The sequence below is a fragment of the Eschscholzia californica genome, unplaced genomic scaffold (assembly GCF_041429995.1).
Source record: "Eschscholzia californica isolate CP2 unplaced genomic scaffold, dmEscCali1.0.p SCAF_2, whole genome shotgun sequence".
Taxonomy (NCBI): domain Eukaryota; kingdom Viridiplantae; phylum Streptophyta; class Magnoliopsida; order Ranunculales; family Papaveraceae; genus Eschscholzia; species Eschscholzia californica.
In genome coordinates this window covers 52004907-52224694 of record NW_028238309.1, presented here as the reverse complement: position 1 = coordinate 52224694, position 219788 = coordinate 52004907, and the positions used below count along the sequence as shown (strand labels likewise).

At 36.1% G+C, this 219788-nt stretch overlaps 18 protein-coding genes, 1 long non-coding RNA gene and 3 pseudogenes across 36 annotated transcripts; 13 read left to right on the top strand and 9 right to left on the bottom strand.

Annotated features, from left to right (window-relative positions):
- The first annotated feature begins 6820 nt into the window (after positions 1-6820).
- Positions 6821-13552, top strand: LOC147558885 (protein argonaute 4A-like). Of its 4 annotated transcripts, none has more exons than XM_086660613.1 (24): positions 6821-6927; positions 8137-8505; positions 8607-8812; positions 8890-9114; positions 9198-9334; positions 9419-9516; positions 9594-9691; positions 9788-9944; positions 10041-10157; positions 10249-10356; positions 10488-10550; positions 10628-10741; positions 10846-11011; positions 11101-11213; positions 11300-11434; positions 11537-11667; positions 11796-11861; positions 12063-12126; positions 12243-12354; positions 12452-12525; positions 12653-12747; positions 12858-12889; positions 12992-13194; positions 13287-13552. In XM_086660613.1, exons 2-23 carry the CDS (start codon positions 8146-8148, stop codon positions 13165-13167), a joined length of 2847 nt encoding a protein of 948 aa, XP_086516739.1. In that variant the 5' UTR covers positions 6821-6927; positions 8137-8145; the 3' UTR covers positions 13168-13194; positions 13287-13552. The 4 variants fall into 4 exon arrangements, with proteins under 4 accessions (XP_086516739.1, XP_086516740.1, XP_086516737.1 ...); XM_086660614.1 differs by having other exon boundaries at positions 6821-6966; XM_086660611.1 differs by having other exon boundaries at positions 12992-13552.
- Positions 13553-14180: 628 nt separating this feature from the next.
- Positions 14181-21012, bottom strand: LOC147558884 (la-related protein 1A-like). Its single transcript, XM_086660615.1, has 14 exons — positions 19866-21012; positions 18873-19156; positions 17821-18346; positions 17489-17693; positions 17226-17316; positions 17071-17142; positions 16410-16951; positions 16092-16164; positions 15895-15965; positions 15379-15442; positions 15026-15171; positions 14771-14878; positions 14445-14681; positions 14181-14313 (listed from the first exon to the last, which is right to left on the bottom strand). Exons 3-13 carry the CDS (start codon positions 18299-18301, stop codon positions 14489-14491), a joined length of 2046 nt encoding a protein of 681 aa, XP_086516741.1. The 5' UTR covers positions 18302-18346; positions 18873-19156; positions 19866-21012; the 3' UTR covers positions 14181-14313; positions 14445-14488.
- Positions 19982-21600, top strand: LOC147558883 (geranylgeranyl diphosphate reductase, chloroplastic-like). The gene has a single exon (XM_086660616.1). It carries the CDS (start codon positions 20044-20046, stop codon positions 21409-21411), a length of 1368 nt encoding a protein of 455 aa, XP_086516742.1. The 5' UTR covers positions 19982-20043; the 3' UTR covers positions 21412-21600.
- A 1214-nt stretch (positions 21601-22814) lies between these two features.
- On the top strand, positions 22815-27434 carry LOC147558882 (EAP30/Vps36 family protein). 2 transcript variants are annotated; one of them, XM_086660602.1, is made up of 9 exons: positions 22815-23527; positions 24085-24285; positions 25371-25464; positions 25559-25616; positions 25801-25870; positions 26139-26274; positions 26374-26458; positions 26932-26985; positions 27122-27434. In XM_086660602.1, exons 1-9 carry the CDS (start codon positions 22901-22903, stop codon positions 27123-27125), a joined length of 1329 nt encoding a protein of 442 aa, XP_086516728.1. In that variant the 5' UTR covers positions 22815-22900; the 3' UTR covers positions 27126-27434. The 2 variants fall into 2 exon arrangements, with proteins under 2 accessions (XP_086516728.1, XP_086516727.1); XM_086660601.1 differs by having other exon boundaries at positions 26932-27015.
- Positions 27435-37552: 10118 nt separating this feature from the next.
- On the top strand, positions 37553-46378 carry LOC147558880 (protein DETOXIFICATION 21-like; annotated as a pseudogene).
- LOC147558881 (uncharacterized) lies at positions 43433-45639 on the top strand. Its single transcript, XR_015233544.1, has 2 exons — positions 43433-43741; positions 44961-45639. It is a non-coding gene; the product is annotated as an uncharacterized LOC147558881 (long non-coding RNA).
- Positions 46379-62470: 16092 nt separating the features above from the next.
- Positions 62471-62866, bottom strand: LOC147558879 (uncharacterized). Its single transcript, XM_086659119.1, has one exon. It carries the CDS (start codon positions 62864-62866, stop codon positions 62471-62473), a length of 396 nt encoding a protein of 131 aa, XP_086515245.1.
- Positions 62867-67753: 4887 nt separating this feature from the next.
- On the top strand, positions 67754-84009 carry LOC147558878 (protein DETOXIFICATION 21-like). Its single transcript, XM_086657674.1, has 9 exons — positions 67754-69197; positions 71820-72108; positions 74756-75297; positions 76564-76650; positions 77574-77630; positions 82289-82527; positions 83287-83405; positions 83486-83572; positions 83651-84009. Exons 2-9 carry the CDS (start codon positions 71857-71859, stop codon positions 83729-83731), a joined length of 1464 nt encoding a protein of 487 aa, XP_086513800.1. The 5' UTR covers positions 67754-69197; positions 71820-71856; the 3' UTR covers positions 83732-84009.
- A 7651-nt stretch (positions 84010-91660) lies between these two features.
- LOC147558877 (protein DETOXIFICATION 21-like) lies at positions 91661-97361 on the top strand. 2 transcript variants are annotated; one of them, XM_086660597.1, is made up of 9 exons: positions 91661-92035; positions 92878-93161; positions 93715-94256; positions 94949-95035; positions 95145-95201; positions 95361-95599; positions 96050-96168; positions 96271-96357; positions 97130-97361. In XM_086660597.1, the coding sequence occupies exons 2-9, from the start codon at positions 92910-92912 to the stop codon at positions 97208-97210; spliced, it is 1464 nt and encodes a 487-aa protein (XP_086516723.1). In that variant the 5' UTR covers positions 91661-92035; positions 92878-92909; the 3' UTR covers positions 97211-97361. The 2 variants fall into 2 exon arrangements, with proteins under 2 accessions (XP_086516723.1, XP_086516724.1); XM_086660598.1 differs by having other exon boundaries at positions 91897-92035; positions 92878-93198; positions 93467-94256.
- Positions 97362-100724: 3363 nt separating this feature from the next.
- Positions 100725-104996, top strand: LOC147558876 (protein DETOXIFICATION 21-like). 2 transcript variants are annotated; one of them, XM_086660599.1, is made up of 9 exons: positions 100725-100994; positions 101625-101908; positions 102015-102556; positions 103233-103319; positions 103420-103476; positions 103657-103895; positions 104291-104409; positions 104516-104602; positions 104735-104996. In XM_086660599.1, the coding sequence occupies exons 2-9, from the start codon at positions 101657-101659 to the stop codon at positions 104813-104815; spliced, it is 1464 nt and encodes a 487-aa protein (XP_086516725.1). In that variant the 5' UTR covers positions 100725-100994; positions 101625-101656; the 3' UTR covers positions 104816-104996. The 2 variants fall into 2 exon arrangements, with proteins under 2 accessions (XP_086516725.1, XP_086516726.1); XM_086660600.1 differs by having other exon boundaries at positions 100989-101127; positions 101179-101908.
- Positions 104997-105101: 105 nt separating this feature from the next.
- LOC147558875 (GDSL esterase/lipase At1g71250-like) lies at positions 105102-107182 on the bottom strand. Its single transcript, XM_086660603.1, has 4 exons — positions 106745-107182; positions 106108-106469; positions 105687-105993; positions 105102-105527 (listed from the first exon to the last, which is right to left on the bottom strand). Exons 1-4 carry the CDS (start codon positions 107019-107021, stop codon positions 105283-105285), a joined length of 1191 nt encoding a protein of 396 aa, XP_086516729.1. The 5' UTR covers positions 107022-107182; the 3' UTR covers positions 105102-105282.
- LOC147558873 (uncharacterized) lies at positions 106802-121205 on the bottom strand. 6 transcript variants are annotated; one of them, XM_086660607.1, is made up of 11 exons: positions 120869-121205; positions 119206-119375; positions 119018-119120; positions 118203-118309; positions 117698-117766; positions 115429-115544; positions 115292-115346; positions 114800-114920; positions 114489-114631; positions 114296-114397; positions 106802-107600 (listed from the first exon to the last, which is right to left on the bottom strand). In XM_086660607.1, exons 2-10 carry the CDS (start codon positions 119344-119346, stop codon positions 114296-114298), a joined length of 957 nt encoding a protein of 318 aa, XP_086516733.1. In that variant the 5' UTR covers positions 119347-119375; positions 120869-121205; the 3' UTR covers positions 106802-107600. The 6 variants fall into 6 exon arrangements, with proteins under 6 accessions (XP_086516733.1, XP_086516732.1, XP_086516731.1 ...); XM_086660606.1 differs by lacking the exon at positions 106802-107600 and adding an exon at positions 109514-109801; XM_086660605.1 differs by lacking the exon at positions 106802-107600 and adding an exon at positions 112140-113037.
- LOC147558874 (uncharacterized) lies at positions 110115-113370 on the top strand. Its single transcript, XM_086660610.1, has 7 exons — positions 110115-110318; positions 110451-110533; positions 110662-110670; positions 110792-110880; positions 110993-111117; positions 111283-111359; positions 112240-113370. The coding sequence occupies exons 1-7, from the start codon at positions 110137-110139 to the stop codon at positions 113043-113045; spliced, it is 1371 nt and encodes a 456-aa protein (XP_086516736.1). The 5' UTR covers positions 110115-110136; the 3' UTR covers positions 113046-113370.
- An 8330-nt stretch (positions 121206-129535) lies between the features above and the next one.
- Positions 129536-131806, bottom strand: LOC147558872 (F-box family protein). The gene is given in 5 exon segments (XM_086660595.1): positions 129536-129923; positions 130648-130799; positions 130923-131085; positions 131271-131432; positions 131434-131806. Coding segments are annotated over 4 exon segments (726 nt in total). The 5' UTR covers positions 131691-131806; the 3' UTR covers positions 129536-129923; positions 130648-130655.
- Positions 131807-132044: 238 nt separating this feature from the next.
- LOC147558871 (pentatricopeptide repeat-containing protein At5g48910 pseudogene) lies at positions 132045-134081 on the bottom strand (annotated as a pseudogene). The gene has a single exon (XR_015234457.1). The product of XR_015234457.1 is annotated as a pentatricopeptide repeat-containing protein At5g48910 pseudogene (transcript).
- Positions 134082-142145: 8064 nt separating this feature from the next.
- Positions 142146-151494, top strand: LOC147558870 (putative apyrase 6). Its single transcript, XM_086660594.1, has 8 exons — positions 142146-143188; positions 144005-144117; positions 144784-144891; positions 146855-146900; positions 147950-148123; positions 149734-149831; positions 150389-150585; positions 151055-151494. The coding sequence occupies exons 1-8, from the start codon at positions 142570-142572 to the stop codon at positions 151326-151328; spliced, it is 1629 nt and encodes a 542-aa protein (XP_086516720.1). The 5' UTR covers positions 142146-142569; the 3' UTR covers positions 151329-151494.
- Positions 151495-168119: 16625 nt separating this feature from the next.
- LOC147558869 (transcription factor MYB60-like) lies at positions 168120-170118 on the top strand. The gene is made up of 3 exons (XM_086660593.1): positions 168120-168503; positions 168684-168813; positions 169013-170118. The coding sequence occupies exons 1-3, from the start codon at positions 168371-168373 to the stop codon at positions 169833-169835; spliced, it is 1086 nt and encodes a 361-aa protein (XP_086516719.1). The 5' UTR covers positions 168120-168370; the 3' UTR covers positions 169836-170118.
- A 17082-nt stretch (positions 170119-187200) lies between these two features.
- CDC45 (cell division cycle 45) lies at positions 187201-189597 on the bottom strand. Its single transcript, XM_086660592.1, has one exon. The coding sequence runs from the start codon at positions 189056-189058 to the stop codon at positions 187280-187282; it is 1779 nt and encodes a 592-aa protein (XP_086516718.1). The 5' UTR covers positions 189059-189597; the 3' UTR covers positions 187201-187279.
- Positions 189598-192115: 2518 nt separating this feature from the next.
- Positions 192116-196388, bottom strand: LOC147558867 (chromosome-associated kinesin). Its single transcript, XM_086660591.1, has 8 exons — positions 195948-196388; positions 195211-195277; positions 194663-194740; positions 193691-193743; positions 193128-193264; positions 192890-192954; positions 192716-192774; positions 192116-192540 (listed from the first exon to the last, which is right to left on the bottom strand). Exons 1-8 carry the CDS (start codon positions 196188-196190, stop codon positions 192451-192453), a joined length of 792 nt encoding a protein of 263 aa, XP_086516717.1. The 5' UTR covers positions 196191-196388; the 3' UTR covers positions 192116-192450.
- A 3128-nt stretch (positions 196389-199516) lies between these two features.
- On the top strand, positions 199517-204235 carry LOC147558866 (uncharacterized). 2 transcript variants are annotated; one of them, XM_086660590.1, is made up of 6 exons: positions 199517-199776; positions 200368-200858; positions 200959-201152; positions 202093-202405; positions 203043-203141; positions 203770-204235. In XM_086660590.1, the coding sequence occupies exons 2-6, from the start codon at positions 200763-200765 to the stop codon at positions 203773-203775; spliced, it is 708 nt and encodes a 235-aa protein (XP_086516716.1). In that variant the 5' UTR covers positions 199517-199776; positions 200368-200762; the 3' UTR covers positions 203776-204235. The 2 variants fall into 2 exon arrangements, with proteins under 2 accessions (XP_086516716.1, XP_086516715.1); XM_086660589.1 differs by having other exon boundaries at positions 203043-203145.
- A 5060-nt stretch (positions 204236-209295) lies between these two features.
- On the top strand, positions 209296-211503 carry LOC147558865 (E3 ubiquitin-protein ligase SIRP1 pseudogene; annotated as a pseudogene). 4 transcript variants are annotated; one of them, XR_015234453.1, is made up of 3 exons: positions 209296-209419; positions 209671-209718; positions 210179-211503. The product of XR_015234453.1 is annotated as an E3 ubiquitin-protein ligase SIRP1 pseudogene, transcript variant X1 (transcript). The 4 variants fall into 4 exon arrangements; XR_015234455.1 differs by having other exon boundaries at positions 210173-211503; XR_015234454.1 differs by having other exon boundaries at positions 209355-209464.
- Positions 211504-212328: 825 nt separating this feature from the next.
- LOC147558864 (uncharacterized) lies at positions 212329-215222 on the bottom strand. The gene is made up of 6 exons (XM_086660587.1): positions 214936-215222; positions 214788-214838; positions 214459-214510; positions 213652-213710; positions 213282-213327; positions 212329-212738 (listed from the first exon to the last, which is right to left on the bottom strand). The coding sequence occupies exons 1-6, from the start codon at positions 215002-215004 to the stop codon at positions 212584-212586; spliced, it is 432 nt and encodes a 143-aa protein (XP_086516713.1). The 5' UTR covers positions 215005-215222; the 3' UTR covers positions 212329-212583.
- Between the last annotated feature and the right edge of the window lie 4566 nt (positions 215223-219788).

Sequence of the window (219788 nt, the reverse complement as noted above, 5' to 3'; positions counted from 1 at the left end):
GAATGCTTCAGTCGTCTCTACCGTAGTTGCTGTAGCTTTAGGATTATAAACTTTTAACCAAAGGTGCAAACTAATCAAACACCAATTAAACATTTCTAACTAAGTAATATACATTGAAGTTGAAATTTAAAAAATGGAATAAAAAAAATAATCTTAGAAACTTGAATGATACATTTAATTAACAAATTTATCTCATATTTGCTAAAGAATCAGAACCATACATGCCCTCACCTTGATGCATCTGAACCCTGAAACCAGAAACCAAATTTAGAAAAAAAAAAAACAAACAAACACCAATAAGTAATCACCAAGAAAAGAAGTATGTCATACCAGTTTTTTGGAGTTGTTCAAACAATGAAGATCTTGGGAATTTCGAACCAAGCAATGAAACATGTATGGCAAAAGAAGAAGATTGGGTAAAAAGCAATTGTCTTAGGATTAAATTTTGTAACCGAAGGAGGATAAGTGGGTAAAAAAATCTATACCTTCAATCGAGGGAGAGAGAGAGAGAGACTGATAGAAGATGATGAGAATGAGGGGAGAGAAGAAACTTTTAGACAAATTAAGAGTGATTCGATTTGGCGTTTGGTATTAGCGTAGAAGAACCACTCTCTTAGGTAATCATTCTCAATTGGTAACTGATATCTTAAAATTTCAACAATAAAAAGAAAACTGATATCTTAAAGGCCAATACTAAATATCAGCATTTAAGAGGGCGACCATGATTTGAGACGTTGGTGTATCCAAAGGCCAGGGTTTGAGATGAAAATTCAACTACGTTTTTATATAGATTAGAAGGCCCCCATTCATCCTCTTGTTTACTTTATTAAGTGGGTGAACAGATTTCGTTTTTTTAAGGTAGGTAATTGATCTAACGTCTAAGATTTGATGAAAATCTCAACGGACGACCGGATTTGTCTCTCGACTTGTCCCAGTCAGCACAAAACATTGTATTTTGTTTTATAGATTTGACAGGAACTCCCTAAAAAAAGTAGATGAAACAATAGCACATAAAAAACTAGAAAGAAAACAATAATAGAGAACGAGGAAGAGAAAATGCTTGTGTGTGTTTAAAACAAAAGATAAACCCAGTTATGTAGTCTTAAGGGCACCATAACCTTAAAATCCAAAGATGTTGACAAGTGACAATGGTTACAAAACTACGATTTAGGATCTCAACTCAATGTAATTCCTATAGATTACACATCTAACAGTTAAAAATTGTAATTCTCCATGGCAGAGCTAAAAATCGAGATACTTATGAATCATTAACTAAATAATTCTACCGAACTACCAAAGTTCTTGATTGAAATCATGAATAAGGCCAAAGGCCAACTCGAAAGTTTTCTCACCAAAGTTTCAATAAAAGGTGGATCGTGTGAAGAATATGATTGAGATGTATATAAAAGCTCTTAATAAATATTATATTCGTAGAAATTAGTTGTCGACCAAATAACAGAATTTATAATTTTACTGAAAAATTAATCGCAACCAAACATAAAAATTTTCATTTCTAACATAATATATTTCATGGAAGGCTTTCCATGGAAATTGAATTGGAATTATTTCTACGATATCAAAGGCACCCTAAATATATCACCGATGGGTTTTCATTTTTAAATGACAATTTCTTTTGGGGAAATAGGCAAAATTAACCCTCTAAATATACCTAAAATTCATATGCCTTTATTGGCCACCGCTTTGGGGAACAAAAAAATACTAGTGTATAAAATTATGATTGAGTTTCCTTCATTCTCTCTCCAACCCGACAGTGGTCGTCGACAAACTACTATTACCAAACTTAAAAAAAAATTGAATCTTTCTCTTTTCTGTTCGTCTCGCCACCATCACCACCATTATTTCTTTATCTTCCTTCCTCTCCCTCTTTCCCTCTTTCTCTCACATCCTTTTTTTAGATGTTCCGGCGAAAAATTAATAAGAAAAGCGAACGAAACATTGGTCTTAGAATAATAGTTCAAATGTAAAAATTGGAATCCCTAAGGTTTTGAATGGAGCTGAGAAGAATGTTTATCCATCAATTGAGAAAAACTTAGTGATTCAGTTGTAACTTATTATGGAAGCCCAACACGGACCAGTGACGGATCCAAGATTTAATTTCAGGGGATGCTAACTTAAAAGACCTAAAAGATTTTCACAAAGTTAAATTTATGCAAGGTAAATTCTCCAAAAAAGTAAAATAGTAACATTACTTAGTAACAAAATATTTTTCAAACAAGTTTTATAACTAAAGTACTTTTAATGATATCAATCAATAAAGTGTTCTTAGAGTCGTGATTGCTGATTTCGAGTTTGTGATAAACATTGATGGCATCAAGTAGTGATGATATTAACGAAGGAGGAGAGAGTGGGGGATCTTAGAACTACACAAGAGAGAGAGGGATGAAGAACATAACTTTTCCTCTTTTCCTTTGTTGCATTTCTATAATATCTTTTTGTTTTGCTATCAAAAGCGAAAAATACAAGAATTAGCTCATATCTACTTAGATAAGAGTATAATGAACAAAAAGAAGCGGAAGGGGAGACTGAAAACTAGGTCTAAGACAACAATGTACAACAATGGAACCATTTGGTTGAAGGCATTAGTGCATGACTATGTTAAAACAAAAACAATCAGGTTGCTAAATGCCAGCAGTGGCGTGGCTGAGAATTCGGGGGCCCGGTGCGAAAAAAAAATTAGGGGCCCTTTCTCCTATAACATTAAAGCATAAATTTCTATTTCAAATGTAATACATTTAGCAAAAATCAAAATGGACGAAGTTAGAACTTTTTTTCTTTCTTCACATGAATCTAAGTTGTGTATTTTCTGTTTCAAAAAATTTATTTAAGCAAGAACCACAAGCATCGAAGTAAACTTATTCCATGAATGAAACAACAAGTATTACACTTCGCAATTAGTCTTTAACTATACAAACTAACCTAAATTTATTTGAACAAAACAAAACTAACCTAAATCTACTTGATTATCTATTATAGTTGTTGTTGTTACTCCTAATAGTTCGAGATAACAAAGAGTCGAGAAAATAAACTAAAAAAAAAAAAGACCTTGAGAGTTTTAAACTTGTGACCTCATGCTTATTTTGTAAGTTGTTTACCAACTAAGCTACACATCTTTTTTTGAATCACTTTACATTGTTTAGCTATTAGACTTGTTTGCAATTTAGGGCCACCTCGGACAAAGTAAAAATGTGTAGTTTGAGGGGGGCCGGTGCGACCGCGCCGCTGGCACCCCCTCAAACACGCCCTTGATGCCCAGAGCTAACTCTAAAGGATCTAGATAGGGTTGAGGGGAGACTATAGCTCCTCCTTACCCCTATGTGGATCCGCCACTAATGAGGCTGTTGAGACGGACCGTCCTGGAGACGCGACCGTTTAATAGAGATCGGGTCTTCATTCGTGATTTCGTACTGTTAACCTTAGCTTTTTGGCTCAAGGGGGAATGAGATCTAGAGGTTATGATGAACACTTTCCCCGTCACAAATGGAGGTGGTGAAGGAAGAGAAAGAAAATACTCCAAAATAAAGGCCGCGACTTTGGGGAATAAAGAAAATTCTCCGGGGAATAAATTCTCGAGGGAATCAGGTTTTTTTGAAAATTCTCCGGGGAATAAATTTTTATGGGGAATACAAAATACATTTTTTTGAAAATTCTCCTCCATCTCATCTGTTCTCTCTGCCACTTCATTTTCTCGACACCTCATCATCTTCTCCGGCGAAAGTCGTCGGCCGGCGACCTTCAAACATTTAAAAAAAAAAAAAAAAACTTTTTTTTTTTAATTTTCTCTCTCCTCTCTCTCTCTCTCTAATTTTTTTTTTCTTTTTTCTCTCTCTAGAACAGATCTAGAGAGAGAAAAGGTCTGTTCGTGTCCAATACTGCTCCATTAATGGAAGCTTCAACTTTAGTCCATCAATTCCCCCCGTATAGAAATAGAAGGAAGTAAAGAAGAAAGAAAAGAGTACAACAAGACAACCCCATCTAATCTCTGATAGAAAAGAGAAAAAAGGACTTATAATAACTAAACCCAACTTTTACAATAATGATCTATATATATAGATAGATAGAAAGAGAATGATTGAAACATACCCATTGCCCAAATCATCCACCTGATACAGAAATTAATCAAAACCCATCTACCCAACCTCATATTTCAATCAATCACCACATCCAAATCCTAAACTTAATTAAAAAAAACTCATCCATGAGAAGATGAAAAATGTTGTGGAGCACAGGAGCAGGAAGAACATGTTGTTGTTGTTGAAGTTGTGGGAGATGAAGTTGGTGATGAATTTGATTCAAAACATGATTCTGATTTTGAACATGACCTTGATTCTGAACTTGATGATTTTGTTGAGTAATAAATGGATGAAGTAATAATTTATCAGAAGTCCATCTTTTAGAAGGTTTCTCTCTGTAAACAACAACCTAAAAAACTCTTAAATTCTTTTGAAGAAGAAGAAGAAGGAGCTTCAGGTGGTGGCGAAATACAAATTGCAGACATTAAACTAGCCCAATCAGCTCCTCTACTAACATTAAATGGAGATCTACCCATATAAAATTCTAAAATACTAACCCCAAAACTCCATATATATATCTACAGACCTTCAGATCTAGAGAGAGAAAAGAAAAAAAAAATTTAGAGAGAGAGAGAGGAGAGAAAAAGTTAATTAAAATTTTTTTTTTTTGTGTAAAGGTCGCCGGTCGGAAAATTGGCCGGCCGGCAACTTTCGCCGGAAAAGATGATGAGGTGTCAAGAAGATGCAGTGGGAGAGAGAGGTGATGAGATGGAGGAACCTTTTTTATAACATCTTCTAAAATTAGAAGCCCCTTAGCAATAAAAAGAAACATAAAAAGTCAATTTTATTTGACTAGTTTTAAGAAAAGTTTTTATTCCCCGCAGAGTTTTCTTTATTCCCCAAAACCGCGGCCAAAATAAATAGTGGTGGTGATGTTGGGCGGAGTTGGTATTGAAAGATGAAGAAAGAAGACGTTTATTTTCTTTTAAAATTTTGTATTCTAGACTTTTTTTTTTTTTTTTTTCGTTTGTACAAAATTGTCCGGCTTTATTTAGGAAGGACAATTTTATTTCTTTTTTTTTGTTGGAGAAGAAGATTAGATGAACCGTTTAAATGGTATGAATCCCACTCCCCAGGCAGTTCTCCCAATCACCCCTTATGGTCCCTCCTCCTTTACCAACCCAAACTTTCCATTTGCAATAAGAAAATACTAACCCCAAACTTTCCAAACCTCGTTTGGTGTTACCATAAAAACAGAAATAAATGCGTCCAAAATTGTATTTCGAGATCTTTTGAAATCCAGGCTATTTTAGTAACTTCAAATAACTTTCCTCTTCCACTTCTCACAAAACGGTTGAAGAAATTGTACTATCATGTATCATCGGTCCATCTTTATCAGTATACACCTAACACGTGTAATACATCAGCAATACCTTTCACTAAAATGGTTGTAAGACAGGATATAGCATATCATTTCACTAAAATTATTTCGTTGGTTCTGTTAAGATGGTAAAAAAATATACGGAGGTTATTTCTCTTATGATCCCTTTATTTTGTGGTGAATCTTATGCTTAACCCCTATGTTTTGCAAAATGGCTATTTAACCATTTTTTTCTTTTCTGTTATGGTCCTTCAGTTAGCTTTTGACTTATAAGTAATTGCCCCTCTATGAGTTTTTTTTCCTTCTCTAGTTTTCTTCACCGTTTCTCCTTTACACTTTCATCATTTTTGAACTCAGAAAATACGAAAAATTTCAATTTTCTCTCTACACGTTCCCTCTCATCTTCTCCATCCTCCTCATAATCTATTATTCTTTTTAAACTCTGTAAAAAATGCCCTCTTTATCTCCGCGACTCCTTCTTTTGCATATTCGACTAAGGGACTCTTTCTCAAAAATTATATCACGATTGGAGGGGGAATCTTCCGTTCATTATGCGAAAAAGGAATCAACCTCGTTCATCGAACAAAAGGGGTTTCCTTTCATAGTAAAAGGGGAATCACCCCCTTCGTTTGACTGAGCGGGAATTAATTTCATTCCTAAGGTAACAATCTTCCTTTCATTATTTAAGAGGGATATAGTGCTTACGTTCGATGAATTGAGAATCTACCCCATTCACTAAACAAAAGATTTCACTTTCATTTGTTAAGGAAAACTCACCCTCTTCGTGAAATAAAGTGGGAATCAACCCTCTTCACTGATATGGAAGGGTTTCCATTTCATTAATCAAGGGATTTTGAATTGGTGAGATTTGAGATAAGAGATAACTAATTTTTTTTTTTGGAATTTGAGAGAAGAGAATGGGAGATGGGAGACGAAGATGATGATAATAGAGAAATGAGAGAGTATTGAAAGCATTTTTTTCCCTGAATTCCTCGATGTCATAGTCAAAGATGGCGGTGAAAATGCTTAAGCTGATGAAAAAAGTGGGAGAGAGAAATTGTGGAGAGGACAAGATAACGAGAGAAAATTAGACAAGTTTAATGTTTGAAAGTGAAAAATAAACTACAAATCTTTGTTTCAAAAAATAAAAACGGGGACCATATAAGCATTTCGTAAAACATAAGAGCCATGCCGAAACAAATCATAAACTATGGGGGCTATATGTAAGATAACTGAAAAGATAACGTCAAATATGGTATAGATGATGTTATATCAATCAACAAAGGGTATTATTGGTATAAAAAAGTTTGGTGGCGTTCGAGGTTAGACATGGGTATGGGCTTCCATAGTCACGCCCGGGTTTTGACGGAGCGAGTATATATAGCTGACGGATTCCACTATAGGAAACAGTTGTGAAAAAAATTTACCAAAACAAAGCTAGAGAGAGAAAGAGAGTGGAGAAGAAGAGAAAGAGGGGTTTTCTAGGGTTTCGTTTTCACGGTTGAAGCTACGAAGGTAAATTTTTAGGGTTTTGCTCTCATCTTACTGAAGAATGTGAGTTTTGAAGTTGTTTATGTGCGATTCTTTTGATTTTTCTTTCATCATCGAAGCTTTTTGAAAGAAATTTTGTTAACTTTTTCAGAGATTTCTGTTTTTAGTTTGTTTCATGCAGATCTTGTTGTTCATCTCATTTACTTTCTGTGTGTTTAGAGACTTGTACTGCATTTAGATGTATATCATAATTCTGGTTTGCTTACTTCATTTAAAGCGAGAGGAATATTTGCTTGCGATTATGGTTTAAGGCTGACTTTCTGACGTTTTTCTGTTGATTTTCTCGGTAATACTCATGAGTATGAAGAAGTTCAAAAGGATTTTAGCCTTTTCTTAAGATTTTGACTGAAGGCTTACAGATCCTTCATGATTTCTCACTGTACTTGTGATTTTAGTAGTTCTGTGTTTTGAATCTCTTAATGCATTTGCATGTTTTCCTTCGTCATGGTTTATCTTCTAGAAAATGTGAGGGAATCTCCTTTTCAGTACTTTCTGTAGTGAATAGTTAGCAAATCAAACTTTCTACTACTGTTTTTGTCATCTAGAGCATAAACTAAGTTTTTCTTTTTGTTTTGTTTTCAGGTCATTTAGGTTTATTCTGTCTCTGCGTTCTTTGTTTCTTTTAGAATTTTTTTTGATGTCTGGATGAGTAGAAATTTGTTGCATGCGACTATTTAGTTTTCCTTTTTTTTTTTTTCTGTCGAATCTTGAAGTAAAACCCTAGTTGATCTCTCTCTGTATCAAGTATTTTGTCACTGATAATTTTTTTGATTTTTTTTTGTCATTTTAGTGTGTGATCTGTTTTGATAAAGCTTTTGTAGTTACTAGTATGTTGGTGATGGATTCACAATAGCTCTTATTTGGCTTTATAGGAGTTATTTTATGGTTACTCATCTTAGTTCTGCTGTAATTTTGCATGTATACAGAGAGAAGGAAAGTCAAAGACTTCACTATTTGTATGAAACTAAGTCGGGTTTTGTGTACTTTGATTATTGTCAAGAGTTCTTGTGTCTTGTAGATTCAGCACTGTCTTTTCTATGGAGAAAAAAAATTAAGGGCTTAGCTTTGGTTTTGGTTTTTAATGTTAATTGTGTTTGCCTACCATTATGATCAGTATCTGCTTCTGTTGTGCTTTATATTGTTCTAATACAACGTTGTTGTATCTGTTGTAAGATTTAGGAGATGGGGTCTTCTGAGCCAGAAGTAACTGATCCCTCGGAGTCCCTTCCACCACCTCCTCCAATACCTGCAAATGTAGTTCCAATTAAAGTTGAAGGTGAAAATGGCTCAAACGGCGCGAATGGGGCAAATGGCTCAAACGGTGCGAATGGGGAAAATGGCGCAAATGGCGTGAATGGGGAAAATGGTGCTAATGGGGCAAATGGTGGTGCGAATGCTGAACTTGTTAAGAAAGTTGTAAAGCCCAAACGTGTTCCAATGGCTAGATCTGGAACTGGACGTAAAGGTCAATCAATTCAGCTGCTGACTAATCATTTTAAAGTTGGTGTTAGCAACCTCGAAGGGCACTTTTACCACTACAGTGTATGTATATGTGCAAGCATGACTGTTGACATCTAATTTGGATACTCTTGATAGTGAAAGATTATGTATATTGACATTGTTAAGCTTGTCCCGTTGACCAGGTTGCCCTGTCATATGAAGATGGTCGACCAGTGGAGGCAAAAGGTATTGGTAGAAAAGTGATCGATAGAGTTCATGCCACTTATGATACTGAGTTAGCGGGGAAAGATTTTGCATATGATGGGGAAAAAAGCCTCTTCACCGTGGGACCCCTTCCACGGAACAAACTTGAGTTCACTATTGTGCTGGAAGAGATGTCATCAAATAGGTAGGCTTGTGTAAGTGTGGAATTATATGAAAACCACATCATTCTGGTATTAATTTAAAATGTGTTGTTGTGTCTAGAAATGCTGGAAACGGGAGCCCAGGTGGCAATGACAGTCCAAATGAAGCTGATCGGAAGAGATCCAGGCGTCCTTACCAATCAAAAACATTTAAGGTGGAGATCAGTTTTGCTGCTAAAATCCCAATGCAGGCCATTTCAAATGCATTACGGGGTCAAGAATCAGAAAACTCGCAAGAAGCTTTGAGGGTTCTAGATATAGTCTTAAGACAACATGCAGCCAAACAGTGAGCTAAAACTTTTGTTTAATTTTTTGTCTGTGGAGGTTGATTGTTTCGTGTTCTCAATCTGAAGTTTTCTTTCTTTGCAGGGGATGCCTACTAGTACGACAATCATTCTTTCACAATGAACCACGAAACTTTGCAGATGTAGGTGGTGGAGTTCTGGGGTGTAGAGGGTTTCATTCAAGTTTTAGAACTACTCAGGGTGGACTGTCACTGAACATTGGTAGGTTTTATTGTTCTTGATGCTGGTTGTTATATTTAGCAATCTTCATGCCTCTTGTCTCAATCGTGTTCTTATCAATTGCAGATGTGTCAACTACAATGATAATACAGCCTGGTCCAGTTATTGACTTTTTACTTGCCAACCAAAATGCGAGGGACCCTCGAGAGATTAAATGGGACAAGGTAAAACAACATCTATTTTCTAATGTCTTTCTGATTTAAGTGAATTTATCTCATTAAATATCACTTCACCTTATCAGGCGAAGAGAATGCTGAAAAACTTGAGGATAAAGGCAAGTCCCTCTAACACGGAGTACAAAATTACGGGGTTGAGCGAGCTGCCTTGTAGTGAACAACTGTATGTTTCTGAGTTACCTTTCTGCTGTTATGCTTGCCATCTTTGATTATTTTCTATATACTTGTAATGTTTACTTCGACGTCTATAATATCATAGGTTCACTTTAAAGCAGAAAGGAGAGGGAGATGATACAATTGAAATTACGGTTTATGACTATTTTGTTAACCATCGTCATATTGAATTACGATATTCTGGTGACATGCCTTGCATCAATGTGGGAAAACCGAAGCGCCCAACATACTTGCCACTAGAGGTAAAATGGATGCTTTAATTATGTCAATATGCTTTTTTAGTTTTCAGTCTTACTTTATGTATGCTATTAAATGACAATGGTCGTCTTTGTTATTAGCTTTGTTCCTTGGTTTCCTTGCAACGCTATACAAAATCGTTATCCACTCTTCAAAGAGCTTCACTTGTGGAGAAATCTAGGCAAAAACCCCAAGAAAGGATGAAGGTTTTGAGTGATGTAAGTTTCCTTGACCTAGTGTTTTTGCTCCTCTTGTGATTATGGATTATTTTCAAGTGCTGAATCTCTTTTATAATCTGTCTAAATGCAGGCATTGAAAATCAACAACTATGATGCCGACCCAATGTTACGTACTTGTGGTGTCAAGATTAACTCTAATTTTACACAAATTGAAGGGCGTGTTCTTTCTGCCCCCAAGGTAAAGTCATACTTCAAGATTTGAATGTTCTTATTTTCTCGCATGGCTTCTGTATCTTTTGATTCTTTGCTGGTTTAGTTTTAATTTAGAAGTTTTGCTAATTTTGTTCATGTGTTTGTCATTTGAATCAGTTGAAAGTGGGCAACGGAGAGGATTTCTTTCCTCGAAACGGGAGGTGGAATTTCAACAATAAGGTGCTCTGTTCTATCCCCTAAAGTTTAACCTGTTTTGTAAATGGCTCTCCTGACAATGAGGTACAATGCTTTTCCAGAAACTTGTGGAACCTACTAGGATTGAACGTTGGGTTGTTGTGAACTTCTCCGCTCGTTGTGATACAAGGAGTCTTGTTCAGAATCTAATCAAATGTGGACAGCAGAAAGGGATTGTAAGACTTTTTTTATCTTTTTTATCTTTTTTTTTTATTTTTTATTTTACATTCCTGAATTACAAGTCTTTTTTTTTGTCTGATCTTGTGGTATTATCTTGTAGCTCATAGATGCTCCATTTGATGTATTCGAAGAAAATCCTCAAGCAAGGCGAAACCCTCCCAATGTTCGTGTTGAACTTATGTTTGAGCAAATGAAGGCGAAACTTCCTGGTGCCCCACAGTTCATCTTGTGTGTTCTCGCAGAGAGGAAAAACTCAGATGTCTACGGTTAGCAGTCGTTTAATTCCAAAATTAATCATCTTCCTCTTTCTTCTACACGTGTAACTAACTTGTGGATGATCTTATTGTTTTTCCAGGTCCATGGAAGAGGAAAAATCTGACTGAATTTGGAGTCGTCACTCAATGCATTGCACCAACTAGAGTGAACGATCAGTATGTAACCAATGTTCTGTTGAAGATCAATGCAAAGGTGAGCTGTTAAGGAAATATGCTCGTTTTGGTTATTATCATATAATTTCTGTTTTTTTGTTAACGTTTCTCTGTTTTATGTCTTAGCTTGGCGGCATGAATTCCTTATTATCTGTTGAGCAAACTCCATCTTCTCTGGTTGCGAAGGCTCCCACCATAATCCTCGGAATGGACGTATCTCATGGTTCTCCTGGCCAGACTGACGTGCCATCCATTGCTGCGGTAAAAAAACTCTTTATTTACAACTCTTGCTTTCATATCTCTCCTGCTTATCGCGGTAGTACATTTGTAATGGAGGGTGATCTTTTGAAAATAATACTTCAGGTTGTTAGCTCAAGGCAGTGGCCATTGATTTCTCGTTATCGAGCATCAGTAAGGACACAGTCTCCTAAGGTTGAAATGATAGATTCTCTCTTCAAAAAAGTGTCAGATACCGAGGATGAAGGCATAGTTCGGTATGTTTACTTCATTTCCTTCAATGACTTGTACGAACGAGTCTTTTGTTTCCTCCATGTGGTGTTGTTTGATAATATTTAGAAGGCTTAAGTTCTTTGTGACTGAAGAACTGGTTGTTTTTTTTCAGAGAGCTACTACTAGATTTCTATCTGAGTTCAGGTAAAAGGAAGCCCGATCAAATCATTATTTTCAGGTACGTTGGTTGGAATTAAGGTGATTATAGAAAATGAAGTTAAATTGTGTATCTTCAGAATAACAAGAATCTTATGTATGTAATTTGCTTATCCTGTCATTTTCATTTTAATTATCATCATAGTCTATATGAATATTATTTTTGGTTTCTCTTTCCCCTCTCCTGTGTGGTGGTTTCTCATGGTTATTGCATTTGTTTCAGGGATGGGGTCAGTGAGTCCCAGTTTAATCAAGTCCTAAACATCGAACTGGACCAAATCATTGAGGTTCGTGTTCTGCAACTGACTCTTTGTAGTGCTTCTGAGAAATTATTGCTCTGCTTGGTTGTTTCTGAACAGGTTAAATATTTATTGACGTATATACTTTTTGACCGTCACTACAGGCCTGCAAATTCCTCGATGAGAAGTGGAATCCCAAATTCACTGTGATTGTTGCCCAGAAAAACCATCACACTAAGTTCTTCCAACCTGGGTCCCCTGATAATGTTCCACCAGGTTAGTTTACTAATGAGCTCTAGCAAAAGATGGAAGTACCTTCTAACTAATGTCAACAGTTAATTTAACTTCTGTGTTTTACATTTCACATTTGTAGGCACGGTTATTGACAACAAAGTTTGTCACCCTAGAAACAACGATTTCTACATTTGCTCTCATGCAGGGATGATTGTGAGTCTTGACATGAAAATTTTCTTTAGTTTCATTCTCTATCTTTACATTAGTCGATCTATCTGAACTACTACTTATCCAAATTACTTATGTTCTCTATTGGTTTTGTTTTTTCTTGGTTCTACAGGGAACTACTAGACCCACTCACTACCATGTTTTGTTAGATGAGATTGGTTTTTCAGCTGATGACCTTCAGGAACTTGTGCACTCTCTATCCTATGTGTAAGTAGATCTTATATTTCATTTTTTAGGCTACTACATCTATAAAATGAAAGAAGTGGGTTGTTTCCGTCTGTAATTTACTCATGGAACTATTTCAAATTTTTCTACAGGTATCAAAGGAGTACTACAGCAATATCCGTAGGTAAGAATTTAGGCACCCTATGCTATTTATTGTCTCTGGGAACTTTCTTCTACCCAAGATATAGCGTCCTGTTGTATTAATGTGTGTTTTTTATTGGTGCAGTTGCTCCTGTATGCTATGCACACCTTGCAGCATCTCAGATGTTACAGTTTCTGAAAGCGGAAGATATGTCAGAAACATCTTCAAGCCATGGAGGGGCTACATCTGCAGCAGGAGTACCAATCCCCGAGCTTCCTAAACTCCATCCGAATGTCAGCAGTTCCATGTTCTTTTGTTAAAAGCTCGGTATAAAGAAAGGTCATGTGGTAAGTCTTTTTTGTAAAGAAAATGATGAATACTTTTTTCCAGACTGGAGGTGGTTCTTCTAATCTCCTTTTGACACGAACTAAACTTCTAGGAGGTGGTGGTGATGTAAATATCTGCTGCAAGTAGAATGCGTTTTGTGCAGCTGTCTTTAGCTATTTAGGTACCTATCTCAGGGGTGTAGTGGAAACCTCTGAAAGACTTATGTCCGAAGCAGTTTGTTTAGGGGGCGGGGTGTGGTAGTGTTTTAAATTTTCTTGTGTTTGGTCTATGATGACATTCACGGCCTTATCTGGGATTTATTATGCTTGAACATCTTTATTATGCTTTTATGAAATATATGAGTGTTTAGAACTCTAATCCTGTTCAAGCTTTCTGATGTGTCTTCTTTTTAAAGATTATTTGGTTGTCTCCTACGATTTCAATTTTAATGTCAAAAAGTGTTGGTAGATCAGTTATTATTCACCTACTTTTAACAACTTTTTTTTGTTAAGAGGACTTTTAACAACTTTTTTTGATTGATGGATGACTGAAGTTGGGTTTTACAACTCATTCATCATTTATCTTACAAATAACCAAGTGTTAAAACACTAAGAATGAAGAGCCCAAACACTACGAGGGCTTTTCATATATTTTCTGTCTCACCAAAGACTTTCGATGGAGAGACCCAAGCACTTCATTTGTGAAAATGGGGCCAATGTCAAGGAAATAGGGCATAAATGAGCTCGCTTGTGCAAAGATTCTTGAGAATACCGTTTTACATATCAGTGGTCGTGTTTTACTAGTTCGAAAATATTTAAACATCATCAAATCATAGGCCTGAGCAAAAAACAACTATTGACCCAACTAAAAGCAAGGGCGAGTTCTTGAGTGGGAAAACTTGAATATTCTTGTTGAGTACTCTTGCAAGTTCTTAAGTCCTAGAACTTTGAATATTCTTGTTGAGTAATCTAAGGAGCATACATGACGAAAAAACCGAGTAGAAGACTTCACGTAAACATGCAGAGTTGCTAGCTCCACGATGCATTTGCATTATCATTTTTGGTAGGTATTAGCATATAAGAAGAAACGTCTAAAAGAACAAACCCAACAGTGATCATCCAGACAGACTCTTGCAAACTCTTTTCAGTTCCAGCATACATGCCAGATATCCTTTAGAACATGCCAGGGGAGCACAACAATAGAGGGTAAGAAAAATTGAAGAATACAAACTTGTTAGGGCCAGAAATGGACCAACTAAACAACATCCCACGTGTAAAATTTGTGTATGGAAGTTCCCCTTTTGTCATATGTAGCTCAATGAGAAGTTAGATCTAGCTTTAGCGGCAAGTTTGATTCTTTTCCTCGCCCCGTGTCCTGACACGCTACAGCCACCTTTTGTTGCAGTGAAGTCACTAATCGAACGGAATTTTGTTTCAGCCACCTCTTCAATTCTGGGTGTTTCTTCAAAGGCTCCATATGTCGTACCTTACGATAATGGTGGAAAGCCCTGTCATGTATTAGCAATAACTATATATAAGACCAAGAAGGGTTTTACATCTGTTTGAACAAAATGGATAAGGAAAGAAAAAGCTGTACCAGTATTTTTCGATGCCATAAACATTACCCTTATTGTAGAATTCAAGGGCAAGTTTTTCAAAATCTACATAAAGTTGTTCTATGAATTGCTCCTGCTGTAGGCCGTACCTTGAAAAAGACGAAAAGGAGAGACCAAAACGAACGTCAAGAGAGAGTTTTTAACAAATTCGAACAGAAGCTGGTTCGAGAAATGTTCAAAACCCAAATACTTCAAATTTAGGCGTGAAAATGAACCGAGTAAGAGATAGGAGGTACCTGTAAAAGCTGAACAGACATTCTAATCCATAATAATGGTTAGAAGCTGCATCTTCCAAAGCTAATTCCTGGAACTCTTTGTACACAGAAGGATCAAATCGGCCTCTCAGATAAAAAGACCAAAACCGGTACAATGCATTCATTTCCTGTGTATGGAAACAAAAATCACATGTTCTTAATTTAATGAAGAAATGTGTCGTGAAGAATCCATAGATTTGCATATAACAATGGCTAGTGTGGTTACACTTCCCAAAATAATGTGCAAAGACCTTGGAAAATCAGTGTCTAATTTAGTGTATTTCAGCTTGATGAAAGAAATATTCAAATGGTTAAAGAATAGGCAAGTGTTCTACCTCACTGCAACCAATTCCCGACTTCTTGCGGTCATCTAGGCATCCTTTGCGGTGCTTCGAGTACCTAAACGAACACAGAGAAAGAGTCAACTTTCATGATAACATTTAACATCCAATTGTATATATATTTGATATAGTATTCGGAAAATGAGTAACAATGACACAAAGTGCCCGAAAAATGCTTGGACTTGATATCGAGATTAAAGGATTCAATTGGCAGAATTGGTTCATTTCCATGATAATGATTGAGCTGATAAGGATGTCATTATGCCCAATAATTTAACTATAAACTCAACTACTCTTCGATGGGGGTTAGCAGTTCCAGGAAGGGGAGCTAGTTCGATGTCAAGATGATCCACATCATAAGTCCGGAACTCATCCCCATTCTGGTACTCTTGTAAAGAACTGAATACAAAATTATGACCCGTATCCGCATTATGGAAGAAAGACAGATGATAACATTGTAGATAGTATGATACTGTATCAAGAACTAAGAGAAAATTAGGGACTCATTACATCTGCTGCATGAAGCTGGTTTCTTCTAGAAGGCGACGGCGTGGGTGCTGAGTTCGCTCATGTATCTCTTGCTGTTAATGAAGCATAAGTTAAACCTTTTGCAAGAAATAATCTCTACATCTACTTCTCTCTTTTTCTTGGTTTATTATCAAAAAGGGAACAATGTTGAACTGGTTTAATCCATTTCAGGGCCTCACCCAGGAACTAGTTGGTATTAGGCTGTGCAGATCCTGATCATGATGCTTCATGCCCTCGTCCTCGTCTTCAATCCTTAGGAATAAGAAGATGAAGAAGCGGAGTTAGCAACCATGCCTCAAAAGTAAAGCTAAAATACTAACTGGCCAACAATCTATTCGCAAGACAACCCACTACTCATACTTATGGTATAATCGATAAAGTCAACAAAGCCCACCGAAAGGTTTTCACTGGCCAACAATTTGTGCTCTCACCAAAGGGTTCCACATCGAAATTTAGCTAGTAGTGAATGTCAAGCAACAGGAGAAGCGCATTTCTACCTTAAACTAGACGATGTCTGATTCTTCTGGGTTGCTGTTTCTTCTGACTCCAGCTTATCATTAGTGCATGTAAAATCTCTGATAGGATTTCTGATTCTTCTGATTCTTTCGGGGTGCTTAACTGAATAATCTGATAGGAAAAGTCTCACTCTCTCAATTTCAGGACTAAAACTACTTTCAGGAACTGCAGTCTCTCTTGAGCGTTCCGAACTGCAGTTATCAACCTGCGGCTGTGACACACAATCTAATTTCCTGGATGATTCCGTTTCACCGTCATGCATATTCTTATTATTGCATTCTAAACTTCTCGTTATATTTGGAAAATCTTTCTTTGCAGGTATTTCTTTAGCCAGGCTTTGATTGTTCACTGTAATTTCTGCAGGTCCATCAGAGACGTCTTTTATATTACTGCTGTGTTCAATATTCTTGCTCGCCAGAGAAGAATTATCGTTGGCATGATCTATTGGAGTCTGTGTTGATGTATCTCGTCCAGAGGCTGGAAGCCATTTAGACCAGTGATCACGTTTCCGTACCTTGTCACCCTAACAAAAAACACAATTCGAAGATCACTAGAGCAGATTAGATATACAACCGAGCAATTACATATTTTATAGCAAAAAAGTAAAAAACCAAAATGGTTCATAAAGTAGATATGTCCTACCTGCACTTCCACAACATGCGAATTAGGCAGCACAGCCAAAATGGAGGGTATATCCGTAGTCATCTTCTTAATCTGCAGCTCTTGTATATCGAAGATCAGATAGGCTCAAATAGTAAATGTTTGGCAAATGATAGAAAGCATTTTTCTGAACTTACTTTATTAAAATCAGCAATTATAGATATCGAAACCCACCCTTGATCGTCCATCAAAGAACGCAAGTGATGGTCACTCTGCAAATTTTCATCACTACCGACAGAGAAGAATATTAATAATCTGGGTGATAAGAGGGAATAAAGTATAACTTGATTGAAGTTAAACAACTGCTTTTTAGCTTTAGATATGCACACATAGAGGCTTTTCAAGGAAAACAAAATTAACCCTTTATTTGATTATGTAAAAGCATTTTAAGACAAGTCACCTGAAGTAATAGTCAATTTGCTTCACTATATTAACTCCCATAACATGCGTCTCTGATGTGGTTGCTGGAACTTCAGTGGCTGCCGAAACCTCAGTGGTTGTCGGAACCTCAGTGGTTGTCGGAACCTCGTTGGTTGCTGGAACCTCAGTGGTTGCCGTGGTGGGGTTTTGTTGAGGCATAGGAACATAGTATGCAGGAACATAACCTGTACGAACAACTTTTAGACATTTTCAGCCAATAGGAAAGAAAACAGAAAACGGTAACTAGCAGGTGCAACTCATGATTTAAGAGGAGTAAAGATAATGAATTCAAAAGCCGATTCAAGAGGCTACCTGCAAACACGGGTCTAGTATATCCACTAGGGATACATAAAACTGGAGATCCCGCATAAGGTGTTGGTGCAACACCTCCTTGAATGTTAGAAGGATATTGATGATGCGATGTATGATAAAAGTGATTTCCGGGTTCTTGTACTTGCCCATAAAAAGAATTGCCGGCATAAGCGTTGGGATCTCCTTGCTCATAAGCAAAATTGGCGGCATAGGCGTTTGGATCTCCTTGTACTGGAAGCGGGAAGCCTGTGTTTTGTTCAATTCCACCACCATAAACAGGAACTGTAGAAGCAGCCGACGTATGAGGCTGTATGTATGAAAAGGTTCCAGGGTAAGGCTGGTAACCGTAATCAGCATCTGGAATATATTGCGGGCTATAAGCAGGTGGAAGAGGCTCATGATAAGGTAAATGTGTTCGATATGGAGCTCTGCCTTCCGGAGGATGTCGGTGCCTAGTGCTTGATCTCCAACGACGATACATCAGATGCTTACGAAAAAAGGTAGATTTTCGTGACCTCGTAGATGCCTGAAGAGACGAACAAACTATAACTCTTCAACAACGAAATCGACTCATACAAGGAAAACAAAGTCTTGCACTTCTAAGCAAGCAATGAATCAACGAAAGGGTGAGTCCTTGAAATCATACACAATCCCTCACTCATCTTGGAGCATAATATAATAAAGCAATTTTAGATAAGAAACAAATAATCGTAATTGTCGATAAACGTTAAAGATTGCATCTTTTCTTTATTTAACTACTAAACTGCTTCTTATCAACACAATAATCATAAAACAATCATCATAACCACATTTTCAGAGACATTAACCCAAGAACAACTTAAGATTATAAAAAATACATATAATGTGTCTGTTTGATTTGTATCCCTCTAAGTTTCCAACAAAATGCTTCAAGTAAAGAAGAAGTTATTTGCAAAATTGGGTTTTAACCCTGATTAGAAATATTTAGGGTTTTCAAGCTTCAAAATTCTTTCAGACCCATGACTGTTCAAGAGAAAGAAAGAGAAATAAGTAAAAGGTTTTCATTAACATACCTGAAAATGAGCAGTTTGAGGAGCTAGCAGAATCAACAAGAATGGGTAGTTGTGATGAAACAGAGCTTAGTAGAATTTTTAGTCCTTACTTGGTGTTTCAGCAAAGATTAGAGGAGTTCCATTTTCATCATCAAGAACTGTTTTTTTTCATGCTGATTTTCATCATTTCCATTCCTCAAACTACCCTTTTCATTTCTTGCCACTATCTACTCAAATTCTTGTCAGTAGAAGAAAACTCTGATGGATTCTTGGGTTGGGAGGTTGAAGAAGACAATGTGATAATACTGTAAAAGTATGAAAAGAAACCCAATTAGAGAGAAATTATACTTGGGTTTCAGAAATTAAATTGGGGTTTTAACTTGTAATAGTTCTTTCTTGGGAAATACTGATGATCATCTCTGGTTACAGTTAGAGGGTTTTTCTTTTCTGTTTGGAACTTTGGTTGGTTGAAGAAAGAAAGCAACTGAAATGTCGTTAAAATGGTAACTGCCAAGTCTTAGACATTAGGAGTAGAGTTAAGGGGTGTTTGGAACAAAAAAAAAAAAAAAAAACAAAGTCTGATACCCATTGAGTTGAAGTCTAAAAAATATCAATAATATTTTATATGATAAGTCTGAAACCCATGAGTAGGCAAACCAAATTTTATATGATAGGTTATATTTTGTTTAGTTAAAAATTAAAAATTTATACTTTGTGTCTGATAAAAAATGTAAAATTTGTGTTTTTTTAGTTTAAAACATATAATATCTTTTATAACTTTTTTGCAAGGTGTTGCAAACGTTTTCCAAGTTGTTCAAAATTACGTAAACACCTGCTGAGTTGAAGTCTAAAAAAAATCATGTAATTCTTTTTCATCAAAACAAAATTTTTTATAAAATTTTAACCAATTTTTTTAAATAAATATCCACGAATTGTCCTCTCTCGTGTCTATAGAAAATACAAACATCCACGAATTTTTATTTCAATTCATATGAACCAAGGATGTCCCCATACCTTCTCACAGATGGAACTGGGACAGGCATCTTTCACTCTGTCACTGCCTCGGTGCTCGGAAACCTTAAAATAATCCAACCTTCTCCTCATTCACCACCTTTTCTCCTTCCTCATATCAAAACCCTAATTACAATTATAATCTCATCAAAATCTCTCTCTCTCACTCTCCCCTTCAGCCATGACATTATCAACAACCACAACTCAGATCCACCACCTTCTTCCTCACTCCTCCCCCAGAACTTCTTCATCATCATTTTCACTTAAACCCAGAAGGCCATTCATCATCTCCTGCAACTCCAACCCTCACATTCACGGCCGCAAGCTTCGTGTCGCCGTCATTGGTGGTGGCCCAGCTGGTTCCTCAGCCGCCGAAGCTCTTTCCTCTAACGGAATCGAAACTTTCCTAATCGAACGTTCCCCTTCCGGCGCTAAACCTTGCGGTGGCGCCATCCCTCTCTGCATGCTCGATGAATTCTCCATTCCTCTCGATCTCATCGATCGGAAAGTCACTCAGATGAAAATCATCTCCCCTTCAAATCTCACCGTAGATTTCGGTAAAACCCTAAAACCTCATGAATACATAGCTATGCTTCGTCGTGAAGTTCTCGATTCGTTTCTTCGATCTAGAGCTCAATCCAACGGTACAAATATAATCACAGCTCTTTTCACGCGTCTCGATGTTCCTTCCTCACCGAACGCTCCATACATCGTGCACTACAATATCAACGGATCACGTCAATCCCTAGCCGTTGATGCTGTGATTGGAGCAGATGGAGCTAATTCTCGAGTTGCTAAATCAATCGACGCTGGAGATTACGACTACGCCATCGCGTTTCAAGAGAGAATTCGATTACCTGATGAGAAAATGAAATACTACGAAAAACTCGCCGAGATGTATGTGGGAAACGATATCTCACCCGATTTTTACGGATGGGTTTTTCCGAAATGTGATCACGTGGCAGTGGGAACTGGTACGGTGTGTTCGAAGCAAGATATTAAGTTGTATCAAAGCGGGATTAGAGAGAGAGTTAAAGAAAAGATCAAGGGTGGAAAAGTAATCAAAGTGGAGGCCCACCCGATTCCGGAACACCCGCGTCCTAGACGAGTCAGAGGACGAGTCGCCCTGGTTGGTGACTCAGCTGGGTACGTGACGAAATGTTCAGGGGAAGGAATTTATTTTGCAGCAAAATCAGGGAGGATGTGTGGGGAAGCAATCGTACGGGCATCAATGAAAGGAGAAAGGATGATCAACGAAGAGGATTTAAAGAGGGAGTATTTGAAAAAATGGGATGGGCAGTATATTAACACGTTTAGGTTTTTGGATTTATTGCAAAGGGTGTTTTATGGGAATAATGCAGCAAGGGAGTGTTTGGTAGAGTTGTGTGGGAATGAATATGTACAAAGGATGACATTTGAGAGTTATTTGTATAAGAGGTTGGCAGAGGGAGATCGTTGGGAAGATTTGAAGATGGTGGTTAGTACAATGGGGAGTTTGATTAGGTCTAAGATTATTGGGAGAGAAGTGGAGGGTCTAAGTAGGGGTTGAATATGATTTTGAGATCATTTTGTTAGTGTAGTTTGTGTTGTAATTTGTTTGTTTTTATCAAACATCACCTAATGTTGTAGTAAAATTTCAGTTTACTAAGGCAATGTTTGGCAAGTGTAGTCACGAAAAGTAACTATACGTAACGGTATTTCAGGTAATCTTAATATGATAGTGTTCGGTTTGATCATGTATTTGATAGACTGATTTTTTTCATAGATTATTTGATTGAGAATTCCAACAAATAAGAGATCACAAACTTGTCCACCTCGAACTCTGAAATTCCTCGCTTTAAAGCAAAATCAAGCTTCAATAGAAGTGAGTTTCTTGATTTATTATTGCCTACCTAACACAACATAGAATGCAATTCCCATGACTGCATTCTGATAAGTACATTCCGTAGTCACAAAGTAAGAAACGATCTAATAATCTTATAATGAAGATTTATTTTTTATGAAAATTTATTTTTTTATGAAATCCTTTTGTTTTAAATTTTATGTTTGAGGGAGAGAGGTAACCTAGAATTTCTTTTAGTTTGGATTTGAATAAAAAGAAGTTTTAGAGGACATTCATCAATTGAGGTTCTTTTATAGTGAGAAATGAAAGAAGATGAAAAGTTAGAGAGGGAGAAAGATAAGGACTAATTAAGGACTGTAGAGGTGTACTCGAGTCGAGCCGAGTAGTAAGATGTTCAAGCTCGGTTCGTGTATTTGACTGTAGAGCTCGAGCTTGTTCGAGTAATTGTCCGCTTGTTCGAGTAATTGTCCACTTGTTCAAGCTCGGTTCATATAAGTTTGAAAGTGCTCAATTACTCGCATTCTTTTAAACTCGTTTACAAAAAATACTTCAAATGAAAACTTTCTAAATTATCAAAATACTTCAATGATCATTTGTCATATACAATAATAATGATTAATGATTCATATTCCGATAATTTTTTAATGGTTGATATTTTATGTACAAGTTTAAATACTAATACGTAATTATGTACTACAATACTATAAGAGTATGTTAAACGAGCTGTTCGTGAGTAGCTCGTGATACACTAAAGAATGATCAAGCTCGGCTCGTTTACATAAACGAGCATGATTTTGGGCTCGTGTTAAGCTCGTGCTCGTTAATATTCGAGTCGAGCACGAGCAATAGTCGAGCCGAGCTCGGCTTGTGTACACCCCTATTAAAGAGGGACTAAAAGAGAAATTAAGAAGGAAAGATAAGGGGACTATCTCGACATTTTTCACATTTTTTAGGGGGCCATGCGAGAATCCGGTCACACTTTAGAAGGCCAATCGGCAAGTAACCCTTATCATTATCGAGTTCATTGGCAGCAAATAGACAATTCAATCATATTTGGGGGGCCAAACAAGAATTAACCCTAAAACGAAAGATACCGGCGTACCGACGCCATTTTCACCGTTTACTTTCCGCGCGTAAAATTTTTAGAGAGAGAGAGAAACTCTCATTTTCATTCTCTCCCCCGATCTGCAAACTAATGGCCGGAAATTGGTACCCGACGGCACAGTTAACGAGTAGCGGACGTCCTATCCTTCATCCTGGAGAAATCGAAAGCTCTCTTCTCTCATCTGTAGATCTCGAATCCGAAGAAAACCCTAATTTCCCTCTCTTAAAATCCGGAACTTTAATCCTTACAACTCATCGTCTTATATGGATTGATGAATCAAGTAATTCCATTAGTTCACGAACACCAACAGCTTCATCAGTCCCACTTGGTGCGATTACTCACATTTTTCCACCTAAGAAATCCATCAAAAGCATGTTTGCTAGCCCTAGAATTCGAATTCAAGTTTCAGTTTCAACTAATGGTAGAATTGAAGAGAGAGGATCAAAATCAATAGTGATAACACTTGTTGTTAGAGGAGCAAAATCGGATCCTGATTCTTTCTATAGTAAATTATGGGAGGCTTGGAGGGGAAGAGCGTGGGAGGTTTCGGTTTCCGAGAGCTCTAATTCTGAGGAAATGAAGGGTTTTGGATCGGTAGAGAGTTCAAGTGGGTTGAGAATGGCTGGAGTTTCAGGGATTCTGAGGAAGGAGCAAGAAACTTGGGAGAATACAGATAAAAGCTTGCAAGATGCTTTCCAGGACTTGAATGCTCTCATGGTAAATAGAAATGCTTTATCTGAAATCAATTCATGTTTATGTTTGTTTTGAGTTATTTTTGCAATTTGAATTAAAATGAATTGAATCGGATAGTTGGTTTGAAGTTTAATGAAGGTTTCATTAAAATGGGTGAGGGGTTGAACTCTTGAAATATAACACCCCAACCACATCCAACATCAACTAGGCTCATCAAAGCTACCATGGCTAAAGCTCGGCCCGTTTTACAGATAGGTCCGTCCATATCAAGTACTAAAATGATGAAAAGTTAGTGAAATTCGGGGATTCAAGCACAATAGAAGATACTGAGTTACAATATTGTTGTTTTGAAACCAAACCACGTATAACGATGTCGAAAATAATCTATTAGTGAAAGTATTGAAGAGTAGTCTAATGGAGGAGACTGACACAGGAAGAAACGTACAGAGATATCTGGGTTTGATGTTCTTATACAGTAGTATGTCATACCAACGTAAATAATGGGGTTTCCCACCTTCTGTTCTCGTGTTTCTGTAAGCTTTCACTTCTCTAAATTCATGATCATGTCTTTTGATTTACAGAGTAAGGCTAAAGAAATGGTGATGCTGGCAGAGAAGATGAGGTTGAAGCTTTTATCTGGCCCAACTGGTCAAGCAGGTACAGGTGATGAGGAGATGGGCTCTAAGCAAGATATGCAAGATTGGCTTTTGAGTGTGGGTATAGCGTCGCCAGTTACGAAAGAGTCTGCTGGTGCTCTATACCATCAACAATTATCTCGCCAGGTATCTTTTTCCTGTCCTAAAATCAATTCGAAGTATGATGTATAGGTAGTCTGAGCTTAAGGAGAGTGATCAAGCATAATGTTGCATGTAACCCCCACATCTAGGAGTACCAGAAATTTGAGTGCTTCAGTCTGAAAATCCAAGTAAACCACTGAGCCTATCCTCATTTTTATTGTTAACTTTTTGATGAGGCATCGCTGTCAAAGATTCCTACAATTGATAATTTGGCCAAGAGAGATTTAGTGATAATTAATAAGTTTATCCTGTGCAAGCATGACATGGAGTTAGTCAACCATCTTCTTCTGAATTAGCCGGTTACTTCGGCAGTGTGCGGTTTCTTTTAAGTTCTTATAACACCCCTTGGGTACATGCACATTTGGTGGAAGATTCACTATTACAAAAAAAAGATTCACTATTACAATGGGCTCGTGTGAGTTGTGGAGTAGCATTCCTCACGCTATCTTTTGGCTATTTGGAACACAAGGAATACAGCTACACTCAAGAACTAAAGACCAAGGAGAATATAGTTCATTTGCTGCAAATTTATTTCTTTTGCTTGGTAAAGGGGGGTCGAATGAGCGGAGCATTTGACGATGACAAATTTGACAACTTCTTGGGAGGCTTTGATATTTTCCATGCAGCTCTGATTTTTTGACAGAGTGTTGTTTCTTTTGTAATATCTCGGGTTGCTCAATATTTCTTTTTTGGGATCTCTAGGCCGTCTCTTGGAAGCCTGGACTCTTCGCCTTTGCGGAGAACCTTTTGTACATATTCTTTTTCTTTCATATATTCATTCAAAGTTAAAAATGTATCCTCATTTCTAGTGTCTGCATGACAAAGCTATGCTTCGTATCATCACACTTAATGTATCTCTTTGAGTTGTGATTACCAAATACTCTGTTGCCAACAGCATAAATGATAACAAGCATTCATGAGTAAATCTGCGTCCCATGAAGAGTAATAGAAGCCCTTTAAAAAAATCCATCAAAATAAGCATACCATTCATCTTCTATTAGCGCAGTTGTTTTTCCAACTCCACAGTTGTTTATGATTCGTCATTTTTATCTTGTTTCCTTCATTTCCAGTTGGCAGATTTTGTGAAGGTACCACTAGACAGAGCAGGAGGAATGATTGCTTTAATAGATGTGTACTGTCTCTTCAATCGAGCTCGGGGAACAGGTATTCGATGTGTATATATATATATATATATGTTTTGATCCGTTCTGGTTTCCATAAAACTACTGATAGCTTTTGTTATATTGACCGTAAACAGAATTGATCTCACCAGAGGATTTGTTACAAGCGTGTGCAATTTGGGAGAAATTTGATGTGTACGAACAACCGAACCTTCAATCTTTTCAGGTTCCAACGTGGCCATCTTCTATAGGGGTTATATTTGTAGGGAATGCTGATGATACATCATACATATATGTCAAGGGTCAAAGTTGGCATGTTGTCTCTATTTGTGTTTTAACTTTCTCTATCAAGTTATTTATTGTGCTCTTCTCTCAACAGCCCGGTTATGCTTCGAAAGTTTGATAGTGGAGTCATGGTTATCCAGAATAAGTCTCACAGTGATGAAGAGGTAAGACAATCTTATTTAAAGGTTTATCTGTGTTGATCTCCTTGTTGTTGCAATATAATAGAAACAACTAAATTTCTTGGTTAAAACTGGTAAATACATTTTCGAAAATAATAGAGCAGTGAAAGTAAGAAGTAGGAGCTCCTAGTTCCTAACATAACATTTATGTTTCTCTTGCTTTAGCGTTTCTATCTGTTGCTGAAACGGGCAGGTTTAGTTCGTGACTTATTGCGGCAAGATTTTATCCTTAAGATTTTTTTTCCTGATGCAGGTGTTTGCAAGAATTAAGGCCCTTGTAATGAAACCTGATGCCCTCCGATCGGGCGTAAGTCCAAGTGACGCTGCAATGACACTAGGAATTGCTCCAGCATTGGCCAAAGAGCATCTCCTAACAGCTGAAAACAAAGGTGGGGTTTTAAGATTACCTTATAGAGTTTTTTTTCGATATTGCCTTCACTCATATCTTATTTATCATGGTGATTCTTTTTTTGTTTGGCTATTTGCAGGTTTACTTTGCAGGGATATCAGTTCAGAGGGCTTTCGGTTTTATATTAATCTCTTCAAAGAAATTGATCTAGATGACACCCATTTGTGAGTAGTTTCCTTGGCTTCATTTCTTTTGGTTATTTACAAATTAATCTAGTAGACTGCCTTGCACTTCTTCGCCATACTAACCACACTTTAATCTTTCCAATTGAATTATAATTGAAATGGTTAGTTTGATTCTTATTTCTAATTTCTTATCACATCGGAAGTTACCATACTGATGAATATTCAACTGATGAAATGGTTAGTTTGATCCCTTTTCCGTAGTTTCTGTAGGAAACAAGGTATGCTTAGAGAGACAAAGACTTGTTTTATAGTCTAAATACAACTTTATTACACATAAATTAAATTTGATTTCAGATTAACAAAGAAAGTAAATGGAACTCAGCAAAATAGCAGCAACTCCTTCCAATTCTGTATTATGAATCAGTATCTTGTGCTTTGATTGTATTGATTGAAATGTTCAGATTAAGTTGCTCTTGTTTATTTGAAAACTAAGGTGAAAACTAATCATGCAGGGTGAAAGATCATGGGATTTACAACAACTGGGTTTCTGCCGTCTCAGTTTCTGGGTAAAGAGAAGATTCCCCAATCAATTTAAGGTTTTATTCTTATGTCAACTTTAAGAGAGAAATTCAAAAGCAGTGGCCTACTTCATGGTTAGTAGTTGGTAAGCTGAAAATAAGAGCGTGTTTGTTTCTTTCGCAGGTAAGCCGAAGACCCATCCTTGAAACTGTCCTATTGCTTCAGTTTCTCGAATCACCATGGGGTATCCTTCAAATTTTATAGAGAGAAACTATAAATTTCTTGTGTTCCCTCTGTTGTGCTTAAACTGGGTCAAAATATGAATGAATCTCATTATTTGAAAATTGCGAGAAACGGATAGAGTTAATTATGCAAATTAGATAGTTTGATTGTCATCATTTAGGATGAACTTATATAGCAATAATGTATCACTTCCAAAACTACATTCATACCTCAAAAGTTTTCACTCAAATGAGAAGGTTGTTGCTTCATCAAATCTGTGTTTAATGTGATGATCTTAGTAGTATCTGTTAAAATTTCATCTAAAGTGTAACTACGTTTTAAAGTTAGTCTAGTAGTTAGGTCCGAGTAACTTCTAGGAATTTTATTAGTTTATTTTTTGTTTTTTAAGTCGAATGTCTGATTTTGTTTTAGTTTTCCCTATTTTCTAAAATCATGTACTCAATTTATTAATTACTTTTAATAGTTAAATTAGTATAATATTAAATTGTAGTATGATACATGAAGATTGAAACTTAGGGCTCGAATGAGGCAATGTTGTCTCGGAGAAATGAATTCTAAAAAAACACACTAAAAGCATTAGAGATGGACCTGAAGACTAAAGAACCTCATTTGTATTTGGGAGGGTTCAATTTTGGAGGTGATGGTAATACGGTCCATCTCGCATGCACCTCAGTCTTGAGGAAGAACTACTAAGAGAACGGAAAAAAATAATGCAATGGGTGCCAGCGGTTCTGAAAGACTTCTTTGGAAGAGCATCGCCATGAACATGAAAAGAAATGGAGTGGCGATCATTTTTTGTTGTCTAAATCTCATCTATCAGAGTTTAGTTAGTCTAAACCTCTCTTTCTCCCTCTCTATTATCTGGACCTCAATCAACTGCATTACAACTGACTGGATGGCGGAGTGAATAGGCTAAATATAAGGACTAGAAACAGATTATTCAAAATGTGAAAATTTGACAATTACTCGGTTATTTGGCCTGACGTGGCTGCCACGTTAGATATTGGGCTGAAGTCGGCCGACAATGTGGGTCCGAATAGCATTTCTCGTCGTGATTTTGTCCATGTCTGGACTTCAAGTTGTGAGTCTAAGCAACGTTCGGGGAATATCATCGGGCCATTTCGGGCAATATCATCGGCCCACGTTCGGGCAATACTGCATAGGCTAATTATAAACCAAGGATCCTATACAATTGTAATCCCACTATTCCTCGTACCCAACTTATCTGATGTATCTAGTATAATAGATAGGTTATACACTGAGCCTTGTCTCTTTTTTGTTCTCAACACAACCCTAGCTGATTGAGACTAGCGGTCTGAGGATCTCGACCTATCTCAGACCTGGGTAGGTTTTCTTAAGGACGTTAGGATCTCGACCTATCTCAGGCCTGGGTAGGTTTTCTTAAGGCCAACGTCCTGACATTTTAAGGTGGACGGAGATGATCCAAAAAATGGTCAGTAGTTGATTACGGTCAATAAGTTATTAAAGGACCAAAAGCTCAACGAGCCCACCCGTATCAAGTCAATAAGGAGGTTGAATCTGAAAGAAGTATGCCGCTCAAGCCCAGAACTAGGGGGGTCAGTACTATTGTCTTAGGCGCCTAAGACAATTGTACCAACCCCCTACTTCTGGAGTCGATGCGACTGTTGACTTGATGCGAGAAGACTAGGGAGTTCTGCGGAAGTAGGGTTGATGCTTCAATTCCGAATCGTGGGAGGGGAGGGGGGGGGGGGGGAGTCGGGGGGTTGAAGCGTGTCTAATGCTTACGGACTTAATCCTGAAATCCTGCTCATGCTCTTGAGAACCTGATGAGAAAACCTGCAACGAGTTCTGAAACATCTCCGACGCCCAAGACAGTCAGATTGTCCTTTTTAGTTAAAATGTTGAGTACCGAAGGACATTAGATTTAACTTACCCACTTCGAGCTGATTGAGTGCCTTTTTATAGGCTGCTTTAGACCGACTGTTGATAGACAGTGAGATTGAGGCGGTTGGGATCCACCGTTCGGGATTTAGACTACTCTTCGGTAGTTAGGAAATTTAGGGTTTCCTGTTTGTTTATATCTGGTATCTTGGATATTTAGAAGTTCCTATGTTCAAGGATCCTTCAGTGATATCTGAGCGAGTTGATAGATTCTATAGGTGATGTTACCTCCTTCGAGACTCTCGAAGCCCAAGTAAGTTAAATACTTGAGATCTTGGCCGTCTGAGATCTTTGGAAAGATTCGAGATTAAGTAGGCAAGCGAGTGGCGCACTTCTGCCTTCCCATATCCAGGGCTTAAGGCATCGACCTTGCTTACGCCGACCCTCAGCTCTTCAAACGAATCCCAAGGCAACCCTGGTTGTATTTGAGGCACGACAGGCTAGAGCTCCTAAGATGATCTTGCCGACCACCAGATTTTAGGCTTAGGTGGCATACCTCTTTGGGCTCAGCGGTCCTGTCGCTTTGAGACGGGTTGACCCGTTTGAATTTTGGTATTTTCTTGACTTATTGACGATAGTTAACAGATGACCATTTTATGTATTATCAGTCTTAATCGTGAAATCTTATCAAAGATCCCAGTCGGCGAGGATCGGTGAGGATTTTGAGTATTTATTAAGCTTGAGCTCCGAGAGTCTCGCAAAGAAGAAACTTCTCCTACATAATCTATAAAATCGGAAATACGATCTATCAAGTATCCTTAAATAAGGTAACTTCTATAAACTAAAGATACGAGATGATCCCAAAGAGGAATCTTAATATTATCTAACCACGAAATGGTAGTTCAAATACAACACAATGGATCTCAGCTGCCTGATCAACATCGCCTATAAATAGTCGGTCAAAGAAGCCTATAAAAGGTGATCAATTCGTCTCGAAGCAGACACAACTAATAAAACCTCAATCTACGAGTAAGTCCTAAATCCATAAACTCAGGTTCACTCAATACTCAATTATTTAATTTCAAAGACAATTTGACTGTCTTGAGCGTTAGAAAGATTTCTGAGTTCCTTGGAGGTTTCGCCCCCAGACCGTGAGGAGCATAACATGATTCAATATAACAGTCTCAACACCTTGACTGATTCCAGGAAGACAAATTTTGACATCAGCAGATGGGGTCGCACCCTCGCAGTCGCAGGTAGTCTGGTGAAAAAGCAAACCACAACTGACAACTCAGAACCAAAATTAATCTAGGGGAGTAAGGGTTAGACTACTTGGGACGAACATGACTGTATTTGATCCCTTTTGAAACAATTTTTATTCTTTTGCAACTTGTTGCAACCCTTTTGCGTACTAGTTGCAAACCTGTTACGTCAATTGCATACGAAAGGTTTTTTTTAGTTTACTACCTCTACACTAATCGGTAATTGAGTTTACTCCCCTCAATAATAGACAAATGACTTATTACAATAGTTAAAAACAGTAAGACAATGTTTGGCGTGTAAAAAAAAGAATATGACTACCAAGAATTATGATCGGGCAATGTGATTTTAGTAATAACAGTACCTTACTTTAGTGTTAAGTGTAGTCAAGAATATGAATCGTAAAGACTTATTTTGTTCGTAGATTATTCAACTTATGATTTCGATTTCTTCACGCCAAACAAGACCCTAGTATTCTGGCTAAAATAGTAAGTCTAAGGGGTAAATTCAATTATCAATTATTGAGGGGGATAAACTCAATTAGCAATTAGTGTTGAGAGAGTAAAATAAAAAAATTCCATTACGAAAATATCTAAAGAGCTAAAAGAGTAGAAAATAGTTCACCGTAACAAAAATTTATAGGAAATTTTGAACAAAAATTTCCTGTTTCAGAAAGTATTCACTGATTGGAAAAATTTGATTCATAATAGTCTATAAACTGTGGTAATTACTTTTTCTGAGATTAATGGAGATCACACACATTTTTCTTATTGTAAGTATCCAATATATTTATTTAAATAGAAAATTGATTATTTGCTGGATGTCATCGTGCCCAGATCCAAATCAGGCCCAAACTTGTATAAGACCGATAATTTAATTACATTCTCACTCAAATTGACTATAAGTTTTGTTGAAAAATAATGTCTTTAGGATGAGAACTTTATCTTTGAAATATATACTTTTATTTCTCAAAGATAATTACAAACACTTTGCTTTATAGACTTATGACTCACAACTCAAACACTCTTTTTAACTACACCCACGCTCACTCTTTATATACTCTCACTTATACACAACCTCTCAAGTTGCTTGATCTTATGATGATCAAATGAGAAGGGTTACATAGGTATTTATACTAGTCCTAGGATATTTCTAGAGTATGTAAGATACTTTCTAGAAGCTTCTCTAGAAAGTTGTAGAACCATTATTCTAGAAGTAGTTTTCTAGAATACACTAATAAAATAATAATCTAGATACTAGATATTTTTATAGTTAAGGATAATTCTAGAGAAAGAATTCTCTAGAAAGAACCTTCTAGAAGATGAAGGAGAGTTTGATGGTGATACTTTCAACACTCCCCCTCAACATCAACTCTCCTGGCTTTGCTCAGCTCTTGAAGTCATACCAAGCTTCTTTCGAAAATCGCCAAGCTTTGCAACGCCTAGTCCTTTCGTGAATATATCTGCTACCTGGTTCTCTGTATTGATTGCTCTCATCTCTATCTCACCTTGAAGTACCTTCTCTCTAATAAAGTGATAGTGTACCTCCACATGTTTAGTTCTTGCATGGAATACTGGATTTTCAGCTAGGCGTACCGCTGACTGATTATCACAGTATAATGTCACTGCAGAATCTGCAATCTGATGTAAATCTCTCATTAGCTGCATCAGCCATGTGCTTTCTTGAGCTGCCATAGTTACTGCTCTATATTCTGCCTCTGTGGTTGACAGAGATACAGTTGGTTGCCTTTTGCTGCACCAAGATATGGCTCCTGAACTAAGGCTAAATGTATATCCTGTAGTTGACCTTCGTGTGTCATGATCTCCTGCATAATCTGCATCGCAATAGCCAACTACTTTACAAGCTTCACCTTTCTTGTATAAAATACCGTAGTCAATAGTACCCTTCACGTATCTCAAAATTCTTTTCACTGCTTCCAAGTGAGGCTTCTTTGGGTCCTGCATAAACCGACTTGCGACTCCGACAGAAAATGCTATATCAGGTCGTGTCAGTGTCAGGTATATTAAACTTCCTACCAAGTCGGTACATTGTTGTGTCATTGAGGTCCTTGCCTTCTTTTGCACACAACTTAGTATTAGGCTCCAACGGTGTTGAGATAGGCTTGCAATCTTGCATTCCATACTTTTGTAGTAAATCCTTGGCGTACTTGTGTTGACAGACAAATATGCCATGGTTAGTTCGATCTACCTCAAGCCCAAGAAAGTGTTTCAATTCTCCAAGCTCCTTCATCTGAAATCTTACTGATAAGTTTTCTCTTGTTTGATGGATTTCTTCTTTGTCGTCTCCTGTGATGATTAAATCATCTACATAGACTAGTATAATTGTTAGTCTTCCTTCTCGTACTTTTATGAACAAGCTTGAATCAGCATGTGTAACCGAATATCCACTTTGAACTAAGAACTCTGCTATTTTGCCATACCAAGCTCTCGGGGCTTGTTTCAATCCATATAATGCCTTCTTCAGCTTGCAAACATAGGCTGGTTGGGCTTTGCTCTCAAATCCCCTTGGTTGCTCCATGTATATCTCTTTGTCTAATTCTCCGTGAAGGAACGCATTTTTGACGTCTATCTGCCACATCTTCCAGGACTTACTTGCTGCTAGTGCTATTAGGACTCTTATGGTTGTCATCTTAGACACTGGACTAAATGTCTCATCATAGTCTAGTCCGTATTGTTGTGAGAATCCCCGAGCTACCAGTCTAGCCTTATATCTATCAATAGATCCATCAGGACGAGTTTTTACCTTATAAACCCATTTGCAAGATATTGGGTTCACATCCTTTGGCTTAGGAACTAGCTCCCAGGTTTGATTTTGCTTCAGTGCAGAAATTTCTTCTTCTATTGCTTTCTGCCACTCGACCCTTTGTGAAGCTTCTTCATAACACGTCGGTTCTATGTCCTCGGCTAAATTTGCATTATGATACTTAGGGTTAGGTTTTCTTTGCCTGGTTGACCTTCTAAGTGTTGTCTCTGCTTCTTTATTTTGTTGATTTGTTTGCCTTTCTTCTGAAGTCTCTGAGTGTACCCCAGTTTTCCGTGGACTATGTAATCTTTCTCGACTAAGTTCAACGTCTCTAATTTCTTCTAGAGGACTTAGTTCCTCCTCCTCCTCAAGTTGTACTTCCTTTTGTTTATCTTCTCCTAACTTTTATTGGAGCTTTTCTTCTAAGCTCTCGGAGTCTGGAAGCACCACCTGTTGTGTCGTCCACCAACTTGCAGCTTCATCAAATACTACATTTCTTGATGTATGACAACGACCAGTCGTAGGATCGCAACATTTCCATCCTTTTCTTTCATTATCATATCCTACGAAGATACATCGTATTGCTTTCTTATCGAACTTGCTACGTAGATGATCAGGTATAAACACGTAGCACACACATCCAAAAACTCTAAAGTGACTTACTGCAGGCTTAGCTTTCCACAACTTCTGATAAGGTGATACAAACCCTAACTTTGCTTGTGGAAGTCTATTTATTATATCTGCAGTTGTTTTCATGCACTCTGCCCAAAAACGACTAGGAACATTTTTGGCATGTAACATGCTTCGACATATTTCTGCAAGATGCCTATTTTTTCTCTCAGCCACACCATTTTGTTGTGGGGTATTTGAGCAAGTTAGTTGTCTTCGAATGTGGCATTCTTTAAGGTAGTTTGAGAACTCTTCGGAGGTATACTCTCCCCCATTATCTGTGCGTAAGCACTTGATTTTCTTTCCTACTTCGTTTTCAATATTTTCTCGAAACTCCTTAAATATGCCGAAGACATCAGACTTATTTTTTAAGAAATATACCCATACATACCTTGAGTAATCGTCGATGAAGGTCACCATGTATTGTTTCCCACTGATGGATGCTTGCTTCACTTTTCCAAACACATCTGAATGAACTAGCTCCAGAGGCTCCTTAGCCCTGAACTTTGATTCTTTGTATGGTAGTTGATGTGCTTTACCATATTGGCACCCCGCACAGATGGTATCTCCTCGAATATCTAATTGTGGGAGACCTTTCAACATTGATTTTTCCATCATTATCTTCAGCTTTTGATAGCTCACATGTCCTAATCGTGCATGCCATAAGTCTGCAGTCTCATTCTTTCGTGTCTTATCTACGTATGCTGATTCTGCTGAGAATACGTAAATAGATTCTAGTCGTTGCCCCTTCATTATTGGTGTCCCTGAAATTTTAAGGTCGTGATATACCTTTACATCTTCAGGACCAAACAATACATAGTTACCTGATGATGTCATTTGTGACACTGATACTAAGTTCTTCTTCATTCCTGGAACATGGAAGACGTTTTGTAACTGCACTTGTTGAGGACTGAGACGAGAACTTACTATTGACTTTCCTACATGTGCAATTGGCAATCTTGAGTTACTGGCTGTAAGTACCACTCTACCTCCTGTGTACTCACACATATTTGACAGCTTCTTCTTGTCACCGGTCATATGATTGGAGCACCCAGAATCAACGATCCAATCTTCATCATAATTTACTCTTTTAGGGTCAGATGCTGCAACTACTGCTAGTTCTTCTTCATTTGTACTTGGATTTATCTTCTCTCCAACACTCGATTCTTGGGCGGACCCAGTTACTGCCACAGTAGCATGGAAGTCCCATTCATCTTCACTACTATCTTTTTGACCACTCGAAGTTACTACATTGCCTTCGAATGGTTTCTTTTTGTACCAACAGTCTCTAGCAAAATGACCCTTTTTTCCGCAATTGAAACATTCATGGTTGCGTCTTTGATCTCCCTTAGTAGACTGATATTTTTCCTTGGGAATTTGAGTTCCCTTTGATCTTAAACTCGTATCATGTGACTTCTCTGTCTTTCTTTCATATTTTGTAAAGTTTTTCCTTCCATATTTTCCTTTACTCTTGTTGTTGAAGAGTGCCTCCTCTTCATTCCTTGATGAGACTCCAAATTCTTGTTTGGACAATGTCTCTTCTTCAGCTAATAGGTTCTCTAACTCTAGTAGAGATGGTTGAGTGGCCCAGCCACGAACTGCTGTGATTATTTGCTTGTATTCAGGTTTCAAACCCCGAACAATCAATCTTTTCATCCGATCTTCGCCGATTTTTGCCTTCGGATCTAACTCATTAATCTCTCGACAAATATTTTTTATTTTAAGAAAATATTGATTGATCGACATTTTGCCTTGCGTCGTACTCATCAACTCATTTTCTAAGAGTTGGAGACGAGCTAAGTTAGTTTTAGAGAAAAGGGATGCAAACCTGTCCCATGCTGCCTTTGGTGTATCCGCGTCTTCAATATGCTCAAGTAGTTAATCCTCGATTGTAGTCTTCAGCACATATAATGCTTTTCCAGCTTTGATTCGCCATTTTCTAAGTTCATTAACATTATCTTTTGGTGGAGTAGTTTCGATACCACCAACCACCTCCCACAAGTCTTGTCCTTCCAAGTAAGACTTGATACGTGTCTGCCAATATCTGTAGTTACTGTTGTTGAGTTTAGTGAGTCCACCAGTTGAGCTAGCAAGATCCGCCATTGCTTTGATGATGCAAAGTTACCAAACTTGGTCCCAGACCAATTTTCTTCACAGTCCCAAACTGTTCTCCAAATGTTGAATAACACTTAGCGAGCCTTAATGGATAAAGAACGATCCTTGATCGTCTAGCTCTGATACCAGATTGTTGAAGAATAATGTCTTTAGGATGAGAACTTTATCTTTGAAATATATACTTTTATTTCTCAAAGATAATTACAAACACTTTGCTTTTATAGACTTATGACTCACAACTCAAACACTCTTTTTAACTACACCCACACTCACTCTTTATATACTCTCACTTATACACAACCTCTCAAGTTGCTTGATCTTATGATGATCAAATGAGAAGGGTTACATAGGTATTTATACTAGTCCTAGGATATTTCTAGAGTATGTAAGATACTTTCTAGAAGCTTCTCTAGAAAGTTGTAGAACCATTATTCTAGAAGTAGTTTTCTAGAATACACTAATAAAATAATAATCTAGATACTAGATATTTTTATAGTTAAGGATAATTCTAGAGAAAGAGTTCTCTAGAAAGAACCTTCTAGAAGATGAAGGAGAGTTTGATGGTGATACTTTCAACAAGTTTCCCCTAATAGAATATGAATTCAAATCAGATTTCGAATCTCAATATCTATTGATACACCTAACTTTATCTAACTAAAAAAATTATTTTTGTTTATTTAAATCTATTATGCCTATAATGTTTAACCAACAATTGTTAATACATGGTTATAGGCTTGTAGCCCAGTTGAATGTGTATCTCGCTAAAATACCTAGACCTCGTAGATTCGAATCACGGCGGTTGCATTGTTGTCTCTAAACTTGTCATATCTATTTTATAGGTGTATGTGTTGCATTTAAGTATATGTAGAGTTCCTCGTGGCTTTTATTAGGGTTTGTGATCATGGTTTCTAAGAACTGTTTAATGGCGTTCAAACTATTTCTTTGTGGGCAGTTTATGAAATTTTCTATCCACTCGATACATTAATGCCATATTTCGTATCCCTTCATATGATGAATGTATGAATTAAAAACAAAATAAAATAAAATATAAGTAGACTCACGTTTACTTACAAGTTACAAGCGGAGCACCATGACACAACGATACTAATAGTAAATGATATCACGTTTAGATCACTACTCAATATTTAATTATAAATTACTTGTCAAATGGTCCAATTCGCAATTGCATATTTCACACCCATTATGTTTTTTCTTATATATATACGAGAGGGGGTGGTGTGTGCCCTCTCTAGTTTTTTTCCGTCACAGACAGAGGGTCGTCGACTTCTCCCATTCATTCTCTTTCCTTCTCCTCTTGTCTTTTTATAAGGACAGTCTAGAAATTGAAATACAGAGACGTTTTCAACAATTACTCTCAAGTCACATCTTCACACCAAAACAATTGATGAATATTTTTGGGCAGCAAAAGAATGGCACAAGATTCCTAAGACTTTGAATAGACAAAGCCGAGTATATCCATTTGTAGGAAGATATAGAGGAGCTCACGAGAATTAGAGACAATATATTGTTTTTTCGTAACTAATAATAATAATCCGTGGGTGCGCAATTTTCTTGTTTTTTCCTCTATTATTTGCTTTCTTCTCTGTTCGTCTTGTTTCGTCTTGTTTCGTTGGGTAATTGGTTTGGTTATTTTAATAGGGTGAAGACAATATTTTTGAAAATCGATCAAAAATTAAGAAAATGAGTTCTATAAAAGAGAAGCTGTTGGGAGGGAAAAGAGAAAAAGATGAGAAATTGAGGGAGAAGGTGTTGGACGAGTCGAGAAAACTTTGGATCGTATCTGGACCCTCTATTTTTGCAAGAGTTTCAAGCATTGGGATTTATATGATCAGCCAAGCTTTCATTGGACATATCTATTCCAAAGATTTAGCTGCTTATTCTCTTGTTATCACTGTTCTCATGAGATTTGCTATTGGCATTCAGGTACATCTGCCTCTTATTTTAACATTCATGTTGTTTTCTTTTGTTAAAAAGACAACTTGTTTTTTTTAACTTTCTAGGCCCAAATAAATTTTCAAATATTCATGAAAGACATTTTAAATACACTCTCTTTTTCAAAGTCGAAAATACCCTTTGTTTAACGAAAAATATCAGGAAACTCATAGACAATAAACATGAAGTTTTTTCAATGAGAGGGAAAACGAGCCAAGAAAAATTGCGCGATTTCGCGAGGGAACATTGGACGTTTATCAAATCATCAATCCATTTTAGGTTTAGGTGATTGAATATCTTTATTTGTTGTTTGAAGATGATTTTGAGGGATTTGAGTTAACTTTCGGTGAATAAATCTATAGAGAGAGAGAGAGTTTGAATTTCCTGTGTATGCTACTAGTTTATTTGAACATCAAGCATTATGCATAAGTTGTTGTTCGATTTGTATGGTAGTTGTGGAAGTATAGTTGATGCAAGGAATGTCTTTGATAAAATGCTTGAAAGAGTTGGTTATACAAGATTTGGATTGGATGAAATAGCTGAAAAGTTGCTTGATGAAGTGCATGTGAGAAATATTTCTTCTTATACAATCATGATAGGGGCTTATGCTCAAATTGATATGAAACCTTTGGAAGTTTGCAAGACACTGCAAGTTGTTTGATGAAATGCCAATGAGGAATGTTTTTTTTGGCAATCATGATAGTTGCTTATGTTCAAATTGAGAATTCCATGATTCCTTTGGAAGTTCGCAAGGTGTTTGCAAGAAATATTCAGAGCAATAATAGAATGTAATTTTAGGAGCTTGAAATTTATTTGTTAACCATTGTTGACCTTCTTTTTACGACGGTTCGGGAGCGGAGCCCCTGTTTTTCTGTAAAATTTTAAAGCAATTAACAGAATAAAAAAAAATATAACTTTAAGTTAGAAACATTTAAGCATTATGTAATTGTTCTTGGAACTCTTTTAAATCAATTCAAAAAATAATTTGCAAACCTTTTACAAGGCACTACAAGGCCATTGCAAGACTCTGCAAGGTGTTTGCGAGGCATTGCAAGGTGTTTGCATGACATTGCAAGGTGTTTGCACGACATTGCAAGGTGTTTGTAAGACACTCAATTGAGTTGCAAGGCAGTGCAAGGTGTTTGCATACTGAATAAATAACATATATGAGAACAAATTATCATAAGGAAATCACCTTCCATATCACATTCATTGATCAAAATATTCACAAACACATTCATTCATTTATCAAAATATTCACAAGAAAAAACAAATTAAAAAGTCTTGTTTCGACTTAGACCAACATTATTTATCATTTGAAATCACTTGAGCAACTATCTCTCAACTAAGTTTCCTCATTTATTGTGGTTCCACCTCTATTTCTTGAATATCCTCGCCTTTTGTAATATTCAAAATGAATAGGCATATGTAAAATGCACAATAAACTCTGCAAAGAAAAAGACAAGTCATTTACCTGATGCAAATTGATTCCAAAAATATTTTGCAAATGAGTTGCAAGGCACTGCAAGGTGTTTGCAAGGCGGTGAAAGGTGTTTACAAGACACTACAAGGTGTTTGCAAGGCGGTGATTTAGATCTTATACGCAAGAATCAAATAGATACATTCATCATGGACATGTCTCTTGGATTTGTAGGACCACAACTCTTCAAAAAGTGTGGCATTAGTTGATTACAATTGATCTTGGTCGACTGCGATGTGAGGTGTCAGATCTTAGCTCCAAAACGCGGAGGGAACCTGATCCCCTGGAGTAGTCTTGAAACGACCCAAAAGAAGAGGCCAAATGGTCGCCAGATGGAGTTTTGGGGTTATCTCACTCCATGCTCGACAGGGTAGAGCTCGAGCTGTCGGCTACCGTAGATTCGACGCTCCTGGTGGGCGTCCCACCAAGATCCCGAAGGATGCAATGTGCGATTGTTAGATCAAGGGCTTTGGCGCGGGTAAAATGCAAGCCGTCGTCCGATCTGGACGTGCTCCTTTTGCCCAAATGACTTCCAAATTAACATTTCTTTATTGTCGTTTAATCCCTAAATAAACCAGTCTTCGTCCAAACTTCAGACTTGAGTATCTCATTCATTCAAAACTGGATTAGACTGATTCTTGGCTCTAAGTTTAAGAGCTTAGTGAGACGAACTATTGGCGTGTTCCTTTTCCAAGTTTGACGAGTCAGATCGAGCCAAAATCGACTCCGATTCTAACAGTTTGTGTACCACAACTGTATCACCAACAACAATTAAAGGTGCCGACACATCCCCTTCGAGCATTGGCACTGAGAACTGCTACTTATTGAATTATATTATGTACAAAGGGATTAAGTATATCAAAACTATGAAAGTTAGAGGGACATATTAAGTAGAAATTTGAAATAAGTAGCATGAACCCTTTTTCATATATAGATCCATTATACAATTTGGTAGTACAAGTAGTCTTTTTTCCTTGCATCGGATTAGATTCTTAAGAAGTCTCGTACATATAAGAAAATAACTCGTGTATTCTATGTAATTACTAATATCTATTGTAGGTAAATGATGGGAAGATCTATAGGCACCATTGAAATGGTATAACTAATAACAGAAAAGTATTATTCTTGTATCGTGTGCAGTTGGGAATGGCAAGTGCATTGGAAACTCTATGTGGGCAAGCATATGGAGCACAACAATACCATATGTTAGGAATATATCTTCAAAGATCTTGGGTTGTTCTGATCATTACTTCTCTCTTCCTTTTACCTATTTTCCTCCTCACAGCCCCAATACTTAAACTTCTAGGTCAAGAAGACGAGATCGCAAACGTTGCGGGTGTGATCGCACTATGGATGATTCCAGTTTTGTTCTCCTCCGTTGCATCACTCACTTGCCAAATGTATCTACAAGCTCAAAGCAAGAGCATGATCATTTCATACCTGGCAGCAGCTTCACTTTGCATTCATCTTTTACTTTCATGGGTCTTCATTATTAAGTTCAACTGGGGGCTTAGTGGTGCAATGGGTTCCATGATCATAGCTAATTGGATACCAAATTTGGGTCAGATATTGTTTGTTATATGTGGTGGTTGTCCTGAGACATGGACTGGTTTTTCACTCCTTGCTTTTAAGGATCTTTGGCCTGTTATTAAGCTTTCTCTATCTTCTGGTGCCATGGTATGGTAAGCTCCTTCTCCGTTTACTTGTGAATAGAATAATCCCACATTGGTTGTGAAGAGGCGGGCGGTGAGGTAACAAGTGCAAGGGAAAGTCTCAATTCTTGAACTAGGTTTTGGATGGAGAGAGGCCTAAGACCACCCAACACTAGTACGTACCCATGCTATAATTGATCTTAGCCCAAACTGTCTATTGAGGGAAAACTTATCGGTACAACGCAACAACAAGCACCCATAAAACAAGGGAACAACAAAGTGTAAATTTATAAGTGTGAGGGAAATCATCACCTCTACCCAACAACAAGCACCCAAATTAAGTATTTTTGGGTGCTTGTTGTTGGGTAGAAGGGGTGAGTACATATAAAATTTTCCAATAAAAATTCTAATTTGAAAAACCCTCTTTATGTTCTCATGGGAGTTTCATAAAGAAAATGTCTTTTAGAAGATGTTGAGTTGTTAATCTGATATAGATATTGTTATGATCAAACAGTTTGGAACTATGGTACAAGTCAATATTGGTTCTTTTTAACCGGAAACATGAAGAATGCTGAAGTAGCTATTAATGCCCTAGCCATATGGTGCCTACTTAAATCTTCTTCACCTTACGTTTCGTTTGTTTTGTTGGTTACTTCTCTAGATATCTTCATACTAATTCTTTAAGTACATGTTGATTACAGTCTTAACATCAATGGGTGGGAGACCATGATATCTCTTGGCTTCTTAACAGCAACAAGGTATCATCGATATTTTTTTCTTTTCATTTTGAAATGGCACATTGTCTTTAACAATGACCAAATCCCTTGTGATTCAAGAATCCAACCCTGCTCTTTGCAGTAGAGAGATATATTTACGGAAAACCAAAGTTCTGATCTTTTTGTTTCCAAACAAAGAGAAAAACTTACAGTACCGTTAAAAATGATGCAGTGTAAGAGTAGGGAACGAGCTTGAAAGAGGAAACGCGAAAGCCGCAACATTTGCAATATTAGTGTCAGTGTTTACATCATTAGCAATTGGGGTCATTTTATTTATGTTCTTTTTGTTTGCAAAAGGAAAAGTTGCTTACATATTTACAAATAGTAAAGAGGTGGTTGCAACAGTTGGAGAACTTGCTCCTTTACTTGCATGTTCTATACTTCTCAGCAGTGTTCAGCCTGTCCTCTCAGGTCATTTTATTACTCTTTGTTTTGTCTTCTTAATTTACCTTTTTTTCTCATATTCAAAGTTCAATTTTTTTATAATCAATCAACCAAGATTACTATTTCATGACATCATGTCATTAGAATCATCTGTAAATTACATATTGGAGGAGGTGCGAATATCAGAACCATTGGGCTAAAGGCCTATGCGCGAGCATAAACATCATGTGTTTTTTTGCTTATTAATTTACAGGAGCTGCTGTTGGGGCAGGATGGCAAAGTATAGTAGCTTATGTTGACATAGCTTGCTATTACTTGATTGGAATTCATCTTGGTATCATCCTTGGTTACATCATTAATTTCCAAGTCACTGTGAGCCTCATACTCAACTCATCTTAATTTGCATCTTAATTTGATATTGTTCTTATTAAAATATTTCAAAGTAGTTGATTGACATTTTCATTGGTTTGTGATTTTTGCAGGGTATTTGGATTGGAATGTTAATCGGTACCGCTGTTCAAACCCTCGTACTTGTAATTATTACGTGGAGAACCGACTGGGATAACCAGGTAATAACTAAATAAATTCATATTCTTATATCATTTTTATTTTGTGATCTTATAATGTGTAGGTCTAATATGCATGCTATAATATGTTGCATTGAAAAATGATTCTTCGAAAAACTATTTGATAGTTGATGGGTTATGCATAGGGAAAATGACTTGTTGGGGTGAAAATATTATTAAAATAACTGAAAAAGCCTAAGAGCATCTCCAATGCAAAACTCAAAAAAATCTCTATTCATCCTATGTGTCAAGTTCCAATTGAGATTCTCACTCCTAGATGGAGTCAATAAAGATCCTCAAATTGTTTGTGTCTCCAATGTAAAACTCTAAACTTATCTTATTTACTTATGTGTCATGGTTATTTTTGTAAATAAATAATTAGTTATTTTAGAAAATATAGAAGACTCGATTTCTATTGGTTGAAAATCAAATATTGATGAGGTGGACAATTAGAGATATCTCAAGAGGACACTCGAGAAATAGAGTGTCCTCTTGAGATATCTCTATTCCACCCTCGACACGTCATCTTAGAGATCCAGATAAAGTGTTGCATTGGAGATGGTTTTTAAGGAAAAACTCTAAAAATCCTAAGTGGCACTCGGAGTTTCTAAGATTGAGTGTTGCATTGGAGATGCTCTAAGTTATTTTTTATTAAGTAGAAGTTACTAAAAATTTATATGTAATAATAGGTAAAGTTTGAAATAATATTGATAATTATTAATAAGGTCACTTTCTTTTATTTTCATTCCCAAAATAACCTCACCCTCTAAAATAATTCTCTCTCTAAAAAAATCAGAAATTTAGTTTCTTCTTCTTCCTCTTTCTCCGATTCTTCTGCGGTTCTTCTTCATCGATGCATCTTGTTCTTCTAGATTCGAAAAAACTTAAGTTCAGGTTCGTTTCTAATGTTGATGATACAAACCCTAGAAAAACGAAGCCCAAAATTTGGTGACGAACAAGGGCTATGTACATGAAAGTTTGTGGGAAGCTAAATTTAGCTTCTTTTGGTGTTCAAATCTATGCCTAGCCTATGAAAACTGGATTAGATGATACAGTTTATATAGCTACAACTCTTCCAGGTATGTACATGAAAGTTAATCTTTTAAAGAATGGTCAAAGTTAATCTTTTAAAGAATGGTCTTAAGTTGCTTGATAAAATGCCTGAAAGAAATGTTTCTTCTGTTAATGTTGTAATTTCTGGGTTATCACAAAATGGGTGTTGTAGAGATGCTTTCTTAGTGTTTAAGTACTTAGGAGTTGTAGGGTTTCGACCAAATTCGTTTGCGTTAGCTAGTGTTTTACCCGCTTGTGAAAGCGTATCGGCGGGGTGCAATTACATGGGTTTGTGGTGAAATTGGGAGTTGAGATGAATATTTATATTGCTACGTCTGTACTTACAATGTACTTGAATTTAGGAATTGGTTTCATCTCTGAGAGTAATCGAGCTGATTGGAGATAAGAGTGTAGTGAGCTATAACGCCTTGATTTCAGGGCTTCTGCAAAATGGGTTGCCTCGTTCGATATTGAATTTGTTTAAGGAAATGAGAGAGTGCTTGGATGAAACAAACCTACTTTAGTAACATGGGTTTCGGCTGTAACTTGATAGAAACCGGAACCCCGTACTTATGACAAACACTGCCAAGTTTTAAGTTATTTCCCCTTAGTCATGCGTGTTTAGGTGTATAACGAATCTTTCATTAGTTTTCTGAATTTAGGATGTATTCCTTTCATTTATTAAGTACTAGTTTAGTTGTTTTGAGTTTAATTTGTGGAGAAACTTATCAAACTCACTGGTCCTGTTTTACGTACTTGTTTACTAAGATTATGATGCAACATGGTGATATGAACAATTTCGAACATGTAAAATGTACAGATTTGCTAGATAAAATAACCCATTATATTCAGTTTGTAAAATGATTTTTAAATTATTGTTGAATCAAATTTGAGTAGTTTATTAGCCAGAAGCTTGGTATATAGTTATTCATTTGTTTAAAAGAGAGTGAGAACATCCATAAGAGAGCGAGAATCATGCCCTTCGGAGATCCCATGCTTGCTAATGTGCCTATTTAGAGCTGATATAAATATAATTGGGTTATTAGTTAAAAAAACTTCAGTGTTCTTCTATATGTGATATTTTAGGGGGAGTTTTCTATTTATTATATTCAACTTCTTGCATAGGTTCAGCAATTGATGGATGTTGTTTTGAGATTGAAATACTTCCTCTGTCTCTCTTGACATGGTTACAAATAGTTATATGTACATTTATAGTTCTTTTGTCCTTGTTGGGTGGGTATGTAGGATGCCTTGAAGTGGGTGACAGATCAGCCTGCGTGGAGCATATCAGAAGGAAGAGACCACATACTTCCAATTCATCATCCTTGGTCTTTCAAATCTGTTCGCAGAGTTATGAAGAAGGCAATTTGGAATACAAAGCTATGGGAAGTGTAATTTATCTGATAAAGCTATTGATTTGTTTCATAAGATCCCTTCTTTCAATTGCACTCGTACATTACAATCTTTTAGTTTCCTGCTTCAATGTTTTAGTTGAGAACAATCGACCAAAAGATGCTAAAGAGATGTTTAATCGATGTCGAAAAATGGGGTTTCGTCCGAATCAATTACTTATAATATAATCATCAAAGGGTATTTGAAGATTTACGCAGATATGTTGAAGACATGTACTAAACTGAATGAAGTTACGTGACATATTTTAGCTAACAATCCGTTGGCATCTTAAGGGGTGGATGGGCTTGCTGCAACTTCCACAAAAATCAAAAGTGACATCCAAATAGGCCAGAAGATTCGATAACCTTTCTAGGTTCATATTTACTTGCTGAAACACTAATTGAAAGCAGGGACCCGGTGTTTGGTGAACGTTGTGTATACGAGAAACCGATAGCCACCAATGAACAAACTTAATAGACATGTACATAAAACATTTACATTTTATATAATGAATGATGAAATCAATTTCAAACTCAAGATTTCACAGGCACATACTCTTAGTGTATATTCTCGATTTGCAAATCGAGTTTGCAAGATATGCAACTCAAGATGATATTCTGCAAAGCTTTGCAAACACAATTTGCAGTTTACATTAAGCAAACACACGTTTGCAGATCAGATTGTTGCAAACACACGTTTGCAGATCAGATTGTTGCAAGCACGTTTGCAGAACAGATTGTTGCAAGCACGTTTGCAGAACAGATTTTTGCAAACACGTTTGCATAACAGATTTTTGCAAACACGTTTGCATAACAGATTTTAGCAAACACGTTTGCATAACAGAATGTTGCAAACACGTTTGCATAAAAACGTAAAGGAAAAAAACGCCGTTTTTTTCTGGGTTTTTTTTTTCGAAAAAAATATTGAAAGTGGATCTTGTTAGAAAGCTAATGAAAAATCATTTCTAAATATATAATTTTTATTGAAATCCGACATCTCAAACAAAAGTTATATCGATTTAAAGTTTAAAGAAAAATAAAAGAATTTAGCTACACAAAAAGACAAAAAGGGGTATTTTAGTATTTGCACACTTTTTGACCTAAATAATAATTTTCAAATGTTTTGTGCTTTTCTACTCATTTTCAATATTATTTTGACCTTTTTAGAAATTACCTCTTATGCATATACAGGTCCTTTTGGCCCGACAACGAATGAGCAGGTGGGCAGTGCCTATACGTGAAGAACCCGAGCACAAATCGCTACGTGGCTGACTATATGACAAATAACACCTCCAAATCTCAACTACGTTTAATAGATGTAAAGATTTTTATTTTAAAAATAAAAGTAGATCTTCAAATCACTCTTCTTTTTTTTTTATGAGAATTCGACTACGGTCTACGTTAGTCGTTACAAGGCATAGATGCATCATGGAGATGTAATGAGCACGATAACCGCCTAATTTAAACTGAGAATGAAAGAGGCCTAAAGCCCGACAAATTATTACATTATTATAGCCTAAATTACATAGGATAAATCTTGATGGTAACTGCTTCCAGCGAGACTCGATCCCGCGACCTCATGGTCTTAAGAGGGGTGTCCATCCGTTACACTAAAGGGTGGTGGACTCAAATCACTCTTCTTAAATTTAGTTATATTGTTTAAAACTAAAAGCATATTTCCATCTATTCAAATTAAAATATTTTAATCATAAGATAAATTGAACATAAAAAGTATTCAACACAACAATTAAACAACAACTTATTGAAAAGAAGGCCTCCGCCTTCTTAGTACGTTTAATAGAAAAATAAATTATACAATTTTCATAGTTTTTCCGTTGGAAAAAATATATTTGATACAAAAATTCTTGTCTGTTAAAAAGCCAAATCAGAGTAGAAACTCAATTTCATTCAATTAATCAATTAATTACAATCGAGTAATCTGAGTCTTTTATACTCAGTTAAGTCAACAGTTATAGAGAGAAAATAACAGAAAAAATTGTTACTTTCTTAACAAACATTTCTGTTATGAAAACGGTTACACGCACCACTACTGTCTAGGGGTGGGAATCAGACGGGTTCGGTCGGGCTCGGGCATAATAGAGCCGGGCTCGGGCAGATCGAGCACTCCATTGCCTAGTCCGCTACTAGTTGCCGGGCGGATCGGGCCGGACAGTTTCAACCAATTCAGGGTCCGTAGCCCGCCTGCCCGAGCGGGCTCCATCGGACTCGGGTCGGACGGGCTCGGGTTATTTTAAGATTCTTTTTTTTTAATAATTAACCTAACTATTTCTGAAACCCCTAGATTATTATTATTATTTTTGAATCAAATAACTTCATTAATAGCAAAAGCTAAAGAGTACAATACGAAAAAACCCTAGATTATTATAGGGTCTAAATAAACCCCTAATTTCCAAATTTATGAAAACCTAGAGGATTGGATCATTTATATGTCACAAGGTCTATAAACAAATCAAGATCTAAACCAAGATCTAAACTAAGATCTAAATTGAGATCTAGTCGCAATCGATCATGGGTCTTCTCAACCCATTATAAAATAATACATCAACAACCAAGATCTTTAGTTCAACAAAAAAAACAACCAAGATCTAAACCAATGATAAAGTTAATGTCATTTACAACTATATTGTTCTTCAAAAAAATTAACAAAAAATATGTACATTCTTCATCAACAGAGTTTTGTTTTCAGCAAACCAAAAGAGTTAATGTCTTCATCAACCAAAAGAGTTCAATGTTTTCATCAACCAAAAGATTTTAGATCATATTTTTCTCACCTTTCTGAAACAGATCTATAAACAAACTCCAATCTGTCAACATCATTACAAAAAAATTACATCAAATTTCCTTCACCTTTGAGGGAGACCATACAACCAACTGAACATTACTGTAGATCCAAACAATATCGAATCATACCAAAGAGAAGATGTCACAAGGTTATACAACCTAAAGAGTTCGTTAGTATTATACTAACCATTTACAAAGAAAAGGAAGTTGAGAGAGACCGGAGATGCTATTTGCGAGATCAGTATGCTTCGAACTTAAGTTTACAGTAGTTGATTAGATGAGAAGGTGTAATGGGCTAATGGTGTTTAGGGTTTAACGGAGTATTCTCTGAGATTTGATGGGAAGGGGAGAGAGACTAGACAGAGGAGGCGACAAGGTGTGTAGTGGGATTGAAATTAGGGTTTTTATGGGGTTAAAGGGGCGTCTTAGGGTTTGTACTAGACGCCCCTTCTGATCCAACGACTGAGGTATGTCCTGAAGAGACGCGATACCTTGGGCGTTGGATCTTAAGATACCTACCGGGTTTTTAATCAGGCGGACATTAGGACGGGTATCAGACGGGTTTATCGGGCCGGGACTCGGATTTGAGCCCCTGTCCGAGTCCCGCCCCATATAGCCCGAACCATCGGGCCGGATATGCCCGACTCGGGTTCCTTCCGGTCTTCGGGTGTAAACGGTCCGGGCGAAACGGGCCGGTCTCGGGTTTCCGGACCATTTTCACACCCCTACTACTGTCTACTGATAGTTATTTTGCATAAGAGAGGGGCTAAAAGCACCCGCCTAAAGTGCTGTTGGCACCCGTATTGCACATGGGACATCTCCCAGTTTGTGCTAGGTGCCAACAGCAGTTTGGGCGGGTGCTTGCGTAAAACTACTGATAGTTATTTTGTATCGCCCGTAAACATAATTGATTTCACCAGAAGAATTGTTACAAGTTTGTGCAATTTGGGAAAAATTTGATGTGTATGCACAACGGAACCTTCAATTTTTTCCGCTCTTAACATGGCCATCTTCTATAGGTTTTCTTTCGTAGGGAATACACATCGTACGTATCTGTTAAAATTTCATTTAAAGTGCAACTACGTTTTAAAGTTTGTCTAGTCGACAGGGCCAGCCCAAGTATACCGGAGGCCCCAAGCGAAATAAAAAATTGGGGCCCCATAGGCCATACAATGGATATTAGAAAAAAATTAAATAAAATTTAAACAATGCAAAAAGTAGGAATCGAACACCTTATATCCAACATCTAAACTCTTTATCACTAAGCTACGCCTTAAATTATGTTCGAAATTGGTCTAAAGTATAATCAGTTTATCGAAAGTTACATATGAAATAGGAAATATGAGGCCCTTGATTATTTGGGGCCTAAAGCGACCGCTTTGGTGACTTTAGTCACAAGGTGCCACTGCTAGTCGTTAGGTACGAGTAACCAGGGGCGGATTTAGAGGGTTGCCATATATGCCATGGACAACCCTCAAATCCAAAAGCAAACTTGGTTCAGTGGTAAGGGTGCCGAAATTTATGCGACAGGTCCGGGGTTCGAAACCCATGTGCTACACTTAAAGTCACTTTTTCCTCTTCTATTTTTTTCTCTCTAATTTTCCCCCCACAACCCTACTTATCCCCAGACCCCAAAACCCTACGTATTCCCTCTATTTCTTTCTAAAACAAATTAAACCCTCTATTGTTTCTCCCTCTCCAAAATCTCTATATCCCTCCCAAAATTGTCTCTCTCTCTCCAAATATCATCTCCATCTGACCATTTCCTTCTCCAAATTGTCACAGGTAATAATATTTTGTATTTTCTCAAACAATTAAATTCGATCTCCAAAATAGGAATAATTGTTTTGATAGTTGTTTGAATTAGAATTCTCCAATTCGAATTTAGAGTTGAATAATTAAATAGTTGAGAAAAGGAATTGAAGAATTTCGAATTGAATAATTAAATAATTCAGGTTCTTATATTGTTTGTTTGTCATAGATTTTGTAATGAAAGAGTTGAGGGTGATCGATTTACACTGCAAAATGTTGAGTTGTTGAATTGTTTGGCATGTTCTAATCCTTATTCTTCATTTCAAGATTTTAACCTTCATTCACTTTTGGGGTTGGCAAAATTCTACCCAAATGACTTTAAGGATGTTAGTGATAAGGAGTTATCTACTCAACTTGAGACTTACACTGAGTGTGTCAAGACGGACGATAATTTTTCGAACTTGAAAGGTATTTTAGATCTATGTAGGACTCGTTTGTACAAAAGAACCACAAGACATTTGGATAGGTGTACACTCTTCTGTAGCTAGTTTTGTCATTACTGGTGGCTGCCGCAAGTCTTGAACGAGTATTTTCTGTTATGAAATATGTGAAGAATGAGTTGAGAAATCGAATGTCTAACCCATAGCTTAATGATTGTTTAGTGACATTTGTGGAGAAAGATGTGTTTGCTACAATCGTCGATCAAGATATTATCAAGCGCTTTCGAGGAATGAGTAAAAGGAGAATGAATTTACGCTTGGACTAGAAAGAGATTTTTATTTTGAGTTGTAATTAAAACATTAGAATATTTGATTATGTAATACTCGGAATTTTTATTTGTTTTTCGTTCTATAATATTTTCGGCATACCTTGAGTTTTAATCCTGGATCCGCCCCTGCGAGTAACTCCTAGGAATTTTATTAGTTTATTTTTTGTTTCATTTTCTTTTTTCTTAATCTGAAAGCCTGTTTAGTTTTAATTTTCCCTACTTTCAAAAATCATGTACTCAATTTATTGATTACTTTTAACAGTTACATTAGTTTAATTTTAAGTTGTAGGATGATTCATGAAGATTGAAACTTAGGGCTCAAATGAGGCAACGTGGCCTTGCATAAATGAATTCGAGAAAAAACACGTGAAAAGCAGTAAAGATAGATCGGAAACATTTGTGTTTGGGAGGGTTTAATTTTTGAGGTGATGGTGATACGGTCTATCTCGCATGCGCCATAAAATAACATACATGGTTCGGGAAGAACTACGAAGAGAATGGAAAAAAGATAACCCAATGGGTGCCAGGAGTTCTGAGCAGACGTCTATGAAAGCATGGGCAGAGCGAGGATTTTAAGTGACCCCTGGCTAGCCTAAACTGGATTCCGACCCTTTAAACTTGAGTAGCGGAGAGCAACTGCATCTATTGTTACACCACTATTTTGCGTCTTAGTTCCAACCTCCTTAGAAACAATTTTGAAATAATATCTATTGATTGTGTAACATGTGCATCTTTTAGCGCATGAAAGTGGACCTGCCGTAAGTATGTCAAGTCTTTCAGGATATGAATGCTTTGACCGCTTCAACCTATCAAGATAATCCTTAAACCAATCAAGAAACTCTTCTTTGTGCTTACTTTAAATTGTTCGGGCCGACATTTTTTTGGCTAACCATATTCAGATTAGACTTGTGAAGACTGCAGTTAAAAATTTAAAAATACATCATAAACATATAGTATAATTGTCGAAGATAACAAAATCTTAGATCACCATAATAACGGACACACTTTAATTACGGGCTTCTATGGCTGCCCCTATAGTAAAAATAAACTGAAACCTTGGAAAACGTTGAAAAACTTGAATATAGATAATGACATCCCCTGGTCTGTCATCGGAGATCTTAACTCTATTCTAGACATGAATGACAAGTTAGGGGGATCCTATGTATCCACTTCCCACATGTCCAGTCTTCTCTCTATCATCAATAACCTTGAGCTCATGGACATGGGTTTTAAAGGTTGTCCCTATACGTGGAGTAATAAACAATATGGGGATCATCTTATTCAAGAGAGATTAGACAGAGCGCTTGTCAACATTCATTGGTTGACAAAATTTAAGAACTCTAGCTTATCTCACCTTGAAATGGTTGGGTCTGATCATCTCCCTATCCTTCTTGAGGATAACAATGATATGATTCAGAAGCCTAAACCGTTCAAATTCCTTCGAACTTGGATGTCTCATCCGGAATGTCATGATTTCATTGCCGGTAAATGGAACACCAATAACAATATTCAACATGAACTTAAAAACTTAAGTAAGCATCTCACTAATTGGAATAAAAATGTTTTTGGGAACATAGAGAGAAATATAAACGATATTACTAATAGGCTACAGGTTAGTAGCAATAAAGCGGAGATAGCTAGGCTAAATGATCAACTTAATAATTTGTATCTTTATCAAGAGAGTCTGTGGAAAGAGAAATCTAGAAATGACTTTCTTTCAGTAGGAGACAAGAACACTAAATACTTTCACTCGCAAGCTATTCAACGGAACCGGAACAACAAGATCAGGGCTATTAAGGATAATAATGGTGATTGGCACGAAGATCCTATTAGCATTCAGTCGGTCTTCACGGATCACCTTCTTAGTATTAACACCTCCGATAATACTATTACGTCACCCAACATCCTTAATCTTTTTAACCAATCCATTACACCCCAACAGAATGAGCTTTTAACAGCTTTTCCTGATGAGGAGGAAATAAATAATGCCATCAAGAATCTGAAGAAAGAGGCGGCCCCAGGTCCAGATGGCTACCCCCCTTTTTTCTTCCAGACTAACTGGGACACTGTTAGGTCAGATATTAATCAGCTGGTTCATAATTTTTTCCTCTCGTCCACTTTACCCCCCGAATCGAACCATACTCACATTTGTCTTATCCCGAAAACTTCTGCCCCCATGACTCCAGCGGATTATAGACCTATTAGCCTCCTTAATACTACCTATAAAATTATTACGAAGATCTTAGCGGATAGATTTAAAGTCACCCTTAATGATATCATTAATCCCCTCCAAGCAGCTTATGTCCCGGGTAGGCAGATTTCAGACAACATAGTCATAGGTCAGGAGATAATTCACTCCATGAAGAAAATGAAGGGAGCGACAGGTTACTTTGGTTTAAAGCTAGATATGTCCAAAGCCTTTGATAGGATAGAATGGAATTTCCTTATAGACATCATGAGAAAGCTAGGTTATGCCGAGCATTGGATAAATATGATTCATAGTTGCATCTCTACTGCTTCCATGTCAGTGCTCATTAATGGTCGCCCTGGACCTATTTTCTACCCTTCCAGGGGCATTAGGCAGGGTGATCCCCTCTCCCCTTTCCTCTTCACTCTCGCCATGGAGGGTCTTAGTAGACTGATCATAGCAGACGTCGGAGCAGATACCTTTATGGGTTTTCCGGCTAACAATTCTAGCTTTATGATTTCGCATCTCCTCTTTGCGGATGACTGTATTATTTTCGGTCGTAACTCTATAGATAATATTCATATCCTCAAACAAATTCTTAAAACTTTTAGCGAGTCTTCTGGCCAAATGATCAATTATAAGAAATCCAATATTTTCTACTCAAAAAATTCTCATCCGAAATTTAAGCGTCTTATCATGCGCTCGCTGAAAGTTAAAAATGCTTCTGCGTCGGATAAATACTTAGGGGCGCAGTTGTTCATTGGCGCAAATAAGACTAGAGCGTTCAATGACATTCTTATTCAGATCAAAACCAAATTAGAGAAGTGGAATCACTCATTCCTTTCTCAAGCTGGACGCACGATTGTTATCTCAACAATCGTGGCGGCCGTACCCCGATACCAAATGCAATGCTTTGCCATTCCTAAAGGCATATGCAAAAGCATTTCGACTTTGCAGAAGTCGTTCTGGTGGGGTAAGTCCAAAGGAATTTGTACGAAATCATGGTCCTCCATTTGTAAGCCAAAAGCTCTGGGAGGTTTGGGTATACATATTCCGGAACTCGACAATAAAGCTATGCTTAGCAAGCTCGCTTGGAGGATGAAAGCGGAGCCCGATGCTTTTTGGGTAAGATTCCTTAAAGCCAAATATTTCCCTAATAATGAGAACCCAGGTCCAGTTAAGCCACATCACTCTTGGATGTGGAAGAATATCAGGAAGCAATTACTTCAGATTGAAGATTATATTGCTTGGGAGGTTCACAATGGAGAGAAAAATCAATATTTGGACTGATAGATGGATTCCAGACATCCATACTCCTCCTACTCAGAGTTTTGACCCTTCGGTGTCTAAGGTCGCCCAATTGATTAGTAATAATGAGTGGAATGAAGAAGCTCTAAACAACTACTTTGATACTAACACTAAAAACCTTATTAAATCCATCCCCATTGATGTGTCGGGGATAGACCAAAGAATTTGGACGCTTACAAAATCAGGAAAATTTACAGTTAAATCCATGTATAAATACCTTTGCACTAGTATGAATTCCCCCCATCCACTAAACCCTAATTGGAAATTTATCTGGTCTCTCCCAACTATTCCCAGAATCAAAAACTTCATTTGGAAAATCTGTACGAAATCTCTGCCAGTGAGGGATAGAATCGGTAAATATATTAATAATATTTTGATCTGTCCAAACTGCATTGAAATTGAAACTATCGAGCATGCCCTTCTCCACTGTACTCTTGCTAGGAATATCTGGTTCTACTTCAATATTATATCTGAGAATATTATGAATGTTGCAGAATGGATTTTCTCATGGGAGAACACCCCCCCTTTCAAAGAACCGTCGTATCAAAATCTGCTTGCCACTATTCTGTGGATAATCTGGAAAATTAGATGTGATCACTGTTTTCAATATGAAATTAATTCTCTTCCTATTATTATCAATATGATTCTAGCTTTTCCAAAAAATACTTATACCACTCCTAGCATCAAAAACCAAGTGCAAGGAAAATGGAACCCGCCTGAACCAAATTGGCTGAAAATTAATGTTGATGCTTCATTTACCAATGTGAATGAAATTACAGGTATTAGTCTTATTATCCATGACTCTGATTCTAAATTTTTAGAAGCTCATACGAACGTTACGAGAAGTAGAAATAGTGAAGAAGGAGAGGCTTTGGCTATCCTAACCGGCCTGGAATGGGCGGTAGAACATGATTATAATTACATTATTATTGAAAGTGATAATATCAATATCATTCAGAATATTCAGAACCCGAAGCATGAAGTTCAATGGCAGTCCAGAATTCATTTGCGGAAAATTAAAGAGATTAAACGTCATATCCATAAGGTGAAATTCAGTTACACTTGTCGTAGATTCAACTCCCCAGCGGATAAACTTGCTAAATGGGCCAGAAAGAAGAAAAAATCGAAGACTTGGAGCAGAATTCCTTACTTTATGTTTTCCTTGTATTGTAATGACACTTTATTAGCTTAATAAAGTTGTATCTCTTAACAAAAAAAAAAAAAAAAAAAAAAAAACAAACATCATCGTCATTTGACAAAATATATTGGTACACTTGCTTGTTGCTTCATTTCAGAATAGAGAAAGTACTTCTGATCCTGAAAATGATTCATTACTGAAATACTCAAGAATTAGTACCAATGTGTCAAGTGAACAACAGCACTTAGCCAAGCCTTATAGGATGTGGCCACCAAATATCAATTCTCTCCAAAATTTACACATAATCAATTTTTAAATCCGCATAGAACACTAAAAATACTTACTCAATTATCTATCCCTTTACCGAAAATTTGAAACCACAAAGTTCAAATTCAAGGAACATTAACATTATTGTTAAGAAACCCATCTCAAAAGAAACAAAAAAAATGAGAGACTAGAGACTAGACAGAGAGAGAGATTACTTGAGAAGGAGCAGCGCAAGTGATTTTCTTGATAAAAGGAAACACAAGAACCTAACAAAGAAACTAAGTATGAACAGATTAACTCATAAATAATCAAATGTTAATATAAAGATTAACCCAATAAACCCTTTAAGCTAAAACTGATTTGAAACTAGGTTAGGAACTTACAAAATCGATTTGAAACTAGGTTAGGAAATTACAAAATCGATTTGCAACTAGGTTAAGAATTGATAAATCCTAATTAGGTTTAATCTATGTTGCACATGAAACTAGGTTAAGATTACATTAGGACCCAGGGGCGGCCTTGACTTTTCGGTGGCTCGAAGCGAGGTCTGAAAATGTGGCCATTTCTATCGAATTGTAGAACGTATAAATGTATTTACATGGAAACAACAAGTACCGCAAAATATTTTCATCATATTTATATAACAAAATAATTTTTTTTGACAATTACAATCACTGAAATAATAGGTCGAATATAAGACTTAATCAACTTCAACTTAGAAAAACTTCTTTCTGCAGAGGCAACAATAACTGGTATCATTAACATAATTCTATAAGAAACCCATGTGTTCGGTTAACAACCTTTCATATCTTTCAAAAAATCTAGCACTTCAGTTGGTCTTTTGATCTCATTTGGTAAAAGACGCTTCAACACTTGCAGTTCAGAAAATAAGTCTAGTCCGCTTATGTCATATGACTCATTATGCTTGAAAAAGGTTTCAAGACGAGCACATGAGTATCTCAAATCACCATCATCTTGGGAGTTTGACTTTTTTAACTCAAACAGAAAACTAAATATTTCTTTATATTTCTAGTTTGCTCGAATCTGCTCGTAAATGAAGAAAGAGTCTGATCTAATATGCATATATAATAATTAACTCTAAATGCTTCTTCAGGTGACATTGATGGATCTTCATACGCATTCTCGTCAAACTGTTTCTTTCTTCGAATAATATGTTTTTTCCAAAATGTTGTTTCAACTCCCATTTTAATGGCAATCTCTTTAGCTTCAACCATGCCTTCTTCAAATCTCACTTCTCTATAATCTTCAAGATAACGAATGAGTCCATTCAATTTCTCTAATGCAACATCAATATCTATATCTTCAGTTCGAAGTGTTTTGTTAACAGAGTTTATCGCAAACAATATATTATGCCAAATAATCATGCTCAAAAGGAATTCAAAATTTTCAAAGTCTTGTTTTAATATATTTTCGGCATCATAAACTGTTTTTGAATCATCACTTGTCTCCACCAATTCTTCTAAAGCTTTTCGTAATTGTGGAGCTTGAAACCTAATGTCTTGGTGGCCCTTTTTACTTCACATTTTTTAAATGAATTAAGCTTCTCGTAATCATTACTTGTCTCCACCAGTTTTTGAATCAACACTTTGTACTCTACTTTCCCATAAAACAAACAAACAGTTGGGCCCATCATTCATTTAACGATCATCAAATTTGGTGGCCCTTTTTACTTAATATTTTTTAAATAGGGGCCTTATAATTTTCTTAGAGAGTTGGACTTCTCATATATTTCTTACAGAAATTAATGTCTCGGTGACCCCTAAAAGTCGGTGGCCCGAAGCGACGCTTTGTTCGCTTTGGCTCAGGGCCACCTCTATTAGGACCCCCTCTTTGAACAACCCTAAACTTCCTTCACAAAACCTTAAATCTTCCATTACCGACCAATACCATAACTTACAACCTCAAGAAGAATGGGAACGAGAGAAAGAGAGTATGCAGATAGAGAATATTAGTTTTTTAGGGTTTTCAAATTATCTTCGAACTTGTAAAATCCTCCATTACAGGAGACTCAATTCGAACTTCTTGCTAATATAAAGACTTACTGAGAGAGCAATTCAAGTAATGAAGAAAAGAAATAATAGAAAGAGAGAGTCTAACAAGACTTACTAGTTAAGAGACTAAATGGAAGAGGGAAGGAAAAGATGGGGATGTGGGTACCTCTTCCTTGCAGCAAGTTGGAGCAAAAAATGTGGGAGAGAAATGTTAAGTTAAGGCAATTGTTTTTGTTTGGGAAATTTAGGAAAGTGGCGGATTTTGGGAAATTTTTGCGGGAATGTTTTTCCCACTAACGACGGAATTCATTTCCCGTGCCGTCAGAAAAAATAATCGCCGACGTTTTTCTAAACCGTTGCTAATAATTCCATCAACAAAACACTTTTTGTTGCTTTTCTCTCGGTACTCCGTCATTAAAATTCGTTTCCCCCATGGATCTTTGGGTAACAATTACGAATTACCGACGGTTTTCACAAAACCGTCAGCAATAGTAGGAAATAACGATGGTCTTTGAAAAAAAACGTCGGTAAACTTCCGGTGCTAATGCCCCTCTTTTTTTAGTCATAATATGATACATATACATATTTATATATATATATATATATATAATATTAACAAAAATGTTATCGGGTCGATGAGCCTTTAAACGTTTAACCAATCAGGCCACAACACAAGTAGGACCAAACTGAGCCTGGTGGGAAAAAAGTTGGCCCAACCTGGGCCAGGCAAACTCTACAAGAAGACATTCCTCTTCTATTATTATTATTATTGTGAAGAGGTAAATCACTTCTTGAATTAAGTTTGAATACTTGAATGAGAGAGAGATAGAAATCATGTGGGGGAGAGAGAGAGAGAGAGATGAGAAAATATTTCTCTATGTGTTTATTTATGAAGTATACATGGGTATTTATAGGTTTACATGTAGCTATCAACTAAGTAAAAATTACATAAAATCTAATCAAATCCTATCTATGCTTTATCACATAAAATAAAAACTTTCCATTATGAAACCCTAAACCTAATCTGGCCAGTTTGTATACTCGGTTGCGGGTCTCATGGCTTCGTTCGGCTGGGCCTTATGGCTTCATTTGGTTGGGCCTGGTGGTGTACCTTAATACTGTCCCTCAAGTTGGAGCAGGAAGGGATGTGATGCCCAACTTGCCAATAATCTTTTTGAACGCATCTGCGCCGAGTGGCTTTGTACAAATATCTGCAAGTTGTTCAGAAGTTGGTGTGCCCGAACGAAGTGACAATCAATCTCAATATGCTTTATTCGTTCCTGGAAAACTGGATTATCAGCAATATGTAGAGCAGCTTTGTTATCGCAGTGAACCGTCATTGAAGAGGAGTGTTCAATGCCAAAATCTCAAAGTAGATACTTTAACCATTGAAGTTCACTAGTTAAGTGTGCCAAAGCACGATATTTTGCTTCAGCAGATGATTTAGCAATAGGGGCTGATCTTGGACTTCCAAGACAGTGGGTTGGACCCTAACATGGTAAAATAACCTGTAGTAGAGCGACGAGTGGAAGGACATCCAACCCAGTTAGAGTCACAGTGACCAGCGATCTGGAGAGAACTCGTTGTCGATAGGAAAATACCATTGCCTATAGACCCTTTGAGATAACGTAAAACTCGATGTGAAGCATCTAGGTGACTGATGCTCGGTTTTTGTAGAAATTGTCTAAGATTATTCACTGCATAACTTATGTCAGGACGAGTCACAGTGAGATAGAGAAGACGACCAATCAATCGTCTGTAAACAGTGGGACCTGGAAGAGGGATCGCCATCGAAAGGATTAAGGTGAATTTATTTGTTCCATTGGAAACGAAGAGGGCCGTCAGACCGACAGACCAGAGTCTGTAATAATATCGAGGGCATATTTTCTTTGACATAAAAATGCCTTTAGAAGATCGAGAAACTTCGATTCCTAAGAAATACTGAAGACGACCTAAATCTTTTAAACAAAAGATGTTGTGGAGAAAGGACTTGAGTTTAGAAATGTCTGATTCATCATTTTCTGTGATGACTATATCGTCTACATAGACTAAAACTAGAGACTAGTAGAAGAAGTGCATAAAGAAAATAAAGATTATTCTATATCGTCTACATAGACTAAGCGACTGTGTGAATCCTTTTTTAATGAGGATGGAAGAAAATTTAGAAAATCATTGGCGAGAAGCCTGTTTGAGTCCATAAAGGCACTTTTGTAGACGACATACTTTAGACTCCCCCTATTTTGAAAAATCGGGAGGTAGTTTCATAAATACTTCTTCATTGAGGTCTCCTTGGAGAAATGCCTTATTTACGTCCAATTGATGAGTGGACCAATTTTTAACGACCAAGATGGAAAGGAGGACATAGACAGTAACTAATTTTGCTACAGGGGCAAAAAGTGTCATGAAAGTCAATGCCCTCAATCTGAGTATATCATTTGGCAACGAGGCGAGCCTTATAACGTTCGATGGAACCATCGACTTTGAATTTGATCTTATAGACCTATTTAAAACCTATCGCCCTTTTGCCAGAAGGGAGATTTGTAATGGTCCAGGTATTATTGGATTCAAGAGCATCAATTTCTTTCTCCATTGCTTCACGCCAATGAGGCGATTTAATAGCCTGGGAGAAGGAAATAGGCTCGACTGTCGATATCACAGAATTGATGAAAATTCGATGTGATGATGAGAGATTATCAAAAGAAAGATAATCGGGGAGTGGATATTGCACGGCGGTGGAAGAAGGATATGTGTTGGAAATGTAATCGTTGAGGCAAGAAGGCGGACAACGATTTCGCTGTGGCCGAGGAGGAGTGGAGGCAAGATCGTCTGGTGGTGCCTCCAGGGAAATCGGTGAGGAGTTGGGAGATTCTGAAGTAGGCTCATGCCTGATAGAATAACGCCTGGAGAGGAAGCCTGAGTGGAGGTGCCTATAGCGTCAGGAGTGAGAATCTGCAGATTCAAGGCGCTTATAGCATTAGGGGAAGTGGTCCTCTAGACCGCGATTTTGGTAGCAGCAAGAGAATGTTGCTAGCCCGCGGTGCCGGAAAGGGCAGGAGAAGCCTGCTGGCCCGTGGTACCTTTAGCAGTAGGGAAAGTGCCCGTAAAGCCTGGTGGTGTAGCCGATGCAGGGGTTTTAGCCGAGAAAGGTGTAAAGAGAAAAGTTCCGTCATCTGAAATTGATAAAAATGGACGTGTGATGGGATTACGTGTATCGATGGGATTGGATAATGCAATAGGAAACTTATCCTCATGGAATAAAACATCACGGGAAGTAATAATCTTGCGAGATGAAAGATCATAGACACGGTAACCCTTTTGGCTGAAAGGGTAGCCGACAAAGTTCCCGGAGATGCACTTCTTGGTCTTAACGAGTGGGCGTCGAGTATAACATAAACAACCAAAGACTCGGAGATGAGAAAAAAAGGTGGAGACCTAATAGTTTTTCATGGGGGATAGGCCTTTTAAAGTATGTGTGGGAAGTTTATTTATAAGATAAACTGTCGTTAGAACACATTCACCCCAGAAAGAAAGTTGAAGGTGAGCTTGTAGTCGAAGGGAACGTGCGACTTCAAGAATATTCCGATGTTTTCGTTCGAGTATACCATTCTGTTGTGGAGTATGAGGACACTAGTCTGGTGAATGATTCCATTATCGTGGAACCAAGTCTAAAGATCTTTGTTTAGAAATTCGGTACCATTATCAGATCGAAAAGTTTGAATAGTCGGAACCGGATAATACCTTGCCCCGTATGAATCTGACAAAGATGTATGAAATTGAGTGGAGACAAATTTGGAAAAATTTGTCATAAACCGGAAAGTATCCGATTTATTTGACATTAAGAAGATCCAAGTAGAACGAGTAAAATCGTCGACTATGGTTAAAAAATATCGACAACCTGAGTGGGTGGTGATCGAGAAGGGTCCCTATAAGTCCGCATGAAGAAGTTCAGAAGGACGAGAAGTAGATGTTGTACTTATTGAAAAAGGTAAACATGAAAATTTAGATAAATGACAAATTTCTCACGGAATTTTATTAAAAGTAATAAACTTCATACATGGAGTTTTTGAAACTAAAAACTAGAAACTAGAAATCGAAGGATGTCCGAGGCGCCAATGCCATATATCGAAAAAACTATTAATAAGCTTAATACTAGAAACGGAAAAAGAACAAATCCTAAGATCTGTGCGAAGGAAGTAAAGTCCGTCATGCTGATCACCAAGTCCAGTCCTCGTTTTCGCCAATGGGGCCTGAAAGACACAAGAAGCGAAATCAAATGTTACAAGATATCGAAGAGAATTAGTTATTTGGGAAACAAATATTAAATTTATTTGAAAATCCGGAATATGCAAGACATTCTGAAGAAGAGATTGTTTATTGAAATAAATGGTACCAATATGAGGAACTTTGATACGAGAGCCGTTAGGTAAACGAACGAAAAAGTTCGGAGGAACGATAACATAATGAGGAAATCGGGATAAAGAACAACATATGGGTTTGGCAGCACCCGAATCAATCACCCATGGAGAAGAAAAAAAGTTAATACCTGCAAGATGGACGCCTGGTACGGTTCGGTTGAGCTGCTGGTTGGTGGTGCCTCTAGCAGTTTGTTGCTGGTCCAAGAGGCTTAAAAACCCTTGGTGTTGGTCTTGAGGCAGCGAGGTCGCTAAAGGCACCCTGGTCTGAGCGTTATCGGTTCTAACAGCAGTCGAGAGGTTCCCTTGCGTTCTTGCGGGTCAACGTCGAGCTCCCGGTCCTGGATATCCGTGGAGCTGATAACATTGGGCCATCACATGACCGTGTTGGTGAAAGTAGTCACAAAACGGTCTTGGTCGCTTTGACCGAGGTCGATATGTTTTGTCCGACCGAATGGAGTTATTGTTGGATTGACGAACAATGAGGGCAGCAACTTCGGGTTGATTCGTGGTGGCCGCCATGATGTTTTGTTGGATCTCTTTTTGTTTAACAAGTGAGTGAATCTTCAAGATTGAAGGAAAGCGATCCATTAGTAAAATTTAACTTCGAATTGCCGAAAAATGGTCATGAAGTCCTTGAAGGAATTTCATAGCTCGTTCTTGGTTAGAACGATAAATAATTGACTTCCCATGTCCATAAATACACGAGGCAACAGCTAAAAGAGATTGGTGTTCATGTTGAAGAGACTTAAGAATCTATCATAAAGGTTGCGCCAAATATCGGCTGCATTATCAATATAGAGAACAGAAGACCGAATGTGTGAAGCAACGGAGTTGATTATCCAACTGCCGACAAGATCATTACACCTTTCCCATGAGTATAATTCAGAAGCAGAAGAGGGTTTGAGAATAACACCATCAACAAACCCTAACTTATCTTTAGCCCAAAGTGTCATCTTCATAGATCTTGACCGTGAGGCATAGTTATATCCGGTTAACAAGGGAGTTATGAGAACCGCAACAGGTGAATCAGAGTGATGAACATCAAACACCAGATTAGGTGGTGAACGAGGAATATAATCAGCAAAGGAAGCATCAGTAGGAATAGACATGACGAAAGAAGTTGGTATTAAAAAAAAAAATTCGAACTTGGCTATTATACCATGTGAAGAGGTAAATCACCTCTTGAATTAAGTTTGAATACTTGAATGAGAGAGAGGAAGATGTGGGAGAGAGAGAGAGAGATGAGAAAATATTTCTCTGTGTGTTTATTCATGAAGTATACATGGGTATTTATAGGTTTACATGTTATCAATAAGTACAGATTACATAAAATCTAATCAAATCCTATTTATGCTTTATCACATAAAATAACAATTTTCCATTATGAAACCCAAAACCTAATCTGGCCGGTTTGTGTACTCGGTTGCGGGCCTCATGGCTTCATTCGGTTGGGCCTGGTGGTGTGCCTTAATTATTATTATTATTATTATTATTTGATGCAGGCGCATAGGCGTGTGGGCCCACGTCCACGCGTGCCCACACCCTATTAAGTCATAATAGTAGTTTATTTAGTAGAAGAGAAGTTACTTTAATTTGATATTTCTTTATTTTAAAGTTTCTATGTTTGAGTAGTTTATTATTTTAGGAATCCTAGTTTGAGTCTATCTAGGAAGGTTTATTATCTTATAAAAGGGGATCTAGTCTATGTTATTATTCACCTTGAAGAGAAAAACAATTGAAGTTATTAAGAATTTAAGTTTAGTTTATCGTTTCTTACAGTTTTCTTTAATTATTCTTAGTTTATTTTATTGTTCTTTAATTATTCCGTTGCGTCTACATCAAGTGGTATCAGAGCCAAATTTTTTTTTTAACCAATCACAATGGTTAATCCTACCATTCCTACTCCAACAATCAAAGAGAAGACACCAACTTTTGCCTCCGAATGGGACAACATCAACAAGCATCATTATCACTTCCAACCACAACACCAACTTCAAATTCCATACTTGGTCAACCTAACACGACCCCATTCCCGATTCACATCAACCCTACATCACCACTATCACCGGTTTTCCCACTCATAAACCCCACAACACCACCTTTCTCTTTCAACGAACAACTAACATCGAACAAACCCGAATCATTCTCCCATTATTCCACTACCAACACAAGTACCACCCAACCATACCCTTTTCAAACACCAAGGCAATACTATTCACCGAACACCACCCCACTCGAAACCCAAACCCAAAGCCACCGAACCGAACCCTCACGGCCCATCATGGATACACCTATTCGCCAACACTCTCGTGCCGTCTCACCACATCTCACGCCCAACCGAGGAACACCCCCTCCTCACCACCAAACCGATCATCACCAACCCTCCCATCAACACGAACCGGAAACCGTCAACCACCCAACCCATTATTTTACCAAGAGCTACAATCCTAACCGAACCCGTCTACCCGAACCAGTACCGAACAGACCCACTCCAAACCGAGACATAGGGTTTCCATTACTCAATAACCAAAACCGAGAAGACCAATTTGAGGCCGACTACAACCCTTACCATCATGAAGCCCGTCAACCCAACTGATCCAACTATTATGAACCAACTAGATTCAAAAACCGACCAACCTTTACGGAACCACACCATAACGGTTCCATGCAACGTAACCGTTATATTCGTCCCCGTTCCAAGTATAACGATCCGGATGACTATCACCTAGAGGATGATCACGATTCTCCACCACCTTCTTCTATGTACCGTATCCGTATGGACGTCCAGGCTTATGACGGTTCCATCAACATTGAAAACTTTTTGGATTATATAGCTCGAATGGAAATCTTCTTTGATGTTATGCAGGTTTACGGACAAGAACAGGTTAGATGTGTCACTGGCTATCTTTCAAAAACAGCGTTAACATGGTGGAAACAAGAATCTGAACAACGACGGTTATCTAATCTTCCTCCCATATCCTCGTGGTCTGAACTTAAACCACTTATGATGGCCCGTTTCCTCCCTCCCGATTATGAAAATCAGTTATGTCTGGAATATCTTCGTTGTCGTCAAGGACGACGTTCAGTGGAGGAATATGCCTCCGAATTTCAGCGTTTAAGTACTCGGCTTAATCTACCCGATACTGAATCCATGAAATTGGAAAAATTTAAGGATGGTCTTCGAGGTGACATTAAGGATCTTGTCAACCTCCGTCCTTTCTCTTCCGTATCGGAATGTATTAGTCTGGCTCGATCTTTTGAATCGGATTCTAGATCAATTTTTAGGGGAAACTACAATCGTCCTAATTATATTCGACAACCTACTGATGATACTGATCTTTCGAAACAAATGGACGACGGAGCTAAGATTATTCCTGAAAATCCTTACAAAAAACAACCTCCAGGTAAGTGTTATCGTTGCTTTGAGACAGGTCACTATTCTAATAATTGCCCATTACGTGGTAAGGCAAATTTAGTGGAAAAACAGGATTACTTGGATGAGGAGGCCGATCATGTCCATATTGACCCGGATTCAGGTGACCGTGTTCTGTTAGTAACTCGTCGGGTACTTTTTACTCCTCTTGAACATGATCTTTCTCAACGGAAAAATTTATTTGTTACACGAGGAACGGTGTTGAACAAAGTTTGTACGATTGTTATTGATAATGGGTGTGTGGAAAATTTGATTTCTTCCAAACTTGTGGCTTACTTGGGTATTCCTACTATCCCTAAACCACACCCTTATCATACTGCTTGGATTCAATCCGGTACTGCAACCCGTGTTGATCGAATGTGTACTTTTTCCCTCTTTTGGCTCTTTCTATTTATCTGACATTACTTGTGATGTTACCGATATGGATCTTTGTCATATTATTTTGGGACGTCCTTGGCAGTCGGATGTGGATTCTATTTACAAGGGCCGTTTGAACGTTTATGAATTTCCATGGATGAAGAAGATTATCACATTGTTACCGATTACGAAAGGATCTGATGAGCTTGCTTCCATCATACAATCGGTTCGGGACGAACCTTCTGGGGAATAGGGTGCTGATGCAGGCGCATAGGCGTGTGGGCCCACGTCCACGCGTGCCCACACCCTATTAAGTCATAATAGTAGTTTATTTAGTAGAAGAGAAGTTACTTTAATTTGATATTTCTTTATTTTAAAGTTTCTATGTTTGAATAGTTTATTATTTTAGGAATCCTAGTTTGAGTCTATCTAGGAAGGTTTATTATCTTATAAAAGGGGATCTAGTCTATGTTATTATTCACCTTGAAGAGAAAAACAATTGAAGTTATTAAGAATTTAAGTTTAGTTTATCGTTTCTTACAGTTTTCTTTAATTATTCTTAGTTTATTTTATTGTTCTTTAATTATTCCGCTGCGTCTACATCATTATTATTATTATTATTATTATTATTATTATTATTATTATTATTATTATTATTATTATTATTATTATTATTATTATTATTTCTTTCAAAACTAATAATAAAAATAATAGGGTGGCTGCATATTTTATTTGTTTTCTCCTCTATTCTTTGTTTATTTTTTTTTTGAATTGTTCAACGTGCCCCGAACCCTTGACCTCTAAGGTGGAAGATTATACCTCTTACCACTCCAACCAAGGGTTGTTGGCCTATTCTTTGTTTATTTGCTTTCCTCTCATTTAAAACTTTATACTTGAAATTAAGAATTTATAGTTGAAAATTGAAATCAAAAGTCCGCCCACTTACATCACACACATACATAATTTGGATTTGGGAGCCCTATTGGGAGCCCGACGTTGGAGTTGGAAAATTTTAGGAGCTCTCAACTAAGGGTGGGAATCGGGCCGGGCCGGTCGATGTCGGACTCTAACTTCATCGGATCGGTTGACTCGGACATAACATGTTGGTGACCACTCATTTATTCGGGCGGCCTCGGACTGTCACTTTCAAGAATTATTTGTCCATTGACCGTCCAAGACCGTTTATTATATCAGACCAGTCGGACACCGGACAATCTCGATTCGGACTTTCTAGTAACAATTTACAGAAACTTATAATTTTATGTTCATCTGCGTGAAGCAAACAAATATGAACTAACCAGTAAGTAACTAAGTATGAATCGGACCAGTAAGGACTAAAGGTTCAGAGAAACACATAGCACAAAATTATACAGACCTTCGTAGTACGATGCTCGATGCGTTCGAATGGATGGAGCGATTCAAAGAGAGAATGATATAAATGGAGAGGAAAAAGAACTAAGATGATCAGAGATTATGTTCTAGATGGAGAAATCAGAGAGAGGTAGTCTTAAGACTTGTAGCCGGCAATCGTTCTGGTTAGAAATTTAGGGTTACTTATTTACTTGGATCTTGGAAGAAAAGAGAGGAAAAGAGAATTAGAGTTACTTACGCGATATCTATAAAGAATTGGGCTTTGAAGTCGATTTGGTCTTCTACATCCAACGAGAGGAAAAGAGAAACACATACCCAAAGTACAAATTCACTTTAATAAATTCATGTCTCTCTCTCCCCCTCCCTCCCCTAATATACATACTTTCTATCTGCACCTAATTTTTTATGCCATTTAGATGTGCATATTTGCTATGATTTATAAATTTGCAACTTTTAAATAGTGAGTCTTGCAATAAAAAAAACTTCCAAATAGTGAGTTAATTTGTTTTGTTGAGACTTATATAATTACATTGGATATAGTTTAAAGAGTTTTGAAGTTACGTAATTATTGAGATATTAGTACTTTTTATTTTTATATAAATATTTGTATTTCATAATATTTCATAAAAATTGCTTTAGACAAATTCCTTAAATATCTATCTATTATATCACATGTAGTTTTTTTAGTTCTTACACCGTCATAAGAAGGGCCTCGGATAAAATTTCGCACAGGGCCTCGGAAATCTCGGCCAAGCCACTGGCACTCGAAACTAACCCTCTGATTGTAAATTGACCCTTCCATGGTGGAGTTTCATTCAAATCAATTTCCCATATTCCTTCCTTCTCAGGTTTAGCTAGCAATTGCTCTGATATCTCAATTCCTTTTGGATGTTCAGTACCCATTTTTTTCTTTATCTCTTTAGAAAGGGTTATTTAAGCTTTTGGAGTTTCCAGAAAGAGAGACACAAGAAATGGGAGAGAAAGATTTGAAAAATAGGTCCCGACAATGGCAGTTTACCAGCGATTGTTATTGGCATGGAGAAGAAATGATCAACTAAATTTTTTTCTCCATAACTATTTTTGTCGGTCTTTACACTCCGGAAAATATTTTTGTTTCTCAAATACGGTGACCTTTATAAATTGTGGTACTTACTTTCTTCAGATGAATGAAGATTGTACTACGTTTTTCTTATTATAAGTATCTAATATATTTATTTAAATAGAAGAATGATTATTTGCTGGATATTATCGTATCGAGATCCAAATCACGGGCTGACTTGTATTAGATATTTAATTACATTCTCATTCAACTTGAACATAAGTTTCCCCCTAATAGAATATGAATTTAAATCAAATCTAAAATTCCAACTGTCAAAAAAAAAAAAAATCAAATCTAAAATTCCAATTGTTAATACATGGTTAAAGGCTTGTAGCCGATTTGAAGGTGTATCTCGCTAAAATATCCAGACCTCATAGATCCAGATCACCAGGGGTTGCCGTTTCTAAGATCTGTTTAATGTCAAATTATGTATCTCTTAATATAATGAATTTACGTATTAAAAATAAAATAAAATAAAAGTACAAGTACAATCATGTTTAGTTACTAGCCAAGCACCATGGCACAACTATACTAATAGCATAGGTAATCACGTTTAGATCACTACTCAATATTTAATTATAACTTACGCGTCTAATCTTATTTGGATTTGCAGGAACAAGTACAATGTAATTTAAGAATCATTAGTCAATGTTTAAATCGTACAATCTGCGATCCCATATTTCACTTTCACACCCCACTATGTTCCTTCTTATACGAGAGGAGGTGATGTGCGCCCTCTCTTAATCTCTTCTTCCATCACATAGTGAGGGTCGACTCCTCCTCCCATTCATTCCCTTTCTCTCCTCTCTTTTCCTCTACTTTATCTTTTTTTCTCTTATTATTCGGACAGTCTATCGGCTAAAATATTGAGACCTTTTCAACAATCACTATCAAGTCTCATTTTTACCAAAACAATCGATGAATATTTTTGCCCAGCAACAGCATGACACAAGATTCATGAGACTTTGAATAGACAAAAATCAGAGGATATCCAACCACCAAAACCAAGCTGTAAGTTCTTTCACTCTTAATTAGTAGCTAGCCCGTGTTGTTGATGATGACAATGATGAATCCATACTAGAGGCTAGAGAAAGAAACTAGCTAGAGAGACTTGGTTGGTAAATGTGTGTGAGATTTGTATGGAGATATTTAGGAGCTCACGAGAATTAGAGACAATATAGTAGAAATTGAAGGGTTGAGTGGTTGTTCATGATAAGACATCTTTTTAATCAACTCTCCCAGCCCTCCAGCTGATGTCTCGTTTTGCTTTAGCACGTTCTCTCTCAATTTGCTCCACGCTCAAGTGAGACGTGGCCACGCCAGCTGAAGGGTGGGGGAGGGAGCAAATGATGGAAGGAATAAAATTTCTCTTTCTTTGAACACTAGAAATTGAACTACGCACAATCATACGAGGAACTCCAATTTTCTTTTCTTCTTATAGGGACCTAGAATAGTTTTTCAGTCCTAATATTGATAAGGACTTGTCTGGATCACTCTTTTGCTCACTTTTTGGAAATGAGACAAAAGAAATTTTATCTTGTTACACTGAGTTTGTTAAAAGACCAAAATACTCTTTCTTTAACAAGCAAAATTTAACTTTAATGTTTGGAAGTTAAATATAAAGAATTCATTTTTTGTGATGGGAATTTTTTTATATTAGGTTTTCGTCGCGTTCTACGGACGCGACATATCCCTCTTGGCTAATGCCGTAACATTCTCAAATTCTTCCTACAATTTAAAAACTTCGATAATTTTAAAGAAGCGAGAATTGCAGAGAATAGAGAGAGAAATAAAATCCTATGTGTATTTTGGTCCGTAACATTCAATTCAGACATTTGAGATTCCTGAAATGTCTGAGGCATTCAATCCAGACATTTGACAATCCTGAATTGTCCGAGGCATTCAAATCTAGACATTTACAATCCCCAAATGTCTTTGGCATTCAATTATAGACAAAATTTCTGCGGACTTTAGTAGACTTCAAAGTATGGTGGATTTTGTGAAGGGTTTGAGACAAATTTGGAGCCCAAAATGTCTTTACAAAAACAAGAGACATCTTGTCCATGTACTCAAAATCTATAAAATGCCATTATATAGTAGGAAGATTTGTTGAAAATCGTGGAGAGAGAAAAGTAGAATGAGAAGAAAGTAGGTCAGTAGTTATTTTAAGGATTTCCTAACCATATTTAATATAAATAAATTAATGACACTACTACTCTTCCCTTTTGAGTTTATTTACATAAAGAAGGATTTATACCAGTCGTCGGATGTGATCTCTATCAAGCTCTCAACAAAAATGGAAGGTCAGACTTATCCAGAATAACCGACTGATCAGTTTTTATTTTTTTAATATGATTTTTCTCTTCTCTCTTTTTGAAATAATTTGAATTATTAAGATGATGTGAACAATTGGCGTCAAACGGGAGGGGCCGTTCCAATATGGCCCGACCTACCTACACGCATGACCAATTTACGTTCGAGCCCAGATCTGGTTGGTCTCGAGGTCGGCCACAAAATAACGGGAGGGTCCCCCCGCCATTATGGTTAACATAGTATTTTAGGCGGTCAAATAAATCAAGATCCTTTTTTGAAATGTTAAATATGGTTGAAGTGATAGTCAAAAAGGCCCGATTGAAAAGGTAAAACAAATATACTTTAAAAAAGGTAAACCAAATAGTATTTTAGGCGGTCAAAACAACATTTGAACACAATGCTGATGTCTGTTTTACATATGACATGTCATATATTATATCAGAATAATCATGATATTAGCGTACTATCATAGTTAATACATATTGTATTTTTGTATGTACATAATACGATACATATACATGTTTATATATGTAATATTAACAAAATAAATGTTATCGGGTCGGATGAGCCTTTATACGTTTGACCAATTGGGCCACAACACAAGTAGGATCAGACTGAGCCGGGTGTCTAAGAAGTTGGCCCAACCTTGGCGAGGCAAACTCTATAAGAGAAAGTTCTTCTTCTATTATTATTACTAGGTTTCCGCCGCGTCCTACGTACGCGGCAGATCCCTCTTGGCTTCGTCAGTAAATCTCATTTTATGTGAAGAAGAACGTATAACAAATCACTAACAACAAAAATCTGATAAAAAAAAAGTTGGGAGATCGATATGTTTAGGGAGATTTGTTTTGTTGTTCTTTTAATAAAATTTCTTTGTTGTTGAGAGAAAGAAAGCATGGTGTAGAGAAAAATTTAGAGAAGAAATGAGATAATTTCAATTTTAAGTCAAATAGGTAGGCGGTTGAGAGAGAAATTAGGAAGATATGAGAGAGCGGGTCAGTTATTTCGATCTCTCCCACGATTTTCTACTGTAAAGTGGAGAAAATTGGTAGTTTCTAAGATGTAATCGGTGGGAGAAAAAAAAATAGGGAGAGAAATATGTAGATAGTAGTTATTCTAACCAATTTTGGCTGATTTACATAGATATCCTTCTTTTTTTAGTGTATTTACATAAAAAAGATTTTACATCATCCGTCGGATGTGTTCCCAACTAAATTTCTAAAATAAAATTTACTGTCAAACTTATTCCCTAAATAACTGACTGAGCTGTTTTAATATAATAGATTATTATTATTATTTATTTCTCCTCTATTATTACAGTAATCGGGCGGTTGCATATTTTACTTGTTTTCTCCTCTATTCTTTGTTTATTTGTTTTCTTTTCATTTATTTTACTGTTCCTATTTTATTTTGTGATTTAGTTCAAACTGCACATATATATTGCTTTGTTCGGTTCTTGACTGTTTACTCGCTTTGGTTATTTTTAAAGGGTGAAGAGGAAATTTCAAAAATAAAAGACAAAAAAAATGGAGAATATCAGTGGTATAAAAGAGAAGCTGTTGGGAGTCGAAAGAGAAAAAAATGAGAAATTGAGGACGAAGGTGTTGAAAGAGTCGAGAAAACTTTGGATTGTAGCTGGACCTGCTATTTTCACAAGAGTCTCAAGCTTCGGGATTGCTATGATCAGCCAAGCTTTTATTGGACACATCGGTTCCAAAGAGTTAGCTGCTTATTCTCTTGTTGTTACAGTTCTCACGAGATTTGCTATTGGCATTCTGGTACATCTACTTCTTATTTTAATAAGTTTAAGTCCTCATTTGGTTTAAATTAAAATATTCAAGAAAAAGAAAACTTGAGCTTTTAAGCTTTTAAAAAAACAAATTTGTCACTTTAAAAAAGAAAAAGTTTTTTTCTCCTAAAAAATCACATAGTTTTTGTATCTTACATTTTTAAAAAGTGGAGTCTAGAAAAATATAACTTTCTTTTACTGCCAACACCTCTAAGGGTGATGCCAATGTTAGAGGTTGGGGCCAGCCTCATTGCACTCCAACCCGGGAGCCCTCGGTCACATTTTCATTTTATCTTTTTACAATTTTTGTTTTTTTGATATTTATAAATATTTTTTAGTTTAATTTTTTTTCTCAAATGTTAATTATTTAAAATATATTTTTTTCAATTCTTTTTCTAACTTTTTCATTTTATCTTTTTACAATTTTTTATTTTTCTCTATTTTTTTTTATGAACCTTTTTATTTCTCTCTAGAACAATATGAACCTATAATTTTATACTTGAAATTAACAATTTATAGTTACAAATTGAAATAAAAAACTACGTACGTTCATCACACGGATACATGATTTAGATTTCGGAGCCCTTGTTGGGAGCTCAACGTTGGAGTCGAGAAAAAAAATCAGGAGCTCCCAAAATTCAAGAGGCTCCCAAATTTGAGAGCCCGAGCCCCACGTTGGACTTGCCTAATGCACCAGCACTACCCATCACCATGTACTACCACCACGCCACAATCACCAACAACAACCAAAGGTGTAGAGGCGTTCTCTTGGAGCATTGGTTATTAATGGTTCATATTAAATTAGTTCATTTTTTTTTGAAGATTACACTCCAAACGTCATTAAATTTAAGGGAAATTTGGCCAAAACTCCCTAAAAAATTTGAGTTTTGGTTAAAAAGGATTTATCAGCTTTTTGTAGGCTTCAACTCCCTATGGCATTTTTGTAAATAACCTAATATAAGAAAAAGACGAAACTGACCTTATTGCAAACCAGTTTGCAAACGAGAGTGCAAAGCAGTTTGCAAACGAGAGTGCACACCAGTTTGCAAACGAGAGTGCACACCAGTTTGCAAACGAGATTGCAAACCAGTTTGCAAGACAAATCAAATTGCAAAGTAGTGCAAACTAGTTTGCAAAGCTCTGCAAATCAGATTGCAAAGTGTGTGCAAAGTCATTGCAAGGCAAACCAGATTGCAAAGCAATGCAAACGGGATTGCAAAGCTCTGCAAACCAGTTTGCAAAGCTCTATAAACCAGATTGCAAAGGAGTGCAAACCAGTTTGCAAAGCTCTGTAAATCAGATTGCAAAGCAGTGCGAACCAGTTTGCAAAGCTTCGCAAGCTAAGATTGTAAGGGCAATTTCGGCATTAAAAATGGGACTGCTTTTAGAATTGTCCTTCAAGCCTATTTCCAAATCATATATGGGGCTTAAAAGGACAAAAAGATAACTTGTCTTTTTGACAAAAAAAAACATGAAATTGGGCCTCCGACCTAATTTCCTGTTTAAACGTCGTTGATACATGATGAACATAATATGTAATACATCATGAATTTGGATAAACACCTAGATAAATCTTGATGATAAACTGTTTCCAACGGGATTTGATCCAAGACCTCACTGGCATAAAAAAAGTATCCAACCGCTCCACTTAACGGGTGGTGGAAAGTTAAAGCATTTATTAACAAGTAGCATTAACGGTCCAAATATTCGGGAGACCCCAAACAAAGATCAAAATTAGGGTCTTATATAATACATGTTCGATTTTTATTTCAATTCCTATCAGGAGAGGATTTGAACCCTCAACCTCTTTGCACATCTTCTATACCCTTAACCTAAGCCTGTCAATAGATATCCAAATACCCGATATCCGATCCGCATCTGTATTCGACTTTTAAAAAATATTCGAGATTTCAGATATCAGATACAGATTCGGGTATTCCTCATCGGATATCTGCTTATCGGATATGGGATACGGATGCACTAATATTCGATCCAATAAATATCCGTATCCGATAAGTAATATAAAAATTTAAATTTATTCATAATAATATATGAAATGTATGGTTGAGATTTATTATTTAGATCTAATAGTTAAAAATTTAAAGAAAAAATTTAATTTAATTTTTTATAAAGTTTCGGATATCGGATATTATCTGATATCCATTAATATTTTCGGATTTAGATATTGATTTATAATATCCGTCGGATAATTATCGGACATCGGATAGCTTATCGGAATCCGATAAGCTACCGTTTACAGGCCTAAATTTAAATTTATTCGGATACGAATATGCTTAACCACAAAATTATAACTTACATCATGTTACAAGTATGTTTCAAATAAAATTGTTACTGTAAAACCGACATACAAAATCCAAATACAAGGCCCTCAATTGTGTTGGACCCAAAACGGCAACTTTGGCTGCTTTGGCCCAAGCCGCCCTGATATTAACCCGTCACATATAGATCCATTATACAATTTTTTCGTATAAGTAGACTTTCTTCCTTGTACTGGATTAGATTCTCAAGAACTCTTATATGTAACCAAATAACTAATAGTAAGTAAATTTGGAAAGATTTACAGGCACCATTGAACGGTACATACTAACACAGTATTATTCTTGTAATGTATGCAGTTGGGAATGGCAAGTGCACTAGAAACTCTATGTGGCCAAGCATATGGAGCACAACAACACCATATGTTAGGAATATATCTTCAAAGATCTTGGGTTGTTTTGATCATTACTTCTCTCTTCCTTCTACCTATTTTCCTCCTCACAGCCCCGATACTTAAACTTCTAGGTCAAGAAGACGATATTGCAAACGTCGCCGGTTTAATCTCACAATGGATGATTCCAGTTTTATTCTCCTTCATAGCATCGTTCACTTGCCAAATGTATCTACAAGCTCAAAGCAAGAATGTGATCATTTCATACTTGGCAGCAGCTTCACTTTGCATTCATCTTTTACTTTCATGGGTCTTTGTTGTTAAGTTCAAGTGGGGGCTTAGTGGTGCAATGGGTTCCATGATCATAGCTTATTGGATACCAAATTTGGGACAGATATTGTTTGTTACATGTGGTGGTTGTCCTGAGACATGGACTGGTTTCTCATTCCTAGCTTTCAAGGACCTTTGGCCTGTTATTAAGCTTTCTCTATCCTCTGGTGCCATGGTATGGTAAGTTCCTTCTCCATTTACTTGGCAATGATCCAACTCAAAAGTTATTTCTTGGGTTAATTTCTATTTGGGTACCTAGCCCTTTGGCTTTCTAGATATTGTAATCTTGGTCCTTTGAATCGAGCACTTGTTTTTTTAGCGTGACGTAGAACACATGTGACTTTTAAACTCATCATGTACAACCTAGCTCTGATATGGTGTTAATTTCGTGGTCATTCAATAACCTATTGTCAATGAGTGAAGAAGACCTAAATACTATATTCTTGGGATTATCCCTTTGCCATTGTTAAGTTTGTGGTCATCCAACTCAAACAAACCAATGGGCAGTGAGTGGAGAGGACCTGCACATTTATTCTTGGTTGCCAGATCTCCCTTCTCTCATGTGAGACTATTCTCACACGCCCCCTTGCGTTTCACATTTTTTCAGTCTAAGACGTGTTTTTATTTCTTTTCGGGTGACTGGAGCACCTGTGGCTCTTAAGTCTATCACGTGTAAGCCTAACTCTGATACCATGTTAAGTTGTGGTCATCCAATTCAAAATCAATTGACAATGAGTGGAGATGACCTATACATTATATTCTTGGTTGCTAGATCGCTAATATGTGTAGGTCCTCTTTACTCATTGCCAATTAGTTTTGAGTTGGATGACCACAAACTTCACATGGTATCAGAGTTAGGCCCACACGTGATAGACTAAAAGGCACACGTTCTTCACGTCACCCGAAAAGAAAACATAAACACGTGTTAGGCTCAAAGAACGCCGCACGTGAGGGGGCGTGTGAGAATAGTGCTACATGGGAGAAGAGCGATCTAGCAACCAAAAATATAATTTCTAGGTGTCTTCCACTCCTCGCCAGTTGGTTTTGAGTTGGATGATCACAAACTTAACAACCATGTGTGACTATTCTTGCGTGCCCCTCACGTGTGGAGTTTTTGAAGCAAAACACATATTTTGATTTTCGGGTGTCGTGAGCATGTGTGATTATTAAACCTATCACGTATGAGCCTAATTACGATACTGTGTTAAATTAGTGGTCATCCAATTTAAACTGATTGTCAGAGTGAGTGGAGAAGATCCATATACACATTATATTCTTAGTTAAGATCCCTTTCTCACGTGGAACTATTCTTACACCGTCAGTTAATCAAATTTATTAATTCGATAAAAACATTTAATGTTATTCAAGGAACTTCACAAAGAACACTTTCTGAAAATTTTGATTTATTTCATTTGATATGGAATTTGGTTTCAACATGATGAACAGTTTGGAGCAATGGTACAACTCCATATTGGTTCTTTTAACAGGAAACATGAAGAATGCTGAAGTAGCTATTAATGCCCTAGCCATATGGTACATACTTTATTCTTCCTAACCTTCTGGTTTGTTTATTTTGCTCACTATTATTAGGGTCCCTATTATTATCGTGGGCGATGGGACCAAATAAAAAATAGAGATTTAAGGTCTAAATTTAATCTAAAATAGGTGAAAAAAATCTATTGTCTCTTCTTCATACAAATACACCAATGTATCACTAATGTGTTGATTGTTTTGTACGCAACACAAATCAAATTGCGTGAAGTTCAATAGTAAAATGTGTAAGGTTATTTACGTTTTGTTTAATGCAATAGGACAATGATGTCATGAAAAAATTATTTTGTTGGTGAAACCCGAAAAATGATGTATGCAAAAATGATTTGTAGGGTACATTTCAAAAATTATATATATTTTTGGACTTTTAGCCTATTTTGTAATAATATTAGACTTATTGTGATATTAAGGTCCATATTTGGACCTTCCACCTTGATTTCTTCATCCTATATATTAAAACAGGTTCGTCGGTTAGACGAGGGATAAGTCTGACCCTCTATTTTTTTTATTGGGAGTTTGACAAATATCACATCCGACGATCGGTATAATATCCTTTTTCATGTAAATTAAATAAAAATAAAAGAGTATTAGTGTAAATCGACCAAAATTGGTTAGGATATCCCTACAATAACTATTACCCACATACTTCTCTCCCTACTCACGATTTATGAGTTGGTTAGAACCTCTTCCCTGTTTATTCTCCCTTATCTTCTTTATTTTCTTTCCAAAATCGACATCATCTTATTATTCATTCATTGTTCTTTGTTTTTCATATCTAGAGAGTTATTCTTAGGAATTTTGATTTAATTGTCATCTCCGACGTTACTCAAGAGGGATTTGTCGCGTCCGTAGAACGCGGCGGAAACCTAGTACATACTAACTTCCAATCACATTTATTTGGCCAGTCTTACCATCAACGGGTGGGAGCTCATGATATCTCTTGGATTCTTGTCAGCATCAAGGTATCATCAATTATTTCTTTATTTACCATTCTAAAAGTCATTATATTTATTACATGAAATTCGTACATTATGACACCACATGAATAAAATAACACATCAATCGTTATAACCACGACATTTGGATCCCTAAAGACCATATAAAAATACTTACAGTCAGTTTTAAAGTCCATTTACACTACCTTAACTTTATTTCAGGCATGTGAGGGTCGTGCTCCCCGTGCCCCACCCCACACACAAAGAGTCTATTTTTTTTCTTTATATCTTTTCTAGAGTTGAAATGTTATGTATTTTAAAGTTCTTTCTTTAACAATGAAGTAGTAATTGTTTAGTTTGTTAATAGTCTTAGTTGTTAGCAAATGGTATTGGATTAAAGACGTTCTTTGAGTAGTCTCATTTTTTTTTTCCTTAAGAGCTAGGCTAATAATTTAAATTTCTTGTCGCAAAATTTTCTCCCCATCTTTAATCTCTCCTAGCATGTTCGTCCACTTTCTCACAAATCTCTCCATCTCTCTCTCTCTCTCTCTCTCTCTCTCTCTCTCTATATATATATATATATCAACTATCCATCTCTTTTAACTTAACAATAGATTGCAAGAGTGGAATATCTCTCTAATTTAGATACTACCGTTCAAACCTTATTATTTTCAAACAAATTATGTGGGAAGATACAAGTCAAAACGCTAGTTTTGGGTAGCATCTAATGGAGAAGATGGAAAATTTATACTGTATCCAACAACTTTACCAAAGACTAATGTTGGATTTTTCTCGATATGTTTCGTACAAAAAGCCCCGACTAAAGTTTGGCAGTAGGCCCTAAGTTCCCAGTTGTTTAATGCCTGTAATAACACAAGATAAATCCTTGATATAAACCACTTCAACTAAGACTCGAATGGTTTACCTTTAGGACTTAAGAGAGAGATGCAAACCACTGGATTAAAGATGTATTTGCGTGTTGGATATTTGGACATATTATTGATAGAAAAATATGTATGAACTCAAAAATAGTTTCAAGTAGCTTTAGTTTTTTAAAATTAAATTATTTGAATTATAAATTTCTTACAAATAGTCATGTCTTTTGATAAAATAATTTTGTAAAATTATAACTATTCATAAGCGTCCTTTTGTTTTCTATAAATGAGTGTTTTTCAATCAATTTTTAGATTATCGATTTTATGTAGAAAATAATTTGCCAACAAGATTATTTCTTGCCAATTCACGAAAGACTTGTCATATCTTGGGAGACAATTTGCTTGAAACCTTTAAGTAATCTCAAGTGAGAGGGAGCAAATATTGCTAACAATGTTATGACGATGAACAAGCAACCAAGAAAAGCAGTAAAGAGACTAAAACAATCACAGAGAAAACAAGAGTTTTACGTGGTTCGGTTTATTATACCTACTCCAGGGCGAACAATGACTCGATGGTTTCGGCTATGAATGAATGACAAGTTACAAAGATATCTTTAGAATTTCAGTTTATTTAGCTTACTGGAAACTCTAATCTTACCACCTCACCGCCTTTCTTTCTTAATTCCAAAAGGTACATGGATACCCATTTAATAGAAGTCCTGCCTCGTAGATCATCAACAATAGTTATCCCTTCTTGCAGGCAACGAAGACCAACCTTGCTATGGCGGAGAACAAAGATAAGCCCCTGTCTAAGGGGCAAACCTAGGCTGAACTGGTCAGACAAATAATTTTGTGTCGAGCGTCTGAAAACGGTTTCTCGGATCACAAACCGGATGTGATATCTCCACATCAAGAAACTTTCAACAAGTCTCCACCTTGTCTTGAATATGCCATAGTCTTTCACCCAATACCTCTCGTCATTGTCGCATTGCCCTATAAAGGCTTGCCCTCCGAGGGTCTTCGACATCTATAGATTTCAATCAAGTCTAAGCAATGCTTAAACTTGAAAGTTGTAACTTCCTAGCTTAACATATCAGCTTGATTTTCTTCTATAGGTATCTTCTTCACTGTGTTCTTTCCTTCTTCCCTAATGTCTTTGATAAAATGATACCTGACCTCAATGTTTTTAGTTTTCTTGTGATACATTAGATTTTGATCAAATGAACCACATTCTTGTTATCACATTAGACATTTGTCACCTCCTTCTTCAAACCCAACCAAACCCTTTAACCATATTGTTTTCTTCACTACCTCTGTTGCTGCTTCAGTTGCACACAATGCGACTACATGTTGTAGTATTACTGTCCAACTTACTACACTTCAACAAAGAGTGAATGCATAGCTTGTCAATGATCTTTTTTACCAAGATCTCCTGAAAGATCCGAATCCATATACGCGACTGTTGATATGGAAGTATTACACTTCTATCATAAATCAAACCAACATCTGCAGTACCACTCAGATATCCTAGTATCTATTTCACATCTTGCCAATGACCAGTCCGAGGTCTATTTGTCTATCTACTAACTACATTAACAACATGTGAAATATGTGGTCTCGTGCAAATCATAACATACATGATACTACCAACTGCACTAGCATAAGGAACCCGAGACATACACTATGTCTCCTCATTAGTTTCTGGTGGCAACATAAATGAAAGCTTAAAGTGTGTTGTTAAAGGGGTACTTACAGATTTTGCCTTCTGCATTCCAAAATATTCCAACACCTTCTCGATGTACGTCTTCCGAGATAAAAATAATTTATCATCAGATATATCCATTTCTATCTCCATACCCAAAATACCTAATTCACCCAATTTTTTCATCTTAAACTTACCATTTAACTGACTCTTCAACTTTTGAATCAGACATGTTCTTGCAAGCATTCAACATATCCACATATAGAAGCAAATACACGTAAGAACCATCTGATTGTTTGTGATAAACACAAGTACCATATTTTCTCCTATAATACCTATTTTAACCAAAAATATGTCAAAATGTTTATACCAGTGTCTAGGGGATTGTGTCAACCCATATAAGAGTTTCTTCACCAAACAAACATAGTCTTTCTTTTGTTGAATTTCAATCTCTTTGGTTGATGCATATAAATTTCTTCTTCAAACTCACCATGTAAGAAAGTAGTCTTAACATTAAGTTGTTCCAGATCTAAATCATGCAAAGCAACCATAACAAGTAATACTATAATCGAGAAAATACCCTCATTAAAGTCGATTCATTCTCTCTGTGCAAACCCCCTTGCCACAATCTTCTAACCTTTTAGGCTTCTCAACTAATTTCCAAACCTGGTTCTTCTGAAGATATTTAATCTCTTCACTCATGGCGAAATACCGTTGTTTTGATTCATTACTCCTCATAGCTTCTTCGTAGTTGCATGGTTCACCCCCATTAATGTTTTTCCCCACACTAAGTGCAAATGCTATATATCGGTCTATCTTATCACATTCGTCTTCATCATCACCTTCTCATCAACTTTATCTTCCTATTATCAAGTCAATTTTTATTTATTTCAAAATTTCCCCAAATCTCTCCCTACCTTCATCTTCATCACCGCCTACGACTCCTCTCTTTTCTTTACTTGTCTCTCCTTTTTTTGTAACAATTTTCAGTGTTCTTGATATGTTCTCCACGAACAGATATCCTTTCGTCTTTTTCAAACAGAGTACTTTCGACGAAGAAAATTTCTTTCTCCGAACTGAAACAATGAGAGTTTAAGGAGTGAGAAAAGAGGAGATAGAAACATGATGAGAAACAAAACAAAAGAGGAAAAAAGAGGAGAGAGAAAAACATGGTTGTGATGGTGGGCAGTGGTGGTGATGAGTGAAAATTGACTTGGTCAAAACGAATTGTCCTTTGACCAAGTTAAGTGAGATTTTGTGTGTAGGTAGAAATGGAAAGTGCCTATAAAATTTCGCTTAACAAAGTTGTCTAGCCAAATTGAAAAACATTGATGCATGTCCATTTTAAAAGCTTTTGAGTTTAATCACCTTATCTGCATACTTTTATTCTTTCTCCAATCTCTACCATTCATGTGCCTGATCCACCTTTGTCTATTTCACAAAATCCTCCTGCTCCAGCATTAAAATCAAGATTTAATTTATTTTAAGTATGTAATTTTTGTCTTGTCGATAATCTCTTTAAAGTCCGGAAGTGCAGATTCAATAGATTATTTCAAAATTGAGAAATTCTATTTCTCCCTCCATTTGCTCTTTCCCCAATCCTCGTCGACGTCTCACTAGCGTGGAGCAAATGAAGAGGGTATATGGTCAAATGAGATGTCGCCACATCAGCTGGAAGGCTGTGGGAGGGAGCAAATGGAGGGAGGAATATATTTTTTGATTTTGTTTACTTATATGAAGTTATATGTACATTAGAACTAATGAGTCACATTTTTCGTTAAAGCTTGTGATGCACAATTACTTAGAGATCTCAAATCTTCAAAAACATTGAAGTTTAAATAATGGTAGAGCAAATTCCAGAGACCCAAGTTATTGGTACTCAATAATCATTTTATATTTTACTTAGGATTACACTAACCCAAACTCAAACTCAAACTCAATTAAACTAGCTAGAACTACCAATAAAATTATTCACATTTATCTAATAGAAGTTCTCTTCAGTTGCCCAAGTGATTTCAATATGTGAAACTCAGTTTGATTGAGTTATAAAATATACGTCTTTCCACTTGAGAAACTAGCTTTTGAAACTTTTCGGTTAAAAAATGCAGTGTAAGAGTGGCAAACGAGCTTGGCAGAGGAAACTCGAAAGCCGCAACATTTGCAATATTGGTGTCAGTTTTTAAATCATTGGCAATTGGGATCATATTATTTATGTTCTTCTTGTTTGCAAAAGGAAAAGTTGCATACATATTTACAGACAGTAAAGAGGTAGCGGAAACAGTCGGAGATCTTTCACCTTTACTTGCATGTTCTATACTTCTCAACAGTGTTCAACCTGTTCTCTCAGGTCATCTCATCTGCACTTACTTTCCATGAGTTTAGAAATTCTAATGTACATATTACACCTCTCAAATGAGAGTTTAAAATTGGAAAATGGTAAATGCCCATCCTCGTGCACTCCCCCGTACACTCCATTGTTAGGTGGCTAATAAGATAAGCCTTGTTCTATTAGGAAAAGTGCACGATGGAGTGTACCAAGGGGTCCTTGTATCAGCTTCGTTTAGAATTATGATTAATAGCATGACACTAATCGATACGTAAAAAAAAAAATGGAATAATCACATGGGAGATGCTAGAGTGCCCAATTTTTTGGGCATTTTAATGCCCAGCTGATGTGGAATCACTAAAAGACAAGGGTTTTTCAAAGTTTGACTACAGTGGGGACCGCTTTTGTTTCTAAATGAGGAAATATGTCACTCTCTAAGTACCAATTTCTAAGTCACTCTATCATTTCCCTAATCACATACTGCCATGACAACCCCTAGGCCCTAACTGAGCCATTAGCAACAAACTTTGACAAGGTATGAAAACCAACGGTCCTACATAGACCATGAAACGAACTAATACCTTATTCGAACCTGAACCTGTAAATTACATAGGTTAATTTAGATGGTAACTACAACTTCAAGAATCAAACCCACGACCAGGTAGATACTAGATGAGGTGCGCGCACGACTTTTGGGCTAAAGGCCTAAGTACGAGCATTAACATTATTTTGGTAATTGAAGTACTTCTGAAGGTTGGTTTTTTGCTTATTAATTTGCAGGAGCTGCTGTTGGTGCTGGATGGCAAAGTATTGTAGCTTATGTTAACATAGCTTCCTATTACTTAATTGGAATTCCTCTTGGTATCATCCTTGGTTACATCATAAATTTCCAAATCACTGTGAGTCTCATACCCAACTCATCTTTGCACCTTAATTTCACACCCAACTTAATTTTCATTGATTTGTGTTTTTTTGTTAGGGTATTTGGATTGGAATGTTAATCGGTACCGCTGTTCAGACTCTGGTACTTGTGATTATTACCTGGAGAACGGACTGGGATAACCAGGTAAGTACATACTATGGTTGCATCGGAAAATGATTTTTCAAAAAACTTTTTAATAGTTGATGAATTCTGTATACACAGGTCCTTTTGGCTCAGCAACGAATAAGCAAGTGGGCAGTGCCTAAACGTCAGGAACCTGACCACAACTCGCAAGATGTCTGACTGTATAACAGATAACACCTACGAATATCAACTAAGATTTATAGATATAAGATTTTTTTTTAAATAAAAGCAGATTTTCAAACAATTCATCTTCTTAAATTTAGATATATTATTTTAGAACTACAATTATCATTTTTATCTATACATATTACTTTGGCAGCATAAGTGAGATATAAAAATGTTGTCAAATCATAAATTGTAGCACGAACTGTTTTCGAATTTTATAAATTGTATTGTAGATTCAAATCGAAAATTGTAAGAATTATTTATGAAGAAAAGTAGATTCAAGCCTAAAACGGAATTCCTATTTCTATTGGTAAACCTCCTTATTTATCATTATAAAAGGGAATGAAAGGGAATGAAAGGGAAGAGATTATAAACAACTTTCAGAACAAAGAGAAGTCAGTGAAAGAGAGATTCCTGAAGTGGTTCTTTCAAGAGAGATTGAAAGAGAAGAATATTGGTTTGAAGAAAAGAAGATCATTAATCTTGTGAAGCAATTTATTTTGTGGTTATCTTCTTCAGCCTTTAGTAATCTAGGATTTGTTCAAATCCTGAAGAGTAAGAGATTTATATTTCTTTGTTTCTACACATCGTGAAGAATTGGTTAATCCCCTATTGCTTTAGGGAAGAATTGTGTAACCCATTATTTAATTATAGTGGAAGATTTCTGGACTAGGTCCCGTGATTTTTACCTTCCTATCTTGGAGAGCTTTTTTGTCACGTTAAGGTGTCTCTGCTTTTACTTTCACAGCTTTTATCTCCATATTCCTGAACAAGTTAATTAGGTTATTTTTCCCCAACAAGTGGTACCAGAGCTCAGGTTGGATTTGTTGTTCAGAAATATGGAAGTGAATACTAATCGTATGATTAGTTTAGATGGAGAAAACTATTTGCTGTGGAAAGCAAAAAATAGAAGATTTGTTATACTGCAAAGACCTAGCTGCACCCATTGAAAATCACGGTTCAAAACCGATGAAGATGGATGAAGAAGACTGGAAGGTATTAGATCGAAAGGTTGTTGGATTTATTCGACAACGGGTAGAACTCAGTGTTTTTTTTTATCATGTATCGACGGAGACTTCCGCTTTTAGTCTATGGAGGAAATTAGAAGAATTATATGATTAGAAGACAGCTGCCAAAAAGGCTTACTTGTTCAGAAAGCTAGGAAAATTACAATACCTCAATTGCTCAACACTTGAATGAGATGAAAAGTCTAGTAAATCAGCTTTCTACAATGAAGTTAGTTTTGGATGATGAGTTGCAAGCCTTACTTCTTTTAAATTCTTTACCAGATAGTTGGGAGACATTGGTGGTGTCTCTTAGCAATTCTGCTCCTGATGGCATAATGCGTATAAATCACGTAACAGGTAGTTTGTTGAATGAAGAAACAAGAAGGAAATTGTCTTCAGACGAGTCTCATTCAGAAGCACTTGTTACGGAAAGACGGGGGAGAGGTAAAAGTAAAAAAACCTCATAACCGTGATAAGTCAAGGGAGAGATCAAAACTAAAGAAAGAAGTTAAATGTTTTGGTTGTGGAAAAGTGGGTCATTACAAGAGTGAATGCAGGAATAAACCAAAGAAAGAAAATAAAAAAGGATGATGAGAAACAAGACAATGTTGCAGCAGTTGCATCAGGTGATGACATTATCTTACTCTCAGGTTGTGAAGACACTTGCTTAAGTATGACTGAGTCAGAACTAGAAACAGGATTGTTGGTTGACTCAGGTGCTTCGTATCATGCTACTCCATGTAAGGAATTCTTTAAATCTTACACAACTAGTGACGCAAAGTTAGTATGGGAAACTTAGGTTTCTCAAATATCATAGGAACTGAAGAATTGAAAATTGAGACGAACACAGGGAAAACATTGGTTCTTAAGAATGTGAGGCACATACCAGATCTTCGATATAACCTAATCTCTACCGGAGTATTAGATGATGAAGGGTATCATCGTCACTTTGGTGATGGAAAGTGGAAGCTCACAAAAGGGCCAATGGTGATACTCTAGGGGTGTTCATTTAGTATCCAAACCGACCGATCCAATCCGATCCAAACAGATTTCAACGGTTTGGATACCGATCCAATTATATTCCGGATTGGTTCGGATGTTAAAATGGCAAAACCGAATGGTTTGGATCGGTTGACGGATAACCGAACAAACCGAACCAAACCATTTATTATATATTATATATAAATATAAATGATAGAAATGATGAACGGTTGAGATTTAATAACTAAGTTAGTTCCATGTTTGTTAATATCGTAGCTTAATGCATGTGTAACAGAAGTAAATGACGTGGAGAGTTGTAGCTTAATTCAATAGTTAAGTTAGTTCCACGTTTTTAAGTCGAAAGTGCGAAATTTTATATATGGTAAAATATCACAGGTGGTTCGGTTATCCAACCGATCCAAACCGTTCATGCATAGTTCGGATCGGTAACCGAACCAAACCATGAACGGATTGATTCGGATTTAGATTTGAAAAAACCGAACCCTTCGGTTTGGACTTTGGATTGGCCGAAAAAGTCGGTTATCCAACCGATGTTCACCCCTAGGTGATAGCAAGAGGGAAGAAGTGTTGTACTTTATACAGGACTCAAACAAAACTGTGTAAAGGAGAATTGAATGCAGTTGAAAAAGATTCTTCCACTAATCTTTGGCATAGAAGACTCGGGCACATGAGCGAGAAGGGACTTCAAATCCTTGCTAAACGACAAAACTTACCGAACATAAAAGGTATAAATTTAAACACTTGCTCTCATTGTTTAGTAGGAAAGCAACATAGAGTTTCCTTTCAAAGGAATGCATCTAAAAGAAAATCCAGTGTTTTGGAGCTCGTTTATTCTGACGTTTGTGAACCTTTAAAGGTCAAAACACTTGGTGGTGCTTTGTATTTGTTACTTTCATAAAAGATGCTTCAGGAAAGTTTGGGCATATGCCATAAAGACCAAAGATTAGGTACTTACAGTTTTCAAGAATTTTCACAACATGGTAGAACAGGAGACAGGAAAATCATTTAAGTGCATTCGTACTGACAGTGGAGGAGTCGTTTGAAGAGTATTGCAAAACCATGGTATTCGACATGAATAGAAAGTTCCCAAAACTCCACATCAAAATGGTGTAGCAGAACGCATGAATCGCACTATTATGGAGAGGATCCGATGTATGCTCTCAGAAGCTAAGCTGCCTAAAAGCTTCTAGGGTCAGGCAATGCGTAATGCATGTTATCTGATCAATTTATCACCTTAAGCACCATTAGATGGAGATGTAGCTGAGAGAGTGTGGGCTGGGAAAGAAGTCAGTTATGAATACCTAAGGGTGTTTGGTTGCAGGACTTTTGTGCATATACCTAAAGATCAAAGAGCAAAGCTTGATGATAAAGCCAAACAATGAATCTTTTTAGGGTATGCAGATGAGAAATTCGGATACAGGTTATGATATCCAGTCGATAAGAAGATTATTAGAAGTAGAGATGTGGTCTTTCTTGAAGATCAAACTATTGAAGACTTCGGGAAAGTGAGAAACATGAGAATCATAGTAATGATCTCATTAATCTAGATCCATATATATCTTCTAAGGGTATGCATGATAATGCAGGTGAAGAACAAAATCATGAAGATGAAGCTCATGAAGATGTTCCTATGGGTGATGATGTTGAGTAAGGAATGGAAGTTCAACATGAGCCATCAGCTGAATTGAGAAGATCGACTAGAGAGAGAACACCATCTACCAAGTATCCTCCACATGAGTATGTGATGGTTACAGATAGTGGAGAACCACAGTGTTATGAAGAAGCCCTAGATGATGTACACAAGAAGGAGTGGTTGAAAGCTATGCAAGATAAGATTTAATCCTTCCATAAGAAAAACACTTTTAAGTTGGTTGAAAACCCTAAGTGTGACGCCCTAAGCCAAGCAGTTACCAATATTGTCCTCCCTTTCGTCACCACCCTCGCACGGATCGTGGCGAGAGCACTCCCAGCTCCCGACGGCTCTTCGCTGAGGGTGGGGGATGTAATAGTCCCACATCGCTCACGAGAGTGTCCAGAGCCTGGGCTATAGGTGTACGCTCAAGTTTGGTAAGTGGCGAGGCCTTTTGGGGGGACTCGTGGAGTCTTCGCCAAGAACAAAACCCTCTACCCGTGTGTGGTGCACAAAGGGGGGACAATATCGTTAACTGCTTGGAGGCTTGGGGCGTCACACTAAGAATAAGTAAATTCTTAAAAATAAGTGGGTGTTCAAAATCAAGACCGAAGAAAGAAAGTTACAACCACGGGACAAGGTACGCCTAGTGGTAAAAGGATTTGGGCAAAAGAAGGGTATTGATTTTGATGAGATTTTCTCTCCGGTGGTGAAGTTGTCCTCTATACGGTTAGTATTTGGATTGGCTGCAAGTATGAACCTAGAAATTGAGCAACTAGATGTCAAAACCGTTTTCCTTCACGGTGACTTGGAGGAAGATGTGTATATGGAACAACCAACAGGGTTTGAAGTTAAAGGTAAGGAACACTTGGTTTGCAAGTTAGAGAAGAGTTTATATGGGCTAACACAAGCACCAAGACAGTGGTACAAAAAGTTTGAATCATTCATGAAGAATCAAGGGTATCACAGGACGGCTTCAGATCATTGTGTTTTCGTTTATAAATTTCCTGATAGAGATTTGATTATACTTCTGCTTTATGTTGATGATATGTTGATTGTTGGTCAGGATGCTAATAAAATTCGCAAGTTAAAGAAGGAACTAAACAATTATTTCGATATGAAAGACTTGGGTCCAGCAAAATAAATTCTTGACATGCATATCTCTCGTGATAGAAAAGCTGGAAAACTTTGGCTATCACAAGAAAGATACATTGAGAAGGTTCTAGAAAGGTTCAATATGGACAAGACAAAATTAGTGAGTTGTCCATTAGCCAGTCACTTCAAGTTAACTCGTGATCAATATCCATCAACTAGAAGTGAGAAAGAAGAAATGCAGAAAATTCTTTATGCTTCAGCTGTAGGAAGCTTGATGTATGCAATGGTGTGTACGAGACCAAACATTGCATTTGCAGTTGGAGTAGTAAGCAGATTTCTTGCCAATCTAGGCAAAGAGCATTGGTTAGCAGTGAAGTGGATTCAGAAGTATCTTAGAGGTACGCCTAAAGCTCGTATATGTTTTGGTAATGATAAGCCAGTATTAGTCGGTTACACAGATGCAGACATGACAGGAGATGTAGACTCCAAAAGGTCCACATCAGGCTACCTATTTACATTTTCAGGGGGAGCAATGTCATGCCAATCTAAACTACAAAAGCATGTAGCTTTATCTACAAAGACGCCGAATATATTGCTATTACAGAATGTTGCAAGGAGATGTTATGGATGAAGAGGTTGTTAGAAGAACTTGGTATGAAACAGGATAATTATGTTATTCATTGCGACAGTCAAAGTGCCATCCACCGCAGTAAGAATTCTAGTTTCCATTCCAAGTCCATGCATACAAATGGAGATACCAGTGGATCCAAGATGTTCGTAAAGAAAATGTGTTGAAGATCGAGAAAATCCATACTGACGATAATGATTCAGATATGATGCAAAACCATTACCCAAATGCAATCATGAGCTATGTAGCAGTGATGCCGATTTGGGGATGGTAGGCCCCTCTTCAGAAGTCGGGAGGGGGAGCTTTTTGGGGTCCCTCCTTATAATAAAAGGACTCCTAGTTGAAATAGGATTTCCGTTATTCCTTATTTGGGGAAAAAAAATAGAAACCTTTATTTTTTTTCAAGGCTAAAAAGGAATTCCTATTTCTATTGGTAAACCTTCTTATTTATCATTTTAAAAGGGAATGAAAGGGAAGAGATTATAAACAACTTTCATAACAAAGAGAAGTCAGAGAAAGCGAGATTTTTGAATTGGTTCTTTCAAGAGAGAAATCTTGTGAAGCAATTTAGTTTGGGGTTATCTTCTTCGGCCTTTGGCAATCTAGGATTTGTTCAAATCCTAAGGAGTAAGAGATTTCTATTTCTTTGTTTCTTTGTTCAGTGTATCCACCATAGTTTTGGTGAAGAGTTGTTATCCAATAGTGTTTCTACACATCTTAATGAATTGGTTAATCCCTTATTGTTTTAAGGAAGAATTGTGTAACCCATTATTTAATTATAGTGGAAGATTTCTGGACTAGGTCTTGTGGTTTTTATCTTCTATCTTGGAGGGGTTTTTTGCCACGTTAAATTCTCTTGGTGTCTCTGCTTTTACTTTCACATTTTTTATCTCTATATTCCTGAACAAGTTAATTAGGTTATTTTTTCCAACAATATGTGTTTGAACGCATTATGTATATGATATGTCTGAAAGAATTTTGTAAATAATATTTTTAAAATGTTAAAATCAATAATTAAAAGAATAACAAAAAATTCTAAAACGTAATATAGCTAAACAGAGAAATATAATATCTCGTACTAATAACGACAACAAAATTTTAAGCAAGCACTAGTAAAATATTTTTATTTCTACTCCCAATCGATTAGGGTCAAGGAGGGATCCAATATCCAAGGGAATGCGACCCTTAGATCCTCCCAATTTTTTTTTAGTAATAGTCACTACAAAATTGAAGGATTTTCGCTCAACTTATATCCGTAGCAAATAAACAATTTTTTTTTTAAATAATTGTGATTACAAATATCAGCTACTGCAAATAGGGTTTACAAACCCCATTCGCAGAACAACTAACTATAATGGGGTTACAAACCCATTCGCATAATAAGGTTTGTAAACCCTATTTGTAGATCTGCTACTCCAAATAGAGTTTTCAAACCCCATTCCCAAAACAATAACACCAAAATAAGGTTTACAATCCCTATTTGCAGATCTGCTACTGTAAATAGGGTTTGCAAATCCCATTCGCAAAGCAACTAATATAATGGAGTTTGTAAACCCTATTTTGGTGTAAGACATATAAAGAAAGAAATCAAAGTTTTAAGTGAAGAACGCCTTACCTTAGAGTTGAAGAAACCGTATATAGAAAAACCAGAAGATGAAAGCAATCTTGTGAAGAAGAAACACGCCTAGGGCACATAAGTTCGAGATGGGAAAAAATTTGACTTCTTTCTTTGTGAAATTTCGTTTTGTGGGTGAGGATACACGAGACATTTCTAAATTTGTGAAAAATAAGTATGGGAAGTCACAATTGCGGAATTCTTTCAGGACTTTTTGGACCTGATTGGGAATTTGCAAATCTTTGATATCTTTCCAACTATTTTCAGTATCTTTTTGGCCTATATTGGTAAAACCTTTAAATATTAACCCTTTTTATTATTATATTAAAATAACTAGGGTATATCCCGTGTCCTAGGGCACGGACACTTATATCAATCAAATGTTACAAAATTTATTTTATATTTTACTGAGAGAGAGAGAGATTTTTGTTAGGGTATATCCCATGCCCTAGGGCACGGACACTTATATCAATCAAATGTTACAAAATTTATTTTATATTTTACAGAGAGAGAGAGAGATTTTTGTTAGTTATTATTTTTTTGTTTCTTTTCTCTTAAATTAATTATTATTTTATTGAGAGAGAGAGAGATTTTAATTTCTTTGTTTAACCCTTGAAATTTATTTTGTTTCTTTTTTTTCTTAAATTAGTTATTTTATTTCTAAGAAGGAAAGGATTATTGTTTTTTAAATAGGTAACTTTATTTCTATGAAGGACTATATTTTAAATTTTGAGAAGGGCTTCTAGACAATATACATAATTAAATAAGGTTGTTTGTCCCAGTCATCGTTTTCCCTCCTGTTTTATATAATAGATATTACTATTATTAGTTGCTATTAGTGTCATTCTTATAGTTATTCTTTTTATTTTCCTTACAATTATCTTCAAAATTTGGGAGTCTACCATTGTCTTTACATATTTATGGACATTTCAACATTCAAATTGAAAGTAATAAAATGTCCCAACATTTCTGATTTCCCATATTGTTTTCTAAAAAATGATAGTTACTTGGGACATTTAAAGACAAAGCTCCAAATCCCAATATTCCAGATAAAGACTGCCATAATAGCAAATTCCAGTACTCAACTTATCAACTTCAATTTGCACAAGTCACAATCAGTAACTAAAATGGAAGAGACAACAATTCTTCATTAAATGAGGTTGTGAACATGCCAGAATGAATAACCTTATCAACTCAAACACATCTTTTATTGCTTGGATCATTAGAGAGGAGAGGGTTCTCTTTCTCTGCTAGCTTCTTTTATTTTCAAGTAAGGTAGTAGTAGGGAACTAAGTGGGTGGTGATGACTTTTTAGTTCTTTGTAAGTCTTTATTCTCTCTTTAATTTTCTTCCCTCTGATTTTGAAATGTTCTCTTTCTCTGTATAATTTAAGTTAAATATGATTTGTTCTTGTAAATACACTAGGACTTGAACTCTTATTTTAGAAGATAAAATAGTATAATTGATGAACAAGATCAATAGAAAATAATGGTGGAAGCTAGATGGTTAATCATCCATTGCACTAGACATAAAAACAGATATAAGAGTTAGATGAGGGCATGATGAGGCTTATAACCTAGATAAAGCATCCCAATTCCTAATGTCTTGGCCAAAAAGGGTTGATTTGTTCCATAGCTGATTAGTTGCCCATTAATGAATAATTAGGCTCTTCACTTGAATGATGATATTTTCCAAGGTAGTTGTTTTATCAAGGTTCTTCTCTGTAGTTCTGTTGTTACACTCTAATTGTATGGTCCATATAATAGCCGAAGGGGTGCAAAGGTGAACGAATGACTTTCTATCTGTAACTTTGGTTTTATAAGGGTAAAACAGTATCTGTGTCTCGAACCCAAGACCTAGAAGGTGGAATCCAAGACCTAGAAGGGTTTAAAGCTTCTCAAATCTTAGAAGTGTAGGGACACTCAAGGAAGGTGATTAGATAATTCATAATTAGATTTACACAAAAAAACATCTGCTTGGAGCTGTGGAGCCACTTCTAATGATCTTATCCGTGGTTGGAGAAGCTTCGTGCAAATGTTAATAATACGTAAAATTTAAATGTTAAATATGATCCGCAGGGTCAAGGGTCTTTCAGTTCAGGATTGTTATGTATTTTGTCTTGTTGACTCTTACGCTGTTTAATTGGTTCGGTTATTTTGACAGAGTGAAACCAACATCTTGAAAAGATAAAGAAAATGGAGAACATCAATGGTATAAAAGAGAAGCTCTTGGGAGGGGAAAGAGAAAATGACGAGAAATTGAGGAAGAAGGTGTTGGACGAGTCGAGAAAGCTTTGGATTGTAGCTGGACCTGCCATATTTACAAGATTTTCGAACTTTGGGATTTCTATGATTAGCCAAGCATTTATTGGACATATCGGTTCCAAAGAGCTAGCTGCTTACTCTCTTGTTTTCACCGTTCTCGTGAGATTTGCCAACGGGGCCCTGGTACATCATATTCTTTTGGTCCCTTAAGTCTAAGCATGTGTTTGGTTCAATTTAAATTTGGTTCAAAGTTAGTATTTATCTTTCTTTAAAGTACCCGCCATCACCAGCCACCAACACTGGTCTACCACCACTACCCACCACCATCTATCATACCACCACACCATCCACTGCAACCACCAAGCCCACCACACCACCAGAACCACATCATAATCAACGATTAAAGGTGTGCATACGTCCTCTGGAGCCTTGGTACTGCCAAGTGCTACATAGTTAATTAAAGTATATTATCATATTTAATGGGGTAGGTATATCGAAATTATGAAGATAAATGAGATTTAAGTCGAGGCATTTCAAAACAGCTAGTATTATCCTGTTATCGGTCTATCGTACACAAGTTGGTTTGTCTTTGGATTGCATCCAATTCTCTTATGAGCTCTCGAGTAGTATTAACCAATATATTCTATGCAACAATTTCTATTAGTTGTAAGTAATGATGGAGGGACCATTGAAATGGTAAGCACTAAGACAAGTATTATTCTTGTAATGTATGCAGTTGGGAATGGCAAGTGCATTAGAAACTCTATGTGGGCAAGCATATGGAGCACAACAACACCATATGTTGGGGATATATCTTCAAAGATCTTGGGTTGTTTTGATCATTACTTCTCTCTTCCTTCTACCTATTTTCCTCCTCACAGCCCCAATACTTAAACTTCTAGGTCAAGAAGACGACATTGCAGACATCGCGGGTTTAATCTCAATATGGATGATTCCAGTTTTATTCTCCTTCATAGCATCGTTCACTTGCCAAATGTATCTACAAGCTCAAAGCAAGAACGTGATCATTTCATACTTGGCAGCAGCTTCACTTTGCATTCATCTTTTACTTTCATGGGTCTTCGTTGTTAAGTTCAAGTGGGGGCTTAGTGGTGCAATGGGTTCCATGATCATAGCTTATTGGATACCAAACTTGGGTCAGATATTGTTTGTTACTTGTGGTGGTTGTCCTGAGACATGGACTGGTTTTTCACTCCTTGCTTTTAAGGATCTTTGGCCTGTTATTAAGCTTTCTCTATCCTCTGGTGCCATGGTATGGTAAGCTGGATCCTTCTTCATTTACTTGAAAGTGGAATAATCTGGTTGTGAAGGGGTTGCCAGTGTGAGAAAAAATCTTAATTCTTGAGCAAGTTTTTGAGGTGAGAGAGGCCCAAGACCACCCAACACTAAAATCAACGCCCATGTTTTAACTAATCTTGGCCCAATAGTCTATTGAAGTTAAAGCTAATGAGTGAGGGTGAGATTGTTGGGATGATCCCACATTGGTTGTGGAAGTGTCAGACTTACTTTATAAGTGTGAGAGAAAGTCTCACCTCTGCCCAACATCAAGCACCCACTGAGAAGTAATTTTGGTGTGAGAGAGGCCCAAGACTACCGAGCAAGCACCCAACACTGGTATCAACGCCCAATCTTGGCCCAACACAACAGTCTATTGAAGTTAAAGCTAATGGATGAGATGGGGATGGTTGGAATGATCCCACATTGGTTGTGGAAGGATTGTGCATGAGTGTAAAAGTGTAAGGGAAACTCTCATCTCTACCCACTGAAAAGTATTTTTGGTGTGAGAGAGACCCAAAGACTACTCAATAGCAAACTCCCATTACTGGTGTCACAAAATAAATTTTTTAATTAAAAAAAACCCTTTATGTTGTCATGGAAGTTTCCATAAAGAAAATGTTTTAAACTATATTGAGTTGTTTAATCTGATATTGTTTGTTATGATCAAACAGTTTGGAACTATGGTACAATTCAGTGTTGGTTCTTTTAACAGGAAACATGAAGAATGCTGAAGTTGCTATTGATGCCCTAGCCATATGGTGCCTACTTAATTCTTCTTCACCTTCTATATTGTGTGTTTGATTGGTTACTGCTTTATAGATATCTAAATATCTTCATACTAACTCTCTAAGTACATCTTCATCACAGTCTTAACATCAATGGGTGGGGGATGATGATATCTCTTGGCTTCTTGGCAGCAGCAAGGTATCGTCAACATTTTTGTTTCAAGAATCAAACCCTGCTCTTTGCAGTACAGAGATACATACTGGGACACAACTAAAGTTGATTTACATTTTCAGAAAACCAAAGTTCGAATCTTACTGTTTCCAAGAAAAACTTACAATACGGTTAAAAATGTTACAGTGTAAGAGTAGCGAACGAGCTTGGAAGAGGGAACGCAAAAGCAACAACATTTGCAATAGTAGTGTCAGTGTGTACATCATTAGCAATCGGGGTCATATTATTTATGTTCTTTTTGTTCGCAAAAGGAAAAGTTGCTTACATATTTACAAATAGTAAAGAGGTGGTTGCAATGGTGGGAGAACTTGCACCTTTACTCGCATGTTCTCTTCTTCTTAGCAGTGTTCAGCCTGTCCTCTCAGGTCGTTTTACTTCTCTTTGTCTTGCCTTCTTAATTAACCTTTTTCTCGTATTCAAAGTTCAAAACTTTTCATGATCAATCAACCAAGATTTATGATGTCATGGAATTATGTCACCAGAATCATGATTACATCATATGACATTGACATGACATAAAGATAGAATAAACGTGTCATGAAAAACCCTAAATAGGTCATAAAAACAACCTCGGACATACCATGAAAACTATCCCTAAGCAGACGAAACAACTAAGTAATGTTTTTTTTTCATTTGTAAATTACATAGGATAATTCCGAGGGTAACTACAACTTCGGGAATTGAACCCAAGACCTTTTAGATATTAGAGGAGGTGCGCACACGACCGTTGGGCTAAAGGCCCATGCGCGAGCATAAACATTAATATGGTCAATTGAAGTACTACTCAAAGTTGGGTTTTGCTTATTGATTTGCAGGAGCTGCTGTTGGTGCTGGATGGCAAAGTATTGTAGCCTATGTTAACATAGCTTGCTATTACTTGATTGGGATTCCTCTTGGTATCATCCTTGGTTACATCATAAATCTCCAAGTCACTGTGAGCCTCAAATTCATCTTTGCATCCTAATTTTATATTATTCTTACTAAAATATTTCGAAGTAGTTGATTGAAAATTTTCATTGATTTGTGATTTTTGCAGGGTATCTGGATTGGAATGTTAATCGGTACCGCTATTCAAACCCTTGTACTCGTAATTATCACCTGGAGAACCAACTGGGATAATCAGGTATTCAGTTTTTTTCTAATAAATATAACAGTGTGTATATGTAATTAATAGGGTCCACGGGTTTTAGGTCCCAAATAAAATTAAAAAGTGATTAAGGTCCAATCTTCTCAGAAAAAAGAATTTTAGTCATTTTCTCTTTTGGAAGAAACATTGTTGATACATAATGTGTTATGTATGACACATATAAAAAAAATGAAGTAAAGTATGTAACTTTAACAATAAATATATAACACGTTATTTATGAAACAAAACAAGAATCAATAAACAGAAAAAAAAAACTGTAACTTTGACATCTAGACATACTTTAATTATACTTAAATGTGTTTTGTTGTAGAAATATACGTAATTTATACTAAATAACGTGTATATTGTGAAACAGATAGTAAGTTTGAAATCAATCGAAAAAATCTGAAGAAAAAAAAAAGAGAATTTTGAAGATTGGTTTTCAAAAGTGAATTTTTTCTTATATAAAAGGTTATAATGGGTATTATGACTAAATAGAAATGATAGAGATCTGTTTTTTCTATAGAGATGGGTCAATTTGGACTAAATATCTATTATAATTATTATTTTGGCTTAAAATCCTATATTAATATTAAGGTGGACTAAATGTGTGTTTAGGTGTAGATTTTTGGACTAGGAACTCAAAAATTATAATTAATATTTTATGGTGTTATATGTACAGACGTAAAACGTTCCATGTTATATTCTGTTATGTTAACTCATGATCCTTCAAAAAAATTTGTGTGATTGACTATTTTTATGTGTACAGGTTGTTCTAGCTCAACAACATGTGAACAAGTGGGCTATGCCTAAACTTGACGAGCCTGGCCACAACTTGCAAGGCGCATGACTATTAAATAAGTAACACCTATGAATCTGAATTAGATTTATAGTTTCTAAGTAAAAACAGAAACAAGTTTTCTTCTCAAATTCAGAAATATTGTTTTAGAAGTACAACTAATTTCCATGTATTCCTATAATAAAGCAAAGTGTTGCAACTCCTTTACTAGTTCAAATCCAGGTTCCACATTATTGGCAAAAAACTCCAAATCCCTTTTTTGTTGAGTTAATGACAAAATTCTTTGAGCTTTCACTCAGCCAAAGAAATGAGAAAATAAAGACATTATCCCAGTCTGAATCCTGGCCAGGGTATGCAGCTAGGCGAGATTTAGATAAACCAAATATGATAGGGAAGTTTTATAGGGCCTCCCCAATTTTGTTAAAAGGCCTCCCCATGAACCATTTCACTTGGTAAATTATCATTGAGGGGGGCCTTTTAACAAAAATGAGGGGGCCCTATAAAATCTCCCAATATGATATACTCCCAATTATTCTACAAAAAATTCTTTACTGTACAAGACCGTAGTTTTTACTTACAACTCTTTTTTTTTTTTGTTGAAATACTTACAAACTCTTCGTTTGGAAACCTTAAATTTGGGAACTGAAAAATAACGATTCTTTTACATCATCCCAACAACAATTAGATAAAAAATATTCTTAAATCAGACTAATCGAATAATATTAATTTATTTGTGACGTGGAAGTAAAGGCGGCAAATTGTTCGATGCTAATTGGTCGACAAATGTCGAATGGATGAACTGACCAAGCTGAATCAACAAGTAAAAAATGAACAACTTGGGTAGGGTTGTACAAGTCCCACCAGATGTGAGTTGAAAGATCTAGGTATGCCATCCCGTCTGCTTGACACCCAACCAAACAATTAGAAAATGGCTTGAATGGTAATTATCAAAATTATTTTAAATTTGAGCTATTAGTATCCATAATAATATAATATCTTGGTAACTTTATCTTAATTAATATGAAAATATCTAGATTTTTTGGTATTATGATAATTTTTTGGGCCCAAACAACCATTTTTCAGTCGATATAACCGTGCCTAAACCACGGGCGTGCTCGTTGGTCGCAATACGTGTTTGAACGCATTATTTATATGATTTTCTTATGCTCAACCAATAATACATACAAATAAAAAATAAACGGAGAATAGAAATAAAAATTGGTAATTTTCTTCTTCTTCTCTTTGTAGAAATATTTAAAAATCTCAAAATGTTAAAATCAATAATTATAAAAATAACAAAATGTAATATAGCTAAACAAAGAAATACAGTATTTACATTACATTTTCAAATGTCTCATACATTTCCAAAAGCCCTTTGTATTGTACATGAAAAAAATCTCGAGTAAACGAAAAATATGTGGAGTTAAATATGAAAAATAACAAAAATTATATTATCCATCGTATATTCGTAAATGCCCAATAAATATCATATATGTTCCCGCATTTAGATGATTATGTCAAAGAAAAACTATTTTATTTATAATACATTCTCAAATGTCCCGTAAATTTTAAAATTACATGTGCGTGTTAGTGACGCAGCGGAAAAATTGATAAAAGCCTTAGAATTCCGTCTAAAGACTATAGAACCGAAATTGATAACAAAAATACTAAAATACTGAATTATATTGATTGAATGAATGAACGAAACAACTTCTAAACCCTCTTTATATAGACCTAGGGTTTCCTAATCTTGGTCAAACTCCAATAGCAACTCCTAATAAAATAAAATAAAATACTAGAATAGTAGTAATCCTAAACTGATAACAATTCCAAAAATAGAAAAAAAAAACTAGTAAAAGTCCGTTTTGAGGCCCTAAACGATGGAATTTGCCCCTCAAAGTGGGTTTGTTGTGGCGAAGCGACAACGAATGACCGGAACGCTATTCCGCACCATCCCTCAAAATTTCGTCCAATTCCGACACCCGTAGCTTCGGTTTTGGCCGTTTTTGTCTGTCGCCTTTGTATTTGGCCGCTTTTATGTGATCTATGTATTTCTCGGCCAATTCCTCTACATCAGTTAGGAAGGCAAAATATAGAAAAAAATTATATTAAGCACCGTACATTCGTAAATATCATATATATTCCTGCATTTAGATGATTATGTGAAAGAAAGATTATTTTATTTATTGTACATTCGCAAATTTCTTGTACATTTCAAAATTTCCTGCGCATGTTAAGAGGACAAAGTATAGAAAAAAATATTATAGTATGCACGGTGTCGCTTGAAAAATTATATTATGCAAAGTACATATGTAAATGTCTTGTACATTTTTACGAATGTCTGGTGCATTATGATGATATCACAAAATTAATTCAGGAATTATATAATGTGTAGTACATTTTCAAATGTACTGTGAAATTTCTTAAAATTTCTACTTTTTAGGAGGTTTGATCGGATAACGAAATAATAGAGAGGGAGAGAGAGAGAGAGAGAGAGAGAGAGAGAGAGAGAGAGAGAGAGAGAGAATTTATGAGAAAAACAAATTAATTCACGAATTTTCAGTTTTAGTAAAAGTTAATTCATAAATTTCTTACGGAGTGTTAAGGTTTGATCGGAAAACAAAATTAATTCACGAATTTCTTATGAACTGTTAAGATTTTTATGGAGTGTTAAGATTTAGAGGTTTGGTCTGATAACAAAATTAATTTACGAATTTCTTATGGAGTGTTAAGATTTGAAAAAATAAAATAATAGAGAGAGATAAAGTAGTTAAAGACAGAATTTATGAGAGAGAAATTAGGTAGAGAAAAATCAGGTGAAAAGACGTGAAGTGGTTAGAGCATCTCCAATGAAACACTCAATCTTAGAACCTTTTAGTGACACATATGATTTTTAGAAGAAAAAATTTTAAAACTCTCTCCAATGCAACACTCTACTTGGATCTCTAAGATGACGTGTCGAAGGTGGAATAGAGATATCTCAAGAGGACACTCTATTTCTTGAGTGTCCTCTTGAGATATCTCTAATTGTCCGACTCATCAATATTTGATTTTCAACCAATAGATATTGAGTCTTCTATATCTTCTAAATAACTATTTATTTACAAAAATAACTACGCCACTTAGTAAATAAGACAAGTTTAGAGTTTTGCATTAAAGACACAAAAAATTGAGGATTTCTATTGTCCCCACTTAGGAGTGAGAATCTCAGTTGAAACTTGACACATAAGATGAATAGAGTTTTTTTTAGTTTTGCATTGGAGATGCTCTTAATTAGAGAAATAAAGTACACATGTTGCGTTAGAAATGAGAGAACTTGAGGGAGAACGAATTTTGTGAGATGGGCATTTTTCGTAATTCCGGATAAAACGATATCCAAAATGATAATTTCCATCTCCCTTCTGACTTGGTGGCCTTTTTTTTTTTGTTGACCTGTCTTGGTGGACTTGCATCCTATTTGCAGTGGAACTGCATCTTATTTTGAGAAAAATAGATTTCAAATTTTGGTCTTGTAGTGTGTCCACTTTGGCCCTTTGAGAGTGTGGGTAGCATTATCCATCCAAATATTCCAGACAAGGACTGTCATAGTATCAAATTCCAATACTCCACTAATCATTTATCTACTCCAATTTGCACAAGTCACAATCAGTACCTAAAATAGAAAAGACAACAATTCTTCATTCACTAAATGAGGTTGTGAACACTCAGAGTAACTTTATCAAGTCAAACACATCTCATCATTAGAGCAGAGGGGATTCTCCTTCTCTGCTTCCTTTATTTTCAAGTAAGGTAGTAATAAGAACTAAGTGGGTGGTGATGATTTCTTTAGTTCTTTGTAAGTCTTTGTTCTCTCTTTCTCTCCCTCTGAAATCTTTTCTCTCTATATAATTTAAGTTGAATATATATGATTTGTTCTTTCAAATACACTAGGATTTGAACAAGATCAATACTAATGGTGGAAGCTAGATGTTTCATCATCCATTGCCTAGATATGAAAACAGATATAACATTTAGATGAGGCTTATAACCTAGATAAAGCATCCCAATTCCTAATGTATTGGCCAAAAAAGGGTTGATTTGTTCCATAGCTGATTAGTTGCCCATTAATGAATAATTAGGCTCTTCACTTGAATGATGATATTTTCCAAGGTAGTTGTTTTATCAAGGTTCTTCTCTGTAGTTCTGTTGTTACACTCTAGGTAGTAGTCGTATGGTCCATATAATGGTCGAAGGGGTACAAAGGTGAAGGAAGGACCTTTCTATCTGTAACTTATTTTTGCTTTTACAACGGTAAAATAGTATCTGTGTCTCGAACGCATGACCTAAAAGGTGCAAACCAACTTATTGGTAATCTATTTATGTTAAATATGATCCGCAGGGCCAGGGGTGTTTCAGTTCAGGATTGTTATGTAGTTTGTTTTGTTCGACTCTTAACACCGTTTAATTGGTTTGGTTATTTTGATAGAGTGAAAACAACATCTTGAAAAGATAAAGAAAATGGAGAACATCAATGGTGTAAAAGAGAAGCTCTTGGGAAGGGAAAGAAAAAATGATGATAAATTGAGGAACAAAGTGTTGGACGAGTCGAGAAAGCTTTGGATTGTAGCTGGACCTGCCATATTCACAAGATTTTCGAACTTTGGGTTATCTATGATTAGCCAAGCTTTTATTGGACATATCGGTTCCAAAGAGCTAGCTGCTTACTCTCTTGTTTTCACCGTTCTCATGAGATTTTCTAATGGCACTCTGGTACATCATATTCTTTCTGTCCTTTATATCATTAAGTCTAAGCATGTGTTCGGTTCAGTTTAAATTTGGTCAAAAGTTGGTTTCTAGCTTTTTTTAATGTATGCAGTTGGGAATGGCAAGTGCATTAGAAACTCTATGTGGCCAAGCATATGGAGCACAACAACACCATATGTTAGGAGTATATCTTCAAAGATCTTGGGTTGTTTTGCTCATTACTTCTCTCTTCCTTCTACCTATTTTCCTCCTCACAGCCCCAATACTTAAACTTCTAGGTCAAGAAGACGAGATCGCGAACATTGCGGGTTTAATGTCAATATGGATGATTCCAATTTTATTCTCCTTCATAGCATCGTTCACTTGCCAAATGTTTCTACAAGCTCAAAGCAAGAACGTGATCATTTCATATTTGGCAGCAGTTTCACTTTGCATTCATCTTTTACTTTCATGGGTCTTTGTTGTTAAGTTCAAGTGGGGGCTTAGTGGTGTAATGGGTTCCATGATCATAGCTTATTGGATTCCAAATTTGGGTCAGATGTTGTTTGTTACTTGTGGTGGTTGTCCTGAGACGTGGACTGGTTTTTCACTCCTTGCATTTAAGGATCTTTGGCCTGTTATTAAGCTTTCTCTATCCTCTGGTGCCATGGTATGGTAAGCTCGATTCCTCTTCATTTACTTGCAAGTACAATAATCTCACATCGGTTGGGGGTTGGCAGCGTGAGGAAAAAAAACTTAGTTCTTGAGCTAGCTTTTGAGTTGAGAAAGGCCCAAGACCACCCAACACTGGTATTGACGCCCATGTTGTAACTAATCTTGGCCCAATAGTCCATTAAAGTTGAAGGTAATGAGTGAGGGGGAGTTTGTCTGGGAGATCCCACATTGGTTGTGGAAGGGTTAGGGATAGTTTTTAAGTGCGAGAGAAAGTCTCACTACTACCCAACAACAATCACCCACTGAAAAGTAATTTTGGGGTGAGAGAGACCCAAGACTACCCAGCAAGCACCCAACACTGGTATCAACGCCCAATCTTGGCCCAATCCAATAGTCTATTGAAGTTAAAGCTAGTGGATGAGGTGGGAATTGTTGGATTCATCCCACATTGGCTGTATAAGTGCAAGGGAAAATCTCACCTCACCTCTACCCAACAACAAACATCCACTAAAAATTATTTTCGGGGCGAGAGAGGCCCCAAGATCAACTTACTCAATAGCAATCACATACTGAAAAGTTCTTTTTATGTTCCTAGTTACCCTTTCTGCCGAAAATGAGAAAATCATTTATGTTCCTGTGGAAGTTTAATCTGATATCTTTTGTTATGATCAAACAGTTTGGAACTATGGTACAATTCAGTATTGGTTCTTTTAACAGGAAACATGAAGAATGCTGAAGTTGCTATTGATGCTCTAGCCATATGGTGCCTACTTCATTCTTCTTCACCTTATATTTTGTGTGTTTTTGTTGGTTATTGCTTTAGATATCTTCATACTAACTCTTTAAGTATATGAACATTACAGTCTTAACATCAATGGGTGGGGGATGATGATATCTATTGGCTTCTTGGCAGCAACAAGGTATCATCAATTTTGTTTTTTTCCTTGTGAAATGCACATTGTCTTTAACACTGACCAACCCCCTTTCATGATTCAAAAATCCAACGCGCTCTTTGTCGTACAGAGATACATACTAGGACACGACTAAAGTTGATTTACTGTTTCCGTGAAAAACTTACAGTACGGTTAAAAATGTTGCAGCGTAAGAGTAGCGAACGAGCTTGGCAGAGGGAACGCGAAAGCAGCAACATTTGCAATATTAGTTTCAGTGTGTACATCATTAGCAATCGGGGTCATATTCTTTATTTTCTTCTTGTTTGCAAAAGGAAATGTTGCTTACATAATTACAAATAGTAAAGAGGTGGCTGCAGCAGTTGGAGAACTTGCACCTATACTTGCATGTTCTATACTTGTCAACAGTGTTCAGCCTGTCCTCTCAGGTCATTTTACTGCTCTTTCTCTTGTCTTCTCATATTCAAAGTTCAAAACTTTTCATGATCAATCAACCAAGATTTATGATGTCATGGCATTATGTCACTAGAATCATGATTACATCATAAGACATTGACGTGACGTAAGGACAAAATAAACACATAACTGTCATGAAAACTATCCCTAAGCAGACTACAACTAAGTGATGTTTTTTTTTCATCTGTAAATTACATAAGATAATTCAGTGGGTAACTATAGCTTCAGGAATCGAACCCATGATCTCTTAGAGATTAGGAGGTTCGCACACAACAAGTCGGCTAAAAGCCTTTGTCCGAGCCTTAACATTGTTATGGTCAATTGAAGTACTTCTCAAGGTTCTTTTCTTTTGCTTATTAATTTGCAGGAGCTGCTGTTGGTGCTGGATGGCAAAGTGTTGTAGCCTATGTTAACATAGCTTGCTATTACTTGATTGGGATTCCTCTTGGTATCATCCTTGGTTACATCATAAATTTCCAAGTCACTGTGAGCCTTATACTCAACACATCTTCTGCATCTTATTTTATATTATTCTTTTTAAAATATTTCAAAGTAGTTGATTGAAATCTTCATTGATTTCTGATTCTTGCAGGGTATTTGGATTGGAATGTTAATCGGTACCGCTGTTCAAACCCTTGTACTTATAATTATTACGTGGAAAACGGACTGGGATAATCAGGTATCAAGTTCTTTCATAAATATAAAAGTGTGTACTGTAATTAATATTTTGTGTTGTTATAACGTATAACACCTAAAACGTTACATGTTATTTTCTGAAGTACTGTGTGATTGACGAGTTTGGCGTATGCAGGTTGTTCTAGCTCGGCAACATGTGAGCAAGTGGACTATGCCTAAACTTGACGAGCCTGACCACAACCCGCAAGGCGCATGACTATTAAATAAGTAACACCTATGAATCTGAAGTAGATTTAATAGATGTGTAGTTTTTAAATAAAAACAGAAACAAGGTTTCTACTCAAATTCAGAAATATTGTTTTAGAAGTATAACTAATTTCCGTATATTCATATTATTTTAGCAGCGGGTAAGTAATAAAGCGAAGTGTTGAAACTCATTAACTAGTTCAAATGCAGGTACCACCTAATTGGCAAAAAACTAAAACCCCTTATTTGTTGAGTTAATGAACAAACTTGTTGAGTTTTCGCTCGGCGAAAGGAAATGAGAAGAAAAAGTCTAGAACTCTCTATTCTTGGTATATCAATAACACGTTGAACCGAAGAAGGATATACTCCCAGTTATACTACAAAAATTTGGGAACTGAAAAAAAATTCCACTGTATCTCATCATCCCAACAACAATTAGGATAAAAAATATTCTAAAATCAGACTAAACGAGTAATATTAACTTCTTTGTGACGTGGAAGTAAAGGCAGCGAGTTGTTCGATGCTAATTGGTCGACAAATGTCGAATGGATGGCCTGACCAAGCTGAATCAGAAAGTAAAGAATGAACAGCTTGGGTAGGGTTGTACAAGTCCCACCAGAAGTGAGTTGAAGGATCTAGGCATGCCATCCCCACTGCTTGGCACCCAACCAGTCCACCATGTCGACCCATTCCGCAACAGGAACTGTTTACATTATCGAATCCTGCAAATTATTTAAATAACGGTGAACAATTAGTCCTGTAACAGTCTATGATTGTTAGTGTCATAACAAATAAAGAAACCGTTACATACGGTTTTACATGCTTAAGCATTACAGCAGAATAAAAGAATTATTAGGATGTTTCTAATAGCATACACATACCGTATCGTCGAGGGAATGATACGACTTCCATCATAGCTTGGTAAACGTCACAAAAAATGATCCGAGCATCAGGAAACTCTAAATTTAAATTGAGAAGTTGTTCTGAGAGCATTGCATTGTATTGGAAAACAAGGTCGTTAACATCGGCATTACATTCACGACGGTGGTTTTCTGTCATCGTCATATTGTCGTGAGCCGAACCAGATAAGGTAGTAGAGTTATAGGACTCCCATAAGGTTCTAGGTGCACATCCAAGAGGAAGTATTCCCATGCATACAATCTTCTTCACATTTGCATTATAAAGATCCTAAAGACAATCAACACAACTCAATTAAGCATTTTCGAAACCCTAAACTAGCTAATATCAATTGTTTTAATTGCAATTATAATTTGGATTAAGAGAAGAGTTGATAAAGTTTACCTTAACCACTCTGACCATCTGATTAACCAGCATCTCTGTCAACACTTTGCTACCATATTTACCTTTAGCACTTGAGTTATCAGAGTGTAAGAAATCAATGAAATCATCTTTACCCAAAGATAAGTAAAAAATTGATGATTTTATGAGGTTTAAAGCTCTTTCTTCCCCAAGCTCCATTTCTAACAACTCTAGTGTTTCAAATGCTTGGCGTAATTGCTGGTTCAACCCCTGAAACCCCAACTTTCCTGATGAAATCATGATCGTTGCTTCGGTTGACCCGTAATTAAGACCACTTAATATCCCTTGGATCGTTCCGTTTTGAGCTTTAAATGCTGGAATATTTGGTAAACCCATCTTCTTTGCTGCACCATTAACAGAATTATCTTGAGCATACAGAGAGAGAGAGGTCAAAAAATGAATTTGGGTTCAAGAAAATGGTTTTTATTCTTCAAGAAAACAGAGTTTTGTTCTTCAAAATGCCTCAAAATGAAACAGAGTCTTCAAATTCTTTCAAGATTTTCAAGAACCATCAAGAAAGAAGGACTAATACCAGAAAACAGTTTAAACCCATTATAAAAACACAGTAGAGAGAGAAAGGGTAGGAGAGAGAGAGAGAGAGAGAGAGAGAGAGAGTTACCGAGAAGATCAGGGAGAAGTTGGGTATGAGGTTGATTACAGGGGAATAAAGAATTACTTGGACGGAGAAGAGAGTAGAAGAAGGACTGATCACTGCCACAACTGACTGAAGAATCCCCAATTATGAAAAGTGATGAGACATTGAAGATGGAGGAAGATTGATTGCTGCTCCTGCTTCTATTCTCAAAGGCCAAACTTGGAAATTGCCCATAACCCAAATTGCACAAGCTCAAGAGAATCATCACCATCATCAAGTTCTTCATCATCTTCATCTTCATCTTCTTCCACTGAAATTTGTGAGATTCAAGCTCTGTTTTTTTTTTCTCTTGCTCTCTCTCTCTCTTAAATTTCTTGGCTTTCTTTCTTGGTTAGTTTCATTCTCTCTCTCTCTCTACTCTTATTGGCTTCTTTCTTTACTTCCTACTAGAGAATGTCGAATGAGAAAGGGAATGAGTTAATTCCACATTTGGTCCCTCCTGCTTTAACCAACTCAGTTCTTGGCTCTATATGTTTATCAACTCTAAATTTGATCCCCTAACTACCTATTCCGTTAGAGAACTGTTACAATTACTTCTTCACTCCCCATTTTGCCCTTTTCCTTTTCTCTCCCTCATTTATCAATTTCTTTCAGGAATTAATTTATCGCAATAATTAAGGGAAGCTGCTTTTTGGGCTTCCAGGAATTGTTTTCCCATAAGACTTGGGCTTTTCGAGTAAGGTATTGCACTTTTGAGCTACATTTCCACCACTAAATATTTCGAAGTTAAACAAGGGAAGCACTAATATCTTACATTCCTTGGTTGGAATGGTAAGAAGTATAATCTTTCACCTTAGAGGTCAAGGGTTCGAGGCACACGCTGAACAATTAAAAAAAACGAATACCTTACATCACCGGTATGAATACTGAAATATTTCGAATAAAACTTAGTAATTGATAATATTTTTATAAATTATTTCTTTTATAACAATCATATTTTGAAATGGAGGCCTTGCAGCACAAGATCTTTTAGAGTAAATCATTATTTTTTTCATTTTTAACAAGTAAATTATCATCTCCCACCACTATTAAATTCCAATATTTCAGTTAAGAAATAAGAATTTATATCGTATACGAAAAAAGTGACATATTTCAAATAATGATATAACATGAATCATTTATACTATAACGGTCTTATTTCGAAGACTGTGGGCTTGCATCACATGGTCATTCTGAATAAGTCAGTGTGGGCGGTAGAAAATCACACAATTAATAGATCGTAGATTGATGGGCCACCGACAACTTGGGCTCCAGACCTCGAGACGGACGAAGTTCCGATTTGACCTGTAGACAGAGAAAAACGAGTACGACGGTGAAGTCTTGGGGACACCGGGATGGTGTCTTGCCAAGGGCACTCCGACGGTCAAGTCAGCAAACTATAAAAGATAAATATTAATCGATTGAATGCTGAGGGTGTCACCGTGTTGTATCTTCGGATGGCTAGACTCGTAGAGTGGCCGGAGCTTCAACTCTACGGGATAGTTGGTCGGATTGATCTCCTGGAGCAGGTCGAGAGGTCGTCTCGGTCGGAGATTCTGGATAATGGAGAAGTGGGATGTAACAAGGACTTTAGAAGGACTTCGAGAGTGATGGAGCTTGAAGATATAATATCGTCGTCTAGAGTGATCCCCTAGAAGATTACCCTTCAAGTCTTCTGGAATTCGAATGTCGATTATCGTCGTCTAGAGCACTGATCTGAAGATACTAAAAATGAGAGAGAGAAGAGTGTTCTGTAGTTTTCTAGTCGGTATCTAATGCTTTTGGAGTCTGAATCTCCTTTCGTTTATAGGCGGCTGATGGACTCGTGGAGTCTATCAGGTCCGAAATACTTGGTATTGAGGGTGACTCTGAACCCTAAGGGAGACTCATTCTAGTCGTCGATCTGTCGTCTAGAGCAATTTGACCGTACAATTACGCCGCCTCGACTTTAGACTCTTCGTAGTCTGAGATCGCCTAACGGTACTTAAGGCGACGTGGGATTTTAGAGGGACTTCGTCAAATGAACACGTGGCGAGGTCTCTGGAGTTGAGGTTGACTCGGTAACCGGCAGGCTCGGTTGAGGGCGACCAAGGGGTGCTTGGTGCTTTTAATGGGTTATTGTTCGTCTAGATGGACGTTCACAAGGGCTTAGAGCTGTTTGGACCTTTAGTTGGCCGAATTCCGCGTTGGAGAGTGTCCAACTAGTAGGCAAGTGGGTCGGACCCAAGTGATATTTGTTCGAAGTAGGCTCGGTCTAGGCGACCTTTAGACGAAGTGGGCCCAACAAATTTTTGACCACTACAGTCAGTATATTATTTCTACTTTTAACAAGTAAATTTCATCTCACATCCCAATAAACTTCCAACGTTTCTATGTTAAAATAAGAAAACAATAAAATTCAAATATTTCTGTGTTAAAATAAGAAAGTATTTGTCTTACACATGTGTAATAATGTCATGAATGACAAAGAGAGTATATTTCAAAATGAAAATTAGCGATTGTTATGTCATAACTTATTTCTATTATAACGGCCATATTTTGAAAACCAATGGTTTACAAGACAGGAGGATCTTTGACCAGCCATAAATTCTTTCTGCTTTTAACTAATAAATTTTTTTCTCTCCTCATTAATGAAACCCCAATATTTCTAGGTTAAAAATGAAAATTTTTACTATCTTAACAATTTAGGAAATCTAAATGACCCACTAATCTTTGGATCATATTAATTACTAATGCCCATTAAATAATTAACCATCAATGGTAAATAATTTATCATTGCCTCACTTCTTTGAATATAATCCTTCATCACAGTCATAAATTCTTTCTACTTTTAACTAATAATTTTTTTTCTCTCCTCATTAATAAAATTCCAATATCTCTATGTTAAAAAAGGAAAACTTTTACTATCTTCACAATTTAGGAAATCTAAATGACCCACTCATCTTTGGATTAGGATTAAAAACTAATGCCCATTAAATAATTAACCATAAATGGTGAGTAATTTATTATTGCCACATTTCTTTGAGTATAACTGCAGAGAATCTGAAATTTAAACAAGGGAAGAAATCACCACCATCTAGAAGAAACCACTTGACAAAAATGAAATCTCAATTGAACTTGGACAGAAAACAGAGAGATATAGAGAGAAAGTAGTAAATAGAGAGAAAAAACTCAAGATTCCATGCCAGTGAAGAGCTCTAATTTGATTGGGTGCATGGCTAAACCAAATGCCAAGTGTTAGGGTAGTTTCATAACCCTTTTGTGAAAATATTTTCACCAACCTCATAATTCTTCATTATAAATACTACCCATCCTAGTCTCCAATATTCAACAAAAAGAGATACTCTCTCTTCTCTCTGTTTTCTCTCTCTCTAAAAATGAAGAGCTCTTCAAGCTCTTCTTCTTCTTCCAATGGTTCAGATGTTACTTATTTCCCTGTTTCGGCTTCGGCTCGTGCTCCTCCCAGCTTATCACCAATACCCAAGATCAAACGTCAGAGGAGAGCCCCAAATCGCATGCCTACTACTGGAAGAAGCTCTAATTACAGAGGAGTTACCAAGTAATCTATTTGAATTGATTTTCGAGTTCTAATTTTTAATTTTTATTATATAGGTATTGATCTTTGATTATCTTAGCATGCATGTTGATTGTTAATGGTGATTAAAATTTGATTCTAATGATGGTAATCAAGGCATAGGTGGACTGGAAGGTTTGAAGCTCATTTGTGGGATAAGGATTCATGGAACTCAAGTCGAACAAAGAAGGGTCGTCAAGGTTTTACATTTATAAATTTTCTTCATAATGACAACTTGTTTTCTTTAATGGGATTTTGATTTCTTTGATCTCTAATTATAATTTCTTCTTTGTTTTCTGATCTCAAAATCTGACATTCAATCTTGCAGTTTATTTGGGTAAGAATCTCTCTCTCTCTCCCTAGACTCTACTCTGTTTTTCTCTCTCTATACTCTATTTCTCTCTCTTTACTATTGGAGCAAACAATGGATTCTTGAACTTTTGATTCTGTGATTACAGGAGCATATGACAGTGAACAGATAGCAGCTCATACTTATGACCTTGCGGCTATCAAGTGTTGGGGCCCAAATACTACTCTCAATTTCCCGGTAATTAAATTAAAAAATACTAATTATTAATAAATTAAATTAAAAATAATTTTAAATATTTTGATTATATAATTTTTCAACTTTTGATGAAAGTAAAACATTCGAATTGCAGATTGGTACCTATTCCACCGAGCTTGACGCAATGTGTCATTTTACAAGAGAGGAGTATTTAGCTTCACTTCGCCGTCTTAGTAACGGATTTGCTAGGGGCCAGTCTAGGTTCCGTGGAGTTGCAAGGTAAATAACGATTGAAGTCTCAACGGTGATATCACTTTTTCCACGAACCCACCTTAATATTTGGACAACTGACTAATTATATTGATTGTGGATACCGATTCTGATACCATATGTGAAGATCCACGTATATCTGACTACCATTGTGGACCTTTTCTTTTTGCGCAGGCACCATAACAACGGGCGATGGGAGGCAAGAATTGGGCGTATTAATGGCAACAAGTATCTCTATTTGGGGACTTATAGTATGATCCTTTTGCTCCAATCCCTACTCTCTTTTATGTTTCTGGGTCAAATTTTCGCTGGCTATCATGTGGTTCTAAATCGGAATGATTCTAAGTCGGGGATTTTATGTGTGCAAAAGTAAAATCATGATGAGATTTCTATTGACCATACCATGTCGCATGATTTGACACACATTTACCACGTTGAGTGGTTTTTGTGTTGGCCGATTTCGCATTGCTCTCGAAGAACATTTAAGGTGAATCAGACCATGATGGGTGGAGATTCATTTACGACTTTAGCACCAAATCATATGAAATAGATGACGTTAACGGGGCAAACTAGAATTATAAAAAGTCGATGAAGCTATATGAACATTGCACATATTCTAAAGACCAAGAAAGTGAACCTAAAACTATTCAGATCCTAAAGACCATAAGAAAGTAGCCTGAAAATTGACCAACTCACAATATTGGCTCCCCATTGTCTCATATCCACTCATTACTTGGAACTGTCAAAATTGTTTTTTTGGCCCCATTAACTAGCACTTCTGCTAATTAGAAGCTAGCTTAATCCTTCGGCAATTGACTACTTTTAAACAAATAATCATCTATTATCTCTTCTTTCTCTACACGTGTTCCTCTCAACGCCAGAGAGGTCACCCAACCACCACTAGGTTTACAGAGAAGGGATCCACCGATTCCCTCTACTCTCCCTCTCATTTAGCGTTCGAAACTACCAGAGTTCTCTCTTTCCCGACCTGAGACCCTCTCAAAGAGAAGGGGTTCTCTTCTACCTTTTCTGGAGGGTATTATATTTGTTTTATCATTATTACAATGTGTTGTGCCCCAATTTTACTGCTTTGAAACTAACGTTTTTTTAATCTTCCCCTGCTTTTAATAGGCACGGAAGAAGCAGCAGCTCATGCGTACGATATAGCAGCGATAAAATACAAAGGACTTAAGGCTATGACTAATTTCGATATCGGCTATTATCTACAGCGCGTCCAGCCATCTCAGCAACTTTACCATTCTTCCTCATCTTCTCAACTCACTGAATCTCAGCCACCACCATTTCAGCAGTTTCACCATTCCTTCTCGTCTTCTCAACTCGCTGAATCTGAGCAAGTGCAGCAATTTCCAGTCCAAGAGCTCCCGTATTCCTTCTCATCTGCTCAACTCCCTGAAGTGCAGCAATTTCCAGTCCAAGAGCTCCCGTATTCCTTCTCATCTGCTCAACTCCCTGAAGTGCAGCAATTTCCAGAGCAAGTGCTTCCGTATTCCTTCTCATCTTCTCAACTCTCTGAATCTGAGCAAGTGCAGCAATTTCAAGTTCAAGGGTTTCCTCATTCCTTCTCATCTTCTCAACTCAATGAACCTCAGGTTGTTTCCATTTCTCAGATGCCTATGTCAGACTTTCCCATCTCCGACTTCGATAATCATTCGGCATGTTTCGGTCCTATGGAAGAGGAGCCCTGGACCACTTTCACTGATTCTGTATACAACCCATTACCCGTAACCGATATTAGTATCGGACAGTCCAATGAATTCCCTGACTTTTTGAACAATTTCGGATTTGACAAAGAACTTGAGGATCTCTTGTCAGAAGTTCTTATTGATGAGGAATCAGGAAGCAACATAGTGGAGGAGAGGGATACTACTGTAGATGAAGCTTCGACACCAAGCACTCCATCTTCACTAACTTCTTAGAAATGAGAGAAAGATGAAATGCACAAATAAGTACAAATTTCTGTTCTGGGATTATTAGGGTTTTAGTAGTGGTGGTATTAGTAGGTGATGATTGGATTTAGGGAAAATTAGGGTTTAGTTTGGTACTGTTCATTGAGTAGAAGCAGCAGCAATTCAGGAACTGATTTGAACTTATCTTATTCCGTGGAAGATGATTTGTTATAGAGAATATGATTGTGCTAACTATTGGGATTGATCTCCTTCTTCTGTGAATCCCTTGGTTGAACAGACTATTCCTATATTTATGTATCATCTTACTTTTAAATAATGAATTGCTTTTAGTGTCCTCTGTGAAGCTTATTTTTTCTTCTTTTGCTGAATAACTACGTCAATTGGTGCCGTTGCGCCTGCCTACCCAACCCCAGGCCGACTCAGGTCTGATGTCGTTGCGCCTGCCTACCCGACCCTGGGCCGACTCAGATCCGTCTAAGACGGGCCTGAGTCCGGGCCAAGTACTGGACCCAGGCTAGTCCCATCTACCCAGCTTGTTGGCCCAGTTTCCCCCACCTAGGCCTGGTTAAAGGCCAGGCATATTGGGCATGTGTAGCCCGATTGACACCATTACACCTAAGCAAGCTATATGGGCATCATCCTATAGAAGAAACCTCGACCCATTAGAGGCAACACCCGGAAAATCCATCTAGTATTAAACCCAAACCATACGGCAATATTTACAAAGCTTTCACATGTCAAAAAGCAGATAAAATCATTTCAACAACAACAACAAAAAAAAAAGCAAATAGAATCACACGGCAATATTAAACCAGAATATGTAAAATTATCGAACTAGTGTTAACTATTGGTTTCTCCACCAGTACTATGTAAATCTAATGGGTGTGTTCCTATGATATTTATTATTTAACCACAACTTTGTAGGTATTATGAAAAATGAAGTTCTCAATTTTCTTCCGGAATGTACACTAGTACTGTTACAACTGAAAGCTTTTCTACTTATCAACATGCCCTTTTATTTTCTGAAAGGGTTATGAACTGACTTTTAACAAGCCTAGAACTCGTCTATGACAGTCGCCTTAAAACGTCTGTCAAGGCTCATGGATATGAGAGAGAATGACGGTTCAGTGTCTGAATTTTGTTCCTATAAATGAAAGTTTTCGAGTAATAACATTACATATTTCGAAGTAAGATGTCTACTAACTTGTATATAAAACAAAGAAAGGCGGGTATTGGCAGTTAAAGAAAGATGGACGAACCTATCTCTCCAACAGGTTGTATGCCGGTAAATCTTTCACGCTAGAGATATCTTCTAGAGCCAGCTCTCGTTCTAATTGTGTTCTAGTAGATTTTAATACTTCCTGCAGTCAATGAAACTAAACACAATAAGAACTCTATAATTGTAGTTCATAAATGTATAATTCCACAAAACTAAACTTGTTAGAAATTCACATTGAATTCCATATACGAAGCTCGCTTGGCAAGCCACTGGGCATCCATCATCTGAAATGCAACACAATAGAGGTTATCAAATGCCATTTCATCTTCTCCAAGCAATTCCATGAACCGCATCCCAGCCACGGAAGTGGGATTCCCTGCAAAGAAATAGCAAGATCCAGAAAGTTAATACTGACATGCATTTCATGGTTCTGTTAAGCCACAAAATCTATACTCAACCAACTTTAGTCTGAGAAAATGTGAATCTATTTACTGCAGCAGAAACCAAAAAAGAAAAAAAAAACTTTTACAAAGATCTTCTTTACCTGATTGAAGATCTAACATTTGAGTCAACATAAAGGATATATTTATGCCAGCTACAGCAAAGGGGTATTCCCATTCTGCTCTTCTTCCGTCTTTTTTGTGCAATAGTCTCTGAAATGCCTCCTGTGAAAAACAGAATGTCAATAGAAAGGCACAAGTTCTAGCAAACAGCCATAACCTCTGTCAAGATATCAATGTTGTATACACCGATCCACAGAGCTAAAGTAAACACTTTCTTTTGTCCCACCATTAAATTCTATACAAGCTTCTGATACATTTGTTGGATCGTCTTTTGGCCTTTACTAAGTAAGCTTGAGTTATGGGATGTTTTCATTAACAATGACTTGATTTTATTGAAGCAGCAAAAGAGTTTATAAGAAGCCTTCTTCACTAAATAAGTTTTATGATACTTCTCGAACAGAATATTACGAATGGTTGCTGATTCTAGTTATGTGTTTCCAATCAAGTTACATGTTGGAAATACAAGAACAAACCGGATACTTCTTGGCGAAGAAGATGAGATTCTCCAATGATATAAATCCACCGCCCCTGGAAACCGAAGAATCAGTAAGATTAATATTCGAAATATGGTCTGTAGAAATACCAGCAATTAAATGGTAAGCGTTTATACCTAAAATCTGTGGAAGGGTCAGAACCTTGCCAACCCATCTCCTTCCAAACCTCGGATTTAAGAGGTGGAAGTTCTCTATCAGGATAAGCGAGTCCCCACAGTTGCTTCAATGCATCCTGAAACAAATTCCATTTCCAAACTTTATTTTTTTTTTAACTATTTCCAAGTTTTATTAATTCCTCGGTAATATTTATGCAGGGAATAAAAAGTATATCTAGATTAGGATGTTCATTTATACTGATAGATCAAACTGGTACTCATTAAGCCCCGAACTGCTTAGTCAAGTTGATCTCAAAGTGCTATATTTGGGAGTAGATAAGCCAGTTGATGAGATTCAAGCACATCCCACATAACTGACCACATGACCCATAAAATGGGTCCATGTCCTATACGATACCATGAAAACCAGGTGTGACCGGAGTATAAATAGCTAAAATGTATATCTAGATTAGGATGTTCATTTATACTGATAGATCAAACTGGTACTCAACTACTCATTAAGCCCCGAACTGCTTAGTCAAGTTGATCTAAAAGTGCTATATTTGGGAGTAGATAAGCCAGTTGATGAGATTCAAGCACATCCTACATAACTGACCACATGACCCATAAAATGGGTACATGTCCTATATGATACCATGAAAACCAGGTGTGACCGGAGTATAAATAGCTAGGGTAGTACGGTGTGTCTACCTTATGTATATATGGCAACAGGCCCATAGGGTTCTAATTGCCCCACAGAGTTGGCATATGATATCTGCAAGATAAAGTTTTAATGTTAAGCATACTTAACAAGGTACCTATTAGAATTGGAGGTTGCTATTTTGATTTTTATTTGGTTTTTAGAATTTATTAATTTTTATTTTCACAACAACTTTACCTAGGAAATTTACGAGATCATAACTTACTACAGAACTATTTTATGTCTAAACATTGAAGTAAGCAAAACTTTATTGCTTAATTCGAAATCTCTCCAAAAAAAGACTCCTGCCTTCATCCAATTGGTTAGGTCCTATTTTTTATTTTTTTTGAAGCTTTGAATGAATGTATTTAAGGGAAAAACTATACACGGTGGGGTGGGGGGGGGGGGGGGGGGGGGGGGGGACTTGGAACAACGTCTCGCGACATCCAAGCCTCCCAATTAACAACTACCTCTAGGAATGATACATTCTTATATTTATCAATTCTCCTAATCCAAGATTAGATGGTTCCTTTAACATCTTCAACATCAATAGACGTATTGAGGTTCTTTTCCTTGAAGATTTTAGTATTCTTATCACTCCAAATGATGGCAGCTGGGACCAATTGCCACACTTCTCCGTCAGGTCCTATTTATAGGGGAAGACATATCCTCACGATGGACTTCAAATAATTACTTCGTCTCAGTCTAGGGAATTCAAGATTAACTAATAACTATGATCCATAACATTTAGCAACAAATGAAGGGCAACAACAAAACCTGTTTGTTTCGCTTGGGTAGGCTAATGCTGTGGCTTCGACCATGCTACAACTGCCTGCAAGCCCAAGTTGGCCAGCCCATTTACCAACCCAAGCAAAATGCAAGCCTATACTATAAGATATTTTTTATTTATCTGTTGCTATATTTTTAGGGGCTAGTTGTTTGCTAATTCCTGAATCTTAAAGTTTCATATTTGAGTCGAAGTATTAGAAGTCCCTAGGAAGGAGGGCATGTCTTTCTATCTGTATGAAGTTAACCGACGTTACATCTGGAGTTTTCAGGTTGATTGATATGCTTTATTTGATTATTTGAATGTTTATTTGGTTCTAGTTGGAAAACTAGAATGTATCTTTACTTGTTAACTTCTGTAAAAGCTTTTACAAACGCGTTCACATCACTACTCATATTAGCTACCAAAACTACCACGTCGATCAAATAAAAGCAGCAACTTAATCAGATCCACCAACAAACATTTTGTGTTAGGCTAATATCTAAAACAAACAGCTACTTAACCTGATCATTCAGCATTCTACACTAAATAAAAGTACTTCGAAAAGAGAACCACGCAAGTGCAACATCACATTTTAGGAACTTAATGTCTTTCTACTTAGTGATACAGTGATTTTAATGCTTTCTTGTTTAGGGCAACGCTAAAGACCTATAGTTTTGTATTCTTAAATGTCTCAAGGAGCTGTTACTCGTCAAAACTGAAATGGAAAAAGCTTTGCTTCTCAGATACATAATCTAAAGAAAAAAAAAAAGAGACAATTCAAGGAATAACGTATACAAAAATCTGAGGAATGAAGTGCTTACTTGATGTTCCGCACGAGTGCCATCAAAGGGGATTCCCAACCTTTGCTGTAGAAATTTCAATCTGTCTTCCTAGAAAATTTCGATATAATCATTAGACTGAAATTTCAATCTTTCTTCCAAGAACATTACAATATAAGTTAGGCTAAAATATTAACATTTGGTTGATCAATGAATAGAATAATCTTAGAGAATTTGTGTAGATCTTATACTGAATTAGTATAACCTTAGTCAGGTCTACTTCAGAGTTGATTATCTACGATCATTCATAAGAAAGGAATGGAAGAAGATCCAACCTTATAGTCAGGGGACAAGGAAAAAAAATCGTGGTTTAAACCATTTCATATTCTATAGCAAATTCTTATCAGAAATAGAAGGCAAGGTAAAAACAGAAACCAACTAGAAGATTAGGCAACAAAGCTATATTAGGTTCATGTTATTATCTCTTCAGAAGAACAGCTTTAAAATAGAGGATTTGAAGTGATGTCCAAGTCTTACTCTTTCTTACCTGTAAAGGACTACGATAAACCAGAGCGTTCTTTTTGCTTTGTCCATTAAAAGAGCCAAAAGAAATAAGCCTCCCAACAAGTGATCCAGATCCGAGGACAATATGAGCTACAAATATAAATATATAAACAACTATCAGTTCACAGAGAGGCTGAGAGCAACATGACACGAAAACTACACACGGCATACGCACTATGTGCTTAGGTGAGATTGACTGGATAGAGTTGTAAAGTGATAATATCAATGTTATTAATGGTGATACAAATGGAATCATCGATACTGCTTCTCTATCAAATGCTATCACAAAAGAACACCTGTCTTTTCAAATCTACTCTCGTGTAAACTGGCGGGTTGGCGTACTGTGTATCGAAGTGCTCTCTTTTAATTATTCATATATTTTTCTTTGCAGAAAATATTTCGAAATGGAACCTCTTGTGATGCATATGTGCACACAAGATATCATTTCATGCCCGTGAGGCATAGAGTCTGTAACAAACATAAAGTCAGACATGTCATCAACTTTTAACAGGTGATGGACTAGGCAACTAAACCTCAAGATCATCCAAGCAAAAGCTGTCAACAAGAAAAAATTTCAATGGGCTGCTAGGATAACCTCTCAAAATGATTGTCAATTACCAATCTACTACCCAACCCTTTAGGTCGCCCACTTAATGAGTGATTTACCTCTTGTAATTGATCCATGTTGATCAAAGATGATAAAAGCGTGAACTCTTTTTCCGGAGTCAGGAAATTATCCGAAATAAAAAAAAAAATTAAATATCAGGTACTTGTAAATTTAGTCGGGAAACTGCTTACCAAACCACTGAGCCCATTGAGCAATCAACTGGGAGAAAATATACGTCCAGTGGAATTGCTCCTTTCTTTTGTCATTAGCCCAGAGATCGTCTAGAGTGGATCCCTGCGGTTATTAACATATATACCTCCATAGTGAGAATCTTAAGAAACGACTTATATCCTACTAATAAAAGGCAAAAATATTTCACCTCAGAGTGTGTATCATCATAACCACGATTCCCTAATAAAGGCTCACTCAGGCTATCCAAGTCTGACGTACTCAAATGCTCGTGACCTTTTCCGTCTACATCCCCGTGATGTAGTCGTCGCCTCAAGTTACTAGATGTCATAGGTAGTTCACAGGGTGCACTGGTTACACCTGTTCAATAATAATTTACACCATGTCATATAAATAGAGATTGCTCCATGATTATCTTTTCCCAACAAAAATCAGGGTAAGTTGATACACCTAATCATATATGGGAGAAACAATCGTCAGACACGGTCTGATTGACGTGACCATAGCTAATGAATTTTGCACTTCAACTAGATTTCTATGAATATTTAATAGCCACATGATACGATATAGAACCATAGCGGTAATCATTTTATTGATTAAAGTCACAGGCTACTCAAGATAGTCTCAACAAGGCATATAAAGGCATCGACTTGGGAGGCCAACTCCTGGTTTCCAAGATTGTCAACTCTTCAATCCAGGGAAAGTTGATTTACCTAACCAAATATGGCAAAAAATGAATTCGTCAAACAAGTAAGATCTTACGACGTGATCATAGCTAATGGATTTTTCACTTAAATTAGATACACATGGGTAGGCAATTGCCATCCAGTGTGGAACCAAACGAATAATCATCTTACATAGTAATAAAAGTTACCGACTACTCTAGCGAGTCTAAACAAGGCAAATGAGGGCATCAACTTAGCGGAGGCTTACTTACCCTGGTTTCCAAGATTGTCAACTCTTCGATCCAAAAAAGTTGTAAATTATACTAGGTAATCTTTAAAAAAACGTTAATGCGGTTGGTTGACGATTGTGTAATTTATATTGATTCTAGCAACACCCTACCAAAATGATGACTAGTGCTTAGACCAACATAGGGATCATGCCCGAATTAGCTTAGCACGGACATGTCAAGATACACCGATCATTTGAAAAGTCCAAAACCGACCTCATGGAACTCTAACATTGAAGAAAATGTTAATACACGATAAGATATATTTTAAATTTAATTTATACGTACAGATACATATTTATCAGAAACCCATAAGCATTTTTCTTCTTTTAACAAACATCGGCATCAAAATATACCCGAATATTCACTAGAAACCTCAAATGCACCTAACTGCTAATAAGATTATAACCCACTTAAAACAACATAATTTGCTCAAATCAGATCATTCTGTACAAAGAAGCCTCTTCCAGGGCTTAAATTCACATTGATTACCAAAATTTGATCCACACCCATGAAAACTCTTAGAAACTCCTAAAGAAAACCTACCCACCCGGCCACCCCCACCCTCAACGTTATTTCTGACCTAAAACCATCATATATACGATCGTTCTATAAAACCTACATATTTTTATCCCAAAATCAGAGAATCGAGAAGTCTTCGAATCTATTCAGCTACTAGTAAATCAGATCATAACCCACTTTCCTGAATCAATTAGAGAGCTCAAAATACAGAAAATTATATGGTCTTAGATGAAGATTAAATTGTGCGGCATGTAGTCCTGAATCCATGAAATTCGTAATCTAGTAAACTAAAATTCAACCTCAGAAAAAAAAAATATATAGTTCGTGAATCAATTGATATCGAAAGAGAAAAAAGAATGTTTGAGAGAGGAAATTTCACCTGTTAAACAATAAAGAATAGAACTTTGTAGCTAGGGTAAATGTTTTTCACCTGTTTAACGAAATCATACACATCGTTTATAACGAAGAGAAAGTATTCAGAATCAAGTTACTTAGAGAGAGAGAGAGAGAGAGAGAGAGAGAGAGAGAGAGAGAGAGAGAGAGAGAGAGAGACTCTTTTGCTTCGATAATGACGAAAGGAGAAGATCTAAAATATTTGGCTTTACGAGTGTGACCCCAGATATAATATGATGTGATTTAGGGTGAGATCCGAGGAAACAAATAGGGGTCAATATGTAAATTGCATTATCTTCTGACCTATCTATAAGTGCTACTGTGATACTGTCTGCTTTAACACTTCTAGATCTATGACTCTTTTAAAAGAGATCTATGACTCTTTTAAAAGAGTGTTTAATCTCTTAAGAAGAACATCACATTTTATTTTTGAAGTATATGTGGGAGTGATTTACAAGATATTTGTGTAACTCGTTATTTCTTTTCAAAGTTAATTTTGAATCGAATTTTAAGATCTACCCTTAAGTAAAGCGCGAGTGAACGTATAACTAAAAGAGCAAATCTTAATAAATCACGCCAGATATTATAACAGTTTATCAAAAGTTATGAATTTTGCATTTCCTTAGTGGTTCGATACGTAACTAGTATTATTACTTAAACTATCAAGTAATACATTTTAAAGAAGATATTCACGCAGACTGTTAGAGTTTTCACTTTTTTTTCGAGGAGTTTTAACAAACTTCCGTATTGAATCTATACGTATGTACGTCTCTCTCTTAATGTTTGATATCGGGTGATGTTCTGGTATATTTTTGTTTCATAAGAGAGAAGTAGAATCTTTATATTTACTTTCTTTTCACTGATCTTTTTCTCCATTTGTGATCTTTCTCTCTTTCCAGTTTTCTGGAAACGAGAGATCGTATTTTATTTCAGAACGTGACGCTCTCATCATTGTAAATTCTTTTGTCGTGGCTTCACTAATGAAATTTAAGTTGTTAATTAATATAATCTGAGTTAGTCAAATTCTGATTTAACTGTATATTAAACGTGTAATTCAATTCTTTATCATTACGTTACCTTTTTTTGTATGGAATTAACTAGGTCTTTTTCACGCCTTAATTAGTTTTACTTAAAATACTATTGAACGAGATGATCTAGACGAAGCTAGTGCCTACTTTTTTTTTCTACAAAAAGAAAATTCTCTGCTTATAGTAGAGAAAAATTTAATGATATTATTTTTTATCACAATGTGTGGTACCTGATAGATATTTTAAAAAATCATAAATATACTAGGTATAACTCGTGTCCATAGGGCACGATCTTGTATAGCACATCACAAAAGGTTCATTATTTTGAAATCGATTAATATGATGAAAAGCCTTTCAACAAAAAAAAAAAAAAAAAGATTAATATGAGGAAAAAATATATTACCATAATATATAGTATGTAAAAAGAACATTGATAAACCCAAATTAAAATAAAATTAAGAAATTATAATAGGTTAAAACTTTTGGAGACTTTTTTCGTAACATATTGAGATTTCTTCTTTGGGTTTATCCCATATATTTGATAGATATAAGTTCCGTTGTTCAAGGATATTCCATATATTTGGATAGATCATGTTGTCGTTCTTGTAGATTTTGTTGGAAAAATTTCCTCCTAGCGGGACTCTTGTATCACAAGTTGTTTAAATACTTAAGATCTTTGTTGCCTGAAATCTTGTATCAGATTAAGGTGTAGGTTGGGAAAGTATCTGACCCACTCCCCCCCCCCCCCCTCCGAAAAAAAACGACCCCACTGACGAAGAACTTTCACTTCTTTGTTATCCAGGGCAGACCTGGTTGTATTTAGAGCCAGAGCAGGGCATGGACGCTTATATTTAGTATGAAATTGCCACATTTAGGTCACTTAACTTCGATGAGCTAGTTCGTTTCAGATTTTATTTTTATTTATATGTTTTTCTTGTTAGGTAGCTTATTTTGAGTTAGGCATTCAATTCGGAATAACAAATGAGCAATTCATTACATTTTTCATCTCATGTGGATGAGATCGAAAGAAAAGAGAACCAAATGTATTTTGGTCAAAATCAGAAGTCAAATGAGAATTGGAGTCAATGATGAGTCTGACGGCAAAAATGGAAGTCGAATTGGAGTTCAGACGGGAAATTTATGAAAGAACTAAGTCAAGGGGTATTTTGATCCTTTTAGAAAATTAAAGATGTATAGACAAAGATGAAGACACCCCTTGACTTCTAAATGAGAAGCAAAGCCCAAGTCCAAAGAAAAAGGGCAAATAGAGATCTTACTAAGAGATCTTACTAACATCCCTTTAAGAAAACCAAGTCAATGGAAGTGGACCAAGTCAAGGGTTTCATTTGGTAGATACAACTTGTTGTAACAACAAGAAAAGAAAAAAAAGAAAGTTGATCTAAGCATTATAGTTTGAGTTTGGAGCTAGAGGGAGAAAGAGAAAAGGAAAAAGGGGAAGCAACCCAAGCTTGATCGGCCATTATACTAGGGCGGCCATAGCTTTAGTCGACACTAGAAGCGCTTAGCACGCAACGGAGAGCACAATATTGACACGGGACATAGAGCTCTAGACGGCCTAGAGAAAACTCGGCTCTTCACTTCTCAGCTTGGGACGCCTAGTACAGAGGCTCGGGTCTTCTAGGGACGTGCTCGGGACGCCTGTTGCCTGCCCGAGAAGACCAATATTTTGGCTGGACTTCATCCCAGGGCCGAACCTTTCTTCATCTTATGGTCAGACTTAGCAAGGGTTATTTCCCAAATAGCCCCCAACTTTGTGACCAGCTTCCTGCCTAGCCCCCAACTTTATCAAAAATATCCAGATGGGCTCTTTTTTGAGTTACCGTTATAACACTGTTAACCAGTCATCACCTCTCTCTCCTCCATCCCATCACCTCTCTCTCCCACCTCATCTTCTCGCCCCCACTTTATCAAAAAAAAAAAATTCTTTTTTCTCTTTCTCCTCTCTCTCTTTAAAAAAATATATATTTTCTCTCCTCTCTCCCTCTCTCTCTCTAAACACTCTTACGAAGGGAAACCCTTCGTCGGAGTAGATCTGTTCAAAGAACAGATCGGGGTCGAATCTTTGAACAAATCCAGGCCTGTTCTTTGAACAAATCACCTACTCCGGCGAAGGGTTTTCCTTCGCCGGAGTGTTTAGAGAGAGAGGAGAGAAAACAAAAAAAAATCCTTTTTTTTAGAGAGAGAAAAAATGAATTTTTTTTTGTTTGAAGGTCTCCGAACGAAAAATTGGTCGGTCGGCGACCTTCGCCGATGAAACGATGAGGTGGCAGAGGGAGGTGATGACTGCTTAACGGTGTTATAACGGTAACTCAAAAAAGAAGCCATCTGAGTATTTTTGATAAAGTAGAGGGCTAAGCAGGAAGTTGGTCACAAAGTTGGGGGCTATTTGGAAAATAACCCACTACCAAAGACGAATTTAGGGAAGTGTTAAACGTGGCCTACCATGTTTCAGGTGAAGAAAACCAAGAGAAAGGGGCTTTGACATACCCTAATTCATGATACAAAGTTATTTTTTTTTTTATAAAACGCTGTTTGTTTTTTCTGCAAATCTGAATCTTCAAATCTGAATCAATATATATACAATTTACATGTACAGTTTGAATATTTGCATGTATTTATTTTCCTAATAAATTTAGACTTCAAAAGAACTCTTCTTTTACAAAAGGGGTTTTTCCCACACAGCCCCCAACTTTGTGATCGGTTTCCTGCCTAGCTTCCTAATTTATCAAAAATACCTGGATGACCCCTTTTTTCTAATTCCGTTATAACACCGTTAACTAGTCATCATCTCTCTCTCTCATCCAACTCATCGCCTCTCTATGCCACCTCATCATTTTCACTGTCGAAGGTCGCCGACCGACCAATTTTCCTGCCGGCGACCTTCAAACATAAAAAAAAAAATTAAAATTAAAACTCTCTTCTCTCTAAAAAAATATTTCCTCTCTCTAACCCCTCTCTCTCTCCCTCAATACAACTCCGGCGAAGGGGTTCCCCTTCCCCGGAGAAACCAGACCTTCAAGGTTGGTTTGAAATGAGATCGGAATCTGGTTAAAACCAACCAGACCGGTCTGGTTTCTCCAGCGAAGGGGTTCATCCCCTTCACCGGAGTTGTATTGAGGGAGAGAGGGAGGGGTTAGGGAGAGATAGATAGGAGAGTTTAAAAAAAAAGATTTTTTTTATGTTTGAAGATCGTCGATCAGAAAATTGGTCGGCCAGCGACCTTTGCGCGGTGAAGATGATGAGGTGACGAGGAGATGAGGTGGCAGAGAGAGGCGATGAGGTGGATGAGAGAGAGGTGATGATTAGTTAACGGTGTTATAGCAGAATCTGAAAAAAAAAAAAAAAAAAAAAAAAAAAAAAAAAAAAAAAAAAAAAAGGGTTATCCGGGTATTTTTGATAAAGTAGGGGCCGAGACAGGAAACCAATCACAAAGTTGGGGGCTATTTGGGAAATAACCCTTTACAAAATAACCTCTTTTGAAGAGCCGTGGGACATCTTTTGTATCTACAGCCCCCCGAATGTTAGTCATGGGGTTAACTTTTGGACTAACTTACTTAATAAAATTTGTAATACTACCAACCCCTTATGTTGTATAAGGGACTTAAATGCTTTATGTAATGATAATGAGAAATGGGGTGGTCATGCTACTATTCCTTTTATGTCTCATTTTCAGCAATTCATTCAAAATGCTAACTTACTTGACTTGGGATTTAACGGTCCAGCATTTACATGGACGAATAACAAAGTCAATCATCATCTCACTAAGGAAAGATTAGACCGAGTCCTTTGTGATCCAAACTGGCTAGCGAAATTTCCAGAGTCGGGTATGTTTCATCTTCCCCGATACAACAGTGATCATGCACCCATTTTACTCAAACTTACTGTCGAAGGCCAACCAATCAAAACTATTGCAAAGTTTGAAGTTTTTTGGACTCGCCATGAAGAGTATAATAACATATTTGCTGAAAAATGGGAAAACTCAACGGGTTCCTTTCTAGAGAAAACTATTAAAGTGAAAGACTATTCATAAATGGAGCAGAAGAGCCTTTGGAGTTTTAAAAAATCGTATAAATATTTTGCAGAAAAGACTCCATGATATTCAATCTCTCCCACCTACTGAAAACACTCTACTGATGGAGAGTAAAATTCAAGAAGAACTTGTTTTTTAAGAAGAACTTATTCGTTCAAAAGCGGAGCAGCGATCAAGATCTAAATGGGTCCAGAATGGGGACCGGAATACAAAACCTTTTCACCTAGCAATGTCTACTAGACGTCAAAAGAACAAGATCCATCAAATTACTCTTTCAGATGGAGAAATATCAAGTATTTTATTTAGTGCAGAACCAGTTTGTGTTCCGCGTACCGAAGTTATCAACAATTATAAGGTTTTCTCGACTGAACAACTGACCGATATCTCCAGGATTCCTTCCCTTGAGGAAATTAAGGCGGTGGTCATGGAAATGGGTTCGATCAAAAGTCCTGGGCCAGACGGACTACCATGTTACTTTTTTCAACATCACTGGGACACAATAGGCTCAGAACTCACTTCGTATATCCAACAGGCTTTTGTCTCAGGTATGATCGACCCTCTTCTTAATTATACCACTATTTCCCTTATCCTTAAAGTTAGGGATCTGAATTCAGCCTCGGAGTACAGACCAGTTTCCCTTTGTAACTCGGTTTATAAATTCATCACCAAATTGATTGCTAATAGGATCAGATCTTATTTAAAGGAAGGAATTATGTGGACCCAAAATGCATTCGTTCCCACTCGACAAATTATTGATAATATTATTGTCACTAAGGAACTCTTGCATTCTATGCATTCTTCCAAAGCTAAAAATGGTCACTTCTCCCTTAAAATGGATATGGCGAAAGCCTACGACAGAGTCAACTGGGAGTTCCTTGAACTAGTTCTCAAGGCAACCGGCCTTACTGGCACGATTCTACAATTAATTTTGTCGTGTATAACTACTTCTAGATTTAATATCCAGATTAATGGGAACACGGTTGAAGACTTTAAGGCCTCTAGAGGCCTCAGACAGGGCTGCCCTTTATCGCCCTATCTTTTCATTCTATCCTCACAGTCTTTATCCCTCCTTTTTAATCATTATGAATCTCAATGTTCATTTACAGGTTATAAGATCAACTCAACGGCTCCTAACATTACACAGTTACTATTTTGCTGATGATCTCCTAATATTTGGTAAAGCAAATCTAGACAATTTAAATACAGTTATACAGATAATGAATCAACACAGTAGCTTTTCTGGACAACAGGTAAACTATTCTAAATCTTCTCTGTACTTCAGTAAAGGTGTGCCCAATCCTATTATTGACCAATTCATCCAAAAACTGAATGCCCCTCTGATGACAGATAGAGAGAAATACCTTGGGGCCCTTATTCCCAAAAAAGAAAATAGAATTGATAGTTAGAATTGGTTAGTTGATAAATTCAATCAATCTCTTTCAGGCTGGAAACAAAAATTTACTACCCAAGCTGGAAGAACGACTTTGATTAAGTCTATATTAGCTTCCTTTTGCACTTATATGAGTAGTTTTCAAATCATGCCTATAGGTACTATCAATATGCTAGAGAAAATAGAAAGATGTTTTTGGTGGGGGCATCATATAGATGAAAGGAAACTACATCTTATTAACTGGGAGATTATTTGTAACCCTAAACATAAGTCAGGGCTTGGCATTAGATCTATCAAAGAGGTCAATATGTCACTTATAGCTAAATTGGTTTGGAGGTTTTTGACCAATCCAGATGAAGTGTGGGTCAGATTATTAAAAACGAAGTATTTGAAAACTACTAACTTCTAGAATTATACTCCTTCCAGGGGTAACTCCCACATTTGGAGTGCCCTTAATCAGATTAAAGATAACATGAAAAACAATATTCTCTGGCAAGTTAGTAATGGTCATATGATTAATATTAGATCAGACCCTTGGGTCCCTGATACCCCTAACCACATTCTCACTTATGCTAATGATCTACCTCAACACTTTGAGTATGTTTCAGATCTTATAATGCAGGAATCAGGAAGGTGGAATGAACAAATTCTAACCAGTTACTTCAACCAAGATGATGCTAACTCAATCATGAACATACCTATTTACCAAAATATACCTAAAGATACTCTCATATGGTGTCCAACAGAAAACGGAAAATTCTCTACCAAATCATACTATACCCAAATTAAACAAAACCCTATTCTTACAGATCAGGCACATAACTTTCCATGAAAACAATTTTGGAAGATGAAACAGATGCAACCTAAAATCCAGAATTTCATATGGAAATTAGTTCACGATGGGTTACCTGTTCTTACAAATATTGGCATGAGAATAACCCATATTAACCAAGAATGTCAGATCTGTTGTACAGGAGACATGGAATCATCCAAACACATATTTGGGGAATGTAGAGTTTACCAAGAGTTACTTCATCTAGCAGATTTAGAAGATCTGCAACACATCAAAGAAGATCCTGTTAGAGCCTTGTCTAATATTCTTCTAAACAGTGATAAAAGAGAAGAAACCTGGTATAAAATTACTTATCTCATCTGGGAATGGTGGAAAGAGAGAAATGAACTCCATTTTCAAAATAAGAAACCTCATCTCGCTAGATGCTGGTGGAAGACGAAGGAATCTCTAAGGTATATTACCCTGAACTCATCACCTTCTTCTACTAACCATAATCTACAGGTAAACTATTGGTGTCCACCGGATGAAGGAGTAACAAAGATAAACTTTGATGGTTCTTATAAAGAATCTGAAGCATCATGTGCAGCAATAGTACGAAATTCGAATGGAGAAACAATTGGTATAATGAAGAAGTCGATAGGTCCAGTTTCTCCTATCCACAACGAGATAGTCGCTCTGGAGACAGCCCTAACCCTAGCTGAGGAACTCCAACACGCTTCTTATATAGTAGAAGGCGATGCTAGGGTTCTGGTCCAAATGATCGTGGCCGATGATCAAGACATTCCTTGGAGATTAACTCTTCTGATCGACGGTCTACGAGAGAGAATAAAAGCGAGACAGCTGTCTGCCTGTCTCTAAACTACTGCCCACGTTCCAACAACACGGAGGCGCATAACCTAGCTATTTCAGCTTTACCCTCTTGAAATTGATAAAGTATTAATTAGCCCTTAGAAGTTCAATAGTGGTTACTAGTTAGTCCCTGTATTTGGTTTTTTCATCTATGTGGTATGAACTTTGTAACTCATTTTATTTATAGTATTTTGGCTTAAAAAAAAAATGCAAATAATTGTTCAATATTTTAAGATGAAAATGCAAAATAACAAAAATTACGCAAGAACTCATTCAGATTTCAAAAAATAAATAATTGATTCAAGATCTTAAGACAAAACATGCAAAACAACACAAACAAATTCAGATTTCAAAAAAAAAAATACAAACTGCACCGCGATGCTTCCACTTCGGGTCAATTAAGGTAAATATTATCCAAATTTATATAGAAAAGAGAGAACTCCACAGAATCGTGTTCCTTGGGATTTTAGTTTCCAAAGATCCACATTTCCTACCATTCATGTTTCCTTCATCCCAACAAACATCACACCTGAAGTCAAAGCTAAGATAACCAAATAAATTTCTTAAAATAGGATTTGGGCAATGACAACATTAAAGAATTTCCTCATGTTCAAGGCAATTGTTCTCCCATTTACAACCTTAATACAGAGCTTTCACATTCCTTACAACATAAATACAGACTTGATGAGTTGATACAGAAGATCGAAAAAAGAAAAAAAAACGAAAAAAGAAAATCTGCTGTGGTGGCTTAGACCTAAAGCGATTAAGCTCAGCGTAACCAGCTTAACATGGAGCAGGTTCGTCGCTACTTTCAAGTTCCAAGTAGTAGTCGATATCTTCTTGGTCCAGACATGGAATGCTTGGTTGATGAAGTTACAGGTTCAAATTGAACCATTCAGTATCCACACCATGACTACTAAGATGATGAATCTGAAATGGGAAGTAGAATAAAATTGGAATTAAACAACATATAAAATGGATCGTCATTGATCCATTTATCCAATTTCATCATATCATCCAGAAGAAGAAAAAAACATTCTTATCATCCTTATAAGTGGATAACTTGTTTAAAATCAGATCCTCTCTCTTATGAGTGCCACTGATAATTGAAGATTTAACCCAGGGAATAGGATGATCAAGTACAAGAAGAAAATGAGAGAAAATAGGGATAGAAAAACCAAAGGCAGTAAAACCCAATTGCTCAATTCGTATTTCATTTTCGTAGTGAACTAATTTGTTTTCTATTAATTCACAGTGTCTAGAGAAGCAAAGAGGAAAGAAGGTGGACTCATCCAGTAAAAGGGGAAAGCAAGTTCCATGGCGAAGTACCAAAGAAAAAGGGTGAGATGGAAATCAAGAAGGGCTAATCAGAGGGTTTGGGTAGAGGAGGCGAGGGAATGTATGAACTACGAAGTAACTTTCGAACCTTCCTTTCCAAACCCTAAATGCTATCACAGTCCACATATATGTATGTAATGGGCACGAAAGGGAGGGTCTAAACCCCACCTTATTCACAGATTAGTTACATTCTCACACATCTATAGTTTACCACCAGAGTAATTCAACAAAAACAAGAAAAAGAAACGGAAAACAAAATCAGCTGCAAAAATGAAGCACAAACTACAAAATTCACATCGAAGTATATAGTTTATACCTTACTCGTTACTCCTTGATGCTTTTCTTCAACTTCTTCCTATGAACATCAACTCCTATTTCTTCATGTTTTACTTTATAATCTCGTAAAGGGTGATACTTAATGGATTTCAGTTTCTCTTTTGCTGCATCAAGCCTCTGCTTCTCATCTTTCTGCCACGACAAACAAAAACTAGTAATTAAGAAGAACAATGGGAATCTAGAGAACAACCCTAAACCGAGATACATGAGAACTTACCGATACTATGAAGTAATTAAGAACAATAGAAAACTTACATATCGCTTATCAAACACTGAGATTTGTTGCTTGCAAAGCCTAAGCTCCATTTGTAGAGCCGCGATCCGAGACTCAATTGGTACATCACATTGCTCAACTATTTGTTTTTGTCGGCCTCGAACTATGTTAGGTTGCCACACATTCAAAGCAACTGATGCCCTCCTGATAAACAATACAACTACATAATTATAATCCATTCTAAACTATTATAGAACTCTAACCTAATCATAAACTATTTACTTTTACCAAATTGAGCAATTCAAGCACCACAAGAACCAAGATGGACGGAAATAACAAAGAGAAGACAATTTCGATTATAAGTACTAATGAACCAATCAATTTATTACCTGGCCTTATCTAAATTAGATAATTCAGCAGAAGCTGAATTAAAGTTCTCACTTTCCTTCACTAATCTAGCTTGTAATTCTTTAAGAACTTGGGAGTGAACAAAAATTTTACTTTCGATTCTAAGAACAGCGCGTCTATGTGCAGCAAGCAATCGTCTTTTCTCTCTCGAACTTGGTTTTGTACAGAGCTTTAGGAGATTGAAATGATTCCGATGATGATGAAGAGGAATTTTGAAGATTTAGGGTTGATTCAGAGAAATCTAGGGTTAGTAAATTGGACCATAGAGTGTTTTCATTGGTTAATTTGTTAAAGAGTCTGCAAGAAATTGAAAGTGAACATAGATCTTTGATGCTTAATCTAGAGGTTTTTACTCCAATTGATAGTATATGATTCCAGATATCATCGCCAAGATATGACATCTTCTTCTCCAGATGGTGAAGAATAAACCCTAGAAAGATAATTACTGGATATTATGACGATACGCTCTTCTTACGCCGACAATGCGTTCTACTTCACCTCCACCGTTCTACGCCATCCAATGCCGAACCGGCAGTGGTTAGTGACGTTGACTAAAAGCGACCGACCAAATATCCTCTTAACATTTCAAAACATTTGAGAACATCTTAAGTGGTCAACTCTTGGTTGTTAAAGTGGTAGATGGTGCTGACATCTATGAAACCAAAATGTCAAGAAATGTCTATGACTTTGAGTCTCATACGAATAATAGAGGCATTTGAAATGTCTCAAACGACTAACAGAGACATTGAGAGACATTTAAACGAATATCACAGTCATTTGAAATGTCATCGAACCCCAACCAACAACACCTTAGTGTTCACAACCACCACCCCCGTTAATGTCTAGAATTCTTTTAGCACTTACAGGTTGAAGTTGTATTTGATAGCAAAAAATGTAGTCCGTATAAAACCTTGTACTAGTTGGGTATGAGTTTGGGAGTAAAAAAACAGAGACAATAGATACACAACGATCAACTTCTGGATCGTAACAAGAGGTATCAGAACCGAGCATAGCTCATCCAAGAGTGGGGGATATTATAGTTCGACATGACGTGAGAAAATGTTCAAAGCATGAGTTGGTGCAAGGTCTAGCTTAGGATGCCAAAACACGTTTTAGATGGCCTTTTGAGAGGTCATGCAATGATTGAAACTTCATCCACGTTAGAGTCGTGCATCAGTGTCGAAAGTGCGGATAATATTGTCAGGACGCTAGGAGTTATGTCATCCAAGTAAAAATATTGGGTAACATTTCTTTCCAAAACACTAATCTACCATTGGAAATAGACGAGGTTCTTGAAAAAATCTTGCTTTAGAAAACTAATCTTCAAACGATATACTGTAAGAAATAATTTTGATATTATTTTAGGGAATTAAAGCAGACACTCTAAAACAATATCTCTATTTGATGATTTATGTAGGAACCATGACCACCTCTAGAAAACTATGACTAGGTTGCTTTTTAGCTCCTCTTCTTAACCTCTCAACATCATCCCATCTTCCTAATCCTGCTAACACATTGGATCCCATAACTAAATCCCCTTGATCATAAGGATCTAATGCTTTTAACCTACTAACTGCAACCTTTGCTATTTCAAGCTCACCATGAATAATACAAGCACCAATTAATGAACGCCAAGTAGCCGAATCGGGCTCAATCGGCATCTTTGTAACCAACCGATACGCCTCTTTTACTCGTCCCGACTTCCCTAATAAATCAACCATGCACCCATAATGTTGAATTTTAGGTATAATCCCATAACAACTACTCATTCTATCAAACAAAATCATCCCTTCATTTAACAATCCTCCATGACTACATGCACATAAAACACTAGTAAATGTCATTTCATCCGGCTCAATGCCATCCTTAATCATTTGATTAAACACATCTAGGGCACGTTTACCACATCCATGTATAGCAAATACATCAATCATTGTGCTCCATGTAACAAAATTTCTCATACCCATTTCCTCAAACACATTGCAAGCATAATCTAAACTCCCACATTTTCCATACATATCAATTAATGCATTACCCAAAGGAATCACTTCAAAGAACCCACTTTTATAAACAATTCCATGAACCCATTTACCTAAAGAAACTAACCCTAAATTAGAACAAGCTGAAGTTATACTAACTAAACTAAACTCATCAAAACTCTGTTCAAATGATCTCATTTTATGAAAAAATTCCAAAGCTTCACTAACAAACCTCCCACTTTTTACACACCCTGAAATCATAACATTCCAATTCACAGTAGTCTTATATTTGATACCCTCAAAAACTATCTTGGCTAGGTTTAGTTCTCCACAACTAGTATACAAATACATCAAACTTGAATCAATATATGTATCAAACAAAAACCCCATTTTGATAATCTGGGTATGAACTTGTCCACCTTTCTTTAAATCTAATAATCTTGAGCAAGATTTAAGTACAAAAGGGAATGTATATTTATCTGGTGAAACATAAGAATTGATCATTTTAGAGTACCATAATAAGGCTTTTTGAGGTTCTTGACTTTGAGAAAAACCTCTGATTATTGTGTTCCAAATGAAGTTTGTTTTGTTATCAGTGTGGGTTAGGATTGAAGAGGCATAATTCAAGTCCCCATGACTGGAAATTGCAGAAAAGTAGATGAGTTTGTTGATGAATAAGGGGTTTTGATCTAGGCCTGTTTTAGTTAGTTGGGCTTGGATTTGTTTTAGGTGGAGAATGCTGGTTATGTTGTTTAGATTGGTGAGGTATTTTGTCAGTGTTTCTGTAGCCAACATTGGATTTTGAACAGAGTCACATATACAAGTGAACCCAAAATAATTCCCTAAATAACACAGCTATCCAAAAGAAAGTCATACTGAGTAATTCTGCACAATATGTTTTATAGATGACTTTTCATGTATATAAGTAGATTTTATAGATTATATTTAGGACTGACTTCGTTAAATTGTTTTATCGCTTGAAGCAGCTTGGGTTATCTGGATTTACAATTTTTTCGACTGATGGGTTATTGCTTGGGTGACCCGAAATTACGTTATGTTTTGTATGTATGGTTATTGCTTGGGATATATGGGCTTACTTTTGGGGCTAGGTTATCGCTTGTGATATCGGAATTTACTAGTAAAGAGAAATGTTGTTGGAGGTCTTAAAATTTATACTTAGCATGAAGCAAGAGTTAAGATAAGTAACTAACTAGATAATTGGTACTTAGACGTCAACTCTCTTCACTGTCTGAAAGTCTGGTTTCTTCTGGTACTCATTGACACCAAAATATGAAGAAATTTTAACTGATATAACTAATGTTACTGATCTAAGAACTAGTATCAACATTAACAAGTCAAACATCACCAACAAAACTCAGAAGTAACATACGAACACAGTCACTTTGGGAGATCCTATTCTGTTCACTTTGGAGATGCTTTTGAAGCACTTCCACGACACCTTACATCATCTTTAGGAGACAATTTTCATGATGCTACTATAAAGTACTTCCATGCTTTGGTGCAACTTTTTGATGTCATTTCATTGACAATTTTGCTTCACTATTTGTTACTTCACACGTCTCACTCAAAGTGACTGCAAAAACTCATTGTCGATATCAACAAGAGGCCAAAAAGTCAAAAGAAGAAAAAGCGGAATTCTTAACACATCTGTTCCTCAACCACTCCGTGCGAAACTATTATTTATCTGCTAATTACCAACACTAACAAGCATCCTCAACAAACCCGGACGAGACGAAAACAACCATAAACACCTGATTCTTAATAACTTTATCCTCTGTAGGCCATGATGCCAATTTTTGCAAATGTTGTACATTATAGATTTAATATGAGGGTTTGGGCAAAACGCCCAAAATGAGACCCACAATAAGATGCAGGTCCACGTCAGAGATCAATTTAGGGGCAGGTCCTTTTTATTAGAGAGGGTATTTAAATGGCGAAAAGGGCATTGCTTTTTCGAGAAATTACGAAAAAACCGACCCCAAAAAACGCACCAAAACTCTGACTCCCCTCCCTACTTTGACACACAACCGTCCCATCCAATTAATTCAAGAGGTGTCTCAATTCAATCCCACCTCTTTTTCTTCCTTTTTTTTTATTTCTCTCTCTAAAAACCTTTCTTCTTCCTAGATATCTATTTTCTGCCATTATTGTAAAAGTGAAACCTTCCCAAAAAATTCAAAAAATCTTGCTTCTTCCCAGATCTCCTTTAATCCTTCCTGGATTTGAAGTAAAATAGACTTCACTTGGAAGCTAAAAATCGAACCTTGCTTCTTCCCGAATCTGTTTTCCAACATCCTCTTCACTTGGAAATTTGAGTATCCATTAGATCTTCAACACCATCTTCTTGTTTTTATTTTTCCTAATCTCTTCTTGTTTTTTTTTTCAACATCCTCTTCACTTGTTTTTTTCAACAAACTCTTTTGCTGATAGGGTTTTTGAATGGGTCCGAGTTTGTTAACAAGATCGGGCTTCTAATAAGGTTTTTGAGTTTCTCCTTTCCTTGAGTTTGTTTTTTGTAGTTTCTATTTTTAGATAGAGTTACTGAATTTATGTTTCGATTAGGGTTTTCGAGTTTCTTAAAAATGGGTTTATGTTTTTTCCTTTCCTTGATGGAGATGGTAAACCCGAAGACACCACAAAAGACAACTAAACGTGTGACGAATGTCGATACATTCATCCAAAAATGGAAGCTAATTTACTGAAAGTATCTCGGGAACTATAAGATTTACTGGACATTTGTAAATGTACGATAAATAAAGTAACTTTACAAATTTTAAAATTTACTGGACATTTGTGAATGTACTATACATAAACTAATTTACTCGACATTTGCAAAGGCACTATAAATGTAACAAATTTGCTTTCACACTATAATCTAAATGAGGGAATATAATCTAAATGAGGGAATATATTCAATGGACGGTAAATTTTTTAACGTACAGACAAATATATGTACAAAGAGAAACTGTTTTGTTAACAATTTTGTTTTGGTAAAAAACTCTAGAAGGAGAAACTTGAACACTAGGTTCTTGTTCAAAATTAAAATATTCTCTCTCCAATCTTAGCTACTTTCCTCGTTTTTGGTAGTTTTCATTGATTTGTTTCCATATATTTTTTGGTAGTTTCCCATTGATTTGATTCTCTCTGTATTTTCTCTTCTTTTTAAACAAGTTTTCTCTCTCCAATCTTAACTTCTTTCCTTCTCTCAAACATTCTCTCCTTATATGATGGACAATTATAGGACATTCTTTCTAAAACGTAAATTATTTTCAAGGAAAATTTATAGAATATTTTTTTTTATACTGTAAATTTTTTTATTTACTGGACACTTTTGTACTGGGAATTATCCTGTGTACGGGGAATTATTTTATTATGTACTAGCTATTTGGTTATTTACTAGACACTTTTGTACCGGGAATTTACTTGTGTACCGGGAATTTGCTTGTGTACCGGGAATTATTTTATGTACTGGCCATTTGGTTAGGTACTAGACAATTTTGTATTGGGGATTTTCTTGTGTACCGGGAGTTGTTTTATGTACTAGCCTTTTGGTTATGTACGAGACACTTTTGTACAGGAAATTTTCTTGTGTGCCGGGAATTGTTTCATGTACCAGTCATTTGATTATGTACTAGACACTTTTTGTACTGGGAATTTTCTTGTGTACCGGGAATTGTTTTATGTACTTGTCATTTGGTTATGTACCGGGAAGTAACTCTAAATCTGATTTCTTCACTATTACATGTTTATCAAATCTTGATTCTTCACTATAAGCTCTGTTTCTAAACCTAAATTTGAAATTTCTCCAAAATCCATGAATCTCTGTTCAAGAAAAAGATTTCACGTTGCAACCTTCACAAAATAAGGAAAAAGATAGAAATATAAGACGAAGAAAACTAAAAAATGTACACTAAACTTCCACATAACAAGGGAACGTGGGAACTGACCGGGAACGATAAAATGTAGTGGGAACTGAGGAATGTACATTACATTTCCTCATAAACTTGGTAATGAATCTCCTCTAAAACTAACATTTATCATCATCATCTTCAACAAAAAAAAACAACTTTGTACGTAAAAAACATTCTCAATATCATAATCAAATGTATCAGAAAATTTCATTTACATATATGAAACAATTTTGATTCACACATGTAAAGAATTTCAATCCTACAAATCAATTAATAAGAATGAAATTAGGGTCTTGAATTTAGATCTAAACCTCTTTGATCTAAACCTCTTTGATCTAAACCTCTTTGGTCTTCACCCAAAAGAAAAATACCAGATCTAAACTTGGTAATGAATCTTCTCTAAAACTAACGAAACCCTCTCCAAGATCATAATCTAAATTGGTTGGTGATCAATCTTTATAAAAAAAATGAAACGAATCTCTCTTCAATAGAAGCTCTGTTTCTGAATCCAAATCTGATATTTCTCCAAAACCCATGAATCTATGTTGAATAAAAAAGTTTTCTTCCCCATTAAACTTTCACTAAATCATCATTCTTCACCATATTCACTATATCAAAAATCATTGTTAAAGAAAAAAGTTGTTACCAAAGAGATAAAGAGGAAGATTTCAACTAAAAATTTAGAGAGAGAAAGTAAGATTTCTGCAAAAAAAATTACAGAGAGAGAAATAAGAAATTGATAAAAATGGTGATGAAAATATAGTAAGAAATATAGGAAATGAAATTTAAAGTAAGAAAGAAAGAAAATCTCTCCATAGATTTCTTTCCAAAAGAAAAAGGAAGGAAAGATCTATTATGTACGGCACAAGGGTATTCCAGGAAGGAAAAAAGAAAAAGGAAAAGGAAAGTTGTCACTGACCGTCCTTTTCTGGCTTTAGGACCTGCGGCTAATTGACACGCTGCAGTGGGGCTGGGTCTTATTGGGAGGGCTTTTTTTGGTCCTCTCCCTCAAAAATCCATTTAATATTTGCTCTTCCTATTCCTTTGTTATGAATTTTTCCAATGACTTGTTCTTTGAGGGATTTAGGAGTTTGATGGTTTCTTTTTTTGTTGAACGAGTTTGATGGTTTCTCTTCCCACACATATATCCCTTTGTCTCTGGCTGCTGAAACTAGAAAATAAAGCCAAACAATTAGTTCCATAAGAAATTTTGATATACGAACGTGAGAGAGAGATTACTTAAAATGAAAAGAGAGGACATAAACGACTTAAGAAGCAAATGAGAGCGAAGATATAATAAAATAGGAGAGAGAGAAGATGGTTTTTTTCTTAGTGCTACAATGACAAAATCTTTGACTTAAAGTCTCAATTTTCATTGAAAGACAACATTTTTTCAAAATTTAACTTTGATCTGATTCTTTTAACCGTGTGACTCAAGGAATCAAAAGTGGTGGGAAAAGAAGTAAAGAGAGGTGGTTTTGGACGCTTAGTATTTCCCTTTAGAGCATCTCCAATGGGACGCTCAATCTCTAACACTTAGAGTGCCACATATGACTTTTTGGAGTTTTGGTTAAAAAATCATCTCCAATGGAACACTTTGTTACACACTCTATTATGAGTTGGACATATTTATTATAGAGTGTTTAGAGAGAGAATCTCTAAAATGAGAGTGTCTACTTGAGACTCTCTAAGTGTTACTTTATTATTTCAACCAATAGAAAACTTTGCTTTTCAACTACTTTTTATCTATTGAATTGAAGAGGGACATGTGTATTAAGTAAGAAATTTTAGAGATCTCCATTGGAGACCAAACAAATGTAGAGTGTCTCTATATTGACACTAGAAAAGAGAATCTTTATTTGACACTTGACAACTAGATTTTTAGAGTGTTTATTAGAGTGTCCCAATGAAGATGCTCTTAGCTTATAGGTTTGTTTTGGTGGTGAGAAAGAAAGTAAAGAGAGGTGGTTTTGGACCTTTCCTCCGATAGAAAGAAGGCTCATTGCCCTCCCCCTATTCTATAACCAACTTCATGTTTGTCCCATTCTTATAACAGTTAATCTAGGTGATTGACTCTAGCCGGGAGATTTCCACATGAAAGAGAAGAGGCAGAGCCAGTCCTTGACTTAAAGTTCACAATTTATATAATGAAAAATCACTTAAATAAAAATTTTACTTTTTTTTTTGACAATTAAAATTCTTCTTTTTTTTTTATGAGAATTAAAATTCTACTTTGATACATGTAAAACATCTAAAATTGTAACTAAAAAAGTACTTTTTAGTGACTACAATATGTTCTCAATGATTCATCTCAGATACATGTATATTTCTAATTAGAATATACGAAAACATAAAATTGAATGAGTAAAAAACTTCATATATTGATAAAGAAAACCAAAGTAACATATTCTACCTAATTTAGTAACAAGCATATCACAAACACTAAATAAGAAAATAACAATGAAGTAGTAGTCAAAATACAATCTATCAAATTTATTACCACATCATTTCATCAAAAAAAAAAAAAATTTATTACCACATCAATTCCAACAACAAGAAAGTACAACATTCAACAAAAAAAACAAGAAAGTAAAACCAATGTTTCTCTACACCTTAATAGGACAAACATACAGGATATTAGTCTTCATATTCTTCACCCCCTGGTCTCATATGCTAATCACATAACCTATTATGGTGTTTGTTTATTTGGTGTCATATCGGTGATTCAGTTTACTTTTTTGATTGGGTAATTTTCTTAAGTATTTGCCCGATCATTAACTTAAGTTACACTTCCAGTTGATTTCAGAATATTAAAATAGTTTTTGGGTTGTTTCTCAAATAGCCCCCAACTTTGTGACCAGCTTCCTGCCTAATCCCTACTTTATCAAAAATTACACAGATGACCCCCTTTTTGAGTTACCGTTATAACTTCGTTAACCAATCATCATTTCTCTCTCCTCCATCTCATTACCTCTCTCTGCCACCTCACTTTCTCGCCATCTCATCGTCTTCACCGGCGAAAGTCTCCGACCAACAAATTTTTCGGCCGGCAACCTTCAAATATAAAAAATAATTTATTTATTTTATCTCTCCTCTCTCTCAAAAAAAAAGAACTTGTTTAAAAAATTTCTCCTTTAAATAATTTATTTATTTTATCACCAGATCTAGAGAGAGATTTTAAAATATTTTTTTTAGAGAGAGTGAGAACAGATAAAAAATATATATATATTTTTATATTTGAAGGTCGCCGGCCGGAAAATTGGCCGGCGGGAGACTTTGGCGGTGAAGACGATGAGGAGGTGAGAAAGTGAGGTGGAGGAGAGATGTAATGAGATGGAGGAGAGAGATGTGATGACTGGTTAACGGAGTTATAACGGTAACTAAAAAATGGGGTTATCTGGGTATTTTTGATAAAGTAGGGGCTAGACAGGAAGCTGGTCACAAAGTTGGGAGCTAATTGGGAAATAACCCATGGTTTTTTGGAAAATGACCAAACTCTAGGTAATCTTTCAAAGATCATATCTATAAGATTTTTTGTTTAATAGGGCTAGTCTATCACAAGTATCTTAACACAACACAAAATTGACCCCCTTAAGCATAAAGAATAAAAAACACAAAAAAATAAAGAGGAGCCCTAGGAATCAAAGTAATTGGAACTATGGGAGGGAATGGGATCTATACCTTTGGTTTAGGGGTGGGAATCGGGCGGGTATGGGCACCCGCGGGTGATTCTGAGTCGGGCTCGGGCGGGTCGAGTAAGTTTCTCCTCTGCCCACTCGAGTTCTCGGGCCGATTCGGGCGGGCTTTTCTGAAATCTCCTATGATCAAAGCCCGCCCAAGCCCACTAAAGCATCGGGCAAGTCGGGCTTCGGGCAAATCGGGCATCGGGTTTCTTTATCTGATATTTTTCTACCAGATTAGGAAACTCTAGAATTTGATATTGATCAAATAAGCTTCTCTAAACAAATTGATACCAAATCTTTACAAAACTTATAAATCAAGAATGAAAGAAATACCCAGATTCCGTAACATAAGAAATCAACAACTGATATAGATCTATATATGCAAACATGAGACTTGGTTGTCTTCCACTTTTTTTCTTGTCTTTGTATGTTACATTAGTTCTTCTTTGTTCTTCCTTCGCATCAAAATAATCTTAAAATTTGACCACTACGTAGAGATGGAAGATGATCCCAATAACTTATTTAATAGAAAAGAAGGTTGGCACAAGAAGGTCTAGTAAATAAGAGAGAAACGGCTAGAGAGACAACGTAGATTCTTTTTCTCTCTCTATGCTACCGAATTTTTCAGATTCAATGTGGTAAACTATGAGGGTTGCTTCAATGTGTAGTTTATATATCTGGGGAGAAACCTTAAATCTACTTTGGGCTTTATAGTGAAGTATAATCGACACTCAAAGTGATTGGCATCTATTGGCACCCGTCGGGTGAGCATATCGGGCTCGGGTATGGGCGGGGTGGCGGGCAGAGCTTTTCACCCGAGCCCGCCCACGAAAAATCATCGGGCTGGGTGGATAGTACCCATCTTCGGGCGCGGGCGTCCATGGACATTGTCGGGCGCGGTAAACGTGACGAGTATCGGGCTTTCGGGTAGAATTCCCACCCCTACTTTGGTTAATGGTTGCGAATTTAAATAAGTGAAAACCCTAGCCCAGCCCATCGCTTTTCGACGCCATTCTTCCATTGTTTTTCTCCATTTGCTGCTGGAGTGCTTGGGTTCTCCCTCTCCAAACTTCCGTTGCACAACTTGAAAAAAGTGACAATATATTAAGGTTTTACCTCTCATGTTGACGAATTGACTTTGACAAAAACTAATCATTGACGGCGAAGAAGAAGAATCTCTCAACAACTTCATGGTGCGGTGGTGGGGTGAGTCGACTAGAAAAAATTGCAAACAAAATGGAAAAGAAATTATTTTTCCTTGTACTAGTTTTTAAAGAAAATAATTATTAAATTACTCCAAAAAAAAAAGTGCTTTTCCATAATGGAGATTATTTCCACCTTTCTTTAAACTTATTACAATCAAACAATAAGAAAAGCCGGATCCAAATCAAAAGCTTTTCGAGAGATATCAATGAGTCGATCATATACTAACTAACCTCGAGTTGAAAAACCTGAAAGAACGATCTGTATCAGTCGGAAAGTTAAACTTCTCTCACACAACTTCGTTTTAGAGAGAGAAAGTGACGAGAGAGAGAGGGAGAGTTCAACTAGAGAGAGATTTTGGCCGGAATCTGTTCGAATTGGTGTCTGTTTGGATCGAAACAGTATCGAGATGTGAGAGAAATTCCGATTTAGTTACTCTCACTCCACACGTTCTTCACCAGAATCAATCTCTTTTTCATTGTCATGGATGTTTCTAACCTTCAACCTAGGGTTTCCACTACATACATTCCTCCTCACAGAACACAACTTCACCCTAGAATGCACTCATTCTCATCACCTTTCACAAAATCATCACAGATCTCTTCATCTAAATCTCGTGAAAAATGGTGGATTCTTGGTGCATCACTGTTAATAATTCCATTTCTTTTCTACTTATTCATAATCGCTAAAGGAATTCATCAATCATCTAAATTCGATGAATCAAGACCTAAAGGTTTTGGAATCATCATTGATGCTGGTAATACAGGTTCAAGGATTCATGTATTTGAGTTTCTTAATGAAGGAAGGATTCCATTTGTTGGATTTGATGGGAAAGGTTCGAAATCTTTGAAGGTAAGACCAGCATTGGTTGAATTCGCTGATGATCCTGATAGTGCTGGGAGTACAATTTCACGGCTATTGGTCTTTGCTAAGAAAAATATACCAAAAGCTGAGTGGAAGGAAACTAAGGTTTGGTTGATGGCATCAGAAGGGCTTAGTGGAGTTGGTTTGGATGAAAGTAAGGCGATTTTAGAATCGTGCAGACGGGTTTTGAGATCTTCAGGGTTTCTTTTTGAAAATGAATGGGCATCTCTATTAACAGGTTTGTGTGATTTTAAATCTTTGAAAAATGTGATTTAGAGTCTTCTTTAGTAAATGGAGTCTGCATTTTGGTTTAGAACAAGGACAACTTGAAAAGTAGAAATACGAATTCAATGCCCGATAAATTTATTAATAGTAGTAGTTTAGACGTTTCTTGTGGTATGAACATAACTCTAGAACAAACGGAAACAAGACAATGCATAATAGATTTAACACTTAAGTGCTTATTTAGACGTAGACCCAAGTGGACTAGTAAAAGGAATTTTCGAGACGAGGCGTTCTCAGGGTGGCATTGAGAATAAGTGTGTGATGGGCCAGTAAGGTTAGTCTTATGTGTTTTGCTAGTAGGTAGCTGAGGTGGATGATACGGTTACCATACCGTTAACAAAGTGATATGATTATGCATTACAAACTTAACAGGCCGGTGAAGTTAATCTTATATGTTCGATAATTGTCAGATTTCAGCTACAGTATTTCGGCAATATATCCTTTTCTTTCGCATATTAAGAATACTTCCTTGTAACTACTTTTCTGAAACACATCAATTAATTGTTGTAATTGCTCTTTCCTAGCTAGTTTCCAGGTCTAGTAGTTAAGTGTTGATTCCTGAAGATGTAACTGGGTCATATTCACACAGAGCAATGTTATTATCATTTATTCTTATATTTACATCCTGTCATTGTGTCTGATAATCTGATCATTTCTTTTTTTATGAATGACATCGCTTCTGAGGTAAAATATGATTTCTAGTAGAGTTGTAATAATTTGTTGACATATGGTCAGTCAGCGACTGACATCTAGTGAGATATTGATTCAGGTCAAGGTGAAGGTCTGTATGCTTGGGTGGCTGCAAACTATGCTCTTGGAACTTTAGGAGGCGACCCTCAGGAAACCACAGGGATAGTTGAAATTAGTGGGGCTTCTGTACAGGTCTAATTCGTTTCGTTTCCTTGTAGCCTACTGTAATTCTTCCCACTTGTCCTATTTGAATGTGAATTACAGTGAAATGATAGTAGACTTTTTGGTAGGAACTTGTAGCTCAGTTGGCTGAGAAGCTGCAAGTGTTGGCACCCTAATGTAGAAGTCCAATGGACCTTGTCCACCTAAAGTAGTCTTTGGCTAATGGAAAGTTTCATGTATTATGTAGGGGGTGCGACTTCATTTTTCTGCTCCCCTCAGGCCTCAAATGTGTTTCTAGCCTGAAGTGACTGGATTCTTTTGAAATAACCTAGGTAATCGTACTTTAGTAGTCTAATCGAACAAGTCATAGCACATATTAGTCTTTCTTTGATGCAACCGTATGGAAACCCTTTTAAGTCATCAACCATATTTTGTTGATTTTTGTGTGAAACCCAAAAATCATTGATTACCGATTAACAATGTCTGAACAAAAAACGTTGGTAACCAGTGAAGGCACAACTGCACAAGGTTAAAGTGACGAATCACGTATACTTGTTGTATAATAGTTCAGACCTTTCACCACTCAGACAAGAAGCACTTAGTACTTTCTAATGAATCCAATCCATATGATGTTCTTAATATTGAGGGTTATCTTGATTCTTGTTGAAACAGAATTGGTTTTGCTTCTGTATTTAGGTTGCATTTGCTTTGAAAGAACCATCTCCAATGGAATTTTCACGAATGGTAAAATTAGCTGGAGTTACTTACAATCTTTATGTCCAATCCACCGTTCATTATAGTCAGGTGATTCACTTATAAATTGTTCCCATTTTGGTTTTTTCTTCTTATTTGACTTGTATTTTCTGTTCCCTGATTAATTTCCGGTACATATTTTGAATAATTTGGTTGCGAGAAAATCATTTGGATCATTACAAGTCTGTCTAAATTGACTGTGACTGTGCTGCTTCGTCAAACTGTAGAATTAGATCATCTGCTACTGCTAGTAGCTACAGTACTTCATTCCTCCAATGGAGTCGTTCAATTCAGATATTTCTGAACTCTTACGGTGTTTTTGATGTTGGTAAAAGAACATGACTGTAGAATCATTCTACTGTCATTTTCTCTTGGTGCCGCCTACAAATTGCACTATCGGATCTGTCTGCGTTCGGCTATCAATAGTTCATAACGTTATAGGAATTTATATTTATTCATTCAGATTGCGGAAGTTGGTTAGTAGGGAAATTCAAACTTGTCTAAGGTTGGAACATATGAAAAAGGGGCTGCATTTTGTATTCCATGGTGAAATAAGACATTACCTGCATTTTGTGTTTTCCTGTTGTAGTAGATTCACAGCCATGACCACGACGAGATGTGTTCTCCTTGTCAGGTCGGAAAATTTGAACCTTCTTTTTGTGTTCTTGTCACTTGAACTGCACTATATATGACATTTCCTCTCCCATCTCTCTCACTCTTTCTCTCTCAATCTTACTAATCTCTCAACGCTGCCGACCAACGATCTTGTGTTCTTTAAGATGGAAGAAAAAAGATTTTGGGATTATCGTTTTTCTTGTTAGATTTACGGTTTATGGGTGGTGCTGAGATATATTTAAAGCTAATCTCTATATCTGCAACTTATTGCCAACTTTATATGGTTAAGTTCCCTTGCGTCAAAGGAAGGAGCTCGCTGTGAAGATTGGTTTTGACGTAATTCTGAGTTAGATTCACGCATATTGGGGTTGTTGAGCAAACATTCTTGTTTCATACCTAGATCTGAGCTTTTGAAAGGTTTATCATTTATGAGATTTACAGATTAGCGCATCTCTCTGCTCGTCCTCAAGTCGAAAACTTATGTGGTTTCACTTATGTCTTCCGGTTGAGATAATAACCTGTACTATGGTTATTCTCTGTAGAAAATTTTGATTTGGATTTAAAATATGTGAATGCCTCAACCAAGTCAATCACTAAGATTTTAATTCCATTAGTTTTTTCTCCAAATACGTAGCATCTTGGTAAACATGAATACTTACAAACTGGTGAAATATTTCTTTCCATTTGACATGGAAACTAATATAGTTTCTTGCAACAACTAAATTCCACCGAAGCATACACGCCCCCTAAGGGTTTTAAATTTCTCAGCAGGTAAATCATGAGGTAAAGGCGGAATATATGTTGCATATGTCATATGGAACATTCCGTATCAGATATTCAGATCATTGTATTAGACCCGTTGACACTGTAGCTTGCATAGCAATCATGTTAGGACCTCAAAATACTACATTGTTTCTCTAGGTTGAAGTCTTCTGCATATTTTACAATGATTTGTCCAAAATTAAAAAAAACATATAGAAGCAAAGATCTAATAACCAAGACACCAAACCATGTATATATATGTGTATGTGTGTTTGCGTGCATGCATGTTCACACTGGCCTCTTCCAATCACCTATTTGGTGTCAGACACCGATATCCTTGCCAGTTATTCATGTTACGTGGTGAAAACGCAATCTTTATTTTCAGTATACTAAGAGTAAGATCCTTACCTGGTGCTTCTTCATCTGCTGATGCATGTATAGCAAAGTAGGTTTATTATCATGAGGAGGTGGAAGTTTAAATGTTTATCACTGCAAGTAGTAGAACATTCACAATGCTATTGAACTCCTATAGTCTTTTGGTCATGTTGAATTTTAGCCCTTTTTTTAATAAACTGTTATATGTGTGAAGGTTCCTTAACATATCTCATATTCTCATTTGATCTTTGTACTTGTGCAGGATGCAACATGGAAATCTCTACACAATTCTAATGTTTTGACCTCATGTAGGTGATTTAAGTTTCGTAAATATTTTTCTGGAATTATACATGAAGTTAGTTACTAATGGTTTTGGTTGTCAGTTTTTTCATATATTTCTTTCATTCTTCCTGTTATTAACATGTTTAACAATCCAAAAAAATTATATATTGATGGATTTTTCAACAACTTCGCCCTTAGGATGGATTTGTTTGCACCATAGAGAGATCAGTTAAGTCACTTGAGTGTACTTATCCATGTTAGAGTTCCTATAATACAAGCTAACAGATGAAGTACCTGACATACCATCTGTCACATCTTTCATGTAGGTTAATTCTTGAAAAGAAACTGAATTTGGTCAGGAATCATTAGATTGGCTTTTGAGATGGTATACTTTTAGGCTGGATGAATTAATTGGGGCTGAAATAGGGGCAGAAATTGTTCATAAGATTATGATCTGAGCACTCTTACACTAACAAAACTAGTGTATGCTATACCAACATTACTTGAAGCCTGAAGGCTCCGGGATGGATACCGGTTTGCGTTATCATGTTCATTATGCGGTCCGCTTGGGGTATACCATATACATCTTCAAGTAACATGGATGTTTGAAACTCTTTCGTAAACATTATATATATTTTCTATTTTGCTTATACAATAGATATCTATCTACACTCAAGCATTTCCATCTCCATATAACTTAAATCAACACTGTAAGTTCGTAACTGATCTTATCGTTAAATACTCACCTAGTTAAAGCTGTAGCTGTTTATAATATAATTTGGGCAAATTATTGCTGGTGTTTTAGATACCCCAAATTTAAAGTTCTTGGTGCTGAAGTACCAAAAACCAGGACGCATGATTTGAAACACAATATGGTGGTAAGCAATGGGACTGAGTTTCTAGTAACTTTGGGCTAAAATCTTTGTTTGTATTAGTTTGACCTTCGAGAGTTTCTTAGACATGCCTATGTTATCTGAAAGCAGTACGCAGTAAGCATTATTTTCACGCGGATTTCATCCATCGGTATTCATGTAAAACCTATATGACTTCTAAGGGTTCTTTGATAAATATGCAGCTTCTGGTTCTCTTAAGGGAATTGTTAGTCCATGCATTCCTAAAGGATATGGCCGAATTTTGAGTTCTTCTATTACATTGAATGCGAGTGATAAGGAACTTCTGGCACCCTACTCAGTAGGCAACTTTTCTGAATGCAGATCCAAAGCTTTGGCGTTGCTACATAAAGAAAAAGGTATCACTTTTTGCTTTTCCCGAACCATGAGCTCTTTAACATGCCCTCTTGATATATTAAAAGCTTAATGCTATTTCTTTCGTTTAATGTTTTCTTCTCCCTGAGTCTGTTTAACATTAATGCAATTAGAATAGAAACATGAAACATCAGCTGCATAGAAACACCCAGCTGCGCATAAAACTTACGATGGTCAAAAGGTGTGACCAGCTGATACGAGCACTCTTTTGTGAATGACTTGTTTTTGCATCGTTATATTTTTATTGAGATGGGGATTAGTAGTGCATGAATCTTGAAAAATCCCATCTATGATTGTGCTGCCAGCAAACTGAAATCTAGTCATGTGAAAATCACTATACGAAATGTGCATCTAATGCATGACTGCTCCACAGCTCCCAATTCTGAAGCTTTATATCTTCTAAATGTATCAAACTGTACAAAGTAACTGCACTAGTATCATGCTCTTTTGTGTAATGGAGCCATATGAAAAGAATTTGTTTTACTGTCTGAATAACAAATGAACCACATAAATCACACACCAATGCCAAATTCTTACTGATGTAATATGGACATTCTTGATTTGTACTTTTGCCATGTCAGGTACTGATTAGAGAAAGTCTAATTTAGATTCGGAAATGTTTAATTTGGACTTGGGAATATTATTAGTTAGCAAGTGTTGTCATATCCATTAATTACTAAATTTTCAAACTTTAGGTACATTCTTATTCTAAAGTAATTTGTACTTATCTAGTAAATATTGTGAAGCAAATACAAAATTAGATTACTTACAATTATATTTCATCCTTAAAGTGAATATGTTATCTCCCTCTGATTTTAGATAGTTAGTGGTTTAAGAACGAAAACTAAAGCAACTGAGGAAGAACGATAAAGTAGAACAAATGAAGGGAGTATAGGGAATAAAAGAGATCAAAGAGAGGGAAAGTAGCAAACAGAGGTGTTTGTATATTGATTAGTGAATGAAAATGAACAAGGAACCAATCCTATATATAAGGATCGGGTAGGCTAGAGGTTTTAGAAACCCTTGCCTAGTTAAACTTCGTAAAGTTAATATAAATTGGAATGCAAGTATCCAACAAAATATACTAATACTAAATACTAATTAGAGGAACTAAGGTTTCCGTCAGCCTCTAGATGGAGCAGTTGGCTACATCATTTTATGTAAGAATTATATCTGTATATTATTTGGTTTTTGCTTGGAAACCGAAATCATTCATTTCGGTTACAGATTTTCAGTGTATACATTTCTGTTCGCTTAGAAACCAAATATTCTGGTTTGTGCAAAAATGATTAAAAATTAATGGATATGATGGAAATATTGTGTAATTTGATGGTTATATTATGTATTTTCTTGTTAAAACTACACAATTAATGTTCTTGCATGTTACCATGTAAGAACATTAGTCTTATGTCAATTGTTTGTTTCCCGTGACCCGATTTCACTCTTCTATTTGAGACACCACATGATTTGAGAGAAATCATTTTGGGCAGCACCACGTCTATAACGTGTTGAGAAACCAACTGATTGTTGACTTTCCGTGCCACGCTTTGAAGAAAATTTCAAATCCTGATTATTATCTCATATATTCATGCAGATGAATGCTTGCATCCTCCTTGTAAAATAGCTTCATCTTTCTTGCCTGAATTGCGAGGCAGACCCATTCTCCCCGAGAACTTCTTTTATACTTCAGAGGTTCGTACCTGATGTTGTTTGTGCCTTTTATTTTCCCTCTAAAAGTTTATTCTGGAAACATTTCGATTTCTCCTTATTGTCTATTAAAATCCGCCATCTTTTACTTACACAAGTAGGATTGGTTTCCATGTCCATGACGAATATAGAATTTTCCAAATGACTACCGTCTATCTGTATGTCACTCCCCTTGAGGGAGACAATGACTTCTGTATCTCAGCCACCTCCATAACATTACAATGGGTGATATTTAATGGCTAAACCGAATACTTAAAGTAATTGATGTAAAATCATATCATAATAGTGTATGATTCCGAGGCTTGTTGACCCAACTCCATGTTGGATCTGATTCATAAGCTAGTTATGCTGAGGGATAATGCTGCTGGCATGTTCCCCTTCTGATTGCTCAGTATTCGATGATGACGATGGTGTAAACAAAACGAAATAAAGAAAAGAAGGGATTATTCATGCTGTATATAATACTTCCCTTGTTGTGTACGTTTAAATTTTTCTGTGGCAACTCCATGAACTGGATGCTTGGTTTCTTGAATCTTTCGCAGTTCTTTGGTCTTGTCCCCGGAGCTTCTCTTGCAGAAATGGAGGCTGCTGGAAAGCACTACTGTGAAGATGACTGGGAGAAACTGAAAGAGGAACACCATGGCATCGACGAATTGGATTTGTTGAGATACTGTTTTTCTTCTGCATATATTGTTGCACTTTTGCATGATGGTCTTGGAATCCCTATGGACGATAAGAGGTACTTATCTTTTGCTCCCTGGTATGAGTGAATGTACTATTGTTGGTAACTTTTCTCAAGTCTTGGGAATGCATATGTTTCTCATCTTGTGTCCTAGTCCAGCTAGCGGGATCTAATTTTTTGTTTCTCGTTATTTCTGTCAATATTTGATGCAAATGTTCTTTTTATTGTCATCGTTGTTAGATGTGAACTGGATATTTTTCTGTTTAACTACGACTTTGGAGTCTACTTTTCAACTCTTCTTCTCTCCCGAGTTCTTTTGAACCTCTTGATTTGAGTTTATGCATCTTATTTGTATTGACTGATCATGCTTCAGCTACATCTCTCGCAGTTCCATAATATTTTGTGTAGTCTCATTTTTGGTGTATGCTTTATATTGCTCTTCTTGAGATGAAATATTAGGAACTCAAATTTTTACTGAAAACATGGATTCGGGATGAACAATAATAATGGAAAAATACTATTGCAGGATAGGGTTCGCGAATCAAGCTGGAAACATACCCATCGATTGGACATTAGGAGCATTCATTCTTCAAACGGTAGAGGAGCCACTAAAAGAATTAGAACCAGAAAACTTGGGTGTTATCATTGGGAATGATTCAGTAACCTACTTTTCGCTATTTGCTGTTCTATTATTCTCAGTTCTAGCAGCATTTTATGTAACAAAATGGCGGAAACCGCAGTTAAAGACAGTATACGATTTGGAGAAAGGTCATTACATCGTCACTCGAGTACCCAGGTGATTTTTCATTATTTGTTAAAATTTTCATTTTTGAGGAAAGCTGTAAATGTAATTATAGGGCCGATAGTTTAAATAGAGAACTACTGCTAGAATCTGCAAGACGGAAAAACAAAAATGAAACTGAGAAAATGAGAAGTTAATTAATGTAATTTTTGTTCTTACTTTTACTTGGCTCTATAGGCGTATTTATATCTTAGGTACCATCTTATATGATGAGGAGGCATTTTAGGAGCGTTCTTAGGGGATTCATACTAGTTGTACAGTAATTAGATTGTGATCTAGGTGCTTGCTCAAGTTCTGCAAGTGCCGAAGGTCTTCTGGTTGGGTTTGTGAATCTTTCCCCAGAAACAAAACCCTGTACCAATTGGGTCTAGGTCTGGAAAGCGGAAACAATATCGATAATTGCTAAAACTTGAGCGCTATAGATGGTGTTAGAGCAGAGAACGATTCGTCTCTAAGGACAAGGGACGGAAGTCTCTCATTTTTCGGGAGAGCCTCTATAATTTTAGGTAAAGGTGTTCCCAATAAGATATGCTCCAAATAGGAGAATGCCAAAAGCATGACAATGTTTAACATTTCATTACGAGACAATAGGATATGCTCCAAATAGGAGGATGCCCTATCCCAAGAATTGGTTGGTGTGGTACGCTGTAAATAGGGGTGTACTCAGAGCCGAGCTGATGCGAGCCAAGCCGAGCCGATGCGAGTAGTAAGATGTTTAAGTTCGGTTAGTCTCTTAGACTGTTTGCTCGAGCTCAAGCTCGGTCGAGTAATTGTCCACTTTCTCGAGCTCGACTCGTATATGTTTGAAAGAACTCGAGCTTGCATTGTTTTAAGCTTGTTTATCAAAATACTTCAAATTAAAACTTCCTAAATTATCAAAATACTTCAATGATCATTTGTCACGTACAACAATAACGATTAATGATTCATATTCCAATAATTTTTTAATGGTTGTGATGTTTCATGTACAACTTTCAATACTGATACGTGATTATGTACTACACTATTATAGATAGTATGTCATACAAGTTGTTTACGAGTAGTTTGGGATACACTAAAGAATGATCAAGCTCGACTCGTTGACATAAACGAGCGTGATTTTGGGCTCGTGTTAAGCTCGTATTTGTTAATCTTCGAGTCGAACACGATCAATAGTCGAGCCAAGCTCGAGCAGCTCGTTAAAAGCTCGACTCGAGTATACTTCTAGCTGTAAACAAGGAATGAAACTTCTCGAAATTTCACCGAAATTTCACGAAACGTTTCCTAAAATGAGATTAGGTGTACGAAATAACACCTACAACTATTTCCTGCATAGTTTCCACCAACATGATCGAAATTTTCACCGACATGATGAAAATTTCGACCGACATATAGAAATGTAGCAAAAAAATCGGAGAAACTAATACTAGAAAGTAGAAACATATCCCTTTCTTCGTCTTTTTCATCTTCATTTCTCTTAGATCTCTCTTGATTTCTATGTTATGTTTATAATGGTTTTTAAAGCTATTTGAATGATTTACGCCTTGACTTAATTGCCTAAATTTATTTTTATCTGTAACGCCTCTGATATAAATGTGTAATTGACGATACCTTCTCAAACTAACATAGTTTGTTAACTATTAACTATTATGGTTTAATAATCTTGTTATAAATAATTGGGACGGGAAAATGATTCTTTTCTGTTTTCAAATTTGCAAATTATTGCAATTGTTTGAAACTACTTCTAAAAACTTGCACACTGTTTGCAAAGACATGCAACAACTTGTACATTAATTGCAAAGGCTAGCACATTAGTTGGAAAAGTTTGCACATTGTTTACAAAGGCTTGCATATGGTTTGCAAAGGATTGCAATGATTTGCAAACAGTTTCCAATTGCTTCAAACTATTTGCAGTGATTTGCAATCACTTGCAAATGATGCTATGAAAGGCCATTTATTGGACCTAAGACCAAAAATTCCTTTTAAAACTTTAGAACTGTCTTCAAAACTCAACAAAAAAAAAACCTGTTTTGAGGCGCCAAAAAATAAAAAAATGTTCTTGTCATTATAGCAAAATATTTGTTTGTTTAATATCGATAATTGCTAAAATTTGAGTGCTATAGATGGTATCAGAGTCGAGAACGATTAGTCTCTAAGGATAAGGGATGGAAGTCTCTCATTTCTTGGGAGAGCCTCCACGATTTCAGGTAAAGGTGTTCAAGCTTATTAAGTATTGAGGCTTTTTGTTTCAAAAAAAAAAAAATTTAACATTTCATTACGAGACAATAGGATATGCTCCAAATAGGAGGATGCCCTATCCCAAGAATTGGTTGGTGTGGTACGCTGTAAATAGGGGTGGTACTCGAGCCGAGCCGATGCGAGTAGTAAGATGTTTAAGCTCGGCTAGTGTCTTAGACTATTTGCTCGAGCTCAAGCTCGGTCGAGTAATTCTCCACTTTCTCGAGCTCGACTCGTATATGTTTGAAAGAGTTTAAGGCTCGCATTGTTTTAAGTTCGTTTATCAAAATACTTCAAATTAAAACTTCTTAAATTATCAAAATACTTCAGTGATCATTTGTCACGTACAACAATAAAGATTAATGATTCATATTCCAATAATCTTTTAATGGTTGATATTTCATGTACAACTTTCAATACTAATACGTGATTATGTACTACACTATTATAGATAGTATGTTAAACAGGGGCGAGCCCACATAGGGGCCCGTGGGGGCGCATGCCCCCACGGCCCTAATGTGACTCGTATGTGTTAAATTACTCTTGCCACTATCTTATGTATCTATATTTCCACATTTTAACCAGTATCCTTCTCTAGCTCAACTGGTGAAATGCTTGGATTACATCGTGGAGGTCTTGGGATCGACCCACACACGCAACACATTTTTTTTCTACAATTTGCACCTAGAATGTTTGGATTTCAAGCTTGTTTTTTTACACTTTTGTTATAGTAAACATGTTATTAGAAAGAAAATTTTATCTTTACTTTTTCTTCCATTACGATCACATCATCTTCTCCACCATTGTTTTCTTAATCTTCACCACTGTCTCTTCATCCATTCTTATGTTTTCTATTTTAATATTTTTTGCGAATCCAGTTGGAAGGAAGATCTCCAAACCATATTTATGAGAAAATTAGATATTACTTGTTGTACATCGAAATTACCATGGAATATCTAAACTATAAATAAAATTATGTTAAAAATTTGTTTTTCGGTTCTACCATGATCGTGTACTATAGAATTCTTTCACTAACTATAAAAAACGTGCCCCCACTCATAAAATTTTCTGGCCTCGCCACTGATGTTAAACAAGCTGTTTACGAGTAGTTCGGGATACACTAAATAATGATCAAGCTCGACTCGTTGACATAAACAAGCGTGATTTTGGGCTCGTGTTAAGCTCGTATCATTAATCTTCGAGTCGAACACGAGCAATAGTCGAGCCAAACTCGAGCAGCTCGTTAAAAGCTCGACTCGAGTACACCCCTAGCTGTAAACGAGGAATGAAGTTTCCCGAAATTTCATGAAACGCTTCCTAAAATGAGATTAGGTGCACGAGATAACACCTACAACTATTTTCTGCATAGTTTCCACCGACATGATCGAAATTTCCACCGAAATTGTTGCAAGTATCGAAATTTCCATCGACATGATGGAAATTTCGACCGACATAGTAGAAATCTAGCAAAAAAAACGGAGAAACTGATATTAGAAACATATCCCTTCCTTCGTCTTTTTCATCTTCATTTCTCTTAGATCTCTTTTGATTTCTATGTTATGTTTATAATGGTTTTTAAAGCTATTTGAATGATTTAGGCATTGACTTAACTGCCTAAATTGATTTTTATCTGTAACGCCCCAAATATAAGTGGGTAATTGACGATACCTTCTCAAACTAACATAGTTGGTTAACTATTAACTATTATCAGTAAGAATGTTATCTTTTGAGTGTTATAGCAAAAAGTTACTCAATTTACCCCCTGAAGTAACTGTGTAATTGTTAATACTCCCTCAAACTAATAGATAATGTTAAACATCATTCTTATGCTTCATTATGGTTTAATAATCTTGTTATACATAATTGCATCATATTTCTATCATTTCTGTAGATTTGTAAGATTCCACACTGATCGAAACGTTTCCACTTTTGGACCAACCGAAATTTCCATCGAAATTGTGACGGGAAAATGATTCTTTTCTGGTTCAAATTTGCAAATTATTGCAATTGTTTGAAACTACTTCTAAAAACTTGCACACTGTTTGCAAAGACATGCAACAGCTTGTACATTAATTGCAAAGGCTAGCACATTAGTTGGAAAAGTTTGCGCATTGTTTACAAAGGCTTGCATATGGTTTGCAAAGGATTGCAATGATTTGCAAACAGTTTCCAATTGCTTCAAACTATTTGCAGTGATTTGCAATCACTTGCAAATGATGCTATGAAAGGCCATTTATTGGACCTAAGACCAAAAATTCCTTTTAAAACTTTAGAACTGTCTTCCAAACTGTCATTATAGCAAAATATTTCAGGAAATTGGTTCCTGTTCACTAAATGGGTAAGTCCTTTGACCATGTTAGGGTCAGTCTGACTAACTTTTGGGCTCAACTCAAATTCAAATTTTCAAATATTGCAAATGCTCGAAACGCTTAGTCCCACACCTTGGAGAAACACTGTGGGAAGCTACGGTTGAGTATAAACTAGGCATGAGCGCTGGAGTGGCTTGCGACGACCGAGACATGGCACGACACATTAAAGTGCTGCGCAACATGCCCATAGTGTGCCAGCCATACCAAATCATATAAGCATGTTTTGACATGTCTGCGCGACACGTTTGTTCACGACTTATAAAATATCGAGAACTGAGATCTTTATTTATGACAACCATTTCAATGAAAATGAATAATTTTCTAAAAGAATAATAGATTTTTATTCTAAACCTTTCTTATTATCACAAAAGAATTATAAATGATTTATATATTATTGGGAACTACTTTCTTGGACAGTTTTTCATTAGTATAGATATATGATAGGAAGAAACCAGTGTTGACAGAATAATATAATGCTAATATCTTTCCTTTTCATATTGGGTGGTCCAGCCTTCAACAAAAAAAAAAAAAATATTGGGTGGTCCATCTATCCACCAAACATATGTACTTAATACATGGTTGCCTTGTTTGATAGTGGGGATTGTTCCATAGTTGTCCAGTGAAGAGATCTCTCAGACTCACCAATGGGAAATCAAGTCTGCCAATAATGGGGAACCAAGATCTGCAAATAATGGGGTGCATTAAAGGTTTCTCTTGTTCTTTTTGGAGGTTGGTTTTCAAATTTGTGGCAGGGAAGAAGGGAAGTCACCTTCTATATATATGGTCAAGTCTTAAGTAGTTATAGGGAGGGGCACACTCTTGATTGCTTCTATTATGAATAACTAGATGTTGATTCCTCCTTCACGAGTGGCCAACTATTATGTTCTAGTATTGAAACCCAACTAGAACATAATAAAAGCTTTAGTGGGAAAGCGAAGACGAAAAACATATTTTAAAAAATGAGTTGAAACCAAAAAGATCTAGTTTTAAAACCAAACCCGTTGTAGAAGAGATAAAGAGAAAAAAAAGAACTACTTCGAAAATGAGTTCAAATCTTAATTAATGGGTGGTTATGGTGTATAAATTATAGGTTAAATTGAGGATTAGAAAAACAAAGAAGTCCCTTTTGGACTTTTCATTATAAGGGAGATTTTAAAAGGCCTCCCCGTTTTTGTTAAAAGGCCTCCCCATGATTTCGTTGACTTAGTAAAAACCCTTTGACTTAGCTTGGTTAAAGGGCCCCCCTCTTTGAATGGGTGAAAAAAACCCCCTTTAAAGGTGTATTTCACCCACATTTTCTCTCCTCCATCTCATTTTCTCTCTCTGCCACATCATCATCTTCTCCGGTAGGTCGCCGGCCGGCCAAACTTCCGGCCGGCGACCTTCAAATTTTTTTTTTTTTTATTCTCTCTCTTCTCTCCAAAAAAATATTTTTTTTTTTTTTTTTTTTAACTCTCTCTCTCTCTATAGATCTAGAGAGAGAGAGAGTGCAGCCATTGAAGGTCTGCGAACAGACCCTTTGAAGGTCTGTTCGCAGACCCATTAGAGGTCTGCGAACAGACCTTTTGAAGGTCTGTTCGCAGACCTCTAATGGGTCTGCGAGCAGATCTGGATCTGCTCTCTCTCTCTCTCTAGATCTCTAGAGAGAGAGAGAGTTAAAAAAAAAAAAAAAAAAAAATTTTGGAGAGAGAGAGAGAAGAGAGAGAATAAAAAAAAAAAAAAAAAAATTGAAGGTCGCCGGCCGGAAGTTTGGCCGGCCGGCGACCTACCGGAGAAGATGATGATGTGGCGTGGTCAACATCTCTGGTCTTGGGTTAAGTTTGACCTAACGGCGTTAACTTTGCCGTTAGGTCAAATATTGATGAAGGAGGTGCTCTTTTGTAGAGGGGGCCCTATAACCAAATGGGTTATAATGAGGGGCGCATTTAGCGGGGAGGCCTTTTAACAAAAACGGGGGGGCCTTTTAAAATTTCCCTCATTATAATTGGACCTTAAGTCTTTTTAGGCTTATCTTTGGACCTATCCTTGGCGTCCCATTAGAATCACCTTTAAAGATCAAGTCCAAAGATGTCTATTTCAACAAAAAAACAAAAATGCCCAAAGATGTCTTAAATCATGTTGTTACAGTGCTTAACCAATTCATGAATTTTGGTGTAATTTCATATTATCTCTTTATTCATGTCTATTTCAACAAAAACAAAAATGTCCAAAGATGGGCTTTACGGCCGTTATGATGACCTTTAAAGGTTATTATGTGGCCTTTAAGGGTTCAGAATATCTTAAAATCAGGTTGTTATGGTGTTTATTCAATTCGTTAATCTGAATGTATCTTTGTAGTATCTCTTCTTAATGTACGAGAGCTTTGTAATGACTCTTGTAGTCCATGTAAAAAAAGAAAATCAGAACTTTTCGACCTCTATTAAACAAATAAATTTAGGGTTTCAAATGGACATGGAAAAATATAAAGAAAGTACAGTTTATTGATATTCTTCTAGTACTAGTTTGTTATCCCATTTTCCGTTCAGCAAATCCTTTCTTCGTGTTGAAATGTTAAGGAGCACAAGTCCTTGTGTTAACGATAAGATATCTCCAATGCAACACTGGATCTTAGAAACTTTGAGTGCCACGTAGGACTTTTAAACTTTTTCTTTTAAAACTTTCGTCAATGCAAAACTCAATTTGGATCTCTACGATTATGTTATGATAGTTAGTAGAGATATCTCAAAAAGACATTCTATTTTTATCATTTCTTGGGGAATTTGGTCTAAATTCCATGTAAATTTCTTTTTTGAGGAAAAATGATCACTCAATTTTGTATAGTCTTTTACTCTAGGTATTTTCGTAACTTACAACTGCTTGCAAGAAATTTTTCATAACTTGCAAAGGGTTGCCACTACTTGCAAAAGGATTGCAATGACTTGCAAAAACATTCCAACGACTTGCGAAAAGAATGCAACTGGTTTGCAAAAGGGTTACAACTGCTTTAAAAAGAAGATTGCAACAGTTTACCAAACAGTTACAATTGGTTATAAAAACATTGTTGGATTTTTAACAAACAAAATACAAAATTTTGTATTTTTAACAAAACAAAATACAAATATTGGAGGTTTAACCAAACAAGAAATATATTGTCTTTTTAACTTAAAAAACTTTAAACTGGGTCTTCGACCAATTTTCTGTCTTTTTATATGGACTCAAGAGTCATTACATTATGAATTGAAGAAACTCAATAACTACCATCCTAAAGACATCTTAGGCTCTAAGGGCAATACAAAGACCCTTAAGGTTATTCTGTATGGAACATGAAAGCCCATTTATTCATACTTCTATCTATCAAATTAAATAAATCATGAATGTCCACTTCCATGGGACTCGAATTGAGACCCCTGGTATGTAAAGTACGTGTCCAACCACTATACCAACGGGTGGTGGACACTCATCATTTTAAATACTTTCTAAGCCAATGGACATCAAGTCCCCTTATATCTTCAAAATAAACTAAAGTAACAATATAATTTTAGCGTGTGGCATAAAATGCATTGGAGACACAAAGAAATCAGGATTTCTTTTTTCACTGCATAGTAATGAGAATCACAATTGAAACTTGACAAACATGACTAATATAATTTTTTTTAGCTTCGCATTGGTGCTCTAAGAGAATCTCCAACGCAAAACCCGAAAAACTCAAATTGTTCAATGTGTTAACCCACACTTGAAATTCTCTTTCCTAGATGAGACTATTGAGATCTTTAATCCAAAGACATCTCTTATGCAACACTCTAAAAACTTAGTAAAATTAATAATCATTTTCAAGATGAATTTTTTTAATACTGAGTAGACGATTGAGATCCTTAGAGCATCTTCATTGCAAGATTCAATCTTAAAATCTTAGGTGCCACCTAAGACTTTAGAGTTTTTTTTAAAAAAAACTTCTCCAATGCAAAACTCAATTGAGATCTTAAGGTTATGTAGAAGCATTTACTTTTAAGATGTCTCAATTAAAACCCTTATTTTTGATGTATAATTCGAGTATCTAAGCATCCTAGTCATCAAATTAAACTTAAGGACAATAGAAAGTTTTTATATCTCAACTACTTTTTCCTATTAAATTGTATGTGTGATATGTGTAGTTATTTAGACTTTTTTGAGTGTTACATTGGAGAATGACTTGAATTGGAGATACTCAGTTTAGCCATATAAGAAAGAGAATCTCAATTGAGACTTGCACATAAGTCAATTAGATTTTATTTTTTTGAGTTTTGCATTGGAGATGCGTTAAGAGAAATATCAAACATTGAATATCTCATGACATCTTAGAATTAAATGTTGTTACACCATTTTAAGACCCAAATTAAGTATGGGTTATTTCCCAAATGGCCCTCAACTTTGTGACCAGCTTCCTGCCTGACCCCCTACTTTAACAATAATTTCCGTATGACCCCCTTTTTCCGTTATCTTTAAATTTCTGTTACTCTCTCTCTCCATCTCATTTTCTCTCTCTGCCACATCATTTCAACACGCCACATCATCGTCTTCACCGGCAGGGGTCGGTTTTTTGTTTTTCTCTCTCTTCTCTCTCCCTCTTTCTAAAAAAAAATTTGTTTTTTTTCTTTTTTCGTTCCCCCCTCTCTTTCTTTAGAACAGATCTAGAGAGAGGATTCATCACGAACAGAAACAGATTCATCACGAACAGAAACAGATTCATCACGAACAAAAACAGATTCATCACGAACAGAAACAGATTCATCACGAACAGAGATCTGTTCGTGATGAATCCTCTCTCTCTAGATCTGTTCTAGAGAGAGAGGAATGAAAAGAAAAAAAATTTGAGAGAGAAAGAGAAAAAAAATTTTGAAGCTCGCCGGCCGAAAATTTGGTCGGCCGGCGACCCCTGCCTGTAAAGATGATGATGTGGCGTGCTGAAATGATGTGGCAGAGAGAGAAAATGAGATGGAGGGGAGAGAGTAACAGAAAGTTAAAGATAACGGGAAAAGGGGGTCATATGAGAATTATTGCTAAAGTAGGGGCTAGGCAGGAAGCTGGTCACAAAGTTGGGTCATTTGGGAAATAACCCATTAAGTTTTGCACTAGAAATAGTTCTTAGAATTAAATCTCGAGTAACACTCAATTCAAAGCTTCTACTACAAATGTTGTAAGAACATCTCCAATTGGACACTCAAGAAAAACTCTATAAATCCTAAGTTGTTAAAAGTACATCTTTAAAGTGTCTCTTTCCTATATGGCTGGTTAGAGACACTCTAGTAAAAAAAACCTTCTCCAATTAATGTAGATACTTTGAAGGTCATGATTTTAAAGTAAATGTCTGAAGCGACAAACTCAAGTAGACACTTTAACTTTAGAGTATCTCTCTTAAGACTCTCTATAATAAATGCATTCATGTAACAAGAGAGTGTTTAAGAATGTGTTCCACTAGAAATTTTTTTAAAGAAATTCTAAATATCATATGTGACACTTAGAGGGGAATTGTCAATGATGCCTTTGGATGACATTCTAAAGTCCACGAATGTCTGTGGCATTCAATCAAGACATTTCAAAGTCCGTGAATGTCAATGACATTGGGAAATCTATGGACTTTGGTAGACTTGGACTTTCATTGACATTTTGGTGGCTTCTACTTTAATTTATAATCAATACCAACAATCGTAATTAAAAATAATAATAATTATTTGTATTATTATTATTACTTGAAATGATACTTTTTAGTGATGTTTCAAAAATATTTTGACATTTTCGAAAATCTATCTTGATATGTCAAAAGCGATCAACCGATCTTGATTTAGGTATAAATAATTATATATCTGTGTCCGTGCGCATGTATACATAGTTTAAGTATACATAATTACATATACATTATATAATATTAAAAGCTAATAATCATTATTTAATTGGGATTATAAATTAATATATAAACCTTTTTTTTAGATATATAAAAAAGTGTATTTATTCATGATGTATCCACATTGTGTTGATGCAATGACTTAAGGTCCACGTCAAAAAATAAACAATGATATTATAGTAATATATTTTATATGATATAATATATATCAAAATACAGGGTCGTGGCTGATAATTTAGGAGCCCCGTGTTAAAATTTGATTGGGACTGTTTTGAACGAACTTGATGAAATATTTTTTATAGAGTTATTTCCTTTTTGGACCCTTACTTTGTGATGACCAACTTCTTTTTTGACTCTCTGTTTTTCGTAATTTCAAATTTGGCCCATGTATGGGTAAATATCCGTCTAATGAGGTGCCATTAAAATTCAAGGTTCGTTCGCTTTTAAAGATAAAATCCGCGAAGCCCGAAAGTGGGTTGGTTGTCCACCGAGTGGGCGAGACTTGTAATAATCCGACAGCAGTCCGAATTATTACCCACACACCCAACCTCTAGCCGCTAAATCCATACTCGCTTCGATGTAACACGTGTCATGCGGTAACTACCTACGCGTATGGGGACATCCTACAATTTGAAAGTTAGTGCATGATCCACAACCGCCAAGGCGCCACGTGCCTTGTGTTTATTCCGCGAATATCTACGTTACCGTCTACAACCCCCTTTATTTAATTTCGTCAGTTAACTTTAACGGTTTTTATTTTTGTTACCAAAATTACCCTTCTTACAAAACAATATTATAAATTCAAAATTGACCGCCTTTTGAATATGGGCTCATTCCCAAATAAATTTTAACTTTGTTAGAATAAGTTTGGGGCCAAAATGAAATTATATCTCAAAATTTTTAAAAGCACCACCTCATCTCTCTCTCATCCACTTCATCATCTCCACCTCATCTCTCTTGTCAACTCATCACTCTCGCACCCTCATCATCTTCTCCGGCGAAGGTCGTCGGGTGGTCAAATTTTTCGGCGACCTTCAAATTAAAAAAAACAAATTTTTTTTTGTTCTGATATCTTCTTTTTTTCTATCTTCCTTGTTCTTCTTCTCTTTTTTTTTCTCTTTCTTCTCTCTTTCTCTATTTCTCTACTCTCCCTTTTTCTAAATAGCTGTGGTGAAGAGGCTTTCTTTCGCAGGAGCAACCAGACCCTGAAGGTCCCGACCAAAATCCTGGTCTGGTTTAACCAGACCAAAATCTAGTATTTGAAACTGAAGGATATAGTCCTTCGGTCTGAATGAGATGTCGTTCGACCAAGACGGCAATGCGTCAATTTGTCAGTTAGGATAACGATGATTTTACCCGGAAGATAATCTAGTCCGGTCCAATTAGGGGTTGTAATGCTTAGCTAGAAGCCGCTTACGATCGTCGGGTTACTACGGTAATCCGCGCTAACATAGACCGGATTCTACAATAGGTTACACAAAAGAGTGGTAGCTTGATCGGAGAGAGTTGACTCATGGGAACTTGCCTATAGATGGATATGATCCAATCTGATAGTGTCAAAAAGATAGAAAGAATCGGGCTCGAAAAAGAAGCCCGAAAAGTGGTAAAACCCACTTATAGGGTGTCCTGACCAAGTGCGGTAAGGGAATGGTCAGGACCGGTCATATAAGGTGGTTGGGTCGGCCAGGGTAAGCCCACTAATGGGCTTAAGTGGCCAGCCACACCATAATTAAAGGGGAAACCCTAATTTCCCTTAAAAGGGTATTAAAGGAAATTCGGGTGTTTATCTTTTTCTGAGACTCTTATTGAAACTTAATTTGAGTGAGACTCCTATTAGGGTTTCTCTATATAAGGGTCATTAGAGCTCAGAAAAAGGGTTCTCAGGAGAAACTTCATCTCTCTCACAATATACAGCTAAGTGGAGAGATAGAGTTTTAGAGAAAAAGCTCCCAATCTACCTATGGAGTCAAAAGAAGAATGGTTCTTCTTCTCAACCTTCCATGGAGTTCTAGCAGACAACAAAGAAGGGAGATCAAGTTATTTACTAGGGTGTCTCAAGTAGAGAAGCGACAATTGGAGTTCTCATCTTCTTCGGCATAAAGTCATTGGAATCTAGTTCGTGGGAAAGCGAATCCAGGTATTCTACTTTCAGTTTGTAGTTCATTATTAGTTCATGTATGCGATCCTGATTAATTAGTGTTAAACATATGATGTTTGAGATTCTGCTTACAACACTAGTTAGATGATTATATGTATTAAATACATACAAAATCCTACAGAAACTACATCTCTGTCTTGTTTAACCAGATCGAAATCTGACTATTTGAAACCAGATCCGGTGAAAGGAAACCCCTTCACCGGAGCTATTTAGAGACAGAAATAGTTGAGAAAGAGAGAAGATAGAGAAAAAGAAGAGAGGAAGAACAGGAAGATTGCGAAGAAGAGATTGGAAAAAAAAATTTGACTTTTTTTAGTTTGAGGTCGCCGAAAAATTTGACTGGCCGACGACTTTCGCCGGAGAAGATGACGAGGTGGTGAGAGATGAAGTGGAGGTGATGAAATGGATGAGAGAGACATGAGGTGGTGCTTTTAAAATTTTTGAGATATAATTTCATTTTGCCTCCAAACTAATTCTTACGAAGTTAATATTTATTTGGGAATGAGCCCATATTCAAAAGGGGTCAATTTTGATTTTATAAAATTGTTATAAGAAGGGTAATTGTGGTAACAAAAATGTCAATCATTAAAGTTAATTGAAAAAATTAAAAAAATGAGGCCAAATTTGAAATTACAAAAAATAGGGGGCCAAAAAGGAAGCTGATCACAAAGTAGAGGATCAAAAAAGAAGTAACCCTATTTTTTTACGGCTAAGGTAATAACTAAGAATTTTAGAGTAATTTTTGTGATAAAAAAATCAAATGGAGTAATAAACGCTGCCACAAATTAGTCTAACATTTCTCCACATTTTTTAATTTGAAGAAGCTTTTATTTCCACGTAGTATTGTTCAGAATTCATAGAACGGAAACTATTTTCAAAGATAGGTTTTTATTATGCCCCCGTCAAAAGAATTTGATGAACAAATCGATCTTTTATCATGAAAAGAAATACAATATTTTGATGAAGTTATTAAAATTAGAAGCAAATGTTAGTATTCATAAAGAAAGTGGAAAATTGAGTTTCTCATGTTTTGATCTTTACCATGTACAATGTGTGACCTGCCATGTTTCATATGTGAAGTTTGGTCTTTGATATACAATAAGTTTATAAAGAACTTTTGCATATATGCCCCTTGTGGTGGGGGTCCTGTGCGGGCGCACGGTCGGCGCCCCCACCACGTGGCCCTTAACAATACCATATTAGTTATTAATCTATTTATCACAATATATTACACTTTCTAACATAGATATGAAATTCATGAAAGTCCGTACAATGTCAATGGAAATGTCAATGAAAATCTATGAAGGATTATACAATGCCAATAGAGATGTCATTAAAATGATATTGAGAATTCGTGAAAGTCCGTGAACTCTACATTGCTAATGAAAATGTACATGTCTATGAATGTCAATCAAAGTCACGAATGACTACACCCCGTTAAGTGATGGAATTTGAGTGTCCCGTTGAAAATTCCCTCAATAAAAATTAACTCCAAGTATCCCATGCATCCACCTTTATTAATTGTACGGTGAGTCTACCGTCCCAATTAACAGACATTCATTACTTACCTCATTGATTTCTTTTACTGAGCTGGCATAATCAAATCAAGGGGTCTATATGCACAGACAGGCTGCTTTTCTATATACTGTACGAACCCTGTAGGCATGTTACTCTTTTTTTTTTCTTTTGCTGCAAGGTAGGCATGTTAGTCTTGCGGATTCATATTACATTTTCTTTGTTCACACAACAAAATTCATATCAAATCGTTGGATATGTGTTTTAACCGTACCATATGGTATTGAAAGTGTGTCTCTAGTCTGGATTTTTATAGTTGTCTCAGACTCTCAGTGTACAAGTGTCGAGACAATTTTGATCAGTCGTAAATTTGACAATATCACTGGACTTCGGTCAGAAACGGAACCCGAACATCTCACTGAGCTTGATCAATTTATGTTGTATCCTACAAATTTGACAATGTCCACAACTTCTCTTTAAAATTTTGTACTTAAAAGAAATGTTTTTGCTTCCCCAAAGTGACGGCCAATTATTTTAATAGCATCATATATGGAAAACCTCTGCTTTGTTTTCTTGAAGACAATTATATCTTAATCTGAAAATTTAGAATAATGTAACTAGAATTCTCAAGATTGGAATTCAATCTTGGTCGGCCGACAACCGATTTAAGAGGTTTATAGTGAGGGACGGATACGGGATTCCGACCCAGGGGATGCGAAGTTACATACCAAAAAAATAATAATTTTTACAAATACAGTAATTAACAATTCAGTAATTATTATATTAGTTTCATCTCTATATTTGAATTGTAACTCAGGGACAAAATAACTAACATATGTGTAAATTTTGTTGATATTCAAATAGAAAGAACTTAAAGAAACCATTACCCGTTTGATCACTGGTAATTTGGGACAAAATAACTAACATATGTGCCTTTAAATTTGTTGATTGATACCTCCCTTATTCTATAATTACAGTATAAACGCCAAACTGCTTGTTAAACCAAGAACAAGACCAACTAGACTGCCTCTACTTTGTTGTTTGATACCTCCTTTATTCTATAATTACACTATAAACGCCAGATTGCTTGTTAAACCAAGAACAAGACCATCTAGACTGCCTCTAATTTGTTGTTTGATATCTCCCTCATTCTATAATTACAGTACGAACGCAAGACTGCTTGTTAAACCAAGAACAAGACCATCTAGACTGTCTCTAATTTGTTGTTTGATACCACCCTTATTCTATAATTGCAGTATAATCTCCCTAACTACCACTAATTAATTTTTTTTGGGGTTCGAGGAGGTGCGGCACCAAATTATTCTCACTTTTAAATTTACCATTTCTTTGAGGGAAATCTTACCTTTCATAGTATAGTTTACCTGTAGGCATTATGAACATTAACTCTATCTGCTCCAAAAGTGTAAGTCTTTACACTTTCTTTCTAGTTTTCCATGAGTATCAAAAACTCATCATGTCTCACTAAAAATAGTATTTGGGGGTGAAAAAAAAAAGTGGTAAATGATAAGATCAGTTCATGACTTTAAGTAATTAAAAGATGCCTTTGGAAGGAATAATAATAAATACAAAACGAATGATTGATCGATTATTGTCTTAAGGAATATATACTGTCGTAGAGAAATATTATTTTTTTCACTAAAAGTCTTACTCAGAATTTGACTCAAAACCTGAGTTGTCCTGTTTTAACCATTTTAGTTGAGATGTGGTATAAAAATCTCAATGATTTTATTATAAGAGAAAATAAAGATCGAGATATTTATAAACTCAGTGAGATAATTTATCGAACTGTTAATGATTGTAGCATTACGCGCATGGGCGGATCTTAGTGGAGACTATCCCTGACTGCAACCAGGGATAGAATTTCTAAAATGGCTCACTAAGGTAAAAGCAACTATTAAGGCAACCAGGGATATAAAAATGTACAGCGCCTCACAATGCATAAACAACTAGCAAGATATAGCTTAGTGGTAAAGCATTCACCTCCACACACATGAAGTTTAGGCTTCAAAGCACTTTTTTTGCCTATTTTTTTCCTTCTTTTGGACAAAATTTTCTTTTCTGCCGTTTGTTTTATTGAAATTTTAGGCTATCCAAGTGTGATTTCAAATCCTAGCTCCGCCCCTTGATTACGCGTATCCATGATTCATGAATATGGAGTAATAGTTCATTATTAAAAGTAAATATGAAAGTTTAATTATCAAACCAAACAAGACCCATCAACACAGAGGAATTTAATAGCCATTACTACTTCAAATCTAAACATATCAAGTCTCACAACTTTTTGAGAAACAAATGCTGGTCCATATGAACTCAAAAAGAAAACAACTAGATTACACAAATGAATGCTGATCCATCTACCAATTACAATACTTTTTATCATCACATCTCTCTCTCTCTCTCTCTCTCTCTCTTCCTTTTAACAACTGGGAGATGCTAGAGTGCCCAGTTTTTAGCCCATTAAATTGCCCAGCCGATGTGGAATCACTAAAAGACAAGGATTTTTCAAAGTTTGACTACGGTGAGGACCGCTTTTATTTCTAAATAAGGAAAGTTGGGCAATTTAATGGGCAAAATTGCTGGGCACTCTATCATTTCCCTTAACAACTACACTAATAGGTAGGAGTGAAATGTTGCTTGTCTTAAAGTTTCTTCAAAGAGAAAAGTTATGAGAGTCAGAGTGGTAGATCAGATCATCAAAGGGTCAAAATAGCTATACTCTCTATCTCTATCTCTCTCATTCCCTTCTTTCACTCTCAATGTTATGTTGTATATATGAGTGATCACATGTGTATTGATGTCTAGTTCAGAGTAGTAGTATGAGTTAAAGAGAGAGAGAGAGACAGAGACAGAGAGAGAAGTGGAGAGAAAAAAGAGAAGATAAGATAAGTGAAGGGAAGGAAGCCATGGGCAGACCTCCATGCTGTGATAAAGTTGGAATCAAGAAAGGACCTTGGACTCCTGAAGAAGATCTCATCTTAGCTTCTTACATCCAAGACCATGGACCAGGAAACTGGAGATCAGTCCCTACAAATACTGGTATATATACAAACCCTAATTTTTTCTCTTTCTTCTTTACCAATAATTATGTGTTTTTTTTCTTCCATTCAGATGCTTATTAAAAAAAACAAACACCCATATCTTAGGGTTTTATATTTTATTTTGTTGTTTTGTTTAATGCTATAAGCTGATTGGTCAATCTTGATTCCTTTTCTCTAGGGTTACTTAGATGCAGTAAAAGTTGCAGATTAAGATGGACCAATTACTTAAGACCAGGGATCAAGCGTGGGAACTTCACTGAACTTGAAGAAAAGACTATAATCAGTCTACAAGGTTTATTGGGTAACAAGTAAGTCTCAAAACCCTAGCTACTCTATTCCCATTGTTATGAAACATTTGAAGTTTATTGTACTTCTGAAGGTTACTTTAGTCGATCAGAGTTCGAATCTTACTGTTTCCAAAAAAAAAGTCAAACCCTAGTCTGGGTATAATTATTTGTTGATCATTTTCTCTTTGTTTAACATACATTTTGATGATTTTGAATCCAGATGGGCTGCAATAGCTGCTTACCTTCCTCAGAGAACAGATAACGATATAAAGAACTACTGGAATACTCATTTGAAGAAAAAACTTAAAAAGTTTCAGTCAGTTCTTCAACCCCATTTGGGATCATCAACAACTTTCCAGTTTCTTAACAAGAGTGGTAGTAGTACTAGTAGCTACAGTGAGAGAAGGAACTTTGATATATATCAAATTTCTTCAAGTATGAGTATACCAAAGTTAACTAATAGCTATTCTAGTAGTAGTAGTAGTACTTATGCTTCAAGTACTGAAAACATTTCAAGACTCTTAACAAGTTGGGTGAAACCATCTCCAAAAGTTAGTGGTACCACTCTGATTAGGTCAAAGCAAGAAGGCGATGAGGACGACAATGATCACAACCATAATGAAGAGAAAATGTACCACCATGGAAGTAGTTGTAGCCATAGTTGTAGTAGCAACGACAGCATCGATGAGAAAAAAGATCAAGACTTAGTCGTTAAAGCTTCACAAGTGAGCGATCGCCCGGATGTTATTAAGAAAGTTGAAGATGAAAATGAAAGTTGTGATCATCTTATCTCACATGATGAGTTTGAATCCCTCTTGAGATTTGCAAATATAAGTAACACAGAGTGGGAGAAGTCATCTTCAGATTCAACACTTTATGAGTCTGAAATTCATCAAACTACTACAATTGAGGGAAAAATCAATTTGCTCTCAGAAGATCAGAATGAGGATCATCATCCAGGATTATTGGAAACCCAACAACCTCCATTCTCTTCACTTGAGAAATGGCTCTTTGATGAAACAACAGGAGAACCATTATTTTAAGGATTTCAAATGATTGCTTGTTCCAATTTCTCTCTTAAAATATTGAGCATTGTTGACTACATGAGCCCTATAAAATTGGGAGTTGTATAATTGGTTTGGGGTAGTCTCAAAACTTGGAATCTCTTCACAAAGTGAATGACAGGAATTTAGGTTTCTTTATGTAATATTTTGTCTCAAAATAACAAACCTAGCTAAGTAGTTCACCCCCTTTAGTCCTCTTTTATTGTTTACATTACTTCAACTAATGTTTCCATAATGAATAATTATTTCATGGGTTGTAAAATTAAACATCTCCTCTCGCTTTTACAAACAATCACACAACTTAGTTTTGTTTTATTATTGGAAACGGTCTACTTCTAATAGACCATGAACTAGATCAGAATCATTCTTAACGAATCTATAAGAAGTGATCCAATGTTTTTCATTGGGTCAGGCGTCAGGGTAGAGACTAGAGACCAAAGATCTTGAGCAACCGATCCGACAGAATAACTGAAAAGATAAAGAAGTATCGTTAATTTCTTCATGCTCGTTTCAAACTCAAAGCACCGTTTGTACAGATAAGAACCCCCTTCTTTACATGATTTCTTCTTCATATAGATAGATATAGGATCTATGGGGCAATGACTTAGAAGTACATTTTGTGCAACAACCCTTCCTATCTGATAGAAAAGGATCCCATGATCCTGAACCGATCTTACCTAGGTTAAGCAGGTCTTACAATAATTGTTATAATAAAGAACAAAAACCAAGAAAAACAATAAAGAAAAGTAAATAATCACAAGTAAAGATTTACGTGGTTAAGTTTATTAGACCTACTCCACGGCAAACAATGGCGCAGTGATTTCCACTATGAATGAATAATAAGTTACAAAAATATATCTAGAATTTCAATTTATATAGCATAGTGGAAAATCCTAATTTCACTGTCTCATCGTCTCTCTTTCTAATTCCAAAAGTACATGGACACCCTTTATATTGATAACTAGGGCATGCATAAGCTAAATGAACTGGACCAACAAAATTTGTCACAGATCGCAAACTAGATTGGATATTGTTTCCTATTCAAGATACTTCTGACAATAACTTCGAAGTCAAAAGAAGACAACTATAAAAGATACCAAAAGCAATTATTACATAGTGAAATAATTGAGACTACCATCAATATAGAAAATGACTACAAACACACAGTGACATCCCAATTAGTGACACGATCCAATATTAATTGTGGTATGGTAGAATTTAGTGATGTTTCCTTTATCTAACATTCTCCTGTTCCATTTATAAATTTCCAATGAATGATAAAGCAAGAAAAATATCTAAGATCATATGTGGTAGGAACAGATAATTAAGAGAATTAAATGGAGATTTACACCTGATGACAATACCTGATTTTTCTATTGGATTCAAATTAATCACATAACTAACTAATTTCTTTTGTTTCCATTCAAAATTATACAAGAATTATAAGCTAGTGAGTTGTCTATTCCAACTTTAATTTAGTTTTTGTAATTGAGTTTGACTCTAGAACAAGTCACGCGAACGATAATCCTTTTTGTAGTGTGGATGGATGATATGTTATTGGCCCTAGAGAAGCAAGAAGAACGGGACTTTGAAGTGCAAAGAGAAACATAATAAAAGTGCAAAAATTGAGTGTTAGAAATACAAATTCAACACTTCAATTGCCTCCTCGACGGGGTGCTTAAACTTCCTTTGCTTCCCTTGTTATGGATTGGAATGTGGAATATTTGGTCAGATAAGAACCAATGACTGCTAGGAGAAGATCTATTGAAGAACCTAAATTTGATGAACCAAATCATGAAAATGGAATCTAGTATTTACAATTGGAGTTGCTGCCAGCCTTGGATCAAGAATGAAACAATTCAATAGATACGGTAAATTAGGATGGTTGTATACCGATCCCTTGTATTACATTTATACTACTAGGGTTTACAACTAAGCGGAAACTTTACATAATAAGGGATATACATAAAAGAAAGACATGATATACAAGAAATGTAAGAATATCTCAGAGGATATTCCCAAGATTGTTACTTGGGTGAGACTCTAACCGAGTCCAACCGGTTCACTGTCATTACCCTCCCGCAAATTGAACGCTGGACTGGAGCGGAGATTCAATTTGGAACAAAGATCCAAGAAATGCCAATGAGAGAGACTTTTGGTGAGAATGTCGGCCAACTGATCCTGTGACGGAACAAACTTGATAAGAAGAGAACCATCCGCCATCTTTTCTCTAACGAAGTGGTAATCCAAAGCAATGTGCTTAGATTTGGCATGAAACACCGGGTTTGCAGTCATCTGAATCGCACTTTTGTTGTCACAGAAAATTCGAGCAGGTGAAATTACTGAGATACCAAGTTCCATGAGAACAAAACCTATCCACGTCAAGTCAGCAGCCGTAGCAGCAACAACTCGATATTCAACTTCAGAACTCGAGCGAGAGACTGTGGGCTGCTTCTTCGCACTCCAAGCAATTAAATTTGAGCCCAGAAAAATAGAAAAACCTGTAGTGGAGCGACGAGTGTCAGGACACCCAGCCAATGAAAACTTTACATAATAAGGGATGTACATAAAGGAAAGACTTGATATACAAGAAATGTAAGAGTATCTCAAAGGATATTCCCAAGATTGTTACTTGGGTGAGACTCTAACCGAGTCCCACCGGTTCACTGTCATTAAAGAACTATAGAGTTTCAAGTTACATTTTCAGTTGGGATATGGTCAACAATATGTTATTTTTTTACCACCAAAAAAAAGTAAAAGAAAGGGAAAAGGAAAAAAAAAAGATAAATTTTGAATAATATTTGCGTGTGAAGATTACTACCAAATACTATTAATGAACAAACAATAAGACTGAAGAAGAGCGATAAACCATTAATGGAGGCTAGAGTTTCATTAGATTGAAGTTAGGTTACAACTTAGAAGAGCAGTGACAAACACATAAATAAATAATAAATGCAAAAGACTAAAACCCCCAGAAGGGACAAATGACTAAACTATTACGATTTAGAAAATCAAAATAGAGATCAACAAAATCAGGCAAATTAGCTTTTTGTTGGATGGCTGGGCGTGTTGATTTTTGAAGTCTAGATTCCAAATATCATGGAGGCCACCTAAAAGAAATTTGCATCGATGGAGGATCGTTTGGGTGGTGTATTTGTCGATGATTCATGGAATCTTCACATTTCTCGTCGAATTAAAACTTAGAGATTGTTCTCCTAATTGTTCTCCTCAAAAGTTTCATCCTCCCTTGATTCCTCAATTGACTCTCGTAAGTGGTTGCTTTCTAACCATGAATTCTCAATCAAATCATTATATCCAGAGCTAGAACATCAAGTTGCGCTTTCACAACAACCAGTTTCAAGTTGGATTTGAACCAAATGTAATCCTTCAAAAATCTCCTTTCTTCTCCAAGCTATCATCCATGAAGTTGCTCCAAACACGGACAAGATCATTAGAAGAGGCTCCACAACTCCAAACAGATGTGCTTTGTGGAAGACCATTTGTTAATCATACACCTTTTTGTAGAGGTCCCATTCACTTGTATGATTAGAGAAGCTTTAGGCCCTATTATTATAACAATACACAATCAATCTCCTAACTATTGAGAGAATGGACACCAAAGAAGGTTACATATTGGAAGTCCTTCCTTCACCTTTTGCACCCTCATGTAATTATATGGGCCATATGGTTTGAGCGTAATAAACTGTGGAGAAGGACCATGATAAAGAAGTTACCATGAATAATATCATCATCCACGTAAAGAGTCTAATACTCTATTGGAAAACTAATCAACTAAGGAGCAAATCGACTGCTTTCAGCCAATACATCAGGAATTGGGATGCTTTATTTAGGCCATAAGCCTCACGTAATGTTTTTATCACCTCTTATATTTGGTGCAATGGATGAAAGAAGGGTGTCGTGAAAGAAAGCGCCATATCTCACTGTTACAATGTATCGAGATAGGGTAGTGAAAGGTCTTCACAAACGGATGTCAATGAAGTGCTTTTCCAAAACATGAAAAGTCAGATTTTCAACTCAAAAGTACTTTTAGGGTTTCGTGAAAAATCGTTTTCTACAACTTTTAAACTAAACCAAAAGGGTGATTACCCGCATACGGGAAAATTTGACAAACTATTATTTATCAACTAATAAGCATACTCCATCAAATAATAGAATAAAAGCATGAAATATTAATCCATGAAGTATAAATAATGAAAAGAAAATCAAATCCATATAACACGTGTCTAAAAAAGATCAAATATGAGTTTCATCGCCAATCCTAGATAGTAAGATTAGTTATACATGGAAACTATAGAACTATCCATTGAAATTACAAATAAATAAAAATACAAAAAAAGAATATGGAACAGAAAACATCAAAAGAGATCAAAATCTGTAGCTCTATATGCCTCCATGTTGATGTCCAAGATTGCTCCAAGAACAATCCCAAGAACCCCAAGTAACAACCCTTTTTAGTTGTTTGAGAAGGTGAGAGAAACGAGATTTACAAAAGAAATGAGAAAAAAAGAAATTTAGAGAAGAAATGAGAAAGATGAAAGAGATTGGGGTAGAAATTGAGATAAAGAAGAAATTAGGGGGGTGGATGAGGGAAAAAATTATGGAGACAAGAAGAGAAGAAATTAAATTGGTAAAATAAGAAATTATATGATGAAGGTGAAAGAAAGGAAACAGGGTGAAAATAGAAGAAGAAAAGGGAAAGAGATAAGAAGAAAGGGGTAAGAAGAAAAGGGTAAAAATGAGACGGGTTTTGAGTCTAGTCCAAAAAACGAGTAAGAATGAGAGGTATTTTAAGTCTAGTCCAAATGATTGACATTAAATGTCCTTTTATAGGAGTTGGGTAGGGTTTTTAGGATTAAAATGAGAGAAGAAATAGAATTAATTATCTCTGTTAGGGTTCAAAGTCTGCGAGCTATTGGAGAGTCGGGATCATGGGAGCCAAGTTGCGGCAGCCATCATAGTCGTTGAATTGAAAATGCGCGAGTCTGGATGCTCTGGATTGACGCACGAATAGGGTGTACGGAAGGAAACTTACATCACGAAGCACTGGGATGCGCTCCATGAGGTGCTCTTTGCCAATTCACGGCCATCTAAGCAAGGTGCGGTGCTCGGCTCAATGGGCGCCGGATGTAGGAGCGTGCGTTGCACCTATTGAGTTCTTTGGAGCTCTATTAGACACTTTGCGATCTACGGTAATAGGTTGTTCCGTGTCCTCTTGTTTGCTAGCACATCACGCGAAATCCCATTTGCTCGAATTTGTTTGGAAACCATCCAGATGATCTCCCCTGAAGATGGCGTATGATGGCCTAGTTATGGTCTTCTATTATTAACTAGTCTATCTTGAGAGATTGGATTCAGTAAATACCTTCAAGCATTGCTTTGGCTTTCCTTCACTGTTCGTGGCTCGAGACGATATCGGCGGAGTCTAGAATATTTTGAGTTACAATAAAAAATTATAAACCAATACCTATTTTTTTTTTTTTTTTTTGATGAAGGAACGGATACCTATTTTGTCACTACTTTTTTAAAATGAGGCATCAATATTAATTTTAAAATATTTTAGGAATTTTGAAGTGGACCATCTCCTAACTTTTCATAAAATATTTGAAGTTTCTAGCAAAAGAATTGTTCATGATGTTAAGTGTTAACTAAGCTTGATGGACATTCTTTAACTAAACCTCTAAATACTGTAAAGCCTTGACAGCTAAGGTTTGGGAAATTATCTACTTAAACTCCAATCTCCTTAACAATTCCATCTCAATCTCTCATCTTATTTTGTATTAGAAGCAACATAAGATATCAGACGGAAAGTCCTTTATTAATCTATGTATCCCCCCATCATAATTTGGTCGATATGGCTTGAAAGGAATAACAGAGTATTGAATACAAAGTGTGAGAAAGAAGAATCATTGGAGAATGTCATTGTTTCAGTTACGAGTCTCATTTACTACTGGACTTCTTCCCAAAATTGTTTTAAGAACACTTTGTTTAGTCAATTAATTAGAGATTGGGATGCATATGTAGGCTTTGAGCCTTTTGTAGATGATAATTGTTTTTGGTTTGTTGTATGCATGGGCTGACTAGCTATCTTGGCTTCCACCTTTGCTTTTATTTTCTTCATGAATGATAGTATTTTGCTTCTTCCAAAAAAAAAAAAAAAATACTGTGAAGCTAATAAATATTTGGGTCTCCATCACCTGAAAAATGTGGGTCACATTCTGGTTGGTGAGGTGGGCATTAAGGGCATTAATGTGAATAGTAGTGAAGTTGTCGGTACTACTATGCTTAGGGTTGACTTGTGAATTTGCAAGGGTGACCACATTTCAATAATATTGTTGGCAGTGGACATATCATCTATAAAAGTAAATTTTTAGTATGACCACATTGGTATACATATAGAGATGCTATTCGGGAAAGACTGATGTACATTAATTAATGAGGAATCAAAAAAGTTTATCGGGACTTCATACAGCCACGCCTCATCAACTACTCATCAAAAACACAATCAATCTTGTCAACTACAAAATTTAAGCAACATCTTTTGTTATCGTACATTAATATATGTTCGAAACAAAAAGCATAAAGGAGCGGTTAGATGTTGCTATTATTCAAAACCAAATGACGATATGTGAAGAGTATCAAGATAATATTGTATTATTGGTTATGAGAGTAGTCTTTTTAGGACTATTCTCAAACTCATCGCAAAGCATTGCAAACTCATTACAAACTCATTACAAACTGTTTGCAAAACAGTTCAAACTCATTGTGTATTGCAAATTGTTTAAAAAGCATAGCAAACTCATTGAAAAGCAGTGCGAACTCATTGCAAATCACTACAAACTTGTTGCAAACTCTTGCAAAACTTTGGAAACCTTTTGTAACTTAGATGAAAAATACTTAAAATTATTTTGGACTTATTTGCATAAACTTCAATGTACAAGAACTCATTCTATATTAGATATTTTTTGACGGGGTCTGGGGGCGTAGCTCCCGATTATTTGTAGAAATTTTCAAAGTTTTTAATAGAATAAAAAAATAACTTTTAGAGCTTGAAATTTATTTGGTAAATGTTGACGACCTTCTTTTTAGGATTTTTATTGTTCGGCATCATGGAGATCAAGTGATACCCTTAGGGAGTTTTGGCCAACTTTTTTTAATTTTGAAATTCTTATATTTTTTTTCTCTCTTTCACTTTATCCTTCTCTCACCTATAATATATTTTTCTCTCCTCATTTCACTTTTCCATGCTTAGTTTTGAGAAGAGTTAATTCCCTTGTTCGCTCTCAATTTATAGAGAATCCTCATTTTACCTCTAATTTGAAATCAACTTCTGTTTTGGCACTCATGTGTGTCCAAGATTCATTTTTGACCCATGTTTTTCTTTTTCAATTTTGTTTGTATTTTTATTTTGTCATTGTTACATTTTTTTTTATCTCTTTCGCTTTATCTTTCTCTCACCTATTTTTCCCTCCATGCTTAGTTCTGGGAAGGGTTAATTCGCTCTTTCGCTTTCAATTGGTAGAGAGATCCTAATTTCACCCCTAATTTGAAATCAACTTGCGGTTTGACACTTATGTGTGTCCAATATTCATTTTTGGTCCATATTTTTCTTGTTCAATTTTGTCCTTATTGTGTTGCAGTTTACTTTTGTTATTCTTACATTTTTTTCTCTTTCACTTTATCTTTCTCTCGGCTATACAATATTTTTCTGTCTTCATTTAACTTTTTCATGCTTAGGTTTGAGAAGGGTTAATGTGCTTTTTGGCATCGATTTATAGAGAAATTCTAATTTTACCCCTAATTTGAAATTAACTTCTGTTTTGGCACTCATATGTGTCTAGGATTCATTTTTGGCCCATATTTGTCATTTTCAATTTTGTGCTTATTGTGCTGTATTTTAATTTTGTCATTCTTACATTTTTTTTTCTATTTCACTGTATCTTTCTCTCACCTATACTATATTTTTCTCTCTTCCTTTTTGTCGATCTTTCTCTACTTCCTTTTTTTCTTAGTTGTTGTAGTCAAGGGGAGGGTTCGCTTTGTTGGAACCTTAGATAACTTCAGATTTAGTTAATTAGGTGACATCTAATTGTCGGTTAACCTTGTTTATTTGATTCATGCTTAGACCTTGTTTATTTGATTCATGCTTAGTTGTTTGATTATGAGTTGATATTAGTTGACGTATGATTCATGTTTAAATTTTATTAGTAAAAAAATTTACATAAATGTGAAATGCACCGTTAAGAGTGTATGTTATCACTAAAAATTATTTTCAAATACACTTTTACATGTATTAGATGCATCATAGGTAAAAACTTAGTTGTAGAGGTTGTTCGATAAATGTTTTGGCTACAGTGGAAATTAAAGCTTAACCATGTATAAGATGAAATCCTGACTCCCACTGATCCTCAAGCACCACCATGCACGTGGTATTCTTTCAAGTACAACAGTTACATTTTTTTTGGGGTTACATGGAGCACTTGTTGCATTTGGGTCTATATATCACGTCTAGGTCTCACCTTATATTGTCTTATATTTGTGGTATTTTAATTAAAAATTAATTGGCAATGAAAGAAGACAACATGCATTGTTAGTTGTCGATCTCTCATTTTTTTTCTCTCTAACAGTAACCATCTTCAATCTCTACGGTGAAGGGAATGATCCCTTCACCAGGATCCCCTTTCTTTTGAATAGGAATTCTAATTTTTTTCTACTTTGATCCAGGTGGGGATTAGTTTGGTTTGAATTTCTTTTTATAACCTTTCATCTCCTTCTTCATGTTCAGATCTTCTATGACCTTCCTATTTCTTTTTCTAGGATTATCAGTCTGAAGAGAAGTCTAAATTAGATCTGTGGGTAAATCCCAAATATGAGATTATAGAGAAAGACAAGATCAGTAGTCGCTTTACTTCATTTGATTTGGTAGTTTTCTTCAAGTACTTTATTTAAAGACTTCAAAAAGGTTGTCCATCTGACACTTCAACTTAGGATTTTCTTCTGAGTTGATTCCTATTTGGCCCCCTACTTTGTGACCAGCTTCAAATATGGCCCCCAAAATTCTGTAAATTCAAATATGACCCCCTGTTTTCACACAAATGCCATAACTACCCCTCCTATTAATGTATTTTCAAAATAAAATAAAAAAGAAAAAACAAAGAACACCAAAAAGAAGACTTAACAACATCTTATTAAATCAGGAGGACAACATCTTATTCACTCAACAACCTCGTCTTGGTTCATCGTTAATTCCTACATATATTTAAGTATAATAAAGTTTAAGACCTTTAGGATCTTCTCATTTGTGATCTTTAGGATCTTTTCATTTTGTGACTTTCAGGGTTTTTTCATTTGTTATGGTAATGTTGCACTCCTTTAGGCTTTATGTTGTAATTTAGGCTTTATGTTGTAATTTAATTATGTAAGTCTCGTATTGTAATTTACTTTTATATGTCTCATGTTGTACTCAAATGAATCAAAACTTTCAAAACCATGTAAAATGTATTCCTACATATAAATGAAATTTCTGATTTGACAAAAAAAACATATATTGTTAGTTGTTGATGTATCTTTGTTCACTTAAGACTATTCTCACATTAGCAAATATATTTTTTTTGAGAAAGATGTAATATATTGATTATTGTGCCGAGACAGCACTCAAAAAGTCGAAATTTACATATTAGATAACACCGACTCCCAAGAAAACAAGAAGACTGAGAAAGGTACCCCTATGAAAATTCTAGTTGACAAAGCCCATGAAAAAATTAATGTCTTGACCTCTACAATTATTTGCCTATCTTTAAATATCCTTGTGTTTCGCTCCTTCCACAACGCCCACCATATAGCAAAAGGAATAACAGTTCTTAAGTATCCCTTTGTTGTGCCTAACTTATATCTCTTCCATCTTGTAAAGAAAACCTCCATCTGGTTTGGTATACTCCTGACACCGAAAATTAATGTCATCAAAATAAAAACAGAACATTAATTTTTATTTTATTTTTTCGGAGAACGTAAAATTGTGTTGGACTGTTGACATAAGAGTAGCCAAATTCCAAGGAGATAAATGAAAAATTACTAAGTAACTAATACATCATAATGGAAAACAAATTCAAAGAAGAGTGTTGAATTATGACAACTTTCATTGTTACTCTTGATAAAGACAATATGGACCTATCTCCTTAATTAGGATATTGACGTACTACTATATATTCATTATGAACTGTCGTTCTTCTTTTTCTTCAACAATGAAAATCATCACTAGAACTTGTGGGCAATGTTCCTGGCCTGGACCACATACTAAATAAAACCCTAAAAGTAGGTAATAGTTGTGAAACTACTTCAAAAGGAAAAGATAACAACCCTTTACCCTTTGTTGGTTAGTTTAATGCTGAAAAAGAAAGAAAAGAAAGGAATTGCAGCTTTCAAACTAAAGACAAGTTTAGTACTATTTCACATATGTGTTTCTGCTTAGGGTGGCTAAACCTAAAATAACTAGGAAGTAATCCTAAAACAATTAGTTCCCTCTATTGGGGGTGGACTCTGCTGGCTGGAGATAGACACAATAGGGGCCTACCTTCTTAATTAGGATATTGACAAACCATTCATAATGAAGTTTAGTTTTTCATCAACAATAAAAATCATCCATTCACTTGTGGGTTTTGTCCTTTGCTGGACCACATGCTAAATAACCTAAAATATGTAACATTAGGGAAGACAGGACTTTGGGTAGTAGAAAGGGACACTGGAGGAGTTTTGTCCAAATTAATTTGGTAACCACTCCCATCAATAGAATTGACAGTTTAGTAGTTTTACTTGGTTTAGACCTACAAATGACAAAAAAAAAAAAGAAGAATAAAATATAAAAAATAGGATTAATTCCAAAATAGACTTTTGCATCCAACCCTTACAAATAATTAGCGCTAATGATATCTAGTGTCGTGTTGCAAACAAAAGTAGAAGTTCTTTTGTTTGTAGCACAAACATTCTTTCTTAATAAAATAAAAAAACATCATCAAAAATATATTTTATTAGAAAAGTCAAGAAGTTAGTTTGTGAACCTTGGAAGTATGGTGACGGAAGTGTGGTTGTAGTTTAGACGTGGTGGTTACTATGTTTTGGCGGTAATGGCTACGAGGGTAGTAATGAAAGGGGTAACATGGTGGTGATGGTGGAAGTATGACGGTGGTGGACTGGTGGTGTATGACACTTCGTGATTGTAGAGGAGTGACATTTATTATAGAAACTCTTCACATAGGCACACTAAAAGTAGAGTGTCATTTCTTGAATCTAAAATTTATACCAATAGAAATTTTAGTTGTAACTATTTTTTCCTATTGAATTAAGAGTAATACATATAAATATATATATATATATATATATATATATATATATTAAATAAAATAAAATTATTTAACTATCTCCATTAGAAACAAAAAAAATTGAAATGTCTCTATTTTAACACTTCCCAAAGAGAATGTGATGTAGATTGTTGCGGAAGCGTAAAAGTAATGGAATTCACCATTATAACAATGATAAAATACGTAAATAAACTGATAAAATACGTAAATAAACTGATAAAGTAAAGAACAAAACGATAAACTTGATTAACAATAAACTTGATTCATAATATTCTCTGATCTGAATAACAAGGACAGACCTGACTTCCTTTTATAGGAACTTAGAAACTTCTAGATAGACTCAAATTAGGATTCCTAAATATCAAAGATACTCAAATATAGAAACTTCTAAACCTAGACTTAGTAGGAAATATTAAAACACGGAAACTCCTAAACTCTAACCCTAATGGACTCGGTCATGAGGCCCTCTAACTAGTTCGACCGTGAGGCCCATCTTGATGGTCTCCATCAGAATGTTAATTAGCACTTACAACTCAAAGTTTTAAAGTCCTTTAGTATCTCAGGGGAGATGCTCTTAACAAGGGGTCTTTGACCTCCCTCACCCAAAATCTAGAGAAGTGAAAGTTTCACATATTAATAAACCATCACCCTTTCTCAAAATAACTGCAAAGAAGATTACCCCTTAACCTTATCTTTAGAAAAATGATAAAGTTCCCTCCCACCTTACTCCCTTGTACACCATCATGCCTATGTGACAGATAAAATTAGGGATGTTTTTAAAAGTTCACACACTTGCAAGGAGTGAAAATGAAAAATACCTTTTTGTCTTATTCTAATACGGTAGACAAGGGAGTGAGGTGGGAGGGTAACGGTTTAGCATTGAAGTGACCAGGACGTCTAATTAAATGGAGTAAGGTTAGAAAACTTACAAAGACATCAATGTCGATGACAAGATCCTTAGGTCTATGTAGACTCTGATCACTAAAGTACTTGATGTAATTACATTTCCATCCGTTTTTTCTTTGATAAACTTATGTTTTTTGTCTTTGATATAGTTATTGCATATGGCACCATGATCTACTGTACTCGGCGGCTACGTATGCGTGTCCGCTTGCATTAATCGCGTATTAATCATTCATATAATTTAATGTACTCGTCGGTGTTTAAGTTAGATTTCCATTTGTTACTTCTTACGTAATAGTTTTGGGATCGTTATGTGTACAGGCGGGACCCTCTCACATGACAGACCTATAGGCAGATCGACTTGCGGCTTGGCTCATGACTAACCCCCATTCAACTGTCTCTTGTGAGAGTCGGGATATTTAAATAGTGCGCTCATAGGCACCCGTACGGGGGAGTCAAGTGACGGAGGTGCAAAAAGCAATTTTGGGAGGCGTCTATAGACGTTGGATATAAATAAGTTAGAAGCAGAGGTACAAGATATACTAAAAGTTAGGTCAAGAGAATTATATAGAAGATCTTTGGGTATTTTTGTTCTCTCCTATTATAATACTAACAATTGAGACATCACATATGACATATGTTTTTAAGTATCTAGATATATTATAGTATAGATGGACAGAACTTCAAATAAAATCTTTGCTTTTAAGCAACTAATATATGGGTAGTACAAATATATGTGTCAGGATGTATTTTATTTGTAGGGGCTGCTCAGTTACATTATTTAAAGAGATTGTTATTGTACCAGGTCAATGACCTCTAAGGCAGGCAATACACTAGAAAAGGCTAACTACTCAACAGTTCTCAAGTGTGTGATTTACCAAGACATTAGTTCCAAGCTTGTACAAAATCCTGTCCACTCAACAATGAACAAAACTACATAATATTTTTGTGTATAATTATTATTATACATTATTTATGTGTATATATTATAATAACATATTATGTAAAAGAGAGTAATATGTCACATTGGTATATGAACAAAACATCACAAATGATATGTGAGGATTTCAATGTTGAACAGTATACTCTTAAATTTTTTGGCCCCAGCTTTGCAGCATCTCAAATAGTTTCTGGGAATAAAGGCTTGGTTTATTAAGATTGGCTTAAATTTGAGCGTATTTTTAGTTTAAGATGATGAAAGAAATTATTTTATTCTTTAATAATTTTCAAAAGAAATACAATATCATTTATATAGTTGGAATACTATTGGTTTCTAATTTAGGTGTTGTTTGGCAACCAAAAGTATAAGTATTTTTGCTTGTAGTAGAAGTTCTTTTGCTTTAAAAAAATAAATAAATTTTAAAAGTATATTTGGCAAAAATATTACTTATAAGTAAAAAAATCAAAAAGTTAGTTTGGTTATCCAATTTACTTTAGATAATTTTATTTTTCTTTTACTCATAGAGATACTTTATTTTAAGTGAATTTATTTATGATTTCCATAATTATTCTTGTATACGAAGTGGTGGTGATATTAGTGGGTGGCGGTGCCTTGAAGGTATAGTTATGGGGGTTTGGTGGTGCTTGAGGTATGATGGTGGTGGTACTAGAGGTATGATGGTGGCAGTGGTGGTGGAGGTATGATGACGGTGATGATGGTGGAATTACGGTGGTGATGGTGGAAGTACGGTGGTAGTGATGGTGAAAGTACAGTGGTGGTGGAGGTATGGTGGTGTTGGAGGTATGATGACGGTGATGATGGTGGAATTACGGTGGTGGTGATGGTGATGTGGTGGTGGTGGTGGTGGAGGTATGGTGGTGGTGGTGGTGGATAAAGTATGTAAGTGATAGTGACAGAGGTATGGTGGTGGTGGTATGGTGGTGATGATAGAGGTGGTGGATAAGATACGTAGGTGGTAATGATGGAGGTATGGTGGTAAAGGTACTGTGGTGATATAATGGTGGTGATAATGAATAAGATATGTGGGTGGTAGTGATGGATGTATAGTGGTGGTGGTGAAGGTACGATGGTGGTGGAAGTACGAGGTGAGTTGAGGTGTGGTGGAGGTGTATGGTAGTGGTGGTGGAGGTACGAAGGTGGTGGTTAAGGTGGTGGTGGTGGTGGTTGAGGTATGGTGTTGGGAGAAGTGCAATGGTTGTTGTGGTGGTGGGGGTACAATGGTATGGTTGAGGTTTAGTTGTGGTGGTGGAGAGAAAATAGACGAAGAAAAGAATTTCGTCAAGTAAAATTCGTGCATTTGTTGAACATAAGTTACTTTACTTTAAAGTCAAAAGCTAAAAATTTTAACTTCAAAAGGAAGTCAAAATTTGACTTAAGTGAAGTCAGTAATTTTTGCGTTACCAAACTAATTTTTTTACTTTTCTACTTAAATAAGTAAAAAAGTAACTTATTTTAGTGTTGTCAAACGACACCTTAGTTAATAATACCTAATAGTTTCTAATATTTTTTCTACTTTCTAATATCTCAATATATCTTTCAACACTCCCTCTCAAGTTGGTGCACATATATCGCGCAACTTGTCCACCAATTTCAAAAATATGCAATTTGCAAATGCTTTTGTAACATCAGTCAATTGATCTTCAGGTCGGATCTTTGGTAACTCCACAATGTTGTCATTTAACTTTTCTTTGATAAAACATCGATTTACTTCAACATGCTTTGTACACTCATATTGGATTGGAATGTGAGAAATATCACATGCTATTTTATTGTCATAATATAATTGAATTGGTCTTTCAGGAGGATATCCTAAATCATCCGAGAGGAGTCTTAACCGTAACGCTTCACATATGTCACATGTCATATCTCTAAACTCAGACTTTGCACTTGAACATGCAACAAAATTCTATTTTTTACTTCTCCATGTAACGAGATTTCCACCAACAAAGGTAAAATATCCTGCAGTAGATCGCATACATTTACTTCTCAAGATAGAATAAGGTTTATGTCCTACCATGGGTATTGTGGACGGTTCTATTAATCGAACTCGGTGATATAAAATGTATTAGGTACTTAAGGTACATAGTATCATGAGATAAACTCTTTAATGATTCTAGAGTCCCTTAGTGGGAAGGTGACTTACCGGCTAGTAAGACGTTTTCTCGAGGAGATGCTAGTGCATTAGCTAGTGCCGAAATGGGACGGTACTATCTAACCCACTATAGACTCCTCTGAGGCGACTCTCTCTTAATTGGGAGCGCACCATGAGTGGGCAGCTAACCACTGCTATTGAGCACTAAGCAATTTATGAACCTTATGAAACAATAATTTTACCTCACTTTTAGATTCCATCAAACACGCCCAAATCATCCTGGTACAATCATCAATAGATGTAACAAACCACCGTGACCCACTCAAAATAGGAAACTTAGATGGACCCTAAACATCAGAATGTAAGATCATAAAAAGAGTTAGTCTTTTATGAAGTAAGTAACACGACAAACATGAGGTGCTTATTCGGTGATGTCCTAAAAGAAAGATATGTGGTGAGGTGATAGTAAGATATTCGACCTTACCCATGCAAAGCATATGATGTGATCGTTAGTAGAGAAATTTGATGGGGTATATACCATGTTTTGTACTTTAGTTTGACAATTACCAAGAGCAAGTAAGTGAATATAGGGTGAAAGTCTTGTACATTTACAAAAAAAATCATTTCCTAAAACTTCTTGCTTTCCTTAGTGTGAATTCTTTTACTCTCCCTAGCTCCACTTTCTAAATCTCTTCTTATCTCTTAAACATGTTTCTTTTACTCCATCTCCAATATCTTCTTATCTCTTAAACAATTACCAAGAGCAAGTAATATTTTCTTTACTCCATCTCCAATATCTGTGAGAGGTGGAGTTTAGGAGAGTTGAGCTTCAAATATTATAGAATCTAACCTTTCTAGGTTGGGTATTGCAGAAGGGACACCAAAACTATATGGCACCCTGATCTGGTTAATTTTATAGACACCATCAGCAAGATCACATAGTTATAGGTACCTTAAAGGCACATGCAATTCTTTTTCTAAATCCATCCCAATAACAAAAAGGAAGAAAATGAAGAATAAGAAGGGTTATCTTACCTCACTCCCAAACACTAATTAGTAATTGAGTTTATCCTCTAGAGTAAATTGGTGATTGAGCTTACCTCTTTGGATTTGTAATTTTTGTCAAAAACACTTAAACCATATTTGGCCTATGAGAGTAGAATCATAGATTAAATACTGGATAAACTCAATCTCTACTAATCTTATTTCTGACCAAACCAAATAGTAAAGTAACATATAACAAGAATGAAAGGTCGTTCTTCCAAGTCATTTTCCCGCGTGGTAAACACGACCATTTTCGAATTGGTTTTGTGTTATTTTCATACTGGTGTAATGCCCCATTGCTCTGCATTACAAATATGGGCACGGCTACTTCCCCTCAATTTACTGGCACATCCCTCAATTTTGGGCACAGGGCTACCTTAGAGCATTTAAATTTTTCCAAAATTTCTTTTTTTTCCCCAAGTTTCCCAAAATATATCAAATTTGATTTTTTTTTTCTTCTTTTTTGAGTATGGGATAGAAAAAGCACAGGGTTACTACTTGTAGACACACTATAAGTCCAAACCGATACACCTAAGTCCTCTTGTTTCTTCGCCAATACAGTACCCTCCCTAATTTCCAAAAAGAAAGTCCTCATATAACTAGGGATGGAAAATCTCATTTGAACTAGTATATGATATCCTCTCCAGGTACTAATTAACCTACCTATGAACTAAAAGTCCTCTATATGCTACAAATTTTCACTAAAAACCACAAATAGTATTACAAGCACAGATGACATGCAATTAGAAAACATAATGCAGTATTGTGCACGATTGACTTGTAAAATGAAGTCCAAATGTGGGCTATATCGAGCTACTTTACATTATGGATGAGAATCTACACAACCAATTCAACTCGATTGCTTATACTTCAAGGGTCAGCCATGGGTCTGTTAGTAATCAGACAAGACTCAGTGTAAATGGAGAAACCCACTACAGAAAAATGAATATCTCGACGTATAGTAATAATACATCAGAGGAAAAAAGTTCACTTCATATGAATTTGAAACAATTAATCTGCAACATTTTACAGACTCAAACAAACCCTAGTATCAAAGTTTCTCAGTTATTCTAACCATAAACGAATTAACAGAAGCAGAATTTAAAACTATCCATGAAGATTCGAACAACTCATGGAAGAAATCTGCTCCAATCTCCTCAGCTGCAGCTCTAAACGCAACCCCAAATGCATTCCCTTGAACTGCTCCAAGTCGTGGTTTTCCACAAACACCGACAATCAGAACCTTGTCGGTCTCTTGTGCTAAACAAGCACAAATCAAAGGCTTCATTTTTGCACCTTTCTCTCTTAAAGCATCCATCAAGAAATAACAAAACTTGGTTAATGCTTGAGGATATCCTAATAACTTTGTATCAGCTGCATCATCAAGCTTCACCCATCTGAATTTTCGCCCACTTCTTATCGAGCCACTCTTTGTTATAGCTGTACTTCCCTGTCGAAGGATTGCTCGTTGTACCTTAATTGCATTTTGCATCCCGTTTCTTAATGTACTAAGATTGCTCAAAGATAAAGCATCATAAGCCACCCCAAACTGCTCAGAAGCACAAGACCCATCTGATTGTATAAAGGATTCGAGCAATGCTGTGACACCATAGACTACATCGGCAGCAGATACCTTCGACCTATAACCATGTAACCGTAAGAAGCTACGGTAATAGAATTCAGTAAGTCCATACTCTGGCAAGAAACGTTCAAACTCTTCTTTCATCTTTCGCTTTACTTCATGATTCATGTACTGATACTTCTGCTGACAATCGACAAGAGCAAAACCCATACGGGCTAAAAGAAGCTTTAGTTTCTTTAGTCCATTATCGCTCCATGTTTTCAGTTTGGGTGCAATATAAGATGAACAAAGCATCGAATCGAACAAATTCCATTCCCTTAATAGCATCAATCTTGGTTCATCTTCATATGCAATTCTAGCAGCATCTGGTGCCCTAATTTTTGTTCCATCTTTTAGGGTCACCGAAGTTATCGCTTCCAAATTACCCGAACTATTAATATGTTGTTCAAGCTCCATCACTCCAGCTTGGTATCTCTCATTAGTTAGTCTATCATGGACAAACTGATCAGTTAGTGAGACACAAGCTAACCAAAGTAATTCATTTGTATTTTTTCGAAGAGAATTAGATAACTCAAACATTAAACACCCTGAAGGTTTTCCATGAAAGGTACCCAAATGGTAATATTCCTTCTTCAATTTCTTGAAAAGCTGAACTGGGTCAAGATCCGATTCATCGGAAACTTTTCTCCGTTTCCTGCTGCCTCCCTGACTATCTTCTTCATCACTCTCACTATCATCATCACTATCAGAATTCTCATCACTCCCTTCATCATCACTATTCAGATCTGAAGCATTTGCAAGTGCAGAAATATCGAAATCGTAGGCTAAATCAGCTTGTAGTTCATCATCTCTAGTGTAAAGAACTACAACATTCTTATTTTCATCATTAAGATTGTGAAGGTGGATAGGACGGTGTGAATCAACAACAAAAACCCTAGCTAAAGGACCTAATGATAAAAGTTGACGAAGATCTCGATGACATCCCCAATTTATTAAAAGAATTGAAATGGGTTTATCAGGGGAAGAAAGAGAAGAACCTGCATATTTGTGAATCTCTCTAAATGATGAAACTGGGTAACAAGCATATCGGATTGAATCAGATTCAAGAACATGAAATATTATTTTTAGGGCACAGAGAGAATCGACATCAGATGTTGAAGGAAAAATTAATAAAGGATTATTAGGTGAAGAAGAAGTTGCTTCACGTAATTGAGAATAGAAAGATTCAACCTTTTGTTCTCTAACCATGATTTCTGAACTAATTAACAACACTAAATTTGGGGGAAAGGCGGAACAGTTTTTAGGGTTAACCTAGAAAACATTTTATACACCTAATTCAAAGATTTGTCCTAAAAAAGATTGCATTTTTTTGAGAACCCTTTATTCTGTAGATGAAAAATCGTAAAACCCAGATCTCCAATTTCTATAGCTAACAGTAATCCAAACAATAGATGTTGAAATTGGAAGAACACTGAAAGAGTACCTGACGCCGGCGGGATTAATTCAACTATTATTGAGTCCCCCTTCTTCTTCTTCTTCTTCTTCTTCTTCTTCTTCTTCCTGTTCCTTCAATAGCGATTAAGGATCTGCGTCACCAAAAGAGAAGCATCTGCCTCCGGTGGTAGAGATTAGAGATAGAAGGTAGAGAGAGAGAGAGAGGAAGTAGAGAGAGAGAGAGAGACTCAGGAGTTAACGAGATCTAGTTTTCGAACTATTTGGACTGCTTTTCGCTTTGTTAAAAAATTTCGGCGTTAAGTGAAAAATCGAAATTGAAATGAACCGCGAAATATTTCGTTTTGGCGGGAGGTTGATGGCCAATTTAAAACATTTGATTTAGGGAATCACAAAATGACTATTTTAACCCTGTTGACTAAAACTACGGAAGAGAAGGTTTAATCTTGTAGAGGGTAACAACGGTCTTTTGCAACGTTGAATAACTATTGGGAATCTTTTCAAATATTCGTAGGAAGGGCTAATTTCATTTTGCCCCCTAAACATGACCAAATAATAAAATTTGGCTCCTAAATATCAGCAAGTTACAAAATGGTCTTCTTTTTCAATTTTTCCTTAGATAACTTTAAACGTGGATGTTTTCCCTTCCCTTTTACCCTTTTTTTAAGCTTAATTTCTACATGCGTATCTTGGAAAAGGGGTTGTTGGCAGACAACCGATCGGGCACCCCCTTAAAGAAAAAATATATATTTTTCTCTATTCTTTAAACACAAGCAGTGAAGAGGAAGAAAAAAGTGACAAATAAGAAAAAAAAAATTGATGAAGTTGGTGGGCGGCTAGTAGGGGTGGGAATCGGTCCGGACCGGTCGGTACCGGACTCTAACTTCATCGAACCGGTCGACTCGGACATAAACTGTTGGTGACCACCTATTTACTCGGGCGGACTCGGACGGTCACTCTCAAGAATTCTTTGTCCATTGACCGTCCAAGACCGTTTATTTTACCGGTCCAGTCGGACATCGGACGGCCTCGGTCCGGACTTTCCAATAAATGTACTTGATTCAGAACTTTATTTGTATTACTACAAACAAAATTACTTACAAATGAAGATGTTTAGCCAAGAAATCAAAAGTAAATATAAAAAAGAAAAAAAACAGTCGATCATCATTTGACAAGATATAATTAAGCCATGCACTAATGTTTGGTCTTCCAGAGGACTATATGACTATAGCCAACGATCATCATATATTCGTATGTCTATAAAATTCAACGGTCAACTTCTAAAAATGAGGACAGTTTAGTCGGTCAACCTATTCGGTCACTCGTATCGGTCGGTTAGCGGTTGGTCCTTCGACATAAAATTTTGACCGTGACCGTCCGCCAATTCTTTCGGGCCGGTCGGACACTGACCGTTATGACCATCGGGTGTCCATGGACACTTTTTATCTCGGTCGAACGGGTCGGATAGCGGTCTTCCGGATCTTTTTCCCACCCCTAGCGGCTAGTGGTCTCCTACCGATCAAACAAGAGAACGAAAAATTATTTTTTTCCTGACAAAGACTTGTCTATGGGTGCGCAGTCAGTCGTCTATCAACAACCATTTTTTACCAAAAAAGAAAGATAAGATACGAAAACTAATATTGCAAAGAAGAGTAAAATAGAGAATTAATAGGAAATGAAGGGTAAATAGGAAACGGAAAATCAACTGTCAAAGTTGACTAGCAGAAAATGGAAACCATGACCATCTTAGAAGTTGGTCATCTTTGAGGGACCATTTTGGTCAGTTAGTCATCTTTAAGGAGCTAAAATGGAATTAACCATTATATGTATTTCCAGTTATTATATATTTTTTTTTTTTTTAAATTAGAGGGCAGGAATTGGTCTGGAATATGATAATATCTGTAGTTTTATAAGATTTTTGACTTATCCAATAGAACTATATACAAACAAATAGATACGATTTTAGTTATCCTTATCTGATTTTGCTAAACCTACAGGGACTACAATGGACTTAATTAATTGCAAAAACCTTCATCCACTACTAATGCTTTGAAATTTGCTGATATTCTAAGATTAAGGTTACCGATCTTCACAACATGATCAACTCTATAATTTCTTCACATTTTATTAGGGTTGAATCGGATAATTTCGACTAAGAGGGTGTTTGATTTTTTAGCACTTGTAAGTGATATAGCGTTTGTTTTCTATCAACTTCTAAGAGTTTGAATTTTGTTTTTATATTAATTCTAAACGTTATAAAAATGAGAAATTGTCTATTTTGACCTTAAAGTATTTACATATTAGCATTTCATACTAATTCATTATGCTTGTGAGTTTGGATACAAGAGAATTACGATTTATGAATACTTTATGTTGAAAATATTAACCTCAAGTAATTAAAAATTATGAAGGAGAAAGAACTTACGTTGCATGATGAAGTTTGGGTGGTTCCGTGATTAATGAAGGAAGAGATGGGAAAAAATTTTAAGAAAAAAACTTAAGTGAAGGATGAGTAAAGAAGGAAAATGGTCATTGATAAAGTCATAAAAAGATTTTTTACTTATCAGTTGTTTAAGATTTTCTGTTTAGCTATAATTATATTGGTAGTTATTATATTCGGTAGGGATAGAAATGTCTTTTTTAGCACTTAGAAAGTAAGTGCAAAAAAATAAGCTCCAAATTAGAGCTTACTTTTTTGCACTTACTTTCACCCCACTTACAAGTGATATTCCCTTATTAAGTGAAAAAACAAACGACCTAAAATTGCCGACCCGCACTTATTAAGTGAAAATCATTTCATACGTGCAAAAATCAAAACACCCTCTAAGTCAGGTATCAAGTTCAACATAACAGTTTCATAAACATCTTAAGATATAATCAACTTAATTTGAATAGTGTAACAAAATCACTATGAGTTGTTTCACAGGATTCCCTGATCACATCACTACTGAGCAGTTGAATAGTTAAACCCCATTTCCTTGTGTTTTCAAGCAATGTGAAAGTTTCTTCCCTCTAAAGATGGGGAAAAAGACAACCATCAAAGTTTTTTTTTTGATGAAGGGACAACCATCAAAGTTAGTATCTCTATTTTTATTACAAATCTCTGGTCTGGGTATATATGGAGAATGAAAAGAGTCCAACCACTACGACAACACGTGCACCCAAAATCTGATGTTCTACTCTCTTCTTTAAATTGCAACCCCTAACTCGGAAATCTTCATTATCCTCTTGTTCAGAGCAGTCCTCTGTTGCTTCACAAGGGATGCCATTGAAGCAACCTAGAAAGATTAAATAGAACGGAGAAAGAAGTTAACGATATACATATATATATATAAATATATCTCAAGTTATCAATGGTTATATATGTAGAGTTTGAAAGCCAATCGATTGACTTGAGAAACAAAAGTTGTGCTTAAAGGGGAAGTAATCAATTAGGGTTTAACTCAAACTTGCCTCGGCTCGCAATTTCAATGCCTCTCTGCCTGGGATTTCCCGCAATCCGTCCATCAAATCTAGACATTTATTCCACTGTAGAGTTAGACAAGGTGGCTCATAAATTGAACTAGATAAAACTTTACGGCAGTGCCCCCACGTTAAACATTAAACGCAATAAGAAAAAGAACATACCAGCTGCCTGAGTTTCAATCTTATAAACTGATCTAGATAGTCTTTGAATGTCGCTTCCAGCATTTCTGCGGATTTCTATCATCAGCTTTACATAGATGATAGAGCTATACAACATTTATATATATATATATATATATATATACATATTGAGAGAGAGAGAGAGAGAGAGAGAAGAGATGCACAGGCAGACAGATTATAGACTTTGGATGTTAACAAATTCAGGGGTATAAAATCGTACATGAGCGCACTCTGGCCACGTTGCATATCCTTTTCAGCAAGTGCTGATCTTTCTAGCAGTTTCTGGCTCTCCTTCTTCATTAAATCAACAGAAAGATGTAACTCTTTCAAGTTGTTCTCTGCTCTGACATATTGTGCCTGTCAGGAATTCATGCATATAAGTCGAATGGAAACCATAATGATGCCAAAACCTTTCTAAAAACTCTATAATGGTTAGAATAGAAACAGGTAACATTTTTAACAAAGGAGAATGTCTTCTAACAAGAAGCCATGAATCTAGCACGTCTTCAAGGAACATTAACCTATTTGCTTTAGGTCCAAGTTGGAAAAATCCGGAACGAGAAGACTTCTTCTACGACCATTGAAATCATCTGTCTTTTATTCTTTTACTCAATTTTCTAATTGGCGAAGAGAAACTCTGCAACTCGTCTATCTTTCTAACTGGTGATATAAGGAAAGTGACTTTAGCCCTTGTGAAGTCTTATAGAATACTACGACGATAGATTCAAAAAGGTATGCAATTAAGTATCTTCAAGCACAAAGTTGGATGAGCTATGTGGATACCTCTTCACTCTGAAGGCGTCCCAATGTCTGTCGGAACAAAAACCTCCTTGGGCCTGCAAATAATTAGCTTCTTATATTAGTTTAAGCAGACAGGGACATAACCAGAAACTGGAAAATTAACCATGTGAAAGAAAATACATAAGAATTTCATGTTTATAACATCAAAAGATAATACAATACACTTGAACCATTTAACAAAAGGATAATCAAACATAGAAGCCACGTTGGGCATTACACTTGACCCAAGGAACACAACAATAACATATGCATGCAAAAATATTATGATCATAAAAAGTTGAAACCATTGCTTAGCTAGAAAAACTCTAGCTGGACAAAGTTCAAAAGTAGCCCATCTCTTAAGTCCCTAAAGTGCAAGACATGCCTGATAATTAACTAAAATGAAATTTCAATATCTATGTACAAAGGTTTTAAAGCATGGAATATGAGCTTATTTATACTTCTGTTTCACGGACAAACCTTGGATGCAAGAAATCCTTGTTGTAGAACAACGTTTAGTATCTATTAAAAGCTAAATCTACATGGCTATCTTGGCTAGTTAAACCTCCAAAACGAAAAGAACCAAATAGAACAGGTGGAAGCTAGTACTCCAAATGGAGGCCCCAGATTCAACTCTTTTTTACCCCACCATTGTGAAAGAACCGTGAAGATAAGCATTGAAATTGCCTACCAGATGTGTTCCTCTGAAAAAAAAAATTTAGTGTAAATGGAATAATTGTTTTAAGTACTGGAGGTTCTCGGCATGTTCCAAACGGAGGCTTATTGAAAAAGTGGTTTAACCTGAAAATTCATTGATTATGCACACACATCACAACAGTAAGAACAAAAGACACCCCAAAAGTCAAGTGAGGCATGCTTAACAAATATGAGTTCATGATACATGAAACCACAGAAGAAGATTTGAACAGATCAACCTCAATAGGCAAGGAAAGAGGAAATTCATAGTACACCCACCTCGCAGAAGTAAGAGACCTGCTGCAACAGCTACACCAGAAGCCACAGCTGGATGCTCTTTTGCGCTCATCAATTCATCTGCATGACTAAGGTTTTGTCAGAACTCAGAACCCGTAAAAAGTTTTCCAACTAGAATGATTCAAGCAATAAAAATTTATGACAACTTCAGGTGAGTTGAGCCCTACTTTCATATGGTCACATGGTCTTATTTCTCAAATGAAAATTTATATAATTCTCAAATATATGAAGGATGCTACTTACGAACCCATATCCCTTCTTTGTCAAATTTTAGGTCTCCTTCCAGATGAACCATTTCATAAAATACTAGGCCAATCTGAGGAACCTAACATTCAACAAAGACCCAAATCCTAAAACGGAAAGATAGAAAAGGTAAACAAAGAGAAACTTTTGACACATACATTGCCCTTTTATATGACAATATGGCATAACCCCATGAAAATGTGACCCACCAATTTAGTGTCAACCCAACTAACTATGATATGCCTGAGTAGGTCCTCGAGGCTGATTCATGAAAATAACATACACACCTTTGAACTTCGTGAAGAAAGCATCTTCATAAGAATAATACTGTGATTTCAATTGTGGAACAAGATCCTGTAAAAGAAATATAAGTTGTTTAATAACATGTAGAACGACCGAATGAACCTAATGAAAAATGTTCTTGTTTTCTCTATAAAGCCAGTTTCGAACCGAGCAAACTTTTGCTACTGATACCTATAACATTTTAGACATTGATACCACCAAAATAATCGAAATATTTCTAAATAAACAGCTTAATCTTAAACTGCTTTAAGTTGGACTCATGGATTTCTTTAAACTAATGTTGGAGCCATGGATAAACTATAGAAAATATAAACTTTATAGAATTATTAAACAAATGATAGTTTTCTTAATGCAAATTCGGCATTCAAACAACTCCGAATCAACATCTACTCAACTGCAGCATATTAATTTTTACCCAGACATCTCATTACTTTCTTTTGCTTTTAATTGGGAAAGAAGATGAACACTAATTCTAACCCATATTTGCAATAAAATTCTTCTTTACTGATTTATGAAGGAATTGGGGATCAACCCATTTCTTGTAATACAGTATTCTGAAAACCCACAAATTGTAAGACCTCCTTAGGCAATATAAGAGCTACCCAGATCGGAAAATGAAGAACAAGATATTGTATACATTCATCGTGATAAAATCAACATCCTAAACATATAGAGAGAGAGAGAGAGAGAGAGAGAGAGAGAGGAGATGGGATTAATTAACCTGCAAAAAGCGAAGATGGGTTGAGGAGTTCTCTTTGAGAGAACGAGCGTTTCGAATTGCAGAGTCCGTAGTTTCGACTACAGTTCTCTTCAGATCTTCCGCGGTGTAATAACCCTGCCATCCCCCATTTCTTCCTTCCTCTGTTGCTCCGGTAGTTTCCGTTCCCATCGATGTTTCCGTTTCGGCTACCGGAGAAGTATATGCCGGTTCTGGTGGTGGTACTGCTGATTCCTCTGTTGCCATTCCGGTTTGGCTTCGTTTTCCTATGGGGGTCAAGAGAGCTTTGGTCAAAATGGCTATGGCCGCGTTTGGTTAGTAGCAAGTGTTGTTGTTATACAGAGGGTAGGGTGGGATTTTGACCCTCAACCTAGATCGGCTCCGAGGCACGAGATAAACGAGAGAACAACTCTCTCAATCAAACGAGTAAGTTCTAAGGTTTACACAATATTTTAGTTGCAAGGGCAATCTGATTGTCTTGAGCGTCAAAGAAGTTTCTGAGTTCTTTGCAGGTTTCACTCCCTGGTTCGTGAGGAGCAGATCGAGATTCAAAGCAGCAGTCACTATTCTGACTGATACCAAGAAGACAAATTTTGATATCAACCGATTGAATGTTTGGTTATTAGGGCAGTCGAGTTAATAAGGCAAATAATTTTCACATTCGTTATGATCAAAGTCCGCCAATTCCCTTTAGAGGACTCGGGCAAGGCGGGTTCGGGCTATTTGTGTTTCACGTGAAATAATCTCATTAGGCAAATGCGCTATATGCAATTCTCCATACCCACCGAATAGAGCTACCAACTTAACTTAATTAAAACGCCCAACCTCCTATCATTTCAGAAGAGCTTGGAATACCTTTCTCACTTGTCAAGGAGCCTTGTTAGATTATGTGAAATTCAACTTATTTTTCAGTTTGAGTAAATAGGCTCACATTGAAAAAAAAAAAACTTCACCTTTAAGTCCAATGTGAGGCGTTCCTTTGTTGGGCACACTTCCAACTCAAGTGCACGGCTCTAATAAGATGTGTGAGGATAAGAAATCACGGGTCAAGAAGTTAGCTGGACCGGGTCGTTGATCGGAAGTCGAACCTCCACATGTTAATAACTTTGCGGGCACCGTCGACGTCTTTGGGCTTAATCTGTGACAAAAGAGACAAAACACACGTGATCGTGAGATCTTATGGGACACCTGGATGGTGCCGGCCTAAGGGAGCTCCGACTATCAAGTCAGTAAACTTGGTAAAGAGTAAATAATAACTGTAAACCAAACTTTGAGCTATGGAGTTACATATGTTGCTTGAGCAAGAAGGTCGTTGGGAGAACAGGCGATACAACCAAGTGTATGCATGCCTTAGTTCTCTGGTCGTCGAGTGAAGTAAAGCGTTTGCACCCCTTAGTCGTGTGGAGAGAGAAATGGTCAGTCGCCTTCCTTGAGCAGGTAGTCGTTTGGAGAGAGAAGGATCACTCGTCTTCCTTGAGCAGGTGATTGTCAGGAGAGAGAATGATCACTCGTCTTCTTTGAGCAGGTGATTGTTAGAAGAAAGAATGATTACCCGTCTTCCTTGAGCAGGTGATCGTCAGGAGAGAGGATGATCACTCTTCTTCCTTGAGCAGGTGATCGCCAGGAGAGAGAATGATCACTCGTCTTCTTTGAGCAGGTGATCGTTAGGAGAGAGAATGATCACTCGTCTTCCTTGAGTAGGTGATTGTCAGGAGAGAGAATGATCACTCGTCTTCTTTAAGCAAGTGATCGTCAGGAGAGAGAATGATCACTCGACCTCCTTAAGTAGGTGTTAGTTGACTGCCAGTGGTTTGGATGATCGATGTGAGAGAGAAAATAGGTGGTTAGCTGATTGCAAGTGAATTTGGATGTCGGGTGTTGTTATCCGTAGTTGGATGTCTTAGCCGATTACCAGTTGATCCTTATATAGAGTTTTGTGGTCAACTGTCCGTTTTGGTCAACTGTCACCTGGTGGAGCTGTTGCCTTGAATGTGGTAACGCTTGGAGCTATTACCATTAATATGGATATTGTAACCCCTTAACAGACATATTTAGGATATTGTCATCTTAAATGACGGTAACGTCTCCCCAACGGATATACGAACGGAGGTCAGCTGAGGAGGAGAGGATGGACCTCGTCTGTCCAGAACTGGATGTACTTCCGTATTTTGGTTTGCCGAAGGGGTGAGGACGGACCTCTTTATCATGAGCTGGATATACTTCCAAACTTTGGTCTACTGGTGAGGACGAACCTCTTTTTATCCAGAGTTGAACGTACTTCCTTATTTTAACGTTGCTTCGGGATACCTGAAGGTAAATGGGTCGGGCCCATTTGCCATTAATTCATAAGCTTGGTCACCGCGTAAGCTCATCAATCGTGAATTTCTGGGGGCACCCCTGGTGACGTATTTCGGGCCATACAGGATGTAATATGTAATCCTCTTTGAATGCCCAATATTCACTGTTGTAGTTTCAGGTCGATGATAAACCAGGCGGGCAAGAGTGCGGGTCCGGACGCGGTTAAACCTTTTCACATGAGGCCACCCACTACTTTTTTGTTGCCCAAGCGGATATGGCCATCTCGGGCATGGGCTCCCATGCCCCATTTCGGACCTCGGGTGCAAGTAATGATGGGTAGCATGAAGTTAGGTGAAAATCCCACCCCTTTCCAAGGTTTAAGGTTTTTTTGCTCATTTTATTCTTGTAATTATAGCTAATTCTGGTTTGCCATTGTGTTATGATCGATTCCCAAAAATGACCTGCATATTTTAAACAACTTCTAAAATAACCAGTTTTTTTTTGTTTTTTTGGAATTCAAACTTCATATATAAGCCAAAAGGCTAATGAAAATTACATCATGAAGTTTTAAAAAAAAGACACAACCAAAACCGGACAAACACGACAAGTTATGTCCACTTGGAGTGCTTCTAGAGCTGTCTGATCTAACTGGTGAACTACTTCTGGTGCAGTCGCCACTAACCATCTAAGGATAGTTTTGTAACCGATGCTTCTATCACCTTCTTCTCTTCTCGCCGTCAACCGTCGGCGTGCAGATCTCCGGTTTGCGCCTCTGAATTCGGTACATCGGTAGAGAGAGTTGTAAGTTGATGAAGAAACTCCCAATAGTGGTCTATGATCAAAACACTCGGACCTGAATAAAACGAAAATAACAAAAGGGTTCTAAAGACCAACAAAACAGGCCCTAAAGACCAACAAAAACATAACTCTTTTTTGTTACTTTTTTTATTTTAATAGTGATTACATGTCGTTTTAGTACTAATATCTATTATCTAAAATAATTTGAAAGATAAGGAATTATTTGCAAGGACAACGAAAGATTTGGTATTTTATATCCTCTCTTTTTCCCTCATTTCTGAGGTCAATCTCTTCTTTTTCATATTCTTACCAGAGAAAATGAGACTCGTTTGAAGAGAGAAACCAATTATTCGTTGACGAATCAATTCACGTTCTCTTTTTTCACTCTCTTTATCATTCTTCAAACTACTTTTACTTTATTGCGGGGAAAAAAAACTATTAAGATCTATATATATGCATAATAATTTGTGAAATGCGTACACATAAACATAACATCTACATGTTTGATTTACAATACTTTAAGTCCGTTTCGACTAACCGAAACTCCTTGTTCCACCCTAATTTCAATTGAAAAATATGTCGTGCAAGATTTAGAGATAGAAAGTGAGAATGTTACTCTCTCTGTGTGTATCTTGTTCGTTCAAATACTGCTACTCTGGCTCGAATTCAACCGCGATGGTGTGGTAGGGCAGAGGGTCAAGAGAGTCACCCTTTAGCCAAAATACCTCGAACATTAGTAGGAACTAGGGATGTCAACGGGGCGGGTTTGGGAGGGGTTACCTCTTTCCCAAGTCCGCCCCGTTAATAAACGGTTTTTACCGTTACCGTCCGATAGTTAATCGGTGTGGCTAATTATTTACCATATCCGTCCCGATTAAAAATTACTTAACCATTATCGACCCGTCCCATTTAACATGAAACGGTGCGGGGCGGGTCGGATTTAAACATACATTTTATATTTTTATTTCAAATAAGTTATATTAATAAAAAAAATATCGATATTATAAACAAAATTTTATAATAGTTCGGTTTTATCAACTATAAATATTACAACTTATTACATAATATAAAATATAAAATAGTTAAATTGATGATATAAGATAAAAAGTTTTAGAAACCTATTGTATATATAGGATTAATACATAACATATTTAATCAGGGCGGAGCGGGTTTTACTACCTAATTCCAAACCCGTCTCGAACCCGGTAAATAATTTTATCTTCATACCATTACCAACCCATTTAATAAATGGGGCGGTAAAACCAGTTCTATTAGGGGCGGGTTTGGGTAAAAACCCACCTGTTCGGACCAAATTGCCACCCCCTAGTAGGAACATTAGACGGGATTGAACGGTAGTTGAAGGTCACATCGCTCACGTTTTCACTCTTGAACTGCTCACTAATTAAATACTTCTAAATAAAGAAAAACTCCAAAGCCGAAGAAGAGTGGGAAAGACGGATACAAAATTCAGAAAAAGATTTCATATTTAAAACCTTCCGATCCGTAATCGACACTCCTAATTTCCCTAAAACCTAGAATTCAAGAAAGAAAGAAAAGAAAAAAAGAAATCGTCTTTCTTCACTCTCTCTCTTTCCCTTTCTCTCTCTTCAAAAGAATTTACAGACTTGCAGTTATTGAAATCCTAAAAACCTTGTTTCGTTCAATGTGGTATTACTTCTCTCAGATTCCTCCTAGGGCATTATTAAAATCTCTCGATTCATAATGCTCTGTTGTCCTTTACTACGTCATAGGATTCAATCATGGTTTCTCGATTACGATCAGCTTCAATCCTCTGCTATTATTCTCATTTACATTCAAGTAAAGTTTCTTTCATCTTTTTTACTTGATTTCTTTAACTAATTTAGGGTTTTGATCTTACCCATTTTGTGGGTTTTGAATATTTGTTTCATTTTTACAGATTGGTTGTGCTTTGATTGGATCTCTTGGGGCATTGTTTAATGGTGTATTGCTTATCAATTTAGCAATAGCTTTATTTGCTCTTGTTGCTATTGAAAGTAGTAGTCAGAGTCTTGGACGTACTTATGCTGTTCTTCTTTTATGTGCTATCTTGGTGGATATATCTTGGTTCATTCTTTTCTCGCACCATATTTGGTATACTTATTCTCATTCATTCTTTCTTGATCTCATTTTCAATCTTATTTATATGTATATTTTAATGAGGATCGTGTCGAATTGTGCAATTTCTTTACTTCTAAGACCCACTTAAAGATGTGCCAAGATTTGAGGAGACCATTTTGAATCTTCTAATCAATAGAAAATATGTTGATTTGGTTAACAATATAACATTGAAAATGTCAACCTAAAAGCCTTTGTGTGTTAGGAAGTTTAGATTTGCCCAAATTTCGACCGGGTCCCATCATCGTGGAGAATCCGAGATCAATTTATTGGTCATACTCTTAGTTTTCTTTTTATTTAAATTTTTGATGTAATTTCATTGGGTTATATTTGTCGAATGAAGCTATTTTTAAACATGAGGGGGCCTTTTACTTCTACTCAAGAAGTATCGTATCCGAAATGCCCGGGCTAGAAAGGTTGATACTTTTACCCCTGGGAAGCTGGAATGCTGATCCAGAGAGAAAGAAGAGGACCCTAAGGGTCAAGAAAGTCCCTTTAAGTAGACGAGTGACCAGATTAGGTAGTCTATAGACTTTCTTTTATTCGAAATGACCGCTTGGTCACACAACCAACTAAAAGATCAGGATGAGTTTCCGTGCGCAGGTTATTCTTTCATTTAATCTGTTTTTAGTCGGGGAATGTAGACATGTAGTAGTAGGTTACTAGGCCATCAATAGCAACTTCAAGATGGACTGTGGATTGCATAGAGTAAGCCCGTGTTTATGGGAGTCCTTTGGCTTTAATTTTCTAGTACATTAAAATCATTTTCTATGTTTGGAGAATGTTCCCTCTAGTTAGTTCATTGACAGTGATTGTTATTACTAGTTTTCAATAATTATAGCATCAATATTTTCTTGCTGATGGCATCTTCAATATTGACAAAATGGTTCACCGTTCACACTTATCGGTTTTGCAGGAACATATCTTCTGAAAACTACAGTCCATTTCTTATTTTTTCATTAAGGCTCGCTTTCGTGATGCAAATGATTAGCTTTTCTGTGAGGTTGGTGTCTTTATTATTATGGATTCAGATCTACAGATTGGGGGTTTCTTCTGTAGAAAACACAGCCTCCCGAGGAGCTGATTTAAGACACAGTTTCTTGAATCCCCCTTCTCCTACCGTAGATGGTCATAACTCTGATTCTGAAATAATAGGAGGCTCCATTTATAACCCAGCATACTATTCGTCTCTTTTTGAAGGTGCTCAAGGCAACAGTTTTGGATATGAGGTAATGTATCTGCACCTTAACTTGTATACGTTCAGCCAGTGGTCAAAAAACGGTTATAAGCCTCAGAGTAGTTAATTTTGATAAGGCGAGGCGCCGTTTGAAGGCTGTATAAGGTGTAAATCAATTTGGAAAAAGTAAAAACTACATTCTTAGACCGGTAAACTACTCCAGTTTCCTAGTTCGCTTCCTTGATTATTAACAGTGAAAATCTCATAAACTATTATTCAAGTGATCCAAATCCCAATTCTCCTGGGATTTAAAAAAAACTGGACACAAAAGATACGCATGCCTTAGTAAGAAAAAGTACCGAATCGTGTTTACCCCAAGCCCAAACTGCCAATGCCTTTGCTATACAACTTCATGTTTAACTACTATCAGTTGAATCATCTGGAGGCAAGCTCCAATTCTCATTTACAACATGACAATATTTCTGTGGAACCATCCTCCATTGAAAACTTTGAAGTATTCCATTATTGCATATAATATGTAGAGTATATATCAAAACATAGAACATTTGTGCTTGAAGTGGATGAGAGATGCTCTGATCAACTTGATGATTCTTCAATTCTTTGTTATGTTCCTTAATTATGTTGGTCCTAAATGGGGTTCATTATGAATGCTACTTCTCTATCTGCAGGGAACCTCACATGTTGTTGGTGGTGATATTGGGTCTACTCATGCTGCTGCATCACCTCAACTGAACTCCGAAGTTAGCAGACCTTTCCAAGTAATTGATGTAGGTAAAATCTGCAACTATTTTCCAGTCGTAATTTATTTTTGAAGTACAGATCACTAAGAACCCTATGGTCATTCTCCAGAAACAACATCATGTGGGTACATATCATTTATTATAGTTCTCTCCTGATTGCTTGCTAATTCGATGATCATGGTTAACTTTCAGTATAAATTAGATTAATAAAACTTTCTAACTAGCGTAACATTACTCAAATATAAGTTGACACTAAAGTGCATATGCAGTTTAAGCCATTGATATGAAATTATACTAGATAGCTTATAATCCTTACGAAAGAGCTCAAGTAGCAGAAAATAGAGTTTTGTCATCTTCATTCAACAACCTAACTCATACAAATGATGGAGCTTCGAAATTCATTTTGTTTTTCGTTTCCCACTTGCAATGTGTTTTCTCTGTTATCCTGTCGTCAAGTTGGGAACCTTCCCACTTCCACCTGGTTATGTTTCTCTTCTTCATTTTAAACAACTATATAGAGATTTCATCTACAGCTTGGTTCTCCCTTCAGCCATGACACGCCTAGTTCTATATTCTATATCATATTTGAGGAATGCAGTCATGGACTTGTTGTTTTTTAGTATTCGTGCCCTTAATAAATGCGTTTCTGATGCAGGAATAATGAGAGAGAGCTGAATGATCTCCTGGGTTTTCTACTCCATTGAGTCATCAGTTCATCCAGCACTTATTTTCTTGAAACTCAAATGAGTCCCTCAGATCTTGTACAAATGCGGGATTTGCACAGTTCACTGATTTTTTGCTATATTCTTTTCCACTACTAAATGAGACTCTGATATGCTTGATGGATGATAGAACCAGAGCTCCTTTCTCGTCTACATAAAATGATTACTCAGAACTCGCTATATCGATTGATGATTTGGGATTGGCTAGATGGTTCATTGGTTCTAGAATATTTTGATTCAATTCAAATCAGTGTAAAACAACATGGATTAGGTTTTTTTTGTTTGTGTTCCATTAACAATTTTTTTGTCGGACCAGGATTAACATAGGAGCACTACTACTACATATATTACCTTGAAAATTGTTGTATATGATATAATCCAATCTTTCTCTTCTTTCCACTTTAAGGTATTCCTTTCTTTTGTATACTTAGAGGGTGTTTGATTTTGGCACTTATTAAGTGATTTTCACTTAATAAGTGCGGGCCGGCAATTTTAGGCTGTTTAATTTTTCACTTAATAAGTGAATATCACTTGTAAGTGGGGTCAAAGTAAGTGCAAAAAAGTAAGCTCCAACTTGGAGCTTATTTTTTTGCACTTACTTTCTAAGTGCTAAAAAAGACATTTTTATCCTTCTCCGAATATAATAATTACCAATATAATTATAACTAAAGACAAAATCTTAAACAATTGATAAGTAAAAAATCTTTTTATGACTTTAGAGATGACTCTTTTCCTTCTTGACTCATCCTTCACCTAAGTTTTTCTTCTAATTTTTTCGCATCTCTTCCTTCATTAATCACGGAACCACCCAAACTCCATAACGCAACGTAAGTTTTTTCTCGTTCATAATTCTTAATTATTTGAGGTTAATATTTTTCAACACAAAGTATTTATAAATCGTAATTATCTTGTATCCAAACTCGCGAGCATAATGAATTAGCATGAAATGCTAAAATGTAACTACTTTAAGGTCAAAATAGACAATTTCTCATTTTTATGACATTTAAAATTAACATAAAAACAAAAATCAAACACTTAGAAATGATGGAAAACAAACGCCATAGCACTTACAAGTGATATCACTTACTAAGTGATAATCACTTAGTAAGTGCTAGCACTTACAAGTGCTAAAAAATCAAACACCCTCTTAGAGCTGGGAAAAAAGTCAGAAAACCCATCACTGAGTACCCGAGTCCGTTAGAGTCCACGGGTACCCGAGTCCATTAGAGCCCACAGGTACCCGAAACCCGAAGGCGGGTACAATCCGACTGACCCAATGAAAAACGGGTCGGGTTCGGGTTTTGAAGAGCCACCCGAGCCCGCCCGTTAGTATTTACCTGCTATAACCCGTTTAACAGTATCATACACCAATACCTATGTAAATTGTATGTATGCTTGCTTGTATGTATGAATGTGTAACACACACATATATGACACATAATTATACATTACTACATATAGGTACGATGGTGAAACCGTGGATGTGGCGGTTATATATTAGGATTTTTGAGTTTAAGGTCCAAAAATAGGAGGGGTAATTAGTCATATATCCACTCCTAAATAAATAAATAAAATAAAACCAAAATAAACCGAAAATGTAAAATAAGTCCAAAAATTCACTATTTGGTGGGCTCCATGCATCAATCTTTTAATTTTCTCTCAATTTTGCCCTTTCATAAATATTTTTTAACCATTGGTAAACCAAAGGTTTATAATGGTTGAGTTAGTACAATTATTCTTTCCATAAATTTTATGAAAGAATATTTATGGTGGATATTTAATGTTAATCGTTATTTCCAAAACTTATATTTTTCTAAAGTAACCTACCAAATCAATGGATATTTACCTAAAACTAGTTTCTCTCTCCCAAACACTCTGTAACTATATGTTCTTTGAATTCAAGAAAATATATCATTTTCAAAACTGATATTTGTCTAAATTAACCTACCAATTCAATAAATATTTACCTAAAACGAGATGCTCTCTTCCAAAAACGATTTTCTCTCTCTGTAACTCTATGTTCTTTGAACTTCAAGAAAGTATGAATTTGTGATTTGTTTTTTATCTCTACCTCGATCCAATTAAACATCTACAAATTCTTTTGTGAGGTTAAAAAACAAACTATTTTGCTAGCATCTTACTGATTCTACTAGCATATTTTACATTCTACTAGCATATTTTACATTCTACTAGCATCTGATGAATGAATTGGACAGAGTAGTTTAAAAAGCAAATACTATTTAGCTAGCATCTTATTGATTCTAATAGCAATTTTTACATTCTGTTTGCATCGGTTGAATAAATTTGAATACATTAGTTTAAAAAGCAAGAATATTTTGCTAGCATCTTATGAATTTGTTACAATAGGTTAAGAAATACTTTTTAGTAATTTTATGAAAGAATATTTATGGTGGATATTTAATGTTAATCTTTATTTCGAAAACTTATATTTTTCTAAAGTAACCTACCAAATCAATGGATATTTACCTAAAACTAGTTTCTCTCTCCCAAACACGAGTTTCTCTTTCTGTAACTATATGTTCTTTGAATTCAAGAAAATATATTATTTCCAAAACTGATATTTGTCTAAATTGACCTACCAATTCAACCAATATTTACCTAAAACGAGATGCTCTCTCCCAAAAACGATTTTCTCTCTTTGTAACTCTATGTTCTTTGAACTACAAGAAAGTATGAATTTGTGATTTGCTTTTTATCTCTACCTCGATCCAATTAAACATCTACAAATTCTTTTGTGAGGCTAAAAAGCAAACTATTTTGCTAGCATCTTACTGATTCTACTAGCATATTTTACATTCTACTAGCATCTGGTGAATGAATTTGATAAAGTAGTTTAAAACGTAAATACTATTTAGCTAGCATCTTATTGATTCTAATAGCAACTTTTACATTCTATTAGCATCGGTTGAATAAATTTGAATACAGTAGTTTAAAAAGCAAGAATATTTTGCTAGCATCTTATGAATTTGTTACAATAGGTTAACAAATACTTTTTAGTAATTAAAATATATTATGTGAAATTGTTTTTGTTATATTTTCAGTATTTTACTAGCGTTTTGTTGATTCTGTTACCATCTGATATGAATTTGTTACAATAGGTTGATTCTAATAAAATTTTATGCTGGTAGAATCTTATCGAGTCTGACAACATTTTTAACATTTTATTTTAACGTTTGTTTTTTCTTACTCTTCACTACTGTAGATGATGAATGAAACCATCAATCGATTCTCTCTCTCTCCTACTCGATGCTTTCACCTTTTTCACTCGGTTTAATTTGGGCGTCGATGATGAATGAAATCAAAACCTAGTTCATGTATTAGAAAGTGACGATGCTTTCTCTCTCTCTTCGGTTTGCTTTTGCCCAATTCTAATAGAAATATAAAAGAAAGTATTCTCCTAAACGGTAAAGGCAACTATTTTTCCGGAAGGAAAGTTTGTTTTTGAGGAAATCATTTAATGAATCTCGAAATATTATGGTATATATTATTTTAGGTTATTTTTTTAACTTAGGATAGGTTAGGCAGTAAAAGAGAATGAGAGGATAGACATGTAATTTACTTTGAGTGGATTTATTTTCTATTTCAGATTATCTTTGGTCTCTAGACTCATTGATCATGCGATTTTGGACTTAAAACACATCCCTTGTATATATTATTGGTGACCAAGGTGACAAAATATGGTAGCGAGCTAGTGAAATGACGTACAAAATAGATTAAATGTATTGAGTGTTTTTTTCAAATATTTTAAGTATATAATATACATATAGTGTCGTCGGAGCTGCCCTTTGACCTGAAATATTTCAATTTTTTTATGAAACCCCGATACCCGACCGCCCAATACCCGAGAAATCCAAAAGATTTGACAGACTTGGACGAATTTTGGGCACTAGAATTTTTAAAATAACTCGCCCAATTAAGCCCGAGAACCCGAATGGACTGATAGTTTCATAACCCGATCGACCCGACCCGGACATGAACCCGACCGTCCCAACCCGAACCGATTCCCACCCCTATTTGTACTGGTGACTGAATCATTGAACATCAAATCTGATTCAACTCAGTTAGAACACTATAGCTCCCTTGACTGAATCTAATTTTCAGATTAACCTTTCTCAGGTTTGCCTATTACATTGACTGTGTCAAAGTTTTACAAAATCAATAGTTGGATCCACTTCAAATCTCTCTCAAAGGACAGGGTACTGGATTGGGTCCTTTGAGAATAGTCTCACATGACAGAAAGATGATCTAGTAACGAAGAATATAATGTCTAGGTCTTCTCTACTCATTGCCAATTGATTTTGAGTCGGGTGACCACAAAAAGTAACCGACACCTCAGACTTTGGCACATTAGTGCTTGCCAGCTAATTCTAGCAGCTTGGGCCAATACTACTCGTCTTGGGTGTTCAGACGATTATCGTTTCGCTCAGACTTAGGCACAAACAAGTATTGGACTTTCTAGTCTCTCTGTAATCGTAGGTTTAACAAGGAGGCAGGTTCAGGAGTGAGCTCAAAGTTGAAATAACACATCTTTACAGATAATAACTCAATTATAAAGATAACACCGTGTTAACGTCCAAAGAAGATTAGCGCACCATAGAAGGTCTTTTTCTTTACAAAATGACCATTTTAAAAATTGATCGTGTGAACAAAAACTCTACATAGGCAGTTTAATGCATTTGAGTTTAGAGCAACTCCAACTCCAACCTCAACCCCAACCTGACTTAGGCCCACAAAATCACTTTTTCACGCAAATTTTTTAGCCTCAGCTCAATCTAAAAAATTCAACAACAATCCCAACCTTCTCTTTAGGCCTAAAATTTGTGTATGTGGGAAACGCGTGTGTTGATATTTTGTGGGCGTGCTAAAAATGTGTGGGAATCTTTTGTATGTGCGTAACAGACGTTTGAACTATTTTCGAAATAATTTTTTTTAAAAACAAAAAGATTGATTTGATTTTAAAAAACAAAAATCTTATTAGATTTAACAAAAAACTAATTGGATTTAAAAAAACAAAAAAATTTAAATATAATATATATATTAAAAAAATCGGATCGTTGGATGTGATCCAACAACCAGATCTGACTGTTGGATCACATCCAACAACCAAAATGGCATAGTGACTGTTGGGAATCCCAACGGTCAGGTGACTACCCTTTCAGGTGACCCAATAATATGCATCGACGTCTGAAAGGGGGAGTTGGGGTTGAGCCTCAGCTCAACCCCACCTAGGTTGGAGCAGTCGGCTGAGGTCGAAAATTTGAATTTCGGCCTCAACCGACTGGGGTTGGAGATGCTCTTACAATCCGAAGACATAAGAAACACTTCTTTCCAGAGCACGACTGGGGTGACCCGCGCATTCACCCGACTCTGCTTGATTCCCACCGCCCAGGCCCCCAGAGTGCGCGCACCATTTGGGACAAAAAAAGACTGTTTTTTGTGTGGGACCCAAACAAGTTCTTGAAGAATATGTACAGAGGAAGAGGTGTTGTCATCCTCTCTCTCTCTCTCTCTCCAACTTTCAGTTTCTTCCCTGGGAATCACATTTCTTCCCAGGCGTTATAGGTAAAGAGAATCAGATAAAATTTCTACTGATTCACCATCTTTCTTGTATATCTCCTGAGTTTTATATTTTAATGTTTTCTTTTAACAGTTCTTCTTTACTTTCCGTGTCAATATTTTCTTCTTTTGTTCTGGATTCTTCTTCTCTTACTGGGTATTTAAAATTAATTCCCAGTTCCTAATAATCTAGGGTTTTGTATTTATAGTTCTTTAAATTCATTCTACCTTTCTGAATATATTGTTCTTATTTCTAGGGTTATAAACATTCTTTGAAGGTCATCTGCTTCATTATCTGGTCTCAGGTAAGCTTATTTTCTTCTCATTTGTTTTATAAATCTGTTAATGGGTGATATTTGTTACCTTGACTTTGTGGGTTGTCTCTCTGTTTATGATTTATATTTTTCTGCTTGTTGGATTAGACAAAATTTATAGTTTAGTCAAATGGGTTTGTGATTATTTCCATTGATATCATGGAGTTTATAGGGTTTGTAAAAACTTTAGGAACTTGTCTATATTCTTATTGTCACCCTATTTTTAATTGAAATGGTCAAGTAGAGTGGATTTCATGATTCCAACTTGTAGATTCTGAATATTTCTTGAAACTTGTTCAATTTTTCTATTCTCTTGAAGTTCATATATATATATATACATGTATACTTGTACTTATTGGAATTGAGTATGTGTTTTTGTGGGTTTTGTGGATATTTAGATACTTGCCCCCATGTTTATTTTTCTGAGTTGTTTTGTTTCTGTAAGTTTCAGAAGAAGAGAGGGAGAGAGAGAGGAGAAATGGATGAAGCTTTGATGGCTAGATACTGGTGTCATATGTGTTCACAAAGGGTGAACCCAATAATGGAAGTGGAGATGAAATGCCCATTTTGTGAAAGTGGGTTTGTGGAAGAAATGGATAATAGGATGGACCATGAAACTGATGTAGGGTCGGATCGAGCGGTTTCTCTTTGGGTTCCAATCTTGCTTAGCATGTTAGGAGATAGTAATCCAGGCAGTCGATTACCTGGAAGAGAATCTGCATCTGAAGAGGATGAAGAAACACAAAGAGGAGAGTCAGATCAAGAGGGAGACTTTGAAGCGATTGTAGCAAGAAGGAGAAGAAGAATTCGCCACTTGATTCATAGCCTTCATTCTTTAGGGATTTTGTCCGAAGAAGAAAATTCTGAAAATGAAAGGGAAAGAGATAGAGAGAATGATCGAGAACGTATCATCTTGATCAATCCATTCAATCAAGCAATAATTCTTCATGGGTCATCGGGCCAGAACCAGAACGAAAATCAGAACGAGAACCAGAGTTTCACGGGTTCTTTTGGTGACTACCTAATGGGTCCTGGTTTAGATTTATTGCTTCAACATTTATCAGAAAATGATCCAAACAGATATGGGACACCGCCAGCAAAGAAAGAGGCAATAGAAGCAATGCCCACCGTGAAAATCAACGAAGATTTGCAGTGTTCAGTTTGTCTGGAGGATTTTGAAATCGGCTCAGAAGCAAAAGAGATGCCATGTAAACACAAATTCCATAATGGGTGTATTCTGCCATGGCTTGAGCTTCATAGTTCTTGTCCAGTTTGCAGGTTTCAGATTGCTGCTTCTAACGACGAACCTAAGCTGGAAACAGATGGGACTAGCAATGACAGTAACAGGATGGAGAACAATGTTGGGGAGAGAGATGAAGGTCGAGATGGCAATGGGATAAGATCTTGGCTTCCAATCCCATGGCCTTTTAATGGGTTATTTTCGTTCTCAGGGAGTACTACCACTACTGCAACTAGCCAGGTTGATGGTGGTAATTCTCTCTCCCCACCGTCAGGTTCGTCGCAGTCTTCAGCGGCACTCGGAGGTGACGATACTACAGATGAGAATTGAAGAAAGGATCTACAGTTATCTTGTATATAAGTTTTCATTTTACTAAATTTTGGGATACTGGAAAGATAATGTTTCCGAATCAGTGCATTTCCTGTATATACATGTTTGAACTTGTTGCAGAATCATTCCTTTTTGAACCCTCTTGTTTCTTCCCTTTTGCCTAGTCTTGATTTGAAGAATATATGTTGCACTCTTTTTAGTTGCCATCATCGTTCAAATGATTATTCTTCGGGTTTTTGTTTCGTGTTATCCCCTTAATCCCATTGAAGATTTTAACGCAGAGGTCTATGTGGCACAGCCTACTTCATTAAGCTCAAGCTAAGGAGGTTGTGCTCAGTAGACCTCCTAATTAAAGCTCAAAGATGGGATTAGAGAGATAAAGAAAGATAAAATTGAGAAAGAAATAATGTTATAATTCAAAACTTACTTCAAACCCACACGAAATCAGCTGTCTTATTTTAGAGTCAACTCTTTCTCACTCTCTCAGTCTCTCGGTTGACTCTCCCATTGAATCTGGTCTAGGTTACAGTCTCTTCTATCACTTTTCTTTTTGGAGAAAAAAAGGAGCTGACAAAGAAAGAAGCAATTGAGAGAAACAAGGAGAAAATGAAAGAGAAAGGCAAAACCAAAAAGAAAAATGATAACTTGGACTTAACTTCCAGAACCATTAGTTTGAGGGCTAAAAAGGAGTTGGTAAAGTAATATAAGGGAAAATAGTGAATTATTTACAAGTCACAAAGATTCTGGTAGTAGCAGAGAGTTATTTCCAGAAGAATGATAACAGTTCTCACCACAAGGGTTTTAATCTTGTGCAAAAACACCAAATTCAAGCAAATAATTAGATGGTTAGCTCAAATCACAATGTTAAATTAGCAGGAAATGGATATCTGCAGGATTTTGCTTCCCAACCAGCCAAAGGAAATTGGGTTCTAGGGACTCAATTGCTTCTCATTTTCTACCTTATTTTCCATGATCATAAGGATCATTAAGAAATTATTAATTTTCCCTGTACTTCTTGGGGAAGTCAAGTCTACCAGATTGACATACTATCAATTGATTCACATTTCACTAACATTCAAAAAACACAGGGCTCAAATAAAAAGAATCTAAGATCTTACTGTAGAAGTATTTGAATTCACTATACAAAATAAAACTGAGAAGTCTCCCTGAACTCTATTAACATAATTACCATTTCTCTATGTCTAAGTAGGCGATAAAGATATGTGAAGTCGATGATTACTTAACCGCTATGGGCTAAGTACAGATAAAAAAGAATGAAGCAGGAATCACAAAACTGACGAGGTTCTTGATTCATTTATCTCAGTGTTCTGTGAAGTCGTCCGGGTAGGTAATGGCGACGATGAGGATGACGATTTGGGCGATGTGATGGCTGCGTGATAAGATGATGACCCTAGTTGGATTAGAGCTGGAGCTGCACCACCTGCAGAGTTCCAGAAGAAAATCATTGTTAAAAGTTCTGCATAAGTGATTTGCGTCAAGCTTTAAGGTCGATTATAACCACAAAACATGCATATAATTGAAGTGTTATAATCAGAAGAGGTTCTTATGAAACCTTTCTTGGGGATGTTGTATTTTTCTGGTCGATAAAGAACTGCTATGATCAGATGATGATAAATTTCTTTTTGGAACTATTATGGGCGATTGATTGTACAATTGCCAGCCCTTTGTCAGACGTGTAAGAACTTGGTGAAGTCTAGACATGTAGAACCAATTTGAAATATGGTAAGGATCTTAGTAGTTGAGCTCAAGGCTCGTTAGTTACTCGGCTTAGGCTATTCCCAAGCACGAGCCTGACCAACTACTAGAGACTGAAACATATATACTAACAAATGCTTGAGCCATAATTAGGATTTTAGAATCATAAAAAAGCATCTCCTTCTCTAACGGTGAATGAAACTAGGGAGTAAGAAAGTCAAAAGTAATAAAATATAGTATATTGTCAATCAACTTAATGTTGGTTTACCTGCCAATCCAGCGCAAGTTGAAGAGAAGATCATTACAGGTGGAACCTGCATTCATTATAGAGAAGTATTAACTAATACGTACCATAACAAATATCGAAATTGGGTGAAGATTTTTTTTCTTCTAAAGCTAGGAGGTGGAATCATGGTGTTATACGGTACTAAGAATAATCTATTCTCCCTATGCATTCAATTCTCCGGTCGGGTTGGAGACGGAGTGAGGGACGGTGTAGTTATGCATATCATAGTTCTTTAGCATTTGTTGGGAAGCCTAGATGCTTAAAAGAGAACCTACGAAGTGTAAACCCTTGACGAGGGAAAAATATTTCATTAATTTAACTTGAAAGGGACGGAATGCACTAAAATACTTACACCAACAAGAAAATGTAACCACATCGGTCCCTTTATCAATCTTTGAACAACTGGCATTGCTGCAACAAAACCACATAATGAAATCTCAAAAAATAAAATTACACACAAATCTTCCAAAGCTTCAAACAAGAACCATGATCTGTCTGACAACAACATATTCTTTCATAGACAATAGATTGTCGTCTCAATACATATTCTATAGATACGTATGTAGTTCTACAAACAAGAATCTCATGTTTAGCAAGATAAGCTGAGCAACGGAAACCATTGCATCAAACTCTAACCTAATGCTGCCCACGAGAGAACATCATTTCAATTCTCATATATGGTGTTACCTAGTAGGAAGTTGCAGTCAGATAATGCATACAAACAGTAAGCCATTAATAAAAGGTATAAGAATTCTTTACTGTCAGAATGAATTAACCTTTTGTGTTTAGAAACGAACAGGAGATAATGATTCGCAACGGTGCATATTAAATACTAGGCCGCTAGGTTAAAATATTCAAATAGCAAGATGTTAGTTCTCAATCTTCACTAAAGACTGCAGTAGTTTATTATCAAGCTTTTTCTCATTCAAACAAACCAAAACACGCCTCCTTTTCTATGCAAAGAAAAGGGGTAATTGGGAATCAAATCACAAGCAAAGACGATCTACTAGGAACACAATTCAATTCTTTAAAATCCGATTAGCACGATTTTATTTGATTTCCATCATCAAATCAAATTACTAGCTAATAAGAAAAAAAAAAATCCTTAGAACTAGATTTTAATCATTTAAATATAAACAACAGATTGAAGTTAACATACCATGATTCATTCCATAGAATGCACTTGCAGAACCACCAATAGCAGAACCAATCTATATCCAAAAATAAAGAAAAAACTATTAACTCTAACTCAAAGAGAAACAGAGAAAAACCCATATGCCATATCAGATCACTCAACCGACCCAAACCATAAAAACCCTCAAAAGATGAATACCCAAAGATGTGAAATAAAAACTTCAATTTTAATGAAAATCACAACAGGAAATAAGGTTTATAGAATGATTATCAAATTCAATAATGTAAATCCAATTCAAATTCCAACCCAAAAACATTAACAAGAAGAAATTAGGATAGAGAAAAAGAAATCACCATGAAAAAGCTGTCTCTGATGAAAGGGGAAACAGTCCAACTACTAGTTTCCTGAAATCAAATCAATATGGGTATCAGCAAAGTTGCATAGAAGAATCATTAGATGAACAATAATAATAATAATAACAAAGAAGAAGTTTGAAGTTACAGCTTCTTTAGAGAGAGGGCCTGCACAGTGAGAACATCTCAAAGGGGAAGAGCTTGAAGAATCCTCCATGAAAACGCCACGATCAACTTTCCTCTCCTCTCTCTCTGTAGAAAAAACTTGTATAAACCCCAAGGAATATTCACCAGAAAAGAACCCTCTAGGAATCCCCCAAAATATATATAGAGGATCTAAATTAAGGCCCGTATTACTGTCAAATACTACAATTTGCTCGCCTGGCTTCCTAATTTGTTACTACTAGTTATCAGATTAGTCTCCTTGTTAATGTTAAAAACTTATGTATGTGTAGGTTGGTGTGGGAATTATATGTCCATGGGCCCGAATCCGCCCACGAGCACTCGAGCCCAACGAAGGCTATGAACGCCTGCACTCATCTCCGGCACAACCCGTTCAACCCGCCAAATTTTGGTGGGCGGGCATGGGTTAAAGCCCCCCAGGAATACCCAACTATATAGATGATCTAAAATTAAGCGTCGTATTACTGTTAAATACCTATTGCCCGCCTGACCACCCCCTAATTTGTTACTAGTTAGGCTCCTAGTTAATGTTAAATACAACATTACAATATTTCCACCATTACAACATTTCCAATGCATAATTTTTAAAAGAAAACTCACCTGCTCGTATTTGTCAGAGTTCCAATTGAGTTCTCATTCTTGTATGAAAAAAATGGAGATCCCCAATTCTTGTACGTCTCTCGTACAAAATTCTAAACTTTTTTTTTTTTTTTCACTTATATAGTTATTTTTCTAAAAAGATAATTAGTTATTTTAGAAATATATGAAGACTTGACTTATATTTGTTCAAATTCAAATATTGATGAGTTAGACAATTAGAAGTATCTCAAGAAGACACTCTAAAAAAAGAATCCTTTTGAGATATCTATATTATACCCTCAACACATTGTCTGTGTGATCTTAGTTGGGTTTTGTATTGGGAAAGATTTTAAAAAGAAACACTAAAAATCCTACATTACGCTCCAAATTTTTAGGATTAAGTTTTAGATTGGAGATGATGTTATAGTTGCAGGTAAAATGGACAAAGATATAATAATATCTTTCTTGTATGTTTAGGGTAGAGAGGGAATGATAAACTCTTTGCTATTATAGTTTAGGTAAAACGGACAAAATATAATACTTTCTTTCTTGTATTTATTAGTACGAGGGTGTAACCTGTGACCCCGTGCCAGTGGCGCACAAATAATTCTTATGAATGCATTAAATAACTAAACTTACAATGTCAGACATTTATGGAGACCCATGAGCTACACATTCAAAATCAATTAAAGCACACAATCGACAAAGAAAATAGTTGAAATCAATTCAGTGAGCTTCCTACTTGCACATTGGACCCTATTGGCACCAACATGCATATCTTCATCCTCTTCGTATGCCTATTGAGTTGGAGCTTGAACTTGGTACAGAAGGATCACCTATTCTTTGATGTTCACATCATGCATTGTTGTTTCCTTCCATTTGTCCAACTCCATGTCTGTCATTTGAGTTACTGCCCTAGCAGGAATAGTCTCTGGTACTTTGCATTGCTTCGGAGTGAAGGAGTAGGTAAACTCTATAGTGATATGTATGTATAGCTTTCCCCTCATTAATGACCTCTAGTACATCAACATTCCTTGTCATTTATTGCCTTGAATGAATCTGCACATTCATATTGTTATTAATTTTAACAATACCACCACAAAATATCATGATTGCAGTATATTTGACACCTTTTTTTATCAGTGATAAATTGTATCTTACCAAGCTTCATAACTTCCCCAAGATTAGTTATGATGAGCAAATGTCAACTGCCAAAATGGGGCAACACAAACTGAAACCTGCAGAAGCTTTAATCCTAGTCAATGAATGCTCGACAAATAGGTCTTCAATCCGAGTTAATGATGTGCTCGTCAAATGAGAAAAGAAATGTTTTCTATTCGATAACCCTAACTTAAAACTCCAAATCGATTTGATGTGAAATAAGTTTAGAGAGGGAAGATCCAGAGAGAGATCCAAACGTTATGTTTAATTTGAAGCTCTAAATCAATCATTCAACGTGTGCGAGAGAGAGAAACTGAGAGACAATGAGATACCTGGGAATTGGAGGAGAGATGAAATGATGAGAAAGATATAAAGGCAGAGTTCCGAGCACAAACAATTCTTTAGAAATTATTGATAGTCAATTGGCTATGTGCACCATAACCCATCTCGATTAGTAACATACAACACTTAAATATGTCAAATATGGAACTTTGAAAAGTATTGAATTGCTCTAAAATTTGAAGGTAGAGATTAAGCATACCATCCATGAACCATCCACCATCAGAAGATATGTATGGCTTCGTTATGATCAGGTTCATATTTGTGAGAAGTTGAACTACTTCCAAGAGAATTCCTATAAAATTAAGCCCTTTTACTCTTTTAGTATATCTTAAACTTTCAACCATCTTATCATCAGTTTTATTAATTATGTAAAAGAAAGGTTGAAATAGTAATACTATAAGCCTATTGAGAATTCAAAATGATTCATGCATTTCATCATGCACCTGAACTACAGTAGCATGCTCAGAGGTTTGAATAGTTTAAGTATCAATAATTGGTAGTTATTACAAAACAATAACGAGTAGAAGTTATAAAACAGATTGAGACATCAATTGCCATTAATCAAACTAAATCATCAACCTAAACAACGGAAGGTCCTTATAAGATACGAACGTTATAACCCCTAAATCGACTTCACTCTTTCTCTCTCTCTAACCACTTCAGCTGAACCGAAGGTGTGCTATGGTTAACACCAATAAAGATTCACCTTGAATCGTAACATCTAAAGGTCACCAACCTTCCTTAAATTAAAACCCTACTTGATCTCTTGTGCCAGTGTGCGTGAGAGAGGGACATAAAGCGTAGATGTCTAGTATTGGCGATGCAAAATTCTTCACATGATAACAGGCTCCTCTGATGATATGAATATCATATCTTGGACCGATGTAGTCTTAAATCATCATGCATCGCATTTTGATGCCTTGTACTAGTTTTCCGAACGTTGTACTAATGACTTAGTTAATAATTAAGTCTGCATTATCGCATGATTGTATAATTTGAATATCAATTTCACTATTTTCTATAGATAGTGCAAAAATATAAATAACTTAAGTGAAATGTGTTTCGTTCTATCACCTTTTATATATCATTCCTTGATTTGAGAAATGTAAGCCACATTGTCATTATATATTAAAGCGTGTGATTTCATAACTGAAAACAATCAAATGAGCTCCTAATGTGACTAACAATTGACCGTAATCAAACACATATTCTAAGTAGTTTCATGAAGAACAACGATTTTTGAATGATTAAAAGATGCAGCTTGCGTACTCTGTTTATCAGATCGTTATTAGAAAGTTGTGTCCCATTGATAAAAATGTAACCAATTTGTGAAATTCCTTTATGTGGATCAGAAAGATATCCAACACCAGTGTATTCTATTGTTTGTGAATCATTAGATAGAGTGTTTGAGTAAAGTAACCTCATGTCGATAGTTTTTCGAAGGTATCGAACAATTTGATTCACACCTATATAGTATCTTTTTGTTGGTGTCGAGCTGAACCTAGCCAGTAGTTGGTAAGAGGCAATTCTAATCGAAACTCATATTAGAACCTTAATTCAAATAATAATGATCGACCTATCTGTTAGATCTGCAACAAGATTGGTCATACTGGTATGGAATGCTATCACAGACTAAATTTCTCCTATCAAGGAAGAACCCCATCTAATACTATTGATGTTATGCTTGCTTTGGTTAATGTCTTAGACATAATCCATGGTATGCTGATTCAGACATGATTTGCCTCGATTAGTTTCTCGGTCAGACTTCAATGGTCGTGAAAGAATTGCAAATGCAAATGGTCAAGGTATAATCATTACTCATACTGGTAATGCTTCCTAAACATAATAGAAATTGCAGACTTCTGAATGTTCTTAGAATTCCTCAAGCTTCACATAATCTATCGCGAGTGCATAAATTCACTTCTGATAATAACTGTTCTTTAACTTTTGATCTGTTTGGATATTATGTGAAGGATCTTCACTTGACCAAAATTCTTTTCCAAGGACAAACTGAAGCTGGTGTCTATCCCATTTCACTTTCCCCAAATAAATCAAGCAAACCTCATTTTTTTCCTGCTCATACTTCAAATGTGAATATATGACATAAAAGGCTAGGACATCTATCTTTCCTATCACTTCAGAGACTCAAAACCATTATTCTCCCTAATAATACACCTACGAAACCTCTAGTTTGTATTGGATTTCAATTAGGTATGAGTAAAAAGTTACCTTAAATGTTTCAGACACAAATGCTTCTGAATCATTAGAGTTGCTTCATAAAGACCTATGAGGTCCATATCATGTACCTTTTGTAAGTGTCTAAAAGCTATTATGCTAATATTGTTGATGGTTTCTCGACGTTTTGTTGACTTATTCTTTTATGTAACAAGTCAGGTTTCAGAAATGCTTTTTCTATTTTAAGAAACAAGATAAAAAATCAATTACATTTCAAGATCAAGACTTTAAGAATAGATAGAGGAGGAGAATTTCTTCATTCATCTTTCAAATAAATGCTTCAAGTTGCTGAAATCACAAGTTCACAACCAAATATCTTGCCCTCATACCCTTGAACAAAAATGGGGTGGTTCAATCAAAACACAAACGTCTTCTTGAAGTTGCTAGAACACTCTTGATTCAGTCTCACCTTCCTCAAAATTAATGGATGAAATCCTTACACACTGCACTTTTTAAATAAACATGCTTCCCACTGGATCCATTGACTTTGATAATCCTTTT

Coding starts and splice junctions, on each gene's coding strand:
- LOC147558885 (XM_086660613.1), top strand. CDS start 8,146: ATGGGGTCTTCTGAGCCAGAAGTAACTGATCCCTCGGAGTCCCTTCCA. Junction 10,742..10,845: donor GTGGACAGCAGAAAGGGATT/GTAAGACTTTTT, acceptor ATTATCTTGTAG/CTCATAGATGCTCCATTTGA. Junction 12,127..12,242: donor AACTGGACCAAATCATTGAG/GTTCGTGTTCTG, acceptor CCGTCACTACAG/GCCTGCAAATTCCTCGATGA.
- LOC147558884 (XM_086660615.1), bottom strand. CDS start 18,301: ATGTATCGTCGTTGGAGATCAAGCACTAGGCACCGACATCCTCCGGAA. Junction 17,317..17,488: donor CAAATTGACTATTACTTCAG/GTGACTTGTCTT, acceptor CTCTGTCGGTAG/TGATGAAAATTTGCAGAGTG. Junction 17,143..17,225: donor TAATTGCTGATTTTAATAAA/GTAAGTTCAGAA, acceptor CAAGAGCTGCAG/ATTAAGAAGATGACTACGGA.
- LOC147558883 (XM_086660616.1), top strand. CDS start 20,044: ATGACATTATCAACAACCACAACTCAGATCCACCACCTTCTTCCTCAC.
- LOC147558882 (XM_086660602.1), top strand. CDS start 22,901: ATGGCCGGAAATTGGTACCCGACGGCACAGTTAACGAGTAGCGGACGT. Junction 25,465..25,558: donor CAATCGAGCTCGGGGAACAG/GTATTCGATGTG, acceptor GACCGTAAACAG/AATTGATCTCACCAGAGGAT. Junction 25,871..26,138: donor AGTCTCACAGTGATGAAGAG/GTAAGACAATCT, acceptor TTCCTGATGCAG/GTGTTTGCAAGAATTAAGGC.
- LOC147558879 (XM_086659119.1), bottom strand. CDS start 62,866: ATGTCTATTCCTACTGATGCTTCCTTTGCTGATTATATTCCTCGTTCA.
- LOC147558878 (XM_086657674.1), top strand. CDS start 71,857: ATGGAGAATATCAGTGGTATAAAAGAGAAGCTGTTGGGAGTCGAAAGA. Junction 76,651..77,573: donor ATTAATGCCCTAGCCATATG/GTACATACTTTA, acceptor TTATTTGGCCAG/TCTTACCATCAACGGGTGGG. Junction 82,528..83,286: donor TGTTCAACCTGTTCTCTCAG/GTCATCTCATCT, acceptor ATTAATTTGCAG/GAGCTGCTGTTGGTGCTGGA.
- LOC147558877 (XM_086660597.1), top strand. CDS start 92,910: ATGGAGAACATCAATGGTATAAAAGAGAAGCTCTTGGGAGGGGAAAGA. Junction 94,257..94,948: donor TCCTCTGGTGCCATGGTATG/GTAAGCTGGATC, acceptor ATGATCAAACAG/TTTGGAACTATGGTACAATT. Junction 95,600..96,049: donor TGTTCAGCCTGTCCTCTCAG/GTCGTTTTACTT, acceptor ATTGATTTGCAG/GAGCTGCTGTTGGTGCTGGA.
- LOC147558876 (XM_086660599.1), top strand. CDS start 101,657: ATGGAGAACATCAATGGTGTAAAAGAGAAGCTCTTGGGAAGGGAAAGA. Junction 103,320..103,419: donor ATTGATGCTCTAGCCATATG/GTGCCTACTTCA, acceptor TGAACATTACAG/TCTTAACATCAATGGGTGGG. Junction 104,410..104,515: donor TCATAAATTTCCAAGTCACT/GTGAGCCTTATA, acceptor TGATTCTTGCAG/GGTATTTGGATTGGAATGTT.
- LOC147558875 (XM_086660603.1), bottom strand. CDS start 107,021: ATGAAGATGAAGATGATGAAGAACTTGATGATGGTGATGATTCTCTTG. Junction 105,994..106,107: donor AGATGGTCAGAGTGGTTAAG/GTAAACTTTATC, acceptor GATTGTCTTTAG/GATCTTTATAATGCAAATGT. Junction 105,528..105,686: donor ATCATTCCCTCGACGATACG/GTATGTGTATGC, acceptor AATAATTTGCAG/GATTCGATAATGTAAACAGT.
- LOC147558874 (XM_086660610.1), top strand. CDS start 110,137: ATGAAGAGCTCTTCAAGCTCTTCTTCTTCTTCCAATGGTTCAGATGTT. Junction 111,118..111,282: donor AGGTTCCGTGGAGTTGCAAG/GTAAATAACGAT, acceptor CTTTTTGCGCAG/GCACCATAACAACGGGCGAT. Junction 111,360..112,239: donor TCTCTATTTGGGGACTTATA/GTATGATCCTTT, acceptor TGCTTTTAATAG/GCACGGAAGAAGCAGCAGCT.
- LOC147558873 (XM_086660607.1), bottom strand. CDS start 119,346: ATGACATCTAGTAACTTGAGGCGACGACTACATCACGGGGATGTAGAC. Junction 119,121..119,205: donor ATGATGATACACACTCTGAG/GTGAAATATTTT, acceptor TAATAACCGCAG/GGATCCACTCTAGACGATCT. Junction 117,767..118,202: donor TTTATCGTAGTCCTTTACAG/GTAAGAAAGAGT, acceptor GAAATTTTCTAG/GAAGACAGATTGAAATTTCT.
- LOC147558870 (XM_086660594.1), top strand. CDS start 142,570: ATGGATGTTTCTAACCTTCAACCTAGGGTTTCCACTACATACATTCCT. Junction 143,189..144,004: donor ATGGGCATCTCTATTAACAG/GTTTGTGTGATT, acceptor ATATTGATTCAG/GTCAAGGTGAAGGTCTGTAT. Junction 144,118..144,783: donor TTAGTGGGGCTTCTGTACAG/GTCTAATTCGTT, acceptor TTCTGTATTTAG/GTTGCATTTGCTTTGAAAGA.
- LOC147558869 (XM_086660593.1), top strand. CDS start 168,371: ATGGGCAGACCTCCATGCTGTGATAAAGTTGGAATCAAGAAAGGACCT. Junction 168,504..168,683: donor ATCAGTCCCTACAAATACTG/GTATATATACAA, acceptor CCTTTTCTCTAG/GGTTACTTAGATGCAGTAAA. Junction 168,814..169,012: donor CAAGGTTTATTGGGTAACAA/GTAAGTCTCAAA, acceptor TTTTGAATCCAG/ATGGGCTGCAATAGCTGCTT.
- CDC45 (XM_086660592.1), bottom strand. CDS start 189,058: ATGGTTAGAGAACAAAAGGTTGAATCTTTCTATTCTCAATTACGTGAA.
- LOC147558867 (XM_086660591.1), bottom strand. CDS start 196,190: ATGGCAACAGAGGAATCAGCAGTACCACCACCAGAACCGGCATATACT. Junction 193,744..194,662: donor AGGTCTCTTACTTCTGCGAG/GTGGGTGTACTA, acceptor AATTATTTGCAG/GCCCAAGGAGGTTTTTGTTC. Junction 192,775..192,889: donor GATTGAAACTCAGGCAGCTG/GTATGTTCTTTT, acceptor ATAAATGTCTAG/ATTTGATGGACGGATTGCGG.
- LOC147558866 (XM_086660589.1), top strand. CDS start 200,763: ATGCTCTGTTGTCCTTTACTACGTCATAGGATTCAATCATGGTTTCTC. Junction 201,153..202,092: donor CTTTTCTCGCACCATATTTG/GTATACTTATTC, acceptor TCGGTTTTGCAG/GAACATATCTTCTGAAAACT. Junction 202,406..203,042: donor GCAACAGTTTTGGATATGAG/GTAATGTATCTG, acceptor CTCTATCTGCAG/GGAACCTCACATGTTGTTGG.
- LOC147558864 (XM_086660587.1), bottom strand. CDS start 215,004: ATGGAGGATTCTTCAAGCTCTTCCCCTTTGAGATGTTCTCACTGTGCA. Junction 214,511..214,787: donor TCAGAGACAGCTTTTTCATG/GTGATTTCTTTT, acceptor TTTTGGATATAG/ATTGGTTCTGCTATTGGTGG. Junction 213,328..213,651: donor GGTTACATTTTCTTGTTGGT/GTAAGTATTTTA, acceptor TAATGAATGCAG/GTTCCACCTGTAATGATCTT.